We start from the raw sequence: 243998 nt of genomic DNA, 5'->3' as shown, positions 1-243998 counted from the left end.
ATATTTTTTAAAGTGCTCAAAGATACTTTTTGAGAGCTTGAAAAGTGCTTAAAAGGTGCTTATTTTTTGTTGAAAAATTTGGCTACGCACCCTGAAACAGGTGTATTACATCTGCTCTGGACAAGCAAAGCAAAGACAGTATTGTTAATGTCATGTCAAGGGACCTAGCGCCAAAAAATTGTTGACGCTCAGCTTTCAGATCATAAGTTCTACAACAATTCATAGTTCTACAGCAATTTTGCTATTGTGTACACTTTATAGAGTTTCAGATTTTAATTTAAAATTATTACTACTATTATTTATTATTGAAAGAAACATAGTATTTTATTTTTAAAGTAAAAATAAATTTTAGACAATATTATGAATAATATGTCATAATTATTGGATATTAAAATGGAAATAAATACTGCATAATCCAATTTAAAACAAAATTAAATAAAATATACCAGCCAAATGCAAATTATCTGTATTTGTTTAATCTTTCAGAAATTTAAAGCTCAATTTTTTATTTTATTTTAAACATTCAGGGCTGATTGCGCTCCGGAAAAAATCCAGATTTCCGGAATTTTTGCTAACAGAATCCGGAAGTTTCCGGAGATCGGTGGTCCAGACGTTTCAAAAAATCATTGATCACAGAAGTTTCCGGAAATCAAATTTTCAAAGGTGGAACTTAAAAACACAGTTTATTTTATTTGTTTGTAAGGGAGAGCCAGATACTTTATAAGCTTATATTCATGATTAATATTCATTTTTTATCAGTAAATAGTTGTTATAATCATAAAACTCAAGAAAGAAAGACATATTTGTAAATTATAATTACTTCTCCAGGCATCATAGGTATGTGTAAAATTTTAAACATATTTTAAGTAAACTAAGAAATATTGAGAAAAAGGCAAAAACCTTGTTTAAATTTGTTTCTAATTTTTCAATTTAAACTGTTTTTTTTTTTTTAAACTCAAGAAATTTCCCGGAATTTCGACTTGGGCTCACAATCGCACCTGAACCTTAGAAATTTAAAAGATTGAAAAAAAGAAGAAAAAGGAGTATTGTTAAAAATGCTAAAAAGCCCTAGAACATGGGAAAATGTAGAGCTCCTGCTCCAAGGAAAACACAGCTCCGGAATGTTCCGGGTCCCTGGTCATATATTTCCTAAGTAATTTTGACAATAAAGTACTGTAAATTTTTAAAATTTTGTTTTGTTTATAGTTTTATTTTGTTATGTTTGAGACACTTTGTAAAAATGTTTCTAAGATATTGAATAAAAAAAGACATTGTAAGTATGTCCATCAAATTTTAAAAATTAATAAAGAAATGCCCTTATCAGAAAAATAGTTTTATCTTTTGTATAATAAAATTTTGCAAAAACCAATTTCTTTTTTATGACAATAAAAAATTTACAAATTCAATTCTAAAATGTGTTTCTTTCTATATTTATAGAATGTTTTTATCATTTTGTCTTGTGAAAAGTTAAATAAGAAATCATTTGGATGTTGCTGATGAGGTTGTAAAACTTCTAACAAGATTTAAAGCACTAAATAAATAATAAGTGCTAATAATAATAAGAAGAATAAATAATAATAGTAAGAAATCATTTGGATGTTGTAAGAAATCAATAGTAAGAAATCATTTGGATGTCATCTAAATAATAAGAAATCATTTGGATGTTGCTAATGATGTTGTAAAACTTCTAACAAGATTTAAAGCACTAAATAAATAATAAGTGCTAATAATAAGAAAAAAATTAAGAAGAAGAATAAATAATAAAAGTGAGAAATCATTTGGATGTCATCTAAATAATAATAAGAAATCATTTGGATGTTGCTAATGAGGTTGTAAAACTTCTAACAAGATTTAAAGCACTAAAGAAATAATAAGTGCTAAAAATACCCGTGCACCTGGAAAGTCGTGAGAAATCAAGGAAAGTCATGAATTTCAGTATTGTTATAGATTAAGGTCGCCGAAAAATCCAATTTTTAAAATGTAATATGTTATCATTCCCTGGGAAGGATAGCTACGAAGTCTTTTTCTTTTTATACCGCCAGATGGCGTTCTTTTTAAATTTGTATGTGTTTGTTTGCTTTTTGTTAATAAACTTTTCATTCTGTCTGAATCTCGATCCACGGACTACAGTTGGTAGCAGAGCGTGGTTTTGAAAATTATGACGCAGTAAAAAGTTTCACTTAGTTTCGCCGTGATTTACATCGTTTAGATTCCAAAATCAAAATGAACAGGGATCTGCCGAGTATCCCACTGCTGAACAGTGAGAATTTTTACCAGTGGAGTATTAAAGTCAAGGCTTTGCTGACACTTAAGAAAATTGCTAATGTGCTAACTGAAGAAGTTGATCCAAAGTTGCGGGAACAATGGACATTAAACAATGATGACGCAGTTGCATACATACAACTATCGCTTTCTGATGACCAAAGTCTTCAGTTCGCAAACGAAACTAACGCAAAAATTCTATGGGAAAAAATTCAAAGCACATTTACTGGTAAAACAGAAGATCGAAAAATCGATGCAAGTAACGAAATAAAAAATCTTGAAATGAAAGAAAATGAAAATGTGTCAGACTATATTGCAAGATCACGAAGACTTCAAACGAAATGTTCATCACTTGGACTGCAAATTTCTGAACGAGAACTTGTTTATTATACTGTTAGAGGATTAAGAGGAAAATTTGCAAAAATAAGAGAGATCTTGAAAACCCAACGCGAAAAACAAATGGATGAAATTTTAGAAATTCTGCGAGAAGAAGAAAATACCGTATCAAAATTAAGAAATTATATTCCCAGACGAACAGAAGCATTCGGAGTAAAACATAAAAATGAAAATAGAAGCAGGAAGAAATGTTTCATCTGCCATGAAACGAATCACCTAGCTAAAGACTGCTATTTCCGAAACAAGAACGAGGGAAATCAAAACCAAACATCTCAAGAAAAAAGAACATTTTCGAACTATAAATCGGGCATGAACAAAATCAAAAACAATAACGCTCATTGTGCATTTGAAAATCAAGATAAACATTCTAGTGAAAATTTTGCACTTACCGCAGAACAAGAACAACACCAAATAAATTCTAGGGCTACCGGTAAAAACAAAACTGTTTTCATTTTGGATTCTGGTGCTACTTCACACATGGTAAAAGATTTAAACTTTTTTGAAAACTTAAATCATGTTAATGGGATAATACAATTAGCAGGTAAGAAGTCAAATTTAATTCCTAAAGGAATCGGTATTGTAAAAGCTACAACAACAGTTGATAATTGCAGTAAAAATCTAACAATATACGATGTAATATATGTACCAGACTTACGAAACAATTTAATTTCAGTATCTAAATTAATTGATAAAGGTTATAAAATAGAATCTAAGGGTAATAATATTTTGATTTTAACTAATGATAATCGCAGTGTTTAAAAAGCTGTAAAAGTAAACAATCGTTTTGAAATTTTAATGGAACCGTGTAATAACATTTCACCTAAATTTTTTGATTATAATGATGTAAATAATTCTGAGTTAGAATGTAATGAAGTAAGTAATCTGGATACTTATAATATTTGGCATAAAAGACTATGTCATTTAAATTCACAATACATGGTTAAAATGCAAAATGTTATTGGCATAAATTTTAAAGATTTTGAAAATTATCATTGTGAATCTTGTGATATAAGTAAAGTAACTCATAAGAGTCATCCATCAGTTAATATTGCACAAAGTAATTCTGTATTAGAGTTAATTCATGCGGACCTTGCAGGCCCTATAAATTGTGATTCATTAGGAAATTCAAAATATTTTTTAGTACTAGTGGATGATTTTTCTGGGATGTACTTTTCTTATTTTTTGAAACATAAAAATGAAGTATTTGAAATGTTTTGTATGTTTAAAGAAAGATATGAAAATTTAATGAATAAGAAAATCAAAAGATTTAGAACAGATAATGGTCTAGAATTTGTCAATAACGAGATTGATAGTTTTCTAGAAAAATACGGGATCATACATGAAAAAACAGTACCGTATAATCCTTCGTCAAATGGACGTGCTGAGCGAGCCATAAGAGTATTAGTAGAAAGGGCTAGGACATTATTATATGAAAGTGAATTATCATTAAAATTCTGGGCTGAAGCGATAAATTTTAGCTCTCACATTTCTAATCTAACACCACGTAAAAATAAACAGAATCTTCCGATTGAAATATGGACAGGAAAAGAACCGAAACTTAACTACTTAAAAGTATTTGGATGCGTCGTTTATTTTCATATACCTAAACAATTCCCAAATAAATTTGATGTTCCGGGAAAACGTGGGATTTTCGTCGGTTATTCTAGAGAAAGGCGCGCGTATAGAATATATGATGTTGATAAAAATATTGTAATTGAAGAGCGATCTGTTAAATTTAACGAATCATTAAGGGGAAGTAAATTTCTGACAAACAAAAATGAATGTAGCATATGGAACATTGAGGATTTGACCCAGTTTAATAAATCTCAACCGTAAATCGAAACTGAAACCCAAAACTACCCTCCAACTGAATCAAGCAGTGAACATTTTTTTTCTCATAAATCTTCTCAAGAAAGTGCTGATTCACAAAATGAAAATAATCAAAATACTCCTGCATTAAGACGTTCTGAAAGAATTAAAAATAAAATATCCGCAAACGCGAACTTAGCCTTGAAAGGATCATCTATTCCACAAAATTATGACCAGGCGATAAATAGTAATAAATATTCCGAGTGGAAAACCGCAATGGAAAACGAACTTCTTTCGATGGAGAAACATAAGGTTTTTGAATTAATTGAGAGGCCTAAAAAGGAAAAAATAATAAAAAGTAAATGGGTGTATACAATTAAAAATGACAATAATAACAAAATTTACAAAGCGCGACTGGTTGCAGCAGGGTTTAATCAAATAAAAAATGTTGATTATTCTGAATCATATTCACCAGTGGTAAATATTGAATCATTTAGGTTATTAATTACTTTAGCAGCAAAATTGGATTTATTTGTTAAATTTTTTGATATTAAAACTGCATATTTATATGGTGATATTGATGAAACTCTGTATATGGAAATACCTCCAGGTTTTGAAGATAAATATGGTGAAAATAAAGTGTGCAAATTAAATAAAAGTATTTATGGTCTACCTCAATCTGGTAGAAATTGGCACATAAAGTTAAAAAATGAACTTAAAAAGATTGGTCTCACTCAACTTGCATCTGACAATTGCGTATTTACTAAAATTTATGATAAGGATTTTTTCGCAATTTGTGTATACGTAGATGATTTGGCAATATTTTCTAATAATTCGAAATTATGCAAGGAAACTATTTCAAAACTTAATCAAACATTTGAATTAAAAGAAACAACTAATGATTCAAAATTTTTAGGCATTGAGATTTCACAAAAAGAAAACGGAATTGGTCTATCTCAAACTCATTACATTGAATCTTTACTCAAAAAGTATGGTTTGGAAAATTGTAAGAAAACAAATACTCCCATAACTAAAGGTGAAGATAAATGTTTTAATCCTATTGATGATTTAGTAGATCAAACTGATTATCAGGAAATCGTCGGTGAACTTTTATATTTAGCAAATAGAACCTGACCAGATATTGCTTTTGTAACTAGTTATTTATCACAATTTAATAAACGTCCTGAAAAAAGGCATTACGTTTTGGCTAAAAGGGTTTTGAAATATTTGAACGGTTCAAAAGATAGAGTCTTGTTTTATAGTAAAGAATTTGGTATTTTAAACTGTAGTGCGGATGCAAGTTGGGGCAATGCAGAAGGTGGAAAATCTTTTTCAGGTTGTGTAATTATGATAGGTAATTCTCTTATAACATGGAAAAGTCGAAAACAAAGATGTGTAGGACTTTCAACATGTGAAGCTGAATTATTTGCTGAAGCTGACACAGCTCGGGAACTTACTTGGATAATAAATATGTTAAATGAACTGAACTGTAAAAAATTTATTAATGCTCCTGTTACTATATTTTCTGACAGCCAAGCAGCTATTGACTGGTTGAATAATGGTAAAGCTTCTAATAAAACCAGGCATGTAAATCTTAAATTTCATTTTGTAAGCGATATGATTGAAGATAAAATTTTAAAAACTGTTTATAAGAATACTAATGATAATATTTCTGATTTTTTAACTAAAGCTGTTACTTTTGAGAAGTTAATTTTTTCTTTGGAAAAAATAAGTTTAATTTGACATTTATATTAGGAGAATTAATATTTTTTATGTGTATATTGTTATATGTGTTAAAAAGTAAAATCCTTCTCGCAGGGGGAGATTGTTGTCATTCCCTGGGAAGGATAGCTACGAAGTCTTTTTCTTTTTATACCGCCAGATGGCGTTCTTTTTAAATTTGTATGTGTTTGTTTGCTTTTTGTTAATAAACTTTACATTCTGTCTGAATCTCGATCCACGGACTACATAATATATTCCCCCCCTCCTAATTTCATGGTGCTCCAAATATCTGAATTTGTAACAAATTCCCCACTCACAGTCATATTTTATTAAAATATAAAATTTGTTTTTCATGTTCTTTAAAAATTATTGTGTTCTTTCAAAAAATGAAATCAAAAACATATCTAGAGAAATTATCTTACAAACTTCTGTGATTTCAGAATTTTTATTATTGTTTATTTTTTTAATTTTATCGATTTTAAATTCTTAGCTGAGGCAAGCCAGTCAATGGCGAAGTTTTTTTTTATGAGACCAGAAAAATCAGAAGTATTTCTTTCCTTTCCGATGAACAAGAAAAGAATCATTAGAATATAATTCTGCAGAAAAAATGAAAAATAAAACTGATTTGCTTTTGTATTTATTGTATTACTTTCGTGTCGAGATTGAGCATTATAGCTTAATATTAAAGGGAGTTACATGGTTTTGACTTACGGACCCATTTCATTTCGATCCCTTTTTCGATCACAATGCAAAATGCTTTGACGGTTAAAACTCACCAAACAAAATTAATTTTGGCAATAATTTTTTTTAACCTCTGGAAATAAAGTAATCAACCCTGTCCTAATCATAGTATTTGACAATTAAGCTTTTATTTCAGTTATTTGGCTACTATTTTTGATAATTTTTGTTCTTGTTCAAGCAACTATTTTCATGCTTGAGGCTACTAAAAGTAACTATTTTTGTTCATTTTTTACTGTGGCAACCCTGAAATACGGGTTAGTTCCATCAAAAGTCCTCCACGAAGGCAAATTTCTCCCTATACTTGATCCAGGAGTTCCCTTGTCTTCTGGATTGGGGTCAAAATGACAAGGCTACGGAGTTGAACATTAGTAGTTGTAAAATCAAAAATTGGGTCGGCTGTTCAACGACTGTTGTAAAAAGATACAAAACATAATATCACTAAAACTTTTACAAGCTTACTATGTTGCTTCAGGGCTAAAGAGAATAGAAGGGCTGGTTCACTCCTTTGAAGTAGCTCTCGCCGCGCCAATCCTCCGATTTTCTCTAGTGACGTCACTTTGGCGCAAAGCTCGCACTTTTACTTCAAGAACGGAGCATTCGGCCTTACTAGCTCTAACTAATATTGGAGCATTTCTTTTTGCGACATATTCTAAGACATTTGTTATTTTCTATAATTACTTTCCTCAATTTTTGCAGCGAATTTACGAGAATTTAAAACTATTATCGAAATGCCAGTTTGCGCGATTGCAACTTGAAAAAATTCTGATAGAAAAACAAAAGGAAAAGATATAATTTTCCGCGTGTTCCCTAAAGTAAATGAACAACTATATAAAGAATGGATTCCGAAATGACACAGTTAATATAAAACAGCAATACGCTTATTCTGTCGTAAAGAACTTTTAAAAAAATTCATTATCTAAATAGGAACCGCCTCGTTATACTTCATAAAGAAAGGCAGGTGAAAAGAATTAAAAAATTGATAAAGTCAAAGAAAATTAAAATGTAAATAAAAAGTATAAATAAAATATATAGTACATAGTTGAAATTCTCCTAATTTCATAACATATTTTTTAATGTAGTTATGATTTTTTTTAAAAATTATATTCTCTTCAATTTAAATATCTATAAATTATATCATCGTAAATTTAAATGTCTATAAACAATCGTAAAATTTCTAATGTCATTATGAACCTAAATTATTATTTTGTTTCAGTAATTAGCGTTTAAGGTCGATGTTTCCTAATGATTAAGTAAGAACAAATTGCCATTAACGACATATTTTAAAATCAGGGATTCTAAATTTAACTTAACTTATCGTTATAAAAGAATATGTAGATAAAAAAAGTGTCGATATATGCCTTCATTTTTCTTAATAGTTAAAGTTAAAACTGAACATTTTAAAATAAAATATTTATCGTGTCATTTTCACCAACTAGCAAAACATTTTTATAAGTTTAAAATGGTATTTTTTTTTTAATATAATAACCAAGAAATTTTTTTTTAACTATGTTTATGAACGGAAATAATGTGTTAATTACGTAAAGTTTGAGGGCTAATAACCAGAAAAAGTATAACTTATTTTTACAAAGAGAAAGATGCAAAGTTATCATATCTTTGCTTGCGATCTCCGAGATCTGTGGACACAGTGACGTCATGAGGAGGGAAATCGTAGCTTCAGCTCTAAGAGCGGAGTGAACTAGCCCTGATGTTGCTTACTCCCGTCTCCACATAATACTTATTAAAAACTTCATGACACGATACTATGGTTCGACTCTAATAATATGATATCTGGTTCAGGTTATACCACATTATGTTAAAGATAACGGTATTATGACTCTGTATTGATTCTATTTTTCTGCTTAGTTATAAAATTACAAAAAAAAAACTGCTTTAAAATTTTGATGTATGGTTATTAACACAAAAACACATTATTTTGTTTTTGAATAAAACATAAATTTAATACTTTTTATCTAGAATTCTCAAAGATTTGTTTCTTTTCAAATACCGCGGAAAGGATTTTCTTGTCTCCTGCTTGAAATAAATTTCTGTTCTTCCCAAAGTTATGCTACCCGTCTTCACTTTTTAATCCGCCTTTAAAATGTTTACTCTGAGATAACAAATAAAATTAAAAAAGCACTACATTCACTGTGTGCGTTTAAGAACTTCTGGATACTAATATATCTCTGTCTCCGTTTAAATTTGTCATAGTGAATGGAGTGTTTAAAGCACTTTATTTGAGAGGTTTTCTTTCACTTGAACGAAAAATATACATCCCATTTCAGTTTAATAACTTATAAATAGATTGATAAATAGATTTTCCTTAGATTTTATTCAAGAGATCAGGGTTGTATCAAATAAAATATGCATATTTTAATTAAAAGACATTGTAAAATTCATTTTATTGTTTCTGTTGTATTTATAAATATTAAAAATTAAGTTTCCCGTTTTAATTATCATTTTAATTAAAAACATAAAAGCTAAATAATTACAACTGATATATAATTCCCAATAGTTATTAGTGCTCCGCGTGCAGGTCGTCGGGCTACCGAAGCGGGGGAGCCATCCCCTTTGCAGAGGATCGAAATTGTGATGGCATGTCTTCGGATCATCCTCATGGATGTTTCCCAGACCGTCGCCAATAGCCCATTGGGCAGCTATAGTACGACGTAAATGACTAATCCTTGTATTTTATGCAATAGTTCATGGTTTTGTCGAATGAAATATGCATATTTTTTTTTATCAAAATGCTTATTTCATTGATGCATTTTTGATGGCTTAATGTTTTGTTAATAGACACTTTTAATAAATGCCTTCTAACCACTTTTAAACTAACTGTTCAGTATTACAAGAATAAATGAGATAGAAAATATATCTCAATTTTTTGAGGTGATTCTTTTGTTTTTTAATTTCTTTAAAAGGTCTCGGTCACGAGCAATAAAGTGAATAAGAACAGTAATAACACAACTCTTTTAGAATTGACAAAAAAAAGCGGGAATTATTTTATTTATTTATCTGTTGGAGTATTTTCGGAAATACGGCCAATGCCATAAACAGAAGAGATTTTTTCGAAGTAATTCAAAAATTTTGATAGTCTTGATTATATTTTTAGAATGCGTATTATCTTAAAAAAAACAGTGCGATCAATGATTTAACGATTAATAAGTTACATATTGAATTGATACTGATTGAACGTTTTGCATTTGAGAAGGTTTGCATATAAATTATTGATACAAGATATAGAAACTGATTATATGACTTGTCAAAATTCTGACACTTAAAAAGAAGCTCATAAGTTCAGTTGTTGTCGACGTACGCCTATTAAGGGTACTATTGTTCTTGTTTTCCAGTGGCACCATATATGGCCAAGAATTCGACTTCTGCCACACCCATACGTCACGCCCGTTTATAGGACGATCCCATTCATACATCCATTCACAGATCGTAATTTTCACCTGAATCAGAGAACGATCAATCTCCAATTCAGTACCCCCAGATGTATTTGATTTGTTATAGGAACATGGAGGACTTTGCGACTCGACAGATTTAACGTGCATCAGTCACCATTTTACTACACGGGGAGTCTTCTGCTGGCTGGGTTTGAATCCATGAACTCTCGGACATGGGCCCAGCGTCATACCGACCAGGCTATCCCGGCCCTATAGGTTCTGTTAAATAATATTATTTAGTCAAATAACGTAAATAGAAACTAAAAAAAAGAATTAAAATATTTTTAACAAATGATGAAATAGTTATAATTTATTCTTGTAATCTTTATTTCTTATAACAAGTATTTTTGTTTCATTTATTAATTAGCTTTTTTTTTTGAATAATTATAAATCATTATCTAGAATTATGTAAAAATTTTAAAACTTAAGCAACCAAATAAGCAAAAGTTTTTTAATAAATTTATTCATGCATTCTATCTAAATTATAGAAGAGATTCAAATTCTTAAAAAATAACGAGCTAGTTGAAATAATTAACTCAAGTTAAAACTGAAATTATTAATTTTTTAGATTCTATAATTTTATTTAGTAGTTTTTGAGACGTTGTGTTAGATCATATACAAAATGAAATGTAATGTGATCACATATTGAAATAATAACGGCTTAAAAATTCTTCCACTGGCATTTTTCAGATCGTGTGATTTCGTTCCATAATTAGTATCCTCATAATAACAGTGGTTACCTAAATTTCTCTGAGCTGTTACCTCATTTCAATTATTATGCGGAAAACTTAAATTTGCTAAACGATATGAAATATAATATTTTCAATTAATCATTCTTTTGGAAATAACAAATAAATATTGCGTTGAAATACGTCAGGGATACAAGGCAATTCAAATGTAGTTGTTGTTAATTTACGTCGCACTAGAGCTGCACAATGAGCCAGGGCTCGAAAAACTACCTGTCCTCGGCGGTCAAAAATTCCCTGCAGACAACGAATTTCTCGAATCCGACGTCCGCGCGGACGGCCCTTTTCCCGTTAATGTTCCTGATACATTTTCACTTTTTGTTGGAATATATCTAAAATTTTAATGGGTGTCATTAAAATTTAAGATGCATAAGATCGTTAAACACCAGAAAACTTCAGCCCTCCTAGCCCAAGCTATTTATAAAGACCTAATGCATCAAAATGACCCGCAATACAGCAACATACAGCGCCTGGTGGAATTGATGTTTTCTCTGTCTGGGAGTACTGCAGCGGTTGAAATAGGCTTTTCTGCAATGAACTTACAAAAAAACACATTATTTACTGTTCTTAAACAAGAAGCGTTAAAAGCAATTATAAACATCTACCTAAATGGATAACCCCCTTCATATTTCCGTGCAGAAACCTCTAAAAATCATTGGCTTGATTGTGGAACTGGCAAGCGTCATATTTGATTCATTTAAAAAATGCAGTGCCCTCGGATAAATTGACATTCCAGATAACTTGACCTTTATCATTTAAATTATTTCATAAAAGAAATACTAGATTACTATTAGTAACTTAGTATTTCATTTATTACTGTATAATGTAATCCTTGTAACTACTAATTCATTGTGCAATTTATATAAATGTTAGTAATAAATAAGAGAAAATTATATTTTTATTTATTTAGAAGCTATGGGTTAGTTTCAAAGGAGGACGGGTACGTTGTTGGACAAGACGTCCTCGGGGACGGGTAAAATTTCTGAGTTTTTTCGAGCCCTGCAATGGGCTATTGGCGACGGTCTGGGAAGCATCCCTGAAGGTGATCCGAAGACAAGCCATCACAATTTTGATAATCTGCACGAGGGGGTAGCCCAACGACCTGCACGCGAAGTCGAGCACTTTACGGTAGAACAGTTTAACGAGTACCCATACCGCACACCCTCGGTCCCTACGCAGTCTGATCCAAGTGGTTACCCACCCGCACACTGACCGCAGTTAGTGATGCCTGACTTTGGTGATCTGTTGGGAACCGTGTCTTAACGATCAGTCCACTGCGGGACCAATTCAAATATAGAAATTTCCTTTTTATAAAAACTGTTTTAATTTACGACTACAGTATAAGCTCTGTAAATCAGCAGTTCACATACAGATTCTAATTAAATGGTAAAAAAAGCAACATCTGATGCAATCTTTTTAATATTATTGAACTTCGGCGGTCCTGGAGCTTTGCATCCTGGGGATTTTTCTGCTTGTGTCCCAGGATACCCAAATTTAAATAGTTTTTGATTTCTTTTAAAACTAAATGAATATAGATTATGTTGCCCGTACGAATTTCTCTCTTTTTTTTAAAAAATATTTTTGTCACAAGATGGCGGCGTTTTGAAAAAATTAAAAAGCATCATAAAATAAGTTGCATATTCGTGGATAACTCAAAATCAGTTAATCCAATTTAAAAAAGCTTTATGTGCAACAATAACTATATTTATTGCGAATACTGCGTCAAAATTTGAAGTAAATTATTTAAAAATTGTACTATTTAAAGATACAAAAAAAAAAGGCGATTTCGATTTAACATTAGAGTTTGGTGATCAATAGCACGTATAAATTTATAAAATTTTGCAACTAACTATAATGCGTCAAAATGCTTCTTTTTCATCTCAAGTGATAGACTATAGATATTATTTGATATTTTAAATATATTTTTGCCGAAATGTAAAAGTTTAAAAAAAAGGCAGTGGTAAATTATCGCTTGGTTGATACTTAATGAAGAAACAAGTATCCTGAACTTTTACAGTGGTTTCAGAAAATTTGTTTTGAAATGAATAAGACGAAAATTTTGTTATTATAATTTGTTTCACTCGTGTTATTGAAATAACATATTTATACAGAGATGACTGAAATGTTTCTTTTGCAAAACTTTATTTGATCCTATTATTTCAAAAATAAGAAGAATATAGAAGCAAAAAATGCTTTTCAATAACAAGCAACTAAACATTAACTGTTTATATCCGAAAAATTATCTTACCTAAGTAAATTAACTTTCTTCAAGAGAAATGTATGTGCATTATAAAATTCGTTTAGTCAAAGATAATTCCATAAAAAAAATAACTTTCAGAAAATATTTATTATTTTTTTATAAATAATGCTTGAAAAAATTTTAAATTGCAAGGTGTACAGTTTTCTGTATCACTTTAAAGAATTTTATTTTACATGTTAAAATACAAAATTTGAGCGAAATTGGTTAGAATAGCTGTATAGTATCACCTGCTAATTAATATATTACGTAGAATCTTATAGAGCGTCTAATAATTTTGCCACTTTTTCCAGATACACTGGGACCATTTTCTGAACCTTTCTCCCCCTATCAAGCAAATTATCTTTATTATCAACAAAATTTGGCTCGGGAATAGCATTTATAGGTTGACCCATTAGAAAGTGGCCAGGTGTTCTCACATCAAAATCATTACAAAGTGTACTATCTGGACGGTCAATGAAGAAATTCCTCAAGAGTAAGCTTAGTAAAGCCAATTGTTCTTTTTTAAATGATACTTGAAATTCTTAATTCCACTTTACCAAAGACCCCCAAACGAAGGGGATCGAGGAGGGATAAACTGGCTATTTGATTCATTCATTGGCTAAATATTTCGAAACTTCGTGGTTAGAACATAAAGCAGAATTTTAGAAGGCGTTTAAATTTCAGAGTTTGTACCAACAAAGTCAGTAGCGTTATCACTAATGAGATTTAGACCTTTTCCGCACGTGCAAAAAAATCTCTTAAGAACTGCATTCAAAGCGTCAGATGTCAAATTAGACAAGGCAAAATGCACGGCCCTAGTCACCTACATAGGAAAATTACAACATATACCTTTTTGAAAAATACCCTTCATTCGATTTAATTTGAAAGGTACCGCAAAGATCCCGTTCAGAATTGAAAAAAAGAAGGGGAAGGTCATCCATTGTGTGTTCAACTAAAATGGGTTTACATTTGAAGCACTGTACACAATCTGACGTACTAAATTGCGAGCATTGATGGGGCAAAAAACCCAACGTATAGTCAGCGTCCCCCCCCCCCGTTTTTTTCCAAGTAAATCTCATGCGACCATATCAGAAAGTCAAGAAAACATTGAAAAAAAATATTAAAAAAAACGCTTTATTAAAAACTCAATCATCAGATAACAAGATAAGCAATTTAGCATTTAAGGCAAAATAACAAAGATTAAAGTGTAGTAATGCTAACTAAACTAATATCCCATATTATAAATAAATTCTAACTAATCAAAGTAATTAAAATGCCCTTTTTCTTCCTTTTCCTTCGGGAAACTCACGAACCAGTGATTTCAAATCTAATTTGGTGTTCTATAGCCTATCATTGCCAATCCATTGAGACGATTTTGCGCCTGCATCGTTCTGAGATAATTTATTATTATTTTTTGTTTTGAAAAGCTTCTTTCCCCTGAAGCCACAGTGACTGGTAATGTAAGTAGGATTCTTAATGCTATGCTGAGGTTTGATAAACTTGAGAACCTCAACAGGGGTTTCCTTTTTTGTTAATAATGACGAAACAATGCTTATTTCATCGGCTAGTTCCAGGGCGTTAAGATCGCTTGAATTTCCATCAGTTAAAACTATTTCCAAATCTTTGGAATGAGCCAGTAGCTCATTTCTGGGCGTGTCTTTTAGACCAAAAATATTATACAAAAAGACCAAAATCTATAATAAAAGTGAATGTGTGTCCGTCTGTCTGTCCTCTATAGACTCCTAAACCATCCGACAGAAAGCTATGAAACTTGGCATACAGATAGTTCAAAGCACGAGGAAGGTTTCTGTCGACATTAGAACATTCTGCGATAAACCGTTCCAGCGATATCAGTGAAAGTCGATATGGAATTTTCTGATTGGTTAAAAGCTAGCCATTGTTTTAAATTTTGCTATAAACCATTCAATTTTCAAATATCTTGAAGATAACAACAGTGATATTTTCTATCTTATAACTCTATTCATTTAGAAAAGTAAATTGCATATACTTTAATTTTTAATTCGCGCGTTTCTTTATGTCAGGTGAGCACAAGCAAGTAAAATCAACGAGAATAGATTTCTTAATTGTTGGTCGTATCACGGATTCAGTACTGTGAAAACTGTTTAATAAATATAAAGACAAAAGCAAATGTCATTCAAATTGCACGTTTTTAGAAATATTTATATTTAGTACGTAATTTTAGGTTAGCACAATTAAATATAGTTTTCGAAGATTTCAGTGCTGTGACAGTTGTCATTTGAAAACTATTAGTTTGTTTGTTTATTTATGCAAAGTTTTCGAATTCATCCATTTTATTTATTTCATTTATAAAATTGATTTTTGTTTTGAATCTTATAATTTTCATATTTCTTATTCATCTCATTTTTATTGCTCTTTTTATTATTTAAAATATGTATGTGATATTTCGATTTAGCAAATTTGCGACCACTGTCAACTTTTACATTTCTTTTTCTTTGTCAGAAAGAATATTTGCAAAAATATGCCGCCTAAGCAAATCGCTCTTAGTCGGTCGACATCTCAAGCGCGCAAAAAGAGAACTACCCGTGTTTCAGAAACATCGGAGCAACGGGAAAAAGACTTGAAACTAATCGAGAACAGAATGCTTTTGCCCGTTCCTTAGAAACGTCTGAGCAACAGGAAAGAAGACTGTCAACAAATCAACTACGAACTACACAAGCCCGTTCGTCGGAAACATCAGAGCAACGGGAAGCAAGAATGAAAACCGACCGAGAACGCATTTCGCTATTCAGAAGCTGCCAATACTCTGATTTGAATTTTAGTGCATTTCACTATGATCCGACAACAAACTATAGTCTTCCCCCAAGTGTCATCATCGGAGAAATATATCAATTATGTATGTTTTGTAATGCTCTCAAATTTAAAAATGAAACAACTGAAATTTGCTGTTCTAGAGGCATACTGAAACTACAAGATTTTACGTCGCCTGCCGAGACATTATCAACCTTCGTATCAGGTCAAACAAACCAATCGAAACATTTTTTGGCGCATATACGCCGGTACAATTCGTGTTTCTAAATTACTTTATTCGGTGCTACACGTATCGTAAACGAGAATTACATCCCAACATTCTAAGTGCAAGGCCAAATTTATCATCGTGCAGGATCACTTCTTTCAATGCCTAACGCAGATCATAAATTTCTACAAATTTATTTCATGGATAACACAAATGATCAAGTCAATCAACGTTGTCAGGTAAACAATGGCACTAAACGAAAAATTTTTACCGTATTACAAAAAATTTTCGATCAACATAATCAGTTAACTAGGCTGTTCACAATTGCCCTTGACTAAATGTCATCCGATATTTACAAAGTTGTTATTAGAGCTGAAAAAACACCTGTAGGCCACCACAAAGAAAAATACAATGAGCCAACATTGGATGAAGTGGCTATTGTTATAGTTCGCGAAGAATTTACTTCCCGCGATACAGTTCTTCATCGCAGAAATCGTGACGTTCACAGAGTTCTCAGAAACTTATCGATCATATGATGCATTGCAATATCCTATTTTATTTTGGTGAGGAGAGGAGGGATATTATTTTAACATAAAATTAAGAAGTCCGCAAACAGGCGAGAAAACCAATAAGAAAGCAAGTGCAATAATTTTTTATGCATATAGATTAATGATTGCCAAAACGCTGATAATCATACTTTAAAATGTCGACAATTAGTTCATTAATACATTATCGATATGTATGCGAAAATTGAAACTGAACGCCTACTGTATATTAAATTAAATCAAACCAAATTACGTTCAGAAGAATGCATTCATTTACGGGATGCAATAATTAATGATGGTAACGTTAATCCTAATGATGTGGGGAAAATGATTATATTGCCGACTACATTTGCAGGGAGAAAAACTTGGACTCCCTGCAAATGTAGTATTCATACATGTCTGAGTATTCATACATGTGCCTTGGACTCCAAGGCACATGTATGAATACTCACAGGATGCAATGACATATGTTCTCGCATATGGGCTCCTAGATTTATTTATTACATTTACGTGCAATTCTGCTTGGGTTGAAATTAGAGATATTTTGTTACCAGGACAATCATCATCGGATCGTCATGATATTACAGCACGTGTGTTCAAACAAAAATGATAATCTTTACTTGATTTCATTGTGAAGCGTCATGTTTTTAGAGAGACACGGTGTACTCTATTGAATGGCAAAAACGAGGATTGCCTCAGGCACACATTCTAATTTGGCTTATTGAAAAAAAACCACCTTGCCAAACTGATCAGATATCAGCAGAAATTCTTGATGTCACCATAGATCATTGTCCAAAATATGTTTCATGCTCCGTGTGCATCACCATACATGTCTGTTTGAAAATGCACTAATGATATCCTAGAGAATTAACTGCTGAGACTATCACTGGTTTTTTTCACCATTAAATAAAATTTGCATTTCAAATCATAATCGCAAATGTCATTTACACACTTAAATACAAATTGAAAGCGTTGCAACGCACGCAGGGAACAGCTAGTATTATATAAAATACAATCAATTCTTGAAAGGCGGTGGTTGAGTGGTTTCGTCATGTTGAATTGCATTCAACTAGGTTTTGCCTTAATGTTTAAATATATTATATTATTTGAATTATGTGCTTAGAAATAAAAATAATAAATTCCGCCTGCCGCCTCTCAATCTTGTTAACTATCATTTTGGCGCCCCTAGATCACTGCGCTCCGGGCGGCCGCCCTGCCCTGGTATAGTACATAATAACGCCTATGGATCAGCATACTCTGTAAGAAACTAGTTTTTGCGGAAAAAAGTACTTTTTTTAAAAAATATTATTGATAGAGTTATAGCAACTTTCTTAAGTTTCGAAATGCGTCGAGAAAATGTACTTTTTCAGATTCCCCGACTCTCAAAGATAAGGCTTAATAATCTAGGAAATATGGTCCGAATAGTTTGGCCAGAACAAGAAATAAAAGTTTCGACTCTTTTAGAAAGAAAAATATCGAATAATTCTTATCAAGCGAATTTTTTTTAAAATTTGATATTTTAGAGAATATTTGATCGATCTCGCGATTTAAAATGGCGTAAAAACCTGCCTACCTTGCTATTCACGAACTTTTCGACCATTATTAAAATAAAGTAATAGCAATAACTAACGTTTGCTATAAATTCCTTTTTGCATGGAATTATTTTCAGTTATAAAAACTTAAAATTCGTTTGTATTTATTAACCTATTTCAGAAGAGATCCTTATACCATTCAGGGGTGATTGTGAGACCAAGTCAAAATTCTGGAAAAGTTCTTGAATAATAATAATAATAAAAAAAAAGATTAAATCGAAAAGGATTTAAACAAGGTTTTTTTCCTTTTTCTCAATATTTCTTAGTTTACTTAAAATTTTACACATACCTATGGTGACCTGGAGAAGTAATTGAAATTTACAAATATATCTATCTTTCTGCGTACTTTTAACAATAACTAGCATATATGTTAAAATAACAATTGCGCCGTGTTTACAATATACACTGGTTATCATAAATTAAGGAAAATTCACAAAAATCGCGATAACTCAAGAAATTACACATGGAATTTTATGAAACTTACCCACAATATACAACACATAGTAAGGTATTAAACAACATAAAAAGAAATTATCAGACATTAATAGTAGTATAGAAATTAGCACATGTATAAAATAAACAAGTTGGAAGTATCGGTTTGCAATAGAAAAAGTACCTTTAATATGGAATATGATTGCCTCTAGAAGCAATACAGCACAAACAGCGATGTGTGATGCTTTCAATTATGCGGTCTATCAGTTCAATAGGAAGTGAGAGCCATTGCTCTTGTAAAGCAGTTGCAAGCGTGGCAAGGGTCTGAGGGGGCGGATTGATGGCAGATACACGCCTCCCTAGAGCATCCCAAACGTGCTCGATAGGATTCAAGTCCGGGGATCGAGCTGGCCACTCCATGCGAGTAATTGTTTCCTGTTGAAGATAATCATCAACAATGCGAGCTCTGTGTGGTCTTGCATTATCGTCCTGTAACAGGAAGCAATCACCAATTGCCCCGGCATATGGGCGCACATAAGCATCAAGGATGTTGTCTCGATAAACCTGAGCATTCACGGTTCCCCTTGGAAAGACATGGAGGTATGTGCGCCCTCCTAAGGATATGCCTCCCCAAACACAGACACTGCCTCTTCCGTATGCATCTCTTTCACGGATGTTTGATGGATGATAACGGGTCCCAGGTTCTCTCCATATCAAATAACGTCTACTGTCACTTTCTAGACTAAACCTGGACTCATCCGTAAAGAGAACAGGCCTCCATTGATCTGACGTCCAGTGGACATGTTGTCGGGCCCACTGCAAACGGTCTCTCCTATGGCGTGATGTGAGCGGCACGCAAATGGCTGGTCGTCTCGCATACAGACCACCTTCGTGGAGCCTTCTGCGCACAGTTGACGTTGACACCAACCTTCCGGTGGCTGCAGCAAGAGAGGATCTAAGATGTGTCGGAGTAGCGGTTCTATTCCTGCGTGCACTTAATGTCAAATATCGGTCATCGGCACTGGTCGTAACAGTTGGCCGTCCTTGACTGAACCTCCTAGATGCCGAATCTGTGGTTTGAAATTGCCTCCAAAGTCTATGAACCACAGATGGACTCACATTTAGCCATCTGGCCACTTCTGATTGACTCTGCCCTGCCTCTAGTCTCCCGATGGCTCTCCATCGTAGTTCTTCAGGCAAATGATGCCTAGAGGTCATTATTACGAATTGGCTATCTCAGATTTTCAATGTCGCAATCACAGTAAAATTTGTGTGCTTTCTCTCAAACTTGGACTTTTATGCTCCAGGCAGATGACGTAAGCCGAGTGCAGCGCCACTAATTTGCATATTGCAATTTTACTCAGCTACTCTTAGTGGACAACATATGCAAATTTTGCACGGTTTGGCTTACTTTTGAAAGAGTTATCGCTATTTTTGTGATTTTTCCTTAATTTATGATAACCAGTGTATTTAACTTGCAATAATTTTTTATTCTATTATTAAGGGTAATTTTCTCGCATTTTGTTTGGATTGGAGGAAAAAAATTTCTTTCTTTCTTCGCATTTTGTGAATAATTATCTCAATAAAGAAAAAAAGATTGAAAATCATGAAATCCGTAATAGCTATTGCTGAAAATAAGATCGACAACGAAAGTTCACGAATCGGACTCCTCAAATGAGTGTTTCGTTTCGAGATTAGGTTGTTATTAATAATATCGTATAAAAAATTCGATGAATTATTGCCTTTAAAAGTAAACACTCAAATGCACGATTCGAATTTTCAATATTGTTTGAAATATATCGGGACATTTAAAATCCGCTTGAAAATCAATAATTGCCGAAAATACAATCGAAACGATACTATTCGGCATAAATTGAACTCGTCAAAAAGTGATTATTTAAAAGCATGATTCAAATGCTACTATATTTCTTTTTGTTTACTTTTCAAAAGAAAAATCTTTCTGCTAGAACTCAGTAACGTTCTGCCACGAGGATAAAAACCTATATTTATATTAAATTACAGTAAAATTTAGCATTTGTACAGTTAATTGCACTTGCCGCTAAGTTTTTTCTGATACATAATATATATTTTTTGAAGCAACCCTATTTCCTTAAACAATGGATTAAATGTTAATTTCTTAAAGCACTAGGATTTATAGATAGCGGCATGATTATCTGAGATTTAAAGTACAACATAAGTGTAAGAAAAATGTATCTGAATTTCAATTAGAAGTAAAATTAAAAAAAAAAATATCTTGCTGAACTCGAAGTTTTACTCTCACATGAGAAGTTTTAAAAATCAGCTTAAAAAATTTAATAACTCTTACTTGAGTTTTAGGGAAATATTACATTTATTTTTTAACGAATATAAAAATAACTCGCATATGAGTGGAGTAAAAATTTTTAAATTCTCATTCTTTAATTATGTGTGATATTAATAATGAGAAGTGTTACATACTAAAGGAATTGCTTTAAATATATTACTTTTCTGACTACACAGTAAAAAATAGTATAAAAGTTATCTAAAGCGAAATACTAAATCATTGTAGATAGTATTAATAGAAGGGAAAATAGCGTACTCTTTCACACGATTTGTCTCAAGTCATAGTTTAAATATTATTCTCTTATGTATATTAAAAAATCGATAAGTAAATAAATGTATATAAAATACAAATCAGAACCATAGTTATTTCATAGATTGATAGATGGCGCCACTAGTATTTAAAAAATACTATATTTAAAAGACTACTCAACTGAATTTCTTACTTATTGACTAGTATACATATAAAATTGTTCGACTATTATTTATTAATCTAGCTAGAAGGAACATATCTAATAAGCTTTCAAATAATGAATTCTAACTCTTAATTAATGAATTTCTCCAAATAGTTTCATTTCCGGCAAACCAATATGTTCCATGTCATTTTGATTATATTGTATGTCTATTTACTAATAAGAGTAACCAATTTTAAAAATAATTTAGTGATTTCTTTTAACATGTTATGAAGTCTGCTATAAAAGAAATTTTCGCTTTTACAATAAGTCAATTTGCGAACGTTTTTTTTTGTTGTTGTTCGTTTAAGCAATTTATTCATTAGTTTATTTATAATAAACATAGCTTGTCATTAATAGTGAATATTTCAGCAAGTTAATGAAATTGCCTTTTCGGTGCTTTGATGATAAATACCAAATTATTTCAGGTTAAAAAAAGCTTATACAGATTATTATTCTCTTATGTTTATTATTCTAATTTACACTTACGCGCGCAAAGAAAAAAAAAAAAAAATGAAAAAAAAAAAAAAAAAAACACGTTCTTACAATTTACTACTTTATGTTCAGCACAGCATTTTCGGTTCTTGCGCCATTAAATTAACTGTATTTGCGAGGACTAGATTTAATTTTAAAGTTTATGCTTTGGAGATAAATGAAGACACAACACAAAATATTATTTTAATTACATCCACCTGTACATGAATATCCTGTATAATATTATTTATAACGAATATTAAAAAAGTGTAGGCACATTATTTCAGTATTAATTATTAAATGTCTTTCTCTTTTGGCAAAGGAGAGATTAAGATTGGGGGAGATTTTTTTTCTTTTAAATTTAATTCTGTGATAAACTAAAATTTTTTCCCCGACGTATTAGGAATTATCGCAACAAAAAAAAAAAAAAAAAAATCTCGAGCACCTGAAATTAATTTTCTTCTCTTTTCCGCTCATGTGATATTCAATTCAAGGAATTAAGATAAAGCATGATATTCATTCCCTCTTTTATGCGTTTGAAAATTTACAAACGTAAATAATTTCGTCCAAAATGAGTGATTTCAAAAAGTTAAATGGGAGAATTGCTTCGAGAAAATTTATGATACGCACATGCTAAATTATATTCACAAAAAAAAAAAAAAAAAAACGAAATAAACAGGAGCAACATACTAAATAATTTTTGTATTTGAATAAATATTTCCTAGGATGCAAAACCTGTGGAAAAAATTTTTTTTTGCACCGTTGGTATGTTAAATTTCACAAAAACGAAGAAATTATGTTTCTTTAAACGAATGAAAAGTAATTTAAACCCATATAGATTTTTTATGAAAATTGTCCGCCAAAAATTAAAACTAATATATTTCAGTTTGAGGGCCGTCAGTTGGTAACCACTGTTCTAGAGCTTTGTTTCTCTCTGCTGTCAAGTCTGAGACTCCCATGGATGTGCAAATCTTCACATTGAATCATTTTCTGCTATCTCTGAGGACCAGCAAATCAAATTTTTCATGTTCCACATTTTACCTTTGGAAATAAAACATTTTATAAGATTAACATGCATAACGCGAATAGTAAGTACATTTTGACAAAACTAATTATGAATGGCAAATATTAGTTGTAGTAATATTCGATTAAATCTTATAAAAAATTTTGTAACTTTTTTCTTCTTCTAAAAACACAAATTTAACAAACTTTTTACTAATTACGTAACAAAACAAAAAAAAATCTGCATGTTATAAAATTTAATTCTGTTATTGGACGACATAAACTAAAATTGCTAATAAAATATACTAATCAATACGAATGTAATTCTAAAGTAAAACTAATTTAAAAATTAAGCGTGGAAATTACTTCGAAAAGACGTAAATTACAAAAACTGTAACTTAGACAGAAATAGGATAATAATAAATTGAAAATAATAATATTAGTGTAAACTGCTTTGAATAGTGAGTTGGAAAATAGGGATATCAACCTGAAAAACTTTTGTTGTTGTTGAATGGCTAATCCTTTAAATAATATGCTAATTAATTAGTATGTTTATTAAGTTATGTAATTAGGCACCAAAGCGTGCTTCCTCTTAATAAAAGTTTGACAGATTTGGAATTCAAATTCCCAAAACCCTAGCCTTAATTTAATAATCTTATGCTTCACATTTTACACGTTATTTTTCTTATGATTTACTTTTTCTTTACGCCTGATTTTTATTTACGAGGAACTCTTGCGCTTTATATATTTACTTTTGTCTTATTTTCACGAGTCGCTCTTTTTCATTCCCTTTACTAAAGGCTTTCCCACATTTTCTTTTCATATGTGTTACTTTTACTTTTAAGCGTTACTTTTCTTTATGCTTCAAGTCTCACTGTTATTTTAGATTTTACGCATTTCTTTGCCACGTTTACATTTTTATGAGTTACTTTTCTCTTTGCTTCAGTTTAAACACATTATTATTTCTTATTCTCTATTTTATCTACGAAAAAATAAAATAAACGTGTTAAAATAACGCTACTTCAACGTGTTTATTTAACTTTTTTGTGTTACTCTGTTTTCCTTATTATTATTTACATTACTGCGGCATACGTGCTCATTGTATTTGTTATAGTAAATTACGAGTTACATTTCATTATGCGTTATGTTTTTGTGTTCAGTTTTATTATTTGTCACTTTTACGCTTTTGGTTTTATTATGCAGTAGTTTTAAGCATTTATTTGTTCATGCGTTATTTCTTTTACTTGTGAAATTAACGGATTAGTCCTATTTATCGTTACATTTACGCGTTATAATACAAGCATCTTTTGTTATGTGTTTCTTTTAGGCGTACGCTTTTCTTTCGGGTTACTTTTCGTTATGGGTTATTTATAAATTTTATTAATTATTTTTTAATATATTTATGCTTTACTTTTCAAGATTATTTTTAATTTAACACGTTATTTTATTTTTTCCGTTTATTTTCTTATGCAAATTCTTTTAAAACTTATCTTACGGGTTTTTTCTTCCATACGATATTATATTGTTTGCATGTAAGAACAAATATTTGTTTTACGAAGAAAAAAGTGCAAATGTAACTCATTCCTTTCTTATGAATTATATTTGCACGGCATACGCGCTTTTTTTACGCGTTATTGTACAATACGAGTTACATTTTTTATGTGTTACATTTTCTCATTTAGTTTTCTAATTTTTTACTTTTATTATGCAGCAATTTTAAGCACTTATTTTACTTATGTGCGCCTTACTTTTACTTGTTACTTTCACGCATTAGCTCAATTTACGCGTTTACTAATGATTTACAACTTACTCGTTACTAACTAATTTTACTTTACTTTTTACACTTTATTTTGTAACGCGTTACTTTTCTTTAGAGTTACTTACCTTTATGGGTTATTTATAAATTGTATAATTTACTTTTTAAGATTTTTATGTGTTAAATTTTTTTTATTAAGTTTTTTTTTAATGCATTGTTATATTTTAAGCATAAACGAAAAAAAAAAATTTATGAAGGAAAAAGTACCATGCTAATATATCTCATTCCTTTCTTATGAATTAGATTTGCACGGTATACGCTGTTTTTACATGCTATTTTACAATAAGGGTTAAATTTTGTATGCGTTACATTTCCTCGTTTAGTTTTCTTCTTAGTTACTTTTACCACGTAGTAATTTTGAGCATTTATTTTTCATATGTGCTACTTACTTTTACTTGTTACTTTCACGCATTAGCTCAATTTTTGCGTTATCGTACATTACACTTTACTTTTTATTCGTTATTTTATCGCATTACGATTTTTTTTATGCTTAAAATTGCACAATTTTTAGTTTTTAAAGCGTTACACTTTTATGCGTTAATTTGCTTTTCTTCTGCGTTTTTCTTTAACTTTCACGAATTATATATATTAGTTTTACGTATTTGTATTTATTTAAGCGTTGCTTTTTTTTTTATTTTTAATAGATTCCTTACTTTTGTATATCCATTACTTCAGTTTGTAATGCGCTACTTTTACTTGTTTTTTTCTTTGTGCCTCACTTTTTTGTGTTACTTTTATTCTAAGCGTTAAAAACGTCTTTTACTTTACATGTTATGTTAGCATTTCTTTACGCGTTATATTTATGGATTTACTTCGTATGCGCAACTTTTTCGATTTAAATTCACGGGTATATTTCATGCGTTATATTTTTTAATGTAATAATTTTACACATTTTTCTTCGGTGTTACTTTTCTTAATGCTTTAATTTACGCACAATTTATTTCTATTTTATTCACAACTTCTCTTTATGCTTCACTTATTACCCATTTAATTTTCTTTTCATTATTTTTACGCATTATTATTAATTGCGCGTATTTGCTTTTAATGTTAATTTTTTACTTTACTTTTCTTAAGCATTTTATATTTTCTTTTTAGCCTTACTTTACTGCTTGTACATAAGCTACCTTTTTTATTCGTTACCATAACGTGTTATTATATTTTATGCGTTGCTTTTTTTAATGTGTTACCCTTCAGAATATTATTTTTTCATATGCTACTTTTCTTGTGAACTTGTTTTGAATCTTTCCGTCCAAATTCCTTTAAATTGTTAAAGCGAATTTAGAATTTACACGTACCCTTTTCTTGCTACTTTTCTTTATGGGCAATTTTCAAATACTTCTTAATTTACCTTTTAATACTTTTTTGCATTATTTTTACGCATTTAGTTTTTTTATGCTTTACTAGGTCAAGCTTTTTCTTATCGGTAACTTTTTCTCATACGCGATATTATATTTTACCCTTTACTTTTGTTGTGAGTTACATTTACGAGGAATACGAGGCTCATTTTACATGGCATATTTGCTTTTTATACGTGTTACTTTCATTATGCTTTACAATTAGTTTTAAGAGTTACTTTCACATTTACTTTTTTATGCCTTAAGTTTCATGTTTGTTTTAGATTTTACACTTTCTGCGTTGATCTTACGCGTTCAATTTTTTATACGTTACCTTTGCGGTTACAATTACGAATTTACGTTTCTTCTGTGTTACTTCTTCGATGCATTATTTTATACACATCTTATTTTAAACATTTTACCTTTATAATGTTAACTTTACTTTTTTATATGCGTTACTTATACGTCTTAAATTTCTGTATTAACGTTATTTTTGCTTTTCTTATGAGTTTCTTCCTTAATGCTTTATTTTTATGGCTTACATTTACTTTATTGTTCATTTTACAACTTTACTTTTGCATTATTCTTTCGTGTCTTAGACAAGTTTCAGCGTTACTTTCACGCGTTTTTTTTCCCATCTGGAGCTTCATTTACTCGTCATTATATTCCAGGCGTTACTTTTCTTAAAGCGTTACGTTTAAGAATTTACATTTCTAAGGCGTTTGTTTTGTAGTGCAGTATTTTTACACGTTTCTCTATTATATTTCCCTTTACTTTTTAACGTATTTTTCTCTTTAAAAGTTTACTTTTACCATTACACGTTTACTTTCTATTTTTATTCACTAATTTTCTTTAGGATTTATTTTTTCGTGTTTCTATTCTTGTGCATATTATATACATCTTTTTTACGTGTTACTTTTCTTAAGCGTTATTTTTACTTTTATGGGCTATACATACTTTTATGCATTAAAAGATTCACTTTTACGAGTTGCTTTTTTTAAGCGTAACTTTCTAGTCTTCATTTAATTACACGTTTCTTTTAAGCGTCGCACTGACGCTTTATTTTCAATTCATTTGTTTCAATTTACACTTTTAAATATAAGCTACGTTTGCAAGTTTTATCTTTTATGTTTCACATTTACCCGTTAATTTTTTAGGTGTTATGTCATATGCAATATTTTTCCTCTTGCGTTACTTAATAAACTCGCATTTTTCATGCGTATTTCTATTTTAAGAGGTATTTTTCTCTAGGCGTAATTTTTGTTATTCGTTACTTATACCTTTTATTATGCCTTGCTATTACATGTTGTTCTATTTTCTTTATTCCATACTTCAAGTGCTACTTTTCTTATGCATTACTTTTACTTTTGCGCATTAGTTATATTATGCTTCAAATAGCTTACTTTTGACGGTACTTTATATTTCACACTTTATATTTTTTATACTTCAGCTTAGGCATAATGTTTTAAATTTTATTTTATATTTCACGACTTACTTTATTTTACACTCTTTCTTTTTTAACTTTCTATTTGTTGTGCTTCTCTTTATCCTATAGTTCACTTTGTGCTTTACCTTATGCTTTACTTTTTACTCTGCTTTATTCTTATATTAAGTTTTACATTTCGTTTAAGCTTCGCATTACACGCGCTTTTTCTTATACGGTTTTCTTTACTTTTTATTTTAAATGCGCTTTACTTTTTTTTTCCTACTAAATATTATAAGCTATATTTTTATTTCATGCTTTAGTTTTTTTTTATACTTCACATTAAAATTGACTTTTTTTACACACATTTAATCGAGGCTTTACTCTAAACTTTACCTTAGTCTATACTTTATTAATTTTTACGTACTTTATATAGTTTGTTTACTTTAGGCATTAATTAACACACATTTTATCTTATTTTATACATATTTGACTCTTCTTGAAACGCATTTTGCTATATTTTACTTTAGATCCTACGCTTGTTGACAAACATAGATTTATTTTTCTTTATATAACTTACCTTTTTAAAAAAACTATGATGTCGGCTCTTGGTTGGATTTATGATTCCTAAAGATTTCGAAAGCTGAAAAAAATAAGACATATTAATTAGAATTATATAAATATTTATGCAACACGATAATAAGGGCCGTTTAAACATTACTTAAGGACATAACGGGGATGAGGTTTACTAATTTGCTTACAGTGGTTGACAAAGGGCAGACAGGATGAAAGCAATGCTTACGTTTGTCATTAAAGTCACATAATTTCAAGTTGCTTTTTTTAAGGGAAAAACCGAGACAAAAATTATAATTTGAGAAAAATTACGCTAGAAACAATTTCGAATAAAATTTTGGAGAAGGAAAAATTTTCGCAAATTTTTTTTTTTATGTGTTCAAGAATTTTATATAAATATTAATCTCAACCATAAAAATATTCTTCTCAAATTCTATAAAATTAATTGAAATGTCTACTATTTTCTTGAAATGTCTACATTATTTATTTGAATGAAATTCTAAAATTACATTGCTTCAGAAAAAGTTAAAATTAGAGTAAGTTAGTGCGTTGTTACTTTCTTACGTAAGCAGAGGAGGTGATTTGTTTATTTTTGAATTAGAAATTTATATTAATTAAATTAGAAATTTATAACTAATTTCACTTTATTCGTAAATGATTCTACTAATGTTTTAATGGTTTCTGCACGATTTTTATCCTAACACTACTTTAATCAATAAAAAAGGGAGCCAAACATTTCAGAGAAGGACCTATTTAAAATAATTAAAGAGTATGAAATTAAAATATTTTAACTTATTTGCTGACTTTGGCATCACATTGAACATTATTATATTGCGATAGCATAATTAACATTTTAAGCTGTTTAATATTTTTTGGAACCACGTTACCTTGAAAAAAGGATTAGAAGTTCCAATTTTTAACATCATTTAAAAGTTATTAAACCAAAATGTATTGCTCATTCTCTTAATATAAAAAACAGCGAAAATGTAAGAAAAACGACCAACTCTAAATTTGCTAAACTTTTTTAGAATATGGTATTTATCTTTGAAACCGATTAAGATTTCTTCTCTTGAGGGGCTAATTTAACTTTTAATAAGTTATTTTCTTTAAATTATAAGTAATAACCTTTTTAAAGTTTTTTTCATACATTATTATTACGTGGTAACTTTTCTTATGCGCTATTTTTACTTTTACACGTTAGACAACTCATTTTACGTGTTACATAATTTACTTTTACTTGTTCCTTTCTATAATTTTACTTTTTTCTTTTACTTATGAATTTCTTTGACGCGTTAAGTTTTATGCAGAACTTTAACGGTTTATTTTTATTTATATTTTAATTTGCATACATTTTACTTTATATTTACTTTTCCGCTGCGTAACCTTTACTGGTTAATAATTTTTTTTCGATATTTTATGTATTACATTCATATGTGTTACTCTTTCTTTACGCTTAATCATTATACGTATTACATTTTTACATTACTTTTATTTAAGCGTTGCTTTTACAAGTTTACTTTTTTAATACTATACTTTTATTTTTTTGTATTACTCTAGTGTATTTTTTACTCCATACTTAAAGCTTTCTTTTACTTTATATCTTATGCGTTAATTTTGTAAAGTATTTCTTTTCCACGTTATACTTTAAGCGGTATTTTTCTTGATGCGTAGCATTTACGTAATATACATATTAATATACATATAACATTACGTAACATACAAGCATTTTAACGCTTAATTATGTTTTACGTGTCATTTTTCTTTATTTTCGTTTTGCATTACTTTCACGAGCTCGCTTTTAGGCCTTACATTTTACTAGTAACTTTTTTTTACGCATTGTTTTTGTTATGCGTTACTTTCACTTTTGATCTACCACCTTGATTACTCTATACCAGGAGTTTCCAACTGGCGGCCAGGGGGCCGCATCCGACCCGCGAACCTTTCTTTGTGGCCCGCGAGCTAAAATATATTAGTTGTCATTTTTTTGCGGACAATTTTCGTAAAAATCTTTATGGGTTTAAAATACTTTTCTCGTTAAAAAAACCCTAATTTCTTCGCTTCTGTGAAATTTAACATACCAACAAAGCAAAAAAAAATATTTCTCAGGTTTTGTATCCAAGAAAATATTTATTCAAATACAAAAATAATCGTGTATGTTGCTCTTTTTTATTTCACTTTTTTGTATTTTGTGAAGATAAATTAGCATGTGTGTATCAGAAATTTTCTCGAAGAAATTCACCGATTTAACTTTTTGAAACCACTCATTTCGTACTAAAATATTTACACACACATTTGTAAATTTTAAATGCAAATATCTATTCTCTGGTGGTTGCAGCAGACAAACCTCAATTTTCTCATTGAACATTTTGTGTACTACTGTGGAAGTTTTAATACCAACCTTTTTAAAGTTTTATCTCTTAACAATTTGAAATCTGTTGCACATTAATTGTTTAATACATAGGTGCACATTGAAGCTATTGCAGCGCGAATTTTTATCATTTATTTAATATTTTTGAAAATATTGTTAATGACAATTAAATATTTTTAAAAATCTACTTCTTATTTTAATTTGCAATTTAATAGTTTTGTTTCGTAGAACTTGGTAAAAATCTGACAGTAATATTTAATGTTCCTTCAAACATAAGAGTCCAACATAAAATTTTGATAAAGTTGCGGCCCGCTATTTGATTTGTGTTTTTAGTTGTGGCCCCCGGCCTCACGTAAGTTGGAAACCCCTGCTCTATACTATAAGTTTTCCTTTAATTTATATTTTACTCGTTAATTTTCCTATGCATGACTTTTTCGCGTGTTAGTTTCTTATGCATTAATTTACACGCTTTTTGTATAGATTTTACTTTGCTTTTCTGCAAGTTTCTCATAAGCAGTTATCGTTTCTTATGTGTTTGTTGTCTTTACTTATTGTCCGCCTTATAATTAAAGCGCTACGTCTTTATGCGTTAAAATTCCGCATTTTATGGCATACTTTTGGTTATTCCTTACTTTTCACGTTTCTCTACTTCATTACTTACTCGAAGCTTTCTTTACTTTTTTTATGCGTTACTTGCATTTCTCTTATGAGTAACTTTTACTCGTTTACATTTTGTAATCCATTACTTTTACACACTCTTGTTATATTTTAAGCGCTACTTTTCTTTATGCTTAAATTAACACCTTTTTAACACTGCAATTTATATTTCACACTAATCTTTACTTTTCTTTTTTTTAAAATGGTTTATTTTTTAATTTACATTTCGGCATACTTTTCAGTCTATATTACGCTTTATATTACAAACTTTTTATTTCACGCTTTGCTTTGCTTTAGGTGCTTTTTTACGTTTCTATCTACCAAACATTATAAGTTATATTACACTTATTTTTACTTTACACTTCACTTAATATTGAAATATAATTCGCGTTTTTTATACGCAGTTTTAATTTATTTAAGCCTCAACTTCAAGCCTCAATTAGCGTATATACTTAATATATTTTACTTTATATTTCACAACTTTTTTCACGCTTTAAAAAATACACTTTTTTCCTTATTTTACTTTCCGAGAAACACATTTAGCTTTACTTTTTATGCTTTATTTATATTTTAAGCTTAACTTAACCTTTTAATTTACGCATTTCTTTAGATTTTACTCTCTACGATTTTATATTTTACTCTTTAGGCTATATATTTTTCCCTTTACTTAACAATTTCTGCTTTATACGCTACATTATTTTTTACGCTTTACTTTTTATTTTCAGCTGCATATTATTTTTCACGTTTTATTTTATATACTAATTCACTGCTCTATTTTTCTTTACCTTTTACTTTATTTTGCGTTTCAGTCGTCTCTGCACTTTTAATTTTAAACGTTACTTTAAGTATTTACTTTATACTCTAATTTACAGTATAATTTACTCTAAACTATGTTTCTTTTAGTTTTTAATTTAACACATTTATTACTTTTACTTGACTTAATATTCTGCTATATGCTTTAGTTTTCTTGTTTACACTTTTGATGCCTTTCATTTTATTCACTTTTCTTCTTAACTATACATTTACGCTTTGCAGTAACTTTATTTTATGCTTAGTTATTTTCATGCTTTTACTTTGAACTAAATTATTCTGCTATGTAATGTTTACCTATCAATTTTTTACTATCTTCATCATTTCATCAAACTTTGCACTGTACTTTCGACTTGAAACTTTATTCTGAGCCTCCTGCTTTACTTTGTGTCTAACATAGTAATTTTTTTAACTTTGCGCTTACTCGTTTTATACTATAGGCTTCAATTTTTATTTTATGCTTTGCTTTAATTTTTACTTCTCTAACTTCTTATTTTACAATATACTTTATATGTTACGTTTAATATTATTTTATACAATACTTTGGTTTTTACTTTATATTTTACGCTTTACTTTATTGTTCATATTTTACACTTAAATATACCTTGTATTTAACTTTACATTATATTTACTCCTTACTTTATACATAATAGGTTTAACGATATACTGCACAATTTTTATTTTACGTAATACTTCACTTAAACTTTTTGAAGTATACGCGTTTAACAATAGTTTCCATTTCACTCTTTAAATTTTAATTACGCTTATGCTTTACCTAACGCTTTAGTTTACTTCACACTGTACAACAAACTGTATTAATTTCCCTTTTTTACTTTAATATTTACTTTATACTCTATTTTTTTAATTTTATACGCCTAACTTTATAATTTAACATTTACCTTATGCTTTACCTAACGCTTTAGTTTACTTCACACTGTACAACAAACTTTATTAATTTCCCTCTTTTACTTTAATCTTTACTTTATACTCTATTTTTTTTAAATTTTATACGCCTCACTTTATAATTTTACATTTACCTTATGCTTTACCTAACGCTTTAGTTTACTTCACACTGTACAACAAACTGTATTAATTTCCCTTTTTTACTTTAATCTTTACTTTATACTCTATTTTTTTAATTTTATACGCCTCACTTTATAATTTCACATTTACCTTATGCTTTACCTAACGCTTTAGTTTACTTCACACTGTACAACAAACTTTATTAAATTCCCTTTTTTACTTTAATCTTTACTTTATACTCTATTTTTTTTAAATTTTATACGCCTCACTTTATAATTTAACATTTACCTTATGCTTTTCCTAACGCTTTAGTTTACTTCACACTGTACAACAGACTGTATTAATTTCCCTTTTTTACTTTAATCTTTACTTTATACTCTATTTTTTTAAATTTTATACGCCTCACTTTATAATTTAACATTAACCTTATGCTTTTCCTAACGCTTTAGTTTACTTCACACTGTACAACAGACTGTATTAATTTCCCTTTTTTACTTTAATCTTTACTTTATACTCTATTTTTTTAAATTTTATACGCCTCACTTTATAATTTAACATTTACCTTATGCTTTTCCTAACGCTTTAGTTTACTTCACACTGTACAACAGACTGTATTAATTTCCCTTTTTTACTTTAATCTTTACTTTATACTCTATTTTTTTTAATTTTATACGCCTCACTTTATAATTTAACATTTACCTTATGCTCTACCTAACGCTTTAGTTTACTTCACACTGTGCAACAAACTATATTAATTTCCCTTTTTTACTTTAATCTTTACTTTATACTCTATTTTTTGTAATTTTATACGCCTCACTTTATAATTTAATATTTACCTTATGCTCTACCTAACGCTTTAGTTTACTTCACACTGTACAACAAACTGTATTAATTTCCCATTTTTACTTAAATCTTGACTTTATACTCTATTTTTTAAATTTTATACGCCTCACTTTATAATTTAACACTTACCTTATGCTTTACCTAACGCCTTAGTTTCCTTCACGCTGTACAACAAACTGTATTAATTTCCCTTTTTTATATTAATCTTTACTTTATAATCTATTTTTTTTAATTTTATTCGCCTCACTTTATAATTTAACATTTACCTTATGCATCTCGCTTTAGTTTACTTCACACTGTACAACAAACTGTATTAATATCCCTTTTTTACTTTAATCTTTACTTTATACTCTATTTTTTTTAAATTTTATACGCCTCACTTTATAATTTAACATTTACCTTATGCTTTACATAACGCTTTAGTTTACTTCACACTGTACAACAAACTGTATTAATTTCCCTTTTTCACTTTAATCTTTACTTTATGCATTATTTTTTTTAATCTTATACGCCTCACTTTTTAATTTAACAGTTACCTAACGCTTAAGTTTACTTCACACTGTACAACAAACTGTATTAATTTCCCTTTTTCACTTTAATTTTTACTTTATACTCTATTTTTTTTAAATTTTATACGCCTCACTTTATAATTTAACATTTACCTTATGCATCTCGCTTTAGTTTACTTCACACTTTACAACAAACTGTATTAATTTCCCTTTTTTACTTTAATCTTTACTTTATGCACTATTTTTTTTAATTTTGTACGCCTGACTTTATAATTTAACATTTACCTTATGCTTTACCTAACGCTTAAGTTTACTTCATACTGCACAACAAACTGTATTAATTTCCCTTTTTTACTTTAATCTTTACTTTATACTCTATTTTTTTTAAATTTTATTCGCCTCACTTTATAATTTAACATTTACCTTATGCTTTAGTTTACTTCGCACTGTACAACAAACTGTATTAATTTCCCTTTTTTACTTTAATCTTTACTTTATACTCTATTTTTTAAATTTTATTCACCTCACTTTATAATTTAACATTTACCTTATGCTTTAGTTTACTTCACACTGTACAACAAACTGTATTAATTTCCCATTTTAACTTTAATCTTGACTTTATACTCTATTTTTTAAATTTTATAAGCCTCAATTTATAATTTAACATTTACCTTATGCTTTACCTAACGCCTTAGTTTACTTCACGCTGTACAACAAACTGTATTAATTTCCCTTTTTTACTTTAATCTTTACTTTATACTCTATTTTTTTTAAATTTATACGCCTCACTTTATAATTTAACATTTACCTTATGCATCTCGCTTTAGTTTACTTCACACTGTACAACAAACTGTATTAATATCCCTTTTTTACTTTAATCTTTACTTTATACTCTTTTTTTTAATTTCATACGCCTCACTTTATAATTTAACATTTACCTTATGCTTTACCTAACGCTTTAGTTTACTTCACACTGTACAATAAACTGTATTAATTTCCCTTTTTTTTAATCTTTACTTTATACTCTATTTTTTTAATTTTATAAGCCTCACTTTATAATTTAACATTTACCTTATGCTTTTCCTAACGCTTTAGTTTACTTCACACTGTACAACAGACTGTATTAATTTCCCTTTTTTACTTTAATCTTTACTTTATACTCTATTTTTTTAAATTTTATACGCCTCACTTTATAATTTAACATTTACCTTATGCTTTTCCTAACGCTTTAGTTTACTTCACACTGTACAACAGACTGTATTAATTTCCCTTTTTTACTTTAATCTTTACTTTATACTCTATTTTTTTTAATTTTATACCCCTCACTTTATAATTTAACATTTACCTTATGCATCTCGCTTTAGCTTACTTCACACTGTACAACAAACTGTATTAATATCCCTTTTTTACTTTAATCTTTACTTTATACTCTATTTTTTAAAAATTTATACGCCTCGCTTTATAATTTAACATTTACCTTATGCTTTACATAACGCTTTAGTTTACTTCACACTGTACAACAAACTGTATTAATTTCCGTTTTTCACTTTAATCTTTACTTTATGCATTATTTTTTTTAATCTTATACGCATCACTTTTTAATTTAACAGTTACCTTATGCTTAACCTAACGCTTAAGTTTACTTCACACTGTACAACAAACTGTATTAATTTCCCTTTTTCACTTTAATTTTTACTTTATACTCTATTTTTTTTAAATTTTATACGCCTCACTTTATAATTTAACATTTACCTTATGCATCTCGCTTTAGTTTACTTCACACTTTAAAACAAACTGTATTAATTTCCCTTTTTTACTTTAATCTTTACTTTATGCACTATTTTTTTTAATTTTGTACGCCCGACTTTATAATTTAACATTTACCTTATGCTTTACCTAACGCTTAAGTTTACTTCACACTGCACAACAAACTGTATTAATTTCCCTTTTTTACTTTAATCTTTACTTTATACTCTATTTTTTTAAAATTTTATTCGCCTCACTTTATAATTTAACATTTACCTTATGCTTTAGTTTACTTCGCACTGTACAACAAACTGTATTAATTTCCCTTTTTTACTTTAATCTTTACTTTATACTCTATTTTTTAAATTTTATTCGCCTCACTTTATAATTTAACATTTACCTTATGCTTTAGTTTACTTCACACTGTACAACAAACTGTATTAATTTCCCATTTTAACTTTAATCTTGACTTTATACTCTATTTTTTAAATTTTATAAGCCTCAATTTATAATTTAACATTTACCTTATGCTTTACCTAACGCCTTAGTTTACTTCACGCTGTACAACAAACTGTATTAATTTCCCTTTTTTACTTTAATCTTTTTCTTATACTCTATTTTTTTTAAATTTATACGCCTCACTTTATAATTTAACATTTACCTTATGCATCTCGCTTTAGTTTACTTCACACTGTACAACAAACTGTATTAATATCCCTTTTTTACTTTAATCTTTACTTTATACTCTTTTTTTTAATTTCATACGCCTCACTTTATAATTTAACATTTACCTTATGCTTTACCTAACGCTTTAGTTTACTTCACACTGTACAATAAACTGTATTAATTTCCCTTTTTTTTAATCTTTACTTTATACTCTATTTTTTTAATTTTATAAGCCTCACTTTATAATTTAACATTTACCTTATGCTTTACCTAACGCTTTAGTTAACTTCACACTGTACAACAAACTGTATTAATTTCCCATTTTTACTTTAATATTGACTTTATACTCTATTTTTTTAAATTTTATACGCCTCACTTTATAATTTAACATTTACCTTATGCTTTTCCTAAAGCTTTAGTTTACTTCACACTGTACAACAGACTGTATTAATTTCCCTTTTTTACTTTAATCTTTACTTTATACTCTATTTTTTTAATTTTATACGCCTCACTTTATAATTTAACATTTACCTTATGCGTTACCTAAAGCTTTAGTTAACTTCACACTGTACAACAAACTGTATTAATATCCCTTTTTTACTTTAATCTTTACTTCATACTTTTTTTTTAAAATTTTATACGCCTCACTTTATAATTTAAATTATGCATCTCGCTTTAGTTTACTTCACACTGTACAACAAACTGTATTAATTTCCCTTTTTTACTTTAATATTTACTTTATACTCTATTTTTTTAATTTTATACGCCTCACTTTATAATTTAACATTTACCTTATGCTTTACCTAACGACTTAGTTTCCTTCACACTGTACAACAAACTGTATTAATTTCCCTTTTGTACTTTAATCTTTACTTTATAATCTATTTTTTTTTGATTTTATACGCCTCACTTTATAATTTAACATTTACCTTATGCTTTAAATAACGCTTTAGTTTACTTCACACTGTACAACAAACTGTATTAATTTCCCTTTTTTACTTTAATCTTTACTTTATACACCTCTCTTTATGATTTAACATTTACCTTATGCATCTCGCTTTAGTTTACTTCACACTGTACAACAAACTGTATTAATTTCCCTTTTTTACTTTAATATTTACTATATACGCCTCACTTTATGATTTAACATTTACCTTAAGCATCTCGATTTAGTTTACTTCACACTGTACAACAAACTGTATTAATTTCCCTTTTTTGCTTTAATCTTTACTTTATACTCTATTTTTTTAATTTTATACGCCTCACTTTATAATTTAATTTTTACCTTATGCTCTACCTAACGCTTTAGTTTACTTCACACTGTACAACAAATTGTATTAATTTCCCATTTTTACTTTAATCTTGACTTTATACTCTATTTTTTTTAATTTTATACGCCTCACTTTATAATTTAACATTTACCTTATGCTCTACCTAACGCTTTAGTTTACTTCACACTGTACAACAAACTGTATTAATTTCCCATTTTTACTTAAATCTTGACTTTATACTCTATTTTTTAAATTTTATACGCCTCACTTTATAATTTAACACTTACCTTATGCTTAACCTAACGCCTTAGTTTCCTTCACGCTGTACAACAAACTGTATTAATTTCCCTTTTTTACATTAATCCTAACTTTATAATCTATTTTTTTTAATTTTATTCACCTCACTTTATAATTTAACATTTACCTTATGCATCTCGCTTTAGCTTACTTCACACTGTACAACAAACTGTATTAATATCCCTTTTTTATTTTAATCTTTACTTTATACTCTATTTTTTAAAAATTTATACGCCTCGCTTTATAATTTAACATTTACCTTATGCTTTACATAACGCTTTAGTTTACTTCACACTTTACAACAAACTGTATTAATTTCCCTTTTTTACTTTAATCTTTACTTTATGCACTATTTTTTTTAATTTTGTACGCCTGACTTTATAATTTAACATTTACCTTATGCTTTACCTAACGCTTAAGTTTACTTCACACTGCACAACAAACTGTATTAATTTCCCTTTTTTACTTTAATCTTTACTTTATACTCTATTTTTTTTAAATTTTATTCGCCTCACTTTATAATTTAACATTTACCTTATGCTTTAGTTTACTTCGCACTGTACAACAAACTGTATTAATTTCCCTTTTTTACTTTAATCTTTACTTTATACTCTATTTTTTAAATTTTATTCGCCTCACTTTATAATTTAACATTTACCTTATGCTTTAGTTTACTTCACACTGTACAACAAACTGTATTAATTTCCCATTTTAACTTTAATCTTGACTTTATACTCTATTTTTTAAATTTTATAAGCCTCAATTTATAATTTAACATTTACCTTATGCTTTACCTAACGCCTTAGTTTACTTCACGCTGTACAACAAACTGTATTAATTTCCCTTTTTTACTTTAATCTTTACTTTATACTCTATTTTTTTTAAATTTATACGCCTCACTTTATAATTTAACATTTACCTTATGCATCTCGCTTTAGTTTACTTCACACTGTACAACAAACTGTATTAATATCCCTTTTTTACTTTAATCTTTACTTTATACTCTTTTTTTTAATTTCATACGCCTCACTTTATAATTTAACATTTACCTTATGCTTTACCTAACGCTTTAGTTTACTTCACACTGTACAATAAACTGTATTAATTTCCCTTTTTTTTAATCTTTACTTTATACTCTATTTTTTTAATTTTATAAGCCTCACTTTATAATTTAACATTTACCTTATGCTTTACCTAACGCTTTAGTTTACTTCACACTGTACAACAAACTGTATTAATTTCCCATTTTTACTTTAATATTGACTTTATACTCTATTTTTTTAAATTTTATACGCCTCACTTTATAATTTAACATTTACCTTATGCTTTTCCTAAAGCTTTAGTTTACTTCACACTGTACAACAGACTGTATTAATTTCCCTTTTTTACTTTAATCTTTACTTTATACTCTATTTTTTTAATTTTATACGCCTCACTTTATAATTTAACATTTACCTTATGCGTTACCTAAAGCTTTAGTTAACTTCACACTGTACAACAAACTGTATTAATATCCCTTTTTTACTTTAAACTTTACTTCATACTTTTTTTTTAAAATTTTATACGCCTCACTTTATAATTTAAATTATGCATCTCGCTTTAGTTTACTTCACACTGTACAACAAACTGTATTAATTTCCCTTTTTTACTTTAATATTTACTTTATACTCTATTTTTTTAATTTTATACGCCTCACTTTATAATTTAACATTTACCTTCTGCTTTAGTTTACTTCACACTGTACAACAAACTGTATTAATTTCCCATTTTTACTTTAATCTTGACTTTATACTCTATTTTTTAAATTTTATAAGCCTCACTTTATAATTTAACATTTACCTTATGCTTTACCTAACGCCTTAGTTTACTTCACGCTGTACAACAAACTGTATTAATTTCCCTTTCTTACTTTAATCTTTACTTTATACTCTCTTTTTTTTAAATTTATACGCCTCACTTTATAATTTAACATTTACCTTATGCATCTCGCTTTAGTTTACTTCACACTGTACAACAAACTGTATTAATATCCCTTTTTTACTTTAATCTTTACTTTATACTCTTTTTTTTTTTAAATTTCATACGCCTCACTTTATAATTTAACATTTACCTTATGCTTTACCTAACGCTTTAGTTTACTTCACACTGTACAATAAACTGTATTAATTTCCCTTTTTTTTAATCTTTACTTTATACTCTATTTTTTAAATTTTATACGCCTCACTTTATAATTTTACATTTACCTTATGCTCTACCTAACGCTTTAGTTTACTTCACACTGTACAACAAACTGTATTAATTTCCCTTTTTTACTTTAATCTTTACTTTATACTCTATTTTTTTAATTTTATACGGCTCACTTTATAATTTCACATTTACCTTATGCTTTTCCTAACGCTTTAGTTTACTTCACACTGTACAACAAACTTTATTAAATTCCCTTTTTTACTTTAATCTTTACTTTATACTCTATTTTTTTAAATTTTATACGCCTCACTTTATAATTTAACATTTTTCTTATGCTTTTCCTAACGCTTTAGTTTACTTCACACTGTACAACAGACTGTATTAATTTCCCTTTTTTAGTTTAATCTTTACTTTATACTCTATTTTTTTAAATTTTATACGCCTTACTTTATAATTTAACATTTACCTTATGCTTTTCCTAACGCTTTAGTATACTTCACACTGTACAACAGACTGTATTAATTTCCCTTTTTTACTTTAATCTTTACTTTATACTCTATTTTTTTAAATTTTATACGCTTCACTTTATAATTTAACATTTACCTTATGCTTTTCCTAACGCTTTAGTTTACTTCACACTGTACAACAGACTGTATTAATTTCCCTTTTTTACTTTAATCTTTACTTTATACTCTATTTTTTTTAATTTTATACCCCTCACTTTATAATTTAACATTTTACCTTATGCTCTACCTAACGCTTTAGTTTACTTCACACTGTACAACAAACTGTATTAATTTCCCATTTTTACTTAAATCTTGACTTTATACTCTATTTTTTAAATTTTATACGCCTCACTTTATAATTTAACACTTACCTTATGCTTAACCTAACGCCTTAGTTTCCTTCACGCTGTACAACAAACTGTATTAATTTCCCTTTTTTACATTAATCTTAACTTTATAATCTATTTTTTTTAATTTTATTCACCTCACTTTATAATTTAACATTTACCTTATGCATCTCGCTTTAGCTTACTTCACACTGTACAACAAACTGTATTAATATCCCTTTTTTACTTTAATCTTTACTTTATACTCTATTTTTTAAAAATTTATACGCCTCACTTTTTAATTTAACAGTTACCTTATGCTTAACCTAACGCTTAAGTTTACTTCACACTGTACAACAAACTGTATTAATTTCCCTTTTTCACTTTAATTTTTACTTTATACTCTATTTTTTTTAAATTTTATACGCCTCACTTTATAATTTAACATTTACCTTATGCATCTCGCTTTAGTTTACTTCACACTTTACAACAAACTGTATTAATTTCCCTTTTTTACTTTAATCTTTACATTATGCACTATTTTTTTTAATTTTGTACGCCTGACTTTATAATTTAACATTTACCTTATGCTTTACCTAATGCTTAAGTTTACTTCATACTGCACAACAAACTGTATTAATTTCCCTTTTTTACATTAATCTTTACTTTATACTCTATTTTTTTAAATTTTATTCGCCTCACTTTATAATTTAACATTTACCTTATGCTTTAGTTTACTTCGCACTGTACAACAAACTGTATTAATTTCCCTTTTTTACTTTAATCTTTACTTTATACTCTATTTTTTAAATTTTATTCGCCTCACTTTATAATTTAACATTTACCTTATGCTTTAGTTTACTTCACACTGTACAACAAACTGTATTAATTTCCCATTTTAACTTTAATCTTGACTTTATACTCTATTTTTTAAATTTTATAAGCCTCAATTTATAATTTAACATTTACCTTATGCTTTACCTAACGCCTTAGTTTACTTCACGCTGTACAACAAACTGTATTAATTTCCCTTTTTTACTTTAATCTTTACTTTATACTCTATTTTTTTTAAATTTATACGCCTCACTTTATAATTTAACATTTACCTTATGCATCTCGCTTTAGTTTACTTCACACTGTACAACAAACTGTATTAATATCCCTTTTTTACTTTAATCTTTACTTTATACTCTTTTTTTTAATTTCATACGCCTCACTTTATAATTTAACATTTACCTTATGCTTTACCTAACGCTTTAGTTTACTTCACACTGTACAATAAACTGTATTAATTTCCCTTTTTTTTAATCTTTACTTTATACTCTATTTTTTTAATTTTATAAGCCTCACTTTATAATTTAACATTTACCTTATGCTTTTCCTAACGCTTTAGTTTACTTCACACTGTACAACAGACTGTATTAATTTCCCTTTTTTACTTTAATCTTTACTTTATACTCTATTTTTTTAAATTTTATACGCCTCACTTTATAATTTAACATTTACCTTATGCTTTTCCTAACGCTTTAGTTTACTTCACACTGTACAACAGACTGTATTAATTTCCCTTTTTTACTTTAATCTTTACTTTATACTCTATTTTTTTTAATTTTATACCCCTCACTTTATAATTTAACATTTACCTTATGCATCTCGCTTTAGCTTACTTCACACTGTACAACAAACTGTATTAATATCCCTTTTTTACTTTAATCTTTACTTTATACTCTATTTTTTAAAAATTTATACGCCTCGCTTTATAATTTAACATTTACCTTATGCTTTACATAACGCTTTAGTTTACTTCACACTGTACAACAAACTGTATTAATTTCCGTTTTTCACTTTAATCTTTACTTTATGCATTATTTTTTTTAATCTTATACGCCTCACTTTTTAATTTAACAGTTACCTTATGCTTAACCTAACGCTTAAGTTTACTTCACACTGTACAACAAACTGTATTAATTTCCCTTTTTCACTTTAATTTTTACTTTATACTCTATTTTTTTTAAATTTTATACGCCTCACTTTATAATTTAACATTTACCTTATGCATCTCGCTTTAGTTTACTTCACACTTTAAAACAAACTGTATTAATTTCCCTTTTTTACTTTAATCTTTACTTTATGCACTATTTTTTTTAATTTTGTACGCCCGACTTTATAATTTAACATTTACCTTATGCTTTACCTAACGCTTAAGTTTACTTCACACTGCACAACAAACTGTATTAATTTCCCTTTTTTACTTTAATCTTTACTTTATACTCTATTTTTTTAAAATTTTATTCGCCTCACTTTATAATTTAACATTTACCTTATGCTTTAGTTTACTTCGCACTGTACAACAAACTGTATTAATTTCCCTTTTTTACTTTAATCTTTACTTTATACTCTATTTTTTAAATTTTATTCGCCTCACTTTATAATTTAACATTTACCTTATGCTTTAGTTTACTTCACACTGTACAACAAACTGTATTAATTTCCCATTTTAACTTTAATCTTGACTTTATACTCTATTTTTTAAATTTTATAAGCCTCAATTTATAATTTAACATTTACCTTATGCTTTACCTAACGCCTTAGTTTACTTCACGCTGTACAACAAACTGTATTAATTTCCCTTTTTTACTTTAATCTTTACTTTATACTCTATTTTTTTTAAATTTATACGCCTCACTTTATAATTTAACATTTACCTTATGCATCTCGCTTTAGTTTACTTCACACTGTACAACAAACTGTATTAATATCCCTTTTTTACTTTAATCTTTACTTTATACTCTTTTTTTTAATTTCATACGCCTCACTTTATAATTTAACATTTACCTTATGCTTTACCTAACGCTTTAGTTTACTTCACACTGTACAATAAACTGTATTAATTTCCCTTTTTTTTAATCTTTACTTTATACTCTATTTTTTTAATTTTATAAGCCTCACTTTATAATTTAACATTTACCTTATGCTTTACCTAACGCTTTAGTTTACTTCACACTGTACAACAAACTGTATTAATTTCCCATTTTTACTTTAATATTGACTTTATACTCTATTTTTTTAAATTTTATACGCCTCACTTTATAATTTAACATTTACCTTATGCTTTTCCTAAAGCTTTAGTTTACTTCACACTGTACAACAGACTGTATTAATTTCCCTTTTTTACTTTAATCTTTACTTTATACTCTATTTTTTTAATTTTATACGCCTCACTTTATAATTTAACATTTACCTTATGCGTTACCTAAAGCTTTAGTTAACTTCACACTGTACAACAAACTGTATTAATATCCCTTTTTTACTTTAAACTTTACTTCATACTTTTTTTTTAAAATTTTATACGCCTCACTTTATAATTTAAATTATGCATCTCGCTTTAGTTTACTTCACACTGTACAACAAACTGTATTAATTTCCCTTTTTTACTTTAATATTTACTTTATACTCTATTTTTTTAATTTTATACGCCTCACTTTATAATTTAACATTTACCTTATGCTTTACCTAACGACTTAGTTTCCTTCACACTGTACAACAAACTGTATTAATTTCCCTTTTGTACTTTAATCTTTACTTTATAATCTATTTTTTTTTGATTTTATACGCCTCACTTTATAATTTAACATTTACCTTATGCTTTAAATAACGCTTTAGTTTACTTCACACTGTACAACAAACTGTATTAATTTCCCTTTTTTACTTTAATCTTTACTTTATACGCCTCTCTTTATGATTTAACATTTACCTTATGCATCTCGCTTTAGTTTACTTCACACTGTACAACAAACTGTATTAATTTCCCTTTTTTACTTTAATATTTACTATATACGCCTCACTTTATGATTTAACATTTACCTTAAGCATCTCGATTTAGTTTACTTCACACTGTACAACAAACTGTATTAATTTCCCTTTTTTGCTTTAATCTTTACTTTATACTCTATTTTTTTAATTTTATACGCCTCACTTTATAATTTAATTTTTACCTTATGCTCTACCTAACGCTTTAGTTTACTTCACACTGTACAACAAATTGTATTAATTTCCCATTTTTACTTTAATCTTGACTTTATACTCTATTTTTTTTAATTTTATACGCCTCACTTTATAATTTAACATTTACCTTATGCTCTACCTAACGCTTTAGTTTACTTCACACTGTACAACAAACTGTATTAATTTCCCATTTTTACTTAAATCTTGACTTTATACTCTATTTTTTAAATTTTATACGCCTCACTTTATAATTTAACACTTACCTTATGCTTAACCTAACGCCTTAGTTTCCTTCACGCTGTACAACAAACTGTATTAATTTCCCTTTTTTACATTAATCTTAACTTTATAATCTATTTTTTTTAATTTTATTCACCTCACTTTATAATTTAACATTTACCTTATGCATCTCGCTTTAGCTTACTTCACACTGTACAACAAACTGTATTAATATCCCTTTTTTACTTTAATCTTTACTTTATACTCTATTTTTTAAAAATTTATACGCCTCGCTTTATAATTTAACATTTACCTTATGCTTTACAAAACGCTTTAGTTTACTTCACACTGTACAACAAACTGTATTAATTTCCGTTTTTCACTTTAATCTTTACTTTATGCATTATTTTTTTTAATCTTATACGCCTCACTTTTTAATTTAACAGTTACCTTATGCTTAACCTAACGCTTAAGTTTACTTCACACTGTACAACAAACTGTATTAATTTCCCTTTTTCACTTTAATTTTTACTTTATACTCTATTTTTTTTAAATTTTATACGCCTCACTTTATAATTTAACATTTACCTTATGCATCTCGCTTTAGTTTACTTCACACTTTACAACAAACTGTATTAATTTCCCTTTTTTACTTTAATCTTTACTTTATGCACTATTTTTTTTAATTTTGTACGCCTGACTTTATAATTTAACATTTACCTTATGCTTTACCTAACGCTTAAGTTTACTTCACACTGCACAACAAACTGTATTAATTTCCCTTTTTTACTTTAATCTTTACTTTATACTCTATTTTTTTAAATTTTATTCGCCTCACTTTATAATTTAACATTTACCTTATGCTTTAGTTTACTTCGCACTGTACAACAAACTGTATTAATTTCCCTTTTTTACTTTAATCTTTACTTTATACTCTATTTTTTAAATTTTATTCGCCTCACTTTATAATTTAACATTTACCTTATGCTTTAGTTTACTTCACACTGTACAACAAACTGTATTAATTTCCCATTTTAACTTTAATCTTGACTTTATACTCTATTTTTTAAATTTTATAAGCCTCAATTTATAATTTAACATTTACCTTATGCTTTACCTAACGCCTTAGTTTACTTCACGCTGTACAACAAACTGTATTAATTTCCCTTTTTTACTTTAATCTTTACTTTATCCTCTATTTTTTTTAAATTTATACGCCTCACTTTATAATTTAACATTTACCTTATGCATCTCGCTTTAGTTTACTTCACACTGTACAACAAACTGTATTAATATCCCTTTTTTACTTTAATCTTTACTTTATACTCTTTTTTTTTAATTTCATACGCCTCACTTTACAATTTAACATTTACCTTATGCTTTACCTAACGCTTTAGTTTACTTCACACTGTACAATAAACTGTATTAATTTCCCTTTTTTTTAATCTTTACTTTATACTCTATTTTTTTAATTTTATAAGCCTCACTTTATAATTTAACATTTACCTTATGCTTTACCTAACGCTTTAGTTTACTTCACACTGTACAACAAACTGTATTAATTTCCCATTTTTACTTTAATCTTTACTTTATACTCTATTTTTTTAATTTTATACGCCTCACTTTATAATTTAACATTTACCTTATGCGTTACCTAAAGCTTTAGTTAACTTCACACTGTACAACAAACTGTATTAATATCCCTTTTTTACTTTAATCTTTACTTCATACTTTTTTTTAAAAATTTTATACGCCTCACTTTATAATTTAAATTATGCATCTCGCTTTAGTTTACTTCACACTGTACAACAAACTGTATTAATTTCCCTTTTTTACTTTAATATTTACTTTATACTCTATTTTTTTAATTTTATACGCCTCACTTTATAATTTAACATTTACCTTATGCTTTACCTAACGACTTAGTTTCCTTCACACTGTACAACAAACTGTATTAATTTCCCTTTTGTACTTTAATCTTTACTTTATAATCTATTTTTTTTTGATTTTATACGCCTCACTTTATAATTTAACATTTACCTTATGCTTTAAATAACGCTTTAGTTTACTTCACACTGTACAACAAACTGTATTAATTTCCCTTTTTTACTTTAATCTTTACTTTATACGCCTCTCTTTATGATTTAACATTTACCTTATGCATCTCGCTTTAGTTTACTTCACACTGTACAACAAACTGTATTAATTTCCCTTTTTTACTTTAATATTTACTATATACGCCTCACTTTATGATTTAACATTTACCTTAAGCATCTCGATTTAGTTTACTTCACACTGTACAACAAACTGTATTAATTTCCCTTTTTTGCTTTAATCTTTACTTTATACTCTATTTTTTTAATTTTATACGCCTCACTTTATAATTTAATTTTTACCTTATGCTCTACCTAACGCTTTAGTTTACTTCACACTGTACAACAAATTGTATTAATTTCCCATTTTTACTTTAATCTTGACTTTATACTCTATTTTTTTTAATTTTATACGCCTCACTTTATAATTTAACATTTACCTTATGCTCTACCTAACGCTTTAGTTTACTTCACATTGTACAACAAACTATATTAATTTCCCTTTTTTACTTTAATCTTTACTTTATACTCTATTTTTTGTAATTTTATACGCCTCACTTTATAATGTAACATTTACCTTATGCTCTACCTAACGCCTTAGTTTCCTTCACGCTGTACAACAAACTGTATTAATTTCCCATTTTTACTTTAATCTTGACTTTATACTCTATTTTTTTTAATTTTATACGCCTCACTTTATAATTTAACATTTACCTCATGCATCTCGCTTTAGTTTACTTCACACTGTACAACAAACTGTATTAATATCCCTTTTTTACTTTAATCTTTACTTTATACTCTATTTTTTTTAATTTTATACGCCTCACTTTATAATTTAACATTTACCTTATGCTTTACCTAACGCCTTAGTTTCCTTCACGCTGTACAACAAACTGTATTAATTTCCCTTTTTTACTTTAATCTTTACTTTATAATCTATTTTTTTTAATTTTATACGCCTCACTTTATAATTTAACATTTACCTTATGCTCTACCTAACGCTTTAGTTTACTTCACACTGGACAACAGACTGTATTAATTTCCCATTTTTACTTTAATCTTGACTTTATACTCTATTTTTTTTAATTTTATACGCCTCACTTTATAATTTAACATTTACATTATGCTTTACCTAACGCCTTAGTTTCCTTCATACTGTACAACAAACTGTATTAATTTCCCTTTTTTACTTTAATCTTTACTTTATAATCTATTTTTTTTAATTTTATTCGCCTCACTTTATAATTTAACATTTACCTTATGCTTTAAATAACGCTTTAGTTTACTTCACACTGTACAACAAACTGTATAAACTTCCCATTTTTACTTTAATCTTTACTTTATACTCTATTTTTTTTAATTTTATACGCCTCACTTTATAATTTAACATTTACCTTATGCTCTACCTAACGCCTTAGTTTCCTTCACACTCTACAACAAACTGTATTAATTTCCCTTTTTTACTTTAATCTTTACTTTATAATCTATTTTTTTTAATTTTATTCGCCTCACTTTATAATTTAACATTTACCTTATGCTTTAAATAACGCTTTAGTTTACTTCACACTGTACAACAAACTGTATAAACTTCCCATTTTTACTTTAATCTTTACTTTATACTCTATTTTTTTTAATTTTATACGCCTCACTTTATAATTTAATATTAACCTTATGCTCTACCTAACGCTTTAGTTTACTTCACACTGTACTACAAACTGTATTAATTTCCCTTTTTTACTTTAATCTTTACTTTATAATCTATTTTTTTAAATTTTATACGCCTCACTTTATAATTTAACATTAACCTTATGCTCTACCTAACGCTTTAGTTTACTTCACACTGGACAACAGACTGTATTAATTTCCCATTTTTACTTTAATCTTGACTTTATACTCTATTTTTTTAATTTTATACGCCTGACTTTATAATTTAACATTTACCTCATGCATCTCGCTTTAGTTTACTTCACACTGTACAACAAACTGTATTAATATCCCTTTTTTACTTTAATCTTTACTTTATACTCTATTTTTTTAAATTTCATACGCCTCACTTTATAATTTAACATTTACCTTATGCTTTACCTAACGCTTTAGTTTACTTCACATTGTACAATAAACCGTATTAATTTCCCTTTTTTTTAATCTTTACTTTATACTCTATTTTTTTTAATTTTATAAGCCTCACTTTATAATTTAACATTTACCTTATGCTTTACCTAACGCTTTAGTTTACTTCACACTGTACAACAAACTGTATTAATTTCCCTTTTTTAGTTTAATCTTTACTTTATACGCCTCACTTTATGATTTAACATTTACCTTATGCATCTCGCGTTAGTTTACTTCACACTGTACAAGAAACTGTATTAATTTCCCGTTTTTACTTTAATCTTGACTTTATACTCTATTTTTTTTTAATTTTATACGCCTCACTTTATAATTTAACATTTACCTTATGCTCTACCTAACGCCTTAGTTTCCTTCACACTGTACAATAAACTGTATTAATTTCCCTTTTTTTTAATCTTTACTTTATACTCTATTTTTTTTAATTTTATAAGCCTCACTTTATAATTTAACATTTACCTTATGCTTTACCTAACGCTTTAGTTTACTTCACACTGTACAACAAACTGTATTAATTTCCCTTTTTTACTTTAATCTTTACTTTATACGCCTCACTTTATGATTTAACATTTACCTTATGCATCTCGCTTTAGTTTACTTCACACTGTACAACAAACTGTATTAATTTCCCTTTTTTACTTTAATCTTGACTTTATACTCTATTTTTTTAATTTTATACGCCTCACTTTATAATGTATCATTTACCTTATGCTCTACCTAACGCCTTAGTTTCCTTCACGCTGTACCACAAACTGTATTAATTTCCCTTTTTTACTTTAATCTTTACTTTATACTCTATTTTTTTTAATTTTATAAGCCTCACTTTATAATTTAACATTTACCTTATGCATCTCGCTTTAGTTTACTTCACACTGTACCGCAAACTGTATTAATTTCCCTTTTTTACTTTAATCTTTACTTTATACTCTATTTTTTTTAATTTTATACGCCTCACTTTATAATTTAACATTTACCTGATGCTTTAAATAACGCATTAGTTTGCTTCACACTGTACAACAAACTGTATTAATTTCCCTTTTTTACTTCAATCTTTACTTTATACTCTATTTTTTGTAATTTTATACGCCTCACTTTATAATTTAATATTTACCTTATGCTCTACCTAACGCTTTAGTTTACTTCACACTGTACAACAAACTGTATTAATTTCCCATTTTTACTTTAATCTTGACTTTATACTCTATTTTTTTAATTTTATACGCCTCACTTCATAATTTAACATTTACCTTATGCTCTACCTAACGCCTTAGTTTCCTGCACACTGTACAACAAACTGTATTAATTTCCCTTTTTTACTTCAATCTTTACTTTATACTCTATTTTTTTTAATTTTATACGCCTCACTTTATAATTTAACATTTACCTTATGCTTTACCTAACGCTTTAGTTTACTTCACATTGTACAACAAACTATATTAATTTCCCTTTTTTACTTTAATCTTTACTTTATACTCTATTTTTTGTAATTTTATATGCCTCACTTTATAATTTAATATTTACCTTATGCTCTACCTAACGCCTTAGTTTCCTTCACGCTGTACAACAAACTGTATTAATTTCCCTTTTGTACTTTAATCTTTACTTTATACTCTATTTTTTTTAATTTTATAAGCCTCACTTTATAATTTAACATTTACCTTATGCATCTCGCTTTCGTTTACTTCACACTGTACAACAAACTGTATGAATTTCCCTTTTTTACTTTAATCTTTACTTTATACTCTATTTTTTTTAAATTTTATACGCCTCACTTTATAATTTAACATTTACCTTATGCTTTACCTAACGCCTTAGTTTCCTTCACACTGTACAACAAACTGTATTCATTTCCCTTTTTTAGTTTAATCTTTACTTTATACGCCTCACTTTATGATTTAACATTTACCTTATGCATCTCGCTTTAGTTTACTTCACACTGTACAAGAAACTGTATTAATTTCCCATTTTTACTTTTATCTTGACTTTATACTCTATTTTTTTTAATTTTATACGCCTCACTTTATAATTTAACATTTACCTTATGCTCTACCTAACGCCTTAGTTTCCTTCACACTGTACAACAAACTGTATTAATTTCCCTTTTTTACTTCAATCTTTACTTTATACTCTATTTTTTTTAATTTTATACGCCTTACTTTATAATTTAACATTTACCTTATGCTTTACCTAACGCTTTCGTTTACTTCACATTGTACAACAAACTATATTAATTTCCCTTTTTTACTTTAATCTCTATTTTTTGTAATTTTATACGCCTCACTTTATAATTTAATATTTACCTTATGCTCTACCTAACGCTTTAGTTTACTTCACACTGTGCAACAAACTGTATTAATTTCCCATTTTTACTTTAATCTTGACTTTATACTCTATTTTTTTAATTTTATACGCCTCACTTTATAATGTAACATTTACCTTATGCTCTACCTAACGCCTTAGTTTCCTTCACGCTGAACAACAAACTGTATTAATTTCCCTTTTTTACTTTATACTCTATTTTTTTTAATTTTATAAGCCTCACTTTATAATTTAACATTTACCTTATGCTTTACCTAACGCTTTAGTTTACTTCACACTGTACAACAAACTGTATTAATTTCCCTTTTTTTACTTTAATCTTTACTTTATACGCCTCACTTTATGATTTAACATTTACCTCAAGCATCTCGCTTTAGTTTACTTCACACTGTAGAACAAACTGTATTAATTTCCCTTTTTTACTTTAATCTTTACTTTATACTCTATTTTTTTTAATTTTATACGCCTCACTTTATAATTTAACATTTACCTTATGCTCTACCTAATGCTTTAGTTTACTTCACCCTGTACAACAAATTGTATTAATTTCCCATTTTTACTTTAATCTTGACTTTATACTCTATTTTTTTTAAATTTTATACGCCTCACTTTATTATTTAACATTTACCTTTTGCTTTACATAACGCATTAGTTTACTTCACACTGTACAACAAACTGTATTAATTTCCCTTTTTTACTTTAATCTTTACTTTATACTCTATTTTTTTTTAATTTTATACGCCTCACTTTATAATTTAACATTTACCTTATGCTTTACCTAACGCCTTAGTTTCCTTCACACTGTACAACAAACTGTATTAATTTCCCTTTTTTACTTTAATCTTTACTTTATAATCTATTTTTTTTAATTTTATACGCCTCACTTTATAATTTAACATTTACCTTATGCTTTAAATAACGCTTTAGTTTACTTCACACTGTACAACAAACTGTATTAATTTCCCTTTTTTACTTTAATCTTTACTTTATAATCTATTTTTTTTAATTTTATACGCCTCACTTTATAATTTAACACATTTACCTTATGCTTTAAATAACGCTTTAGTTTACTTCACACTGTACAACAAACTGTATTAATTTCCCTTTTTTACTTTAATCTTTACTTTATACGCCTCTCTTTATGATTTAACATTTACCTTATGCATCTCGCTTTAGTTTACTTCACACTGTACAACAAACTGTAATTATTTCCCTTTTTTACTTTAATCTTTACTTTATACTCTATTTTTTTTAATTTTATACGCCTCACTTTATAATTTAACATTTACCTTATGTTCTACCTTACGCTTTAGTTTACTTCACCCTGTACAACAAATTGTATTAATTTCCCATTTTTACTTTAATCTTGACTTTATACTCTATTTTTTTTACATTTTATACGACTCACTTTATAATTTAACATTTACCTTATGCTTTACCTAACGCTTTCGTTTACTTCACATTGTACAACAAACTATATTAATTACCCTTTTTTACTTTAATCTTTACTTTATACTCTATTTTTTGTAATTTTATACGCCTCACTTTATAATTTAATATTTACCTTATGCTCTACCTAACGCTTTAGTTTACTTCACACTGTGCAACAAACTGTATTAATTTCCCATTTTTACTTTAATCTTGACTTTATACTCTATTTTTTTAATTTTATACGCCTCACTTTATAATGTAACATTTACCTTATGCTCTACCTAACGCCTTAGTTTCCTTCACGCTGTACAACAAACTGTATTAATTTCCCTTTTTTACTTTAATCTTTACTTTATACTCTATTTTTTTTAATTTTATAAGCCTAACTTTATAATTTAACATTTACCTTATGCTTTACCTAACGCTTTAGTTTACTTCACACTGTACAACAAACTGTATTAATTTCCCTTTTTTTACTTTAATCTTTACTTTATACGCCTCACTTTATGATTTAACATTTACCTCAAGCATCTCGCTTTAGTTTACTTCACACTGTACAACAAACTGTATTAATTTCCCTTTTTTACTTTAATCTTTACTTTATAATCTATTTTTTTTAATTTTATACGCCTCACTTTATAATTTAACATTTACCTTATGCTTTAAATAACGCTTTAGTTTACTTCACACTGTACAACAAACTGTATTAATTTCCCTTTTTTACTTTAATCTTTACTTTATACTCTATTTTTTTAATTTTATACGCCTCACTTTATAATTTAACATTTACCTTATGCTTTACCTAACGCCTTAGTTTCCTTCACACTGTACAACAAACTGTATTAATTTCCCTTTTTTACTTTAATCTTTACTTTATAATCTATTTTTTTTTTTAATTTTATACGCCTCACTTTATAATTTAACACATTTACCTTATGCTTTAAATAACGCTTTAGTTTACTTCACACTGTACAACAAACTGTATTAATTTCCCTTTTTTACTTTAATCTTTACTTTATACGCCTCTCTTTATGATTTAACATTTACCTTATGCATCTCGCTTTAGTTTACTTCACACTGTAAAACAAACTGTATTAATTTCCCTTTTTTACTTTAATCTTTACTTTATACTATATTTTTTTTAATTTTATACGCCTCACTTTATAATTTAACATTTACCTTATGTTCTACCTTACGCTTTAGTTTACTTCACCCTGTACAACAAATTGTATTAATTTCCCATTTTTACTTTAATCTTGACTTTGTACTCTATTTTTTTTAAATTTTATACGACTCACTTTATAATTTAACATTTACCTTATGCTTTACATAACGCATTAGTTTGCTTCACACTGTACAACAAACTGTATTAATTTCCCTTTTTTACTTCAATCTTTACTTTATACTCTATTTTTTGTAATTTTATACGCCTCACTTTATAATTTAATATTTACCTTATGCTCTACCTAACGCTTTAGTTTACTTCACACTGTACAACAAACTGTATTAATTTCCCATTTTTACTTTATTCTTGACTTTATACTCTATTTTTTTAATTTTATACGCCTCACTTTATAATTTAACATTTACCTTATGCTCTACCTAACGCCTTAGTTTCCTTCACACTGTACAGCAAACTGTATTAATTTCCCTTTTTTACTTCAATCTTTACTTTATACTCTATTTTTTTAATTTTATACGCCTTACTTTATAATTTAACATTTACCTTATGCTTTACCTAACGCTTTCGTTTACTTCACATTGTACAACAAACTATATTAATTTCCCTTTTTTACTTTAATCTTTACTTTATACTCTATTTTTTGTAATTTTATACGCCTCACTTTATAATTTAATATTTACCTTATGCTCTACCCAACGCTTTAGTTTACTTCACACTGTGCAACAAACTGTATTAATTTCCCATTTTTACTTTAATCTTGACTTTATACTCTATTTTTTTAATTTTATACGCTTCACTTTATAATGTAACATTTACCTTATGCTCTACCTAACGCCTTAGTTTCCTTCACGCTGTACAACAAACTGTATTAATTTCCCTTTTTTACTTTAATCTTTACTTTATACTCTATTTTTTTAATTTAATAAGCCTCACTTTATAATTTAACATTTACCTTATGCTTTACCTAACGCTTTAGTTTACTTCACACTGTACAACAAACTGTATTAATTTCCCTTTTTTTACTTTAATCTTTACTTTATACGCCTCACTTTATGATTTAACATTTACCTCAAGCATCTCGCTTTAGTTTACTTCACACTGTACAACAAACTGTATTAATTTCCCTTTTTTACTTTAATCTTTACTTTATACTCTATTTTTTAAAATTTTATACGCCTCACTTTATAATTTAACATTTACCTTATGCTTTACATAACGCATTAGTTTGCTTCACACTGTACAACAAACTGTATTAATTTCCCTTTTTTACTTCAATCTTTACTTTATACTCTATTTTTTGTAATTTTATACGCCTCACTTTATAATTTAATATTTACCTTATGCTCAACCTAACGTTTTAGTTTACTTCATACTGTACAACAAACTGTATTAATTTCCCATTTTTACTTTATTCTTGACTTTATACTCTATTTTTTTAATTTTATACGCCTCACTTTATAATTTAACATTTACCTTATGCTCTACCTAACGCCTTAGTTTCCTGCACACTGTACAACAAACTGTATTAATTTCCCTTTTTTACTTCAATCTTTACTTTATACTCTATTTTTTTTAATTTTATACGCCTCACTTTATAATTTAACATTTACCTTATGCTTTACCTAAAACTTTAGTTTACTTCACACTGTACAACAAACTGTATTAATTTCCCATTTTTACTTTAATCTTGACTTTATACTCTATTTTTTTTAATTTTATACGCCTCACTTTATAATTTAATATTTACGTTATGCTCTACCTAACGCTTTAGTTTACTTCACACTGTACAACAAACTGTATTAATTTCCCATTTTTACTTTATTCTTGACTTTATACTCTATTTTTTTAATTTTATACGCCTCACTTTATAATTTAACATTTACCTTATGCTCTACCTAACGCCTTAGTTTCCTTCACACTGTACAGCAAACTGTATTAATTTCCCTTTTTTACTTCAATCTTTACTTTATACTCTATTTTTTTTAATTTTATAAGCCTCACTTTATAATTTAACATTTACCTTATGCTTTACCTAACGCTTTAGTTTACTTCACACTGTACAACAAACTGTATTAATTTCCCTTTTTTTACTTTAATCTTTACTTTATACGCCTCACTTTATGATTTAACATTTACCTCAAGCATCTCGCTTTAGTTTACTTCACACTGTACAACAAACTGTATTAATTTCCCTTTTTTACTTTAATCTTTACTTTATACTCTATTTTTTTAAATTTTATACGCCTCACTTTATAATTTAACATTTACCTTATGCTCTACCTAATGCTTTAGTTTACTTCACCCTGTACAACAAATTGTATTAATTTCCCATTTTTACTTTAATCTTGACTTTATACTCTATTTTTTTTAAATTTTATACGCCTCACTTTATAATTTAACATTTACCTTTTGCTTTACATAACGCATTAGTTTACTTCACAATGTACAACAAACTGTATTAATTTCCCTTTTTTACTTTAATCTTTACTTTATACTCTATTTTTTTTAATTTTATACGCCTCACTTTATAATTTAACATTTACCTTATGCTTTACCTAACGCCTTAGTTTCCTTCACACTGTACAACAAACTGTATTAATTTCCCTTTTTTACTTTAATCTTTACTTTATAATCTATTTTTTTAAATTTTATACGCCTCACTTTATAATTTAACATTTACCTTATGCTTTAAATAACGCTTTAGTTTACTTCACACTGTACAACAAACTGTATTAATTTCCCTTTTTTACTTTAATCTTTACTTTATAATCTATTTTTTTTTAATTTTATACGCCTCACTTTATAATTTAACACATTTACCTTATGCTTTAAATAACGCCTTAGTTTACTTCACACTGTACAACAAACTGTATTAATTTCCCTTTTTTACTTTAATCTTTACTTTATACGCCTCTCTTTATGATTTAACATTTACCTTATGCATCTCGCTTTAGTTTACTTCACACTGTACAACAAACTGTATTAATTTCCCTTTTTTACTTTAATCTTTACTTTATACTCTATTTTTTTTAATTTTATACGCCTCACTTTATAATTTAACATTTACCTTATGTTCTACCTTACGTTTTAGTTTACTTCACCCTGTACAACAAATTGTATTAATTTCCCATTTTTACTTTAATCTTGACTTTGTACTCTATTTTTTTTAAATTTTATACGACTCACTTTATAATTTAACATTTACCTTATGCTTTACATAACGCATTAGTTTGCTTCACACTGTACAACAAACTGTATTAATTTCCCTTTTTTACTTCAATCTTTACTTTATACTCTATTTTTTGTAATTTTATACGCCTCACTTTATAATTTAATATTTACCTTATGCTCTACCTAACGCTTTAGTTTACTTCACACTGTACAACAAACTGTATTAATTTCCCATTTTTACTTTATTCTTGACTTTATACTCTATTTTTTTAATTTTATACGCCTCACTTTATAATTTAACATTTACCTTATGCTCTACCTAACGCCTTAGTTTCCTTCACACTGTACAGCAAACTGTATTAATTTCCCTTTTTTACTTCAATCTTTACTTTATACTCTATTTTTTTAATTTTATACGCCTTACTTTATAATTTAACATTTACCTTATGCTTTACCTAACGCTTTCGTTTACTTCACATTGTACAACAAACTATATTAATTTCCCTTTTTTACTTTAATCTTTACTTTATACTCTATTTTTTGTAATTTTATACGCCTCACTTTATAATTTAATATTTACCTTATGCTCTACCCAACGCTTTAGTTTACTTCACACTGTGCAACAAACTGTATTAATTTCCCATTTTTACTTTAATCTTGACTTTATACTCTATTTTTTTAATTTTATACGCTTCACTTTATAATGTAACATATACCTTATGCTCTACCTAACGCCTTAGTTTCCTTCACGCTGTACAACAAACTGTATTAATTTCCCTTTTTTACTTTAATCTTTACTTTATACTCTATTTTTTTTAATTTTATAAGCCTCACTTTATAATTTAACATTTACCTTATGCTTTACCTAACGCTTTAGTTTACTTCACACTGTACAACAAACTGTATTAATTTCCCTTTTTTTACTTTAATCTTTACTTTATACGCCTCACTTTATGATTTAACATTTACCTCAAGCATCTCGCTTTAGTTTACTTCACACTGTACAACAAACTGTATTAATTTCCCTTTTTTACTTTAATCTTTACTTTATACTCTATTTTTTTAAATTTTATACGCCTCACTTTATAATTTAACATTTACCTTTTGCTTTACATAACGCATTAGTTTACTTCACAATGTACAACAAACTGTATTAATTTCCCTTTTTTACTTTAATCTTTACTTTATACTCTATTTTTTTTAATTTTATACGCCTCACTTTATAATTTAACATTTACCTTATGCTTTACCTAACGCCTTAGTTTCCTTCACACTGTACAACAAACTGTATTAATTTCCCTTTTTTACTTTAATCTTTACTTTATAATCTATTTTTTTTAATTTTATACGCCTCACTTTATAATTTAACATTTACCTTATGCTTTAAATAACGCTTTAGTTTACTTCACACTGTACAACAAACTGTATTAATTTCCCTTTTTTACTTTAATCTTTACTTTATAATCTATTTTTTTTTAATTTTATACGCCTCACTTTATAATTTAACACATTTACCTTATGCTTTAAATAACGCCTTAGTTTACTTCACACTGTACAACAAACTGTATTAATTTCCCTTTTATACTTTAATCTTTACTTTATACGCCTCTCTTTATGATTTAACATTTACCTTATGCATCTCGCTTTAGTTTACTTCACACTGTACAACAAACTGTATTAATTTCCCTTTTTTACTTTAATCTTTACTTTATACTCTATTTTTTTTAATTTTATACGCCTCACTTTATAATTTAACATTTACCTTATGTTCTACCTTACGTTTTAGTTTACTTCACCCTGTACAACAAATTGTATTAATTTCCCATTTTTACTTTAATCTTGACTTTGTACTCTATTTTTTTTAAATTTTATACGACTCACTTTATAATTTAACATTTACCTTATGCTTTACATAACGCATTAGTTTGCTTCACACTGTACAACAAACTGTATTAATTTCCCTTTTTTACTTCAATCTTTACTTTATACTCTATTTTTTGTAATTTTATACGCCTCACTTTATAATTTAATATTTACCTTATGCTCAACCTAACGTTTTAGTTTACTTCACACTGTACAACAAACTGTATTAATTTCCCATTTTTACTTTATTCTTGACTTTATACTCTATTTTTTTAATTTTATACGCCTCACTTTATAATTTAACATTTACCTTATGCTCTACCTAACGCCTTAGTTTCCTGCACACTGTACAACAAACTGTATTAATTTCCCTTTTTTACTTCAATCTTTACTTTATACTCTATTTTTTTTAATTTTATACGCCTCACTTTATAATTTAACATTTACCTTATGCTTTACCTAAAACTTTAGTTTACTTCACACTGTACAACAAACTGTATTAATTTCCCATTTTTACTTTAATCTTGACTTTATACTCTATTTTTTTTAATTTTATACGCCTCACTTTATAATTTAATATTTACCTTATGCTCTACCTAACGCTTTAGTTTACTTCACACTGTACAACAAACTGTATTAATTTCCCATTTTTACTTTAATCTTGACTTTATACTCTATTTTTTAAATTTTATACGCCTCACTTTATAATTTAACATTTACCTTATGCTTTACCTAACGCCTTAGTTTCCTTCACGCTGTACAACAAACTGTATTAATTTCCCTTTTTTACTTTAATCTTTACTTTATAATCTATTTTTTTTAATTTTATACGCCTCACTTTATAATTTAACATTTACCTCATGCATCTCGCTTTTGTTTACTTCACACTGTACAACAAACTGTATTAATATCCCTTTTTTACTTTAATCTTTACTTTATACTCTATTTTTTTTAATTTCATACGCCTCACTTTATAATTTAACATTTACCTTATGCTTTACCTAACGCTTTAGTTTACTTCACACTGTACAACAAACTGTATTAATTTCCCTTTTTTACTTTAATCTTTACTTTATAATCTATTTTTTTTAATTTTATTCGCCTCACTTTATAATTTAACATTTATCTTATGCTTTTCCTAACGCTTTAGTTTACTTCACACTGTACAACAGACTGTATTAATTTCCCATTTTTACTTTAATCTTGACTTTATATATATATTTTTTTTATTTTATACGCCTCACTTTACAATTTAACATTTACCTTATGCTTTTCCTAACGCTTTGGTTTACTTCACACTGTACTTCAAACTGTATTAATTTCCCTTCTTTACTTTAACCTTTACTTTATACTCTATTTTTTTTAATTTTATACGCCTCACTTTATAATTTAACATTTACCTTATGATCTACCTAACGCTTTAGTTTACTTCACACTGTACAACAAACTGTATTAATTTCCCATTTTTACTTTATTCTTGACTTTATACTCTATTTTTTTAATTTTATACGCCTCACTTTATAATTTAACATTTACCTTATGCTCTACCTAACGCCTTAGTTTCCTGCACACTGTACAACAAACTGTATTAATTTCCCTTTTTTACTTTAATCTTTACTTTATACTTTTTTTTTAAATTTTATACGCCTCACTTTATAATTTAACATTTACCTTATGCATCTCGCTATAGTTTACTTCACATTGTACCACAAACTGTATTAATTTCCCTTTTTTACTTTAATCCTTACTTTATACTCTATTTTTTTTAATTTTATACGCCTCACTTTATAATTTAACATTCACCTTATGCTTTTACTAACGCTTTAGTTTACTTCACACTGTACAACAGACTGTATTAATTTCTCTTTTTTACTTTAATCTTTACTTTATACTCTATTTTTTTAATTTTATACGCCTCACTTTATAATTTAACATTTACCTTATGCTTTAAATAACGCTTTGGTTTACATCACACTGTACAACAAACTGTATTAATTTCCCTTTTTTACTTTTATCTTTACTTTATACGCCTCACTTTATGATTTAACATTTACCTTATGCATCTCGCTTTAGTTTACTTAACACTGTACAACAAACTGCATTAATTTCCCTTTTTTACTTTAATCTTTACTTTATACTCTATTTTTTTTAATTTTATACGCCTCACTTTACAATTTAACATTTACCTTATGCTTTACCTAACGCTTTAGTTAACTTCACACAGTACAACAAACTGTATTAATTTCCCATTTTTACTTTAATCTTGACTTTATACTCTATTTTTTTAATTTTATACGCCTCACTTTATAATTTAACATTTACCTTATGCTCTACCTAACGCCTAAGTTTACTTCACATTGTACAACAAACTATATTAATTTCCCTTTTTTACTTTAATCTTTACTTTATACTCTATTTTTTGAAATTTTATACGCCTCACTTTATAATTTAATATTTACCTTATGCTCTACCTAACGCTTTAGTTTACTTCACACTGTGCAACAAACTGTTTTAATTTCCCATTTTTACTTTAATCTTGACTTTATACTCTATTTTTTTAATTTTATACGCCTCACTTTATAATGTAACATTTACCTTATGCTCTACCTAACGCCTTAGTTTCCTTCACGCTGTACAACAAACTATATTAATTTCCCTTTTTTACTTTAATCTTTACTTTATACTTTTTTTAAAAATTTTATACGCCTCACTTTATGATTTAACATTTACCTTATGCATCTCGCTTTAGTTTACTTCACACTGTACAACAAACTGTATTAATTTCCCTTTTTTAATTTAATCTTTACTTTATACTCTATTTTTTTTTAATTTTATACGCCTCACTTTATAATTTAACATTTACCTTATGCTTTACCTAACGCCTTAGTTTCCTTCACACTGTACAACAAACTGTATTAATGTCCCTTTTTTACTTTAATCTTTACTTTATACTTTTTTTTAAAATTTTATACGCCTCACTTTATAATTTAAAATTTAAATTATGCATCTCGTTTTAGTTTACTTCACAATGTACAACAAACTGTATTAATTTCCCTTTTTTACTTTAATCTTTACTTTATACGCCTCACTTTATGATTTAACATTTACCTTATGCATCTCGCTTTAGTTTACTTCACACTGTACAACAAACTGTATTAATTTCCCCTTTTTACTTTAATATTTACTTTATACTCTATTTTTTTAATTTTATACGCCTCACTTTATTATTTAACATTTTTCTTATGCTTTACCTAACGCTTTAGTTAACTTCACACTGTACAACAAACTGTATTAATTTCCCATTTTTACTTTAATCTTTACTTCATACTCTATTTTTATTAATTTTATACGCCTCACTTTACAATTTAACATTTACCTTATGCTTTTCCTAACGCTTTGGTTTACTTCACACTGTATATCAAACTGTATTAATTTCCCTTTTTTACTTTAATCTTTACTTTATACTCTATTTTTTTTTAATTTTATACGCCTCACTTTATAATTTAACATTTACCTTATGCTTTACCTAACGCTTTAGTTTACTTCACATTGTACAACAAACTATATTAATTTCTTTTTTTTACTTTTATCTTTACTTTATTCTCTATTTTTTGTAATTTTATACGCCTCACTTTATAATTTAATATTTACCTTATGCTCTACCTAACGCTTTAGTTTACTTCACACTGTACAACAAACTGTATTAATTTCCCATTTTTACTTTAATCTTGACTTTATACTCTATTTTTTTAATTTTATACGCCTCACTTTATAATGTAACATTTACCTTATACTCTACCTAACGCCTTAGTTTCCTTCACGCTGTACATCAAACTGTATTAATTTCCCTTTTTTACTTTAATCTTTACTTTATACTTTTTTTTTAAATTTTATACGCCTCACTTTATGATTTAACATTTACCTTATGCATCTCGCTTTAGTTTACTTCACACTGTACAACAAACTGTATTAATTTCCCTTTTTTACTTTAATCTTTACTTTATACTCTATTTTTTTAAATTTTATACGTCTCACTTTATAATTTAACATTTACCTTATGCTTCACCTAACGCCTTAGTTTCCTTCACACTGTACAACAAACTGTATTAATTTCCCTTTTTTACTTTAATCTTTACTTTATACGCCTCACTTTATGATTTAACATTTACCTTATGCATCTCGCTTTAGTTTACTTCACACTGTACAACAAACTGTATTAATTTCCCTTTTTTACTTTAATATTTACTTTATACTCTATTTTTTTAATTTTATACGCCTCACTTTATAATTTAACATTTACCTTATGCTTTACCTAACGCTTTAGTTAACTTCACACTGTACAACAAACTGTATTAATTTCTCATTTTTACTTTAATCTTTACTTCATACTCTATTTTTATTAATTTTATACGCCTCACTTTACAATTTAACATTTACCTTATGCTTTTCCTAACGCTTTGGTTTACTTCACACTGTATATCAAACTGTATTAATTTCCCTTTTTTACTTTAATCTTTACTTTATACTCTATTTTTTTTAATTTTATACGCCTCACTTTATAATTTAACATTTACCTTATGCTTTACCTAACGCTTTAGTTTACTTCACATTGTACAACAAACTATATTAATTTCCCTTTTTTACTTTTATCTTTACTTTATACTCTATTTTTTGTAATTTTATACGCCTCACTTTATAATTTAATATTTACCTTATGCTCTACCTAACGCCTTAGTTTACTTCACACTGTACAACAAACTGTATTAATTTCCCATTTTTACTTTAATCTTTACTTTATACTTTTTTTTTAAATTTTATACGCCTCACTTTATAATTTAACATTTACCTTATGCATCTCGCTTTAGTTTACTTCACACTGTACAACAGACTGTATTAATTTCCCTTTTTTACTTTAATCTTTACTTTATACTCTATTTTTTTAATTTTATACGCCTCACTTTATAATTTAACATTTACCTTATGCTTTTCCTAACGCTTTAGTTTACTTCACACTGTGCAACAGACTGTATTAATTTCCCTTTTTTACTTTTATCTTTACTTTATACTCTATTTTTTTTAATTTTATACGCCTCACTTTATAATTTAACATTTACCTTATGCTCTACCTAAGGCTTTAGTTTACTTCACACTGTACAACAAACTGTATTAATTTCCCATTTTTACTTTAATCTTGACTTTATACTCTATTTTTTGTAATTTTATACGCCTCACTTTATAATTTAATATTTACCTTATGCTCTACCTAACGCTTTAGTTTACTTCACACTGTATAACAAACTGTATTAATTTCCCATTTTTACTTTAATCTTGACTTTATACTCTATTTTTTTAATTTTATACGCCTCACTTTATAATTTAACATATACCTTATGCATCTCGCTTTAGTTTACTTCACACTGTACCACAAACTGTATTAATTTCCCTTTTTTACTTTAATCTTTACTTTATACTTTTTTTTAAAATTTTATACGCCTCACTTTATGATTTAACATTTACCTTATGCATCTCGCTTTAGTTTACTTCTCACTGTACAACAAACTGTATTAATTTCCCTTTTTTACTTTAATGTTTACTTTATAATCTATTTTTTTTTAATTTTATACGCCTCACTTTATAATTTAGCATTTACCTTATGCTTTAAATAACGCTTTGGTTTACATCACACTGTACAACAAACTGTATTAATTTCCCTTTTTTACTTTTATCTTTACTTTATACGCCTCACTTTATGATTTAACATTTACCTTATGCATCTCGCTTTAGTTTACTTAACACTGTACAACAAACTGCATTAATTTCCCTTTTTTACTTTAATCTTTACTTTATACTCTATTTTTTTTAATTTTATACGCCTCACTTTACAATTTAACATTTACCTTATGCTTTACCTAACGCTTTAGTTAACTTCACACAGTACAACAAACTGTATTAATTTCCCATTTTTACTTTAATCTTGACTTTATACTCTATTTTTTTAATTTTATACGCCTCACTTTATAATTTAACATTTACCTTATGCTCTACCTAACGCCTAAGTTTACTTCACATTGTACAACAAACTATATTAATTTCCCTTTTTTACTTTAATCTTTACTTTATACTCTATTTTTTGAAATTTTATACGCCTCACTTTATAATTTAATATTTACCTTATGCTCTACCTAACGCTTTAGTTTACTTCACACTGTACAACAAACTGTTTTAATTTCCCATTTTTACTTTAATCTTGACTTTATACTCTATTTTTTTAATTTTATACGCCTCACTTTATAATGTAACATTTACCTTATGCTCTACCTAACGCCTTAGTTTCCTTCACGCTGTACAACAAACTATATTAATTTCCCTTTTTTACTTTAATCTTTACTTTATACTTTTTTTAAAAATTTTATACGCCTCACTTTATGATTTAACATTTACCTTATGCATCTCGCTTTAGTTTACTTCACACTGTACAACAAACTGTATTAATTTCCCTTTTTTAATTTAATCTTTACTTTATACTCTATTTTTTTTTAATTTTATACGCCTCACTTTATAATTTAACATTTACCTTATGCTTTACCTAACGCCTTAGTTTCCTTCACACTGTACAACAAACTGTATTAATTTCCCTTTTTTACTTTAATCTTTACTTTATACTCTATTTTTTTAAATTTTATACGCCTCACTTTATAATTTAACATTTACCTTATGCTCTACCTAATGCTTTAGTTTACTTCACCCTGTACAACAAATTGTATTAATTTCCCATTTTTACTTTAATCTTGACTTTATACTCTATTTTTTTTAAATTTTATACGCCTCACTTTATAATTTAACATTTACCTTTTGCTTTACATAACGCATTAGTTTACTTCACAATGTACAACAAACTGTATTAATTTCCCTTTTTTACTTTAATCTTTACTTTATACTCTATTTTTTTTAATTTTATACGCCTCACTTTATAATTTAACATTTACCTTATGCTTTACCTAACGCCTTAGTTTCCTTCACACTGTACAACAAACTGTATTAATTTCCCTTTTTTACTTTAATCTTTACTTTATAATCTATTTTTTTTAATTTTATACGCCTCACTTTATAATTTAACATTTACCTTATGCTTTAAATAACGCTTTAGTTTACTTCACACTGTACAACAAACTGTATTAATTTCCCTTTTTTACTTTAATCTTTACTTTATAATCTATTTTTTTTTAATTTTATACGCCTCACTTTATAATTTAACACATTTACCTTATGCTTTAAATAACGCCTTAGTTTACTTCACACTGTACAACAAACTGTATTAATTTCCCTTTTTTACTTTAATCTTTACTTTATACGCCTCTCTTTATGATTTAACATTTACCTTATGCATCTCGCTTTAGTTTACTTCACACTGTACAACAAACTGTATTAATTTCCCTTTTTTACTTTAATCTTTACTTTATACTCTATTTTTTTTAATTTTATACGCCTCACTTTATAATTTAACATTTACCTTATGTTCTACCTTACGTTTTAGTTTACTTCACCCTGTACAACAAATTGTATTAATTTCCCATTTTTACTTTAATCTTGACTTTGTACTCTATTTTTTTTAAATTTTATACGACTCACTTTATAATTTAACATTTACCTTATGATTTACATAACGCATTAGTTTGCTTCACACTGTACAACAAACTGTATTAATTTCCCTTTTTTACTTCAATCTTTACTTTATACTCTATTTTTTGTAATTTTATACGCCTCACTTTATAATTTAATATTTACCTTATGCTCTACCTAACGCTTTAGTTTACTTCACACTGTACAACAAACTGTATTAATTTCCCATTTTTACTTTATTCTTGACTTTATACTCTATTTTTTTAATTTTATACGCCTCACTTTATAATTTAACATTTACCTTATGCTCTACCTAACGCCTTAGTTTCCTTCACACTGTACAGCAAACTGTATTAATTTCCCTTTTTTACTTCAATCTTTACTTTATACTCTATTTTTTTAATTTTATACGCCTTACTTTATAATTTAACATTTACCTTATGCTTTACCTAACGCTTTCGTTTACTTCACATTGTACAACAAACTATATTAATTTCCCTTTTTTACTTTAATCTTTACTTTATACCTTATTTTTTGTAATTTTATACGCCTCACTTTATAATTTAATATATACCTTATGCTCTACCCAACGCTTTAGTTTACTTCACACTGTGCAACAAACTGTATTAATTTCCCATTTTTACTTTAATCTTGACTTTATACTCTATTTTTTTAATTTTATACGCTTCACTTTATAATGTAACATATACCTTATGCTCTACCTAACGCCTTAGTTTCCTTCACGCTGTACAACAAACTGTATTAATTTCCCTTTTTTACTTTAATCTTTACTTTATACTCTATTTTTTTTAATTTTATAAGCCTCACTTTATAATTTAACATTTACCTTATGCTTTACCTAACGCTTTAGTTTACTTCACACTGTACAACAAACTGTATTAATTTCCCTTTTTTTACTTTAATCTTTACTTTATACGCCTCACTTTATGATTTAACATTTACCTCAAGCATCTCGCTTTAGTTTACTTCACACTGTACAACAAACTGTATTAATTTCCCTTTTTTACTTTAATCTTTACTTTATACTCTATTTTTTTAAATTTTATACGCCTCACTTTATAATTTAACATTTACCTTATGCTCTACCTAATGCTTTAGTTTACTTCACCCTGTACAACAAATTGTATTAATTTCCCATTTTTACTTTAATCTTGACTTTATACTCTATTTTTTTTAAATTTTATACGCCTCACTTTATAATTTAACATTTACCTTTTGCTTTACATAACGCATTAGTTTACTTCACAATGTACAACAAACTGTATTAATTTCCCTTTTTTACTTTAATCTTTACTTTATACTCTATTTTTTTTAATTTTATACGCCTCACTTTATAATTTAACATTTACCTTATGCTTTACCTAACGCCTTAGTTTCCTTCACACTGTACAACAAACTGTATTAATTTCCCTTTTTTACTTTAATCTTTACTTTATAATCTATTTTTTTTAATTTTATACGCCTCACTTTATAATTTAACATTTACCTTATGCTTTAAATAACGCTTTAGTTTACTTCACACTGTACAACAAACTGTATTAATTTCCCTTTTTTACTTTAATCTTTACTTTATAATCTATTTTTTTTTAATTTTATACGCCTCACTTTATAATTTAACACATTTACCTTATGCTTTAAATAACGCCTTAGTTTACTTCACACTGTACAACAAACTGTATTAATTTCCCTTTTATACTTTAATCTTTACTTTATACGCCTCTCTTTATGATTTAACATTTACCTTATGCATCTCGCTTTAGTTTACTTCACACTGTACAACAAACTGTATTAATTTCCCTTTTTTACTTTAATCTTTACTTTATACTCTATTTTTTTTAATTTTATACGCCTCACTTTATAATTTAACATTTACCTTATGTTCTACCTTACGTTTTAGTTTACTTCACCCTGTACAACAAATTGTATTAATTTCCCATTTTTACTTTAATCTTGACTTTGTACTCTATTTTTTTTAAATTTTATACGACTCACTTTATAATTTAACATTTACCTTATGCTTTACATAACGCATTAGTTTGCTTCACACTGTACAACAAACTGTATTAATTTCCCTTTTTTACTTCAATCTTTACTTTATACTCTATTTTTTGTAATTTTATACGCCTCACTTTATAATTTAATATTTACCTTATGCTCAACCTAACGTTTTAGTTTACTTCACACTGTACAACAAACTGTATTAATTTCCCATTTTTACTTTATTCTTGACTTTATACTCTATTTTTTTAATTTTATACGCCTCACTTTATAATTTAACATTTACCTTATGCTCTACCTAACGCCTTAGTTTCCTGCACACTGTACAACAAACTGTATTAATTTCCCTTTTTTACTTCAATCTTTACTTTATACTCTATTTTTTTTAATTTTATACGCCTCACTTTATAATTTAACATTTACCTTATGCTTTACCTAAAACTTTAGTTTACTTCACACTGTACAACAAACTGTATTAATTTCCCATTTTTACTTTAATCTTGACTTTATACTCTATTTTTTTTAATTTTATACGCCTCACTTTATAATTTAATATTTACCTTATGCTCTACCTAACGCTTTAGTTTACTTCACACTGTACAACAAACTGTATTAATTTCCCATTTTTACTTTAATCTTGACTTTATACTCTATTTTTTAAATTTTATACGCCTCACTTTATAATTTAACATTTACCTTATGCTTTACCTAACGCCTTAGTTTCCTTCACGCTGTACAACAAACTGTATTAATTTCCCTTTTTTACTTTAATCTTTACTTTATAATCTATTTTTTTTTAATTTTATACGCCTCACTTTATAATTTAACATTTACCTCATGCATCTCGCTTTTGTTTACTTCACACTGTACAACAAACTGTATTAATATCCCTTTTTTACTTTAATCTTTACTTTATACTCTATTTTTTTTAATTTCATACGCCTCACTTTATAATTTAACATTTACCTTATGCTTTACCTAACGCTTTAGTTTACTTCACACTGTACAATAAACCGCATTAATTTCCCTTTTTTTTAATCTTTACTTTATACTCTATTTTTTTTAATTTTATAAGCCTCACTTTATAATTTAACATTTACCTTATGCTCTACCTAATGCTTTAGTTTACTTCACCCTGTACAACAAATTGTATTAATTTCCCATTTTTACTTTAATCTTGACTTTATACTCTATTTTTTTAAAATTTTATACGCCTCACTTTATAATTTAACATTTACCTTTTGCTTTACATAACGCATTAGTTTACTTCACAATGTACAACAAACTGTATTAATTTCCCTTTTTTACTTTAATCTTTACTTTATACTCTATTTTTTTAAATTTTATACGCCTCACTTTATAATTTAACATTTACCTTATGCTCTACCTAATGCTTTAGTTTACTTCACCCTGTACAAAAAATTGTATTAATTTCCCATTTTTACTTTAATCTTGACTTTATACTCTATTTTTTTTAAATTTTATACGCCTCACTTTATAATTTAACATTTACCTTTTGCTTTACATAACGCATTAGTTTACTTCACAATGTACAACAAACTGTATTAATTTCCCTTTTTTACTTTAATCTTTACTTTATACTCTATTTTTTTTAATTTTATACGCCTCACTTTATAATTTAACATTTACCTTATGCTTTACCTAACGCCTTAGTTTCCTTCACACTGTACAACAAACTGTATTAATTTCCCTTTTTTACTTTAATCTTTACTTTATAATCTATTTTTTTTAATTTTATACGCCTCACTTTATAATTTAACATTTACCTTATGCTTTAAATAACGCTTTAGTTTACTTCACACTGTACAACAAACTGTATTAATTTCCCTTTTTTACTTTAATCTTTACTTTATAATCTATTTTTTTTTAATTTTATACGCCTCACTTTATAATTTAACACATTTACCTTATGCTTTAAATAACGCCTTAGTTTACTTCACACTGTACAACAAACTGTATTAATTTCCCTTTTATACTTTAATCTTTACTTTATACGCCTCTCTTTATGATTTAACATTTACCTTATGCATCTCGCTTTAGTTTACTTCACACTGTACAACAAACTGTATTAATTTCCCTTTTTTACTTTAATCTTTACTTTATACTCTATTTTTTTTAATTTTATACGCCTCACTTTATAATTTAACATTTACCTTATGTTCTACCTTACGTTTTAGTTTACTTCACCCTGTACAACAAATTGTATTAATTTCCCATTTTTACTTTAATCTTGACTTTGTACTCTATTTTTTTTAAATTTTATACGACTCACTTTATAATTTAACATTTACCTTATGCTTTACATAACGCATTAGTTTGCTTCACACTGTACAACAAACTGTATTAATTTCCCTTTTTTACTTCAATCTTTACTTTATACTCTATTTTTTGTAATTTTATACGCCTCACTTTATAATTTAATATTTACCTTATGCTCAACCTAACGTTTTAGTTTACTTCACACTGTACAACAAACTGTATTAATTTCCCATTTTTACTTTATTCTTGACTTTATACTCTATTTTTTTAATTTTATACGCCTCACTTTATAATTTAACATTTACCTTATGCTCTACCTAACGCCTTAGTTTCCTGCACACTGTACAACAAACTGTATTAATTTCCCTTTTTTACTTCAATCTTTACTTTATACTCTATTTTTTTTAATTTTATACGCCTCACTTTATAATTTAACATTTACCTTATGCTTTACCTAACGCCTTAGTTTCCTTCACACTGTACAACAAACTGTATTAATTTCCCTTTTTTACTTTAATCTTTACTTTATAATCTATTTTTTTTAATTTTATACGCCTCACTTTATAATTTAACATTTACCTTATGCTTTAAATAACGCTTTAGTTTACTTCACACTGTACAACAAACTGTATTAATTTCCCTTTTTTACTTTAATCTTTACTTTATAATCTATTTTTTTTTAATTTTATACGCCTCACTTTATAATTTAACACATTTACCTTATGCTTTAAATAACGCCTTAGTTTACTTCACACTGTACAACAAACTGTATTAATTTCCCTTTTATACTTTAATCTTTACTTTATACGCCTCTCTTTATGATTTAACATTTACCTTATGCATCTCGCTTTAGTTTACTTCACACTGTACAACAAACTGTATTAATTTCCCTTTTTTACTTTAATCTTTACTTTATACTCTATTTTTTTTAATTTTATACGCCTCACTTTATAATTTAACATTTACCTTATGTTCTACCTTACGTTTTAGTTTACTTCACCCTGTACAACAAATTGTATTAATTTCCCATTTTTACTTTAATCTTGACTTTGTACTCTATTTTTTTTAAATTTTATACGACTCACTTTATAATTTAACATTTACCTTATGCTTTACATAACGCATTAGTTTGCTTCACACTGTACAACAAACTGTATTAATTTCCCTTTTTTACTTCAATCTTTACTTTATACTCTATTTTTTGTAATTTTATACGCCTCACTTTATAATTTAATATTTACCTTATGCTCAACCTAACGTTTTAGTTTACTTCACACTGTACAACAAACTGTATTAATTTCCCATTTTTACTTTATTCTTGACTTTATACTCTATTTTTTTAATTTTATACGCCTCACTTTATAATTTAACATTTACCTTATGCTCTACCTAACGCCTTAGTTTCCTGCACACTGTACAACAAACTGTATTAATTTCCCTTTTTTACTTCAATCTTTACTTTATACTCTATTTTTTTTAATTTTATACGCCTCACTTTATAATTTAACATTTACCTTATGCTTTACCTAAAACTTTAGTTTACTTCACACTGTACAACAAACTGTATTAATTTCCCATTTTTACTTTAATCTTGACTTTATACTCTATTTTTTTTAATTTTATACGCCTCACTTTATAATTTAATATTTACCTTATGCTCTACCTAACGCTTTAGTTTACTTCACACTGTACAACAAACTGTATTAATTTCCCATTTTTACTTTAATCTTGACTTTATACTCTATTTTTTAAATTTTATACGCCTCACTTTATAATTTAACATTTACCTTATGCTTTACCTAACGCCTTAGTTTCCTTCACGCTGTACAACAAACTGTATTAATTTCCCTTTTTTACTTTAATCTTTACTTTATAATCTATTTTTTTTAATTTTATACGCCTCACTTTATAATTTAACATTTACCTCATGCATCTCGCTTTTGTTTACTTCACACTGTACAACAAACTGTATTAATATCCCTTTTTTACTTTAATCTTTACTTTATACTCTATTTTTTTTAATTTCATACGCCTCACTTTATAATTTAACATTTACCTTATGCTTTACCTAACGCTTTAGTTTACTTCACACTGTACAATAAACCGCATTAATTTCCCTTTTTTTTAATCTTTACTTTATACTCTATTTTTTTTAATTTTATAAGCCTCACTTTATAATTTAACATTTACCTTATGCTCTACCTAATGCTTTAGTTTACTTCACCCTGTACAACAAATTGTATTAATTTCCCATTTTTACTTTAATCTTGACTTTATACTCTATTTTTTTAAAATTTTATACGCCTCACTTTATAATTTAACATTTACCTTTTGCTTTACATAACGCATTAGTTTACTTCACAATGTACAACAAACTGTATTAATTTCCCTTTTTTACTTTAATCTTTACTTTATACTCTATTTTTTTAAATTTTATACGCCTCACTTTATAATTTAACATTTACCTTATGCTCTATTTAATGCTTTAGTTTACTTCACCCTGTACAACAAATTGTATTAATTTCCCATTTTTACTTTAATCTTGACTTTATACTCTATTTTTTTTAAATTTTATACGCCTCACTTTATAATTTAACATTTACCTTTTGCTTTACATAACGCATTAGTTTACTTCACAATGTACAACAAACTGTATTAATTTCCCTTTTTTACTTTAATCTTTACTTTATACTCTATTTTTTTTAATTTTATACGCCTCACTTTATAATTTAACATTTACCTTATGCTTTACCTAACGCCTTAGTTTCCTTCACACTGTACAACAAACTGTATTAATTTCCCTTTTTTACTTTAATCTTTACTTTATAATCTATTTTTTTTAATTTTATACGCCTCACTTTATAATTTAACATTTACCTTATGCTTTAAATAACGCTTTAGTTTACTTCACACTGTACAACAAACTGTATTAATTTCCCTTTTTTACTTTAATCTTTACTTTATAATCTATTTTTTTTTAATTTTATACGCCTCACTTTATAATTTAACACATTTACCTTATGCTTTAAATAACGCCTTAGTTTACTTCACACTGTACAACAAACTGTATTAATTTCCCTTTTTTACTTTAATCTTTACTTTATACGCCTCTCTTTATGATTTAACATTTACCTTATGCATCTCGCTTTAGTTTACTTCACACTGTACAACAAACTGTATTAATTTCCCTTTTTTACTTTAATCTTTACTTTATACTCTATTTTTTTTAATTTTATACGCCTCACTTTATAATTTAACATTTACCTTACGTTCTACCTTACGTTTTAGTTTACTTCACCCTGTACAACAAATTGTATTAATTTCCCATTTTTACTTTAATCTTGACTTTGTACTCTATTTTTTTTAAATTTTATACGACTCACTTTATAATTTAACATTTACCTTATTCTTTACATAACGCATTAGTTTGCTTCACACTGTACAACAAACTGTATTAATTTCCCTGTTTTACTTCAATCTTTACTTTATACTCTATTTTTTGTAATTTTATACGCCTCACTTTATAATTTAATATTTACCTTATGCTCTACCTAACGCTTTAGTTTACTTCACACTGTACAACAAACTGTATTAATTTCCCATTTTTACTTTATTCTTGACTTTATACTCTATTTTTTTAATTTTATACGCCTCACTTTATAATTTAACATTTACCTTATGCTCTACCTAACGCCTTAGTTTCCTGCACACTGTACAACAAACTGTATTAATTTCCCTTTTTTACTTCAATCTTTACTTTATACTCTATTTTTTTTAATTTTATACGCCTCACTTCATAATTTAACATTTACCTTATGCTTTACCTAAAACTTTAGTTTACTTCACACTGTACAACAAACTGTATTAATTTCCCATTTTTACTTTAATCTTGACTTTATACTCTATTTTTTTTAATTTTATACGCCTCACTTTATAATTTAATATTTACCTTATGCTCTACCTAACGCTTTAGTTTACTTCACACTGTACAACAAACTGTATTAATTTCCCATTTTTACTTTAATCTTGACTTTATACTCTATTTTTTAAATTTTATACGCCTCACTTTATAATTTAACATTTACCTTATGCTTTACCTAACGCCTTAGTTTCCTTCACGCTGTACAACAAACTGTATTAATTTCCCTTTTTTACTTTAATCTTTACTTTATAATCTATTTTTTTTAATTTTATACGCCTCACTTTATAATTTAACATTTACCTCATGCATCTCGCTTTTGTTTACTTCACACTGTACAACAAACTGTATTAATATCCCTTTTTTACTTTAATCTTTACTTTATACTCTATTTTTTTTAATTTCATACGCCTCACTTTATAATTTAACATTTACCTTATGCTTTACCTAACGCTTTAGTTTACTTCACACTGTACAATAAACCGCATTAATTTCCCTTTTTTTTAATCTTTACTTTATACTCTATTTTTTTTAATTTTATAAGCCTCACTTTATAATTTAACATTTACCTTATGCTTTACCTAACGCTTTAGTTTACTTCACACTGTACAACAAACTGTATTAATTTCCCTTTTTTACTTTAATCTTTACTTTATAATCTATTTTTTTTAATTTTATTCGCCTCACTTTATAATTTAACATTTATCTTATGCTTTTCCTAACGCTTTAGTTTACTTCACACTGTACAACAGACTGTATTAATTTCCCATTTTTACTTTAATCTTGACTTTATATATATATTTCTTTTATTTTATACGCCTCACTTTATAATTTAACATTTACCTTATGCTTTACCTAACGCTTTAGTTTCCTTCACGCTGTACAACAAACTATATTAATTTCCCTTTTTTACTTTAATCTTTACTTCATACTCTATTTTTATTAATTTTATACGCCTCACTTTACAATTTAACATTTACCTTATGCTTTTCCTAACGCTTTGGTTTACTTCACACTGTACTTCAAACTGTATTAATTTCCCTTCTTTACTTTAACCTTTACTTTATACTCTATTTTTTTTAATTTTATACGCCTCACTTTATAATTTAACATTTACCTTATGATCTACCTAACGCTTTAGTTTACTTCACACTGTACAACAAACTGTATTAATTTCCCATTTTTACTTTATTCTTGACTTTATACTCTATTTTTTTAATTTTATACGCCTCACTTTATAATTTAACATTTACCTTATGCTCTACCTAACGCCTTAGTTTCCTGCACACTGTACAACAAACTGTATTAATTTCCCTTTTTTACTTTAATCTTTACTTTATACTTTTTTTTTAAATTTTATACGCCTCACTTTATAATTTAACATTTATCTTATGCATCTCGCTTTAGTTTACTTCACATTGTACCACAAACTGTATTAATTTCCCTTTTTTACTTTAATCCTTACTTTATACTCTATTTTTTTTAATTTTATACGCCTCACTTTATAATTTAACATTCACCTTATGCTTTTACTAACGCTTTAGTTTACTTCACACTGTACAACAGACTGTATTAATTTCCCTTTTTTACTTTAATCTTTACTTTATACTCTATTTTTTTAATTTTATACGCCTCACTTTATAATTTAACATTTACCTTATGCTTTTCCTAACGCTTTAGTTTACTTCACACTGTGCAACAGACTGTATTAATTTCCCTTTTTTACTTTTATCTTTACTTTATACTCTATTTTTTTTAATTTTATACGCCTCACTTTATAATTTAACATTTACCTTATGCTCTACCTAAGGCTTTAGTTTACTTCACACTGTACAACAAACTGTATTAATTTCCCATTTTTACTTTAATCTTGACTTTATACTCTATTTTTTGTAATTTTATACGCCTCACTTTATAATTTAATATTTACCTTATGCTCTACCTAACGCTTTAGTTTACTTCACACTGTATAACAAACTGTATTAATTTCCCATTTTTACTTTAATCTTGACTTTATACTCTATTTTTTTAATTTTATACGCCTCACTTTATAATTTAACATATACCTTATGCATCTCGCTTTAGTTTACTTCACACTGTACCACAAACTGTATTAATTTCCCTTTTTTACTTTAATCTTTACTTTATACTTTTTTTTAAAATTTTATACGCCTCACTTTATGATTTAACATTTACCTTATGCATCTCGCTTTAGTTTACTTCTCACTGTACAACAAACTGTATTAATTTCCCTTTTTTACTTTAATGTTTACTTTATAATCTATTTTTTTTTAATTTTATACGCCTCACTTTATAATTTAGCATTTACCTTATGCTTTAAATAACGCTTTGGTTTACATCACACTGTACAACAAACTGTATTAATTTCCCTTTTTTACTTTTATCTTTACTTTATACGCCTCACTTTATGATTTAACATTTACCTTATGCATCTCGCTTTAGTTTACTTAACACTGTACAACAAACTGCATTAATTTCCCTTTTTTACTTTAATCTTTACTTTATACTCTATTTTTTTTAATTTTATACGCCTCACTTTACAATTTAACATTTACCTTATGCTTTACCTAACGCTTTAGTTAACTTCACACAGTACAACAAACTGTATTAATTTCCCATTTTTACTTTAATCTTGACTTTATACTCTATTTTTTTAATTTTATACGCCTCACTTTATAATTTAACATTTACCTTATGCTCTACCTAACGCCTAAGTTTACTTCACATTGTACAACAAACTATATTAATTTCCCTTTTTTACTTTAATCTTTACTTTATACTCTATTTTTTGAAATTTTATACGCCTCACTTTATAATTTAATATTTACCTTATGCTCTACCTAACGCTTTAGTTTACTTCACACTGTACAACAAACTGTTTTAATTTCCCATTTTTACTTTAATCTTGACTTTATACTCTATTTTTTTAATTTTATACGCCTCACTTTATAATGTAACATTTACCTTATGCTCTACCTAACGCCTTAGTTTCCTTCACGCTGTACAACAAACTATATTAATTTCCCTTTTTTACTTTAATCTTTACTTTATACTTTTTTTAAAAATTTTATACGCCTCACTTTATGATTTAACATTTACCTTATGCATCTCGCTTTAGTTTACTTCACACTGTACAACAAACTGTATTAATTTCCCTTTTTTAATTTAATCTTTACTTTATACTCTATTTTTTTTTAATTTTATACGCCTCACTTTATAATTTAACATTTACCTTATGCTTTACCTAACGCCTTAGTTTCCTTCACACTGTACAACAAACTGTATTAATGTCCCTTTTTTACTTTAATCTTTACTTTATACTTTTTTTTAAAATTTTATACGCCTCACTTTATAATTTAAAATTTAAATTATGCATCTCGTTTTAGTTTACTTCACAATGTACAACAAACTGTATTAATTTCCCTTTTTTACTTTAATCTTTACTTTATACGCCTCACTTTATGATTTAACATTTACCTTATGCATCTCGCTTTAGTTTACTTCACACTGTACAACAAACTGTATTAATTTCCCCTTTTTACTTTAATATTTACTTTATACTCTATTTTTTTAATTTTATACGCCTCACTTTATTATTTAACATTTTTCTTATGCTTTACCTAACGCTTTAGTTAACTTCACACTGTACAACAAACTGTATTAATTTCCCATTTTTACTTTAATCTTTACTTCATACTCTATTTTTAATTAATTTTATACGCCTCACTTTACAATTTAACATTTACCTTATGCTTTTCCTAACGCTTTGGTTTACTTCACACTGTATATCAAACTGTATTAATTTCCCTTTTTTACTTTAATCTTTACTTTATACTCTATTTTTTTTTAATTTTATACGCCTCACTTTATAATTTAACATTTACCTTATGCTTTACCTAACGCTTTAGTTTACTTCACATTGTACAACAAACTATATTAATTTCCCTTTTTTACTTTTATCTTTACTTTATACTCTATTTTTTGTAATTTTATACGCCTCACTTTATAATTTAATATTTACCTTATGCTCTACCTAACGCTTTAGTTTACTTCACACTGTACAACAAACTGTATTAATTTCCCATTTTTACTTTAATCTTGACTTTATACTCTATTTTTTTAATTTTATATGCCTCACTTTATAATTTAATATTTACCTTATGCTCTACCTAACGCTTTAGTTTACTTCACACTGTATAACAAACTGTATTAATTTCCCATTTTTACTTTAATCTTGACTTTATACTCTATTTTTTTAATTTTATACGCCTCACTTTATAATTTAACATATACCTTATGCATCTCGCTTTAGTTTACTTCACACTGTACCACAAACTGTATTAATTTCCCTTTTTTACTTTAATCTTTACTTTATACTTTTTTTTAAAATTTTATACGCCTCACTTTATGATTTAACATTTACCTTATGCATCTCGCTTTAGTTTACTTCTCACTGTACAACAAACTGTATTAATTTCCCTTTTTTACTTTAATGTTTACTTTATAATCTATTTTTTTTTAATTTTATACGCCTCACTTTATAATTTAGCATTTACCTTATGCTTTAAATAACGCTTTGGTTTACATCACACTGTACAACAAACTGTATTAATTTCCCTTTTTTACTTTTATCTTTACTTTATACGCCTCACTTTATGATTTAACATTTACCTTATGCATCTCGCTTTAGTTTACTTAACACTGTACAACAAACTGCATTAATTTCCCTTTTTTACTTTAATCTTTACTTTATACTCTATTTTTTTTTAATTTTATACGCCTCACTTTACAATTTAACATTTACCTTATGCTTTACCTAACGCTTTAGTTAACTTCACACAGTACAACAAACTGTATTAATTTCCCATTTTTACTTTAATCTTGACTTTATACTCTATTTTTTTAATTTTATACGCCTCACTTTATAATTTAACATTTACCTTATGCTCTACCTAACGCCTAAGTTTACTTCACATTGTACAACAAACTATATTAATTTCCCTTTTTTACTTTAATCTTTACTTTATACTCTATTTTTTGAAATTTTATACGCCTCACTTTATAATTTAATATTTACCTTATGCTCTACCTAACGCTTTAGTTTACTTCACACTGTACAACAAACTGTTTTAATTTCCCATTTTTACTTTAATCTTGACTTTATACTCTATTTTTTTAATTTTATACGCCTCACTTTATAATGTAACATTTACCTTATGCTCTACCTAACGCCTTAGTTTCCTTCTCGCTGTACAACAAACTATATTAATTTCCCTTTTTTACTTTAATCTTTACTTTATACTTTTTTTAAAAATTTTATACGCCTCACTTTATGATTTAACATTTACCTTATGCATCTCGCTTTAGTTTACTTCACACTGTACAACAAACTGTATTAATTTCCCTTTTTTAATTTAATCTTTACTTTATACTCTATTTTTTTTTAATTTTATACGCCTCACTTTATAATTTAACATTTACCTTATGCTTTACCTAACGCCTTAGTTTCCTTCACACTGTACAACAAACTGTATTAATGTCCCTTTTTTACTTTAATCTTTACTTTATACTTTTTTTTAAAATTTTATACGCCTCACTTTATAATTTAAAATTTAAATTATGCATCTCGTTTTAGTTTACTTCACAATGTACAACAAACTGTATTAATTTCCCTTTTTTACTTTAATCTTTACTTTATACGCCTCACTTTATGATTTAACATTTACCTTATGCATCTCGCTTTAGTTTACTTCACACTGTACAACAAACTGTATTAATTTCCCCTTTTTACTTTAATATTTACTTTATACTCTATTTTTTTAATTTTATACGCCTCACTTTATTATTTAACATTTTTCTTATGCTTTACCTAACGCTTTAGTTAACTTCACACTGTACAACAAACTGTATTAATTTCCCATTTTTACTTTAATCTTTACTTCATACTCTATTTTTATTAATTTTATACGCCTCACTTTACAATTTAACATTTACCTTATGCTTTTCCTAACGCTTTGGTTTACTTCACACTGTATATCAAACTGTATTAATTTCCCTTTTTTACTTTAATCTTTACTTTATACTCTATTTTTTTTTAATTTTATACGCCTCACTTTATAATTTAACATTTACCTTATGCTTTACCTAACGCCTTAGTTTCCTTCACGCTGTACATCAAACTGTATTAATTTCCCTTTTTTACTTTAATCTTTACTTTATACTTTTTTTTTAAATTTTATACGCCTCACTTTATGATTTAACATTTACCTTATGCATCTCGCTTTAGTTTACTTCACACTGTACAACAAACTGTATTAATTTCCCTTTTTTACTTTAATCTTTACTTTATACTCTATTTTTTTAAATTTTATACGTCTCACTTTATAATTTAACATTTACCTTATGCTTCACCTAACGCCTTAGTTTCCTTCACACTGTACAACAAACTGTATTAATTTCCCTTTTTTACTTTAATCTTTACTTTATACGCCTCACTTTATGATTTAACATTTACCTTATGCATCTCGCTTTAGTTTACTTCACACTGTACAACAAACTGTATTAATTTCCCTTTTTTACTTTAATATTTACTTTATACTCTATTTTTTTAATTTTATACGCCTCACTTTATAATTTAACATTTACCTTATGCTTTACCTAACGCTTTAGTTAACTTCACACTGTACAACAAACTGTATTAATTTCTCATTTTTACTTTAATCTTTACTTCATACTCTATTTTTATTAATTTTATACGCCTCACTTTACAATTTAACATTTACCTTATGCTTTTCCTAACGCTTTGGTTTACTTCACACTGTATATCAAACTGTATTAATTTCCCTTTTTTACTTTAATCTTTACTTTATACTCTATTTTTTTTAATTTTATACGCCTCACTTTATAATTTAACATTTACCTTATGCTTTACCTAACGCTTTAGTTTACTTCACATTGTACAACAAACTATATTAATTTCCCTTTTTTACTTTTATCTTTACTTTATACTCTATTTTTTGTAATTTTATACGCCTCACTTTATAATTTAATATTTACCTTATGCTCTACCTAACGCTTTAGTTTACTTCACACTGTACAACAAACTGTATTAATTTCCCATTTTTACTTTAATCTTGACTTTATACTCTATTTTTTTAATTTTATATGCCTCACTTTATAATGTAACATTTACCTTATGCTCTACCTAACGCCTTAGTTTCCTTCACGCTGTACATCAAACTGTATTAATTTCCCTTTTTTACTTTAATCTTTACTTTATACTTTTTTTTTAAATTTTATACGCCTCACTTTATGATTTAACATTTACCTTATGCATCTCGCTTTAGTTTACTTCACACTGTACAACAAACTGTATTAATTTCCCTTTTTTACTTTAATCTTTACTTTATACTCTATTTTTTTAAATTTTATACGTCTCACTTTATAATTTAATATTTACCTTATGCTTCACCTAACGCCTTAGTTTCCTTCACACTGTACAACAAACTGTATTAATTTCCCTTTTTTACTTTAATCTTTACTTTATACGCCTCACTTTATGATTTAACATTTACCTTATGCATCTCGCTTTAGTTTACTTCACACTGTACAACAAACTGTATTAATTTCCCTTTTTTACTTTAATCTTTACTTTATACTCTATTTTTTGTAATTTTATACGCCTCACTTTATAATTTAATATTTACCTTATGCTCTACCTAACGCTTTAGTTTACTTCACACTGTACAACAAACTGTATTAATTTCCCATTTTTACTTTAATCTTGACTTTATACTCTATTTTTTTAATTTTATACGCCTCACTTTATAATGTAACATTTACCTTATGCTCTACCTAACGCCTTAGTTTCCTTCACGCTGTACATCAAACTGTATTAATTACCCTTTTTTACTTTAATCTTTACTTTATACTTTTTTTTTAAATTTTATACGCCTCACTTTATAATTTAACATTTACCTTATGCTTTACCTAACGCTTTAGTTTACTTCACATTGTACAACAAACTATATTAATTTCCCTTTTTTACTTTAATCTTTACTTTATACTTTTTTTAAAAATTTTATACGCCTCACTTTATGATTTAACATTTACCTTATGCATCTCGCTTTAGTTTACTTCACACTGTACAACAAACTGTATTAATTTCCCTTTTTTACTTTAATCTTTACTTTATACTCTATTTTTTTTAATTTTATACGCCTCACTTTATAATTTAACATTTACCTTATGCTTTACCTAACGCCTTAGTTTCCTTCACACTGTACAACAAACTGTATTAATTTCCCTTTTTTACTTTAATCTTTACTTTATACTTTTTTTAAAATTTTATACGCCTCACTTTATAATTTAAAATTTAAATTATGCATCTCGCTTTAGTTTACTTCACACTGTACAACAAACTGTATTAATTTCCCTTTTTTACTTTAATATTTACTTTATACTCTATTTTTTTTAATTTTATACGCCTCTCTTTATAATTTAACATTTACCTTATGCTTTACATAACGCTTTAGTTCACTTCACACTGTACAACAAACTGTATTAATTTCCCTTTTTTACTTTAATCTTTACTTTATACGCCTCACTTTATGATTTAACATTTACCTTATGCATCTCGCTTTAGTTTACTTCACACTGTACAACAAACTGTATTAATTTCCCTTTTTTACTTTAATATTTACTTTATACTCTATTTTTTTAATTTTATACGCCTCACTTTATTATTTAACATTTTTCTTATGCTTTACCTAACGCTTTAGTTAACTTCACACTGTGCAACAAACTGTATTAATTTCCCATTTTTACTTTAATCTTTACTTCATACTCTATTTTTATTAATTTTATACGCCTCACTTTACAATTTAACATTTACCTTATGCTCTACCTAACGCTTTAGTTTACTTCACCCTGTACAACAAACTGTATTAATTTCCCATTTTTACTTCAATCTTTACTTTATACTCTATTTTTTTTAATTTTATCCGCCTCACTTTATAATTTAACATTTACCTTATGCTTTACCTAACGCTTTAGTTTACTTCACATTGTACAACAAACTATATTAATTTCCCTTTTTTACTTTAATCTTTACTTTATACTTTTTTTTAAAATTTTATACGCCTCACTTTATGATTTAACATTTACCTTATGCATCTCGCTTTAGTTTACTTCACACTGTACAACAAACTGTATTAATTTCCCTTTTTTACTTTAATCTTGACTTTGTACTCTATTTTTTTTAAATTTTATACGACTCACTTTATAATTTAACATTTACCTTATGCTCTACCTAACGCCTTAGTTTCCTGCACACTGTACAACAAACTGTATTAATTTCCCTTTTTTACTTTAATCTTTACTTTATACTTTATTTTTTAAATTTTATACGCCTCACTTTATAATTTAACATTTACCTTATGCTTTACCTAACGCCTTAGTTTCCTTCACACTGTACAACAAACTGTATTAATTTCCCTTTTTTACTTTAATCTTTACTTTATAATCTATTTTTTTTTAATTTTATACGCCTCACTTTATAATTTAACACATTTACCTTATGCTTTAAATAACGCCTTAGTTTACTTCACACTGTACAACAAACTGTATTAATTTCCCTTTTTTACTTTAATCTTTACTTTATACGCCTCTCTTTATGATTTAACATTTACCTTATGCATCTCGCTTTAGTTTACTTCACACTGTACAACAAACTGTATTAATTTCCCTTTTTTACTTTAATCTTTACTTTATACTCTATTTTTTTTAATTTTATACGCCTCACTTTATAATTTAACATTTACCTTACGTTCTACCTTACGTTTTAGTTTACTTCACCCTGTACAACAAACTGTATTAATTTCCCTTTTTTACTTTAATCTTGACTTTGTACTCTATTTTTTTTAAATTTTATACGACTCACTTTATAATTTAACATTTACCTTATGCTCTACCTAACGCCTTAGTTTCCTGCACACTGTACAACAAACTGTATTAATTTCCCTTTTTTACTTTAATCTTTACTTTATACTTTATTTTTTAAATTTTATACGCCTCACTTTATAATTTAACATTTACCTTATGCTTTACCTAACGCCTTAGTTTCCTTCACACTGTACAACAAACTGTATTAATTTCCCTTTTTTACTTTAATCTTTACTTTATAATCTATTTTTTTTTAATTTTATACGCCTCACTTTATAATTTAATATTTACCTTATGCTTCACCTAACGCCTTAGTTTCCTTCACACTGTACAACAAACTGTATTAATTTCCCTTTTTTACTTTAATCTTTACTTTATACGCCTCACTTTATGATTTAACATTTACCTTATGCATCTCGCTTTAGTTTACTTCACACTGTACAACAAACTGTATTAATTTCCCTTTTTTACTTTAATCTTTACTTTATACTCTATTTTTTGTAATTTTATACGCCTCACTTTATAATTTAATATTTACCTTATGCTCTACCTAACGCTTTAGTTTACTTCACACTGTACAACAAACTGTATTAATTTCCCATTTTTACTTTAATCTTGACTTTATACTCTATTTTTTTAATTTTATACGCCTCACTTTATAATGTAACATTTACCTTATGCTCTACCTAACGCCTTAGTTTCCTTCACGCTGTACATCAAACTGTATTAATTACCCTTTTTTACTTTAATCTTTACTTTATACTTTTTTTTTAAATTTTATACGCCTCACTTTATAATTTAACATTTACCTTATGCTTTACCTAACGCTTTAGTTTACTTCACATTGTACAACAAACTATATTAATTTCCCTTTTTTACTTTAATCTTTACTTTATACTTTTTTTAAAAATTTTATACGCCTCACTTTATGATTTAACATTTACCTTATGCATCTCGCTTTAGTTTACTTCACACTGTACAACAAACTGTATTAATTTCCCTTTTTTACTTTAATCTTTACTTTATACTCTATTTTTTTTAATTTTATACGCCTCACTTTATAATTTAACATTTACCTTATGCTTTACCTAACGCCTTAGTTTCCTTCACACTGTACAACAAACTGTATTAATTTCCCTTTTTTACTTTAATCTTTACTTTATACTTTTTTTAAAATTTTATACGCCTCACTTTATAATTTAAAATTTAAATTATGCATCTCGCTTTAGTTTACTTCACACTGTACAACAAACTGTATTAATTTCCCTTTTTTACTTTAATATTTACTTTATACTCTATTTTTTTTAATTTTATACGCCTCTCTTTATAATTTAACATTTACCTTATGCTTTACATAACGCTTTAGTTCACTTCACACTGTACAACAAACTGTATTAATTTCCCTTTTTTACTTTAATCTTTACTTTATACGCCTCACTTTATGATTTAACATTTACCTTATGCATCTCGCTTTAGTTTACTTCACACTGTACAACAAACTGTATTAATTTCCCTTTTTTACTTTAATATTTACTTTATACTCTATTTTTTTAATTTTATACGCCTCACTTTATTATTTAACATTTTTCTTATGCTTTACCTAACGCTTTAGTTAACTTCACACTGTGCAACAAACTGTATTAATTTCCCATTTTTACTTTAATCTTTACTTCATACTCTATTTTTATTAATTTTATACGCCTCACTTTACAATTTAACATTTACCTTATGCTTTTCCTAACGCTTTGGTTTACTTCACACTGTACAACAAACTGTATTAATTTCCCTTTTTTACTTTAATATTTACTTTATACTCTATTTTTTTAATTTTATACGCCTCACTTTATAATTTAACATTTACCTTATGCTCTACCTAACGCTTTAGTTTACTTCACCCTGTACAACAAACTGTATTAATTTCCCATTTTTACTTCAATCTTTACTTTATACTCTATTTTTTTTAATTTTATCCGCCTCACTTTATAATTTAACATTTACCTTATGCTTTACCTAACGCTTTAGTTTACTTCACATTGTACAACAAACTATATTAATTTCCCTTTTTTACTTTAATCTTTACTTTATACTTTTTTTTAAAATTTTATACGCCTCACTTTATGATTTAACATTTACCTTATGCATCTCGCTTTAGTTTACTTCACACTGTACAACAAACTGTATTAATTTCCCTTTTTTACTTTAATCTTGACTTTGTACTCTATTTTTTTTAAATTTTATACGACTCACTTTATAATTTAACATTTACCTTATGCTCTACCTAACGCCTTAGTTTCCTGCACACTGTACAACAAACTGTATTAATTTCCCTTTTTTACTTTAATCTTTACTTTATACTTTATTTTTTAAATTTTATACGCCTCACTTTATAATTTAACATTTACCTTATGCTTTACCTAACGCCTTAGTTTCCTTCACACTGTACAACAAACTGTATTAATTTCCCTTTTTTACTTTAATCTTTACTTTATAATCTATTTTTTTTTAATTTTATACGCCTCACTTTATAATTTAACACATTTACCTTATGCTTTAAATAACGCCTTAGTTTACTTCACACTGTACAACAAACTGTATTAATTTCCCTTTTTTACTTTAATCTTTACTTTATACGCCTCTCTTTATGATTTAACATTTACCTTATGCATCTCGCTTTAGTTTACTTCACACTGTACAACAAACTGTATTAATTTCCCTTTTTTACTTTAATCTTTACTTTATACTCTATTTTTTTTAATTTTATACGCCTCACTTTATAATTTAACATTTACCTTACGTTCTACCTTACGTTTTAGTTTACTTCACCCTGTACAACAAACTGTATTAATTTCCCTTTTTTACTTTAATCTTGACTTTGTACTCTATTTTTTTTAAATTTTATACGACTCACTTTATAATTTAACATTTACCTTATGCTCTACCTAACGCCTTAGTTTCCTTCACGCTGTACATCAAACTGTATTAATTTCCCTTTTTTACTTTAATCTTTACTTTATACTTTTTTTTTAAATTTTATACGCCTCACTTTATGATTTAACATTTACCTTATGCATCTCGCTTTAGTTTACTTCACACTGTACAACAAACTGTATTAATTTCCCTTTTTTACTTTAATCTTTACTTTATACTCTATTTTTTTAAATTTTATACGTCTCACTTTATAATTTAATATTTACCTTATGCTTCACCTAACGCCTTAGTTTCCTTCACACTGTACAACAAACTGTATTAATTTCCCTTTTTTACTTTAATCTTTACTTTATACGCCTCACTTTATGATTTAACATTTACCTTATGCATCTCGCTTTAGTTTACTTCACACTGTACAACAAACTGTATTAATTTCCCTTTTTTACTTTAATCTTTACTTTATACTCTATTTTTTGTAATTTTATACGCCTCACTTTATAATTTAATATTTACCTTATGCTCTACCTAACGCTTTAGTTTACTTCACACTGTACAACAAACTGTATTAATTTCCCATTTTTACTTTAATCTTGACTTTATACTCTATTTTTTTAATTTTATACGCCTCACTTTATAATGTAACATTTACCTTATGCTCTACCTAACGCCTTAGTTTCCTTCACGCTGTACATCAAACTGTATTAATTACCCTTTTTTACTTTAATCTTTACTTTATACTTTTTTTTTAAATTTTATACGCCTCACTTTATAATTTAACATTTACCTTATGCTTTACCTAACGCTTTAGTTTACTTCACATTGTACAACAAACTATATTAATTTCCCTTTTTTACTTTAATCTTTACTTTATACTTTTTTTAAAAATTTTATACGCCTCACTTTATGATTTAACATTTACCTTATGCATCTCGCTTTAGTTTACTTCACACTGTACAACAAACTGTATTAATTTCCCTTTTTTACTTTAATCTTTACTTTATACTCTATTTTTTTTAATTTTATACGCCTCACTTTATAATTTAACATTTACCTTATGCTTTACCTAACGCCTTAGTTTCCTTCACACTGTACAACAAACTGTATTAATTTCCCTTTTTTACTTTAATCTTTACTTTATACTTTTTTTAAAATTTTATACGCCTCACTTTATAATTTAAAATTTAAATTATGCATCTCGCTTTAGTTTACTTCACACTGTACAACAAACTGTATTAATTTCCCTTTTTTACTTTAATATTTACTTTATACTCTATTTTTTTTAATTTTATACGCCTCTCTTTATAATTTAACATTTACCTTATGCTTTACATAACGCTTTAGTTCACTTCACACTGTACAACAAACTGTATTAATTTCCCTTTTTTACTTTAATCTTTACTTTATACGCCTCACTTTATGATTTAACATTTACCTTATGCATCTCGCTTTAGTTTACTTCACACTGTACAACAAACTGTATTAATTTCCCTTTTTTACTTTAATATTTACTTTATACTCTATTTTTTTAATTTTATACGCCTCACTTTATTATTTAACATTTTTCTTATGCTTTACCTAACGCTTTAGTTAACTTCACACTGTGCAACAAACTGTATTAATTTCCCATTTTTACTTTAATCTTTACTTCATACTCTATTTTTATTAATTTTATACGCCTCACTTTACAATTTAACATTTACCTTATGCTTTTCCTAACGCTTTGGTTTACTTCACACTGTACAACAAACTGTATTAATTTCCCTTTTTTACTTTAATATTTACTTTATACTCTATTTTTTTAATTTTATACGCCTCACTTTATAATTTAACATTTACCTTATGCTCTACCTAACGCTTTAGTTTACTTCACCCTGTACAACAAACTGTATTAATTTCCCATTTTTACTTCAATCTTTACTTTATACTCTATTTTTTTTAATTTTATCCGCCTCACTTTATAATTTAACATTTACCTTATGCTTTACCTAACGCTTTAGTTTACTTCACATTGTACAACAAACTATATTAATTTCCCTTTTTTACTTTAATCTTTACTTTATACTTTTTTTTAAAATTTTATACGCCTCACTTTATGATTTAACATTTACCTTATGCATCTCGCTTTAGTTTACTTCACACTGTACAACAAACTGTATTAATTTCCCTTTTTTACTTTAATCTTGACTTTGTACTCTATTTTTTTTAAATTTTATACGACTCACTTTATAATTTAACATTTACCTTATGCTCTACCTAACGCCTTAGTTTCCTGCACACTGTACAACAAACTGTATTAATTTCCCTTTTTTACTTTAATCTTTACTTTATACTTTATTTTTTAAATTTTATACGCCTCACTTTATAATTTAACATTTACCTTATGCTTTACCTAACGCCTTAGTTTCCTTCACACTGTACAACAAACTGTATTAATTTCCCTTTTTTACTTTAATCTTTACTTTATAATCTATTTTTTTTTAATTTTATACGCCTCACTTTATAATTTAACACATTTACCTTATGCTTTAAATAACGCCTTAGTTTACTTCACACTGTACAACAAACTGTATTAATTTCCCTTTTTTACTTTAATCTTTACTTTATACGCCTCTCTTTATGATTTAACATTTACCTTATGCATCTCGCTTTAGTTTACTTCACACTGTACAACAAACTGTATTAATTTCCCTTTTTTACTTTAATCTTTACTTTATACTCTATTTTTTTTAATTTTATACGCCTCACTTTATAATTTAACATTTACCTTACGTTCTACCTTACGTTTTAGTTTACTTCACCCTGTACAACAAACTGTATTAATTTCCCTTTTTTACTTTAATCTTGACTTTGTACTCTATTTTTTTTAAATTTTATACGACTCACTTTATAATTTAACATTTACCTTATGCTCTACCTAACGCCTTAGTTTCCTGCACACTGTACAACAAACTGTATTAATTTCCCTTTTTTACTTTAATCTTTACTTTATACTTTATTTTTTAAATTTTATACGCCTCACTTTATAATTTAACATTTACCTTATGCTTTACCTAACGCCTTAGTTTCCTTCACACTGTACAACAAACTGTATTAATTTCCCTTTTTTACTTTAATCTTTACTTTATAATCTATTTTTTTTTAATTTTATACGCCTCACTTTATAATTTAACACATTTACCTTATGCTTTAAATAACGCCTTAGTTTACTTCACACTGTACAACAAACTGTATTAATTTCCCTTTTTTACTTTAATCTTTACTTTATACGCCTCTCTTTATGATTTAACATTTACCTTATGCATCTCGCTTTAGTTTACTTCACACTGTACAACAAACTGTATTAATTTCCCTTTTTTACTCTAATCTTTACTTTATACTCTATTTTTTTTAATTTTATACGCCTCACTTTATAATTTAACATTTACCTTACGTTCTACCTTACGTTTTAGTTTACTTCACCCTGTACAACAAATTGTATTAATTTCCCATTTTTACTTTAATCTTGACTTTGTACTCTATTTTTTTTAAATTTTATACGACTCACTTTATAATTTAACATTTACCTTATTCTTTACATAACGCATTAGTTTGCTTCACACTGTACAACAAACTGTATTAATTTCCCTTTTTTACTTCAATCTTTACTTTATACTCTATTTTTTGTAATTTTATACGCCTCACTTTATAATTTAATATTTACCTTATGCTCTACCTAACGCTTTAGTTTACTTCACACTGTACAACAAACTGTATTAATTTCCCATTTTTACTTTATTCTTGACTTTATACTCTATTTTTTTAATTTTATACGCCTCACTTTATAATTTAACATTTACCTTATGCTCTACCTAACGCCTTAGTTTCCTGCACACTGTACAACAAACTGTATTAATTTCCCTTTTTTACTTCAATCTTTACTTTATACTCTATTTTTTTTAATTTTATACGCCTCACTTCATAATTTAACATTTACCTTATGCTTTACCTAAAACTTTAGTTTACTTCACACTGTACAACAAACTGTATTAATTTCCCATTTTTACTTTAATCTTGACTTTATACTCTATTTTTTTTAATTTTATACGCCTCACTTTATAATTTAATATTTACCTTATGCTCTACCTAACGCTTTAGTTTACTTCACACTGTACAACAAACTGTATTAATTTCCCATTTTTACTTTAATCTTGACTTTATACTCTATTTTTTAAATTTTATACGCCTCACTTTATAATTTAACATTTACCTTATGCTTTACCTAACGCCTTAGTTTCCTTCACGCTGTACAACAAACTGTATTAATTTCCCTTTTTTACTTTAATCTTTACTTTATAATCTATTTTTTTTAATTTTATACGCCTCACTTTATAATTTAACATTTACCTCATGCATCTCGCTTTTGTTTACTTCACACTGTACAACAAACTGTATTAATATTCCTTTTTTACTTTAATCTTTACTTTATACTCTATTTTTTTTAATTTCATACGCCTCACTTTATAATTTAACATTTACCTTATGCTTTACCTAACGCTTTAGTTTACTTCACACTGTACAATAAACCGCATTAATTTCCCTTTTTTTTAATCTTTACTTTATACTCTATTTTTTTTAATTTTATAAGCCTCACTTTATAATTTAACATTTACCTTATGCTTTACCTAACGCTTTAGTTTACTTCACACTGTACAACAAACTGTATTAATTTCCCTTTTTTACTTTAATCATTACTTTATAATCTATTTTTTTTAATTTTATTCGCCTCACTTTATAATTTAACATTTATCTTATGCTTTTCCTAACGCTTTAGTTTACTTCACACTGTACAACAGACTGTATTAATTTCCCATTTTTACTTTAATCTTGACTTTATATATATATTTTTTTTATTTTATACGCCTCACTTTATAATTTAACATTTACCTTATGCTTTACCTAACGCTTTAGTTTCCTTCACGCTGTACAACAAACTATATTAATTTCCCTTTTTTACTTTAATCTTTACTTCATACTCTATTTTTATTAATTTTATACGCCTCACTTTACAATTTAACATTTACCTTATGCTTTTCCTAACGCTTTGGTTTACTTCACACTGTACTTCAAACTGTATTAATTTCCCTTCTTTACTTTAACCTTTACTTTATACTCTATTTTTTTTAATTTTATACGCCTCACTTTATAATTTAACATTTAGCTTATGATCTACCTAACGCTTTAGTTTACTTCACACTGTACAACAAACTGTATTAATTTCCCATTTTTACTTTATTCTTGACTTTATACTCTATTTTTTTAATTTTATACGCCTCACTTTATAATTTAACATTTACCTTATGCTCTACCTAACGCCTTAGTTTCCTGCACACTGTACAACAAACTGTATTAATTTCCCTTTTTTACTTTAATCTTTACTTTATACTTTTTTTTTAAATTTTATACGCCTCACTTTATAATTTAACATTTACCTTATGCATCTCGCTTTAGTTTACTTCACATTGTACCACAAACTGTATTAATTTCCCTTTTTTACTTTAATCCTTACTTTATACTCTATTTTTTTTAATTTTATACGCCTCACTTTATAATTTAACATTCACCTTATGCTATTACTAACGCTTTAGTTTACTTCACACTGTACAACAGACTGTATTAATTTCCCTTTTTTACTTTAATCTTTACTGTATACTCTATTTTTTTTAATTTTATACGCCTCACTTTATAATTTAACATTTACCTTATGCTTTTCCTAACGCTTTAGTTTACTTCACACTGTGCAACAGACTGTATTAATTTCCCTTTTTTACTTTTATCTTTACTTTATACTCTATTTTTTTTAATTTTATACGCCTCACTTTATAATTTAACATTTACCTTATGCTCTACCTAAGGCTTTAGTTTACTTCACACTGTACAACAAACTGTATTAATTTCCCATTTTTACTTTAATCTTGACTTTATACTCTATTTTTTGTAATTTTATACGCCTCACTTTATAATTTAATATTTACCTTATGCTCTACCTAACGCTTTAGTTTACTTCACACTGTATAACAAACTGTATTAATTTCCCATTTTTACTTTAATCTTGACTTTATACTCTATTTTTTTAATTTTATACGCCTCACTTTATAATTTAACATATACCTTATGCATCTCGCTTTAGTTTACTTCACACTGTACCACAAACTGTATTAATTTCCCTTTTTTACTTTAATCTTTACTTTATACTTTTTTTTAAAATTTTATACGCCTCACTTTATGATTTAACATTTACCTTATGCATCTCGCTTTAGTTTACTTCTCACTGTACAACAAACTGTATTAATTTCCCTTTTTTACTTTTATCTTTACTTTATACTCTATTTTTTTTAATTTTATACGCCTCACTTTACAATTTAACATTTACCTTATGCTTTACCTAACGCTTTAGTTAACTTCACACAGTACAACAAACTGTATTAATTTCCCATTTTTACTTTAATCTTGACTTTATACTCTATTTTTTTAATTTTATACGCCTCACTTTATAATTTAACATTTACCTTATGCTCTACCTAACGCCTAAGTTTACTTCACATTGTACAACAAACTATATTAATTTCCCTTTTTTACTTTAATCTTTACTTTATACTCTATTTTTTGAAATTTTATACGCCTCACTTTATAATTTAATATTTACCTTATGCTCTACCTAACGCTTTAGTTTACTTCACACTGTACAACAAACTGTTTTAATTTCCCATTTTTACTTTAATCTTGACTTTATACTCTATTTTTTTAATTTTATACGCCTCACTTTATAATGTAACATTTACCTTATGCTCTACCTAACGCCTTAGTTTCCTTCACGCTGTACAACAAACTGTATTAATTTCCCTTTTTTACTTTAATCTTTACTTTATACTTTTTTTAAAAATTTTATACGCCTCACTTTATGATTTAACATTTACCTTATGCATCTCGCTTTAGTTTACTTCACACTGTACAACAAACTGTATTAATTTCCCTTTTTTAATTTAATCTTTACTTTATACTCTATTTTTTTTTAATTTTATACGCCTCACTTTATAATTTAACATTTACCTTATGCTTTACCTAACGCCTTAGTTTCCTTCACACTGTACAACAAACTGTATTAATGTCCCTTTTTTACTTTAATCTTTACTTTATACTTTTTTTTAAAATTTTATACGCCTCACTTTATAATTTAAAATTTAAATTATGCATCTCGTTTTAGTTTACTTCACAATGTACAACAAACTGTATTAATTTCCCTTTTTTACTTTAATCTTTACTTTATACGCCTCACTTTATGATTTAACATTTACCTTATGCATCTCGCTTTAGTTTACTTCACACTGTACAACAAACTGTATTAATTTCCCCTTTTTACTTTAATATTTACTTTATACTCTATTTTTTTAATTTTATACGCCTCACTTTATTATTTAACATTTTTCTTATGCTTTACCTAACGCTTTAGTTAACTTCACACTGTACAACAAACTGTATTAATTTCCCATTTTTACTTTAATCTTTACTTCATACTCTATTTTTATTAATTTTATACTCCTCACTTTACAATTTAACATTTACCTTATGCTTTTCCTAACGCTTTGGTTTACTTCACACTGTATATCAAACTGTATTAATTTCCCTTTTTTACTTTAATCTTTACTTTATACTCTATTTTTTTTTAATTTTATACGCCTCACTTTATAATTTAACATTTACCTTATGCTTTACCTAACGCTTTAGTTTACTTCACATTGTACAACAAACTATATTAATTTCTTTTTTTTACTTTTATCTTTACTTTATTCTCTATTTTTTGTAATTTTATACGCCTCACTTTATAATTTAATATTTACCTTATGCTCTACCTAACGCTTTAGTTTACTTCACACTGTACAACAAACTGTATTAATTTCCCATTTTTACTTTAATCTTGACTTTATACTCTATTTTTTTAATTTTATACGCCTCACTTTATAATGTAACATTTACCTTATGCTCTACCTAACGCCTTAGTTTCCTTCACGCTGTACATCAAACTGTATTAATTTCCCTTTTTTACTTTAATCTTTACTTTATACTTTTTTTTTAAATTTTATACGCCTCACTTTATGATTTAACATTTACCTTATGCATCTCGCTTTAGTTTACTTCACACTGTACAACAAACTGTATTAATTTCCCTTTTTTACTTTAATCTTTACTTTATACTCTATTTTTTTAAATTTTATACGTCTCACTTTATAATTTAACATTTACCTTATGCTTCACCTAACGCCTTAGTTTCCTTCACACTGTACAACAAACTGTATTAATTTCCCTTTTTTACTTTAATCTTTACTTTATACGCCTCACTTTATGATTTAACATTTACCTTATGCATCTCGCTTTAGTTTACTTCACACTGTACAACAAACTGTATTAATTTCCCTTTTTTACTTTAATATTTACTTTATACTCTATTTTTTTAATTTTATACGCCTCACTTTATAATTTAACATTTACCTTATGCTTTACCTAACGCTTTAGTTAACTTCACACTGTACAACAAACTGTATTAATTTCTCATTTTTACTTTAATCTTTACTTCATACTCTATTTTTATTAATTTTATACGCCTCACTTTACAATTTAACATTTACCTTATGCTTTTCCTAACGCTTTGGTTTACTTCACACTGTATATCAAACTGTATTAATTTCCCTTTTTTACTTTAATCTTTACTTTATACTCTATTTTTTTTAATTTTATACGCCTCACTTTATAATTTAACATTTACCTTATGCTTTACCTAACGCTTTAGTTTACTTCACATTGTACAACAAACTATATTAATTTCCCTTTTTTACTTTTATCTTTACTTTATACTCTATTTTTTGTAATTTTATACGCCTCACTTTATAATTTAATATTTACCTTATGCTCTACCTAACGCTTTAGTTTACTTCACACTGTACAACAAACTGTATTAATTTCCCATTTTTACTTTAATCTTGACTTTATACTCTATTTTTTTAATTTTATACACCTCACTTTATAATGTAACATTTACCTTATGCTCTACCTAACGCCTTAGTTTCCTTCACGCTGTACATCAAACTGTATTAATTTCCCTTTTTTACTTTAATCTTTACTTTATACTTTTTTTTTAAATTTTATACGCCTCACTTTATGATTTAACATTTACCTTATGCATCTCGCTTTAGTTTACTTCACACTGTACAACAAACTGTATTAATTTCCCTTTTTTACTTTAATCTTTACTTTATACTCTATTTTTTTAAATTTTATACGTCTCACTTTATAATTTAATATTTACCTTATGCTTCACCTAACGCCTTAGTTTCCTTCACACTGTACAACAAACTGTATTAATTTCCCTTTTTTACTTTAATCTTTACTTTATACGCCTCACTTTATGATTTAACATTTACCTTATGCATCTCGCTTTAGTTTACTTCACACTGTACAACAAACTGTATTAATTTCCCTTTTTTACTTTAATCTTTACTTTATGCTCTATTTTTTGTAATTTTATACGCCTCACTTTATAATTTAATATTTACCTTATGCTCTACCTAACGCTTTAGTTTACTTCACACTGTACAACAAACTGTATTAATTTCCCATTTTTACTTTAATCTTGACTTTATACTCTATTTTTTTAATTTTATACGCCTCACTTTATAATGCAACATTTACCTTATGCTCTACCTAACGCCTTAGTTTCCTTCACGCTGTACATCAAACTGTATTAATTTCCCTTTTTTACTTTAATCTTTACTTTATACTTTTTTTTTAAATTTTATACGCCTCACTTTATAATTTAACATTTACCTTATGCTTTACCTAACGCTTTAGTTTACTTCACATTGTACAACAAACTATATTAATTTCCCTTTTTTACTTTAATCTTTACTTTATACTTTTTTTAAAAATTTTATACGCCTCACTTTATGATTTAACATTTACCTTATGCATCTCGCTTTAGTTTACTTCACACTGTACAACAAACTGTATTAATTTCCCTTTTTTACTTTAATCTTTACTTTATACTCTATTTTTTTTAATTTTATACGCCTCACTTTATAATTTAACATTTACCTTATGCTTTACCTAACGCCTTAGTTTCCTTCACACTGTACAACAAACTGTATTAATTTCCCTTTTTTACTTTAATCTTTACTTTATACTTTTTTTAAAATTTTATACGCCTCACTTTATAATTTAAAATTTAAATTATGCATCTCGCTTTAGTTTACTTCACACTGTACAACAAACTGTATTAATTTCCCTTTTTTACTTTAATATTTACTTTATACTCTATTTTTTTTAATTTTATACGCCTCTCTTTATAATTTAACATTTACCTTATGCTTTACATAACGCTTTAGTTCACTTCACACTGTACAACAAACTGTATTAATTTCCCTTTTTTACTTTAATCTTTACTTTATACGCCTCACTTTATGATTTAACATTTACCTTATGCATCTCGCTTTAGTTTACTTCACACTGTACAACAAACTGTATTAATTTCCCTTTTTTACTTTAATATTTACTTTATACTCTATTTTTTTAATTTTATACGCCTCACTTTATTATTTAACATTTTTCTTATGCTTTACCTAACGCTTTAGTTAACTTCACACTGTACAACAAACTGTATTAATTTCCCATTTTTACTTTAATCTTTACTTCATACTCTATTTTTATTAATTTTATACGCCTCACTTTACAATTTAACATTTACCTTATGCTTTTCCTAACGCTTTGGTTTACTTCACACTGTACAACAAACTGTATTAATTTCCCTTTTTTACTTTAATATTTACTTTATACTCTATTTTTTTAATTTTATACGCCTCACTTTATAATTTAACATTTACCTTATGCTCTACCTAACGCTTTAGTTTACTTCACCCTGTACAACAAACTGTATTAATTTCCCATTTTTACTTCAATCTTTACTTTATACTCTATTTTTTTTAATTTTATCCGCCTCACTTTATAATTTAACATTTACCTTATGCTTTACCTAACGCTTTAGTTTACTTCACATTGTACAACAAACTATATTAATTTCCCTTTTTTACTTTAATCTTTACTTTATACTTTTTTTTAAAATTTTATACGCCTCACTTTATGATTTAACATTTACCTTATGCATCTCGCTTTAGTTTACTTCACACTGTACAACAAACTGTATTAATTTCCCTTTTTTACTTTAATCTTGACTTTGTACTCTATTTTTTTTAAATTTTATACGACTCACTTTATAATTTAACATTTACCTTATGCTCTACCTAACGCCTTAGTTTCCTGCACACTGTACAACAAACTGTATTAATTTCCCATTTTTACTTTAATCTTTACTTCATACTCTATTTTTATTAATTTTATACGCCTCACTTTACAATTTAACATTTACCTTATGCTTTTCCTAACGCTTTGGTTTACTTCACACTGTACAACAAACTGTATTAATTTCCCTTTTTTACTTTAATATTTACTTTATACTCTATTTTTTTAATTTTATACGCCTCACTTTATAATTTAACATTTACCTTATGCTCTACCTAACGCTTTAGTTTACTTCACCCTGTACAACAAACTGTATTAATTTCCCATTTTTACTTCAATCTTTACTTTATACTCTATTTTTTTTAATTTTATCCGCCTCACTTTATAATTTAACATTTACCTTATGCTTTACCTAACGCTTTAGTTTACTTCACACTGTACAACAAACTGTATTAATTTCCCTTTTTTACTTTAATCTTTACTTTATACGCCTCTCTTTATGATTTAACATTTACCTTATGCATCTCACTTTAGTTTACTTCACACTGTACAACAAACTGTATTAATTTCCCTTTTTTACTTTAATCTTTACTTTATACTCTATTTTTTTTAATTTTATACGCCTCACTTTATAATTTAACATTTACCTTATGTTCTACCTTACGCTTTAGTTTACTTCACCCTGTACAACAAATTGTATTAATTTCCCATTTTTACTTTAATCTTGACTTTATACTCTATTTTTTTAATTTTATACGACTCACTTTATAATTTAACATTTACCTTATGCTTTACATAACGCATTAGTTTGCTTCACACTGTACAACAAACTGTATTAATTTCCCTTTTTTACTTCAATCTTTACTTTATACTCTATTTTTTGTAATTTTATACGCCTCACTTTATAATTTAATATTTACCTTATGCTCTACCTAACGCTTTAGTTTACTTCACACTGTACAACAAACTGTATTAATTTCCCATTTTTACTTTATTCTTGACTTTATACTCTATTTTTTTAATTTTATACGCCTCACTTTATAATTTAACATTTACCTTATGCTCTACCTAACGCCTTAGTTTCCTGCACACTGTACAACAAACTGTATTAATTTCCCTTTTTTACTTCAATCTTTACTTTATACTCTATTTTTTTTAATTTTATACGCCTCACTTTATAATTTAACATTTACCTTATGCTTTACCTAACGCTTTAGTTTACTTCACACTGTACAACAAACTGTATTAATTTCCCATTTTTACTTTAATCTTGACTTTATACTCTATTTTTTTTAATTTTATACGCCTCACTTTATAATTTAATATTTACCTTATGCTCTACCTAACGCTTTAGTTTACTTCACACTGTACAACAAACTGTATTAATTTCCCATTTTTACTTTAATCTTGACTTTATACTCTATTTTTTAAATTTTATACGCCTCACTTTATAATTTAACATTTACCTTATGCTTTACCTAACGCCTTAGTTTCCTTCACGCTGTACAACAAACTGTATTAATTTCCCTTTTTTACTTTAATCTTTACTTTATAATCTATTTTTTTTAATTTTATACGCCTCACTTTATAATTTAACATTTACCTCATGCATCTCGCTTTTGTTTACTTCACACTGTACAACAAACTGTATTAATATCCCTTTTTTACTTTAATCTTTACTTTATACTCTATTTTTTTTAATTTCATACGCCTCACTTTATAATTTAACATTTACCTTATGCTTTACCTAACGCTTTAGTTTACTTCACACTGTACAATAAACCGCATTAATTTCCCTTTTTTTTAATCTTTACTTTATACTCTATTTTTTTTAATTTTATAAGCCTCACTTTATAATTTAACATTTACCTTATGCTTTACCTAACGCTTTAGTTTACTTCACACTGTACAACAAACTGTATTAATTTCCCTTTTTTACTTTAATCTTTACTTTATAATCTATTTTTTTTAATTTTATTCGCCTCACTTTATAATTTAACATTTACCTTATGCTTTACCTAACGCTTTAGTTTACTTCACACTGTACAACAAACTGTATTAATTTCCCTTTTTTACTTTAATCTTTACTTTATAATCTATTTTTTTTAATTTTATTCGCCTCACTTTATAATTTAACATTTATCTTATGCTTTTCCTAACGCTTTAGTTTACTTCACACTGTACAACAGACTGTATTAATTTCCCATTTTTACTTTAATCTTGACTTTATATATATATATTTTTTTTATTTTATACGCCTCACTTTATAATTTAACATTTACCTTATGCTTTACCTAACGCTTTAGTTTCCTTCACGCTGTACAACAAACTATATTAATTTCCCTTTTTTACTTTAATCTTTACTTCATACTCTATTTTTATTAATTTTATACGCCTCACTTTACAATTTAACATTTACCTTATGCTTTTCCTAACGCTTTGGTTTACTTCACACTGTACTTCAAACTGTATTAATTTCCCTTTTTTACTTACTCTTTACTTTATACTCTATTTTTTTTAATTTTATACGCCTCACTTTATAATTTAACATTTACCTTATGCTCTACCTAACACCTTAGTTTCCTGCACACTGTACAACAAACTGTATTAATTTCCCTTTTTTACTTTAATCTTTACTTTATACTTTTTTTTAAAATTTTATACGCCTCACTTTATAATTTAACATTTACCTTATGCATCTCGCTTTAGTTTACTTCACATTGTACCACAAACTGTATTAATTTCCCTTTTTTACTTTAATCCTTACTTTATACTCTATTTTTTTAAATTTTATACGCCTCACTTTATAATTTAACATTCACCTTATGCTTTCACTAACGCTTTAGTTTACTTCACACTGTACAACAGACTGTATTAATTTCCCTTTTTTACTTTAATCTTTACTTTATACTCTATTTTTTTTAATTTTATACGCCTCACTTTACAATTTAACATTTACCTTATGCTTTACCTAACGCTTTAGTTAACTTCACACAGTACAACAAACTGTATTAATTTCCCATTTTTACTTTAATCTTGACTTTATACTCTATTTTTTTAATTTTATACGCCTCACTTTATAATTTAACATTTACCTTATGCTCTACCTAACGCCTAAGTTTACTTCACATTGTACAACAAACTATATTAATTTCCCTTTTTTACTTTAATCTTTACTTTATACTCTATTTTTTGTAATTTTATACGCCTCACTTTATAATTTAATATTTACCTTATGCTCTACCTAACGCTTTAGTTTACTTCACACTGTACAACAAACTGTTTTAATTTCCCATTTTTACTTTAATCTTGACTTTATACTCTATTTTTTTAATTTTATACGCCTCACTTTATAATTTAACATATACCTTATGCATCTCGCTTCAGTTTACTTCACACTGTACCACAAACTGTATTAATTTCCCTTTTTTACTTTAATCTTTACTTTATACTTTTTTTTAAAATTTTATACGCCTCACTTTATGATTTAACATTTACCTTATGCATCTCGCTTTAGTTTACTTCTCACTGTACAACAAACTGTATTAATTTCCCTTTTTTACTTTAATGTTTACTTTATAATCTATTTTTTTTTTAATTTTATACGCCTCACTTTATAATTTAGCATTTACCTTATGCTTTAAATAACGCTTTGGTTTACATCACACTGTACAACAAACTGTATTAATTTCCCTTTTTTACTTTTATCTTTACTTTATACGCCTCACTTTATGATTTAACATTTACCTTATGCATCTCGCTTTAGTTTACTTAACACTGTACAACAAACTGCATTAATTTCCCTTTTTTACTTTAATCTTTACTTTATACTCTATTTTTTTTAATTTTATACGCCTCACTTTACAATTTAACATTTACCTTATGCTTTACCTAACGCTTTAGTTAACTTCACACAGTACAACAAACTGTATTAATTTCCCATTTTTACTTTAATCTTGACTTTATACTCTATTTTTTTAATTTTATACGCCTCACTTTATAATTTAACATTTACCTTATGCTCTACCTAACGCCTAAGTTTACTTCACATTGTACAACAAACTATATTAATTTCCCTTTTTTACTTTAATCTTTACTTTATACTCTATTTTTTGTAATTTTATACGCCTCACTTTATAATTTAATATTTACCTTATGCTCTACCTAACGCTTTAGTTTACTTCACACTGTACAACAAACTGTTTTAATTTCCCATTTTTACTTTAATCTTGACTTTATACTCTATTTTTTTAATTTTATACGCCTCACTTTATAATGTAACATTTACCTTATGCTCTACCTAACGCCTTAGTTTCCTTCACGCTGTACAACAAACTGTATTAATTTCCCTTTTTTACTTTAATCTTTGCTTTATACTTTTTTTAAAAATTTTATACGCCTCACTTTATGATTTAACATTTACCTTATGCATCTCGCTTTAGTTTACTTCACACTGTACAACAAACTGTATTAATTTCCCTTTTTTACTTTAATCTTTACTTTATACTTTTTTTTAAAATTTTATACGCCTCACTTTATAATTTAAAATTTAAATTATGCATCTCGCTTTAGTTTACTTCACAATGTACAACAAACTGTATTAATTTCCCTTTTTTACTTTAATATTTACTTTATACTCTATTTTTTTTAATTTTATACGCCTCTCTTTATAATTTAACATTTACCTTATGCTTTACATAACGCTTTAGTTTACTTCACACTGTACAACAAACTGTATTAATTTCCCTTTTTTACTTTAATCTTTACTTTATACGCCTCACTTTATGATTTAACATTTACCTTATGCATCTCGCTTTAGTTTACTTCACACTGTACAACAAACTGTATTAATTTCCCTTTTTTACTTTAATATTTACTTTATACTCTATTTTTTTAATTTTATACGCCTCACTTTATTATTTAACATTTTTCTTATGCTTTACCTAACGCTTTAGTTAACTTCACACTGTACAACAAACTGTATTAATTTCCCATTTTTACTTTAATCTTTACTTCATACTCTATTTTTATTAATTTTATACGCCTCACTTTACAATTTAACATTTACCTTATGCTTTTCCTAACGCTTTGGTTTACTTCACACTGTATATCAAACTGTATTAATTTCCCTTTTTTACTTTAATCTTTACTTTATACTCTATTTTTTTTTTAATTTTATACGCCTCACTTTATAATTTAACATTTACCTTATGCTTTACCTAACGCTTTAGTTTACTTCACATTGTACAACAAACTATATTAATTTCCCTTTTTTACTTTTATCTTTACTTTATACTCTATTTTTTGTAATTTTATACGCCTCACTTTATAATTTAATATTTACCTTATGCTCTACCTAACGCTTTAGTTTACTTCACACTGTATATCAAACTGTATTAATTTCCCTTTTTTACTTTAATCTTTACTTTATACTCTATTTTTTTTAATTTTATACGCCTCACTTTATAATTTAACATTTACCTTATGCTTTACCTAACGCTTTAGTTTACTTCACATTGTACAACAAACTATATTAATTTCCCTTTTTTACTTTTATCTTTACTTTATACTCTATTTTTTGTAATTTTATACGCCTCACTTTATAATTTAATATTTACCTTATGCTCTACCTAACGCTTTAGTTTACTTCACACTGTACAACAAACTGTATTAATTTCCCATTTTTACTTTAATCTTGACTTTATACTCTATTTTTTTAATTTTATACGCCTCACTTTATAATGTAACATTTACCTTATGCTCTACCTAACGCCTTAGTTTCCTTCACGCTGTACATCAAACTGTATTAATTTCCCTTTTTTACTTTAATCTTTACTTTATACTTTTTTTTTAAATTTTATACGCCTCACTTTATGATTTAACATTTACCTTATGCATCTCGCTTTAGTTTACTTCACACTGTACAACAAACTGTATTAATTTCCCTTTTTTACTTTAATCTTTACTTTATACTCTATTTTTTTAAATTTTATACGTCTCACTTTATAATTTAATATTTACCTTATGCTTCACCTAACGCCTTAGTTTCCTTCACACTGTACAACAAACTGTATTAATTTCCCTTTTTTACTTTAATCTTTACTTTATACGCCTCACTTTATGATTTAACATTTACCTTATGCATCTCGCTTTAGTTTACTTCACACTGTACAACAAACTGTATTAATTTCCCTTTTTTACTTTAATCTTTACTTTATACTCTATTTTTTTTAATTTTATACGCCTCTCTTTATAATTTAACATTTACCTTATGCTTTACATAACGCTTTAGTTTACTTCACACTGTACAACAAACTGTATTAATTTCCCTTTTTTACTTTAATCTTTACTTTATACGCCTCACTTTATGATTTAACATTTACCTTATGCATCTCGCTTTAGTTTACTTCACACTGTACAACAAACTGTATTAATTTCCCTTTTTTACTTTAATATTTACTTTATACTCTATTTTTTTAATTTTATACGCCTCACTTTATTATTTAACATTTTTCTTATGCTTTACCTAACGCTTTAGTTAACTTCACACTGTACAACAAACTGTATTAATTTCCCTTTTTTACTTTAATATTTACTTTATACTCTATTTTTTTAATTTTATACGCCTCACTTTATAATTTAACATTTACCTTATGCTCTACCTAACGCTTTAGTTTACTTCACCCTGTACAACAAACTGTATTAATTTCCCATTTTTACTTCAATCTTTACTTTATACTCTATTTTTTTAAATTTTATCCGCCTCACTTTATAATTTAACATTTACCTTATGCTTTACCTAACGCTTTAGTTTACTTCACATTGTACAACAAACTATATTAATTTCCCTTTTTTACTTTAATCTTTACTTTATACTTTTTTTTTAAATTTTATACGCCTCACTTTATGATTTAACATTTACCTTATGCATCTCGCTTTAGTTTACTTCACACTGTACAACAAACTGTATTAATTTCCCTTTTTTACTTTAATCTTGACTTTGTACTCTATTTTTTTTAAATTTTATACGACTCACTTTATAATTTAACATTTACCTTATGCTCTACCTAACGCCTTAGTTTCCTGCACACTATACAACAAACTGTATTAATTTCCCTTTTTTACTTTAATCTTTACTTTATACTTTTTTTTTAAAATTTTATACGCCTCACTTTATAATTTAACACTTACCTTATGCTTTACCTAACGCCTTAGTTTCCTTCACACTGTTCAACAAACTGTATTAATTTCCCTTTTTTACTTTAATCTTTACTTTATAATCTATTTTTTTTTAATTTTATACGCCTCACTTTATAATTTAACACATTTACCTTATGCTTTAAATAACGCCTTAGTTTACTTCACACTGTACAACAAACTGTATTAATTTCCCTTTTTTACTTTAATCTTTACTTTATACGCCTCTCTTTATGATTTAACATTTACCTTATGCATCTCGCTTTAGTTTACTTCACACTGTACAACAAACTGTATTAATTTCCCTTTTTTACTTTAATCTTTACTTTATACTCTATTTTTTTTAATTTTATACGCCTCACTTTATAATTTAACATTTACCTTATGTTCTACCTTACGCTTTAGTTTACTTCACCCTGTACAACAAATTGTATTAATTTCCCATTTTTACTTTAATCTTGACTTTATACTCTATTTTTTTAATTTTATACGACTCACTTTATAATTTAACATTTACCTTATGCTCTACCTAACGCCTTAGTTTACTTCACACTGTACAACAAACTGTATTAATTTCCCTTTTTTACTTCAATCTTTACTTTATACTCTATTTTTTGTAATTTTATACGCCTCACTTTATAATTTAATATTTACCTTATGCTCTACCTAACGCTTTAGTTTACTTCACACTGTACAACAAACTGTATTAATTTCCCATTTTTACTTTATTCTTGACTTTATACTCTATTTTTTTTAATTTTATACGCCTCACTTTATAATTTAACATTTACCTTATGCTCTACCTAACGCCTTAGTTTCCTGCACACTGTACAACAAACTGTATTAATTTCCCTTTTTTACTTCAATCTTTACTTTATACTCTATTTTTTTTAATTTTATACGCCTCACTTTATAATTTAACATTTACCTTATGCTTTACCTAACGCTTTAGTTTACTTCACACTGTACAACAAACTGTATTAATTTCCCATTTTTACTTTAATCTTGACTTTATACTCTATTTTTTTTAATTTTATACGCCTCACTTTATAATTTAATATTTACCTTATGCTCTACCTAACGCTTTAGTTTACTTCACACTGTACAACAAACTGTATTAATTTCCCATTTTTACTTTAATCTTGACTTTATACTCTATTTTTTAAATTTTATACGCCTCACTTTATAATTTAACATTTACCTTATGCTTTACCTAACGCCTTAGTTTCCTTCACGCTGTACAACAAACTGTATTAATTTCCCTTTTTTACTTTAATCTTTACTTTATAATCTATTTTTTTTAATTTTATACGCCTCACTTTATAATTTAACATTTACCTCATGCATCTCGCTTTTGTTTACTTCACACTGTACAACAAACTGTATTAATATCCCTTTTTTACTTTAATCTTTACTTTATACTCTATTTTTTTTAATTTCATACGCCTCACTTTATAATTTAACATTTACCTTATGCTTTACCTAACGCTTTAGTTTACTTCACACTGTACAATAAACCGCATTAATTTCCCTTTTTTTTAATCTTTACTTTATACTCTATTTTTTTTAATTTTATAAGCCTCACTTTATAATTTAACATTTACCTTATGCTTTACCTAACGCTTTAGTTTACTTCACACTGTACAACAAACTGTATTAATTTTGCTTTTTTACTTTAATCTTTACTTTATAATCTATTTTTTTTAATTTTATTCGCCTCACTTTATAATTTAACATTTATCTTATGCTTTTCCTAACGCTTTAGTTTACTTCACACTGTACAACAGACTGTATTAATTTCCCATTTTTACTTTAATCTTGACTTTATATATATATTTTTTTTTTATTTTATACGCCTCACTTTACAATTTAACATTTACCTTATGCTTTTCCTAACGCTTTGGTTTACTTCACACTGTACTTCAAACTGTATTAATTTCCCTTTTTTACTTTAATCTTTACTTATACTCTATTTTTTTTAATTTTATACGCCTCACTTTATAATTTAACATTTACCTTATGATCTACCTAACGCTTTAGTTTACTTCACACTGTACAACAAACTGTATTAATTTCCCATTTTTACTTTATTCTTGACTTTATACTCTATTTTTTTAATTTTATACGCCTCACTTTATAATTTAACATTTACCTTATGCTCTACCTAACGCCTTAGTTTCCTGCACACTGTACAACAAACTGTATTAATTTCCCTTTTTTACTTTAATCTTTACTTTATACTTTTTTTTAAAATTTTATACGCCTCACTTTATAATTTAACATTTACCTTATGCATCTCGCTTTAGTTTACTTCACATTGTACCACAAACTGTATTAATTTCCCTTTTTTACTTTAATCCTTACTTTATACTCTGTTTTTTTTAATTTTATACGCCTCACTTTATAATTTAACATTCACCTTATGCTTTTACTAACGCTTTAGTTTACTTCACACTGTACAACAGACTGTATTAATTTCCCTTTTTTACTTTAATCTTTACTTTATACTCTATTTTTTTAATTTTATACGCCTCACTTTATAATTTAACATTTACCTTATGCTTTTCCTAACGCTTTAGTTTACTTCACACTGTGCAACAGACTGTATTAATTTCCCTTTTTTATTTTAATCTTTACTTTATACTCTATTTTTTTTAAATTTATACGCCTCACTTTATAATTTAACATTTACCTTATGCTCTACCTAACGCTTAAGTTTACTTCACACTGTATAACAAACTGTATTAATTTCCAATTTTTACTTTAATCTTGACTTTATACTCTATTTTTTTAATTTTATACGCCTCACTTTATAATTTAACATATACCTTATGCATCTCGCTTTAGTTTACTTCACACTGTACCACAAACTGTATTAATTTCCCTTTTTTACTTTAATCTTTACTTTATACTTTTTTTTAAAATTTTATACGCCTCACTTTATGATTTAACATTTACCTTATGCATCTCGCTTTAGTTTACTTCTCACTGTACAACAAACTGTATTAATTTCCCTTTTTTACTTTAATGTTTACTTTATAATCTATTTTTTTTTAAATTTTATACGCCTCACTTTATAATTTAGCATTTACCTTATGCTTTAAATAACGCTTTGGTTTACATCACACTGTACAACAAACTGTATTAATTTCCCTTTTTTACTTTTATCTTTACTTTATACGCCTCACTTTATGATTTAACATTTACCTTATGCATCTCGCTTTAGTTTACTTAACACTGTAAAACAAACTGCATTAATTTCCCTTTTTTACTTTAATCTATACTTTATACTCTATTTTTTTAATTTTATACGCCTCACTTTATAATTTAACATTTACCTTATGCTCTACCTAACGCCTAAGTTTACTTCACATTGTACAACAAACTATATTAATTTCCCTTTTTTACTTTAATCTTTACTTTATACTCTATTTTTTGTAATTTTATACGCCTCACTTTATAATTTAATATTTACCTTATGCTCTACCTAACGCTTTAGTTTACTTCACACTGTACAACAAACTGTTTTAATTTCCCATTTTTACTTTAATCTTGACTTTATACTCTATTTTTTTAATTTTATACGCCTCACTTTATAATGTAACATTTACCTTATGCTCTACCTAACGCCTTAGTTTCCTTCACGCTGTACAACAAACTGTATTAATTTCCCTTTTTTACTTTAATCTTTGCTTTATACTTTTTTTAAAAATTTTATACGCCTCACTTTATGATTTAAGATTTACCTTATGCATCTCGCTTTAGTCTACTTCACACTGTACAACAAACTGTATTAATTTCCCTTTTTTACTTTAATCTTTACTTTATACTCTATTTTTTTTTAATTTTATACGCCTCACTTTATAATTTAACATTTACCTTATGCTTTACCTAACGCCTTAGTTTCCTTCACACTGTACAACAAACTGTATTAATTTCCCTTTTTTACTTTAATCTTTACTTTATACTTTTTTTTAAAATTTTATACGCCTCACTTTATAATTTAAAATTTAAATTATGCATCTCGCTTTAGTTTACTTCACAATGTACAACAAACTGTATTAATTTCCCTTTTTTACTTTAATATTTACTTTATACTCTATTTTTTTTAATTTTATACGCCTCTCTTTATAATTTAACATTTACCTTATGCTTTACATAACGCTTTAGTTTACTTCACACTGTACAACAAACTGTATTAATTTCCCTTTTTTACTTTAATCTTTACTTTATACGCCTCACTTTATGATTTAACATTTACCTTATGCATCTCGCTTTAGTTTACTTCACACTGTACAACAAACTGTATTAATTTCCCTTTTTTACTTTAATATTTACTTTATACTCTATTTTTTTAATTTTATACGCCTCACTTTATTATTTAACATTTTTCTTATGCTTTACCTATCGCTTTAGTTAACTTCACACTGTACAACAAACTGTATTAATTTCCCATTTTTACTTTAATCTTTACTTCATACTCTATTTTTATTAATTTTATACGCCTCACTTTACAATTTAACATTTACCTTATGCTTTTCCTAACGCTTTGGTTTACTTCACACTGTATATCAAACTGTATTAATTTCCCTTTTTTACTTTAATCTTTACTTTATACTCTATTTTTTTTTAATTTTATACGCCTCACTTTATAATTTAACATTTACCTTATGCTTTACCTAACGCTTTAGTTTACTTCACATTGTACAACAAACTATATTAATTTCCCTTTTTTACTTTTATCTTTACTTTATACTCTATTTTTTGTAATTTTATACGCCTCACTTTATAATTTAATATTTACCTTATGCTCTACCTAACGCTTTAGTTTACTTCACACTGTACAACAAACTGTATTAATTTCCCATTTTTACTTTAATCTTGACTTTAAACTCTATTTTTTTAATTTTATACGCCTCACTTTATAATGTAACATTTACCTTATGCTCTACCTAACGCCTTAGTTTCCTTCACGCTGTACATCAAACTGTATTAATTTCCCTTTTTTACTTTAATCTTTACTTTATACTTTTTTTTTAAATTTTATACGCCTCACTTTATGATTTAACATTTACCTTATGCATCTCGCTTTAGTTTACTTCACACTGTACAACAAACTGTATTAATTTCCCTTTTTTACTTTAATCTTTACTTTATACTCTATTTTTTAAAATTTTATACGTCTCACTTTATAATTTAACATTTACCTTATGCTTCACCTAACGCCTTAGTTTCCTTCACACTGTACAACAAACTGTATTAATTTCCCTTTTTTACTTTAATCTTTATTTTATACGCCTCACTTTATGATTTAACATTTACCTTATGCATCTCGCTTTAGTTTACTTCACACTGTACAATAAACTGTATTAATTTCCCTTTTTTACTTTAATCTTTACTTTATACTCTATTTTTTGTAATTTTATACGCCTCACTTTATAATTTAATATTTACCTTATGCTCTACCTAACGCTTTAGTTTACTTCACACTGTACAACAAACTGTATTAATTTCCCATTTTTACTTTAATCTTGACTTTATACTCTATTTTTTTAATTTTATACGCCTCACTTTATAATGTAACATTTACCTTATGCTCTACCTAACGCCTTAGTTTCCTTCACGCTGTACATTAAACTGTATTAATTTCCCTTTTTTACTTTAATCTTTACTTTATACTTTTTTTTTAAATTTTATACGCCTCACTTTATAATTTAACATTTACCTTATGCTTTACCTAACGCTTTAGTTTACTTCACATTGTACAACAAACTATATTAATTTCCCTTTTTTACTTTAATCTTTACTTTATACTTTTTTTAAAAATTTTATACGCCTCACTTTATGATTTAACATTTACCTTATGCATCTCGCTTTAGTTTACTTCACATTGTACCACAAACTGTATTAATTTCCCTTTTTTACTTTAATCCTTACTTTATACTCTATTTTTTTTAATTTTATACGCCTCACTTTATAATTTAACATTCACCTTATGCTTTTACTAAAGCTTTAGTTTACTTCACACTGTACAACAGACTGTATTAATTTCCCTTTTTTACTTTAATCTTTACTTTATACTCTATTTTTTTTAATTTTATACGCCTCACTTTATAATTTAACATTTACCTTATGCTCTACCTAACGCCTTAGTTTCCTTCACGCTGTACATCAAACTGTATTAATTTCCCTTTTTTACTTTAATCTTTACTTTATACTTTTTTTTTAAATTTTATACGCCTCACTTTATGATTTAACATTTACCTTATGCATCTCGCTTTAGTTTACTTCACACTGTACAACAAACTGTATTAATTTCCCTTTTTTACTTTAATCTTTACTTTATACTCTATTTTTTAAAATTTTATACGTCTCACTTTATAATTTAACATTTACCTTATGCTTCACCTAACGCCTTAGTTTCCTTCACACTGTACAACAAACTGTATTAATTTCCCTTTTTTACTTTAATCTTTACTTTATACGCCTCACTTTATGATTTAACATTTACCTTATGCATCTCGCTTTAGTTTACTTCACACTGTACAACAAACTGTATTAATTTCCCTTTTTTACTTTAATATTTACTTTATACTCTATTTTTTTAATTTTATACGCCTCACTTTATAATTTAACATTTACCTTATGCTTTAACTAACACTTTAGTTAACTTCACACTGTACAACAAACTGTATTAATTTCCCATTTTTACTTTAATCTTTACTTCATACTCTATTTTTATTAATTTTATACGCCTCACTTTACAATTTAACATTTACCTTATGCTTTTCCTAACGCTTTGGTTTACTTCACACTGTATATCAAACTGTATTAATTTCCCTTTTTTACTTTAATCTTTACTTTATACTCTATTTTTTTTAATTTTATACGCCTCACTTTATAATTTAACATTTACCTTATGCTCTACCTAACGCTTAAGTTTACTTCACACTGTATAACAAACTGTATTAATTTCCAATTTTTACTTTAATCTTGACTTTATACTCTATTTTTTTAATTTTATACGCCTCACTTTATAATTTAACATATACCTTATGCATCTCGCTTTAGTTTACTTCACACTGTACCACAAACTGTATTAATTTCCCTTTTTTACTTTAATCTTTACTTTATACTTTTTTTTAAAATTTTATACGCCTCACTTTATGATTTAACATTTACCTTATGCATCTCGCTTTAGTTTACTTCTCACTGTACAACAAACTGTATTAATTTCCCTTTTTTACTTTAATGTTTACTTTATAATCTATTTTTTTTTTTAATTTTATACGCCTCACTTTATAATTTAGCATTTACCTTATGCTTTAAATAACGCTTTGGTTTACATCACACTGTACAACAAACTGTATTAATTTCCCTTTTTTACTTTTATCTTTACTTTATACGCCTCACTTTATGATTTAACATTTACCTTATGCATCTCGCTTTAGTTTACTTAACACTGTAAAACAAACTGCATTAATTTCCCTTTTTTACTTTAATCTATACTTTATACTCTATTTTTTTAATTTTATACGCCTCACTTTATAATTTAACATTTACCTTATGCTCTACCTAACGCCTAAGTTTACTTCACATTGTACAACAAACTATATTAATTTCCCTTTTTTACTTTAATCTTTACTTTATACTCTATTTTTTGTAATTTTATACGCCTCACTTTATAATTTAATATTTACCTTATGCTCTACCTAACGCTTTAGTTTACTTCACACTGTACAACAAACTGTTTTAATTTCCCATTTTTACTTTAATCTTGACTTTATACTCTATTTTTTTAATTTTATACGCCTCACTTTATAATGTAACATTTACCTTATGCTCTACCTAACGCCTTAGTTTCCTTCACGCTGTACAACAAACTGTATTAATTTCCCTTTTTTACTTTAATCTTTGCTTTATACTTTTTTTAAAAATTTTATACGCCTCACTTTATGATTTAAGATTTACCTTATGCATCTCGCTTTAGTCTACTTCACACTGTACAACAAACTGTATTAATTTCCCTTTTTTACTTTAATCTTTACTTTATACTCTATTTTTTTTTAATTTTATACGCCTCACTTTATAATTTAACATTTACCTTATGCTTTACCTAACGCCTTAGTTTCCTTCACACTGTACAACAAACTGTATTAATTTCCCTTTTTTACTTTAATCTTTACTTTATACTTTTTTTTAAAATTTTATACGCCTCACTTTATAATTTAAAATTTAAATTATGCATCTCGCTTTAGTTTACTTCACAATGTACAACAAACTGTATTAATTTCCCTTTTTTACTTTAATATTTACTTTATACTCTATTTTTTTTAATTTTATACGCCTCTCTTTATAATTTAACATTTACCTTATGCTTTACATAACGCTTTAGTTTACTTCACACTGTACAACAAACTGTATTAATTTCCCTTTTTTACTTTAATCTTTACTTTATACGCCTCACTTTATGATTTAACATTTACCTTATGCATCTCGCTTTAGTTTACTTCACACTGTACAACAAACTGTATTAATTTCCCTTTTTTACTTTAATATTTACTTTATACTCTATTTTTTTAATTTTATACGCCTCACTTTATTATTTAACATTTTTCTTATGCTTTACCTATCGCTTTAGTTAACTTCACACTGTACAACAAACTGTATTAATTTCCCATTTTTACTTTAATCTTTACTTCATACTCTATTTTTATTAATTTTATACGCCTCACTTTACAATTTAACATTTACCTTATGCTTTTCCTAACGCTTTGGTTTACTTCACACTGTATATCAAACTGTATTAATTTCCCTTTTTTACTTTAATCTTTACTTTATACTCTATTTTTTTTTAATTTTATACGCCTCACTTTATAATTTAACATTTACCTTATGCTTTACCTAACGCTTTAGTTTACTTCACATTGTACAACAAACTATATTAATTTCCCTTTTTTACTTTTATCTTTACTTTATACTCTATTTTTTGTAATTTTATACGCCTCACTTTATAATTTAATATTTACCTTATGCTCTACCTAACGCTTTAGTTTACTTCACACTGTACAACAAACTGTATTAATTTCCCATTTTTACTTTAATCTTGACTTTAAACTCTATTTTTTTAATTTTATACGCCTCACTTTATAATGTAACATTTACCTTATGCTCTACCTAACGCCTTAGTTTCCTTCACGCTGTACATCAAACTGTATTAATTTCCCTTTTTTACTTTAATCTTTACTTTATACTTTTTTTTTAAATTTTATACGCCTCACTTTATGATTTAACATTTACCTTATGCATCTCGCTTTAGTTTACTTCACACTGTACAACAAACTGTATTAATTTCCCTTTTTTACTTTAATCTTTACTTTATACTCTATTTTTTAAAATTTTATACGTCTCACTTTATAATTTAACATTTACCTTATGCTTCACCTAACGCCTTAGTTTCCTTCACACTGTACAACAAACTGTATTAATTTCCCTTTTTTACTTTAATCTTTACTTTATACGCCTCACTTTATGATTTAACATTTACCTTATGCATCTCGCTTTAGTTTACTTCACACTGTACAACAAACTGTATTAATTTCCCTTTTTTACTTTAATATTTACTTTATACTCTATTTTTTTAATTTTATACGCCTCACTTTATAATTTAACATTTACCTTATGCTTTAACTAACACTTTAGTTAACTTCACACTGTACAACAAACTGTATTAATTTCCCATTTTTACTTTAATCTTTACTTCATACTCTATTTTTATTAATTTTATACGCCTCACTTTACAATTTAACATTTACCTTATGCTTTTCCTAACGCTTTGGTTTACTTCACACTGTATATCAAACTGTATTAATTTCCCTTTTTTACTTTAATCTTTACTTTATACTCTATTTTTTTTAATTTTATACGCCTCACTTTATAATTTAACATTTACCTTATGCTTTACCTAACGCTTTAGTTTACTTCACATTGTACAACAAACTATATTAATTTCCCTTTTTTACTTTTATCTTTACTTTATACTCTATTTTTTGTAATTTTATACACCTCACTTTATAATTTAATATTTACCTTATGCTCTACCTAACGCTTTAGTTTACTTCACACTGTACAACAAACTGTATTAATTTCCCATTTTTACTTTAATCTTGACTTTATACTCTATTTTTTTAATTTTATACGCCTCACTTTATAATGTAACATTTACCTTATGCTCTACCTAACGCCTTAGTTTCCTTCACGCTGTACATCAAACTGTATTAATTTCCCTTTTTTACTTTAATCTTTACTTTATACTTTTTTTTTAAATTTTATACGCCTCACTTTATGATTTAACATTTACCTTATGCATCTCGCTTTAGTTTACTTCACACTGTACAACAAACTGTATTAATTTCCCTTTTTTACTTTAATCTTTACTTTATACTCTATTTTTTTAAATTTTATACGTCTCACTTTATAATTTAATATTTACCTTATGCTTCACCTAACGCCTTAGTTTCCTTCACACTGTACAACAAACTGTATTAATTTCCCTTTTTTACTTTAATCTTTATTTTATACGCCTCACTTTATGATTTAACATTTACCTTATGCATCTCGCTTTAGTTTACTTCACACTGTACAATAAACTGTATTAATTTCCCTTTTTTACTTTAATCTTTACTTTATACTCTATTTTTTGTAATTTTATACGCCTCACTTTATAATTTAATATTTACCTTATGCTCTACCTAACGCTTTAGTTTACTTCACACTGTACAACAAACTGTATTAATTTCCCATTTTTACTTTAATCTTGACTTTATACTCTATTTTTTTAATTTTATACGCCTCACTTTATAATGTAACATTTACCTTATGCTCTACCTAACGCCTTAGTTTCCTTCACGCTGTACATTAAACTGTATTAATTTCCCTTTTTTACTTTAATCTTTACTTTATACTTTTTTTTTAAATTTTATACGCCTCACTTTATAATTTAACATTTACCTTATGCTTTACCTAACGCTTTAGTTTACTTCACATTGTACAACAAACTATATTAATTTCCCTTTTTTACTTTAATCTTTACTTTATACTTTTTTTAAAAATTTTATACGCCTCACTTTATGATTTAACATTTACCTTATGCATCTCGCTTTAGTTTACTTCACATTGTACCACAAACTGTATTAATTTCCCTTTTTTACTTTAATCCTTACTTTATACTCTATTTTTTTTAATTTTATACGCCTCACTTTATAATTTAACATTCACCTTATGCTTTTACTAAAGCTTTAGTTTACTTCACACTGTACAACAGACTGTATTAATTTCCCTTTTTTACTTTAATCTTTACTTTATACTCTATTTTTTTTAATTTTATACGCCTCACTTTATAATTTAACATTTACCTTATGCTCTACCTAACGCCTTAGTTTCCTTCACGCTGTACATCAAACTGTATTAATTTCCCTTTTTTACTTTAATCTTTACTTTATACTTTTTTTTTAAATTTTATACGCCTCACTTTATGATTTAACATTTACCTTATGCATCTCGCTTTAGTTTACTTCACACTGTACAACAAACTGTATTAATTTCCCTTTTTTACTTTAATCTTTACTTTATACTCTATTTTTTAAAATTTTATACGTCTCACTTTATAATTTAACATTTACCTTATGCTTCACCTAACGCCTTAGTTTCCTTCACACTGTACAACAAACTGTATTAATTTCCCTTTTTTACTTTAATCTTTACTTTATACGCCTCACTTTATGATTTAACATTTACCTTATGCATCTCGCTTTAGTTTACTTCACACTGTACAACAAACTGTATTAATTTCCCTTTTTTACTTTAATATTTACTTTATACTCTATTTTTTTAATTTTATACGCCTCACTTTATAATTTAACATTTACCTTATGCTTTAACTAACACTTTAGTTAACTTCACACTGTACAACAAACTGTATTAATTTCCCATTTTTACTTTAATCTTTACTTCATACTCTATTTTTATTAATTTTATACGCCTCACTTTACAATTTAACATTTACCTTATGCTTTTCCTAACGCTTTGGTTTACTTCACACTGTATATCAAACTGTATTAATTTCCCTTTTTTACTTTAATCTTTACTTTATACTCTATTTTTTTTAATTTTATACGCCTCACTTTATAATTTAACATTTACCTTATGCTTTACCTAACGCTTTAGTTTACTTCACATTGTACAACAAACTATATTAATTTCCCTTTTTTACTTTTATCTTTACTTTATACTCTATTTTTTGTAATTTTATACGCCTCACTTTATAATTTAATATTTACCTTATGCTCTACCTAACGCTTTAGTTTACTTCACACTGTACAACAAACTGTATTAATTTCCCATTTTTACTTTAATCTTGACTTTATACTCTATTTTTTTAATTTTATACGCCTCACTTTATAATGTAACATTTACCTTATGCTCTACCTAACGCCTTAGTTTCCTTCACGCTGTACATCAAACTGTATTAATTTCCCTTTTTTACTTTAATCTTTACTTTATACTTTTTTTTTAAATTTTATACGCCTCACTTTATGATTTAACATTTACCTTATGCATCTCGCTTTAGTTTACTTCACACTGTACAACAAACTGTATTAATTTCCCTTTTTTACTTTAATCTTTACTTTATACTCTATTTTTTTAAATTTTATACGTCTCACTTTATAATTTAATATTTACCTTATGCTTCACCTAACGCCTTAGTTTCCTTCACACTGTACAACAAACTGTATTAATTTCCCTTTTTTACTTTAATCTTTATTTTATACGCCTCACTTTATGATTTAACATTTACCTTATGCATCTCGCTTTAGTTTACTTCACACTGTACAATAAACTGTATTAATTTCCCTTTTTTACTTTAATCTTTACTTTATACTCTATTTTTTGTAATTTTATACGCCTCACTTTATAATTTAATATTTACCTTATGCTCTACCTAACGCTTTAGTTTACTTCACACTGTACAACAAACTGTATTAATTTCCCATTTTTACTTTAATCTTGACTTTATACTCTATTTTTTTAATTTTATACGCCTCACTTTATAATGTAACATTTACCTTATGCTCTACCTAACGCCTTAGTTTCCTTCACGCTGTACATTAAACTGTATTAATTTCCCTTTTTTACTTTAATCTTTACTTTATACTTTTTTTTTAAATTTTATACGCCTCACTTTATAATTTAACATTTACCTTATGCTTTACCTAACGCTTTAGTTTACTTCACATTGTACAACAAACTATATTAATTTCCCTTTTTTACTTTAATCTTTACTTTATACTTTTTTTAAAAATTTTATACGCCTCACTTTATGATTTAACATTTACCTTATGCATCTCGCTTTAGTTTACTTCACATTGTACCACAAACTGTATTAATTTCCCTTTTTTACTTTAATCCTTACTTTATACTCTATTTTTTTTAATTTTATACGCCTCACTTTATAATTTAACATTCACCTTATGCTTTTACTAAAGCTTTAGTTTACTTCACACTGTACAACAGACTGTATTAATTTCCCTTTTTTACTTTAATCTTTACTTTATACTCTATTTTTTTTAATTTTATACGCCTCACTTTATAATTTAACATTTACCTTATGCTCTACCTAACGCTTTAGTTTACTTCACACTGTACAACAAACTGTATTAATTTCCCATTTTTACTTTAATCTTGACTTTATACTCTATTTTTTGTAATTTTATACGCCTCACTTTATAATTTAATATTTACCTTATGCTCTACCTAACGCTTTAGTTTACTTCACACTGTATAACAAACTGTATTAATTTCCCATTTTTACTTTAATCTTGACTTTATACTCTATTTTTTTAATTTTATACGCCTCGCTTTATAATTTAACATATACCTTATGCATCTCGCTTTAGTTTACTTCACACTGTACCACAAACTGTATTAATTTCCCTTTTTTACTTTAATCTTTACTTTATACTTTTTTTTAAAATTTTATACGCCTCACTTTATGATTTAACATTTACCTTATGCATCTCGCTTTAGTTTACTTCTCACTGTACAACAAACTGTATTAATTTCCCTTTTTTACTTTAATGTTTACTTTATAATCTATTTTTTTTTTAATTTTATACGCCTCACTTTATAATTTAGCATTTACCTTATGCTTTAAATAACGCTTTGGTTTACATCACACTGTACAACAAACTGTATTAATTTCCCTTTTTTACTTTTATCTTTACTTTATACGCCTCACTTTATGATTTAACATTTACCTTATGCATCTCGCTTTAGTTTACTTAACACTGTACAACAAACTGCATTAATTTCCCTTTTTTACTTTAATCTTGACTTTATACTCTATTTTTTTAATTTTATACGCCTCACTTTATAATTTAACATTTACCTTATGCTCTACCTAACGCCTAAGTTTACTTCACATTGTACAACAAACTATATTAATTTCCCTTTTTTACTTTAATCTTTACTTTATACTCTATTTTTTGTAATTTTATACGCCTCACTTTATAATTTAATATTTACCTTATGCTCTACCTAACGCTTTAGTTTACTTCACACTGTACAACAAACTGTTTTAATTTCCCATTTTTACTTTAATCTTGACTTTATACTCTATTTTTTTAATTTTATACGCCTCACTTTATAATGTAACATTTACCTTATGCTCTACCTAACGCCTTAGTTTCCTTCCCGCTGTACAACAAACTGTATTAATTTCCCTTTTTTACTTTAATCTTTGCTTTATACTTTTTTTAAAAATTTTATACGCCTCACTTTATGATTTAACATTTACCTTATGCATCTCGCTTTAGTTTACTTCACACTGTACAACAAACTGTATTAATTTCCCTTTTTTACTTTAATCTTTACTTTATACTCTATTTTTTTTAATTTTATACGCCTCACTTTACAATTTAACATTTACCTTATGCTTTACCTAACGCTTTAGTTAACTTCACACAGTACAACAAACTGTATTAATTTCCCATTTTTACTTTAATCTTGACTTTATACTCTATTTTTTTAATTTTATACGCCTCACTTTATAATTTAACATTTACCTTATGCTCTACCTAACGCCTAAGTTTACTTCACATTGTACAACAAACTATATTAATTTCCCTTTTTTACTTTAATCTTTACTTTATACTCTATTTTTTGTAATTTTATACGCCTCACTTTATAATTTAAAATTTACCTTATGCTCTACCTAACGCCTTAGTTTCCTTCACGCTGTACAACAAACTGTATTAATTTCCCTTTTTTACTTTAATTTTTGCTTTATACTTTTTTTTAAAATTTTATACGCCTCACTTTATAATTTAAAATTTACCTTATGCTTTTCCTAACGCTTTGGTTTACTTCACACTGTATATCAAACTGTATTAATTTACCTTTTTTACTTTAATCTTTACTTTATACTCTAATTTTTTTTAATTTTATACGCCTCACTTTATAATTTAACATTTACCTTATGCTTTACCTAACGCTTTAGTTTACTTCACATTGTACAACAAACTATATTAATTTCCCTTTTTTACTTTTATCTTTACTTTATACTCTATTTTTTGTAATTTTATACTCCTCACTTTATAATTTAATATTTACCTTATGCTCTACCTAACGCTTTAGTTTACTTCACACTGTACAACAAACTGTATTAATTTCCCATTTTTACTTTAATCTTGACTTTATACTCTATTTTTTTAATTTTATACGCCTCACTTTATAATGTAACATTTACCTTATGCTCTACCTAACGCCTTAGTTTCCTTCACGCTGTACATCAAACTGTATTAATTTCCCTTTTTTACTTTAATCTTTACTTTATACTTTTTTTTTAAATTTTATACGCCTCACTTTATGATTTAACATTTACCTTATGCATCTCGCTTTAGTTTACTTCACACTGTACAACAAACTGTATTAATTTCCCTTTTTTACTTTAATCTTTACTTTATACTCTATTTTTTTAAATTTTATATGTCTCACTTTATAATTTAACATTTACCTTATGCTTCACCTAACGCCTTAGTTTCCTTCACACTGTACAACAAACTGTATTAATTTCTCTTTTTTACTTTAATCTTTACTTTATACGCCTCACTTTATGATTTAACATTTACCTTATGCATCTCGCTTTAGTTTACTTCACACTGTACAACAAACTGTATTAATTTCCCTTTTTTACTTTAATATTTACTTTATACTCTATTTTTTTAATTTTATACCCCTCACTTTATAATTTAACATTTACCTTATGCTTTACCTAACGCTTTAGTTAACTTCACACTGCACAACAAACTGTATTAATTTCCCATTTTTACTTTAATCTTTACTTCATACTCTATTTTTATTAATTTTATACGCCTCACTTTACAATTTAACATTTACCTTATGCTTTTCCTAACGCTTTGGTTTACTTCACACTGTATATCAAACTGTATTAATTTCCCTTTTTTACTTTAAACTTTACTTTATACTCTATTTTTTTTAATTTTATACGCCTCACTTTATAATTTAACATTTACCTTATGCTTTACCTAACGCTTTAGTTTACTTCACATTGTACAACAAACTATATTAATTTCCCTTTTTTACTTTTATCTTTACTTTATACTCTATTTTTTGTAATTTTATACGCCTCACTTTATAATTTAATATTTACCTTATGCTCTACCTAACGCTTTAGTTTACTTCACACTGTACAACAAACTGTATTAATTTCCCATTTTTACTTTAATCTTGACTTTATACTCTATTTTTTTAATTTTTTACGCCTCACTTTATAATGTAACATTTACCTTATGCTCTACCTAACGCCTTAGTTTCCTTCACGCTGTACATCAAACTGTATTAATTTCCCTTTTTTACTTTAATCTTTACTTTATACTTTTTTTTTAAATTTTATACGCCTCACTTTATAATTTAACATTTACCTTATGCTTTACCTAACGCTTTAGTTTACTTCACATTGTACAACAAACTATATTAATTTCCCTTTTTTACTTTAATCTTTACTTTATACTTTTTTTAAAAATTTTATACGCCTCACTTTATGATTTAACATTTACCTTATGCATCTCGCTTTAGTTTACTTCACACTGTACAACAAACTGTATTAATTTCCCTTTTTTACTTTAATCTTTACTTTATACTCTATTTTTTTTAATTTTATACGCCTCACTTTATAATTTAACATTTACCTTATGCTTTACCTAACGCCTTAGTTTCCTTCACACTGTACAACAAACTGTATTAATTTCCCTTTTTTACTTTAATCTTTACTTTATACTTTTTTTAAAATTTTATACGCCTCACTTTATAATTTAAAATTTAAATTATGCATCTCGCTTTAGTTTACTTCACACTGTACAACAAACTGTATTAATTTCCCTTTTTTACTTTAATATTTACTTTATACTCTATTTTTTTTAATTTTATACGCCTCTCTTTATAATTTAACATTTACCTTATGCTTTACATAACACTTTAGTTTACTTCACACTGTACAACAAACTGTATTAATTTCCCTTTTTTACTTTAATCTTTACTTTATACGCCTCACTTTATGATTTAACATTTACCTTATGCATCTCGCTTTAGTTTACTTCACACTGTACAACAAACTGTATTAATTTCCCTTTTTTACTTTAATATTTACTTTATACTCTATTTTTTTAATTTTATACGCCTCACTTTATTATTTAACATTTTTCTTATGCTTTACCTAACGCTTTAGTTAACTTCACACTGTACAACAAACTGTATTAATTTCCCATTTTTACTTTAATCTTTACTTCATACTCTATTTTTATTAATTTTATACGCCTCACTTTATAATTTAACATTTACCTTATGCTCTACCTAACGCTTTAGTTTACTTCACCCTGTACAACAAACTGTTTTAATTTCCCATTTTTACTTCAATCTTTACTTTATACTCTATTTTTTTTAATTTTATCCGCCTCACTTTATAATTTAACATTTACCTTATGCTTTACCTAACGCTTTAGTTTACTTCACATTGTACAACAAACTATATTAATTTCCCTTTTATACTTTAATCTTTACTTTATACTTTTTTTTAAATTTTATACGCCTCACTTTATGATTTAACATTTACCTTATGCATCTCGCTTTAGTTTACTTCACACTGTACAACAAACTGTATTAATTTCCCTTTTTTACTTTAATCTTGACTTTGTACTCTATTTTTTTTAAATTTTATACGACTCACTTTATAATTTAACATTTACCTTATGCTCTACCTAACGCCTTAGTTTCCTGCACACTGTACAACAAACTGTATTAATTTCCCTTTTTTACTTTAATCTTTACTTTATACTTTTTTTTTTAAATTTTATACGCCTCACTTTATAATTTAACATTTACCTTATGCATCTCGCTTTAGTTTACTTCACATTGTACCACAAACTGTATTAATTTCCCTTTTTTACTTTAATCCTTACTTTATACTCTATTTTTTTTAATTTTATACGCCTCACTTTATAATTTAACATTCACCTTATGCTTTTACTAACGCTTTAGTTTACTTCACACTGTACAACAGACTGTATTAATTTCCCTTTTTTACTTTAATCTTTACTTTATACTCTATTTTTTTAATTTTATACGCCTCACTTTATAATTTAACATTTACCTTATGCTTTTCCTAACGCTTTAGTTTACTTCACACTGTGCAACAGACTGTATTAATTTCCCTTTTTTACTTTAATCTTTACTTTATACTCTATTTTTTTAATTTTATACGCCTCACTTTATAATTTAACATTTACCTTATGCTCTACCTAACGCTTCAGTTTACTTCACACTGTACAACAAACTGTATTAATTTCCCATTTTTACTTTAATCTTGACTTTATACTCTATTTTTTGTAATTTTATACGCCTCACTTTATAATTTAATATTTACCTTATGCTCTACCTAACGCTTTAGTTTACTTCATACTGTATAACAAACTGTAATTTCCCATTTTTACTTTAATCTTGACTTTATACTCTATTTTTTTAATTTTATACGCCTCACTTTATAATTTAACATATACCTTATGCTTTACCTAACGCCTTAGTTTCCATCACGCTGTACAACAAACTGTATTAATTTCCCTTTTTTACTTTAATCTTTACTTTATAATCTATTTTTTTTAATTTTATTCGCCTAACTTTATAATTTAACATTTATCTTATGCTTTTCCTAACGCTTTAGTTTCCTTCACGCTGTAGAACAAACTATATTAATTTCCCTTTTTTACTTTAATCTTTACTTCATACTCTATTTTTATTAATTTTATACGCCTCACTTTACAATTTAACATTTACCTTATGCTTTTCCTAACGCTTTGGTTTACTTCACACTGTACTTCAAACTGTATTAATTTCCCTTTTTTACTTTAATCTTTACTTTATACTCTATTTTTTAAAATTTTATACGCCTCACTTTATAATTTAACATTTACCTTATGCTCTACCTAACGCTTTAGTTTACTTCACACTGTACAACAAACTGTATTAATTTCCCATTTTTACTTTATTCTTGACTTTATACTCTATTTTTTTAATTTTATACGCCTCACTTTATAATTTAACATTTACCTTATGCTCTACCTAACGCCTTAGTTTCCTGCACACTGTACAACAAACTGTATTAATTTCCCTTTTTTAATTTAATTTTTACTTTATACTTTTTTTTAAAATTTTATACGCCTCACTTTATAATTTAACATTTACCTTATGAATCTCGCTTTAGTTTACTTCACATTGTACCACAAACTGTATTAATTTCCCTTTTTTACTTTAATCCTTACTTTATACACTATTTTGTTTTAATTTTATACGCCTCACTTTATAATTTAACATTCACCTTATGCTTTTACTAACGCTTTAGTTTACTTCACACAGTACAACAGACTGTATTAATTTCCCTTTTTTACTTTAATCTTTACTTTATACTCTATTTTTTTAATTTTATACGCCTCACTTTATAATTTAACATTTACCTTATGCTTTTCCTAACGCTTTAGTTTACTTCACACTGTGCAACAGACTGTATTAATTTCCCTTTTTTACTTTAATCTTTACTTTATACTCTATTTTTTTTAATTTTATACGCCTCACTTTATAATTTAACATTTACCTTATGCTCTACCTAACGCTTTAGTTTACTTCACACTGTACAACAAACTGTATTAATTTCCCATTTTTACTTTAATCTTGACTTTATACTCTATTTTTTGTAATTTTATACGCCTCACTTTATAATTTAATATTTACCTTATGCTCTACCTAACGCTTTAGTTTACTTCACTCTGTATAACAAACTGTATTAATTTCCCATTTTTACTTTAATCTTGACTTTATACTCTATTTTTTTAATTTTATACGCCTCACTTTATAATTTAACATATACCTTATGCATCTCGCTTTAGTTTACTTCACACTGTACCACAAACTGTATTAATTTCCCTTTTTTACTTTAATCTTTACTTTATACTTTATTTTAAAATTTTATACGCCTCACTTTATGATTTAACATTTACCTTATGCATCTCGCTTTAGTTTACTTCTCACTGTACAACAAACTGTATTAATTTCCCTTTTTTACTTTAATGTTTACTTTATAATCTATTTTTTTTTTAATTTTATACGCCTCACTTTATAATTTAACATTTACCTTATGCTTTAAATAACGCTTTGGTTTACATCACACTGTACAACAAACTGTATTAATTTCCCTTTTTTACTTTAATCTTTACTTTATACGCCTCACTTTATGATTTAACATTTGCCTTATGCATCTCGCTTTAGTTTACTTAACACTGTACAACAAATTGCATTAATTTCCCTTTTTTACTTTAATATTTACTTTATACTCTATTTTTTTTTAATTTTATACGCCTCACTTTACAATTTAACATTTACCTTATGCTTTACCTAACGCTTTAGTTAACTTCACACAGTACAACAAACTGTATTAATTTCCCATTTTTACTTTAATCTTGACTTTATACTCTATTTTTTTAATTTTATACGCCTCACTTTATAATTTAACATTTACCTTATGCTCTACCTAACGCCTAAGTTTACTTCACATTGTACAACAAACTATATTAATTTCCCTTTTTTACTTTAATCTTTACTTTATACTCTATTTTTTGTAATTTTATACGCCTCACTTTATAATTTAATATTTACCTTATGCTCTACCTAACGCTTTAGTTTACTTCACACTGTACAACAAACTGTATTAATTTTCCATTTTTACTTTAATCTTGACTTTATACTCTATTTTTTTAATTTTATACGCCTCACTTTATAATGTAACATTTACCTTATGCTCTACCTAACGCCTTAGTTTCCTTCACGCTGTACAACAAACTGTATTAATTTCCCTTTTTTACTTTAATCTTTACTTTATACTTTTTTTAAAAATTTTATGCGCCTCACTTTATGATTTAACATTTACCTTATGCATCTCGCTTTAGTTTACTTCACACTGTACAACAAACTGTATTAATTTCCCTTTTTTACTTTAATCTTTACTTTATACTCTATTTTTTTTAATTTTATACGCCTCACTTTATAATTTAACATTTACCTTATGCTTTACCTAACGCCTTAGTTTCCTGCACCACACTGTACAACAAACTGTATTAATTTCCCTTTTTTACTTTAATCTTTACTTTATACTTTTTTTTAAAATTTTATACGCCTCACTTTATGATTTAACATTACTTTATGATTTACATTGTACAACAAACTGTATTAATTTCCCTTTTTTACTTTAATCTTTACTTTATACTTTTTTTTAAAATTTTATACGCCTCACTTTATGATTTAACATTTACCTTATGCATCTCGCTTTAGTTTACTTCACACTGTACAACAAACTGTATTAATTTCCCTTTTTTACTTTAATATTTACTTTATACTCTATTTTTTTAATTTTATACGCCTCACTTTATTATTTAACATTTTTCTTATGCTTTACCTAACGCTTTAGTTAACTTCACACTGTACAACAAACTGTATTAATTTCCCATTTTTACTTTAATCTTTACTTCATACTCTATTTTTATTAATTTTATACGCCTCACTTTACAATTTAACATTTACCTTATGCTTTTCCTAACGCTTTGGTTTACTTCACACTGTACAACAAACTGTATTAATTTCCCTTTTTTACTTTAATATTTACTTTATACTCTATTTTTTTAATTTTATACGCCTCACTTTATAATTTAACATTTACCTAATGCTCTACCTAACGCTTTAGTTTACTTCACCCTGTACAACAAACTGTATTAATTTCCCATTTTTACTTCAATCTTTACTTTATACTCTATTTTTTTTAATTTTATCCGCCTCACTTTATAATTTAACATTTACCTTATGCTTTACCTAACGCTTTAGTTTACTTCACATTGTACAACAAACTATATTAATTTCCCTTTTTTACTTTAATCTTTACTTTATACTTTTTTTTAAATTTTATACGCCTCACTTTATGATTTAACATTTACCTTATGCATCTCGCTTTAGTTTACTTCACACTGTACAACAAACTGTATTAATTTCCCTTTTTTACTTTAATCTTGACTTTGTACTCTATTTTTTTTAAATTTTATACGACTCACTTTATAATTTAACATTTACCTTATGCTCTACCTAACGCTTTAGTTTCCTGCACACTGTACAACAAACTGTATTAATTTCCCTTTTTTACTTTAATCTTTACTTTATACTTTTTTTTTTAAATTTTATACGCCTCACTTTATAATTTAACATTTACCTTATGCATCTCGCTTTAGTTTACTTCACATTGTACCACAAACTGTATTAATTTCCCTTTTTTACTTTAATCCTTACTTTATACTCTATTTTTTTTAATTTTATACGCCTCACTTTATAATTTAACATTCACCTTATGCTTTTACTAACGCTTTAGTTTACTTCACACTGTACAACAGACTGTATTAATTTCCCTTTTTTACTTTAATCTTTACTTTATACTCTATTTTTTTAATTTTATACGCCTCACTTTATAATTTAACATTTACCTTATGCTTTTCCTAACGCTTTAGTTTACTTCACACTGTGCAACAGACTGTATTAATTTCCCTTTTTTACTTTAATCTTTACTTTATACTCTATTTTTTTAATTTTATACGCCTCACTTTATAATTTAACATTTACCTTATGCTCTACCTAACGCTTTAGTTTACTTCACACTGTACAACAAACTGTATTAATTTCCCATTTTTACTTTAATCTTGACTTTATACTCTATTTTTTGTAATTTTATACGCCTCACTTTATAATTTAATATTTACCTTATGCTCTACCTAACGCTTTAGTTTACTTCACACTGTATAACAAACTGTATTAATTTCCCATTTTTACTTTAATCTTGACTTTATACTCTATTTTTTTAATTTTATACGCCTCACTTTATAATTTAACATATACCTTATGCTTTACCTAACGCCTTAGTTTCCATCACGCTGTACAACAAACTGTATTAATTTCCCTTTTTTACTTTAATCTTTACTTTATAATCTATTTTTTTTAATTTTATTCGCCTAACTTTATAATTTAACATTTATCTTATGCTTTTCCTAACGCTTTAGTTTACTTCACACTGTACAACAGACTGTATTAATTTCCCATTTTTACTTTAATCTTGACTTTATATATATATTTTTTTTTATTTTATACGCCTCACTTTATAATTTAACATTTACCTTATGCTTTACCTAACGCTTTAGTTTCCTTCACGCTGTACAACAAACTATATTAATTTCCCTTTTTTACTTTAATCTTTTCTTCATACTCTATTTTTATTAATTTTATACGCCTCACTTTACAATTTAACATTTACCTTATGCTTTTCCTAACGCTTTGGTTTACTTCACACTGTACTTCAAACTGTATTAATTTCCCTTTTTTACTTTAATCTTTACTTTATACTCTATTTTTTTTAATTTTATACGCCTCACTTTATAATTTAACATTTACCTTATGCTCTACCTAACGCTTCAGTTTACTTCACACTGTACAACAAACTGTATTAATTTCCCATTTTTACTTTATTCTTGACTTTATACTCTATTTTTTTAATTTTATACGCCTCACTTTATAATTTAACATTTACCTTATGCTCTACCTAACGCCTTAGTCTCCTGCACACTGTACAACAAACTGTATTAATTTCCCTTTTTTACTTTAATCTTTACTTTATACTTTTTTTTAAAATTTTATACGCCTCACTTTATAATTTAACATTTACCTTATGCATCTCGCTTTAGTTTACTTCACATTGTACCACAAACTGTATTAATTTCCCTTTTTTACTTTAATCCTTACTTTATACTCTATTTTGTTTTAATTTTATACGCCTCACTTTATAATTTAACATTCACCTTATGCTTTTACTAACGCTTTAGTTTACTTCACACAGTACAACAGACTGTATTAATTTCCCTTTTTTACTTTAATCTTTACTTTATACTCTATTTTTTTAATTTTATACGCCTCACTTTATAATTTAACATTTACCTTATGCTTTTCCTAACGCTTTAGTTTACTTCACACTGTGCAACAGACTGTATTAATTTCCCTTTTTTACTTTAATCTTTACTTTATACTCTATTTTTTTTAATTTTATACGCCTCACTTTATAATTTAACATTTACCTTATGCTCTACCTAACGCTTTAGTTTACTTCACACTGTACAACAAACTGTATTAATTTCCCATTTTTACTTTAATCTTGACTTTATACTCTATTTTTTGTAATTTTATACGCCTCACTTTATAATTTAATATTTACCTTATGCTCTACCTAACGCTTTAGTTTACTTCACACTGTATAACAAACTGTATTAATTTCCCATTTTTACTTTAATCTTGACTTTATACTCTATTTTTTTTAATTTTATACGCCTCACTTTATAATTTAACATATACCTTATGCAACTCGCTTTAGTTTACTTCACACTGTACCACAAACTGTATTAATTTCCCTTTTTTACTTTAATCTTTACTTTATACTTTTTTTTAAAATTTTATACGCGTCACTTTATGATTTAACATTTACCTTATGCATCTCGCTTTAGTTTACTTCTCACTGTACAACAAACTGTATTAATTTCCCTTTTTTACTTTAATGTTTACTTTATAATCTATTTATTTTTTAATTTTATACGCCTCACTTTATAATTTAACATTTACCTTATGCTTTAAATAACGCTTTGGTTTACATCACACTGTACAACAAACTGTATTAATTTCCCTTTTTTACTTTAATCTTTACTTTATACGCCTCACTTTATGATTTAACATTTGCCTTATGCATCTCGCTTTAGTTTACTTAACACTGTACAACAAACTGCATTAATTTCCCTTTTTTACTTTAATATTTACTTTATACTCTATTTTTTTAATTTTATACGCCTCACTTTATAATTTAACATTTACCTTATGCTCTACCTAACGCCTAAGTTTACTTCACATTGTACAACAAACTATATTAATTTCCCTTTTTTACTTTAATCTTTACTTTATACTCTATTTTTTGTAATTTTATACGCCTCACTTTATAATTTAATATTTACCTTATGCTCTACCTAACGCCTTAGTTTCCTTCACGCTGTACAACAAACTGTATTAATTTCCCTTTTTTACTTTAATCTTTACTTTATACTTTTTTTAAAAATTTTATACGCCTCACTTTATGATTTAACATTTACCTTATGCATCTCGCTTTAGTTTACTTCACACTGTACAACAAACTGTATTAATTTCCCTTTTTTACTTTAATCTTTACTTTATACTCTATTTTTTTTAATTTTATACGCCTCACTTTATAATTTAACATTTACCTTATGCTTTACCTAACGCCTTAGTTTCCTTCACACTGTACAACAAACTGTATTAATTTCCCTTTTTTACTTTAATCTTTACTTTATACTTTTTTTTAAAATTTTATACGCCTCACTTTATAATTTAAAATTTAAATTATGCATCTCGCTTTAGTTTACTTCACAATGTACAACAAACTGTATTAATTTCCCTTTTTTACTTTAATATTTACTTTATACTCTATTTTTTTAATTTTATACGCCTCACTTTATTATTTAACATTTTTCTTATGCTTTACCTAACGCTTTAGTTAACTTCACACTGTACAACAAACTGTATTAATTTCCCATTTTTACTTTAATCTTTACTTCATACTCTATTTTTATTAATTTTATACGCCTCACTTTACAATTTAACATTTACCTTATGCTTTTCCTAACGCTTTGGTTTACTTCACACTGTATATCAAACTGTATTAATTTCCCTTTTTTACTTTAATCTTTACTTTATACTCTATTTTTTTTAATTTTATACGCCTCACTTTATAATTTAACATTTACCTTATGGTTTACCTAACGCTTTAGTTTACTTCACATTGTACAACAAACTATATTAATTTCCCTTTTTTACTTTTATCTTTACTTTATACTCTATTTTTTGTAATTTTATACGCCTCACTTTATAATTTAATATTTACCTTATGCTCTACCTAACGCTTTAGTTTACTTCACACTGTACAACAAACTGTATTAATTTCCCATTTTTACTTTAATCTTGACTTTATACTCTATTTTTTTAATTTTATACGCCTCACTTTATAATGTAACATTTACCTTATGCTCTAACTAACGCCTTAGTTTCCTTCACGCTGTACATCAAACTGTATTAATTTCCCTTTTTTACTTTAATCTTTACTTTATACTTTTTTTTAAAATTTTATACGCCTCACTTTATGATTTAACATTTACCTTATGCATCTCGCTTTAGTTTACTTCACACTGTACAACAAACTGTATTAATTTCCCTTTTTTACTTTAATCTTTACTTTATACTCTATTTTTTTAAATTTTATACGTCTCACTTTATAATTTAACATTTACCTTATGCTTCACCTAACGCCTTAGTTTCCTTCACACTGTACAACAAACTGTATTAATTTCCCTTTTTTACTTTAATCTTTACTTTATACGCCTCACTTTATGATTTAACATTTACCTTATGCATCTCGCTTTAGTTTACTTCACACTGTACAACAAACTGTATTAATTTCCCATTTTTACTTTAATCTTTACTTCATACTCCATTTTTATTAATTTTATACGCCTCACTTTACAATTTAACATTTACCTTATGCTTTTCCTAACGCTTTGGTTTACTTCACACTGTATATCAAACTGTATTAATTTCCCTTTTTTACTTTTATCTTTACTTTATACTCTATTTTTTGTAATTTTATACGCCTCACTTTATAATTTAATATTTACCTTATGCTCTACCTAACGCTTTAGTTTACTTCACACTGTACAACAAACTGTATTAATTTTCCATTTTTACTTTAATCTTGACTTTATACTCTATTTTTTTAATTTTATACGCCTCACTTTATAATGTAACATTTACCTTATGCTCTACCTAACGCCTTAGTTTCCTTCACGCTGTACAACAAACTGTATTAATTTCCCTTTTTTACTTTAATCTTTACTTTATACTTTTTTTAAAAATTTTATACGCCTCACTTTATGATTTAACATTTACCTTATGCATCTCGCTTTAGTTTACTTCACACTGTACAACAAACTGTATTAATTTCCCTTTTTTACTTTAATCTTTACTTTATACTCTATTTTTTTTAATTTTATACGCCTCACTTTATAATTTAACATTTACCTTATGCTTTACCTAACGCCTTAGTTTCCTTCACACTGTACAACAAACTGTATTAATTTCCCTTTTTTACTTTAATCTTTACTTTATACTTTTTTTTAAAATTTTATACGCTTCACTTTATAATTTAAAATTTAAATTATGCATCTCGCTTTAGTTTACTTCACAATGTACAACAAACTGTATTAATTTCCCTTTTTTACTTTAATATTTACTTTATACTCTATTTTTTTAATTTTATACGCCTCACTTTATTATTTAACATTTTTCTTATGCTTTACCTAACGCTTTAGTTAACTTCACACTGTACAACAAACTATATTAATTTCCCATTTTTACTTTAATCTTTACTTCATACTCTATTTTTATTAATTTTATACGCCTCACTTTACAATTTAACATTTACCTTATGCTTTTCCTAACGCTTTGGTTTACTTCACACTGTATATCAAACTGTATTAATTTCCCTTTTTTACTTTAATCTTTACTTTATACTCTATTTTTTTTAATTTTATACGCCTCACTTTATAATTTAACATTTACCTTATGGTTTACCTAACGCTTTAGTTTACTTCACATTGTACAACAAACTATATTAATTTCCCTTTTTTACTTTTATCTTTACTTTATACTCTATTTTTTGTAATTTTATACGCCTCACTTTATAATTTAATATTTACCTTATGCTCTACCTAACGCTTTAGTTTACTTCACACTGTACAACAAACTGTATTAATTTCCCATTTTTACTTTAATCTTGACTTTATACTCTATTTTTTTAATTTTATACGCCTCACTTTATAATGTAACATTTACCTTATGCTCTACCTAACGCCTTAGTTTCCTTCACGCTGTACATCAAACTGTATTAATTTCCCTTTTTTACTTTAATCTTTACTTTATACTTTTTTTTTAAATTTTATACGCCTCACTTTATGATTTAACATTTACCTTATGCATCTCGCTTTAGTTTACTTCACACTGTACAACAAACTGTATTAATTTCCCTTTTTTACTTTAATCTTTACTTTATACTCTATTTTTTTAAATTTTATACGTCTCACTTTATAATTTAACATTTACCTTATGCTTCACCTAACGCCTTAGTTTCCTTCACACTGTACAACAAACTGTATTAATTTCCCTTTTTTACTTTAATCTTTACTTTATACGCCTCACTTTATGATTTAACATTTACCTTATGCATCTCGCTTTAGTTTACTTCACACTGTACAACAAACTGTATTAATTTCCCATTTTTACTTTAATCTTTACTTCATACTCCATTTTTATTAATTTTATACGCCTCACTTTACAATTTAACATTTACCTTATGCTTTTCCTAACGCTTTGGTTTACTTCACACTGTATATCAAACTGTATTAATTTCCCTTTTTTACTTTTATCTTTACTTTATACTCTATTTTTTGTAATTTTATACGCCTCACTTTATAATTTAATATTTACCTTATGCTCTACCTAACGCTTTAGTTTACTTCACACTGTACAACAAACTGTATTAATTTTCCATTTTTACTTTAATCTTGACTTTATACTCTATTTTTTTAATTTTATACGCCTCACTTTATAATGTAACATTTACCTTATGCTCTACCTAACGCCTTAGTTTCCTTCACGCTGTACAACAAACTGTATTAATTTCCCTTTTTTACTTTAATCTTTACTTTATACTTTTTTTAAAAATTTTATACGCCTCACTTTATGATTTAACATTTACCTTATGCATCTCGCTTTAGTTTACTTCACACTGTACAACAAACTGTATTAATTTCCCTTTTTTACTTTAATCTTTACTTTATACTCTATTTTTTTTAATTTTATACGCCTCACTTTATAATTTAACATTTACCTTATGCTTTACCTAACGCCTTAGTTTCCTTCACACTGTACAACAAACTGTATTAATTTCCCTTTTTTACTTTAATCTTTACTTTATACTTTTTTTCAAAATTTTATACGCTTCACTTTATAATTTAAAATTTAAATTATGCATCTCGCTTTAGTTTACTTCACAATGTACAACAAACTGTATTAATTTCCCTTTTTTACTTTAATATTTACTTTATACTCTATTTTTTTAATTTTATACGCCTCACTTTATTATTTAACATTTTTCTTATGCTTTACCTAACGCTTTAGTTAACTTCACACTGTACAACAAACTATATTAATTTCCCATTTTTACTTTAATCTTTACTTCATACTCTATTTTTATTAATTTTATACGCCTCACTTTACAATTTAACATTTACCTTATGCTTTTCCTAACGCTTTGGTTTACTTCACACTGTATATCAAACTGTATTAATTTCCCTTTTTTACTTTAATCTTTACTTTATACTCTATTTTTTTTAATTTTATACGCCTCACTTTATAATTTAACATTTACCTTATGGTTTACCTAACGCTTTAGTTTACTTCACATTGTACAACAAACTATATTAATTTCCCTTTTTTACTTTTATCTTTACTTTATACTCTATTTTTTGTAATTTTATACGCCTCACTTTATAATTTAATATTTACCTTATGCTCTACCTAACGCTTTAGTTTACTTCACACTGTACAACAAACTGTATTAATTTCCCATTTTTACTTTAATCTTGACTTTATACTCTATTTTTTTAATTTTATACGCCTCACTTTATAATGTAACATTTACCTTATGCTCTACCTAACGCCTTAGTTTCCTTCACGCTGTACATCAAACTGTATTAATTTCCCTTTTTTACTTTAATCTTTACTTTATACTTTTTTTTTAAATTTTATACGCCTCACTTTATGATTTAACATTTACCTTATGCATCTCGCTTTAGTTTACTTCACACTGTACAACAAACTGTATTAATTTCCCTTTTTTACTTTAATCTTTACTTTATACTCTATTTTTTTAAATTTTATACGTCTCACTTTATAATTTAACATTTACCTTATGCTTCACCTAACGCCTTAGTTTCCTTCACACTGTACAACAAACTGTATTAATTTCCCTTTTTTACTTTAATCTTTACTTTATACGCCTCACTTTATGATTTAACATTTACCTTATGCATCTCGCTTTAGTTTACTTCACACTGTACAACAAACTGTATTAATTTCCCATTTTTACTTTAATCTTTACTTCATACTCCATTTTTATTAATTTTATACGCCTCACTTTACAATTTAACATTTACCTTATGCTTTTCCTAACGCTTTGGTTTACTTCACACTGTATATCAAACTGTATTAATTTCCCTTTTTTACTTTTATCTTTACTTTATACTCTATTTTTTGTAATTTTATACGCCTCACTTTATAATTTAATATTTACCTTATGCTCTACCTAACGCTTTAGTTTACTTCACACTGTACAACAAACTGTATTAATTTCCCATTTTTACTTTAATCTTGACTTTATACTCTATTTTTTTAATTTTATACGCCTCACTTTATAATGTAACATTTACCTTATGCTCTACCTAACGCCTTAGTTTCCTTCACGCTGTACATCAAACTGTATTAATTTCCCTTTTTTACTTTAATCTTTACTTTCTACTTTTTTTTAAAATTTTATACGCCTCACTTTATGATTTAACATTTACCTTATGCATCTCGCTTTAGTTTACTTCACACTGTACAACAAACTGTATTAATTTCCCTTTTTTACTTTAATCTTGACTTTATACTCTATTTTTTGTAATTTTATACGCCTCACTTTATAATTTAATATTTACCTTATGCTCTACCTAACGCTTTAGTTTACTTCACACTGTATAACAAACTGTATTAATTTCCCATTTTTACTTTAATCTTGACTTTATACTCTATTTTTTTAATTTTATACGCCTCACTTTATAATTTAACATATACCTTATGCTTTACCTAACGCCTTAGTTTCCATCACGCTGTACAACAAACTGTATTAATTTCCCTTTTTTACTTTAATCTTTACTTTATAATCTATTTTTTTTAATTTTATTCGCCTAACTTTATAATTTAACATTTATCTTATGCTTTTCCTAACGCTTTAGTTTACTTCACACTGTACAACAGACTGTATTAATTTCCCATTTTTACTTTAATCTTGACTTTATATATATATTTTTTTTTATTTTATACGCCTCACTTTATAATTTAACATTTACCTTATGCTTTACCTAACGCTTTAGTTTCCTTCACGCTGTACAACAAACTATATTAATTTCCCTTTTTTACTTTAATCTTTTCTTCATACTCTATTTTTATTAATTTTATACGCCTCACTTTACAATTTAACATTTACCTTATGCTTTTCCTAACGCTTTGGTTTACTTCACACTGTACTTCAAACTGTATTAATTTCCCTTTTTTACTTTAATCTTTACTTTATACTCTATTTTTTTTAATTTTATACGCCTCACTTTATAATTTAACATTTACCTTATGCTCTACCTAACGCTTCAGTTTACTTCACACTGTACAACAAACTGTATTAATTTCCCATTTTTACTTTATTCTTGACTTTATACTCTATTTTTTTAATTTTATACGCCTCACTTTATAATTTAACATTTACCTTATGCTCTACCTAACGCCTTAGTCTCCTGCACACTGTACAACAAACTGTATTAATTTCCCTTTTTTACTTTAATCTTTACTTTATACTTTTTTTTAAAATTTTATACGCCTCACTTTATAATTTAACATTTACCTTATGCATCTCGCTTTAGTTTACTTCACATTGTACCACAAACTGTATTAATTTCCCTTTTTTACTTTAATCCTTACTTTATACTCTATTTTGTTTTAATTTTATACGCCTCACTTTATAATTTAACATTCACCTTATGCTTTTACTAACGCTTTAGTTTACTTCACACAGTACAACAGACTGTATTAATTTCCCTTTTTTACTTTAATCTTTACTTTATACTCTATTTTTTTAATTTTATACGCCTCACTTTATAATTTAACATTTACCTTATGCTTTTCCTAACGCTTTAGTTTACTTCACACTGTGCAACAGACTGTATTAATTTCCCTTTTTTACTTTAATCTTTACTTTATACTCTATTTTTTTTAATTTTATACGCCTCACTTTATAATTTAACATTTACCTTATGCTCTACCTAACGCTTTAGTTTACTTCACACTGTACAACAAACTGTATTAATTTCCCATTTTTACTTTAATCTTGACTTTATACTCTATTTTTTGTAATTTTATACGCCTCACTTTATAATTTAATATTTACCTTATGCTCTACCTAACGCTTTAGTTTACTTCACACTGTATAACAAACTGTATTAATTTCCCATTTTTACTTTAATCTTGACTTTATACTCTATTTTTTTTAATTTTATACGCCTCACTTTATAATTTAACATATACCTTATGCAACTCGCTTTAGTTTACTTCACACTGTACCACAAACTGTATTAATTTCCCTTTTTTACTTTAATCTTTACTTTATACTTTTTTTTAAAATTTTATACGCGTCACTTTATGATTTAACATTTACCTTATGCATCTCGCTTTAGTTTACTTCTCACTGTACAACAAACTGTATTAATTTCCCTTTTTTACTTTAATGTTTACTTTATAATCTATTTATTTTTTAATTTTATACGCCTCACTTTATAATTTAACATTTACCTTATGCTTTAAATAACGCTTTGGTTTACATCACACTGTACAACAAACTGTATTAATTTCCCTTTTTTACTTTAATCTTTACTTTATACGCCTCACTTTATGATTTAACATTTACCTTATGCATCTCGCTTTAGTTTACTTCACACTGTACAACAAACTGTATTAATTTCCCTTTTTTACTTTAATCTTGACTTTATACTCTATTTTTTGTAATTTTATACGCCTCACTTTATAATTTAATATTTACCTTATGCTCTACCTAACGCTTTAGTTTACTTCACACTGTATAACAAACTGTATTAATTTCCCATTTTTACTTTAATCTTGACTTTATACTCTATTTTTTTAATTTTATACGCCTCACTTTATAATTTAACATATACCTTATGCTTTACCTAACGCCTTAGTTTCCATCACGCTGTACAACAAACTGTATTAATTTCCCTTTTTTACTTTAATCTTTACTTTATAATCTATTTTTTTTAATTTTATTCGCCTAACTTTATAATTTAACATTTATCTTATGCTTTTCCTAACGCTTTAGTTTACTTCACACTGTACAACAGACTGTATTAATTTCCCATTTTTACTTTAATCTTGACTTTATATATATATTTTTTTTTATTTTATACGCCTCACTTTATAATTTAACATTTACCTTATGCTTTACCTAACGCTTTAGTTTCCTTCACGCTGTACAACAAACTATATTAATTTCCCTTTTTTACTTTAATCTTTTCTTCATACTCTATTTTTATTAATTTTATACGCCTCACTTTACAATTTAACATTTACCTTATGCTTTTCCTAACGCTTTGGTTTACTTCACACTGTACTTCAAACTGTATTAATTTCCCTTTTTTACTTTTATCTTTACTTTATACTCTATTTTTTGTAATTTTATACGCCTCACTTTATAATTTAATATTTACCTTATGCTCTACCTAACGCTTTAGTTTACTTCACACTGTACAACAAACTGTATTAATTTCCCATTTTTACTTTAATCTTGACTTTATACTCTATTTTTTTAATTTTATACGCCTCACTTTATAATGTAACATTTACCTTATGCTCTACCTAACGCCTTAGTTTCCTTCACGCTGTACATCAAACTGTATTAATTTCCCTTTTTTACTTTAATCTTTACTTTCTACTTTTTTTTAAAATTTTATACGCCTCACTTTATGATTTAACATTTACCTTATGCATCTCGCTTTAGTTTACTTCACACTGTACAACAAACTGTATTAATTTCCCTTTTTTACTTTAATCTTGACTTTATACTCTATTTTTTGTAATTTTATACGCCTCACTTTATAATTTAATATTTACCTTATGCTCTACCTAACGCTTTAGTTTACTTCACACTGTATAACAAACTGTATTAATTTCCCATTTTTACTTTAATCTTGACTTTATACTCTATTTTTTTAATTTTATACGCCTCACTTTATAATTTAACATATACCTTATGCTTTACCTAACGCCTTAGTTTCCATCACGCTGTACAACAAACTGTATTAATTTCCCTTTTTTACTTTAATCTTTACTTTATAATCTATTTTTTTTAATTTTATTCGCCTAACTTTATAATTTAACATTTATCTTATGCTTTTCCTAACGCTTTAGTTTACTTCACACTGTACAACAGACTGTATTAATTTCCCATTTTTACTTTAATCTTGACTTTATATATATATTTTTTTTTATTTTATACGCCTCACTTTATAATTTAACATTTACCTTATGCTTTACCTAACGCTTTAGTTTCCTTCACGCTGTACAACAAACTATATTAATTTCCCTTTTTTACTTTAATCTTTTCTTCATACTCTATTTTTATTAATTTTATACGCCTCACTTTACAATTTAACATTTACCTTATGCTTTTCCTAACGCTTTGGTTTACTTCACACTGTACTTCAAACTGTATTAATTTCCCTTTTTTACTTTAATCTTTACTTTATACTCTATTTTTTTTAATTTTATACGCCTCACTTTATAATTTAACATTTACCTTATGCTCTACCTAACGCTTCAGTTTACTTCACACTGTACAACAAACTGTATTAATTTCCCATTTTTACTTTATTCTTGACTTTATACTCTATTTTTTTAATTTTATACGCCTCACTTTATAATTTAACATTTACCTTATGCTCTACCTAACGCCTTAGTCTCCTGCACACTGTACAACAAACTGTATTAATTTCCCTTTTTTACTTTAATCTTTACTTTATACTTTTTTTTAAAATTTTATACGCCTCACTTTATAATTTAACATTTACCTTATGCATCTCGCTTTAGTTTACTTCACATTGTACCACAAACTGTATTAATTTCCCTTTTTTACTTTAATCCTTACTTTATACTCTATTTTGTTTTAATTTTATACGCCTCACTTTATAATTTAACATTCACCTTATGCTTTTACTAACGCTTTAGTTTACTTCACACAGTACAACAGACTGTATTAATTTCCCTTTTTTACTTTAATCTTTACTTTATACTCTATTTTTTTAATTTTATACGCCTCACTTTATAATTTAACATTTACCTTATGCTTTTCCTAACGCTTTAGTTTACTTCACACTGTGCAACAGACTGTATTAATTTCCCTTTTTTACTTTAATCTTTACTTTATACTCTATTTTTTTTAATTTTATACGCCTCACTTTATAATTTAACATTTACCTTATGCTCTACCTAACGCTTTAGTTTACTTCACACTGTACAACAAACTGTATTAATTTCCCATTTTTACTTTAATCTTGACTTTATACTCTATTTTTTGTAATTTTATACGCCTCACTTTATAATTTAATATTTACCTTATGCTCTACCTAACGCTTTAGTTTACTTCACACTGTATAACAAACTGTATTAATTTCCCATTTTTACTTTAATCTTGACTTTATACTCTATTTTTTTTAATTTTATACGCCTCACTTTATAATTTAACATATACCTTATGCAACTCGCTTTAGTTTACTTCACACTGTACCACAAACTGTATTAATTTCCCTTTTTTACTTTAATCTTTACTTTATACTTTTTTTTAAAATTTTATACGCGTCACTTTATGATTTAACATTTACCTTATGCATCTCGCTTTAGTTTACTTCTCACTGTACAACAAACTGTATTAATTTCCCTTTTTTACTTTAATGTTTACTTTATAATCTATTTATTTTTTAATTTTATACGCCTCACTTTATAATTTAACATTTACCTTATGCTTTAAATAACGCTTTGGTTTACATCACACTGTACAACAAACTGTATTAATTTCCCTTTTTTACTTTAATCTTTACTTTATACGCCTCACTTTATGATTTAACATTTGCCTTATGCATCTCGCTTTAGTTTACTTAACACTGTACAACAAACTGCATTAATTTCCCTTTTTTACTTTAATATTTACTTTATACTCTATTTTTTTAATTTTATACGCCTCACTTTATAATTTAACATTTACCTTATGCTCTACCTAACGCCTAAGTTTACTTCACATTGTACAACAAACTATATTAATTTCCCTTTTTTACTTTAATCTTTACTTTATACTCTATTTTTTGTAATTTTATACGCCTCACTTTATAATTTAATATTTACCTTATGCTCTACCTAACGCTTTAGTTTACTTCACACTGTACAACAAACTGTATTAATTTTCCATTTTTACTTTAATCTTGACTTTATACTCTATTTTTTTAATTTTATACGCCTCACTTTATAATGTAACATTTACCTTATGCTCTACCTAACGCCTTAGTTTCCTTCACGCTGTACAACAAACTGTATTAATTTCCCTTTTTTACTTTAATCTTTACTTTATACTTTTTTTAAAAATTTTATACGCCTCACTTTATGATTTAACATTTACCTTATGCATCTCGCTTTAGTTTACTTCACACTGTACAACAAACTGTATTAATTTCCCTTTTTTACTTTAATCTTTACTTTATACTCTATTTTTTTTAATTTTATACGCCTCACTTTATAATTTAACATTTACCTTATGCTTTACCTAACGCCTTAGTTTCCTTCACACTGTACAACAAACTGTATTAATTTCCCTTTTTTACTTTAATCTTTACTTTATACTTTTTTTTAAAATTTTATACGCCTCACTTTATAATTTAAAATTTAAATTATGCATCTCGCTTTAGTTTACTTCACAATGTACAACAAACTGTATTAATTTCCCTTTTTTACTTTAATATTTACTTTATACTCTATTTTTTTAATTTTATACGCCTCACTTTATTATTTAAGATTTTTCTTATGCTTTACCTAACGCTTTAGTTAACTTCACACTGTACAACAAACTGTATTAATTTCCCATTTTTACTTTAATCTTTACTTCATACTCTATTTTTATTAATTTTATACGCCTCACTTTACAATTTAACATTTACCTTATGCTTTTCCTAACGCTTTGGTTTACTTCACACTGTATATCAAACTGTATTAATTTCCCTTTTTTACTTTAATCTTTACTTTATACTCTATTTTTTTTAATTTTATACGCCTCACTTTATAATTTAACATTTACCTTATGGTTTACCTAACGCTTTAGTTTACTTCACATTGTACAACAAACTATATTAATTTCCCTTTTTTACTTTTATCTTTACTTTATACTCTATTTTTTGTAATTTTATACGCCTCACTTTATAATTTAATATTTACCTTATGCTCTACCTAACGCTTTAGTTTACTTCACACTGTACAACAAACTGTATTAATTTCCCATTTTTACTTTAATCTTGACTTTATACTCTATTTTTTTAATTTTATACGCCTCACTTTATAATGTAACATTTACCTTATGCTCTAACTAACGCCTTAGTTTCCTTCACGCTGTACATCAAACTGTATTAATTTCCCTTTTTTACTTTAATCTTTACTTTATACTTTTTTTTAAAATTTTATACGCCTCACTTTATGATTTAACATTTACCTTATGCATCTCGCTTTAGTTTACTTCACACTGTACAACAAACTGTATTAATTTCCCTTTTTTACTTTAATCTTTACTTTATACTCTATTTTTTTAAATTTTATACGTCTCACTTTATAATTTAACATTTACCTTATGCTTCACCTAACGCCTTAGTTTCCTTCACACTGTACAACAAACTGTATTAATTTCCCTTTTTTACTTTAATCTTTACTTTATACGCCTCACTTTATGATTTAACATTTACCTTATGCATCTCGCTTTAGTTTACTTCACACTGTACAACAAACTGTATTAATTTCCCATTTTTACTTTAATCTTTACTTCATACTCCATTTTTATTAATTTTATACGCCTCACTTTACAATTTAACATTTACCTTATGCTTTTCCTAACGCTTTGGTTTACTTCACACTGTATATCAAACTGTATTAATTTCCCTTTTTTACTTTTATCTTTACTTTATACTCTATTTTTTGTAATTTTATACGCCTCACTTTATAATTTAATATTTACCTTATGCTCTACCTAACGCTTTAGTTTACTTCACACTGTACAACAAACTGTATTAATTTTCCATTTTTACTTTAATCTTGACTTTATACTCTATTTTTTTAATTTTATACGCCTCACTTTATAATGTAACATTTACCTTATGCTCTACCTAACGCCTTAGTTTCCTTCACGCTGTACAACAAACTGTATTAATTTCCCTTTTTTACTTTAATCTTTACTTTATACTTTTTTTAAAAATTTTATACGCCTCACTTTATGATTTAACATTTACCTTATGCATCTCGCTTTAGTTTACTTCACACTGTACAACAAACTGTATTAATTTCCCTTTTTTACTTTAATCTTTACTTTATACTCTATTTTTTTTAATTTTATACGCCTCACTTTATAATTTAACATTTACCTTATGCTTTACCTAACGCCTTAGTTTCCTTCACACTGTACAACAAACTGTATTAATTTCCCTTTTTTACTTTAATCTTTACTTTATACTTTTTTTTAAAATTTTATACGCCTCACTTTATAATTTAAAATTTAAATTATGCATCTCGCTTTAGTTTACTTCACAATGTACAACAAACTGTATTAATTTCCCTTTTTTACTTTAATATTTACTTTATACTCTATTTTTTTAATTTTATACGCCTCACTTTATTATTTAACATTTTTCTTATGCTTTACCTAACGCTTTAGTTAACTTCACACTGTACAACAAACTATATTAATTTCCCATTTTTACTTTAATCTTTACTTCATACTCTATTTTTATTAATTTTATACGCCTCACTTTACAATTTAACATTTACCTTATGCTTTTCCTAACGCTTTGGTTTACTTCACACTGTATATCAAACTGTATTAATTTCCCTTTTTTACTTTAATCTTTACTTTATACTCTATTTTTTTTAATTTTATACGCCTCACTTTATAATTTAACATTTACCTTATGGTTTACCTAACGCTTTAGTTTACTTCACATTGTACAACAAACTATATTAATTTCCCTTTTTTACTTTTATCTTTACTTTATACTCTATTTTTTGTAATTTTATACGCCTCACTTTATAATTTAATATTTACCTTATGCTCTACCTAACGCTTTAGTTTACTTCACACTGTACAACAAACTGTATTAATTTCCCATTTTTACTTTAATCTTGACTTTATACTCTATTTTTTTAATTTTATACGCCTCACTTTATAATGTAACATTTACCTTATGCTCTACCTAACGCCTTAGTTTCCTTCACGCTGTACATCAAACTGTATTAATTTCCCTTTTTTACTTTAATCTTTACTTTATACTTTTTTTTTAAATTTTATACGCCTCACTTTATGATTTAACATTTACCTTATGCATCTCGCTTTAGTTTACTTCACACTGTACAACAAACTGTATTAATTTCCCTTTTTTACTTTAATCTTTACTTTATACTCTATTTTTTTAAATTTTATACGTCTCACTTTATAATTTAACATTTACCTTATGCTTCACCTAACGCCTTAGTTTCCTTCACACTGTACAACAAACTGTATTAATTTCCCTTTTTTACTTTAATCTTTACTTTATACGCCTCACTTTATGATTTAACATTTACCTTATGCATCTCGCTTTAGTTTACTTCACACTGTACAACAAACTGTATTAATTTCCCATTTTTACTTTAATCTTTACTTCATACTCCATTTTTATTAATTTTATACGCCTCACTTTACAATTTAACATTTACCTTATGCTTTTCCTAACGCTTTGGTTTACTTCACACTGTATATCAAACTGTATTAATTTCCCTTTTTTACTTTTATCTTTACTTTATACTCTATTTTTTGTAATTTTATACGCCTCACTTTATAATTTAATATTTACCTTATGCTCTACCTAACGCTTTAGTTTACTTCACACTGTACAACAAACTGTATTAATTTCCCATTTTTACTTTAATCTTGACTTTATACTCTATTTTTTTAATTTTATACGCCTCACTTTATAATGTAACATTTACCTTATGCTCTACCTAACGCCTTAGTTTCCTTCACGCTGTACATCAAACTGTATTAATTTCCCTTTTTTACTTTAATCTTTACTTTCTACTTTTTTTTAAAATTTTATACGCCTCACTTTATGATTTAACATTTACCTTATGCATCTCGCTTTAGTTTACTTCACACTGTACAACAAACTGTATTAATTTCCCTTTTTTACTTTAATCTTTACTTTATACTCTATTTTTTTTAATTTTATACGCCTCACTTTATAATTTAACATTTACCTTATGCTTTACATAACGCTTTAGTTTACTTCACACTGTACAACAAACTGTATTAATTTCCCTTTTTTACTTTAATCTTTACTTTATACGCCTCACTTTATGATTTAACATTTACCTTATGCATCTCGCTTTAGTTTACTTCACACTGTACAACAAACTGTATTAATTTCCCTTTTTTACTTTAATATTTACTTTATACTCTATTTTTTTAATTTTATACGCCTCACTTTATTATTTAACATTTTTCTTATGCTTTACCTAACGCTTTAGTTAACTTCACACTGTACAACAAACTGTATTAATTTCCCATTTTTACTTTAATCTTTACTTCATACTCTATTTTTATTAATTTTATACGCCTCACTTTACAATTTAACATTTACCTTATGCTTTTCCTAACGCTTTGGTTTACTTCACACTGTACAACAAACTGTATTAATTTCCCTTTTTTACTTTAATATTTACTTTATACTCTATTTTTTTAATTTTATACGCCTCACTTTATAATTTAACATTTACCTTATGCTCTACCTAACGCTTTAGTTTACTTCACCCTGTACAACAAACTGTATTAATTTCCCATTTTTACTTCAATCTTTACTTTATACTCTATTTTTTTTAATTTTATCCGCCTCACTTTATAATTTAACATTTACCTTATGCTTTACCTAACGCTTTAGTTTACTTCACATTGTACAACAAACTATATTAATTTCCCTTTTTTACTTTAATCTTTACTTTATACTTTTTTTTAAATTTTATACGCCTCACTTTATGATTTAACATTTACCTTATGCATCTCGCTTTAGTTTACTTCACACTGTACAACAAACTGTATTAATTTACCTTTTTTACTTTAATCTTGACTTTGTACTCTATTTTTTTTAAATTTTATACGACTCACTTTATAATTTAACATTTACCTTATGCTCTACCTAACGCCTTAGTTTCCTGCACACTGTACAACAAACTGTATTAATTTCCCTTTTTTACTTTAATCTTTACTTTATACATTTTTTTTTAAATTTTATACGCCTCACTTTATAATTTAACATTTACCTTATGCATCTCGCTTTAGTTTACTTCACATTGTACCACAAACTGTATTAATTTCCCTTTTTTACTTTAATCCTTACTTTATACTCTATTTTTTTTAATTTTATACGCCTCACTTTATAATTTAACATTCACCTTATGCTTTTACTAACGCTTTAGTTTACTTCACACTGTACAACAGACTGTATTAATTTCCCTTTTTTACTTTAATCTTTACTTTATACTCTATTTTTTTAATTTTATACGCCTCACTTTATAATTTAACATTTACCTTATGCTTTTCCTAACGCTTTAGTTTACTTCACACTGTGCAACAGACTGTATTAATTTCCCTTTTTTACTTTAATCTTTACTTTATACTCTATTTTTTTAATTTTATACGCCTCACTTTATAATTTAACATTTACCTTATGCTCTACCTAACGCTTTAGTTTACTTCACACTGTACAACAAACTGTATTAATTTCCCATTTTTACTTTAATCTTGACTTTATACTCTATTTTTTGTAATTTTATACGCCTCACTTTATAATTTAATATTTACCTTATGCTCTACCTAACGCTTTAGTTTACTTCACACTGTATAACAAACTGTATTAATTTCCCATTTTTACTTTAATCTTGACTTTATACTCTATTTTTTTAATTTTATACGCCTCACTTTATAATTTAACATATTTCTTATGCTTTACCTAACGCCTTAGTTTCCATCACGCTGTACAACAAACTGTATTAATTTCCCTTTTTTACTTTAATCTTTACTTTATAATCTATTTTTTTTAATTTTATTCTCCTCACTTTATAATTTAACATTTATCTTATGCTTTTCCTAACGCTTTAGTTTACTTCACACTGTACAACAGACTGTATTAATTTCCCATTTTTACTTTAATCTTGACTTTATATATATATATTTTTTTTTTATACGCCTCACTTTATAATTTAACATTTACCTTATGCTTTACCTAACGCTTTAGTTTCCTTCACGCTGTACAACAAACTATATTAATTTCCCTTTTTTACTTTAATCTTTACTTCATACTCTATTTTTATTAATTTTATACGCCTCACTTTACAATTTAACATTTACCTTATGCTTTTCCTAACGCTTTGGTTTACTTCACACTGTACTTCAAACTGTATTAATTTCCCTTTTTTACTTTAATCTTTACTTTATACTCTATTTTTTTTAATTTTATACGCCTCACTTTATAATTTAACATTTACCTTATGCTCTACCTAACGCTTTAGTTTACTTCACACTGTACAACAAACTGTATTAATTTCCCATTTTTACTTTATTCTTGACTTTATACTCTATTTTTTTAATTTTATACGCCTCACTTTATAATTTAACATTTACCTTATGCTCTACCTAACGCCTTAGTTTCCTGCACACTGTACAACAAACTGTATTAATTTCCCTTTTTTACTTTAATCTTTACTTTATACTTTTTTTTTAAATTTTATACGCCTCACTTTATAATTTAACATTTACCTTATGCATCTCGCTTTAGTTTACTTCACATTGTACCACAAACTGTATTAATTTCCCTTTTTTACTTTAATCCTTACTTTATACTCTATTTTTTTTAATTTTATACGCCTCACTTTATAATTTAACATTCACCTTATGCTTTTACTAACGCTTTAGTTTACTTCACACAGTACAACAGACTGTATTAATTTCCCTTTTTTACTTTAATCTTTACTTTATACTCTATTTTTTTAATTTTATACGCCTCACTTTATAATTTAACATTTACCTTATGCTCTACCTAACGCTTTAGTTTACTTCACACTGTACAACAAACTGTATTAATTTCCCATTTTTACTTTAATCTTGACTTTATACTCTATTTTTTGTAATTTTATACGCCTCACTTTATAATTTAATATTTACCTTATGCTCTACCTAACGCTTTAGTTTACTTCACACTGTATAACAAACTGTATTAATTTCCCATTTTTACTTTAATCTTGACTTTATACTCTATTTTTTTAATTTTATACGCCTCACTTTATAATTTAACATCTACCTTATGCTTTACCTAACGCCTTAGTTTCCATCACGCTGTACAACAAACTGTATTAATTTCCCTTTTTTACTTTAATCTTTACTTTATAATCTATTTTTTTTAATTTTATTCGCCTCACTTTATAATTTAACATTTATCTTATGCTTTTCCTAACGCTTTAGTTTACTTCACACTGTACAACAGACTGTATTAATTTCCCATTTTTACTTTAATCTTGACTTTATATATATATTTTTTTTATTTTATACGCCTCACTTTATAATTTAACATTTACCTTATGCTTTACCTAACGCTTTAGTTTCCTTCACGCTGTACAACAAACTATATTAATTTCCCTTTTTTACTTTAATCTTTACTTCATACTCTATTTTTATTAATTTTATACGCCTCACTTTACAATTTAACATTTACCTTATGCTTTTCCTAACGCTTTGGTTTACTTCACACTGTACAACAAACTGTATTAATTTCCCATTTTTACTTTATTCTTGACTTTATACTCTATTTTATTAATTTTATACGCCTCACTTTATAATTTAATATTTACCTTATGCTCTACCTAACGCTTTAGTTTACTTCACACTGTATAACAAACTGTATTAATTTCCCATTTTTACTTTAATCTTGACTTTATACTCTATTTTTTTAATTTTATACGCCTCACTTTATAATTTAACATATACCTTATGCATCTCGCTTTAGTTTACTTCACACTGTACCACAAACTGTATTAATTTCCCTTTTTTACTTTAATCTTTACTTTATACTTTTTTTTAAAATTTTATACGCCTCACTTTATGATTTAACATTTACCTTATGCATCTCGCTTTCGTTTACTTCTCACTGTACAACAAACTGTATTAATTTCCCTTTTTTACTTTAATGTTTACTTTATAATCTATTTTTGTTTTAATTTTATACGCCTCACTTTATAATTTAACATTTACCTTATGCTTTAAATAACGCTTTGGTTTACATCACACTGTACAACAAACTGTATTAATTTCCCTTTTTTACTTTAATCTTTACTTTATACGCCTCACTTTATGATTTAACATTTGCCTTATGCATCTCGCTTTAGTTTACTTAACACTGTACAACAAACTGCATTAATTTCCCTTTTTTACTTTAATATTTACTTTATACTGTATTTTTTTTTAATTTTATACGCCTCACTTTACAATTTAACATTTACCTTATGCTTTACCTAACGCTTTAGTTAACTTCACACAGTACAACAAACTGTATTAATTTCCCATTTTTACTTTAATCTTGACTTTATACTCTATTTTTTTAATTTTATACGCCTCACTTTATAATTTATCATTTACCTTATGCTCTACCTAACGCCTAAGTTTACTTCACATTGTACAACAAACTATATTAATTTCCCTTTTTTACTTTAATCTTTACTTTATACTCTAATTTTTGTAATTTTATACGCCTCACTTTATAATTTAATATTTACCTTATGCTCTACCTAACGCTTTAGTTTACTTCACACTGTACAACAAACTGTATTAATTTTCCATTTTTACTTTAATCTTGACTTTATACTCTATTTTTTTAATTTTATACGCCTCACTTTATAATGTAACATTTACCTTATGCTCTACCTAACGCCTTAGTTTCCTTCACGCTGTACAACAAACTGTATTAATTTCCCTTTTTTACTTTAATCTTTACTTTATACTTTTTTTAAAAATTTTATATGCCTCACTTTATGATTTAACATTTACCTTATGCATCTCGCTTTAGTTTACTTCACACTGTACAACAAACTGTATTAATTTCCCTTTTTTACTTTAATCTTTACTTTATACTCTATTTTTTTTAATTTTATACGCCTCACTTTATAATTTAACATTTACCTTATGCTTTACCTAACGCCTTAGTTTCCTTCACACTGTACAACAAACTGTATTAATTTCCCTTTTTTACTTTAATCTTTACTTTATACTTTTTTTTTAAATTTTATACGCCTCACTTTATAATTTAAAATTTAAATTATGCATCTCGCTTTAGTTTACTTCACAATGTACAACAAACTGTATTAATTTCCCTTTTTTACTTTAATCTTTACTTTATACTCTATTTTTTTTAATTTTATACGCCTCACTTTATAATTTAACATTTACCTTATGCTTTACCTAACGCCTTAGTTTCCTTCACACTGTACAACAAACTGTATTAATTTCCCTTTTTTACTTTAATCTTTACTTTATACTTTTTTTTAAAATTTTATACGCCTCACTTTATAATTTAAAATTTAAATTATGCATCTCGCTTTAGTTTACTTCACAATGTACAACAAACTGTATTAATTTCCCTTTTTTACTTTAATATTTACTTTATACTCTATTTTTTTGATTTTATACGCCTCACTTTATTATTTAACATTTTTCTTATGCTTTACCTAACGCTTTAGTTAACTTCACACTGTACAACAAACTGTATTAATTTCCCATTTTTACTTTAATCTTTACTTCATACTCTATTTTTATTAATTTTATACGCCTCACTTTACAATTTAACATTTACCTTATGCTTTTCCTAACGCTTTGGTTTACTTCACACTGTATATCAAACTGTATTAATTTCCCTTTTTTACTTTAATCTTTACTTTATACTCTATTTTTTTTAATTTTATACGCCTCACTTTCTAATTTAACATTTACCTTATGGTTTACCTAACGCTTTAGTTTACTTCACATTGTACAACAAACTATATTAATTTCCCTTTTTTACTTTTATCTTTACTTTATACTCTATTTTTTTAATTTTATACGCCTCACTTTATAATGTAACATTTACCTTATGCTCTACCTAACGCCTTAGTTTCCTTCACGCTGTACATCAAACTGTATTAATTTCCCTTTTTTACTTTAATCTTTACTTTATACTTTTTTTTAAAATTTTATACGCCTCACTTTATGATTTAACATTTACCTTATGCATCTCGCTTTAGTTTAATTCACACTGTACAACAAACTGTATTAATTTCCCTTTTTTACTTTAATCTTTACTTTATACTCTATTTTTTTAAATTTTATACGTCTCACTTTATAATTTAACATTTACCTTATGCTTCACCTAACGCCTTAGTTTCCTTCACACTGTACAACAAACTGTATTAATTTCCCTTTTTTACTTTAATCTTTACTTTATACGCCTCACTTTATGATTTAACATTTACCTTATGCATCTCGCTTTAGTTTACTTCACACTGTACAACAAACTGTATTAATTTCCCTTTTTTACTTTAATATTTACTTTATACTCTATTTTTTTAATTTTATACGCCTCACTTTATAATTTAACATTTACCTTATGCTTTACCTAACGCTTTAGTTAACTTCACACTGTACAACAAACTGTATTAATTTCCCATTTTTACTTTAATCTTTACTTCATACTCTATTTTTATTAATTTTATACGCCTCACTTTACAATTTAACATTTACCTTATGCTTTTCCTAACGCTTTGGTTTACTTCACACTGTATATCAAACTGTATTAATTTCCCTTTTTTACTTTAATCTTTACTTTATACTCTATTTTTTTTAATTTTATACGCCTCACTTTATAATTTAACATTTACCTTATGCTTTACCTAACGCTTTAGTTTACTTCACATTGTACAACAAACTATATTAATTTCCCTTTTTTACTTTTATCTTTACTTTATACTCTATTTTTTGTAATTTTATACGCCTTACTTTATAATTTAATATTTACCTTATGCTCTACCTAACGCTTTAGTTTACTTCACACTGTACAACAAACTGTATTAATTTCCCATTTTTACTTTAATCTTGACTTTATACTCTATTTTTTTAATTTTATACGCCTCACTTTATAATGTAACATTTACCTTATGCTCTACCTAACGCCTTAGTTTACTTCACACTGTACAACAAACTGTATTAATTTCCCATTTTTACTTTAATCTTGACTTTATACTCTATTTTTTGTAATTTTATACGCCTCACTTTATAATTTAATATTTACCTTATGCTCTACCTAACGCTTTAGTTTACTTCACACTGTATAACAAACTGTATTAATTTCCCATTTTTACTTTAATCTTGACTTTATACTCTATTTTTTTAATTTTATACGCCTCACTTTATAATTTAACATATACCTTATGCAACTCGCTTTAGTTTACTTCACACTGTACCACAAACTGTATTAATTTCCCTTTTTTACTTTAATCTTTACTTTATACTTTTTTTTAAAATTTTATACGCCTCACTTTATGATTTAACATTTACCTTATGCATCTCGCTTTAGTTTACTTCTCACTGTACAACAAACTGTATTAATTTCCCTTTTTTACTTTAATGTTTACTTTATAATCTATTTTTTTTTTAATTTTATACGCCTCACTTTATAATTTAACATTTACCTTATGCTTTAAATAACGCTTTGGTTTACATCACACTGTACAACAAACTGTATTAATTTCCCTTTTTTACTTTAATCTTTACTTTATACGCCTCACTTTATGATTTAACATTTGCCTTATGCATCTCGCTTTAGTTTACTTCACACTGTACAACAAACTGTATTAATTTCCCTTTTTTACTTTAATCTTTACTTTATACTCTATTTTTTTAAATTTTATACGTCTCACTTTATAATTTAACATTTACCTTATGCTTCACCTAACGCCTTAGTTTCCTTCACACTGTACAACAAACTGTATTAATTTCGCTTTTTTACTTTAATCTTTACTTTATACGCCTCACTTTATGATTTAACATTTACCTTATGCATCTCGCTTTAGTTTACTTCACACTGTACAACAAACTGTATTAATTTCCCATTTTTACTTTAATCTTGACTTTATACTCTATTTTTTGTAATTTTATACGCCTCACTTTATAATTTAATATTTACCTTATGCTCTACCTAACGCTTTAGTTTACTTCACACTGTATAACAAACTGTATTAATTTCCCATTTTTACTTTAATCTTGACTTTATACTCTATTTTTTTAATTTTATACGCCTCACTTTATAATTTAACATCTACCTTATGCTTTACCTAACGCCTTAGTTTCCATCACGCTGTACAACAAACTGTATTAATTTCCCTTTTTTACTTTAATCTTTACTTTATAATCTATTTTTTTTAATTTTATTCGCCTCACTTTATAATTTAACATTTATCTTATGCTTTTCCTAACGCTTTAGTTTACTTCACACTGTACAACAGACTGTATTAATTTCCCATTTTTACTTTAATCTTGACTTTATATATATATTTTTTTTATTTTATACGCCTCACTTTATAATTTAACATTTACCTTATGCTTTACCTAACGCTTTAGTTTCCTTCACGCTGTACAACAAACTATATTAATTTCCCTTTTTTACTTTAATCTTTACTTCATACTCTATTTTTATTAATTTTATACGCCTCACTTTACAATTTAACATTTACCTTATGCTTTTCCTAACGCCTTAGTTTCCTGCACACTGTACAACAAACTGTATTAATTTCCCTTTTTTACTTTAATCTTTACTTTATACTTTTTTTTTAAATTTTATACGCCTCACTTTATAATTTAACATTTACCTTATGCATCTCGCTTTAGTTTACTTCACATTGTACCACAAACTGTATTAATTTCCCTTTTTTACTTTAATCCTTACTTTATACTCTATTTTTTTTAATTTTATACGCCTCACTTTATAATTTAACATTCACCTTATGCTTTTACTAACGCTTTAGTTTACTTCACACAGTACAACAGACTGTATTAATTTCCCTTTTTTACTTTAATCTTTACTTTATACTCTATTTTTTTAATTTTATACGCCTCACTTTATAATTTAACATTTACCTTATGCTTTTCCTAACGCTTTAGTTTACTTCACACTGTGCAACAGACTGTATTAATTTCCCTTTTTTACTTTAATCTTGACTTTATACTCTATTTTTTGTAATTTTATACGCCTCACTTTATAATTTAATATTTACCTTATGCTCTACCTAACGCTTTAGTTTACTTCACACTGTATAACAAACTGTATTAATTTCCCATTTTTACTTTAATCTTGACTTTATACTCTATTTTTTTAATTTTATACGCCTCACTTTATAATTTAACATATACCTTATGCATCTCGCTTTAGTTTACTTCACACTGTACCACAAACTGTATTAATTTCCCTTTTTTACTTTAATCTTTACTTTATACTTTTTTTTAAAATTTTATACGCCTCACTTTATGATTTAACATTTACCTTATGCATCTCGCTTTAGTTTACTTCTCACTGTACAACAAACTGTATTAATTTTCCATTTTTACTTTAATCTTGACTTTATACTCTATTTTTTTAATTTTATACGCCTCACTTTATAATGTAACATTTACCTTATGCTCTACCTAACGCCTTAGTTTCCTTCACGCTGTACAACAAACTGTATTAATTTCCCTTTTTTACTTTAATCTTTACTTTATACTTTTTTTAAAAATTTTATATGCCTCACTTTATGATTTAACATTTACCTTATGCATCTCGCTTTAGTTTACTTCACACTGTACAACAAACTGTATTAATTTCCCTTTTTTACTTTAATCTTTACTTTATACTCTATTTTTTTTAATTTTATACGCCTCACTTTATAATTTAACATTTACCTTATGCTTTACCTAACGCCTTAGTTTCCTTCACACTGTACAACAAACTGTATTAATTTCCCTTTTTTACTTTAAACTTTACTTTATACTTTTTTTTTAAATTTTATACGCCTCACTTTATAATTTAAAATTTAAATTATGCATCTCGCTTTAGTTTACTTCACAATGTACAACAAACTGTATTAATTTCCCTTTTTTACTTTAATATTTACTTTATACTCTATTTTTTTTAATTTTATACGCCTCTCTTTATAATTTAACATTTACCTTATGCTTTACATAACGCTTTAGTTTACTTCACACTGTACAACAAACTGTATTAATTTCCCTTTTTTACTTTAATCTTTACTTTATACGCCTCACTTTATGATTAAACATTTACCTTATGCATCTCGCTTTAGTTTACTTCACACTGTACAACAAACTGTATTAATTTCCCTTTTTTACTTTAATATTTACTTTATACTCTATTTTTTTGATTTTATACGCCTCACTTTATTATTTAACATTTTTCTTATGCTTTACCTAACGCTTTAGTTAACTTCACACTGTACAACAAACTGTATTAATTTCCCATTTTTACTTTAATCTTTACTTCATACTCTATTTTTATTAATTTTATACGCCTCACTTTACAATTTAACATTTACCTTATGCTTTTCCTAACGCTTTGGTTTACTTCACACTGTATATCAAACTGTATTAATTTCCCTTTTTTACTTTAATCTTTACTTTATACTCTATTTTTTTTAATTTTATACGCCTCACTTTATAATTTAACATTTACCTTATGGTTTACCTAACGCTTTAGTTTACTTCACATTGTACAACAAACTATATTAATTTCCCTTTTTTACTTTTATCTTTACTTTATACTCTATTTTTTTAATTTTATACGCCTCACTTTATAATGTAACATTTACCTTATGCTCTACCTAACGCCTTAGTTTCCTTCACGCTGTACATCAAACTGTATTAATTTCCCTTTTTTACTTTAATCTTTACTTTATACTTTTTTTTAAAATTTTATACGCCTCACTTTATAATGTAACATTTACCTTATGCTCTACCTAACGCCTTAGTTTCCTTCACGCTGTACAACAAACTGTATTAATTTCCCTTTTTTACTTTAATCTTTACTTTATACTTTTTTTAAAAATTTTATATGCCTCACTTTATGATTTAACATTTACCTTATGCATCTCGCTTTAGTTTACTTCACACTGTACAACAAACTGTATTAATTTCCCTTTTTTACTTTAATCTTTACTTTATACTCTATTTTTTTTAATTTTATACGCCTCACTTTATAATTTAACATTTACCTTATGCTTTACCTAACGCCTTAGTTTCCTTCACACTGTACAACAAACTGTATTAATTTCCCTTTTTTACTTTAATCTTTACTTTATACTTTTTTTTTAAATTTTATACGCCTCACTTTATAATTTAAAATTTAAATTATGCATCTCGCTTTAGTTTACTTCACAATGTACAACAAACTGTATTAATTTCCCTTTTTTACTTTAATATTTACTTTATACTCTATTTTTTTTAATTTTATACGCCTCTCTTTATAATTTAACATTTATCTTATGCTTTACATAACGCTTTAGTTTACTTCACACTGTACAACAAACTGTATTAATTTCCCTTTTTTACTTTAATCTTTACTTTATACGCCTCACTTTATGATTTAACATTTACCTTATGCATCTCGCTTTAGTTTACTTCACACTGTACAACAAACTGTATTAATTTCCCTTTTTTACTTTAATATTTACTTTATACTCTATTTTTTTGATTTTATACGCCTCACTTTATTATTTAACATTTTTCTTATGCTTTACCTAACGCTTTAGTTAACTTCACACTGTACAACAAACTGTATTAATTTCCCATTTTTACTTTAATCTTTACTTCATACTCTATTTTTATTAATTTTATACGCCTCACTTTACAATTTAACATTTACCTTATGCTTTTCCTAACGCTTTGGTTTACTTCACACTGTATATCAAACTGTATTAATTTCCCTTTTTTACTTTAATCTTTACTTTATACTCTATTTTTTTTAATTTTATACGCCTCACTTTATAATTTAACATTTACCTTATGGTTTACCTAACGCTTTAGTTTACTTCACATTGTACAACAAACTATATTAATTTCCCTTTTTTACTTTTATCTTTACTTTATACTCTATTTTTTTAATTTTATACGCCTCACTTTATAATGTAACATTTACCTTATGCTCTACCTAACGCCTTAGTTTCCTTCACGCTGTACATCAAACTGTATTAATTTCCCTTTTTTACTTTAATCTTTACTTTATACTTTTTTTTAAAATTTTATACGCCTCACTTTACGATTTAACATTTACCTTATGCATCTCGCTTTAGTTTAATTCACACTGTACAACAAACTGTATTAATTTCCCTTTTTTACTTTAATCTTTACTTTATACTCTATTTTTTTAAATTTTATACGTCTCACTTTATAATTTAACATTTACCTTATGCTTCACCTAACGCCTTAGTTTCCTTCACACTGTACAACAAACTGTATTAATTTCCCTTTTTTACTTTAATCTTTACTTTATACGCCTCACTTTATGATTTAACATTTACCTTATGCATCTCGCTTTAGTTTACTTCACACTGTACAACAAACTGTATTAATTTCCCTTTTTTACTTTAATATTTACTTTATACTCTATTTTTTTAAATTTTATACGTCTCACTTTATAATTTAACATTTACCTTATGCTTCACCTAACGCCTTAGTTTCCTTCACACTGTACAACAAACTGTATTAATTTCCCATTTTTACTTTAATCTTTACTTCATACTCCATTTTTATTAATTTTATACGCCTCACTTTACAATTTAACATTTACCTTATGCTTTTCCTAACGCTTTGGTTTACTTCACACTGTATATCAAACTGTATTAATTTCCCTTTTTTACTTTAATCTTTACTTTATACTCTATTTTTTTTAATTTTATACGCCTCACTTTATAATTTAACATTTACCTTATGCTTTACCTAACGCTTTAGTTTACTTCACATTGTACAACAAACTATATTAATTTCCCTTTTTTACTTTTATCTTTACTTTATACTCTATTTTTTGTAATTTTATACGCCTCACTTTATAATTTAATACTTACCTTATGCTCTACCTAACGCTTTAGTTTACTTCACACTGTACAACAAACTGTATTAATTTCCCATTTTTACTTTAATCTTGACTTTATACTCTATTTTTTTAATTTTATACGCCTCACTTTATAATGTAACATTTACCTTATGCTCTACCTAACGCCTTAGTTTCCTTCACGCTGTACATCAAACTGTATTAATTTCCCTTTTTTACTTTAATCTTTACTTTATACTTTTTTTTTAAATTTTATACGCCTCACTTTATGATTTAACATTTACCTTATGCATCTCGCTTTAGTTTACTTCACACTGTACAACAAACTGTATTAATTTCCCTTTTTTACTTTAATCTTTACTTTATACTCTATTTTTTTAAATTTTATACGTCTCACTTTATAATTTAACATTTACCTTATGCTTCACCTAACGCCTTAGTTTCCTTCACACTGTACAACAAACTGTATTAATTTCCCTTTTTTACTTTAATCTTTACTTTATACGCCTCACTTTATGATTTAACATTTACCTTATGCATCTCGCTTTAGTTTACTTCACACTGTACAACAAACTGTATTAATTTCCCTTTTTTACTTTAATATTTACTTTTTACTCTATTTTTTTTAATTTTATACGCCTCACTTTATAATTTAACATTTACCTTATGCTTTACCTAACGCTTTAGTTAACTTCACACTGTACAACAAACTGTATTAATTTCCCATTTTTACTTTAATCTTTACTTCATACTCTATTTTTATTAATTTTATACGCCTCACTTTACAATTTAACATTTACCTTATGCTTTTCCTAACGCTTTGGTTTACTTCACACTGTACATCAAACTGTATTAATTTCCCTTTTTTACTTTAATCTTTACTTTATACTCTATTTTTTTTAATTTTATACGCCTCACTTTATAATTTAACATTTACCTTATGCTCTACCTAACGCTTTAGTTTACTTCACCCTGTACAACAAACTGTATTAATTTCCCATTTTTACTTCAATCTTTACTTTATACTCTATTTTTTTTAATTTTATACGCCTCACTTTATAATTTAACATTTACCTTATGCTTTACCTAACGCTTTAGTTTACTTCACATTGTACAACAAACTATATTAATTTCCCTTTTTTACTTTAATCTTTACTTTATACTTTTTTTAAAAATTTTATACGCCTCACTTTATGATTTAACATTTACCTTATGCATCTCGCTTTAGTTTACTTCACACTGTACAACAAACTGTATTAATTTCCCTTTTTTACTTTAATCTTTACTTTATACTCTATTTTTTTAAATTTTATACGCCTCACTTTATAATTTAACATTTACCTTATGCTTTACCTAACGCCTTAGTTTCCTTCACACTGTACAACAAACTGTATTAATTTCCCTTTTTTACTTTAATCTTTACTTTATACTTTTTTTTAAAATTTTATACGCCTCACTTTATAATTTAAAATTTAAATTATGCATCTCGCTTTAGTTTACTTCACACTGTACAACAAACTGTATTAATTTCCCTTTTTTACTTTTATCTTTACTTTATACTCTATTTTTTGTAATTTTATACGCCTCACTTTATAATTTAATATTTACCTTATGCTCTACCTAACGCTTTAGTTTACTTCACACTGTACAACAAACTGTATTAATTTCCCATTTTTACTTTAATCTTGACTTTATACTCTATTTTTTTAATTTTATACGCCTCACTTTATAATGTAACATTTACCTTATGCTCTACCTAACGCCTTAGTTTCCTTCACGCTGTACATCAAACTGTATTAATTTCCCTTTTTTACTTTAATCTTTACTTTATACTTTTTTTTTAAATTTTATACGCCTCACTTTATGATTTAACATTTACCTTATGCATCTCGCTTTAGTTTACTTCACACTGTACAACAAACTGTATTAATTTCCCTTTTTTACTTTAATCTTTACTTTATACTCTATTTTTTTAAATTTTATACGTCTCACTTTATAATTTAACATTTACCTTATGCTTCACCTAACGCCTTAGTTTCCTTCACACTGTACAACAAACTGTATTAATTTCCCTTTTTTACTTTAATCTTTACTTTATACGCCTCACTTTATGATTTAACATTTACCTTATGCATCTCGCTTTAGTTTACTTCACACTGTACAACAAACTGTATTAATTTCCCTTTTTTACTTTAATATTTACTTTATACTCTATTTTTTTAATTTTATACGCCTCACTTTATAATTTAACATTTACCTTATGCTTTACCTAACGCTTTAGTTAACTTCACACTGTACAACAAACTGTATTAATTTCCCATTTTTACTTTAATCTTTACTTCATACTCTATTTTTATTAATTTTATACGCCTCACTTTACAATTTAACATTTACCTTATGCTTTTCCTAACGCTTTGGTTTACTTCACACTGTATATCAAACTGTATTAATTTCCCTTTTTTACTTTAATCTTTACTTTATACTCTATTTTTTTTAATTTTATACGCCTCACTTTATAATTTAACATTTACCTTATGCTTTACCTAACGCTTTAGTTTACTTCACATTGTACAACAAACTATATTAATTTCCCTTTTTTACTTTTATCTTTACTTTATACTCTATTTTTTGTAATTTTATACGCCTTACTTTATAATTTAATATTTACCTTATGCTCTACCTAACGCTTTAGTTTACTTCACACTGTACAACAAACTGTATTAATTTCCCATTTTTACTTTAATCTTGACTTTATACTCTATTTTTTTAATTTTATACGCCTCACTTTATAATGTAACATTTACCTTATGCTCTACCTAACGCCTTAGTTTCCTTCACGCTGTACATCAAACTGTATTAATTTCCCTTTTTTACTTTAATCTTTAATTTATACTTTTTTTTTAAATTTTATACGCCTCACTTTATGATTTAACATTTACCTTATGCATCTCGCTTTAGTTTACTTCACACTGTACAACAAACTGTATTAATTTCCCTTTTTTACTTTAATCTTTACTTTATACTCTATTTTTTTAAATTTTATACGTCTCACTTTATAATTTAACATTTACCTTATGCTTCACCTAACGCCTTAGTTTCCTTCACACTGTACAACAAACTGTATTAATTTCCCTTTTTTACTTTAATCTTTACTTTATACGCCTCACTTTATGATTTAACATTTACCTTATGCATCTCGCTTTAGTTTACTTCACACTGTACAACAAACTGTATTAATTTCCCTTTTTTACTTTAATATTTACTTTATACTCTATTTTTTTAATTTTATACGCCTCACTTTATAATTTAACATTTACCTTATGCTTTACCTAACGCTTTAGTTAACTTCACACTGTACAACAAACTGTATTAATTTCCCATTTTTACTTTAATCTTTACTTCATACTCTATTTTTATTAATTTTATACGCCTCACTTTACAATTTAACATTTACCTTATGCTTTTCCTAACGCTTTGGTTTACTTCACACTGTACATTAAACTGTATTAATTTCCCTTTTTTACTTTAATCTTTACTTTATACTCTATTTTTTTTAATTTTATACGCCTCACTTTATAATTTAACATTTACCTTATGCTCTACCTAACGCTTTAGTTTACTTCACCCTGTACAACAAACTGTATTAATTTCCCATTTTTACTTCAATCTTTACTTTATACTCTATTTTTTTTAATTTTATACGCCTCACTTTATAATTTAACATTTACCTTATGCTTTACCTAACGCTTTAGTTTACTTCACATTGTACAACAAACTATATTAATTTCCCTTTTTTACTTTAATCTTTACTTTATACTTTTTTTAAAAATTTTATACGCCTCACTTTATGATTTAACATTTACCTTATGCATCTCGCTTTAGTTTACTTCACACTGTACAACAAACTGTATTAATTTCCCATTTTTACTTCAATCTTTACTTTATACTCTATTTTTTTTAATTTTATACGCCTCACTTTATAATTTAACATTTACCTTATGCTTTACCTAACGCTTTAGTTTACTTCACATTGTACAACAAACTATATTAATTTCCCTTTTTTACTTTAATCTTTACTTTATACTTTTTTTAAAAATTTTATACGCCTCACTTTATGATTTAACATTTACCTTATGCATCTCGCTTTAGTTTACTTCACACTGTACAACAAACTGTATTAATTTCCCTTTTTTACTTTAATCTTTACTTTATACTCTATTTTTTTAAATTTTATACGCCTCACTTTATAATTTAACATTTACCTTATGCTTTACCTAACGCCTTAGTTTCCTTCACACTGTACAACAAACTGTATTAATTTCCCTTTTTTACTTTAATCTTTACTTTATACTTTTTTTTAAAATTTTATACGCCTCACTTTATAATTTAAAATATGCATCTCGCTTTAGTTTACTTCACACTGTACAACAAACTGTATTAATTTCCCTTTTTTACTTTTATCTTTACTTTATACTCTATTTTTTGTAATTTTATACGCCTCACTTTATAATTTAATATTTACCTTATGCTCTACCTAACGCTTTAGTTTACTTCACACTGTACAACAAACTGTATTAATTTCCCATTTTTACTTTAATCTTGACTTTATACTCTATTTTTTTAATTTTATACGCCTCACTTTATAATGTAACATTTACCTTATGCTCTACCTAACGCCTTAGTTTCCTTCACGCTGTACATCAAACTGTATTAATTTCCCTTTTTTACTTTAATCTTTACTTTATACTTTTTTTTTAAATTTTATACGCCTCACTTTATGATTTAACATTTACCTTATGCATCTCGCTTTAGTTTACTTCACACTGTACAACAAACTGTATTAATTTCCCTTTTTTACTTTAATCTTTACTTTATACTCTATTTTTTTAAATTTTATACGTCTCACTTTATAATTTAACATTTACCTTATGCTTCACCTAACGCCTTAGTTTCCTTCACACTGTACAACAAACTGTATTAATTTCCCTTTTTTACTTTAATCTTTACTTTATACGCCTCACTTTATGATTTAACATTTACCTTATGCATCTCGCTTTAGTTTACTTCACACTGTACAACAAACTGTATTAATTTCCCTTTTTTACTTTAATATTTACTTTATACTCTATTTTTTTAATTTTATACGCCTCACTTTATAATTTAACATTTACCTTATGCTTTACCTAACGCTTTAGTTAACTTCACACTGTACAACAAACTGTATTAATTTCCCATTTTTACTTTAATCTTTACTTCATACTCTATTTTTATTAATTTTATACGCCTCACTTTACAATTTAACATTTACCTTATGCTTTTCCTAACGCTTTGGTTTACTTCACACTGTACATAAACTGTATTAATTTCCCTTTTTTACTTTAATCTTTACTTTATACTCTATTTTTTTTAATTTTATACGCCTCACTTTATAATTTAACATTTACCTTATGCTCTACCTAACGCTTTAGTTTACTTCACCCTGTACAACAAACTGTATTAATTTCCCATTTTTACTTCAATCTTTACTTTATACTCTATTTTTTTTAATTTTATACGCCTCACTTTATAATTTAACATTTACCTTATGCTTTACCTAACGCTTTAGTTTACTTCACATTGTACAACAAACTATATTAATTTCCCTTTTTTACTTTAATCTTTACTTTATACTTTTTTTAAAAATTTTATACGCCTCACTTTATGATTTAACATTTACCTTATGCATCTCGCTTTAGTTTACTTCACACTGTACAACAAACTGTATTAATTTCCCTTTTTTACTTTAATCTTTACTTTATACTCTATTTTTTTAAATTTTATACGCCTCACTTTATAATTTAACATTTACCTTATGCTTTACCTAACGCCTTAGTTTCCTTCACACTGTACAACAAACTGTATTAATTTCCCTTTTTTACTTTAATCTTTACTTTATACTTTTTTTTAAAATTTTATACGCCTCACTTTATAATTTAAAATTTAAATTATGCATCTCGCTTTAGTTTACTTCACACTGTACAACAAACTGTATTAATTTCCCTTTTTTACTTTTATCTTTACTTTATACTCTATTTTTTGTAATTTTATACGCCTCACTTTATAATTTAATATTTACCTTATGCTCTACCTAACGCTTTAGTTTACTTCACACTGTACAACAAACTGTATTAATTTCCCATTTTTACTTTAATCTTGACTTTATACTCTATTTTTTTAATTTTATACGCCTCACTTTATAATGTAACATTTACCTTATGCTCTACCTAACGCCTTAGTTTCCTTCACGCTGTACATCAAACTGTATTAATTTCCCTTTTTTACTTTAATCTTTACTTTATACTTTTTTTTTTAAATTTTATACGCCTCACTTTATGATTTAACATTTACCTTATGCATCTCGCTTTAGTTTACTTCACACTGTACAACAAACTGTATTAATTTCCCTTTTTTACTTTAATCTTTACTTTATACTCTATTTTTTTAAATTTTATACGTCTCACTTTATAATTTAACATTTACCTTATGCTTCACCTAACGCCTTAGTTTCCTTCACACTGTACAACAAACTGTATTAATTTCCCTTTTTTACTTTAATCTTTACTTTATACGCCTCACTTTATGATTTAACATTTACCTTATGCATCTCGCTTTAGTTTACTTCACACTGTACAACAAACTGTATTAATTTCCCTTTTTTACTTTAATATTTACTTTATACTCTATTTTTTTAATTTTATACGCCTCACTTTATAATTTAACATTTACCTTATGCTTTACCTAACGCTTTAGTTAACTTCACACTGTACAACAAACTGTATTAATTTCCCATTTTTACTTTAATCTTTACTTCATACTCTATTTTTATTAATTTTATACGCCTCACTTTACAATTTAACATTTACCTTATGCTTTTCCTAACGCTTTGGTTTACTTCACACTGTATATCAAACTGTATTAATTTCCCTTTTTTACTTTAATCTTTACTTTATACTCTATTTTTTTTAATTTTATACGCCTCACTTTATAATTTAACATTTACCTTATGCTTTACCTAACGCTTTAGTTTACTTCACATTGTACAACAAACTATATTAATTTCCCTTTTTTACTTTTATCTTTACTTTATACTCTATTTTTTGTAATTTTATACGCCTTACTTTATAATTTAATATTTACCTTATGCTCTACCTAACGCTTTAGTTTACTTCACACTGTACAACAAACTGTATTAATTTCCCATTTTTACTTTAATCTTGACTTTATACTCTATTTTTTTAATTTTATACGCCTCACTTTATAATGTAACATTTACCTTATGCTCTACCTAACGCCTTAGTTTCCTTCACGCTGTACATCAAACTGTATTAATTTCCCTTTTTTACTTTAATCTTTACTTTATACTTTTTTTTTTAAATTTTATACGCCTCACTTTATGATTTAACATTTACCTTATGCATCTCGCTTTAGTTTACTTCACACTGTACAACAAACTGTATTAATTTCCCTTTTTTACTTTAATCTTTACTTTATACTCTATTTTTTTAAATTTTATACGTCTCACTTTATAATTTAACATTTACCTTATGCTTCACCTAACGCCTTAGTTTCCTTCACACTGTACAACAAACTGTATTAATTTCCCTTTTTTACTTTAATCTTTACTTTATACGCCTCACTTTATGATTTAACATTTACCTTATGCATCTCGCTTTAGTTTACTTCACACTGTACAACTAACTGTATTAATTTCCCTTTTTTACTTTAATATTTACTTTATACTCTATTTTTTTAATTTTATACGCCTCACTTTATAATTTAACATTTACCTTATGCTTTACCTAACGCTTTAGTTAACTTCACACTGTACAACGAACTGTATTAATTTCCCATTTTTACTTTAATCTTTACTTCATACTCTATTTTTATTAATTTTATACGCCTCACTTTACAATTTAACATTTACCTTATGCTTTTCCTAACGCTTTGGTTTACTTCACACTGTACATCAAACTGTATTAATTTCCCTTTTTTACTTTAATCTTTACTTTATACTCTATTTTTTTTAATTTTATACGCCTCACTTTATAATTTAACATTTACCTTATGCTCTACCTAACGCTTTAGTTTACTTCACCCTGTACAACAAACTGTATTAATTTCCCATTTTTACTTCAATCTTTACTTTATACTCTATTTTTTTTAATTTTATACGCCTCACTTTATAATTTAACATTTACCTTATGCTTTACCTAACGCTTTAGTTTACTTCACATTGTACAACAAACTATATTAATTTCCCTTTTTTACTTTAATCTTTACTTTATACTTTTTTTAAAAATTTTATACGCCTCACTTTATGATTTAACATTTACCTTATGCATCTCGCTTTAGTTTACTTCACACTGTACAACAAACTGTATTAATTTCCCTTTTTTACTTTAATCTTTACTTTATACTCTATTTTTTTAAATTTTATACGCCTCACTTTATAATTTAACATTTACCTTATGCTTTACCTAACGCCTTAGTTTCCTTCACACTGTACAACAAACTGTATTAATTTCCCTTTTTTACTTTAATCTTTACTTTATACTTTTTTTAAAAATTTTATACGCCTCACTTTATAATTTAAAATTTAAATTATGCATCTCGCTTTAGTTTACTTCACACTGTACAACAAACTGTATTAATTTCCCTTTTTTACTTTAATATTTACCTTATACTCTATTTTTTTTAATTTTATACGCCTCTCTTTATAATTTAACATTTACCTTATGCTTTACATAACGCTTTAGTTTACTTCACACTGTACAACAAACTGTATTAATTTCCCTTTTTTACTTTAATATTTACTTTATACTCTATTTTTTTAATTTTATACGCCTCACTTTATTATTTAACATTTTTCTTATGCTTTACCTAACGCTTTAGTTAACTTCACACTGTACAACATACTGTATTAATTTCCCATTTTTACTTTAATCTTTACTTTATACTCTATTTTTTTTAATTTTATACGCCTCACTTTATAATTTAACATTTACCTTATGCTTTACCTAACGCTTTAGTTTACTTCACATTGTACAACAAACTATATTAATTTCCCTTTTTTACTTTAATCTTTACTTTATACTTTTTTTAAAAATTTTATACGCCTCACTTTATGATTTAACATTTACCTTATGCATCTCGCTTTAGTTTACTTCACACTGTACAACAAACTGTATTAATTTCCCTTTTTTACTTTAATCTTTACTTTATACTCTATTTTTTTAAATTTTATACGCCTCACTTTATAATTTAACATTTACCTTATGCTTTACCTAACGCCTTAGTTTCCTTCACACTGTACAACAAACTGTATTAATTTCCCTTTTTTACTTTAATCTTTACTTTATACTTTTTTTAAAAATTTTATACGCCTCACTTTATAATTTAAAATTTAAATTATGCATCTCGCTTTAGTTTACTTCACACTGTACAACAAACTGTATTAATTTCCCTTTTTTACTTTAATATTTACCTTATACTCTATTTTTTTTAATTTTATACGCCTCTCTTTATAATTTAACATTTACCTTATGCTTTACATAACGCTTTAGTTTACTTCACACTGTACAACAAACTGTATTAATTTCCCTTTTTTACTTTAATATTTACTTTATACTCTATTTTTTTAATTTTATACGCCTCACTTTATTATTTAACATTTTTCTTATGCTTTACCTAACGCTTTAGTTAACTTCACACTGTACAACATACTGTATTAATTTCCCATTTTTACTTTAATCTTTACTTCATACTCTATTTTTATTAATTTTATACGCCTCACTTTACAATTTAACATTTACCTTATGCTTTTCCTAACGCTTTGGTTTACTTCACACTGTATATCAAACTGTATTAATTTCCCTTTTTTACTTTAATCTTTACTTTATACTCTATTTTTTTTAATTTTATACGCCTCACTTTATAATTTAACATTTATCTTATGCTCTACCTAACGCTTTAGTTTACTTCACATTGTACAACAAACTATATTAATTTCCCTTTTTTACTTTAATCTTTACTTTATACTTTTTTTTAAATTTTGTACGCCTTACTTTATAATTTAAAATTTAAATTATGCATCTCGCTTTAGTTTACTTCACACTGTACAACAAAATGTATTAATTTCCCATTTTTACTTTAATCTTGACTTTATACTCTATTTTTTTAATTTTATACGCCTCACTTTATAATGTAACATTTACCTTATGCTTCACCTAACGCCTTAGTTTCCTTCACACTGTACAACAAACTGTATTAATTTCCCTTTTTTACTTTAATCTTTACTTTATACGCCTCACTTTATGATTTAACATTTACCTTATGCATCTCGCTTTAGTTTACTTCACACTGTACAACAAACTGTATTAATTTCCCTTTTTTACTTTAATCTTTACTTTATACTCTATTTTTTGTAATTTTATACGCCTCACTTTATAATTTAATATTTACCTTATGCTCTACCTAACGCTTTAGTTTACTTCACACTGTACAACAAACTGTATTAATTTCCCATTTTTACTTTAATCTTGACTTTATACTCTATTTTTTTAATTTTATACGCCTCACTTTATAATGTAACATTTACCTTATGCTCTACCTAACGCCTTAGTTTCCTTCACGCTGTACATCAAACTGTATTAATTTCCCTTTTTTACTTTAATCTTTACTTTATACTTTTTTTTTAAATTTTATACGCCTCACTTTATGATTTAACATTTACCTTATGCATCTCGCTTTAGTTTACTTCACACTGTACAACAAACTGTATTAATTTCCCTTTTTTACTTTAATCTTTACTTTATACTCTATTTTTTTAAATTTTATACGTCTCACTTTATAATTTAACATTTACCTTATGCTTCACCTAACGCCTTAGTTTCCTTCACACTGTACAACAAACTGTATTAATTTCCCTTTTTTACTTTAATCTTTACTTTATACGCCTCACTTTATGATTTAACATTTACCTTATGCATCTCGCTTTAGTTTACTTCACACTGTACAACAAACTGTATTAATTTCCCTTTTTTACTTTAATATTTACTTTATACTCTATTTTTTTAATTTTATACGCCTCACTTTATAATTTAACATTTACCTTATGCTTTACCTAACGCTTTAGTTAACTTCACACTGTACAACAAACTGTATTAATTTCCCATTTTTACTTTAATCTTTACTTCATACTCTATTTTTATTAATTTTATACGCCTCACTTTACAATTTAACATTTACCTTATGCTTTTCCTAACGCTTTGGTTTACTTCACACTGTATATCAAACTGTATTAATTTCCCTTTTTTACTTTAATCTTTACTTTATACTCTATTTTTTTTAATTTTATACGCCTCACTTTATAATTTAACATTTACCTTATGCTTTACCTAACGCCTTAGTTTCCTTCACACTGTACAACAAACTGTATTAATTTCTCTTTTTTACTTTAATCTTTACTTTATACGCCTCACTTTATGATTTAACATTTACCTTATGCATCTCGCTTTAGTTTACTTCACACTGTACAACAAACTGTATTAATTTCCCTTTTTTACTTTAATCTTTACTTTATACTCTATTTTTTGTAATTTTATACGCCTCACTTTATAATTTAATATTTACCTTATGCTCTACCTAACGCTTTAGTTTACTTCACACTGTACAACAAACTGTATTAATTTCCCATTTTTACTTTAATCTTGACTTTATACTCTATTTTTTTAATTTTATACGCCTCACTTTATAATGTAACATTTACCTTATGCTCTACCTAACGCCTTAGTTTCCTTCACGCTGTACATCAAACTGTATTAATTTCCCTTTTTTACTTTAATCTTTACTTTATACTTTTTTTTTTAAATTTTATACGCCTCACTTTATGATTTAACATTTACCTTATGCATCTCGCTTTAGTTTACTTCACACTGTACAACAAACTGTATTAATTTCCCTTTTTTACTTTAATCTTTACTTTATACTCTATTTTTTTAAATTTTATACGTCTCACTTTATAATTTAACATTTACCTTATGCTTCACCTAACGCCTTAGTTTCCTTCACACTGTACAACAAACTGTATTAATTTCCCTTTTTTACTTTAATCTTTACTTTATACGCCTCACTTTATGATTTAACATTTACCTTATGCATCTCGCTTTAGTTTACTTCACACTGTACAACAAACTGTATTAATTTCCCTTTTTTACTTTAATATTTACTTTATACTCTATTTTTTTAATTTTATACGCCTCACTTTATAATTTAACATTTACCTTATGCTTTACCTAACGCTTTAGTTAACTTCACACTGTACAACAAACTGTATTAATTTCCCATTTTTACTTTAATCTTTACTTCATACTCTATTTTTATTAATTTTATACGCCTCACTTTACAATTTAACATTTACCTTATGCTTTTCCTAACGCTTTGGTTTACTTCACACTGTATATCAAACTGTATTAATTTCCCTTTTTTACTTTAATCTTTACTTTATACTCTATTTTTTTTAATTTTATACGCCTCACTTTATAATTTAACATTTACCTTATGCTTTACCTAACGCTTTAGTTTACTTCACATTGTACAACAAACTATATTAATTTCCCTTTTTTACTTTTATCTTTACTTTATACTCTATTTTTTGTAATTTTATACGCCTTACTTTATAATTTAATATTTACCTTATGCTCTACCTAACGCTTTAGTTTACTTCACACTGTACAACAAACTGTATTAATTTCCCATTTTTACTTTAATCTTGACTTTATACTCTATTTTTTTAATTTTATACGCCTCACTTTATAATGTAACATTTACCTTATGCTCTACCTAACGCCTTAGTTTCCTTCACGCTGTACATCAAACTGTATTAATTTCCCTTTTTTACTTTAATCTTTACTTTATACTTTTTTTTTTAAATTTTATACGCCTCACTTTATGATTTAACATTTACCTTATGCATCTCGCTTTAGTTTACTTCACACTGTACAACAAACTGTATTAATTTCCCTTTTTTACTTTAATCTTTACTTTATACTCTATTTTTTTAAATTTTATACGTCTCACTTTATAATTTAACATTTACCTTATGCTTCACCTAACGCCTTAGTTTCCTTCACACTGTACAACAAACTGTATTAATTTCCCTTTTTTACTTTAATCTTTACTTTATACGCCTCACTTTATGATTTAACATTTACCTTATGCATCTCGCTTTAGTTTACTTCACACTGTACAACTAACTGTATTAATTTCCCTTTTTTACTTTAATATTTACTTTATACTCTATTTTTTTAATTTTATACGCCTCACTTTATAATTTAACATTTACCTTATGCTTTACCTAACGCTTTAGTTAACTTCACACTGTACAACGAACTGTATTAATTTACCATTTTTACTTTAATCTTTACTTCATACTCTATTTTTATTAATTTTATACGCCTCACTTTACAATTTAACATTTACCTTATGCTTTTCCTAACGCTTTGGTTTACTTCACACTGTACATCAAACTGTATTAATTTCCCTTTTTTACTTTAATCTTTACTTTATACTCTATTTTTTTTAATTTTATACGCCTCACTTTATAATTTAACATTTACCTTATGCTCTACCTAACGCTTTAGTTTACTTCACCCTGTACAACAAACTGTATTAATTTCCCATTTTTACTTCAATCTTTACTTTATACTCTATTTTTTTTAATTTTATACGCCTCACTTTATAATTTAACATTTACCTTATGCTTTACCTAACGCTTTAGTTTACTTCACATTGTACAACAAACTATATTAATTTCCCTTTTTTACTTTAATCTTTACTTTATACTTTTTTTAAAAATTTTATACGCCTCACTTTATGATTTAACATTTACCTTATGCATCTCGCTTTAGTTTACTTCACACTGTACAACAAACTGTATTAATTTCCCTTTTTTACTTTAATCTTTACTTTATACTCTATTTTTTTAAATTTTATACGCCTCACTTTATAATTTAACATTTACCTTATGCTTTACCTAACGCCTTAGTTTCCTTCACACTGTACAACAAACTGTATTAATTTCCCTTTTTTACTTTAATCTTTACTTTATACTTTTTTTAAAAATTTTATACGCCTCACTTTATAATTTAAAATTTAAATTATGCATCTCGCTTTAGTTTACTTCACACTGTACAACAAACTGTATTAATTTCCCTTTTTTACTTTAATATTTACCTTATACTCTATTTTTTTTAATTTTATACGCCTCTCTTTATAATTTAACATTTACCTTATGCTTTACATAACGCTTTAGTTTACTTCACACTGTACAACAAAATGTATTAATTTCCCTTTTTTACTTTAATATTTACTTTATACTCTATTTTTTTAATTTTATACGCCTCACTTTATTATTTAACATTTTTCTTATGCTTTACCTAACGCTTTAGTTAACTTCACACTGTACAACATACTGTATTAATTTCCCATTTTTACTTTAATCTTTACTTTATACTCTATTTTTTTTAATTTTATACGCCTCACTTTATAATTTAACATTTACCTTATGCTTTACCTAACGCTTTAGTTTACTTCACATTGTACAACAAACTATATTAATTTCCCTTTTTTACTTTAATCTTTACTTTATACTTTTTTTAAAAATTTTATACGCCTCACTTTATGATTTAACATTTACCTTATGCATCTCGCTTTAGTTTACTTCACACTGTACAACAAACTGTATTAATTTCCCTTTTTTACTTTAATCTTTACTTTATACTCTATTTTTTTAAATTTTATACGCCTCACTTTATAATTTAACATTTACCTTATGCTTTACCTAACGCCTTAGTTTCCTTCACACTGTACAACAAACTGTATTAATTTCCCTTTTTTACTTTAATCTTTACTTTATACTTTTTTTAAAAATTTTATACGCCTCACTTTATAATTTAAAATTTAAATTATGCATCTCGCTTTAGTTTACTTCACACTGTACAACAAACTGTATTAATTTCCCTTTTTTACTTTAATATTTACCTTATACTCTATTTTTTTTAATTTTATACGCCTCTCTTTATAATTTAACATTTACCTTATGCTTTACATAACGCTTTAGTTTACTTCACACTGTACAACAAACTGTATTAATTTCCCTTTTTTACTTTAATATTTACTTTATACTCTATTTTTTTAATTTTATACGCCTCACTTTATTATTTAACATTTTTCTTATGCTTTACCTAACGCTTTAGTTAACTTCACACTGTACAACATACTGTATTAATTTCCCATTTTTACTTTAATCTTTACTTCATACTCTATTTTTATTAATTTTATACGCCTCACTTTACAATTTAACATTTACCTTATGCTTTTCCTAACGCTTTGGTTTACTTCACACTGTATATCAAACTGTATTAATTTCCCTTTTTTACTTTAATCTTTACTTTATACTCTATTTTTTTTAATTTTATACGCCTCACTTTATAATTTAACATTTATCTTATGCTCTACCTAACGCTTTAGTTTACTTCACATTGTACAACAAACTATATTAATTTCCCTTTTTTACTTTAATCTTTACTTTATACTTTTTTTTAAAATTTTGTACGCCTTACTTTATAATTTAAAATTTAAATTATGCATCTCGCTTTAGTTTACTTCACACTGTACAACAAACTGTATTAATTTCCCTTTTTTACTTTAATATTTACTTTATACTCTATTTTTTCAATTTATACGCCTCACTTTATAATTTAACATTTACCTTATGCTCTACCTAACGCTTTAGTTTACTTCACCCTGTACAACAAACTGTATTAATTTCCCATTTTTACTTCAATCTTTACTTTATACTCTATTTTTTTAAATTTTATACGCCTCACTTTATAATTTAACATTTACCTTATGCTTCACCTAACGCCTTAGTTTCCTTCACACTGTACAACAAACTGTATTAATTTCCCTTTTTTACTTTAATCTTTACTTTATACTCTATTTTTTGTAATTTTATACGCCTCACTTTATAATTTAATATTTACCTTATGCTCTACCTAACGCTTTAGTTTACTTCACACTGTACAACAAACTGTATTAATTTCCCATTTTTACTTTAATCTTGACTTTATACTTTTTTTTTAAATTTTATACGCCTCACTTTAAGATTTAACATTTACCTTATGCATCTCGCTTTAGTTTACTTCACACTGTACAACAAACTGTATTAATTTCCCTTTTTTACTTTAATCTTTACTTTATACTCTATTTTTTTTAATTTTATACGCCTCACTTTATAATTTAACATTTACCTAATGCTTTAAATAACGCTTTAGTTTACTTCACACTGTACAACAAACTGTATTAATTTCCCTTTTTTACTTTAATCTTTACTTTATACGCCTCACTTTATGATTTAACATTTACCTTATGCATCTCGCTTTAGTTTACTTCACACTGTACAACAAACTGTATTAATTTCCCTTTTTTACTTTAATATTTACTTTATACTCTATTTTTTTTAATTTTATTCGCCTCACTTTATAATTTAACATTTACCTTATGCTCTACCTAACGCTTTAGTTTACTTCACCCTGTACAACAAACTGTATTAATTTCCCATTTTTACTTCAATCTTTACTTTATACTCTATTTTTTTTAATTTTATACGCCTCACTTTATAATTTAACATTTACCTTACGCTTTACCTAACGCTTTAGTTTACTTCACATTGTACAACAAACTATATTAATTTCCCTTTTTTACTTTAATCTTTACTTTATACTCTATTTTTTGTAATTTTATACGCCTCACTTTATAATTTAATATTTACCTTATGCTTTAAATAACGCTTTAGTTTACTTCACACTGTACAACAAACTGCATTAATTTCCCTTTTTTACTTTAATCTTTAATTTATACGCCTCACTTTATAATTTAACATTTACCTTATGCTCTACCTAACGCTTTAGTTTACTTCACCCTGTACAACAAACTGTATTAATTTCCCATTTTTACTTCAATCTTTACTTTATACTCTATTTTTTTAAATTTTATCCGCCTCACTTTATAATTTAACATTTACCTTATGCTTTACCTAACGCTTTAGTTTACTTCACATTGTACAACAAACTATATTAATTTCCCTTTTTTACTTTAATCTTTACTTTATACTTTTTTTTAAAATTTTATACGCCTCACTTTATGATTTAACATTTACCTTATGCATCTCGCTTTAGTTTACTTCACACTGTACAACAAACTGTATTAATTTCCCTTTTTTACTTTAATCTTTACTTTATACTCTATTTTTTTAAATTTTATACGCCTCACTTTATAATTTAACATTTACCTTATGCTTCACCTAACGCCTTAGTTTCCTTCACACTGTACAACAAACTGTATTAATTTCCCTTTTTTACTTTAATCTTTACTTTATACTCTATTTTTTTTTATTTTATACGCCTCACTTTATAATTTAACATTTACCTTACGCTTTACCTAACGCTTTAGTTTACTTCACATTGTACAACAAACTATATTAATTTCCCTTTTTTACTTTAATCTTTACTTTATACTCTATTTTTTGTAATTTTATACGCCTCACTTTATAATTTAATATTTACCTTATGCTCTACCTAACGCTTTAGTTTACTTCACACTGTACAACAAACTGTATTAATTTCCCATTTTTACTTTAATCTTGACTTTATACTTTTTTTTTAAATTTTATACGCCTCACTTTAAGATTTAACATTTACCTTATGCATCTCGCTTTAGTTTACTTCACACTGTACAACAAACTGTATTAATTTCCCTTTTTTACTTTAATCTTTACTTTATACTCTATTTTTTTTAATTTTATACGCCTCACTTTATAATTTAACATTTACCTAATGCTTTAAATAACGCTTTAGTTTACTTCACACTGTACAACAAACTGTATTAATTTCCCTTTTTTACTTTAATCTTTACTTTATACGCCTCACTTTATGATTTAACATTTACCTTATGCATCTCGCTTTAGTTTACTTCACACTGTACAACAAACTGTATTAATTTCCCTTTTTTACTTTAATATTTACTTTATACTCTATTTTTTTTAATTTTATTCGCCTCACTTTATAATTTAACATTTACCTTATGCTCTACCTAACGCTTTAGTTTACTTCACCCTGTACAACAAACTGTATTAATTTCCCATTTTTACTTCAATCTTTACTTTATACTCTATTTTTTTTAATTTTATACGCCTCACTTTATAATTTAACATTTACCTTACGCTTTACCTAACGCTTTAGTTTACTTCACATTGTACAACAAACTATATTAATTTCCCTTTTTTACTTTAATCTTTACTTTATACTCTATTTTTTGTAATTTTATACGCCTCACTTTATAATTTAATATTTACCTTATGCTTTAAATAACGCTTTAGTTTACTTCACACTGTACAACAAACTGCATTAATTTCCCTTTTTTACTTTAATCTTTACTTTATACGCCTCACTTTATGATTTAACATTTACCTTATGCATCTCGCTTTAGTTTACTTCACACTGTACAACAAACTGTATTAATTTCCCTTTTTTACTTTAATATTTACTTTATACTCTATTTTTTTTAATTTTATACGCCTCACTTTATAATTTAACATTTACCTTATGCGTTACCTAAAGCTTTAGTTAACTTCACACTGTACAACAAACTGTATTAATTTCCCTTTTTTACTTTAATCTTTACTTTATACTTTTTTTTAAAATTTTATACGCCTCACTTTATAATTTAAAATTTAAATTATGCATATCGCTTTAGTTTACTTCACACTGTACAACAAACTGTATTAATTTCCCTTTTTTACTTTAATATTTACTTTATACTCTATTTTTTTTAATTTTATACGCCTCACTTTATAATTTAACATTTACCTTATGCTTTACCTAACGCCTTAGTTTCCTTCACACTGTACAACAAACTGTATTAATTTCCCTTTTTTACTTTAATATTTACCTTATACTCTATTTTTTTTAATTTTATACGCCTCTCTTTATAATTTAACATTTACCTTATGCTTTACATAACGCTTTAGTTTACTTCACACTGTACAACAAACTGTATTAATTTCCCTTTTTTACTTTAATATTTACTTTATACTCTATTTTTTTAATTTTATACGCCTCACTTTATTATTTAACATTTTTCTTATGCTTTACCTAACGCTTTAGTTAACTTCACACTGTACAACATACTGTATTAATTTCCCATTTTTACTTTAATCTTTACTTTATACTCTATTTTTTTTAATTTTATACGCCTCACTTTATAATTTAACATTTACCTTATGCTTTACCTAACGCTTTAGTTTACTTCACATTGTACAACAAACTATATTAATTTCCCTTTTTTACTTTAATCTTTACTTTATACTTTTTTTAAAAATTTTATACGCCTCACTTTATGATTTAACATTTACCTTATGCATCTCGCTTTAGTTTACTTCACACTGTACAACAAACTGTATTAATTTCCCTTTTTTACTTTAATCTTTACTTTATACTCTATTTTTTTAAATTTTATACGCCTCACTTTATAATTTAACATTTACCTTATGCTTTACCTAACGCCTTAGTTTCCTTCACACTGTACAACAAACTGTATTAATTTCCCTTTTTTACTTTAATCTTTACTTTATACTTTTTTTAAAAATTTTATACGCCTCACTTTATAATTTAAAATTTAAATTATGCATCTCGCTTTAGTTTATTTCACACTGTACAACAAACTGTATTAATTTCCCTTTTTTACTTTAATATTTACCTTATACTCTATTTTTTTTTAATTTTATACGCCTCTCTTTATAATTTAACATTTACCTTATGCTTTACATAACGCTTTAGTTTACTTCACACTGTACAACAAACTGTATTAATTTCCCTTTTTTACTTTAATATTTACTTTATACTCTATTTTTTTAATTTTATACGCCTCACTTTATTATTTAACATTTTTCTTATGCTTTACCTAACGCTTTAGTTAACTTCACACTGTACAACATACTGTATTAATTTCCCATTTTTACTTTAATCTTTACTTCATACTCTATTTTTATTAATTTTATACGCCTCACTTTACAATTTAACATTTACCTTATGCTTTTCCTAACGCTTTGGTTTACTTCACACTGTATATCAAACTGTATTAATTTCCCTTTTTTACTTTAATCTTTACTTTATACTCTATTTTTTTTAATTTTATACGCCTCACTTTATAATTTAACATTTATCTTATGCTCTACCTAACGCTTTAGTTTACTTCACATTGTACAACAAACTATATTAATTTCCCTTTTTTACTTTAATCTTTACTTTATACTTTTTTTTAAAATTTTGTACGCCTTACTTTATAATTTAAAATTTAAATTATGCATCTCGCTTTAGTTTACTTCACACTGTACAACAAACTGTATTAATTTCCCTTTTTTACTTTAATATTTACTTTATACTCTATTTTTTTAATTTATACGCCTCACTTTATAATTTAACATTTACCTTATGCTCTACCTAACGCTTTAGTTTACTTCACCCTGTACAACAAACTGTATTAATTTCCCATTTTTACTTCAATCTTTACTTTATACTCTATTTTTTTAAATTTTATCCGCCTCACTTTATAATTTAACATTTACCTTATGCTTTACCTAACGCTTTAGTTTACTTCACATTGTACAACAAACTATATTAATTTCCCTTTTTTACTTTAATCTTTACTTTATACTTTTTTTTAAAATTTTATACGCCTCACTTTATGATTTAACATTTACCTTATGCATCTCGCTTTAGTTTACTTCACACTGTACAACAAACTGTATTAATTTCCCTTTTTTACTTTAATCTTTACTTTATACTCTATTTTTTTAAATTTTATACGCCTCACTTTATAATTTAACATTTACCTTATGCTTCACCTAACGCCTTAGTTTCCTTCACACTGTACAACAAACTGTATTAATTTCCCTTTTTTACTTTAATCTTTACTTTATACTTTTTTTTTTAAATTTTATACGCCTCACTTTATGATTTAACATTTACCTTATGCATCTCGCTTTAGTTTACTTCACACTGTACAACAAACTGTATTAATTTCCCTTTTTTACTTTAATCTTTACTTTATACTTTTTTTTAAAATTTTGTACGCCTTACTTTATAATTTAAAATTTACCTTATGCTCTACCTAACGCTTTAGTTTACTTCACCCTGTACAACAAACTGTATTAATTTCCCATTTTTACTTCAATCTTTACTTTATACTCTATTTTTTTAAATTTTATCCGCCTCACTTTATAATTTAACATTTACCTTATGCTTTACCTAACGCTTTAGTTTACTTCACATTGTACAACAAACTATATTAATTTCCCTTTTTTACTTTAATCTTTACTTTATACTTTTTTTTAAAATTTTATACGCCTCACTTTATAATTTAACATTTACCTTATGCTCTACCTAACGCTTTAGTTTACTTCACCCTGTACAACAAACTGTATTAATTTCCCTTTTTTACTTTAATCTTTACTTTATACTCTATTTTTTTTAATTTTATACGCCTCACTTTATAATTTAACATTTATCTTATGCTCTACCTAACGCTTTAGTTTACTTCACATTGTACAACAAACTATATTAATTTCCCTTTTTTACTTTAATCTTTACTTTATACTTTTTTTTAAAATTTTGTACGCCTTACTTTATAATTTAAAATTTAAATTATGCATCTCGCTTTAGTTTACTTCACACTGTACAACAAACTGTATTAATTTCCCTTTTTTACTTTAATATTTACTTTATACTCTATTTTTTTAATTTATACGCCTCACTTTATAATTTAACATTTACCTTATGCTCTACCTAACGCTTTAGTTTACTTCACCCTGTACAACAAACTGTATTAATTTCCCATTTTTACTTCAATCTTTACTTTATACTCTATTTTTTTAAATTTTATCCGCCTCACTTTATAATTTAACATTTACCTTATGCTTTACCTAACGCTTTAGTTTACTTCACATTGTACAACAAACTATATTAATTTCCCTTTTTTACTTTAATCTTTACTTTATACTTTTTTTTAAAATTTTATACGCCTCACTTTATGATTTAACATTTACCTTATGCATCTCGCTTTAGTTTACTTCACACTGTACAACAAACTGTATTAATTTCCCTTTTTTACTTTAATCTTTACTTTATACTCTATTTTTTTAAATTTTATACGCCTCACTTTATAATTTAACATTTACCTTATGCTTCACCTAACGCCTTAGTTTCCTTCACACTGTACAACAAACTGTATTAATTTCCCTTTTTTACTTTAATCTTTACTTTATACTCTATTTTTTTTAATTTTATACGCCTCACTTTATAATTTAACATTTACCTTACGCTTTACCTAACGCTTTAGTTTACTTCACATTGTACAACAAACTATATTAATTTCCCTTTTTTACTTTAATCTTTACTTTATACTCTATTTTTTGTAATTTTATACGCCTCACTTTATAATTTAATATTTACCTTATGCTCTACCTAACGCTTTAGTTTACTTCACACTGTACAACAAACTGTATTAATTTCCCATTTTTACTTTAATCTTGACTTTATACTTTTTTTTTAAATTTTATACGCCTCACTTTAAGATTTAACATTTACCTTATGCATCTCGCTTTAGTTTACTTCACACTGTACAACAAACTGTATTAATTTCCCTTTTTTACTTTAATCTTTACTTTATACTCTATTTTTTTTAATTTTATACGCCTCACTTTATAATTTAACATTTACCTAATGCTTTAAATAACGCTTTAGTTTACTTCACACTGTACAACAAACTGTATTAATTTCCCTTTTTTACTTTAATCTTTACTTTATACGCCTCACTTTATGATTTAACATTTACCTTATGCATCTCGCTTTAGTTTACTTCACACTGTACAACAAACTGTATTAATTTCCCTTTTTTACTTTAATATTTACTTTATACTCTATTTTTTTTAATTTTATTCGCCTCACTTTATAATTTAACATTTACCTTATGCTCTACCTAACGCTTTAGTTTACTTCACCCTGTACAACAAACTGTATTAATTTCCCATTTTTACTTCAATCTTTACTTTATACTCTATTTTTTTTAATTTTATACGCCTCACTTTATAATTTAACATTTACCTTACGCTTTACCTAACGCTTTAGTTTACTTCACATTGTACAACAAACTATATTAATTTCCCTTTTTTACTTTAATCTTTACTTTATACTCTATTTTTTGTAATTTTATACGCCTCACTTTATAATTTAATATTTACCTTATGCTTTAAATAACGCTTTAGTTTACTTCACACTGTACAACAAACTGCATTAATTTCCCTTTTTTACTTTAATCTTTAATTTATACGCCTCACTTTATAATTTAACATTTACCTTATGCTCTACCTAACGCTTTAGTTTACTTCACCCTGTACAACAAACTGTATTAATTTCCCATTTTTACTTCAATCTTTACTTTATACTCTATTTTTTTAAATTTTATCCGCCTCACTTTATAATTTAACATTTACCTTATGCTTTACCTAACGCTTTAGTTTACTTCACATTGTACAACAAACTATATTAATTTCCCTTTTTTACTTTAATCTTTACTTTATACTTTTTTTTAAAATTTTATACGCCTCACTTTATGATTTAACATTTACCTTATGCATCTCGCTTTAGTTTACTTCACACTGTACAACAAACTGTATTAATTTCCCTTTTTTACTTTAATCTTTACTTTATACTCTATTTTTTTAAATTTTATACGCCTCACTTTATAATTTAACATTTACCTTATGCTTCACCTAACGCCTTAGTTTCCTTCACACTGTACAACAAACTGTATTAATTTCCCTTTTTTACTTTAATCTTTACTTTATACTCTATTTTTTTTTATTTTATACGCCTCACTTTATAATTTAACATTTACCTTACGCTTTACCTAACGCTTTAGTTTACTTCACATTGTACAACAAACTATATTAATTTCCCTTTTTTACTTTAATCTTTACTTTATACTCTATTTTCTGTAATTTTATACGCCTCACTTTATTATTTAATATTTACCTTATGCTCTACCTAACGCTTTAGTTTACTTCACACTGTACAACAAACTGTATTAATTTCCCATTTTTACTTTAATCTTGACTTTATACTTTTTTTTTAAATTTTATACGCCTCACTTTAAGATTTAACATTTACCTTATGCATCTCGCTTTAGTTTACTTCACACTGTACAACAAACTGTATTAATTTCCCTTTTTTACTTTAATCTTTACTTTATACTCTATTTTTTTTAATTTTATACGCCTCACTTTATAATTTAACATTTACCTAATGCTTTAAATAACGCTTTAGTTTACTTCACACTGTACAACAAACTGTATTAATTTCCCTTTTTTACTTTAATCTTTACTTTATACGCCTCACTTTATGATTTAACATTTACCTTATGCATCTCGCTTTAGTTTACTTCACACTGTACAACAAACTGTATTAATTTCCCTTTTTTACTTTAATATTTACTTTATACTCTATTTTTTTTAATTTTATTCGCCTCACTTTATAATTTAACATTTACGTTATGCTCTACCTAACGCTTTAGTTTACTTCACCCTGTACAACAAACTGTATTAATTTCCCATTTTTACTTCAATCTTTACTTTATACTCTATTTTTTTTAATTTTATACGCCTCACTTTATAATTTAACATTTACCTTACGCTTTACCTAACGCTTTAGTTTACTTCACATTGTACAACAAACTATATTAATTTCCCTTTTTTACTTTAATCTTTACTTTATACTCTATTTTTTGTAATTTTATACGCCTCACTTTATAATTTAATATTTACCTTATGCTTTAAATAACGCTTTAGTTTACTTCACACTGTACAACAAACTGCATTAATTTCCCTTTTTTACTTTAATCTTTACTTTATACGCCTCACTTTATGATTTAACATTTACCTTATGCATCTCGCTTTAGTTTACTTCACACTGTACAACAAACTGTATTAATTTCCCTTTTTTACTTTAATATTTACTTTATACTCTATTTTTTTTAATTTTATACGCCTCACTTTATAATTTAACATTTACCTTATGCGTTACCTAAAGCTTTAGTTAACTTCACACTGTACAACAAACTGTATTAATTTCCCTTTTTTACTTTAATCTTTACTTTATACTTTTTTTTAAAATTTTATACGCCTCACTTTATAATTTAAAATTTAAATTATGCATATCGCTTTAGTTTACTTCACACTGTACAACAAACTGTATTAATTTCCCTTTTTTACTTTAATATTTACTTTATACTCTATTTTTTTTAATTTTATACGCCTCTCTTTATAATTTAACATTTACCTTATGCTTTACATAACGCTTTAGTTTACTTCACACTGTACAACAAACTGTATTAATTTCCCTTTTTTACTTTAATCTTTACTTTATACGCCTCACTTTATGATTTAACATTTACCTTATGCATCTCGCTTTAGTTTACTTCACACTGTACAACAAACTGTATTAATTTCCCTTTTTTACTTTAATATTTACTTTATACTCTATTTTTTTAATTTTATACGCCTCACTTTATAATTTAACATTTACCTTATGCTTTACCTAACGCTTTAGTTAACTTCACACTGTACAACAAACTGTATTTATTTCCCATTTTAACTTTAATCTTTACTTCATACTCTATTTTTATTAATTTTATACGCCTCACTTTACAATTTAACATTTACCTTATGCTTTTCCTAACGCTTTGGTTTACTTCACACTGTACATCAAACTGTATTAATTTCCCTTTTTTACTTTAATCTTGACTTTATACTTTTTTTTAAAATTTTATACGCCTCACTTTATAATTTAAATTATGCATCTCGCTTTAGTTTACTTCACACTGTACAACAAACTGTATTAATTTCCCTTTTTTACTTTAATATTTACTTTACTCTATTTTTTTAATTTTATACGCCTCACTTTATAATTTAACATTTACCTTCTGCTCTACCTAGCGCTTTAGTTTACGTCACCCTGTACATCATATTGTATTAATTTCCCATTTTTACTTTAATCTTGACTTTATACTCTATTTTTTTTTAATTTTATACGCCTCACTTTATAATGTAACATTTACCTTATGCTTTACCTAACGCTTTAGTTTATTTCACACTGTACAACAATCTTTATTAATTTCCCGTTTTTACTTTAATCTTTAGTTTATACTCTATTTTTTAAATTTTATACGCCTCACTTTATAATTTAACATTTACCTTATGCTTTGCCTGACGCTTTAGTTTACTTCACACTGTACAACAAACTGTATTAATTTCCCTTTTTTACTTTAATCCTTATTTTATACCCTATTTTTTTTAATTTTATACGCCTCACTTTATAATTTAACATTTACCTTATGCTTTACCTAAAGCTTTAGTTTACTTCACACTGCACAACAAACTGTATTAATTTCCCATTTTTACTTTAATCTTGACTTTATACTCTATTTTTTTTAATTTTATACGCCTCACTTTATAATTTAACATTTACCTTATGCTTTACATAACGCTTTAGTTTACTTCACACTTTACAACAAACTGTATTAATTTCCCTTTTTTACTTTAATCTTTACTTTATACGCCTCACTTTATGATTTAACATTTACCTTATGCATCTCGCTTTATTTTACTTCACACTGTACAACAAACTGTATTAATTTCCCTTTTTTACTTTAATCTTTACTTTATACTTTTTTTTAAAATTTTATACGCCTCACTTTATAATTTAACATTCACCTTATGCTTTTACTAACGCTTTAGTTTACTTCACACTGTACAACAGACTGTATTAATTTCCCTTTTTTACTTTAATCTTTACTTTATACTCTATTTTTTTAATTTTATACGCCTCACTTTATAATTTAACATTCACTTTATGCATCTCGCTTTAGTTTACTTCACACTGTACAACGAACTGTATTAATTTCCCTTTTTTACTTTAATCTTTACTTTATACTTTTTTTAAAATTTTATACGCCTCACTTTATAATTTAAATTATGCCTCTCGCTTTAGTTTACTTCACACTGTACAACAAACTGTATTAATTTCCCTTTTTTACTTTAATATTTACTTTATACTCTATTTTTTTAATTTTATACGCCTCACTTTATAATTTAACATTTACCTTATGCTTCACCTAACGCTTTAGTTAACTTCACACTGTACAACAAACTGTATTAATTTCCCTTTTTTACTTTAATCTTTACTTTATACTCTATTTTTTTTTAATTTTATACGCCTCACTTTATAATTTAACATTTACCTTATTCTTTTCCTAACGCTTTGGTTTACTTCACACTGTACATCAAACTGTATTAATTTCCCTTTTTTACTTTAATATTTACTTTATACTCTATTTTTTTAATTTTATACGCCTCACTTTATAATTTAAAATTTAACTTATGCTTTGCCTAACGGTTTAGTTTACTTCACACTGTACAATAAACTGTATTAATTTCCCCTTTTTTAAATCTTTACTTTATACTCTATTTTTTTTAATTTTATAAGCCTCACTTTATAATTTAACATTTACCTTATGCTTTACCTAAAGCTTTAGTTTACTTCACACTGCACAACAAACTGTATTAATTTCCCTTTTTTTTAATCTTTACTTTATACTCTATTTTTCTTAATTTTTTACGCCTCACTTTATACTTTAACATTTATCTTATGCCTTATCTAACGCTTTAGTTTACTTCACACTGTACAACAAACTGTATCAATTTCCCATTTTTACTTTAATCTTGACTTTATACTTTTTTTTAAAATTTTATACGCCTCACTTTATAATTTAAATTATGCATCTCGCTTTAGTTTACTTCACACTGTACAACAATCTTTATTAATTTCCCGTTTTTACTTTGATCTTTAGTTTATACTCTATTTTTTAAATTTTATACGCCTCACTTTATAATTTAACATTTACCTTATGCTCTACCTTACGCTTTAGTTTACTTCACCCTGTACAACAAACTGTATTAATTTCCCATTTTTACTTTAATCTTTACTTCATACTCTATTTTTATTAATTTTATACGCCTCACTTTACAATTTAACATTTACCTTATGCTTTTCCTAACGCTTTGGTTTACTTCACACTGTACATCAAACTGTATTAATTTCCCTTTTTTACTTTAATCTTTACTTTATACTCTATTTTTTTTAATTTTATACGCCTCACTTTATAATTTAACATTTACCTTATGCTCTACCTAACGCTTTAGTTTACTTCACCCTGTACAACAAACTGTATTAATTTCCCATTTTTACTTTAATCTTGACTTTATACTCTATTTTTTTTAAATTTTATGCGCCTCACTTTATAATTTAACATTTACCTTATGCATCTCGCTTTAGTTTAATTCACACTGTACCACAAACTGTATTAATTTCCCTTTTTTACTTTAATCCGTACTTTATACTCTATTTTTTTTAATATTATACGCCTCACTTTATAATTTAACATTCACCTTATGCTTTTACTAACGCTTTAGTTTACTTCACACTGTACAACAGACTGTATTAATTTCCCTTTTTTACTTTAATCTTTACTTTATACTCTATTTTTTTAATTTTATATGCCTCACTTTATAATTTAACATTTACCTTATGCTTTTCCTAACGCTTTAGTTTACTTCACACTGTACAACAGACTGTATTAATTTCCCTTTTTTACTTTAATCTTACTTTATACTCTATTTTTTTTAATTTTATATGCCTCACTTTATAATTTAACATTTACCTTATGCTCTACCTAACGCTTTAGTTTACTTCACACTGTACAACATACTGTATTAATTTCCCATTTTTACTTTAATCTTGACTTTATACTCTATTTTTTTATTTTATACGCCTCACTTTATAATTTAACATTTACCTTATGCTTTACCTAACGCCTTAGTTTCCTTCACACTGTACAACAAACTGCATTAATTTCCCTTTTTTACTTTAATCTTTACTTTATAATCTATTTTTTTTAATTTTATACGCCTCACTTTATAATTTAATATTTACCTTATGCTCTACCTAACGCTTTAGTTTACTTCACACTGTACAACAAACTGTATTAATTTCCCATTTTTACTTTAATCTTTACTTCATACTCTATTTTTATTAATTTTATACGCCTCACTTTACAATTTAACATTTACCTTATGCTTTTCCTAACGCTTTGGTTTACTTCACACTGTACATCAAACTGTATTAATTTCCCATTTTTACTTTAATCTTGACTTTATACTCTATTTTTTTTAAATTTTATGCGCCTCACTTTATAATTTAACATTTACCTTATGCATCTCGCTGTAGTTTGCTTCACACTGTACCACAAGCTGTATTAATTTCCCTTTTTTACTTTAATCCTTACTTTATACTCTATTTTTTTTAATTTTATACGCCTCACTTTATAATTTAACATTCACCTTATGCTTTTACTAACGCTTTAGTTTACTTCACACTGTACAACAGACTGTATTAATTTCCCTTTTTTACTTTAATCTTTACTTTATACTCTATTTTTTTAATTTTATACGCCTCACTTTATAATTTAACATTTACCTTATGCTCTACCTAGCGCTTTAGTTTACGTCACGCTGTACAACAAATTGTATTAATTTCCCATTTTTACTTTAATCTTGACTTTATACTCTATTTTTTTTAATTTTATACGCCTCACTTTATAATGTAACATTTACCTTATGCTTTACCTAACGCTTTAGTTTATTTCACACTGTACAACAATCTTTTTTAATTTCCCGTTTTTACTTTAATCTTTACTTTATACTCTATTTTTTAAATTTTATACGCCTCACTTTATAATTTAACATTTACCTTATGCTTTGCCTGACGCTTTAGTTTACTTCACACTGTACAACAAACTGTATTAATTTCCATTTTTTACTTTAATCTTTACTTTATTTTCTATCTTTTTTTAAATTTTATACGCCTCACTTCATAATTTAACATTTACATTCTGCTTTACCTAACGCTTTAGTTTACTTCACACTGTACAACAAACTGTATTAATTTCCCTTTTTCACTTTAATCCTTACTTTATACTCTATTTTTTAAAATGTTATACGCCTCACTCAATACTTTAAACTTTGCCTGACATTTTGAGCTTTTTTTATTCTTTACATTGTTTCTATACATTTCACTATATACTTTTGGCTTTGTGTTATACTTTGTGCTTCGCATTTTATTTTTCATATTTTACTTTTTTATATATTGCCTTTTTCTTTACTTTACTTTATGTTTCACGCTTTACTTTATATTTGACGCTGTTTATGCACAGAAAATTATAGTGTTTATTTAATGATATATAATTTTATTTTAACAGCATTTTAGGACCATAGCAGAATGAACAAATGTTACCTACGCTTCAACCAATTTAATTTTTTATACTTTGAGACTTTTTTTTAAACAAAGGGTCCTTTCCTTGGGGTATTCATCCACTTTTCCTTCGAGGTTAATACATGTACTATGCGTGATTCTTTATCGCGTTACGAGATCATCACCAACAAAACCAATTTTTTGAAATGCTATTTAGGCAGAGTATGAAAGTCCTGATGAGGTTATTATGTAAACTATGTGCATGTTACAGTAAATGACCGAAATCGGAGGTTGTTGACTTTCACCGGTGAATGTTGACGATCAAATTAGTCGCTTTGGTGAACGTCCGAAATATTTAATGATGTTAATTTACGCTTGATTTGATATTAATTTACGCTTGGATATAATTACATTTATTCTTCATTTTCATACTTACTGACGATAGATTAGAACAAACATCAGTGTAGGGTATACCGGGTAGTGAGTGGCACTTGACCTTAAAAAAACATCAGTGTAGGGTATACCGGGCAGTGGCATTTGACCTTATAAAAACTTCAGTGTAAGTTATCCTGGGCAAATGTATACCGGGCAGTGGCACTGAACCTTAAGGAAACATCAGTGTAGGGTATACCAGCCAATGGCACTTGACCTTAAAAAAACATCAGTGTAGTATATACCGGGCAATGGCACTTAACCAGACCTAGTATGACCAGACCTTTGGTAAATGTCCGAAATATATACTAGGTCTAGTGCCACTTTTGCTATATATTAAATATTTTAAAAAATTAAACAAAGTGTTTGAATCAATTTTAAACTGATAACGAAATTATTGCTTTAAAATTAAAAAATTAATTATAAAAACTGCGCCAGATAAGAGTAATTGAAGTAGTTGCTTTATACAGCGCATGTGCGGAAAAAAATCTATAAAAACTTTTATCCAGGTGCATCTAAAAGTGGATGAATATCCCAAGACACCGTTTTATTTGCATTATTAGAAAACACTGTTGTTCACTATCAGGACGTGATAGTCATAATTGTTACCTATAATTCATTAAAAACGTTTCAAACCATTTTTCGCCAGTATACGTCAAGATTTGAACGCGCACAGAAGAAAAATTAATCATTTCAATTTATTTCTATAGCAAATTTTTCCCTCCTAATAAGAAACTTTTCTTTAAGAAATAATTTTTTTAAATCTAACTAGAAGGTGTCAAGAAATTCTGAACGAAAACGATTTTTTTTATTGTTGACGTTTTTGACAAATATAATATTTAGGCTAATTCTTGAATGCATTTTCATTTAAGTATTGGAAGTGCTATATTTCTTTCTTTGTATTATGTATCATTATTATTTTCCTGATAATTTATATAAATGATATAGATGCTATATATGAATACGAAGATTATTAAATCCTTTGAGTGTTAATATGACTTACCTTTAAAAAAAACTATGATGTCATCTCTTGGTTGGATTCATGTTTCCTTAAGATTTCGAAAGCTGAAAAAATACCACATATTGATTAAAATTATATAAATATTTATGCAACACGATAATATGGGCCGTTCAAGCATTATTTAAGAACATAAAGTGGATGAGGTTTTTTAATTTGCTTATAGTGGTTGACAAGGGGGCAGGCAGGATGAGAGCAATACTTACGTACAGGGACTGATCAGGACAAATTCAGGCCCCAAGGCCAACCAAATTCTCCGGGCCCCTTAAAAATTATTTTGAAATTAAATTACTGACGTTTACATAATATTTTGAGCAATTAGTTCGAACAATAGAAAAGAATCTATTAAACTGCGTGATTCAAGATAAACATTCTAAGAAATTTTGAAAGCAGACAATTGAAGATTATTTTTCTAAGATGAAGTTTACGTATCTATAAATTAAAGGAAAATATAAAACAACAAAACAATGTTGTGGCAAAATAAAATTAGTTTGGTGACCACTAACAATTGAAATCAATGATTTTTGCTAAAAGTTAGCTGAAGTATTCTTTTATTGTAAGCTGCAATTATTTTTCATTTAGTACCTAAGGTAACACAAAGCTATCCCACCTTACATCAGATTTTTTACTAACTTTTGAGGCCTCTCAGAAATTGCGGTCCCTAGGCCCATGCCTATTGGGTCTAGGCGATAATCAGGCCCTGCTTACGTATGTCATTTAAATCACATAATAATGTAAAGTCTTTTTTAAAGGTAAAAGAAAAAATCATAACTTTTGAAAATAACATTTTAAATAATAGGAGAAAAAGTTCGAAGCCAGAAAAATTTTGGACACAAATTGCTTTTATGTTCGTCAGAGTTCAAAAATTTTAGCCATTTCAGAAGAAAAAAAACAGCAAAGAGTCCTTAAAAAAATATTTTATAAAATTAATTGAAATATCTATTTTTTCGTTTAAAAGTTATATTATTTATTTAAATTAGATTACTTCAGAAAAAGTTAAAATTAGAGCAAATTAGTGCGTTGTTACTTACTAACTTAAAGGGAGGCTTATCGACTTGATATTCTCCCTGCGATGAAGGGGGCACACGTGGAAGTTCATTGACAAGAGTCATGAAACTTTTTGAGTCTATCTAACCATTTATGTTATTAATTTTAATCTATCTTTATTATTTTATGAGTTATTAAACATCAAAATGGGTCCGGGACTTTATAAACACCCTGCATAATTAAATTACATATATGAATCGCCATATTGGACTTTAAGAACTCGAAAACACAAATTGCGATATTGGATTAGCTTAAGTAGGAATCTCGATGCATAATTTTTAGATCCGGTAAATACGAATAGTAATACATGGTTGTAAACTCGCGTGAATAGGAATCGTGATATTTATTTCAAAAACTTGTAAATACAAATTGAGGTATTGGATTTTAAAATCAAGAGAACACGAATCACGATGTACGATTTTTAAATCGAGTGAATATGATTCACAATGTCTAACTTTCAAATCAGGTAAATATGAACATCGAAGTCAGATATTAAAATCGCGAAAATATGAATCGCGATTTTTGCGGATTCCAGCGTATTTGTAAATATTAAAAACAATAAAAATCCGACCAAAAAAATAAAATCAAAATTGCGGAAGATTCACGCGTATGAAAACGTCTTGTTAACGAGATTCAAAATTTGAATTTTAGATGGAAGAACTTAATTGTTATTTTAAATTTTAGATTGTGTTGAGAATCTCGTCGGATTTATAAGTTTTGATGCGCGGAAATCCGTGAATCAATATTCTTGAAATACGCGGAATTCGGCGAAAAAAATCACATGCCCTGCTCCTAGTTTCTAAACCTGAAGGGATGGATACGAAAAACTAGGAATACAATCACCTCCGAGAGAGTTAAATCATTATAGTAAAAAACAGAGTCAACATTTTTAATGCTGGAAAAGATTGTGGTTAACATGTTTATATTGTATTACTTGTTTTGTTAAATTTCATTAACTTTAGTAATGTTTTAATGGTTTCTGAACGATTTTTATTTTTACTACTATTATCTATAAAAAAGGGAGCAAAACATTTCAGCGAAGGACCAATTTAAAATAATTAAAAAGTATGAATTTAAAATATTTAACCTTATTTGCTGACTTGTTGACTTTGGTATTACATTGCGATCACATGATTTATATTTTAATCTGTTTAATATTCTTCGGAACCGCGTTTCCTTGGAAAACAAAATAGCCCTTCAAAAGAAAAAAAAACTTTGTTCTAACTTTTCAACACTTTCTGTTGTAGTTTAATGTGTAGAGAAAACGTGGAAAAAATTACTGAATAATGTAAAAAGGAAGGAAAATTATTTAAAAAAGAATTCCATACAATATCGGGGGGGGGGAGAAAAAAAAGAAGGTATAATCTCTTTCTCAGCTCACACTGCTATATACGCAAAAAGGAGTGCCTTCTAATATAGTATCAATATAACCAACGAAAAATATATCAATACAATAGTGTGAGGAACACTAAAAGTTTTTTAAAACAAAATAGCACATTAAGTAATAAATATCAAGTTACAAACAGAAAATAAAATTTCAAGAAAAAACAAAACAAAACATAAGATGAGATCTATAAAGCGAGCAGCAAATTCAACTTACATGAATGGAAAATTTTCCTGAATGATTTAAAATAAATTCGTAATAATATTGTCAGATTACAAAATAAGAAAACAGAAGCGCAAATCGAGGTAAAAGAGTAAATAGAGGAGTTTTGTTTTATAGTGCGTTCTTACTGCAGTACTGAAGCGCGTTTGATTTGTTAGTTACCAAGGATTGGCCTGAAAATGGATGTGCGCAAGGTAATATTATGCTGGATAGTTTAAAGAAGTTTATTAAGGTTTATATTTAATTATACAATTTTAAAATAATTCTAGAAAATTAACTTTTATTTAAGAAAAAAAAAGACAGAAAGAAACATGCATTGCCTGTTTTGCACATATTTTTAGCCTCGGATTTGCTCGAAATGGATTTGCACATGGTAAAAATTATATAAATTAACAAGCAAGTTTTTAGTTAATTTTATTTCAAATAACACAAAATTAACTAAATGATTCTAACCCCTTAATAATCGGTTAATTTTCAAGAAAACGGTCATAAAAGTGTCGATATAAATTCATTTTTAATTTTTGATTTGTTTTTAGCTTGAAATTTTAAAAAATTTAATTTTTAGAAAAAGCCAACATTCAGTGTTAAATGTTGGTTTTCCAGCAAGCAAGGAAAATTTTAAAAATATGTGTTTTAAAAATATCCTGGTACTGCTATCTGGTGTGTAAAATGAGAAATAAAATGTTTTCCGGGCAAAAAAAAAAAAAAAAGAATTAGTTTCTAGCTCGTCAACATCACGGGAGCGAGAAATAACGAACGAAATCTCAACCTGTCATTTTCAAGGGAGCGAGAAAGAAGGGGTTAAAAAATAAATTTTATCTTGAGCAGAAATAAAAATTTTTTCCGGACAAAAAAAAAGAAAGAAAATGAATTAGTTTCCAGCCCGTCAATATTACGGGAGCGAGAAATAACGGACGAAATCTCAACCCGTCATATATAGAATTTAATTACTTAAGTGGGGCCATCTATTGTTTTTTAAAATCAAATTTTGAAAGAGTTTGTCTATTTGCTTTTTGGATAAATAAACATTACTCCATATTCTTTTAAATAAAATTTATTTATTTTCCTAATTTTCCCCGTTTTTCTCTTACTTCTTTCTGTCCATTTCATATTTATTTATTGTGTTATATAAATATATAATCTGCAGTTTCATAATAAAAAAAAGAAGAAAAAAAAGAAATAAAAAAAAAGAAAAATAAAGACGAAAAACATATGCTTTACTTACGGCAAAAGTCTTCAAATTTCCAACAATGTTTCATCGATCCGCCTCCAAATAACAATTAACAATGTTTGAATCATCCAAAAGGGTCCTTATATATCATAGTTCTATGCAAAATAATCCTAAAAATCTGAAACATGTTGTATTAAAAACAGCATAGCTTGTTAAATATCATTAATTTTGCAAGAGATCGAAAGCAAACTTGGAATAATTAAATGTTTTAAAATGAAAATAAAGCGCAAGAAGCATGCACAAAAACAAATGATAGGAAGAAAATGAAAAGAAAAACACCATAGTAAAAATGGGGACAAAAAATTAAACATTGCAAGACAAGCTCAATGAAAATATTAAAAAAACCACCATTAACAAAGGGAAAAAAGAAAAAGCCGATGCTATCAAATGAAAAAGCGAAAAAAGAAACACTAAAGGCAAATGAAAAGACAAAAAGCAAAGCAGATTGAGCAAATAGATAAAAAAACGGAAAACCTAAGAAAAAAAAATGAAAAAACAGATAATAAAAGCAAAAAACAAAACTAATATAATTTTAAGACAATCACTAGAAAAAAAAGCACCCAGAACAAATGGATAAAAAAGGTAAAAAAAAAAGAGAAACAGAGCACCGTGAGCATATGAAAGTAAAACAATAGAGAAACGGAAAACAAATACCATTAAAAGATAAAACAAACAAATCATCAAAAACAAACCGAAAACTAACATAATGAAAAAATGGAAAACAAAGCATCTTGAACGAACGAAAATAAAGCGCCATGAATAACGAGAAAACAAAAACGATGAAAAGGCAATATACAAAACACTTCATACAAAAAAAAAAGACAAGATCAATGAAAACATGAAAAAAAGCACCTCCAAGAATAAAAGAAAAAACAAAATAATAAAAAAAAATCGAAAACAAAACAAACTCAATGAAAAAGCGAAAAAGAATACTGCTAAATGTAGAAAGAAACAAAGATAAAACGGGATAAAACATAATGGAAAAAGGTAAAAAACACTGTAAACAAAAGGGGAAAAAACATGAATGAATATAAAAAAAACAATGCATGATAAACATATGAAACGAAATGTAATGAAAATGTGGAAAATAGGGAAAAGACTAAAAACAAAGCACCCAAAACAAACGAGAGAAAAAAAAACAAAAAATAAAGTTTCTGGAACAAACAGAAAACATACGTAATGAAAAAACTGAAAATAAAACAACATGAAAATAAATAAAACAAAGGAATATAACAGAACATAATGAAGAAAGGGAAAACAATCATAATGAAAAAAAAAGGAAAACAAATATAATGAAAAACCGGAAAACAAACATACCGAAAAAAAGAAATTAAACTTAATGAAACAATGGAAAAGAAACACAGTGATAGGGCAAAAAACAAAACACTGCAAGTAAACGGAAGAATAATACAATAAAAAAAAATTAAGTGTTCCAAGAATAGACTGAAAAAACATAATAAAATAAGGAACAACAAAGCACCATCATCAAACGGAATAATAAAAATTGGATGAAACAAAAAGGGGAAAAAAATGGAAAATGAGCAAAGGGAAGAAATTGAAGAAAACAATTGAAACAATCTAGAAAAATACAATAAGAAAAGAAACTTTGAAAAATATACAATGGACAAATGGGAAAAGACACCACGAAAATAAAAATTGGGTGAAATAAAACGGGAAAAAAAATGGAAAAAGTACGAAGGAAAGGAATTGAACAAAACATTTGAAACAATCTAGAAAAATACAATAAGAAAAAAAACTTTGAAAGATATACAATGGACACATGGGAAAAGACACCACGAAAATAAAAATTGGATGAAACAAAACGGAAAAAAAAGGAAAAAGTACGAAGGAAAGGAATTGAAGAAAACAATTGAAACAATCAAGAAAAATACAAAAAAAATTGAAAAGATGCAATGGACACATGGAAAACGACAATACGAAAGTAAAAATTCGATGAAACAAAATTGGAAAAAAATGGGAAAAGTACGAAGGAAAGGAATTGAAGAAAACAATTAAAACAATCAAGAAAAATACAAAAAAAATTGAAAAGATGCAATGGACACATGGAAAACGACAATACGAAAGTAAAAATTCGATGAAACAAAATTGGAAAAAAATGGGAAAAGTACGAAGGAAAGGAATTGAAGAAAACAATTGAAACAATCTAGAAAAATACAATAAGAAAAAAAATCTTTGAAAAAGATACAATGGACACATGGGAAATGAAACAACGAAAATAAAAATTGGAAGAAACAAAACGGGAAAAAAATGGAAAAAGTACGAAGGAAAGGAATTGAAGAAAACAATTGAAAAAAATCTAGAAAAATACAAAAAAAATTGTAGAGATACAATGGACACATGGAAAATGACACCACGTAAATAAAAATTGGATGAAACAAAACGGGAAAAAATGGAAAAAGTACGAAGGAAAGGAATTGAAGAAAACAATTGAAACAATCTAGCAAAATACAAAAAAAAAAGTTGAAAAGATACAATATACACATAGAAAATGACACCACGAAAATAAAAGATGGAGGAAACAAAACGGGAAAAAAATGGAAAAGGGACAAAGGAAAGAAATTGAAGAAAACAATTGAATCAACCTAGAAAAATACAATAAGAAAAAAAAACTTTGAGAAAGATACAATGGACACATGAGAAATGACACAACGAAAATAAAAATTGGAAGAAACAAAACGGGAAAAAATGGAAAAAGTACGAAGGAAAGGAATTGTAGAAAACAGTTGAAACAATCTTGAAAAATACAAAAAAAAGTTGAAAAGATACAATGGACACATGGAAAATGACACCACAAAAATAAAAATTGGATGAAACAAAACGGGAAAAAAATCGAAAAAGTACGAAGGAAAGGAATTGAAGAAAACAATTGAAGCAATCTAGAAAAATACAATAAGAGAAAAAACTTTGAAAAATATACAATGGACATATGGGAAATGACACAACGAAAATAAAAATTGGAAGAAACAAAACGGGAAAAAATGGAAAAAGTACGAAGGAAAGGAATTGGAGAAAAAAATTCAAACAATCTAGAAAAATACAAAAAGAAAAATTGAAAAGATACAATGGACACATGGGAAATGACACAACGAAAATAAAAATTGGAAGAAACAAAACGGGGAAAAATGGAAAAAGTACGAAGGAAAGTAATTGAAGAAAACTATTGAAACAATCCAGAAAAATACAAAAAGAAAAAAATTGAAAAGATACAATGGACACATGGAAAATGACACCACGAAAATAAAAATTGGATGAAACAAAACGGGAAAAAAATGGAAAAAGTACGAAGGATGGGAATTGAAGATAACAATTGAAACAATCCAGAAAAATACAAAAAGAAAAAAATTGAAAAGATACAATGGACACATGGAAAATGACACCACGAAAATAAAAATTGGATGAAACAAAACGGGAAAAAAATGGAAAAAGTACGAAGGATGGGAATTGAAGATAACAATTGAAAAAAATCTAGAAAAATACAAAAAGAAAAATTGAAAAGATACAATGGACACATGGAAAATGACACCACGAAAATAAAAATTGGATGAAACAAAACGGGAAAAAATGGAAAAAGGGCAAAGGAAAGAAATTGAAGAAAACAATTGAATCATCCTACAAAAATACAATAAGAAAAAAAAACCTTGAAAAAGATACAATGGACACATGGGAAATGACGCAACGAAAAAAAAAAATTGGAAGAAACAAAACTGGAAAAAAATGGAAAAAGTACGAAGGAAAGGAATTGTAGAAAACAGTTGAAACAATCTAGAAAAATACAAAAAAAAGTTGAAAAGATACAATGGACACATGGAAAATGACACCACGAAAATAAAAATTGTATGAAACAAAAAGGGAAAAAATGGAAAAAGTACGAAGGAAAGGAATTGAAGAAAAAAATTCAAACAATCTAGAAAAATACAAAAAAAAAAGTTGAAAAGATACAATATACACATAGAAAATGACACCACGAAAATAAAAGTTGGAGGAAACATAACGGGAAAAAAATGGAAAAGGGACACAGGAAAGAAATTGAAGAAAACAAATGAATCAACCTAGAAAAATACAATAAGAAAAAAAAACTTTGAGAAAGATACAATGGACACATGGGAAATGACACAACGAAAATAAAAATTGGAAGAAACAAAACGGGAAAAAAATGGAAAAAGTACGAAGGAAAGTAATTGAAGAAGACAATTTAAATAATCTAGAAAAATACAAAAAAAAAAAATTGAAAAGATACAATATACACATAGACAATGACCCCACGAAAATAAAATTTGGAGGAAAAAAAATGGAAAAAGGGCAAAGGAAAGAAATTTAAGAAAACAATCGAATCATCCTAGAAAAATACAATAAGAAAATTTTTTTTTGAAAAAGATACAATGGACACATGGAAAATGACACAACGAAAATAAAAATTGGAAGAAAGAAAACGGGAAAAATGGAATAAGTACGAAGGAAAGGAATTGAAGAAAACAATTGAAACAATCTAGAAAAATACAAAAAAAATTGAAAAGATACAATATACACATAGACAATAACCCCACGAAAATAAAAGTTGGAGGAAACAAAACGGGAAAAAAAATGGAAAAAGGGCAAAGGAAAGAAATTGAAGAAAACAATTGAATCATCCTAGAAAAATACAATAAGAAAATTTTTTTTTGAAAAAGATGCAATGGACACATGAGAAATGACACAACGAAAATAAAAATTGGAAGAAACAAAACGGGAAAAAAATGGAAAAATTACGAAGGAAAGGAATTGTAGAAAACAGTTGAAACAATCTAGAAAAATGCAAAAAAAAAAAAGAAAAGATACAATGGACACATGGAAAATGAGATCAGGAAAATAAAAATTGGATGAAACAAAACGGCAAAAAAATGGAAAACGTACGAAGGAAAGGAATTGAAGAAAACAATTGAAACAATCTAGAAAAATGCGAAAAAAATTGAAAAGATGCAATGGACACATGGAAAATGACACCACGAAAATAAAAATTGGATGAAACAAAACGGGAAAAAAATGGAAAAAGTACGAAGGAAAGGAATTGAAGAAAACAATTGAATCAACCTAGAAAAATACAAAAAAAAAATTTGAAAATACAATGGACACATGGAAAATGAGACCAGGAAAATAAAAATTAGAAGAAACAAACCGGGAAGAAAATGGAAAAAGTACGAAGGAAGGAAATTGAAGAAAACAATTGAAACAATCTAGAAAAATACAAACAAAAAAATTTAAAAGATACAATGGACACATGGAAAATGACACCACGAAAATAAAAATTGGATGACACAAAACGGGAAAAAATGGAAAAAGTACGAAGGAAAGGAATTGAAGAAAACAATTGAAACAATTTAGAAAAATATAAAAAAAATTGAAAAGATGCAATGGACACATGGAAAATGACACCACGAAAATAAAAATTGGATGAAACAAAACAGGAAAAAAATGGAAAAAGTAGGAAGGAAAGAAATTGAAGAAAACAATTGAAACAATATAGAAAAATACAATAAGCGAAAAAACTTAGAAAAATATACAATGGACACATGGGAAATGAAACAAGGAAAATAAAAATTGGAAGAAACAAAACGGGAAAAAAATGGAAAAAGTACGAAGGAAAGGAATTGAAGAAAACAATTGAAACAATCTAGAAAAATACAAAAAAAATTGAAAAGATGCAATGGACACATGGAAAATGACACCACGAAAATAAAAATTGGATGAAACAAACCGGGAAAAAAATGGAAAAAGTAGGAAGGAAAGGAATTGAAGAAAACAATTGAAACAATCTAGAAAAATACAAAAAGAAAAAAAGTTTGAAAAAGATACAATGCACACATAGGAAATGACACAACGAAAATAGAAATTGGAGGAAACAAAACGAGAAAAAAAGGAAAAAGCGCAAAGGAAAGAAATTGAAGAAAACAATTGAAACAATCTAGAAAAATACAATAAGAAAAAAAATACTTTGGAAATGATACAATGTACACATGGGAAATATCACAACAAAAATAAAAATTGGATGAAACAAAGCGGGAAAAAATGGAAAAAGCGCAAAGAAAAGAAATTGAAGAAAGCAATTTAAACAATATAGAAAAATACAAAATGAAAAAAAAAATTTGAAAAAGATACAATGGACACATGGAAAATGTCACAACAAAAATAAAAATTGGATGAAACAAAACTGGAAAAAAATGGAAAAAGCACAAAAGAAAGAAATTGGAGAAAACAATTGAAACAATCTAGAAAAATAAAAAATTTGGGGGGAAAGAGAAACAGTGGAAAAAAAAGCTTGGGAATCACAATGAAAAAATTAAAAATAAAAAACAAATTGAAAAGACTGAAAAAAAATAACTAAAAGTAGGAAACGCAGATGCAACGCGATGACGGAATGACTGAATTTCTTCGCATGCAGTCAAAAGCGGACGTTGGGATGACGAATTTCACTACCGAAATGGTAAAGATGTCTATCAGGAACGCTTTAACGAAAATATAGGAACCAGAAAAGAAAAACCCAGACAAAATTTTGTCATTTTTTTAACGAGAAGAAATAACGCATCATTAGAGTAGCTACTCTAACACTTTCCAGTTAATTAGAATATCGCACCAAAAAGAACTTCTAAATAAAAGAACTTGCCTTAAAAAGAAATATTATCAGAAAACTTACCTTTACAAAGAAAAGTCTCATACCATTTTTTGAATAAATTGCAAATAAAATAAAACTTTAAAACTTACGAATAGCATTCAGCTACATAACACTGAAATCATGAACACCTACTTACATCGCTTCTTGCAAATTCATTTTTGGTAACCTGAGGGGAAAAATTTAACATCATTAAATTGAAATCATTACATCTCAATGTTCAATAAGCTATAGAACAGGGGTGGCTAAGCTCCTTGATAGTCGAGCCATTTTTCAAAATTTGAAATTTTTCGCGAGCCGCAATTAAATACATATTTAAATGGCATGCAAAAAAGGTGTAAATTTTTTTTTTTTACAGAAATTATAATTATTGAAAACATGTAAATAAAAGCACAAAATATGTGTCTTGAGTTTAAATATTAAAAGTTAAACACTTCATTTTACTTCTCTTGATAATTCTTTAAAATTTGGTGAATAATTGGAGACAGCACTTCTCAGTAATTCTTTGAGATGCTGGTTAGTTTATACTGATCGGTGTTTGGATTTCAGGAATTTTAAAGTGGAATAAAATGATTCACATAAGTACGTTGCTCCGAATATTGAAATAATTCGACAAGTAGCCTTTTTTTATTTCAGGAGACTTCGATTCTGGTATAAATTTCCAAAATTCAGCTATTGACCTTGACTTACATTTTAATTGTAGAGCTTGATCTTCGTACATCTCTATTAATTGTAATTCTCCAGATGCTTTTTGGGTCATAATTATATTGGAAATGGAAAACTCACCTTGAACTATGTTAATTCAGAAAAAAATCAAGAGATGATTTAAAATATTTCAAGTCTTGAAATCAATTATGGAATTCTGTCAATATTCCTTCTAGCTTTCTTTATACACTCGTTAAGTTTTTCTTGTTTAATATTGGAACAATTTCTTTTAATTTGAGGAGAATGACAAAATGTTTTTATTTTTAATATCCTTTTGAAAATGCTGTAATTTAGTTCAAAAACTAAAGATACACTGTGAGAGAGGTCAGACATTATTTTAACTTTCCCGAGCAATTGTGAATTCAGTACATTTATCGAGAGCCACAAATAATCCTTCAAAGAGCCGCATGTGGCTTGCGAGCCGCAGGTTGGCCACCCCCGCAATAGAATTTATTACAATTCAATGGATTATTTTTGTTTCCCTTTTCTTAATTATCTTAACGTCAGGAAAACTAAAATGACGGCGCCAAGAATCTCTACTAAATAAAATCTGCAGATTGACTGTTTTGCTTCGTTAAGGGGCGGAATTAAGTTCCGCATTTTCATAAGGTACTGCGTCTATTAATGGCTTACTCATCGTTGATGTGCCGGGATAGCCTAGTCGGTAGGGCGCTGGGCCCATGTTCGAGAGTTCGTGGGTTCGAACCTCGCCGGCCTAAGACTCCCCGTGTAGTTGATGACTGATGCAAGCTAAAATTCTGTCGAGTCGCAGAGTCCTCCATGTTCCCATAACAAATCAATACCTCTGGGGGTACTTGATTGGAGATTGATCGTTCTCTGATTCAGGTCAAAATTACGATCTTTGGATGAATGAATGGGTCCGCCTTATAAACAGGTGTGACGTATGGTGTGGCGAAGTCGAATTCTTGGCCATAGATGGCGCCACTGAAAACAAGAATGGCACACTCTGCCTTTCACCAAGCAGGCTTGCCTGTGTGGCAAGTGCCATTAGAACCAACCAACCATCGTTAAAGTTCAAAAATTTGTTACTCGCATTCTATCAACTAATTTGATTTCTTTAATCATTGACCTGATTCATTGACGACATTCTTTTTATTGAAGTGTAATAATACTTTAAACCATTCGATTATTTTTATTATATTTTTGAAAGTGATTGATTCTATCAACTAATGTGTTCATTGATGCAATTTAAGTGTACGGAGACATTGCTTTTCCAGAAAAGATATTGCTTTGAGTTCAACTGGAGCCCAGTAGATAATAAGCAGATTACGTAGCTAGTTTGCTGATTAGCTGATTAATTTGTGAAATGAAACAATATTTTAGAATTTTGCCGGTTCATCCTTGTGTTCCGGCAAAAGAGCCACACACAGGGCAGAAATCAGTTATTCTACAGTTATCAGCTTGTTAAACTGTAGAATAACTGATTTCTAAACTAGAAGCTATTTAAAATTTTTAACAAAAAAAAAATCGTTGAGGTGATAATTTTAAAATATATTGAAACTTACAGAGGTAATTGTGAGTCCAACTAAAAAATACGGAAAATTTCTTGAGTTAAATTATTAATGACGCATTTCAAAATATATATACAAAATATCTTTATAAATTTAAATAATTTTTGATATTTTCAAACATCAAATTCTAAATAAATTATATGTAGTATAATTTGAATGAATAATTACTTATAAGTACATTTTTTTTATCTCTAATCACATTTATTATTCCACAAGAAAAAAAAAATTTACAAACGAAAGAGAGCTAAGAATAAATTCTAGTTCTATTATTTTTAAACAAAGCATACTAGAATTTTTATATATAAATGTGATCGATGATTTCTTGAAACTTCTACATCTTGGATTCCCGGAAACTTCTGGATCGAAGTTAGCAAAAAATTAGGAAATCCCGATTTTTTCCGGATCACAATCACCTCTGAACTTACAATTGATCATCCACTGTCTTAAATTTTTATTGTCAAGTACACTTTAATGCAGTGGCTCATAAACGTGGGAGGGATCATTGTTTAAAGGTTTAAAGAAAGAGGCAAGTTGGAAGATAGATATAAGCATTGAATACATTAAAACTTTAATACACAGATTCTCTTGTATCTTCAGAAACGGAATTTAATGTATGCTTTTCCGCTCTCACTGAAGTGTTAAATTAAATTCAAAATCCATTTAGTTTGTGTTTTTCTTCCTTTTTTACTACCGTCGTTGAACAGCCGACCCGAGTTCGGGTTTACGACTACTAATGTTCAACTCCGTAGTCTTATAATTTAGAACCCAATTCAGAAAACAAGGAAACTCTTGGATCAGCATGCCTGGAGGTATGATTTGTTATGAGAACATGGATGACTTTGTGACTCGACAGATTAAACGTGCATCACTCACCATTTACTACACGAGGGAGTCTTCGGCTGCAGGGCAGGAATCAAATCCGCAACCTCTTGCACATGGGCCCAGTGCCCTATACCAACCAGGCTATCCCGGTCCTTTGTGATTTGGAAAAGCTGTTGATATTTAATTACATGAAATAAATGACCGTCAATCAAAAGACGGGTAAACAGGATTTCGGTTCTTTACTCGGCAGTCTTATTACATGAAACAAATGACCGTCAATCAAAAGACGGGTAAACAGAATTTCGGTTCTTTACTCGGCAGTATTATTACATGAAACAAATGACCGTCAATCAAAAGACGGGTAAACAGGATTTCGGTTCTTTACTCGGCAGTCTTATTACATGAAACAAATGACCGTCAATCAAAAGACGGGTAAACAGAATTTCGGTTCTTTACTCGGCAGTCTTATTACATGAAACAAATGACTGTCAATCAAAAGACGGGTAAACAGGATTTCGGTTCTTTACTCGGCAGTCTTATTACATGAAACAAATGACCGTCAATCAAAAGACGGGTAAACAGAATTTCGGTTCTTAACTCGCCAGTCTTATATAAGAGAGGTAGAGTAGTTGCTATTATAACATTATTATTAGCATTACTTAAGTGATTGTGATTTTGACCAATCAGTTATGTTAGAAAACAAAAGGACTTAAATAGATTGGAAGTTGCCTTTGCAACCATTCAGCTGGCACTGCCAAAAATACATGACTCACTTGTTAGGCAACAGGCCCCACTAACTACATATAAAATGACGTCATTTACGTTAACTGAAAGAGAAATACAAAGATTGCCATCAAACGACAGAAACTTAACTTTGCCGTTAATTCAATACACTTAGTGGTGAAACATACCACTCCAACCAAGGTTGGCAAGTTTCTGCCGAGGTGGTTAAAACCACTCGTAGAAACCGGTTAAAACTGGCATGGCAGAAACCCTTTTCTGCCACATTTGTGGCAGAAACTGGCAGAAATTCAGAAAGTACTGAGATTGACATATAATGGATAATTCATAGAAAAAACAATTAAATGTTAAACAAAGTACAATTTATTTACAAAATTATCACCATTCAAAATCAAATATTACATTGTTTGCATTCTGCAGTAATCTATAAAAGACAACTTTTGATGCAGTTTCTAAACTTAAACAATTTCTCAATTTGCTATGCACGAACGAGAAATTCGAGAAGATTCTCTCAAGTCCAACAGAACTAGCAGGCATTGCCATCCACAAAATATTAAAACTGCTACTGTTATAATAATTGGATTGTTGCCATGCAAATTATGTCTTGAAAAGAAAAAAAAAACTATTTGAAAATAGCTCTATTCAGTTACGTTAAGAATTAAATGATAATAATTACTGAATTTCAGAGTTTAATATAATAACCTAAAATCTAGTATTTATATTTATTATTACATTATATTATTCTTCATTTTATATAAATATTTGATATACTGCACTATTTATATTTAATATAAACAAAATAATATATATATTTACAAACAATGAATTAAAAAGTTTGTTACAGTTACTTCAGTTTACTTAAACAAAATGTCAATAAGCAATTACTAGAACTAATATAGAAGTTTTTTTAGTTTCTGCCAGTTTTTAGCGGTTATAACCAGTTTCTGCCGACAAAAAGCCAATCCTGACTCCAATAAAACGCAAGTTGTCGAGAAAAATAATTTTCACAAAATGAATTGTCTTGAATACATTATCATTAGTTCAAAAATATTTGTCAAGCCTTACCTAATTTAGAAAAAGTTGAAGTTTCAGTGTTTTCTTAAGGTTTCCTGCCATCTTCATCTCTATCTATTAGTAGCAGACACTAAGCCACTCATCCACGTGAAAGAAATCGATTGCCAACACTTTTTGAGAACTAAAATTAATCTAAAATATTTATTAGTTCCACCTGAAAAATAATTTACATTAGACCCTGAAATAAAATAAGAAATTTAAAGAGTAAATATTGTAAACATTTTTAAAGAGGTAATAAGTAGAGACGTGCAAATTTAGACGTACTAAAGTTATAGTCAACAATTTTCGTCTCTTAAATGTTGTGATCGAAAAAAAGTAAGAATTATCAAAAATAAATTTTTTTTCATACAAATAAACTATAAAATTATAATCCAGGTAAAAAATATTAGTTAAAACAAAAATAATATCTCAGAATTTAAAAAAAATGTTTTGATAAACCTCAAACTACACTTTGTCATACATTGTCAAAAAGAAAAGGCACAATATGTAATTTTGATATTGATATTTAATAAAATGGGATTAGCTTTAAATTAGCTCAATCCATTTTAGTAAATCTGAACAAAAACAAAACAAAAATATGAAGGGATTGAAATTTAGGCTGATTAATTATTTTTTCTTAGGGAGAAAAAACAATAAATCTAAGACTGTTTAATTATTCGGTATTTCTAAGCGTTTGTTTAAATGTTTACTTTATATCACCCTTGATAATTACATCTTATCCACAAATTAATAGAGTGGGAAGTGTTATTTTTGGGGGGATAATTTCGAACCTTGAACTCAGAAGACAAACAAATCTCTTCATTATCCATATTTACTTAAAATATTACCTTCTGTTTTACAGCATAAAACAGAATTTCTCGAATCAATCAAGTTAGCTTATCATTCAGAGAAGTTTTTCCATAGACAAATAATATTGGTAGACTGCTGAATTGTCCAATTAGCAGCTGGGAATAAACTGCTACGCTGTAACTGCTCAAATGGCAGCTGGGGAGAGCCGTTTGGATAAAATACAAATTTTTTGTCTATAATTATTTAGCTTGCCATAATTAATATCTAACAGAGTTTCAAAATTATAGGTTAATATTAAGTGAAGATTTGGGGCATTTTGTATGGGAACAAAAACTGAAGTGAAGAACAAAACAAAAACCTTTATTTTATTATTTAGAAAAGGAAAAAAAAACTACTTTTCGCAACATAAAATTTCCTATCAAAACGCTTGGACACTCTTAAGTTGGCGCAATCTAGGTGATAAATTTCTTATGTCGGAATTTAATTTGCATTTTATTAGTCACACGCGATGGAAATTAATAAATTAATTTATTTATTGGTAAAAATAATTATTAAAGCTATTTTTTTTTTAAATGGCCTAAACATATTCATAATAAAAAAGTTCTATTTTGTTAATTAAAGCACACAAAAAACATTTTATGTTTAGTATTTAAGTTAAAACACATCTTCTGTGATAATTTTATATATATATATATATATATATATATATTATCTACTATTAACTCAACTTACTTTCCGTCTTTTTGTCTCCGTTTTTAGTTCGGTTTTCTAATTTCGTGTGTTTTAGGGCATCGCTCTTTGAGCCTAATTTTTGGATTTCAGCAGTAATAATAATTTGGCGCCTGTTAAAAATCAATTCAAAACGAGAAAATCCTGTTTCTTTTCTTCTTTTTGAAATAATCATTAATTTTCTAATATTATTTTAATTATTAAACTTATTCATTACAAACTTTAAATTATCCTGTATAATATTATTACCTTGCGCACATCCATTTTTGGGCTCATCCAAGGTAACCAACAAATTAGACGCGCTTCAGTATTGCAGTAAGAACGTGCCATAAGATATCACTTTATTTATCCTTCGGTTTTCATATTTTGTAATCTGGCAATCTTATTACGAAGATATTTTAAATCATTCTTGAAAGATTCATTTTAAATCGCTTTTCACTACGTGGATTTCCTTTCGTGTACTGTTCTCTAATCTCTTTACATTTTATTTTCTGTTTTTTGCTTGATATATTTGTTTGTTTTTTCGTATATATTTTTTACTTAATGTGTTCGAATTTGGTTTCAATTTTTTTGAGTGCTCCTCACACTATTGTATTGATATATATTGCTTCGGAAATATTAATACAATATTAGAAAGCACTCCTTTTTGCGGATATAATCGTGTGGGCTGAAGAAGAGATTGTATCTTTTCTTTGTTTTGTTTTCCGGATTTTTAAATTTTTTTTTTAAGATATCAAAACTTATTATTTTTTAAATACTTCTGAAAAATATTTAAAATAATTTTCTTCTCGTCATTATTTTTTCCATATTTTCTCAATATTTTAGTTTATCTTATATATATAACTTATAACTGAATTCAGTTAAATCTGAAAGCGAAATACTTTGCTTAGAAATATTCGTTCAATTCAAAATTATTCAAATTAAGTAAATTCTCACAGAGAAGATAAACGCAGTTGACAGAAACCTCTATTTAAAAAAAAAAAAAAAATACGGCCGCAGTCCCATGCTGTTTCGGAAAATTTTGGCTGAACGCGTCTCCTACCATAACTCGAAAACTATGAGACAAGACAATTATTAAAAACTATGAGACAAGAAATTTTGCACATTTCTAAAGAGTTAAGGAACATTTTGACATTCCCTTTGCGATTATAAATTTTTAAATTATTGAAAGTGCAAGTTCAAGTTTTTTTTTGCTTTTTGCGTCGCGTAATTCAGTTTAGTAGAACTATTAACAAGAAAATTATTAGTATTATTTTTCGTAGCTACGTACACTTAAGTCGGAAAATGCGAAATGCGCTTCGCGTCTCTTTAAATTGCGTATTAGTTTTGAAGTAATTAAATAATTTATACTGACGGTTTTTCCGAAGTAAAGGAAACACGAAGCAATGAACTTTTTGTAAATACGTTATCTAAGGAATGAAGGAAGAAAAATGCTTTTAATATTTTTGAAAATTTTAAATTTGCTTAAAAATTATTAAATTTTAGTGTAGTTTTATATTATTTCGAAAAGTAAACAAAAATTAAGCATTTTTTTCTTTATTGGACAGCCTTTCATTTAAAGCAGTGATAAAGGGGAAGGTAACAAAGCCGCTGTGTTAATAAGGAAATAAAATAAACTTTATTATTCTTGTTAAATCCACCAACAACCAATCAACGTTAATAATTCATATTCTTGTGATGAGGGGGGGGGGTCCTTCAGAGGGAGTTGTGGGGGTGCGCGAACAGTCTAATCCAATTTTATCAGTCTATGGGTAATTCAAAACTCCTGAACTGAATTTCAAGCCAACTAACACTTTTTAGACGCTTTCTATTTTTAAAAAAATACAGTAGAATATAAAAGGTATGTAATAAATATTAGAAACATTAACAAATATACATAAAAGCTTCATAGCAGAAGCTTAAACATATAGGCTTATAAGATGAATCAATACAGAAGTATACTCCATAGTAGAAGTATACTCCATATATATAAGAGCCTCATAGAAAAAAAGCATACACTAAACATATAAACTCATATCATGAACCAATATGTATACTCCATAGTAGAAGCACATAATAAAAGTTCATAATAGTAAATAGAAAGTTTTAAAACTTATTATTAATTTGCATAGCTGTGATATTAGTTGAATACGAAATACTTTGAAAAATAAATAAATAAAATATTTTTTAGAAAGCAAGAGTCATATTTTGACTGAAACCACAAAGTTTAATCAATCTATTAAATCTTTCTATTTTGGAAAAAATTAACATAAATAATGTAACAGACTAAGCTAAAGAGAATTTCGCCATGAAAGAATAAAAAATGTTAATAAATTAAAAGTTACAAAATATAAAGTTGTTTTGCTTCATTAACCTTCCATAGAATAACTTTTTAATATTCTAATAGCATAATTGGTAAAAGTTTTCACTGTGTATTATTTTAGTACAAATTAAAATGAAATAAAACTAAAAGAGAGCCTCTTCAGCCTCAAGTGCATCAATCTTTTATTATTTATTTATTAATCTTTCAAATTTGTCTTAAAATGTATATTTTTTCTTTATTAAAAATATATTTTAAGACAAATTTGGAGGAAATTTTCTTTTCTTATCAATAAATACATTTATAGCAAGCACATTTATGATGCATCCTGTATACTTAGATACAGGACACATCTACATTTATGCATTTACATGACACGATATTATAAATAATGATTTTCTGAATAAGAGGATTCAAAATTTAAGTAACCATACTTTGTTTGGCTTTGACAGAATTTAAGCAGCTTTTGCAAATCCAGGAAGGAAATAACTATACATTTTATTAAATCAACTATTAAAATTTAACTTCCGAAATTTTTTGATTTGGTAAGATGCGCAATATGTGGATAAAATAGAATTAATTTTTCTCCAAATCATTAATCACATCAATGTAAAACGAAAATTTGATAAGAATAAATATATAAAATTTTTAGTAACATATTGCTTAGTTATGATATCATGGAAGTACTTTTAAAATTAGAAAGCAACAGTCATTATGAAATTTTCTAAAATTAAATAAATTAAATTTAAATAAAGTTCATATATTATTTTAGTTATTCAAAACATTTAATTGAACTTTTTCTTTCAATTTAAAAACGTGCGCGTTTAAAATTTAAGAACTCTCAAAAAACAAATAGTAAGACAAATTAACCATGTATCTTTATTCACTCCGAAAAATGCAAAATCTGAAATTCTGCACTTTTAAAACAAAGGAACTCAACCTTCCATATTTAAAAATGAGAGTGATAATAATTTTCTTTCTTTACACATACAAAGGTTTCGTACTTGTAGTTCAGTTATTTTGATTTTCTGCTTAATTACACAAAACAAAATTTTTTGAGTAAATCAATGTATTCTAAAAATAAAGATGATGAAATACTTAGCTGAATAAAATACATCAAAATGACTTCGCTGTATATTGAGCGTGATAATTGAATGATCATTCAGTTATCATACTCAATAATCATTAAGTACAATTATACATTTTTTGCCATTTTTAGAAAAACCCATTCATTTGATAGATAATTTTTTTAAAATCCAAAATGAAAAGAAATGAAGAAAATAAATATGAGGTAAAATTAACGGTCACGCCAGCCACAGGGTGACTAAATATTATTAAAAAAAATTGCGATTAATCCCCAATTTTTTTCACCCAAAAAGGAATTATTTCAAATTTTTTGTGTATTAAATATTTTTAATGGTTTCTTAATAAACTGTAAATTCATATTTTGTGATTCATATTTTGAAAATTGCTTTATAAGAAATACTTTACATAAATATCAGTAGTTTTTTTTTAACAATTTAGAATTTCGATTTACGAAAAAAAAGCGGCTAAAATAAAAAGTGCTACGACTGTTCAATTGCTAATACCAATAGTTACTAAATTCGACTTATAATTATAATTAAAGAAAACAGCACTATAATGAATTGCTTGACATAATTAATCTGGTTTTTTAGGTCTTTTTATTTTTGAGGAAATATTCATATTGATTAAGTTCTTGAAAAAGATTTCTGATTCATTAATTTTTTTCTTCAGATTTTTCTATTTATTAATTCTTAAAGACATCGGTAATTTTCATTCCTTCATTTGATTTGTTTTGAAACATTACAGCAGCAGAGTGCAAAAATCCAGATTTTTCCATCATCATAATTTATAATTACATAAATTTAAAAATGATAAATAGAAAATTTCTGGAGTTGAAGAAGCTTTTTTTTTCATAGAATCAGTTTCCAAGGGGAAAATTTATTTTCTTGGAAGCAGTAAGGAATTTCATTACCTAAATAGAGAATTTTTTTTGTTGAAAAATATACGTTAATAAACAGGATATGATTCGCAATTTTCTCTTAACGATCATCATTACTGGCTTTCATCATTTAAAAGCCAGATATTATTTCTTGAGCAGTTTACTCTGTTAAGAAATTGGAAGTGTGTTTTGAAAACACTTGAATGGCATAATTCCATCACAATCCTCCCAACATTCACAGAAACTTTCTATTGTAGAAAAAACAAATATACAGTACAAATATACATTGTGGTAAAAACAAATATACAGCGGGCACTGTTTTAATTTTGAATTTGGGGAACAATTCACGTTCCCTTCTGATGTAAAAATATGATCCGAAAAAACAAAATTAACTAGGCACATTTTTTAGATGAATTTGTTCTAAGTGGGTTAATTATCACTCTCATTAATACACCTACTCTAAATGTTAATAATTAAACATATTTGAAAAAAAAAACAAGTGTATTAGAAAATTCAAAACAACGGAATTTGATTTTCCATACGTAAAGAAACATATAGTATCAGGGTGTGTAGCTAGATTTTTCAACAAAAAAAGCACCTTTTAAGTATTTTTTAAGCACCCAAAAATTTTTTTTAATCATTCTCCAAAAAAAAAAATTCATAATTAGGATCTATGCAATAATAAAATTTTTTCTTCTATCGTTTAAAGTTCTTAATTTATAAACATAAAATCGATAAAATTTGGAAACATTGTCAAAAACTTTACATAATCATGATAAAATAACTAGTTTCTGATAAATATTTCAGAGAAAATTGTGAAAATCATGCATTTTTGTAATTTAGAACGCCAATCGATACGACAAAGAAAAAATCTCTTTTTAAAAATTAGAAAATTAAGCACTTTTTACTAATCCCAAATAAAAAAGCACCTTTAAGGGCTTTTAAAAAAACGTAAATAAAAAATAAGCACATTTCAGCACTTTTTAAAAACGCTACGCACCCTGAATATGTATAGTAAAAACTAGAATGCAGTAACAGTTTAGCAAAATCAATAGAAAGCTCTAAAATTCAAAGCTCATTGGAATTCCATGGAAAGAGCACCCATTTTTATTTTTTTTTAAAAAATACATTAAACTCTCTAAGCTCAAAAAGTTTTTTTTTATACAAACTTGACCCACTGAATTATTCTTTTAAAATAAGTAAAATTGGATAATGAAGCAACACTCATAATTCCTACATTTTCAGACATCCAAAATGAAAATACCAATATTTCACACAGAAGTCTGTAGTCTCTGTATAATAAAGTCTGTACATTTGAAGGAGTGATGCCTTCATTTTCAAGAATACTTTTGTAATCTAATTTACTTTCAGTAAAACTCATCTAAATCACCCAAAACCAGAAGAAGAAAAAAAGTTTCAAAAACTCTCTGAAATAATATAAATAGATCACGCGCAAAATACCGTTCATCTTCCTTTGCATACAAATAATTCGGTTATAGAGATCTCAGAACTTAGTTTCGAAAGGATATGAAATAAGATATCAATGATTTAAACAGGTCAAATGAGCTTTAAAAATTTTTGCAGTTATATATTTAAAAACTATTCCTTAAGGAAAAATGTCAAAATTAGCGAAATTTTAGCAGTTTTCAGAATATATTTACTCTCGAAATAAAGCAAATAAAGGAAGATGGACGTCACTGGGGCACCCGGGTTCGTGAAGCCCGTATTTGCCTTAACTCTGCAATCTTATTTAGATGTTAATTCTTTTTTATGATACATTTAAAAAAAAATGAATTTTTTGTGAAAATCAGAAGTATTTTTATTTAGTTATTTTTCAAATTTTAAAATTGCATTAATTTGTAAAGAAGTATTTTTCTTTCTTTCATGGAAGCAAGAAATTCGTAATAATTTGAAAGATAGTTTTAAAAATAAAAGATTTTACAAAGAAAAAAATACCGCATTGTAGAGTTAAAACAAACCCCCTGGGGGAAAATTAAGGCTGTTTTATTTTTAAGCAGAAAAATTCAATATAGCTTTCTCAACTGCAATTTTAAATAAATAACTCCCAAATCTCTATAATGAGCTCTCGTTTAAAACAGTAAACAGCAGAATTCTGCCTTTGGAACTGCATTTGCATCATGTGCAATTTGACCTTTAAAAACAATATACCTATTAAAATACAAATCATAAATTACATTCATTTGTGTAATACGCTCATTTGTGTCTCGTACACATTTTTTTTTTGTATTCATCTCTCTGAAGTTTGTCTTCTGAGTTCAATTTCAAATTTCGAGGCTTTGTAGTTACTTTTTTCATAAAAACTCGTCAAATTGCCATGCAAGTTGTCACGTCAATTTATCGAGTCGTCCAAAAAAAAAAAAAAAAATAGTGCACAATTCGTCATGAAAGAAATTCATCACATTATCTTTACTAGTTCCAACTCAAATGCAAATTTATTAGTTAGTTGAACATAAAAACTAACCGGAATTAAATTTTGTAATTGGTAGCTTGAAATACAAAAATACATTTAAATATTAGAGATTTATTAAAATATAAGTTAAAAATATTAGTCTACAGACAATAAGAGCCTTAAGTTGTGAAATAAAAAAAAATTTACATCAAATTTCAATAAAGACAGCAAAACGATTGTGCATTTTCAAGAAAATGTCAAGCTTTGTTTAGTTATACAGCTCAGTAGAAAAATAAATAGAAAATAAATAAATTTAAAAAAATTAATGCATATATAGAAACCAAGTAAATATAAATAAACAAAATCTATTAAAAAAACAGTAAAAAAAACTATTGTGGATTAAAAAAGGGGAAAAGGATAAAGAAATGATAACATATATATATAAGTAATAAAATATTCATTAAAAAAATATCAAGATATTAGAGAAAGGAAACATGCAACAGAAAGTGAAAAAGTGAAAAATGCAAAAAGAAGTAAGCATGATAATTTTGGATATTTATTTTAAATTTGTCCTCCCCCCATTTTATTATAACAGGTCAAAATGAAAGCTATTCTAGAAATAAAATAAATTTAGCGTTTTCTCAAGGAACAATTATGAGACTGTAAGTGTCTGATGTTATCACCTGCAAACAATGAGTAATTGTATGCACTGGAATTATCACTGCCCTTCCCCTTAATTAGTGGAATGTCGCAGGTCATACGCATAGAAATACTACTCAATGAAAGCACCATCGAAAAACTTCACTGTCGTACAGCTTCGACAGAGTAGAATGTTCTTCAGTGAAGCAGCCATCGAGTAGCGTGTCCTAACTTATGATCTCCGACATTCCGCTCTGCGTGAGACAAATGTCGGATATTACCACTTTCATAACCATTCTCATTGAATGCGAAGAAGAATAAAAACATGGATGAGAACGAGCTCTGAATTCGCATGCAGTGAGAACGGTCTTTTACTACAAAGCATGCACGTGTTCACATCAGATTACCTCCAGGCTACTCTTGCGAAAATAGAAAAAATATCTCCCCTTTTTAATTTTCTGCTGTTTACTTCCTTTTGCAAACAATGACCATGAATTTTAAATTTAATGAATTGCGAGGTAAAGTAAAGAAAAAGGTTAATTTACATTGCATTTATAAAGTTTAAATATCTTTTTTTAGTTGATTGAGAAGACCGAGAAACTCCATCACGTCATTCAATGTAGCGGAAATGGAATATTTCAAGGGTAGAGTCTCAATTCATGTTAGAAACCCTCCTTATTCCCCCCCCCCCCGGTTTTCGAAACAAGCAGTAATTCTCTGTGAAACATACTCATTTTGATTTCCTTCCACATCATTCCACGACATTCTTAAAATGGATTTAACTCTGAGTTCTGACATTTTTAAGTTTGATATCCTCTGCAGCTAAATATGACCTTTTTCTCATATAAGCAACAACTTAGAATTCTAAATAATTTCAGTTTTGAAACGACTTTTAATCGTTTTCTTTTTTATTAATATGCCACCACCGCTTTCCTGTTTACTACTTTTAACATATTAATTACCTTTACATAACGTTTCTCAAGTTTTTTACTGATAATCAAATTGGAGATGAAAAAGAAATGGCTTTTAGAGTTTGATTAATAGTGTATAAAGAAGTAGTATTTAATTTTGTAGTTTGGTAATTTTTCATATTTTTTTTATGAAAAATAGAACACCAGACCATACGTATTTAACTAAATTTGATTAAATTAGGGCGTATTATTATCCTACAGCGGCAATTTTAAGAAATACAAGTTTTTTTTTTTAAACTTTGGTAAAAACTCATCTTTTAAGCAACAATTTTACATCTATCGGACGCAGTTTCTTAGAAAAAGAAAAGGACAACCACGACTCTTAAAAAAATGTTTAAAAAGGTTAAAAAAATTCCAGACAACTCTGCCTTATTTTAAAGTTGCTTTTTTTAATCAAGGAATCTCATTTTAACTTGACAAATCTAAATCGAGAACTTAAACATATTCATTGAGTTGGTACGTCTTGCAAACTAAACTCAGTGGGGCGACAGCCCACAGAGGGCCAAGGCCTACTGTGTCCATCTCAGTTTTCTTGACTATTGGGTTCCGAGGTGCAAAGGCAGATGTTCTGGTTGGCCAAACGTGAAACCCCCAGTGTTTAGCTCCCAAGCATGCTTGGTACTCATTGTATCGACCCACTGAACGGATGAAAGGCTGAGTCAACCTTGCCTGGCCCAAATATCGAACCAGGAACCTGTGGCACGACAGCTCAACCGCTCAGCCACCGGGTGGTTTGCAAGGGAAGATAAATATTCAATGCAATATTGCACAGTTTAAAAATTTTGTTATTGATTTTAACCATTTACTCGTTTGAAGTGAGGGAAAAGAAAATGGTACTTACGATACTTGGAATAAACGAGATTCGTTTTTTTACTATTTATTTCTGCTGAACAACTATGAAGCGATTGAAATTTATTTCATAACAAACCATCATTTAAATCAACTTTATACGTTAAGAACTAATAAAAACTTTTAAATGTTTACATCAAGTGGAATATTATAATGGAATTCATTGATGCTCATATATTTTTTCATAAATTATGTGCGTTTTTCAAAATGCTCTCAGCCTAGTAGTAAAATAAAACATTCTCGCAACAGCCCGCTGAGGGCCAGGCTAACCGTGGAATTTAAGGCTCTACAACTTCATGACCAACCGCATGACTATGGCAATGTGGTCAGAACCCCTTTGCCTTAGAATGTAAGAAATCAACTAAAATATTATAGCCTAAAAACTATTTCCAGAATCCGGAAAGTAAAAAAAAAAAATATTTCATGCAATAATATTAACAAATTGAATATTTTTTCTGGACATCGTCAAAAAACAAGTGGGCGTAATAATGAGAAGAAGAAAAAAAAGTGCATTCTGAGCAAGAATAGTATGGCGTTATTACTTAAATATTTTAAGCATCTTCTTAATTAAATATTTAAAAGAAGAAAGTACTATAATGATAAAAGAAGAAAGTACTATGCTTTAAAATCAAATTTAGAGTTTATTAAATTTGTTAAATGCTAATAAATAAAGCAATTAAGAAAAAAAATCAAGCAATGTCGTTTCATATTTTTGTTCATAAGAGCTAAAAATTCAGGAGCAAAACTAAAAGTCTTCAAACATTGAGGATTGTTCCCATCTAAGCAGCTTAAGCTTTTTTATTAGTTAAAAGGTTTAAGTATTAGTTAATTAAATAATAGGTTATTTTTATTACATCTACAATGTACAAATGCTTACTCAATCCACTCTATGCCTTTAGTAATGGGTACTAATACACTGAAAACTATTAATAAAATATGATTATCAGTAAAAAGTTAATGATATAATTAATAATCTAATTAACTAATGTTAGAAAGAGTTTAAAGTTAATAGTTTTACTTAACTACAAGGTTTTTTTATTAGCCTATTTTGTGGATGAATTTCTAGATTCCTTCTGAAATAAAATCCAGGACACTCGTAATGTTAAAAACTATTTCCGAGTCTGACAATACATATATTATTTCGGCTAATTAAGTAGTCTTTTGAAAACAAAATCACACCATAAATTATATCAACTGAATGCGCGGCCATTTATAGTAGGCTTACAAATAATTTACCTAAAACATATATTGAAAAATATATAATTTCTTTTTGCTTTCGATTCAGTTTTAGAATTGTTTCTAAAAAAAGCATGAAAGTACTTATTAGTTAAAAATGAATTAAATCATTTCAATTAAATAGAAATAATTTATATTTTAAATCGATAATGGAAAGTCTAACCATAGGATGCGTACATTATATGATTTAGCACAAACATTTTGCCAAAAACCTAGTAAAATGTACATAGTTGCATACCATAAAAAAAACTAAATTATGCATCGAAAGTAATGCTTTAATAGAATAATTTAAATAAGTCTAATGTCAGAAAGAAGCATTTTAATTCTTTGAATTTTGCAAAGCTATGCCATTATAGAATTATTATAAATTAAAATTTTATATACGTCTTAATATTAAATATATAAATACATATAAGTAGGAAACAGTATTAACACTTTAGAAAGCCAAATGCATAACAGAAAATAAGTTAATTCGATTAGAAAAAAGTTTATTAATTTTAAAATAACTATCCATCATATATACCAATACTAATATATTTAAATCACCTCTGCAGAATATAAATGAAAAATATAATATAAATAAAAACTTAAACTGAAATAAAATGCAGTTTTACGAATGAAAAATGAAATATTTTCCGTTAAATCTTACACTATTTTATGTTACTTAAAATATTAACACACTCTGGGCAATTTAGTAATATTTTTAAAGCATTAAACTTTTAGAATTTTTATTAAAATTAAATTATAAAAAAAATAAAATTAAAAAAAAAACTTTATAGTTATTGCTGTTTTTAAAACATATACTTGCAAGTTTATTTGATTTTGTTGGGAGGGGGAGACTAACTGAGAAAGTTTCTAAAAAAATTCTGTTCAGCTTAACTTCGTTTAATTGATAATATAACTAAAAGATATATTTTGCAGGATCATTTTTTTATACATTTGTGACTTATCCAAGCTAGTTCACTTGCAGACTAAATTATAAGTGCTTGATTACAAACGAGATTTGGTTGATTTAAATTAGCTTCATTTATATCAAACTCTTTTTTTTTCTATAAAAAATCTTCAATTTAAAAATTTACAAAGCATTTTCATATAAGATTGTTTAAACTACTTTACTGATTTTTATAATTTAAAATATATGTCAAATATATTGCTTTTTTAACAAATTCTAAAAAGCAAAATTTCATTAATGCGTTACTTAACGAGTAAAAAATTACAGCAAATTGGAAATAACATTATAGAAATCTTATAAATCTTTTGACTTTTTCAGAATGTAAATAACGAACACAATGAAAGTTCAATAGCTTTTTATACTTATACATCTAAAGATTTTTTTTTTTTTTTTTGCAAAAAAAAAAAAAAAAAATTAATGTTGGTAATGAAAATCTACCCTTTTCTAGATTTAAAACACCATTTCGCAAATATTTTTCGATTAAAAATATTTTTAAATTTTTTAAAGGAAATTTTCTTAACTTGGCACAAAAAAAGTTTTTAAAATAACCTTTCCTTAATAGAGTTTGTCTTTTGTAGTCTACCTGCAGTTAAGTCATTGAGTTACACAATTTTGCCATTTCAAAAGTTTAAAAAAAAAGACATTCGAAATGCTTCATTTGTTTATTTCAGCCTGCTTTTCAGTAGTTAATAAAGATATATTTCTATTCCGTTTTTAATAATTACGAATCATACATTTACATACCATTAAATAATTTTTTTAATATAAAACAATGTTTTAGAAAGTAATTAGTAATTAAAAGTGAGTTACACAATTTTGCCATTTCAAAAGTTTAAAAAAAAAGACATTCGAAATGCTTCATTTGTTTATTTCAGCCTGCTTTTCAGTAGTTAATAAAGATATATTTCAATTCCGTTTTTATTAATTACGAATCATACATTTACATACCATTAAATAATTTTTTTAATATAAAACAATGTTTTAGAAAGTAATTAACTGAAAAGAAGAATTTCTAATTGTGCCATTTCCTCACAGACCATGGAACATATATGAGGAGGTAATTAAGGGAATGAACTTTGCCGTTCAAATTAATCGAAATAATGTTTGTAAAGTTAACTCTAATGATAGATTTGCAACTATTGATTTATCCACCAACTATTGAACGCAACTAATGATCACCATTTTTAAAAAAGAACACTTTTCTTCAATTCCAAAACATTTTGAATCGTTATTTTGAGTCTATCCACTTTAGAAAAAGATGAGCAACCTTAATCTCGACATGCTTGATGTTTTATTAAAAAAATTATCAATCTCTCGATTTCTAGCGGCCAGTCGGAAAATTAAAGTATGCACCATTCAAAACCCTATTCAATGCAGAAGAAAACATTCTTAGTTTTTTTTAAATGTATTCCGAGTAAACAAATAGTCAATTTAAAGAATTTTGTATCCATTTATCCTTCATTCTGATGCTAGATTTCAATTCAGAAAAAAAAACTCTGGTTTATTTTCGTAGAATTGGTATTTACGAATCAGCGATTGTTTATTCCACAATTTACAGATAAGAGGAAAAATAAACCTCGTTGACAAAATTTAGAGAATTTTGTATTTACTTAGAACGAATTCAGTTTTAACGATTAGGAATTCCATAAAACTTATTGGCAATTTCAGGGACTTTGTATTTTAATATATTACTCTTTATAAAGCATAATATGCATTTCTTACAGATATTTACAACTATACTAAAAGTATCACAATTTTAAACACTTTCCAATAAACAATGCGTAACTATGAAATCCCATTTTCTCTATCATTTGTATTAATTCTAAATTGCATAGACTAAAAATACATGGGATAATTGTCAGAAAGAAAATGAAATCCTGAGCTGGCATGCGTACAGAACTTAGTGGGGTGCATAATCTTGTTCAAATTAAGTCTTACGATTTATTTCACGTAATTGCAAAGTATTTAGTTGAATATTGGATAACCCCTTTCTTAAAGTATGTTTACATACCTTTGCATCCATAGAAATAACAATTGTTTTAATTAAGTGTATAAAATAATAATAAATAAAGAGTCGTCTGTCTTTTTCTGTAATCTCATTCGAGCCATTATACTCAACAGTCACTGTTTACATTCACAACAGTTAAAACCCATCTTTCAAAAATTTCTTTAAGGGCAATGATTTTTCTAATTTTACTTTCAATACTTATGAAATGGTTATTAACATTATAAAATAGTACTCGACAAATCTAATGTGATTATTGGTTTCTTTTCGGATCGTAACTGATTGAAAAATTCCTACCACATTTAAAGCAATTTTAAAATAAATAAATAATAAAAGATCCTTGTAGCAGTTCTTATACTGATTCAATATAACATCTTAGGGATACTACGAGCATAAATAATAAAAAAATTTAATTAAATTCTGGATATTTTTATTTCCTTTAACTATGTGATCAATTGTTTACAAATACAAAAGAGAAAGTTTAGCAAGACAGTCAACCACCGCTATGATTATTGGTTCAAGATTTGGTTAAGATTAAGATTGGTTTAAGATGATTATTGGTTAAGATTGATTAATAAGACTATGATTATTGGTTAAGATTGATTAAGATTAAGACTATGATTATTGGTTTGAGATCACTGGTCCGGAAGCACATTGACACGAAGAAATCACTTATTTCAGAATATTGCTTTCCTTCTGGCAATATGGATAATTTAGAAATGATTTAAATTGCTTTTGAATTAGTTAATATTTCAGTTTTAATCATTTTCAAAATTAGAAAGTGGAAGCACATTTAAACAAACACTAGTTTTCCTCTTGGAAATGTGACGAATTAATTATTTGATTAAAAAGTTAAAATGAATATGTAAATAAAACTTAAACCATAGCCATCACCCAATTATGATCAGATTGTTTTAAATTTGATATTAAGTTTTTCATAGATCGTACCTAACCGTTGTTTTTGATTTCATAATTGGTTTTTCATTTAGATTTCCAGACCGATTTTTTAATTATTAGTCCTTTTTTCGTACAAGGCAAGGTTTTCGTGCAACCCCTATTTCTAAATGCACTATGTACAGTCACTAAAATGAAAGGATTAATATTTTATTCTTATAATTTAATTAAGAAATTAATTAAAACAATCCCGATTTTTTTTTTATAAATAAGTTTAAAAAATAGTATTTTTTAGCTTAAATTTAGATAAAAGCACAAAAATGTTTTATTCTAGAGTTGTGTAACTAACATTAAAGTGTTGAAAAATGTATTTGCATCGGAATACTAAATTTTTCAAGAAAAATATAAAAATTGAAAATCTTAAGCCAATAATAATTAGGATTACTTTTGATGTTAATTTTAGCATTTACGTACAATTACGCATAAAAAATGAAAGAGTTCTAACATAAGTACATGATTAGTCTTCAATTATTTATTTTGAAAAATAATTTGTTCACAAAAGTCCCTGTTTAGTAACTCAGGAACTTTAGAAATTTAAAAAAAAAATTTTTTTTTAACATTTTTATACATAAATTGCCTTTTTGAAGTAATTCTTGTTATGCATAGTATACTTTTTTAAAATTAATATTGAATATTTGATATGGCTCTAAAATCATGAAGAAAAAAAGGTATACTTCAAAAAAGACTTTTAATTAAAGATAAAACAACGATCTGTTCTATTATGCAAACTTTCCACCCATTTCTTTACACTTTTCTCGTAGATATTTTAAAACTTAATATTTCCTTTTACTCACAAATTGAAATGATAAACAACTTTTAAATTTACCAAATAAAAATCATTTTATATATGCTAGAAATACATCTACGAAAAATATGACTGAGCATCATTGAATAGATAATTTGGTACTTCATTAAAAAATATCTTAAACCGTCTATTAGATTCTAGTAACGAACTGGTAGTTACCTGTATAAACTTGTGTCAAATCCATCAGTCTAAATGATTTAATACCGGTTTACTTTCAGTTTATTATTAAATACTTTATTAACTCTTCCCCGGATGCCCCCCGACGGGACGGAGTTAAGCGTTGATTAAATACTTTATACTGACTTACCCGGAATACAAGACTAATATAAAATATTTCAAATTAAGTTTCATTATTTTCTAAATAACCGTCAAAAATGTCTCTAAAAAAAGACATGAATCTAGGCTCTCTAGTAAATTCTGAAATTTGACACATCGTCTTGGTTGAATTTAACATTAAAATTAGGATGCGAGTCTAATGGTCATGAATTAACGAGTCCATAGGCTGTTTACCGAAAGTAATACAGCTAAAAAAAAAGTCATAATGAAAATTAAAGTACTGATTCCAATATAATTACTAATGATACATTATAGCTGGAAATAAGAATTAATACTGTAAGGTTTTAACAGGGACATTGGCTATCACGACTGAACTCAATTTTATAAAAAAAAAATTGTAAAATTCATTTTCCATTACAGTTTATTGCATTTTAGTTGCTTATATAATTTTTAAATTATGCTGCATTATTAACTGAAAAGAACAAAACATTTTCCGCCACTTACTCGTAAAAGAACACTTAAAAATAGAAGAAAAATTGTTCTGGGAGGACAGAAATTTTCCTTTTTTCGAAACTAAAAATGTAAAATGATCAAACAGCTTATAAATATGGTCTTAAAAAGTGAAGATTGGAATTTTAATTTGATTAAAGTTTGCTACAAATACAAAACAATTGGGCTATTCCATGGTAACTTACGTTACATTCACAGAAACTTTATTGCACTGAGAACTTAGAAGCAAACAAATAATACTAATACACAATCTAAAATAAAGTGATTTCTTAAAATTTCAATCAAAACCAAAAGGAAACTAATAAGAATAATTAATATTTTTCAATTTAAGCAGTGTAAAAACCTAAAACTAGTGTGGTAACTTACGTTACTGAAAAAGGAATGGCATAAATTTGCAATATGCTTGAAGGCAAAATTCTGTTCTTATACAAATGTTAATTGATTAAGATTATATGTATCATTTTACTGACATGTTTAAATATTTATTATGCCTAGATTTAGGATTTTATTTCAAAAGTTAAATTAAATATAATTTTTTAAATGGGTAACTTACGTTACAGTAACTTACGTTACGAAATTCCCTTTGCATCAAACTTTTACTCCAGTAATGTACAAATGCAAATTAACATATTTAAACAGTATAGTGCAAGGGAGAAAAAGTGTACATGAAGTAAACTCAAAAAACTTTTGATTTACACACTTGATTCAGACATTACTATGCACATTCATAATGTCCTCTGTTATTAACTAGTATAGGGGCTCAATTCTTTTCACCATGCTTTTTTTCTGGTAGAATATTTCATCTCTTTTTCCTGGTCATTTCCAATAGATTCCCACAGCAGCCATTACATTGACTTTAAATTCTTGCTCTTCAACAGACATTATCACACCAGGATATAACATTTCCTCGTATCTAACCATATACCAATCTCCAGCTTTTATTTTGGATTCATCATTTTGTTTTTCAACATCTTTCACTTAAAAAACCCTTCTGGTATACCTTCTTGAACATTTAAATGGTGGATCTGCTTAATGTTTTTAATCTGTGGAGCTTTTGAGAATAGACTAGACAGATTAACTTTTTCTGACGCTTCTTAATATCTTCTGGTGTGATTTCTACCATATTTATTTTTGTTCAATGCTCTTGTGTTGCTACCCTAAACTCAGAGGCATTGATGGCAATATGTTTTCCTTTCTATACGACATTTCTTACACTTCCTTTAATAGATCCACCTGTCCCATCAACAGGACTCTTGCCGTGTGACGTGGCAAAATAATTCCACATCAATATTTTTCCATGATGAATCTCAAAAACAGGTAAGACCGGAGTTATATATCGATTCTTGAACCAACTCCTTGGCCCATCTGACCAGATGTGAACACTTTTGATATCCACCGGCACACATTCTCCAGACCAGCACTCATCTGTTTTTTCTGAACATAAAAATAATTTTCTGAAGTATTGCGTAAGATGGAACATTATGGAATTTTCTGAAGGCTTCAGTAGCTTATCCGAAGTTTTCGTGATACTTACAAAGACAAACATTTCTAGTTGGTTTGCTACTAAGCAAGACATGCTTTGGACGGAGCTCAAAGGACTTAGTCTTCCAATTTTGCATTCTGGATTTTTTTTCCATAAACATTTGGTACATTTCTCGAACTGAAAGAAGAATTTAACGTGCTTGTACTTTCTTCTTGCCACCATTAGTTTGTAGAGAGATTTCGTCCAACTTTGAAAACATATGAATGCCAACACCCAATAAAATGACTTAATGCAAAGATTTTCAATAAAATTAATATCCTAAGGCAGTGTTTATTTATTTAAACTTTGTTATTGTAGCTGGATACATCTTATTTAGTTTATATGCCAATTTTTCAAAAGAAATGAACTCATTTCACATTGGTAACTTACATTACATGCAAGTCAGTAACTTACGTTACATATATTGAATAGTGCACAAAACAATAAATAAATAATATTTAAAAAAAAAACTATTGCTACTTATTTAGTGCTAGCCTCTAAGAAAGAAAAAATAATATTCTTACTTTTGTATCACATGTTTTTTTTTACACATAAAAACTTTTCCTAGTTTTTGGTAACTTACGTTACATGCATTAATGTTTAGTTGAAATTTATATAATTAAGTGAATTTAACAACAAAAAGTTATTTTAACACTGCACAATATTTCAACTAAGTGTAATAAACAATATTTATTCTTTGGAACATTTTGAAAGGAAGATAATGTTAAGTTATTGATTTTCAGAATCTGACCATGTTCTTCACCCAAATCAGGACAAGCAAATGGCAATGTTCAATGGGCTACCAACACTAAAAAACTGAATTCTCAAAAAATTTTTTTATAAATTATCAAACTTCAAACCTTTCTAATTCAGAAAAAATCCAAAATAATAACATTATTCTTATTTGAATTTTCCGATGCTTTTCCCCTTTTTCATGGAATCGCCCAATTGCATTTAAAAAAAAATTACCCATTGACTAAAAGCTAAACGCGAGAGCAGTGTACTCTGATGATCATATTAATTCTTACAATTTTTTCATTTTCTGTTACACTTTGCGATCAGAAAGTTTTATAATTATAATTGTTTACTAATTTAAGTACTTTTACTATAAATTTCAGAGTTGAGCTCAATATAAGAATTTGGTACCAACATTTAAATAAAAAAAATGTTTAGTAAATGCGTATTTCAGTTAGGCATGGTGAATTGGCAAAAGTAACTAATAAACCATTTATTTACAAAGAAAAACTTAACATTCATGTTTATCACATAAATATAATCGAATCGTGTTGAAGGTTACCGTTACCTAGAGTACATTTATTTTTGCATAATTTTGAATGTTGCCCAACCCCACAAAAAAAATTTCCAATATTTAGCTGAACTGAAGCAAACAAATGAGATTAAAAGAATTTATTCTTAATAATGAGATTTCTTATATATAAGTCTACATAAAAATATTTTTGCTTAGCTTCAAGTAAATACAAAAAGTTACCATAAAAAAAGTGACTAACTTAAAAAATTAATATTTCCAACGTTTAAATACTAAGAATAAAATAAAGAATATAACTTTCCAACACTATACAGTAAAAGTTGTACCCTTTTCAGTTGAATATTAATACAATGCATGCAATATTAAAGACAAAAACAAAAATATCTTACAAAATGCTACGACAAACGGTTTGCTTTTTCATTTTATATATATTTTTTATTTTTTTTTATTTAACATTTGTTTTTTTCTCTTTGCTTTTTTTAATTATTTTTTTTTTTTTTTGAAATTTTTTTTTACTTTCCTTTTTTTTTCATTTCTTTATTATTGTTTTTTTATTATTTTTTTTTACTTTCTTTTTTATTTTTTTTTTCATTACATAGATTTTTTTTACTTTCCTTTTTTTTTTTTTTTTTTTTTTTTTTTTTTTTTTTTTTTTCATATTTTTTTAGCAAACCGTTTTGTGGTTTACATAATTTGTTTCAAACAATTAGAATCCAGAAAACATCAAAATTGCAAGGAAATTACAAGATTATCAACTAGTTGCATCTAGAGAGAATACAAATAAAACTATTAAACTCATGATTCTGTAAATTTTAAAAACAAAATGAAGCGTTTTTAATTAAAGATCATTTTTAAACTGAAAAAAGTCTAAATAATAACATTTACAAGCAAACAAACTGCAATAAAGTTAAATACTAATAAAATTATTCGTAATTGTCTTCACCTTTTCTTTCTTTTTTTTGTGCATGGAATGCATTGAATTTTTTTATCCAATATAATAAAAACTAAGATACATTTAAAATATGATATTAGAATGGGTCGAATTTGAAACATTCTTGCTTATGATAAAAGTAGGAGAGTCTATTACATAAATTTGTAAGGCATTTTTTCAGAAAAAAAGTAATAAAAGTAAAGAAACGTTAATGCCCCAACAGATTAATTTCCGTGTTTCTTTAGTGAAAAACTTGAACTTGTCGCACATTGTCAATAATTTTCTTAGACGCATCAGACGTAAAGGGATACAAGTATTGTGCTACATTATTGAACTGCAGATCCAAATGACAAAAATAGTTTGATTAGTACCTCTTTTCTTTCCTTTTTATTTCTGAAATCCAAGCCTATTCTGTACATAGAACCAAAATTTGATTTTCAATGGATACCATCACTGACACTATTTTTTCAACACAGTCTTTTCAATCAACAGACTTAAAGAGTTCAGACTGTTTCCTAATACTTTACCTGCCACAACTTCCAATTTATTTTCTGGTTCATATGGAGGAATATGATTGCATAGCATCAATGGTAAAAATTCTGTGGTCAAATTTTTTTCGACCGGCATGACTGGACATTACAGAGTGAAAATTGAAATCTGTGGCCCCAATCAACAGGGCGTCGACAAGTTTCTTGGACATTGCTGACGTGACTTGTAAAATACTGTTCAAAATTGTTCACATACAGGTAGCTCTCTCTTTCCAAGCAATAAAAAAATAATCTTTGGCTTTTTTTTTCTTTGCAAAGCTAATGTTAATTAGTTCACAACTAAAATGTGTGCTCTTTATGTTTTTCCTTCCTCCAGATTTTAATTTCCAGAATTTTATTTCCTACCATTATTCTTTTAGTAGTTAAAACCATATTTAAGTATATAATTACAGTATGACTCACTTTAAAAAATATCGTAGAAAAAAACATTTTATCAATCAGACCTTGGAAAATCGCCAATGTAATATATTTTTCAAAAAAAAATATATATTAAGTGAAAATTTAATAACGAAATTATTACAAATGAGAATTCTATTACATAATATTGTAAGGCATTTTAACAGAAAAAAAGTAATGACCAGACAGTTTGCATATTAAATAGGACTTTTTCCCCTATTTTTTGTCTCTTTTAATTTGTTATATATTGCAAAGTTTATTATTCTTATTTTTTAAAATTATTTTTATTTTATCGTTTCTTTTCCTAATTTTTAGGCAAACTTTTGGATCTATTAAACGGAAGTAAGAAGCAAGCAAAATGAACCATTAGACTATTTCAATCATTCATTTACTCTGAAAGGTTTGATATTATGTAAGTCACATTATTTTATTCAAAATCGTGTTCAAGGTTTCCGTTGTCCAGCGTTTCCTCATTTAAGCTTAAATTTTAGTGTTGTCATCAAAAATAGTTCCGATATTTTGTCAATATGAAGAAACAAAATGGATTTGCTATTAAGAAATAAATTTGTTAGATGCAAGTCAACCCAAAAGTCTTTTTGATTGACTTCCAATAAATGAGATGGCATGTTTTTTTCCGAAACATCAGCTTCACTCTATTTTTAAATACGCTTTATTTATTTCATAACAAATGTTTAAAAAAAGAAAGATTAGGCTTCACTTTTGAAAAACGCTCGCTTAGTATCATTAAAATACAAATTCTGTTGATTGAAGTTGAATACTGAGATCTAAATAGACATACTTCACTAATCAATCACCCATTCGAAACGTTTTTTCTTTCATTGATTGAGACACTTGATTCCAATCTATAAGAACAGTATCAATCATTTAAAAATGATTGGCAATCTTCAATGATGATAATCTTTGAAGTAAAATTTGATTCATAGAATCACATTAATTTGATTTAAATAATAGTATTTTTCATATAAACTTTACTTCATAATAATGTTACTCTCAATCGAAATTTTCTCAATTTGAATTATTATTTCAAACTCTACAAAATACATATCACTTAATTACCTACGGTGAGAAAAAAGTATACTACTGATGCAAAGATATACTTTTAAAATATATAAATCTTCTGTTTTTCACATATATTTTATCTATACAAAAAAAAAATATTTAAACATGTAAAAATGTTTGAAAAAATGAGGAAATTAATATATACTTAAAAAAATTATTTGAGAGGTTTGAAAAATATTTCTTTAGTATTTAAAAATGTTAAAAAATAACTTGAAATAATACTTAAGAATAATAATTTGTAATCGTCTAAATATAAAAAATGTAATCATGAATGCAAGTTTTTAATACAGTATTGTACACTAAAAAGAAACAAAAAACTACATACATAGTATTTTTTTCAATTGAAAATTAATACAGTGCATAGAGCAAAGGATAAATTTAAATATATCGTATGAAATACTCTTACAAATAGTTTGCTTTTTCTTTTTTCTTTTTTTTCTTCTTTTTTTTTTTATTTTTTTTTTTTTTTTTTTTTTTTACTTTCTTCTTTTATTATTTTTTTTCTTTCTTTTTTATTTTTTTAAATTTTTCTTTTTTTAATTTTTTTCTTTTTCGTTCATCTTTTTTTTTTTTTTTTTTTAATTTTAATTTTTTTTTTTTTTTAGAATATTTTTTTTTTTTTTTTAGAATTTTTTTTTTTTTTAGCAAACTATTTTCAAATTACAGATTATCATATAGTTGTACAAAAACAAGATAATAAATACAATTTAAACTGTTAAACTCATAGCTCAATGAATTTTGAAAACAAAATATAAAAAGCAATTTAATAAAAAGCATTTTTAATTAAAAACAATCTTCAAAATAATAGCAAATATGAACAAACAAAATGCACCCCCCCCCCAAATACGGTACTATAAAGAAATAATAAAATTAAATACAAATAAAAAATTAATTTGAACATATTTTTCTTAAATATTTATTTGCCTTGATTTGAAGGAATGAATTTAAATAAATATAATAACATTTAATTTAAAATATGTAAGAAAATCAATTCAGACCGTAAAATTAAAAAAAAAAATACATATTTAAGGAAATAAAAAAAAAATAAAACAATTTAGAATAAAAAGCTATGCCCCATCTTTTTTTTTCTTACGATGGGGTGGAATGGATTTTCTTAATGGAATGAACTAAATATAATATACTACAATACAAATAAGTGATTTAAAAAAAATTAATAACATTTCATTTAAAATATGTAAGAAAATCCACCCAGACGGTAAAATTAAAAAAAAAAAATACATATTTAAGGAAATAGAAAAAAAATTAAACAATTTAGAATAAAAAGCTATGCCCCATCTTTTTTTTTTCTTGCGATGGGGCGGAATGGATTTTCTTTCATTGAAAATACTCAAAACTAGTAAGTAAACATAATTTTACTCTCTCAATAAAAAGAAATTTAAAAAATAATAATAGTTTGCCATTATAATAATAATATTATTAGCTTTCTAGTAAGTAAGTAATACTAAAATTAGTAAATAACAAATAAATAAATATCAAATAAATAAATATCAAAATAAATAAATAAATATCAAAATTATTATGTGATAGAAGTATCGATATAAATTAAGCATCAAGAACTAAAAGAGCTACTTACACACTTCCATTAAAATTGAACATTTTACATAAAATTAAAAAAAAATTACTTAGCAAACATTGCAAGAGGAATAAGGGGGGGATTTAATAATTTTAAACACAAATAGACGTAATAACTGAAATAAAATTATGCAAGTTCTAGAAGTTTGTCAACAGTCAAATTTTTTTCAATCACCCCCAATTTCGTTCATAGACATAAATAGGTTTACACTGTTCTTGAAAGCTTTAATGGAGAATAGAGTTACAAGGAGAAGACACTTGACGTGTGAGGGTATGGGTCGGGTGAGATCTGCTTTTACCAGATAATCGAACAAATCTAGCCGCAAGACATTAGTCTATTGTAAAATGTCCTTTGCATCAAAATACCTGTTTTGAGGCGCAATTGATTGAACCCACATTTGATTTAGCTTTGGTGGTTTTATTTAAATAAAGGTTATGCAGGACTAATGTGTATTAGTACAAAGGTCACTGGAAGCCTGTTTAAGACAGTGTTTTGAAAGTCAGCATTGGAACCCTTTCTATCAATGATTGTATCTGAAAGATGCGACAACAGCAAAAGTTTTACCAATCATAAACTCATTTAAATCCCATAAGGTAGACAAACATTTTCTTATTCTCTCTCTCCAAACATTCTTCATTTAAAATTGTCTTTCAACAGATTAATTTCTATGTTTCTTTAAAACTGAATATTTTATAGTGAAAAAACTAAAGTTGAGGCAAAAGTCTAGACGTTTTTGATAACTTTTCGGACATCTCAGACTTAAAAGTGTACATAATTGTTTAACTACAAATCCAAATGGCAAAAATACCTTTGTTAGTATGTTTGCTTTTTGTTTCTTTCTTCATTCTTGATATTAAAGTCTATTCTGTAATCAGAACTAAAATTTGAGTTCTAATGGCTACCATCACTTACACTGTCCTTTCGCCGCATTCTTTTCAATCAAAAGACAATTAACTTCATTTTGTTTAGAATGGAGTTCAAAGTATTTAATAATACATTAGCTGTCACAACTTCCAATTTATTTTCTAACAGAATTGTAATAATACTATTGTCATGTTTTTTGTACTGGTCTAACTGGACATTACAGAGTGAAAATTCAAAAGTGTGGCACAAATCAACAGGGTGTCGAAAAGTTCCTGACGTGAGTTTGTTTGTTGTTTCAAGTAAGACATTACTTGACGATTGAAATACCGTTTTAAATTCTTCACGTGCAGGTAGCTCCCTCTTTCCAAACGCTAAAATCTACTTTAAGAGTAACTTCGGTGATTTTTTTTCTTCAAAACTAATATTAATTAGTTCTGCATTCAGAAATGAAGTTTGAGTTCCTGCTTTTGGGCAATACCACTTTCCATATCTCTTTACTCTACAGTCAACACATATTTCTATCGTTCATTGCTTCATTTGGTTTCATTCAAATTAAAACTGGTTCTACAAATAATTTAGAAATCAAAAATTCATTTTTGAAAATATTTTATTTTTGGTTTGCTTTCCGACTGTAACACTTGAGGGGGTGAGCTCTGCATTAACCATTTCAAAGAACTCAGATTTCTATTTTTTTCTAATAAATAAAATATTCTTTCTTCTTATTTACTTCCTATTGTTCATAATAGTTGCTGCAGCTGGACATTTTATGGCAAAAATCAACAGGTCATCGTTAACTTTCTTAGACATTGCATGCCTAAAAAGAACAGAGCATTGCTAAAAAGATTTAGCTCACTAATTATTTGTTAAGTACATATTTTTTTCCTTGACAAGAAGTAATTTCGTTCTTGAAGTATAACTAAAATTTGAAATCAAACACTGCTTTAAAAATCGTTTTTCACCTCACAGTGTCATCAGTTGTCAGATTATCAATCTCTCAATTTGGTTAGATAAAAATAGAACTACTTATACTTCAGTTGATTTTGATTAAGCTGAGCTTTTACTTAAGGTTAGATGAGATTCTCTTCTCAATCCAAGTCACTCAGAAGGGATGGTAGTTCTCCTTAGTCAGGACAATCTACAGGTCATGAAAGTTCACCAATCCAAGGAAAACAGTTTTCATGACAGAGGCTTTGGCTGGAGGAGAGTCCACTGGCTTTGAGGAGGTTGGGTGGGTTAGCTCTGCCAAAGTAGGATGTTTGGGCATCAGGAGGGTTTTTTCGGCATCGTTAGAGAAGCTGCTCTGCTGTTTCTTTTCTTAGATTTCCTAGATTTTCCTTCTTTTTTTCCCAGCTGGAACGAGTGAAGTAGACTGAATATTCTAGGTTTCTCCAGTCAGCTCAACCGTTGGAACAGGAACTGGCTCTTCTAGTTTAACCTTCTTCATCTTTTCAGAGACAATTTTGTGTTTGCTAGTCAACTTTTTCTGGCCTTCTTTCGAACAGTCCACTGCAAGAGCGAGTTGTTCCAACGCTAGCGAAATTGCCATTTACATGAGTTTACTGAGAGAAGATATTTTAAAAACTTTAGCTAAAAAGTTCTTTTGATAGCACCTTCTTTTACGAGCTCATTATAGTCAATGTCATAAGAAGAATAAGAAATATCAGACTAATCAGCAGGGATGCTCAGCAAACATCATTTAAAGATCATCAGAATCACTGTCCGAGACAGACGTTCTATGTTCACTTTCTTTCGAGGAAATTGTCTTATCTATAAGTTCACTATAGTCTACGTTTACTATATTTCGAGGTAATGGCCATATCGCTGTACACAAGTAAGCTTTCTTCTTATGTAACGGTTCACTTTATTTGGCGTTCTATGTTCATTATGTTTCGATGAGATTGCAATATCCATGAATTTATCGAGAAAGGAGATTTTAAAAACTATGTCGATAAATTCTTTTTATTGCACCTCCTTTTTTGCAAACTGATTATAGCCGCTGTCATATAAGAAGAATCAGAAATATCAGAATAATCAGCAGTTTCGGGATGCTCAACAAACAATTTTTGAAGATCATCATAATCGTTATCCGAGCAGACGAGTTATATGTTCACTATATTTCGAGGAAATTGTCTTATCCATAAGTTCACTATATTCTAAGTTTACTATGTTTCGAGTAAATGGCCATATCACTGTACCCTATCACACTTTCTTCTTATGTAATAGTTCACTAAATTTCAAGTTCTAAGTTTCGAGGAGATTGCAATATCCATGATTTAACTGAGAGAGGAGATTTTAAAAACTTTGTAGATAAATTCCTTTTATTGCATCTCCCCTTTCTGTGAACTGATTATACCTGCTGTCATAAAAAGAATCCGAAATATCAGAATAATCAGCAGCTTTTGGGATGCTCAGCAAACATCTTTTGAAGATCATCGGAATCGCTGTCCGAGCAGATGAACTTGCGGCCACTAGGTTTGGAAATGATGCTGCCCCCACGCAGATGAGACATTCGTTAAGCAGAGTTCGCCTTCCACAAGATCCAATCAGAGAATGAATTTAAATGACTGAAGAGGTTCACATGTAATGCTCCATATTCTAGTTACTATGAATGATTTAAAATTCAATCACTGTACACAAGTACGCTTTCTTCATAAGTAATAGTTCATTATATTTCAAGTTCTAGACAGCTTTCAGAATGAATTTCCATATTATTTTTAATTGTTGATCAATTAAGGAAATTGTGAATTCGTTGTATTTATAGTCTTCTTTCGTTTAATTTGTGGATATGTTTTTAATTTTCTCTCAAGCAGTACTACTACTCGTGTAGTTGCGTTCGCCAACTATCCCTTTTAAGTCCTCAGATTGAATTTTTTTCTTACTAATAAATTTTCTTATTAATAAAGTTATCTTCTTTACTGAATCTTATTTCTGATATTTCCAATTATTGAGGAACCTAGAAGAATTCCAAAACTTTTTTTTTCTTTTATTATCAAGTGATGCTTTCAAGGCGATGATTTCTCTTAAAGGAAAGTGTAGATGGGAATTTGAAAGTAAAAATCCAAAATCTAGAGCACAATTGAATAAAGATCGTCGATATGTTTCTTAGTCATTGTATACGTACGAAGTCAGTAGTGTGCTAAATTCAGCAGATATATTCAGAGTATCTACAGCTTTGTGACCCAACTCAATGGCTGATACTTTAAAGCAATTGATTAAAACAAGGTAATATTGGGGGGTGATCTTCAATATATCTTTCGTTTTGCATAAAAAGTTGTTTTGCATTCGTGGACACACAATAAAATTTCAATTTTTCAAAACAATGTAACTATATTTTTAAGAAAAAAATACTTTAAGTAGAAATTTTATGATACAAAATATGTAATAAGAAAAATTCTACTATATAAAATTTAAAGGAATTTTTTCACATACAATATAATAACCACACAGTTTGCATTATATTTTTTCCAATTTTCTTCTGTAAATATTTTTCATTTAATTTTGTTTTTCTTACTTTTAATTTTTTTTAATGAAAACTGTGGGGTCAATTAAATGAAAATAACAAACAAATATAATTGTGTACTGTAATAAATATAATCAAATATCGTATCCTATAAGCTTTTCTTAAAATACAAGAACGTAAATTTTTAGTATACAACACATGTATAATATTTTTTAGCTTTAAAAAAGACTGAAACATAAAGAGCAAGAAAACGCTTTTTTAATTCTTTAAATGAACCTCTTAAAAGAATTATTAAAATTAATAAATTTTTTTACACACTTTACAACAAAAAATTATATTTAAATAAAAAGTGAAAAAATAATAAAAAATTATAAAAAATAATAATTAAATTTTAAAAAAATTATATTTAAATAAATGGTATGCGATATTTTTTGCTTAATAAATCTTTAACCTTCAGCATCAGTTTTATACTTTTTTTCAACCATTTTTTGATTTTTTCAATCAACAAGAACTAAATATTCGAAATATTTAGTTCCATTATTAAATGAGAATAAAAATTTCATGATTTACTAACGCAGTCTACCAAACATATTAAAACTTCTCGAATGAATGATGGAGTAGTATAGTCAGAAATTGCAATATATATATATATATATATAAAAAGTAAAATTTTGCTTTTAAATACTTACCTTTATCCAACTCATAAAGAGGAAACCAATAAAAAAGATTTTGGATAACCAGTCTTCGTCAGCTTTTCACTATTTCAATTTATTTTAAAAATAACGTATGATTATAAAGTTTCTTGTAAAGAAATATATCTGACATCACTCAAATTTATGCGCACTATGAGTATCACTAGATAGGTCTTCATCACGAAGAATTAGAAAAGAAATATTAAAACATAGATGATTAGCTTATTTAAAATTTTTATGAGTTTACATGGTTACATGTATTATATATGTACATATATTTATGTACATATATTTATTCAACAAGTATTGATATTAAACATGCATTAAGCAGGTTGCAAACTGTTAGGTCTACTCATTGGGACAGACAAAACAATAAAATGATACACAATAAAGAAAATACAATCAAAAATTCTCATAAACCTCTCAGAAATAACCACAACTGAAATGCTAGGGGTACAACATATGTATGTTACTTTTTCAGCTTTAAAAAATTTTAAAATATAAAAGTGACATAAAGACTATTTCTCTTTTAATTCTTTAAAATAACCTCGTAAAAGAAACTATTCATTATTTCAAATAAATATTTCTTACATAATTTACTACAAAAATTGTATTGAAATTTAAAAAAACAAAACAAATAAATTAATTATATTTATTAAAATTATATTTAAAACAAATAACATCATTATATTTATGAATAATATTTATTAAAACAGCATTCAGCAAATATAGATCTTTTAATAGTTAATCATAGTAGTAGAAACTATGATTTAGATTTCAATTATACTTTGGTGAAGGAATATGAGAGTCATACATTATGAGCAATTATTTAAAAGAGTTAAATATGGGCGCTATACACAAGAGAAAAACTGTTTCAATTAGTTTAAAGGTCTACATATAAGTTGATCATTACTACTATGCTTCTAAAATTTAAAACTAAACAATAAACAACTGAGAACTTATTCAAATCGAATAAAATGTAACAGAAAATGTATTCTGATGATGAAGACTTAGATTTTTCTAAAAAGTTTTATGCAAATTAAAAACAGAATGATTTCGGACTTTAATCCATCTATTTTTGTACCTGTTTGCGATCAATTAGCAACAAAATAAATATTATGGTGGCAGAAAATGCTTTTACTCTTTTGAAATATCCTGTCAAGTCGAACATTAAAAATTCACTAACATTTTTCTTTATGCAACTTCAAGCAACAATTAAAAATTACGATTCAATTGTTTGCTGGTTAATAAAGTTCAACATTGTATGTTCATGCACAAATTGACCGCCAAATTTGAGATTAGGAATTAATTACTTGATTTCATTCTTGAATATTTTATGTACCATGGATATTATTTGTTCTAGACAAGATAAGACAGGTAAGACAGGGTGAAAATGTTTTGACCATTAAATATATAATAGTCTTTTCTTAATTATTACTGAAATTTGGAACATTCTACTTCGTTGAAATTCGATTAGTTTAACCAAATACTTGATGTAGCAAACTCAATATTTTATCGATAATATAAGATGTCAAATGTTTGAAAAAATGTATACATTGAAACAAAAACTTTAATATTTTAATATTTCCCCCAGTTCTTTATTATTAAAGAAATCCTATTTTGGTACTGTAATATGAAACTATTCTCAATTTTCAAAAAACTGATTTATAACAGCAATTTTTTTTAGGTTTTTCATTTTTCGTTATTGTACTTTTAAAAAATTTCGTGCATACTAGAGAGCACTAGATTAACTTAAAAAATTAACATTTCTTTGTGACATGAAAAAATATTAAACCTTATGCAAATATACATCTCGACTTCTAGGAATTAACGAATCTCAAGCTTTATAATTAATGAATATTGGTGCGATACCTTAAAATTTGTTGATTTTCACTTCAATGTAATAAGATATTTAAAAAAAACTTAAAAACGCAATTTTTTCTATAGTATTTTCACATTTAAAATGCGTATCACATAACTATTATCAGACTACATCGAAATAAGAACAAAAAGTGACAAAAAAATAAACTCCTTAAAATTATTAAAATATCTAAAATAATTAATATTATGTTATGAATTACGTCAAAAAATAGAAATGAATTTCTAGCATACATAAAATAAGCAAGTGCTACAAACATTTGTTTGAATGTGATGCACAAGAAAAAGCTGCGGAATTTTGCATAAAATTACATTACTGTTATCATTTTTGACAAATGAACACACATCCTAAGTACTAATTTTAAACAGTGTAAAAATTAATTTATCAATAACATCACCAAATTAGGTCGCATAGATTTTCAGAAACATAGGAATTATAAATCTATTTTCTGCACTTTTAAAATAAATAATTAAAACTATAATTTCCTCAGAAGATCATAGTAGTCGAATTTTTAAATTTGTTGTTCTCTGAGTTCTCTTTATTTTTAATTACTACGAAAATTAAATTTCTACAAAATATTTTAAAAAACTATATAAACTAAAAGGTTACTGTGATTTCAAAACAGTGATTACTATGTTTCGTCACAAGATTTAAATTCAAAACCAACTTTTTGTCTACGTTTTTTAATTATATACTTCCGATTTTTCAAAGTTATGAGTCTAATCATGTACTAATTGAATGACCGAATATAGAATTAAAAAATCACTTCAAGCTGCATGATTTCTTGAAACTAATCTAATGGTATCGGGAAATAAGTCTGAAACAAAAACTATATCAACTTCATCATCAATGGCTCGACAGCCCAGGGTGGGCTTTTACCTTCTCAAGAAGTTTTTTCCAGGCTAGCCTTTTCCCTGCTAGTATTTTCCAGTTTTTAAGACTAAAGGATCTTTTTTTATGCCATCTATCCATCTCAATTTCGACCTGCCTTTTTTCCGTTGCCAAATGGTCTGGCATTAAAAACTCTTTTCGTAGTACGGTCTCCTTCAATTCTGATTACGTGACCTTCCCATTTTATTCTTTGCCGTTTAATAAAGTTAATAATATTATCACTCATATAATGAACCTGACATAATTAACATTTTTAACTTTATATATATATATATATATATATATATATATAGCATAAAAAGTTTATAGCTTTTTGATTATAACTATGCTTAGCACTTTTATTAAGTTATTTCTAAGTCTAATATTACATGTTGTTAAATAAACACTTAATTTCAAGACGAAAAGGCGTTTTTTGTTTGCTTAAAAGTTATTTCGAATAGAATAGTTTAGACAAAAAAACTTGATAGTTAGTTTGCAAAAATGTCCCGGCTTTGATGCACTGAAGTCCACACGCGTTTCAGAATTGCGCAAATTTTGCCTTAAATTGATTTCATAAGCAGGCACGTGAAATAAGAAAAAAGAACAAAATAAGAAATCATTATAAACTTTGACCAACAGTTGATTTCATTTAAAAATTATTATAAATCACACAATAGTTTTAAACATTTTTTAAAATTATTTCTCAAAACAGGTAAGGAAGAAAATAATTTGTTTGACACAGTTTTAAGAACCTGTTTATTTTTTAATTCTTGAAGCCATCTAAGTATTAATTTTAATTTCACACAAACTCGAAGCAAAATATCACTTTTAACAAAAAATTAATTCATCACACCGGATTTTGATGACATTTGCATTTTTGGACATTCTTTGTCCTTTAGAGCATTTTTTGATATTTATAGGGCATTTTCTTTTAAATTTTGGGGTGTATATTGCATTTTAAAGCATTTTTTAAATTTTTTGTTAAATTTTTCTAATTTTTTATTATTACACTGGCTTCTAAACAATGAAGAAAATTTCTAGGATATTAACAGGTGAAGCAACATCTTTTCAAATTGAAGAAGAATTGTCAGTAAGTGATACCGTCCTTTTCAAGTACGCACCAATAACATCAGTAGACGTTGAAAGAAGCTTCTCCTGGTATAAAAATTTGCTTTCAGACAAGAGACGCTCGTTTACATTTCAAAATATTAGAAAAAAAATTTAGTAATCCACTGTAATTCTGATATTTAGTAATATTATGAGATGGAAGTTGTTATATTCATTTAAGTTTCTATACAAAATGAATATGTTTTGGAGTCAATATATTTTCCTTTTTTTTGTTATTTTTGGATATAAAACATATTTGTCAAACTTTAATGAACTTTAATGAATTGCATTGCTTTATATTTTTTGAAACGACTCATATTAATTTTAAAGAGTAAAACATTGTTTTAGTTCAATATTTTTACTTCTATTTAAGTCATGTTATAAGGCATTTTTAGCGCAATTTTCACATTTTAAGGGCACTTTTTGCACTTTTAAGGGCATTTTTTGCACTTTTTAAGGGCATTAATTGAGATTTTTTAGGTCATCAAAATCCGGGCTCTAATTATAACCTATTTAAATAAAATTTAAAAAATTTTTTTAAAAAAACCAGACATTTTAGATATTATATATGCTTCCACACCTTAAAATCGAAACATGAAAAAAAGTAACTGTACTAAAAAGCAACAAGGGAGCCTAAAGCTTTTATTTTTTACGTATTTAAAATGAAAAATTGCTACTCAGCAAACTAATATCAGGGTAATAACTTTAATCAGATTTCAAATTTCCAGATAAAAATCTTAAAATTTCCAGGTTTTAGTTTCTTTATTCTAATAAAGTGTAGGATGTGGGTACAAGAAAAGTGTCTATATTATAAAATATTTTATTCAAAATGTTATTTTTTTAACATATCTTGAAAAAAATAATCTATTTTGACAATTTCGCAAGATTTTTTATTCATTTTTTAATGTTCTGGTACAAAATTTTGAATCAAAAATAACATATTGACCAACAAAAGAGTAAAATTAAATATTAGTATATAGTTAGTTCGTAAAAAAAAATTTAAAAACTTAAAATTAAAATATTTTTAAAGGTTAAAATGATATAGAAAAAAATTAGCATTAATGCAACAATTGTAACAATTTGTCAACAAACATTGCTGTTAGCGATTGTAAAAGAAAAATGTGTGATTGGTTGGTTTGCTGAGAAAAAATAATTCACAGATTTATTTTAATGGGAATACAAAAGCTTTGTATAAAATATTTTATTATTATTAAATTATAATCAACTAATTTTTGGAGAATTTTATAAAGTTAAAAATACAAAAACATTTTGTCAAAAGGGGAAAAAACCCAAGAAAGCAATGGAACAAACTTAAGCCATAAATGGATTCAGCCCAAGGACAGAATTTAAAAACAGAAGCTAATATCCTAATCCCTTTTTCCACCTCCACCAGAATCTTTCCTAAATTGCACAGTCCCATAGCGGTCAAAGATTTCTACTTTCGTTTAGCAACAGTGGGAGAATTTTATGTGACATTGTAGTTTTTAACAGAGCTGTAAGGGAGCAAATTTTGATGCAGGCAAAGTATTGCTAAGTTGATGATATTTCACCTGCTTGGACATACATTTCCGTCTAAAAAAAGTGGGTATAATGGATGAAATAATTTAAATTAAGAGAATAAGTAAATAACTTAAATTAGTGAAATTAAAAAAAAATTCCAGCTTTTCTTTAAAATTTCCTGATTTTTCCAG

The 243998-nt window shown here is 26.8% G+C and overlaps 1 long non-coding RNA gene across 1 annotated transcript; it reads right to left on the bottom strand.

Annotated features, from left to right (window-relative positions):
- Positions 1–22599: 22599 nt before the first annotated feature.
- LOC147806608 (uncharacterized) lies at positions 22600–197547 on the bottom strand. Its single transcript, XR_015436013.1, has 4 exons — positions 197167–197547; positions 193274–193335; positions 28326–28388; positions 22600–23211 (listed from the first exon to the last, which is right to left on the bottom strand). It is a non-coding gene; the product is annotated as an uncharacterized LOC147806608 (long non-coding RNA).
- Positions 197548–243998: the final 46451 nt, after the last annotated feature.

The sequence above is a fragment of the Parasteatoda tepidariorum genome, chromosome 8 (genome assembly GCF_982258835.1).
Source record: "Parasteatoda tepidariorum strain Cologne lab strain chromosome 8, Ptep-v5.0, whole genome shotgun sequence".
NCBI lineage: Eukaryota > Metazoa > Arthropoda > Arachnida > Araneae > Theridiidae > Parasteatoda > Parasteatoda tepidariorum.
The sequence above is the reverse complement of the archived record's forward strand: the minus strand, read 5'-3'. Positions and strand labels throughout refer to the sequence as shown.